This window comes from Aotus nancymaae, unplaced genomic scaffold (assembly GCF_030222135.1).
Source record: "Aotus nancymaae isolate 86718 unplaced genomic scaffold, 86718_ANA_hifiasm-v0.15.2.pri h1tg000030l, whole genome shotgun sequence".
Taxonomy (NCBI): domain Eukaryota; kingdom Metazoa; phylum Chordata; class Mammalia; order Primates; family Aotidae; genus Aotus; species Aotus nancymaae.
In genome coordinates this window covers 7,785,775-8,074,132 of record NW_026988443.1, presented here as the reverse complement: position 1 = coordinate 8,074,132, position 288,358 = coordinate 7,785,775, and the positions used below count along the sequence as shown (strand labels likewise).

At 39.3% G+C, this 288,358-nt stretch overlaps 1 protein-coding gene across 3 annotated transcripts; it reads left to right on the top strand.

Moving 5' to 3' along the window:
- The first annotated feature begins 83,346 nt into the window (after positions 1-83,346).
- TOX3 (TOX high mobility group box family member 3) lies at positions 83,347-189,439 on the top strand. 3 transcript variants are annotated; one of them, XM_012447964.2, is made up of 7 exons: positions 83,347-83,394; positions 159,836-159,901; positions 163,953-164,207; positions 177,233-177,502; positions 181,569-181,796; positions 183,435-183,515; positions 187,477-189,439. In XM_012447964.2, the coding sequence occupies exons 2-7, from the start codon at positions 159,857-159,859 to the stop codon at positions 188,212-188,214; spliced, it is 1,617 nt and encodes a 538-aa protein (XP_012303387.1). In that variant the 5' UTR covers positions 83,347-83,394; positions 159,836-159,856; the 3' UTR covers positions 188,215-189,439. The 3 variants fall into 3 exon arrangements, with proteins under 3 accessions (XP_012303387.1, XP_064239133.1, XP_064239134.1); XM_064383063.1 differs by lacking the exon at positions 83,347-83,394 and adding an exon at positions 84,001-84,508; XM_064383064.1 differs by lacking the exon at positions 83,347-83,394 and adding an exon at positions 84,467-84,508 and having other exon boundaries at positions 163,956-164,207.
- The last annotated feature ends 98,919 nt before the right edge of the window (positions 189,440-288,358 follow it).

Sequence of the window (288,358 nt, the reverse complement as noted above, 5' to 3'; positions counted from 1 at the left end):
AACAAGATTATTTACTGTGAGTGTTCACCTATAATACAGCACACTTTTGAAATGGACCTTTTATGAAACACATCAAGAACTGTAGAAATGTATTCAGTGCATTAATCTACAACACTGCACACTTTACCACACTTTTAGAGCAGATTTCAAAACTCAGACCATCTAATGAGATAGAAAAAAGTTATTCTCGTCCTGTATTCATTCCAGTCATGTTCTACACTGAGCCCTTGGGATATTTAACATAACGCAATAGGTTTTTCAACATACACACACCCACACCCACACACTCACACACACTGTCACACACAGTCTCATGTACAAACAAAATATATGACTGTTCAGATGCGTATTCAGTTTAGAATACAACGGGCCCATATTTCAACAGCCCACGTGTGAGGCAAAGGCTGGCTATTTTAGATACCAGAACTTTATAAATATTTAAAGAACTTGATTCAATCCAAATGAGAGATCGCTCAGGTGCTGTCAGTTACTTACATAACTCCTTTTCTGATCAGGGGGTGACAGTTTGGATAGCGATCTCCTGGCAATTTGAGGATCTGACTCCGTTGGAGTCTGGCAGCTGGGATCAGGCCTGAGGTAGCTGAAGCAGGTGGATTGTGGAGAAGTGGGTCAGGTGGGGGAGGCAGAGAAAAGATGCCTGCTTTTCTGACCTTGATTCTTTTTTATGTATTCTGATGACTGCAATAAATTCTTCTAGTTGGGCAGCTAGGGAATAGGTGATTCAAGTCCTTCTACTTCAAGGTCAACACAACTGCCCCCTTGGTTCAATGGATATCAGCTCTAGAAGATATAGAACAGAGACCTTGCAAAGTGGTCCTCCACCAATTCAATGAGAGGCCCAGACTCTCCACAAAATTCAACTTGGCCTCTTGCTTTAATGTTATTACTGGGAGAGCTAACCTAAAGGAAAGAAGCTAGCACAGAAACTCAGGAAAGAAAAACAAGAACCATCCCAAAATTCTCTCTCTGGTGTCAAAGAGTGACTAATTTCTCTGCTACCACTTTCCATCCTCTTGTCATTACCACACTACAAAAGTTGTATTATACTCAAGGTAGGGCTAGTGGCAAATGTGCATCCTCTGCACCTTGGAGGATGGAGTGCTGGAGATGGCTTGCCCAGCCCTGCTTCCTGAGGGCCTCTCTTTCTCTCTGTCTTTGAATCAGGTCTCGCTCTGCTGCCCAGGCTGGAGTGCAGTGGCATGATCATAGCTCACTGCAGCCTCAATCTCCTGGGCTGAAGTTATCCTTCCAACTCAGCCTCCCAAGTACCTTGGACTACAGGTATGTGCCACCATGCCAAGCTAAATATTTTTTTTTGTAGAGACAGGGTCTTGCTGTGTTGCCCATGTTGGTCCCAAACTCCTAGCCTCAGGCAATCCTCCTGCCTGAATCCTGAGGGTCTCTTCTCTTTTAAAATTTATTAATTTTTTACTTTTATTTTAACAGTTTTGGGGAGTACAGGTGGTTTTTGGTTACACAGTTAAGTTCTTCAGTGCTGATTTTTGAGATTTTAGTATGCCCATCACCTGAGCAGTGTACACTGTATCCAATATGCAGTCTTTTATCCCTCAACGCCCTTCCCCGCTAAGTCCCCAGAATACATTATGTCATTCTTATACTTTTGCATCCTTATAAATTAGTTCCCACTTATAAGTGAGAACATATGATATTTGGTTTTCCCTTTCTGAGTTATTTCACTTAGAATAATGGCCTCCAACTTCGTCCAAGTTGCTGGGAAAGATATTATTTCTTTCCTTTTTATCACTGTATATATACCACATTTTCTTTATCCACTTGTTGGTTGATGGGCACTTAGGTTGGCTCCATATCTTGGCAATTGAGAATTGTGCTGCCATAAACATGCACATTCATGTGTCTTTTTCATATAATGACTTATTTTCCTTTGGGTAGATATCCAGTAAGTAGTAGGAGTGCTGAATCAAATGGTAGTTTTATTTTTGGTTCTTTAAGAAATCTCCACACTGTTTTCCATAGTAGTAGTACTGGTTTACGTTCCCATCAGCAGCATAAATGTGTTCTGAGAGCCTCTTCTTGATGGATTTTAGCATTTTCCATTTTTGTTTTTTCTGAGTGTCACACTCTGGAAACTACCAGCATCCTTGAGAAATTTTCTTCTTCTCATTGTTTCAATTCCTTTCATGGAAATATTGTCATCACTCTTTGTGGGCCAACTCAAGACACTTGCCCTCCTTTAAACCTTCCATGACCTAATTAGGCTCATCCTAATTTTCCATTCATTTTTTTTTTTTTGGCTCACTCTGTTGCCAAAGCTGGAGTGCAGTGGTGCTATCTATCGTAGCTCACTGTAGCCTGGACCTCCCTCAAGTGATCCTTCCAAATAAGTCTTCCAAGTAGCTGGGATCACCAGTATGCAGCCATGGCTAGCTAATTTTTATTTTTCATAGAGATTGGGTCTCCCTATGCTGCCCAGGTTTGTCTTAAGCTGCTGGGTACAAGCCATCCTCCGGCCTTGACCACCCAAAGGGTGGGATTACAGTACTGAGTCATCACAATTGATCTTCATTATTGATCCTCTTATGTAACCTACTGGACTGTGCAGTCTAGCACTCAATCACACATAGCCTTGCCTTATTTTTTCTAGGGTGCCTTCTCCTGTAGGTTAAGCAGAGGCATAGGGTATAGAAAGACAAATGCACCAAGAAGAATCCAACTTGGATTCTAATTCCCCACCCCCTACTGTTTTATTCATCATGTGAACCTTGGGTAAATGCCTTAACCATTTTGAGTGTCAATTTCCTCACCTATTAAAAGGAGGCATTTTTCATATTGCTTGTCTGGTCAAATAGTTATTAGTGTTAAGTGAACTAATTGAGTGAAAACATTTCACAAACTGAAAATTCTGGAATGTGTACAAGTATTAAAAATACTGAGCTGCTTGTCTTACATTTACTTTTATTTCCCCACAGAAGCTAGAAAATGGTTGAACACACATTAGGAAATCAACAAACATTTGTTAAATAGAATTTCTGTTTATTCTTCATGCCCTTCTTCTGGCTTCTGGAACGTCTACTAAGATACACAGAGCAAGCCCTAATCAGGATGAAAAAGATTTAATGACTGTGTCTATACTTTTCACAAAGATTCAGAGAGCTGGGTTTAGGCTTTTCTTTACAATTTTCTAAGAACCTAAGTTGAAATCTTTGTTGTGGAAAATTCTCTGGAAAGATTCTGGGTGGGGCTTAAAATCAAAACTTTAACACAAACTCTGAGATGATCTTTTTTCTTTTTTCAGGAAAAGAGAATCCTAATAAATTAGGACCACTATTTGATAAGCCAGAGGTCACTGAGTTATTTACTGTAATGTGGTGACATGCCTGTACTATAGGAAAGTGAGAAACATCTAAAATTTTGGGGAGAGTTTGTCTCAGTCATTTTTGTGTTGTCTCAGGTAACAGAATACTTGAGACTGGGGAATTTATGAAAAACAGAGATTTATTGGCGTACAGTTCTGGAGGCTGGGAAGTCCAAGATCAAGGTGGTGGCGTCTTGTAAGGGCCTTCTTGTTTTGTCATAGCCTAGCAGAAGGCATCACATGGGCACAAGAGAGGTAGGGAGAAGGCTGAAGGCATCCTTTTATAAGGAACCCACTCCTGCAATAATGGCATTAATCCATTCATGAGAGCAGAACCCTTACGACCTAATTACCTCTTAAAGTTCTCCCCTCCCAATACTTCTGCATTCTGGATCAAATTTCCAACATATAAATTTTGGGGACACATTCAAACCATAGCAGAGCCTGTTTGATTAAAAATTCAGTTGACTTACTCCTTGGTTTTGTATTTCTCCACAAATGACCCTTCCCTTGTATTCTGAAGAGAACAATGGGTTTCACTATGGACAACCCTATTTTCCTTCATTAAACTGGTGACTTGGGAGAGAAATTTGGTCAAAAAACCTTAATAATGGCCCTGTGGCTCAGAGACACTCAGATGCTTGAAGATATCATCTTTAAGTAGATCCTGAAATGTTTGTTATATCTGCATATGGTTTGGCTACTAAGATTGGGAGTAAAGGCAGGTGAATCCTTTCAATCAATCTTTCCTTATAGTTCTAGAATCTCCATCTCATTGTGATGTAAAAGAAACAAGGTGCAGGCTAGTCCAGAGAGAAAAGATGGCATCAGGATTGCCAGCCACCATGGGAGATCCTGGGTTCTGCACCCTGGCTCAAGCAACTGTTTCCCCTTGTTCCCATGAACTGACAAATCTCTAAACATTAGCTAATGTGGGGGAAGCTGCAGGCTCCAAACTGAAGCCCTATTCATAGAATTCACTCCATTTTCCTTAAAATGATGTCAGAAGGGAGTTGAGAAAATCATATCATAACATGAGCCACATTCATTGGTGAAAATTTTCCCTAAAAAAAAATTGTAAAGGCATTCATTGAAGGGCTTGCAGTTTTGAGGTTTTTGTAATAATAACTATGAGAGAAATAGAAATAAGTAAGATGTGATCCTTTTCTCAAATGACTCACCATCTGCAGGGGGAGACAGCTGTACAAATTCCACTATGGCTCTAGACTAACTGTTGTAAGTGTAGTAGGAAGAGATATGTGTGGGCTGAGGGGTCTAAGAAAGCTTCTTGGAGGAGGAAAACAATCTAATGAGGGCTATCCATGGTGATGAAACCAATAGCTTCAACCATTACATTTTAGCCATGGCTTCAGCACCACATTGACCAATGAGGTATTTGAGGAGAATTTGGCAAGCCAAGTTGGAGAAAAGGTCCTAGAAATGGAATGTGTTCGTGCTATTTAGAAAAAAGGGACAGGCACAGTGGCTCATGCCTATAATCCCAGCACTGAGGGAGGCCAGGGCAGCAGGATTGCTCGAGACCAGCCTAGGCAACAAAGTGAGACTCTGTCTTTACAAAAATAAGTAAATAAATAGTAGGCTGGCATGGTGGTGCATGCCTGTAGCTACTCAGGAGGCTGAGCTGGGAGGATTTCTTAAGCCCAGGTGGTCGAGGCAGCAGTAAGCTGTGTTCACACCACTGCACTGCAGCCTGGATAACAGAGTGAGACCCTGTTTTAGAAGAAAACAAAAGGCAGGTGACTTGTTTCCGCAATAGTAATTAGTACTTCAAGCTTTTTCTCCTCTCCTCTTTGTATCTTCTTAGTCTTTGTGATTCCTGGTGGCCACTAGCAGGTGGGGACTCTGATTTAGGTACTGTCAAAACTATCTAGGTTTCAAGTAACAGAAGCCAACTTAAGAAAGCTCAAGCAGGCCGGGCGCGGTGGCTCAAGCCTGTAATCCCAGCACTTTGGGAGGCCGAGGCGGGTGGATCACGAGGTCAAGAGATCGAGACCATCCTGGTCAACATGGTGAAACCCCGTCTCTACTAAAAATACAGAAAATTAGCTGGGCATGGTGGCGCATGCCTGTAATCCCAGCTACTCAGGAGGCTGAGGCAGGAGAATTGCCTGAACCTAGGAGGTGGAGGTTGCGGTGAGCCGAGATCGCGCCATTGCACTCCAGCTTGGGTAACATGAGCGAAACTCCGTCTCAAAAAAAAAAAAAAAAAAAAAAAAAAGAAAGCTCAAGCAAAAAATATATAGATTTACTAAGAATATGAATGTCTCCTGGAACCCAAAGGGAGGAATATAGTTGAGTCTCAGAAAGAAATTGCTCTGAAAAACTGGGAAAGCTGCTAGGAGTCCAGGCAGTGCTCCCCCTCATCTCTACTTCTCTCTGAGCATCTCTGACTCTTCTCTTTACACAGCAGTTCTCTCTGCTTCTTAGTCCATATAAAAACTATGACTGTTCCAGGGTGTCTAAGCTTTTACCATGTCTTTCAAAATCTTCCATTCACAGAGACTAAGTGTTTAGCTCTGAGTTCCTATTTTACTCACATTCCCAGTAAAGAGAATTTGTTTAAACTAACTTAAGCCACGTGTCTTGTCTCTCTTTGGTCCAGTACATTTTGTCTATAGGGTTGCTGTCAAGATCCTATCCTTGTGGGTAGAAATGATGTTCTTAAAACATAAAAGGATTGCTCAAAAGCTGGGCAGATTACCCCCTGCCACCCACAGCTTTCAATATAATATGCCATCTACCCCATCCCAAGCTTCTGTTCTGCAGATGAATCACAAATCATCAGTTTAAGGAAAGCTCAGTTATAGGAAGATATAAGAAGAAAAGAACACTGCTGATTTGGGATGCCATCCTTTAAGAAAGCAGTGATATGAGCCTTCTCTTTTTCATAAACTCAAGCTTTGACCACATCGAGGTTGTGTTTCTAGTTGTTCCTGCTGTGCATTAAAGTCTATTTCGCTTGGTTTCAATAATTTCATTTTCTTCCAGTCTTATTATCCTGCCTTATAGATGTGTGTATGATGCTTCTGAACAAGGCAGGCTGAGGAAGGCCTTAGTAAGTCCAAACTCTTGGTATTACACCCAAGTCCATTTAAATTCTGACTCCTGCCCACTTCCCTAGCCTGAACTATTACCATACCTGATCTTGTAATTAATGTTCCAGGCATTTATAACTGTTTCTAATTCCTGAAACAGTGCATGGTGTTTGTGACTCCATGCCTCTGAAACTTCCTTTCCATCTGAACTTCCTTCCCATTAACTCCTACTCACCTGTTAGAACCTGACTGACATGACCACCCCTCCCCAACTTCCAGAAAGCTCTCCCTAAGAATGAGACTTTCTTTCTGTCTCTCTGTACTAAAATGGGATGATGAAAGTGGCTTACCTCAACACAAAGTAGCATGCTGAGGCCGGATACCTCCTTGCATAGCACCCCCTTCCATTCTTCTCTTTTTATTTACTCACAAATTATTCACATATGCTAGACAGTATTCTGAGCTCCCTTAGAGTAACTCTGTTCTGTTTATCTTCATATTTATTCCCCTAAAAACACATGCCTTTGTGCAAGAAAGTGGTATAGCTTGGAGATTAAGCACAAGACCTCTCCTGCCAGATGGATAAGTTGGGGTTCAAATCTCAGCTTGTCCAATCCTTAGCTGTAACCCTGGGCATGTTATCCTACCCTCTACGTCTCAGTTTTCAGGACTATAAAATGATTATAATCATAAAACTTAACCTGTAAGGGTTCTGATGTGGTGATTTAGTGAGGTAATGCATGTAATATAGTAAGCCTCAACAAATGTTGGATACTATGCAAAAATCTTCTGAGCAGATTTTCTCTTTTACTTGATGACTTAGAAGACACTCAACAACCAAAAACATCTTGTTCAGTAGGTGGGCCAAAGTGCAGGTTGCCAGAAGGTTCTGGTTAATTAGAGAGTGTTTCTCTTACTACATTTTTTTAAAAGATTTGATTTCATTCCCTTTTCCTAGATGGGGAAGCAATGCAAATCCAAACAGCTTTGATTTTTCATCTGGGGATCCTCTTCAACCACGATGAGACTGTGGGATGAAATGTGCACCCAGAGCTTGGACGTCTCACTTCCTGCTTGCCAGGCAAACCTCTGTCCAGTGCATCCCAGAAAAATGCTCCTCTCGGAACAATAGAGGAGCTTTTACAAAGTTCTAGAACTCTCAATTTTTCAAGTAGAACTCAGGGCAGAGGGGAATAACCTGTTCTTCTGAAAGAGAAAACAGAGATTACGAAAGGAAATCTGCCTGTCTCAACACACACCTATGATTATGAGCTATAGGAATTTTGGATTTGTAAAAATATACACGTGTTTTCTAAGTCTGAAGTGACAGCTCTTCTTTCCAGATCTTATTGAGGATTATTCCCTAGATGTCCCTACATCCTATAAGGTACAAGGACTGAAGGCTTGCAGTTCCCCTGCCTCCCTTCTCATCCACCTTCTCTTGCTTTCTCTCCAGTTCCTCAGGCACTTGCTCCTTGCTTCTTCTCTGTTTTCATCTCAGTTCTCTCTGCATTTCTCCCCTCTGCATCTTCTCTCCCTGCACCTCTCTTTTCCTCTTTCCTTCCTCCTACTTCCCTCTCCTTCAGTTATTCAAGAGGTGTGTTCATTCCTGGTCACAGTCTATTCTCAAGTCTAGGAAATGAGATGCATTTTCAGCTCCACAAAACCAGCCCCCAGGGCTGTATTCCATGCATGAGCACAGCTTTTGTGGGCAGGCAGATGCCCAGAGGGATTCTGGCACTGGACCACAGCAGAGCAGCCTCTTCCCTTCTCTGTAGAATTCGGACAATGTTGCTCCATCCAGAAAAGCCTGCATTTCCAGAGCTGCCACTTTTGGTCCCAGCCAAGCTACTCTTTGGGCTCTTTATTTTGAAATCATGTCTGGTTGGATTCTCCAACAGTCTGTCTTGAAAGAAAGAAAAAGAAGAAAAGAAGAAAGAAAGAGAAAAAGAGAGAAAGAGAAAGAAATAAAGAAAAAAGAAAGAGAGAGAGAGAAAGAAGAAAGAGAGAGAGAGAAAGAAAGAAAGAGAGAGAGAAAGAAAGAAGAAAGAGAGAGAGAAAGAAATGCCTGATTGCCATCTACTGATTACTGACCTGGGAACACAATAGGTCTCTAACATGAGGCGAATTACTATTTTAAATCTGCTGCCACTTTTCTAAATATTAGCATTACAATTAAACAGAAATTTCTCCTACCGAAAAAAAAAAATACTAGGTTTAGGACCAAAGGGAGTTGATTCTGACATTCACTATAGTATTTAAAAAAAATTTCAATTTGGAGAAAATGAGATAGGGGATGACTGAGTACAGAAGAGTTTTTCTTTCTTTCTTTCTTTTTTTTTTTTTTTGAAAGGGGTTGGGTCTGAAGCTGTGCATGTCAGAGAATTTACCCAGGGGGATGGCAAACCTGCGACAGAGTCAATTTAGTTACAAGATCAAAATCTCTTGACTCACAGGAGACAGTGTTAAAAGGTTGGGAACAGCTACAGATCTGTTAAAATCATGCTTTTGCAGCAAAATCAGATTCTGAATTGCTTTACAGTCTCTCCATTTATAAAACCCCTTTCAAGCCGGCAGTTTTTGGTCCAAGCAGTCAGGATGTTTAGGAAGCCGTTGAGCCAAGGCATTGACTTCACACAGCCCTCCTCCTCTATCCCCGCCCCAACTCCCAGCCTCTACCTAGGTAAGGTTCAGCTGCTTCAAAGACAAAGGAAAAATAAAGTCCCAGACAAGGACTGGTTTTCTGGTGCTTATAGAATGACAGGTTTCAGAACTAATGCCCAATGCTCTCTTGTTAATATTCATAACAAACAAGTTAACAATAGCTAATGAACACTTACTATGTGCCAGATATTGTACCAAATATTCACAGACGAATGGGCAAACTAAGGCCCATGGACCAAGTCTAATCCACTGCTGCTTTTTGTGCAGCTGTCATGCTCAGAATTGTTTTGACATATTTTTAAAAATTTAGAAAAATAGTATTTTATGACTCATAAAACTTATGTGAAAATCAAATCACAATGTTCATAAGTAAAGTTTTATTAGAATACAGTTATGTTCATTCATCCATTCAGTGAACTGTGTTCATCTCTATTTGTTATTTATGGCTGCTTGTGGGCTATGGGGCAGGATTAAGCCGTCGTAAGAGAAATCATATGACCCAGGAAGCCTAAAATATTTACTGTCTGGACCTTTAGAGAAAAAGTTTGCCAATCCCTATTTATGTACAGCACCTCGTTGTTACAAATGCCTTCCAAAGTAGGGACTGTGATTATCCCCATTGCTGCAGGTGGAGAGGAAATGGAGGCTAGAGAAATCACTGAGCCTTAAGTACTTTGCTTAATTTCCTCCTTGAAAAGTCTCTTTTAATGAGACGATTTTAAAAGGAAGCACTTCCTTAGGTGCTAGGGAGTAGTGAAAAGTGGCTAGACAAAGTCAAAATCCAGAAGAATTCCAGTCTACAGTGAAAGTCCTTCGCAACCACAGTTAATGTAAATCTTCACAGTCATAAACACTTTTTGATTTATTTAACAAACACATATATAGAATTTAGTATGTGGCAGGTGCTATTCTCAGTGCTGGGCAAATATGAACTCATTTCATTCTCTCAGCAACTCTATGAAATAAATCCTATTACTACCTCCATGTTATAGACAGGGAAACAGGGACACACAGGTGTTTGTAGGTAACGAGCAGTTACATAACTATTCAGTGGAGAAACAGGATTTGCACTTCGTTGAACTTGGCTGGAATGCCATTGCTTTGCACCAATGTGCTCTGTGGTTTTCTCCTCTCAATCTATCATTTGATTATTACAGCAATCCTAGGAGCAGAAGGATGCCCATTAGTCCCACTTAAGAGATATGTTAACTGAGGACCTGTGAGGTAAATGACAGGCCCAGGACTGAACACCCATTTAGCTGCAAAGCCATCCCCTGCTTACTTCACTCCACACCACTTTCTTCTTGCTTTTTGCCTTCAAGCCATACTGACTTTATTTCAGTTTATTGCACATGAGATTCCTTTTGCCTGGAACACTTCCCTTCCACTTTTCATGTGCCTAGTTCCTTTTCATCTCTTATACTAGACAGTCTTACCAAAAAATAGGTCCTTCTTTCTCAACAAATAGATTTTCACATAACAGTGTCTGTTTCTCTCACCTGCAAAAGTATGGGTTAAAGACTGTTAGGTAGCTACACATCACAAAGGATCAGGCTCCTTCTTCAACATGGCTTCTGTCTTGAAGTCCAGAAATGCTGCTCTAGCTCCTGCCATCACATCTGACTTCCAACCAATTAGTAGGAAGAAAAGAAAGTAGAACAACCTCCCACTTTTACTCATATCTTATTGGTTAGGGTTTAGTCAGATGACCACACCTATCTGCAAAGGAGTCTGAAAGAAACTAATCTTTTTTTTTTTTGGGTTTATGTCAGCTAAAATGTAGAGTTCTGGTGGTGAATGAGAAAGGGAGGATGGGCATGATACAGCAACTATCACAGAAACTGGTATTTTTCCTTTATCACACTTTTCCAATTTGTAATTAGATCTTTATTTGTGTAGTTATTACTCAATGCCATTCTCTCTCACTAGATCAAAACTATGACCTTGGGATCCATTTCTGCTGTGTCCCCAGCACTTGTCACAGAGCCTGGCACATTGCAGCTGATCAGTAAGTATTTTTTAAATGGCTGCTGTATTAATCAGGGTTTTCCAGAGAGATATAACCAATAGGATGGATGGATGGATGGATGGATGGATGGATGGATGGATACATAGGTAGATAGACAGATTAGACAGGTAGATAAATGATATGTTAGATAGATAAACGAATAGATAGTTAGATGAACAGATAGATAAATAGATAGGTGAACAGAAACATGGATGGAGGGCTATATAGATGAATAGATAGATAGATAATTAGATGAATAGGTTAGACAGACAGACACATAGATGGGCAGACATGATAGACAGATAGGTAGATAGATGAATAGATAGATAGATAAATGGATAGGTTAGACAGAGAGATAGATAGATAGATAGATAGATAGATAGATAGATAGATAGATAGATAGATAGATAGATAGATAGATATGGCTATAGAGATGGAGCTAGAGCTAGAGATATATAGACATGTGAGAGGGGATTTGTTAGAGGAATTGGCTCACATGATTATGGAGGCTGAGAAGATTCATCATAGGTCATCTGGAGAATGAGGGAGCCAGTGCCAGCTTCAGAATCCAAAGGCCAGAGAACCTGAAGCTCTGATGTCCAAGGACAGGAGTAGAAGGATATTCCGACTCCAGAAGAGAGAGAACATTCACCTTTCCTCTGCTTTTTTGTTCTGTCCAGGCCCCCAGCTCATTAGATGGTGCCCACTCACACAGGATGAGGGTAGATTTTCCTTATTCAGTCCGCTGATTCAAATGCCAATCTCTTCTGGAAACACCCCCACAGACACACCCAGAAATAATGCTTTACCAGCTATCTGGGTATACCTTAATCCAGTCAAATTGGGACCTAAAATTAACAATCACAGATGCCAAGCAGAGTCAAGATGCCAAACACTTATCCTGTTTCCCCAGCTTTAAGCAAAGGCATAAGCAAAGATTACCCCATCCTTGTGAAGCTACAAGGTAAGAGAATTCCAGGTGGAGCATAAAGGTGAGCACTCCTTTCCTGAACCCCTGAGTAAAGTTGTTTCACCTGGTCAGTAATTGCCAACTTGCTGGGAGAGACAACCAATAAGAATGTGACCTGCCTGTACAGGTCCACAGCAGTGGCCTAACTTGGTAGCAAGGGAACTGGTTTCCTGTGTGTAACCCTCTGCACATGTCATGCTTGGCAGTTTCATTTCGTGATTGCCAGACAATGGAGCGTGTAACCATAAGTCCATTATATGAGCACAATTAGCACCAATCCTTCTACTTTTGAGTGAGATCTCTGCTAGTCAAGGTCATTTTTCTAGCTTTATTATAGAGAAATACCTTCTAGAGCCACATATAATCTTCATTTTGCAGAATGTTAATTAGAGGCATTTGTCAACTGCCCTCTATGTGCCTGGAACATCCAGTTCTTGGAACATACATGATCTCAGAACCCTCAACAGCTATGAGAGATTGCCAGGGTAGCCAGTGGAAGAAACAAGGTTATCTTTTCACCAAACAATTTCTTTTTTTTCTTTTGGGCTCTTAGGAAGGGTATATTTTAAAGATATTCCTTTCGATGGAGGAATTCCTTTTGATGAAGTATGGAGGTGTGTGTGACAAGATCTGGTCAGTGGAATGTGGGTAGAAATGACATATGCTACCTGCAGACCTGGCTTTTTTCTCCATCTTACCCCCCATGGCATAGAAGCCATGGGTGAAGATGGTCAGGCTGTAACATGGAAGAAGCCTATACCCCTTGTATGTACATACATACCTCCCTGGGTCTCTATGCATGAGACATCTCAAATGCACCTCTTCAGATTCTCAAGGTCTCACTTGGACAATATTCCAGCTGCTGCTATGGTTGCCAGCTGTCTATGAGAATTCAGTCATGCAACTCTTATGCACATCAGGGCATCAGTGGTGTTGGTGAATGTGTGGATAACAGACATGGGAGTGGGTAGGAAAGCCCACTGGGGTAAAGTTTTGATCCACGGGGATTGGAGCCAATGTTATAAATGCTTCACCCTTATCCTACAAGACATATAGTCTTATGGCCCATTTTATGATTTTTTTTTTTGAGTCTGTAGGACCACACAGCCGCCTTCCCTCAGGACAGACAATGCAACAAGGCATTCTTATGCTCAGTCTTCCTCTACCTGCTACATTCTCCTTGCTTTCACTCTTTCACTCTTGTTACCTGATACCATGCTTCCTAACAAAGCACTTCCACATAAACGTTTTCCTCTTCGTACTGTGGGACTCAGTTTAAGACAGATTACTGGGTAGAAAGCTGTCTGGTAGAGCCACCCAACCAGGAACTGAATTTTGTGTGAGTGAGAAATTAATTTTGATTGTATCAAGCTATTGAAATTTGGAGTTTGTTACCCTAATAGATTACTCTGCTTTTACAGATAAGAAAGCTGAGTTCAAGGAATTGAAATAACTTTTGCATAGTCACACAGTTATGTTAGAGCAGGGAGTTCAAATCAAGGTCTGCTAACTTGCAGTGATTTGTGGGAAATCACAATTTTCATAATCCATTTACAAAATGGTAACCTTTTGGAGGATGATTTCTTCATCTTTCTATCTCCCTCCCTCCAACTCTCTCTCATCCAAAGGTTCATGCATAATTTGCTTAGCTGAGCTGAGTCCAGAAAGTACTTGTATAGGCAACCTTCCCCTTGCCATCAATGAATGTCCATTGGTATACTTGGCTGCTTTTTTTTTTTTTTTTTTTTTTTTTTGAGACGGAGTTTCACTCTTGTTACCCAGGCTGGAGTGCAATGGCGTGATCTCGGCTCACTGCAACCTCCGCCTCCTGGGTTCAGGCAATTCTCCTTCCTCAGCCTCCTGAGTAGCTGGGATTACAGGCATGCACCACCATGCCCAGCTAATTTTTTGTATTTTTAGTAGAGACGGGGTTTTCACCATGTTGACCAGGATGGTCTCGATCTCTTGACCTCGTGATCCACCCGCCTCGGCCTCCCACTTGGCTGCTTTTTAAGAAATAGGTTGGGTAGAGGGAAAGACTTTCTTTGAGGACTACAGAAATAAGTGAGTGCGACTTTGAAGAGGTCTTAGTTCCTAATTTACCATATTAGGATTGTTCAGTCAAACAATCATTATGTATTATATGCTAAAAATATTTTTTATTTGACACATTCAGAAAAATAGCAAAAAGAAAAAAAAAACTAATCTACAACATCAGAGGTTAAAAGAATTATTCATATGAGAAGGAAAGAATTGCCTCTCCACTCCTTACAAACTCCAGCATCATAAGATTCACCTTCCAAAGAAGAGTGTTGTTAAAAGTATGGGGCAAAGTTATTCCACAATCAATCAATCAATCAATCAATCTACCTATCTATCTCCTAGTCACCCATCTATTTATCTATATATTCACATATACAATTTTGAGCAATTTGTGCATCTACTTGTACTCTGAAACAATAATTGGATGTTACTCAAAATGGCTAAATCTTTTTTTCTTAATTCCATATCATTAAAATGTTTCAATTACCATATATTCATTAATGTATTCAACAGATATTTAGTGATCACTGTCTATGTGCCTGATGTTTTCTTAGTGGTGAACAAGACAAAGTTTCTACTCTAGTGAACCATATAATAAAAATGTATATTACGATGCAATATTTCATTATATAGATGTACCAGATTTTACTTAACCAATTCCCCAAAGATGGGCATTCTAAATTGTTTCAATTTTATTTATTGTTACAAAAAATACTATAATAAAAACACTTGCATATTTATCTTTACATAGTCATGCTATTATTTTTGTAGAGTAGAATCCCAGAAATAGAATTATGAGGTCTATTTCTGTAAGATTTTAATAGATACTGCTGAATTACCTCCACAATATTGTACCAATGTTTTAATACAGTATGAATCTGCTCTCCTCTCCCTCCTCTTTCCTGCACTTAATGTTATCAATGTTGGTTTTTGGTTTTTGGCCCATCTGTGTAGTGAAAATCACATCATATTGTTTTGTACCTTTCTTTAATGTTAGTGAAACTGAGCACCATTTGACATGTTTGTTGCTAGAGGTGTTTCTTCTGTAGGTGGCTGCCAATAGCATCTGTCCCTGTGTCTATTTATTTATTCTTTCTTATGAATAAATACAGAGCTCCTACCATTGTGAACTTGAGAGGTATATTCCCTCATGGAGCTTCCAATCTAGTTGGGAAGATAGACTTTGACCAACAGTAAAACGACCCGGGACACATCCTATGAACATGTGGTGTCAGGTTCTATGGGAGCACATAACAGTCTTGGGTGAAAGTGAGCAGGAAAGACTTCTTGGTAAGGAAGATGTTTCATAGTAGGAGGAATTGGCCACGTGGAGGCAGAGATGGGAATTAAATTCCAGGTTGAAGCAGCATTAAGCAGGAAGGCAATTAGGAGTCTCCGGATTGGCTTTATTACTTTACATATTTATGTAAATGTAGTTGCTTGTATATACAGACTGATGAGAAACAGGTGAAAGTAGGATTATAATAGCAATTGTTTTTTAATAGTAATAGTAACTAACAGTTTTTAATATTTGGTTTGTTCTAGATAATCTTATGAGCAATTTACATGTATTGTCTCATGTAATCCCTTCTCCATACCTTGTTCTAGCTGCTCTTTTATTAGTCTCATTTAACTGATCAGAAAATTGAGGCACAGCTAGAAAGTAGTGGGGCCTATTCTTTGTACTTGTATAGCAAGTGTAGAAAATTTCTATTTATGCTATATTCCCCTTGGTGTCCACTTTAAAACCTGGGCCTTCATTATACTTCAATCGCATAATTGCTGTGCAATGTTGAAACCATTACTCTGAGCTTTAGAAGAATCTAAATGATTCTTCTAAATTATAATGATACTTAACATTGATAGATGACTTTCTGCATTGGTCAGGGGAAGTTGAGTAATACTTCAGTTGAAAAATAAAAGCGTTTAACAACAAAGTGTTAATTTATTTCTCACTCATGTTACATCTTGATTGGGCCAGGAACTCTGTTCCATGTCTCCTTTCTCCTGGACTCCATGTCTCCTTGCTCCAGAATGGCACACCTGTCTACAATCTCTGCAGCAGGGGAAGGGGCCACTTGCTTCTATTCAGCAGTGCTATATGCTCTTCCTCTTTCATTGGCCAAGGCAAGTCACATGATCATAGCTGAGCAGAGAACTGCAGTCCTGTCCTCGGCAGGGAAGAAGAGGAACAGGACCATTTATGAACTATTCTAATCCATGTGCCAGTTTCTGTTCTACCTGCTTTACTGTAACAACTCACTTACTTGCCAACAACCCTATGTAGTAACTGTGATTGCTACCCCCATTTTAAAGATGAAGTATCTGCACTCCCATGTTCTCTGAAGCCCTATTTACAAGAGCCAAGATATGGAATCAATCTAAGTGTTCATGATTGGATAAATGGACAAAGGAAATGTTACATATAAACACAATGGAATAATATTCGGCCATAAAAAAGAATGGACTCTTGTCATTTGCAGCAACATGGATAAAATTAGAAGTCATTGTGTTAAGTGAAATAAGAAAGACAATTGTTGTATGTTTTCATTTGTATGTGGGAGCTGAAACAGTGGATCTCACAGTGGTAGAGAGTGGAGTGATGGTTATCAGAGGCAAGAGAAGGGTAGTGTGGAGGGTGGATGAGAATTGGTTAACAAATACAAACATACAGTTAAATAGAAGGAATAAGTTCTAGTATTATAGTATTAATATACCATATATTACTGATATAATATAGTATATCTAGTATTCTATAGAAGAGTATTTATAGTTAATGATTTATTGCATATTTCAAAATAGCTAGAAGTGAAAAATTGTACTGTTTCCAACACAAACAAATGTTAAATGTTTGAGGTCATGAATATCCCAATTACCCTGATTTGATCATTCTGCATTGTATACAGGTATCAAAATTTCACATGTACCCTCAAAATATGTACAACTATTACATATCATTTTTTTTAAGATGATGAAATAGAGGGAAAGAAGGATTAAGTCACTTGCCCAAGATCACTTGGCTAGAAAGTGGTAGATCAAGTTTCTACCCAAGCAGCAGTCTCCAGAACCCATACTCTGAAATCACTGACTGTATTTACCTTACAGGGTTACTGTGAGAATAATAGATTAGATGGAACTTAGAATGTGTCATTTACCATAAGGGAGCATTAGCATTATTGTTGTTGCTGCTGTTGGTCCCTCAGTGCGCTGGTCTCAGGAAGTCCTCAGGTGAGGAGATTGATTTGACTCAGCCTCTTCAGTGGCCACCTCCCTCCCCTACTCTGCCAGAAAGACACAGGTTTTTGAAAAGGTGTCACTGCCTTTGCCATGAATGATTCCCACACAAACAATCCTTTTCCAGTCCAGGTCCCATTAACCTAAAAATTGTAGGCAAGTGCGGTGATTAGAATGAATCAACATCAGGCGCCAAAGGGCTGGCTCTGTGAATAAGTCATGTAGCACAATGTAAAGTGGGATAACACGTTGTAAATTAATGTTGTTAAAATGAATACATGATAGTAATCCCAAGGAAGTCTATTTACCATCGCACTTGAAGAGACAGGAGCCGTGTGGAAGCCAAAGCAATTTGCATTGCACAGAAACACTCAGGTTTGCCGCTGCTGATGAATTATCAAACACTTTGGCTTCTTTCCATGTGTAATACTGTTTAATGTTTACCTAAAAAACAATGGGGCAGGAATGTGTTCTGTGTGCCTTGGGAATGACAAGTGACAGAGGTCAGTTGGATGCACAAAACAAAACGAAATCTATTTTAGTAGCCACCACCTTCTATGGGCTCTCATACCTGGCTTTCATTCTCTCTTGAATTTTGGATGGACCATTCCATCCTGGAGTTGAGTGAACAGAGGCACTGTCAAGACATCAGCAGTCACCTGTTCTTTCTGTCCAAGCTTACTTTCCTGGTCTGGGTCCTCTGATGTTCCACCTCCATTTTTTAGGTGTTGGGATTTTTATGTGCACAATCAGAGAGCTGATGAATGACACTTTCCATCAGTGCAAGTCTTGGGCAAAAATTATCTTTGTCTCCTTTTACAATTTTTCACCCTACGATCCTCAAGCTTACCTCGAATACTTTGAGTGCCACATAGAAAATAACACCCACTGTTTTTGACCTCCTCTTTTTCACCAAAAGTCAACATCCCCTTGTACAATAGCTTCAGAGTTCTGCTGCTTATGTGCATGGTTTATTTACATGATAGGCCCATTTATCTTAGAATTCAACCATAAAGGAGAGAACCAAAAGAAGGAGGAGAAGAAAAAAATTAAAGAGTCCGGGTGAGTTCACCCACAGTTCCATTCCATGTGAGGCTGAAAAGGGGAATAGGAACTTAGTTTCCACAGGGCATGGCGCTTGCCTCCAAGCTAACTACTTTGTCAGGAACCAGACCCAAGAATCCACAATCATTCCAGTGTTAGAAGGAGAACTTGATGTGTTGCATGCATTGAGCTTCTTCCTATGGGATTCTGAAAACCACAATTTGCTTTTTATTTTAAGAGTTAGAAACTATACCCCACTGTAATGGTAGAATCCAATAATAAATTAACATAATTAAAGCCCATTATTTTAAACTTAACTTTTAGCAGATTTTGTACCTTCTGGGAGTTGTTCCAGGAAGAACAAATGATTCCTCTTCCTGGTACTCCTTCTTCCTCCCTATCACCACTAAAAATCAAATTCATGTGGCATAGAATTGGGCAGCTCATTGTTTGATTTTTGTTTCATGGAGACTAGGGTTTCTCAAACTTGAGTTATATAGAGACCCTTTTGAGAGGAAAATAATTGTCATGTATCCCAATGAGGATATAAAAGACTTTTATTAAAAGGCTAATATATAAACATAAAGTCAGATAGAAACTCTTCATGCTTATTGTTTTAGTCAATTATGAAACCAACACAAATTAGATACAAGCATCATTGCACATCTAATAAAATTCAAATTAACAATATTAAATAAATATGATGAATCATGTTGTCTGGCTGAAATGGCATCTTCTCTTTAAACATGACTGTTGTACTTTGGGCTTTGGTGCAAGTTCTCTTGGGGTAGGAGATCTAGGCCATCGTGCACGAACAACACTCTCATCTCTCTTCTCTAGTTCTCGTCACTTGGCATGAATTAATCATTTCCTATGAGTTTTTGCACTATTTCTGCAGAGAACATAAGTAGTAGTATTAGGAGCCTACAGGAAGACAAAATTATAAAAGCAGAGTCTTTTCTGAAATCACATGGCTGAACTCAGTGAGAAGGTGGTCAGGCAAATAATCCATAAGATGCTCCTATTGATTTCCTCTTGCTTGTCGCTGACATTTCATGTGACAATGAAAATTTATTTTGGAGAGAATGTGTGTGGACCCTCAGGGGCTGAGGACTCTAGCTTGGGTGCGGTGTTCTAGATGTATTCTCTTAATGACCTTCTTATTTCCCCACCAGTCATCTTCCTTTGTCCCATGCACCATCAGAGCATGATCAGTTTAAAGGATCCAGTTGGACAATCAGGAGACCTGGGCTCTGGTTGTAGTTGAAGCCTTAACTACTCTCTTACTGCAGTAAAGCTTCCTATTAGGTCTCTACCAGTCCAAGACAAGCCACCATCATCTCTTGCCCCAACTGAAATGGCCTCCCAACTCACCAACCTGCTTCCATGCTTTGCCCCCTCCCCCATCCATTTCTCACCCTAGAACAGAGGGTGATCGTCTTAAATTGTGCATTAATCATGTAACTTTCTTGTTTTACATCTCTCCACTGAAGTTCCAATTTTATTTACAATAAAGTCCATGACCTAACATACTGTATGTACATTTGTCACCGCCTCTATTTTCACCCTACAGCAGAAAGTAATCTTAAATTATAAATTAGACGTCACTTCCTCATTTAATACCCTTCCACTGAGATTCCAGTTTTACAATAAAATCTATGACCTACCAAGCTATATGGAATCCAGTCCCACCTACCTCTCCAGCTCCATCCCCTACCTCACTTCTTCACATTCTCCATGCCCAGCCCTAGAGTTTCATTTCAGTTCTTTAAATTGCCCAGCTCTCCTTTGAATGAGGTTTTTGAATGGGCTTGTTGCTCTCCCTGAAACACTCTGTATCTCTACCAGTGAACTCCTCTCTTCCTGATTTCTAATAATCCTTTAGAGTGCATCTTAAATCCCACCTTTTCACATCAGGCTTCTCTGATTACCCTACCTTGGTTAAATTTACCCCCAGCTCTTGTTCTCTGGATTCATCTTTTGCTGAACTCCATCAACAGTTTAGCTGTGTGATGTGAGCATACATTCCTCTTTGGGTCTGTCTTCCTCCACTAGAACATCAGCTCCTTGAGGGCAGCAACATTGTCTGCTCTTTTATCATGGTATCCCCTGACACCTAGGACAGTGCAGACGTGGAGTCTATATTGAATTATTGAATTAATGTTGATGAAGGAATGACAGCCCTCTTTCCACTGGGCTCATTTTCTGGACTTTATTTTCCTTAGCTATAAAGTGGACCTAACATCATCTGCTTTACTTGACCTCATTTATTTAATACAGAAAAGCCAGTTTTGTAGTTGGGCCCCATGCTTGGTACCAGGGATACAGAGTGTACTGAAAAAAGTTCAAGGGGTCTCAAAGAGAGTCAAGTGCTGGAGATTTGGTATCAATAGCCAGGCAGAACGCGCTGGGAGTCAGGCTGATTGCCTGGAGAGCTCCGCCCCTTGGGCACTAATAGTCCAAAGCCCCAGGAGACTTTCTCTCCTGCCAGGGATGGTCTGAGGGGCACTCATTTTACATGTATTCACCGAAGGATCATGTCAGGTACTTAGCAGCTCTAAGTCTTTCCACCATCTTTGCACTTTATCTCTTATTTAACATAGTTTCTTTCTACTTTTATTCTGGAGATCCTGATGGGGTGAGTTTAGCTTGATTCATCAGTGCATTCATTCGGGGCACACATGACGAGCACCTTCTATGTATCAAGCACTAGGATTGCGCATTTTGCTTCTGCCACCACTGAGACAACGCAGCTCTGGTCCTAACATTGGGGCTTGATGTTCTAGTTGCTTTTCTGAAGTCCATCTTCCTTATAGAACTCCGTGGCATCATAGCCATGTGGTGAGCTGGAGCGGAATTTAGGAACTCAGCCTTCTTACCTCATTCTACAGCAATAGTGTGACATTGGGTGGGTTTCTTAACCTCTCTAAATCAAGGATTTCCTAACATGTAAAACAAGGCTATAAATTCCCATTCCACCCACTTCTTTGAGTTCTTTTCAGACTTGAGATAATGAGCATGAGGGAGCTTAAAAGAAGCACACAGCAAAATGAAAATATAATTAACTCAATGACTGTAAAATGCCAAGAGAGGTAAAGATAAGGAAACTAATGCTGATTACATATTTACCCTGTGCTTGAGGCTTTGCTAGATGCTTCATGTGTGATACTCTAACTGTCACAAAAAGCCATTTTTCCTGGAGAGGAAACTGGGACCAAGAATGCCAGGTCGCTTTTTCAAGACCGTTCAGCCAATAAGCAATGAGGTTGGCTCTCCTGCCAGATCTGGGTGACTTTTAAGGCCAATATGCCCACTGCTTCGGGCTGTCCAAAACAATGGAACCCTGTGTATCATTGTAGAGGGTCATTCAGCCTCTACCTAAATGCTTCCATATGGGTGTGGTCTGGCTTCCTTGGGGTCCTTACCCTGGGGACAGGTAGGATGGACCTAAGATCAGAATATCTCTCTATTGGTAATGTTAGATATTTTGTCCTCCCTTCATCCAACTGGAAGTGCCCTCTAGAAGTCATGAGTTTGCTGGCAATCTGGGGAATGTCTTAAAAAATCCCTTTCTTGGCCAGGTATGGTGGCTCAAGCCTGTAATCCCAGCACTTTGGGAGGCCAAGCAGGGAGATCACCTGAGGTCAGAAGTTTGAGACCAGTCTGACGAACATGGCAAACCCATCTTTACTAAAAATACAAAATTAGCTGGGTGTAGTGGTGCATGCCTGTAATCTCAGCTACTAGGGAGGCTGAGGCAGGAAAATCACTTGAACCTGGGAGGCAGAGATTGCAGTGAGCCGAGATCGTGCCATTGCACTCCAGCCTGAGAGTGAAGTTTTGTCTCCAAATAAAAGTCCCTTTTTCCTTTCAGATAACTGAAGTTGTCCCAGGTCCCAGTGGTAGGCCATCAGCTTCACAATTCCAGAAATGCCTCCTTGTCTGCTGAAAGCTCCAGCCCACTGACAACTGCTTTCTGAATTCTGAGGACGGCTCTCTATCCAGTAGGTAATAGAATAACAGGGTAGAGGCTGCATCAAGAGAGATGAAGCCTGCAGCAATTTGGTAGCAGCTAACACCCCAAATACCCTGAGTTTCATCTGTATTCATTCCCCCCAGTGCTGTGGACAGCTCCTGCGGACTCCAGTTTATCTCAGCCTCAAAGCTAATAGAGTTAAACCAGCTGGTCAATTTAAACAGGAGCCGAAGCAGTGAGATGTTACTGTATTCTGAGATGGTGCTAATAAACTTTAATAGATTTCAGCTAACAATTTGGTATAAATTAGACATTGCACTGCTGCTGAGGTAATAACTTTTGGCATTAAATAACAGAAAATCAAGCTCTGTGATGTGCTTCAAAAGCGCCTTCATCGAGCCTCCAAGATTCAGGCAGATTTCACTATTGATTACTGCTTACTCTTTCCCAAGCATTAAGAAAACAGCAAACTGCTCCAAAATACACCCCCTCAAAGGGGCCCAGATTTTTTCTCCCACCTACTCAGTAACTCATTTACATTAAAGAGCCCTTGGGCTTGAAATGGGTACAAGGTGGCTGAAAGACTTCTAAGGATGAGTCAGGAGCCAAGATGTTAGATAATTCCCTTGAGAGCACCCAAGCACTTGTTCATATTTTTCTGGATCCTTCCAAAATGTTCACCAGCTGAATAAAGTCATTCCCATTAGATTGTTTAACAATGGTTCCAATGTGAGCTCTGTGATGAGCATGGGTTAGGCACTAGAGTCAATGGAGTCTGTGGCAAGAGGCCTGACGTGGCATTAGGAGAACTTGCTCAGGTGTTGGCTATGGCACTAATGATCTACATGACCTTAGGCAAGTGATTTAACTTCCCTGAACCAGAGTTCCCTCACTCCTTGCCCTAAGAGGACATAAGGAGGGAGGAAGTTTGAGAATCCCTGTGAAAGTGTGTTGTAGGCTGGGAAGTGCTATCCAAACATATGTTGTGAGATTCAATAGGCTGTGGGACGTTTAGGTGGTCTAGGGCATGCTGGGGTTCTGAAGTTCTGTGACATCAACATGAGTCTCAGAAACGGCCAGAATGTTCCCTGCTGCAGATGCATTGGCCCCACCCATAGGGCCTCTTGACACCTACCCTGCTCTCCCCCTCTACTCACACTCTTTGAACTGTGCTCAGGAGCAGCGCTGCAACTTCCACATTGGTCTTCACAGGGGTTGAGTGATTTTTTTCAGGAACAGAACCCTGTGTGGAGGTTATTATTATTGAAAACTTTACCATATTTCACTGAATATAAGACACATTTTTTTTGTTGTTATTTAACATCTCTAAGGTTGGGTTATGTTTCTTTATCATTGTCAGTTGGAGTTTAATTAGCAGCATCTTTTTTTCCCTTAATGTCACACGCAGTAATGGTGCTGCATCTCACAATTGAGATCATCTTAGACGTGATGGAATATGGAATTGTATGCCTGTTACAAGCAAGGCTGGAGACTGTGGAACCCAAGACAGCACCATCCTCTAGTGGTGTTCACATCCCACCACAGTGGAGTCGGGTAAGTTAAACTGGAGCAAGTCAGCAAGAGAATTTCATACGGTATTGGATTTTGGAACAACACAACAGGAAAAAAAGATAAAGAGGATCTAGAGTTTTAAGCTACTGTTAAGAGGACAGTCCATAGGGCCCTCTCAGGGGAGGTGAAATCTACACAGGAAGCTGAATGCTAGAAGGAAGTTTACTTGGTAAGATCTAGAACCAAGAGCTTTCCAGTGTGAGGGAACAGCCAGGTGGTCCCTACAATGGGAATTATCTTAGCAGAATGTTACTGTTAGAGTCCTTGTGTGCATAATTCTCTAAATATGTGCAAATGAGAATAGTCACAGATTTTCCCAAAGATCTTGTGCCTCTTTCTTTCCTTGATTTTTTTTAAACCAAGCCCCCAATTTACCTTCATCAAGGACTTTCTTAGTTTCCTAGGGCTGCTGTAGTAAATTACCACAAACTAAAGTGGCTTAAAACAACAGAAATTTATTTCATCATAGTTCTAGAGGCTACCAGTCTGAAATCAAGATGTCTGTAGGGCCATACTCTCTCTGAAGGATGTAAGGGAAAATGTGTTACATGCTTTCTCATAGTTTTTGGTGTTTGCTGGAAATCCTTGTTATTCCTTGGCTTGGAGCAGACACATTGCTCCAATCTCTGCCTCTGTAATCACAGGGCTTTCTCCCCATGAGTGTCTGTCTCTTTTCCTCTTCTTACAAAGACAACACCTTGTTGGATTGGGACCCACTCTCATTCAGTATGACCTCATCTTCACTTCATTACATCTGCAAAGACTGTATAACAACATAGTCACAGGTACCAGGGATTAGGACTTCAACGTATCTTTTTGGAGGACACAATTCCACTCATAACAGCTATCCTAAAGGTACATCTCAAAAAGAGGTCTTAATGGAGGTCTGATGTCTTTGATAACATGACACCCAAACCATCTCACCACCAAACAGATCTCCCACATTTTGTTTACTGAGAAGAAGAGTCATAAGCCCATCTTCAGGGTTTAGGATCCAAACGCCTGGTTTCCTTGTGAGCATTTTCTTTTCTCTCTATTGGTGTAGGTTATTTTGGTGGTAAGGTAAAAGGTTTATTTTGGTGGAAGACAGTCATCACCATAAACCTCTCTAAAAGTCATCATTGATTGCAACAATTAAGACACTATTTTTGGAGTACATGGGGGCCGCCATAGCCAAGTGAGAAATGTCTCATAACTTGGTAGCCAGTCATCATCAGGAGTATTAATATTAAACAAGTTGTTCATTCCTCTGTCTATTCCTTTTACTATCTTTGAATAGTACCACCTTTGAAATTCATCATAAAATAATAGCTAGCATTTATTGAGTGCTTATCATGTGTTAGGTATTATGCCACATGGTTTAAATGTATTGTGAACCCATTTAATTATTGCAACAAAAGTGTTATTATTCCCCTCACTTTAAGTTGGGAGGAACGAAAATTAGAAAAGCTTACGTGCCTTGCATAGTGTCACTAAGCTGGTGGGTGATGGAAACGAGATTCAAATTTAATAGGCCTGCCTCAAAAGCCCATAGGCGTAACCACTCTGTCTACTGCTCTTCAACAGGGCAGCCCCTTCATTTTATGCCAGACAAGGGAAACGATGTTCTCAAGGTCACACAACTGAAAGATACCAGAATTGATCAAAGGACCCAGATTCTTCTGATTCCCAGGCCAAGTGCTTGCTCTGCTGCCCCTTGCTTTCTCAAGGCTGCGTCAACATTCACAGCTCTGTGAAATTTCCCCCAAGAGCAAGCCTAAGATAGTCCATCGAAAGGTCCTTCCAGCAGAGGCTGGAGCTCTGACAGTGCCGCCCTGTTCAGTGGACATCAGTCCCTGTGAAACCCAGATGTTGCTCAGGAATGTCATGGTCATTGTGGACAAAGCAATGCCCCTTGATGTAACGTGTTTTCTGGACCTCTATCATTGCTACAGAGCTAAGTCTGCTCTATCTCAGCTCACTACTGGCTGAAGCACAGTGGGCTCACTCTTCTGAAATGGAACTAGATTCTAAATCTGATCAGTTTCACCTTTCCAAGCTATTGGTTGCCTAAAATGCTGTCTCACAAAAGATTCTGAGACCAGGTACGTTGGTCTCTGTTTGGGGAGGGGAACAGGATGGTTTGAAGTCAGGGGTGGGAGGGAGATTTCTCAAGTATATCTCTTTTTTGTATTTTTTTGAATTTGTACCCTGTGAATAGTATGGGCTACTGAAAAGAAGTTCTGAAGTACGACCTTGGGTTGGTGAGAAAATACTAAATATATTGTAGCCAATTAGCAGTGTCTCCTGTGAGTGGGGATAAAGCAGTGTCAGTAGATGGGCTCACATTTGTTACCTCTGGATACTTGTCATGAGATTCATAATTTATACCTCATGAGGATAAAGCTTCTTAGTTCCCGGGGAGAAGAGCACAGGGCAGTTGTCAATGTTTTACACATTTCCAGTTCTTTTTCAAAGCTCATCATAGCTACGTGAGTGTCACAAAATGGATTTTCACAACTTCTCAGCTGTGAGAGGGAGCAATAGCGACAGACCCCTGGGGATCTATTTCATGTCTAACCTCACTCCCTCTTGCTGCCTGCATAGAAAATAAGGGGTGGCTTTTTTTGTTTCCCGCCAGGGGTGTCTCTAACCTCATGCTCCCTGGTGTCACCCCTTCCTCCTTCTGGAGGAACTACATAGCTCTTCTTCAGATTCCTCCCACTACTCAGGCTGCAGCCTCAGCATGAGTATCGGGAGGAATCTGAAGAGGTGCACAGGTGTGAAGACTCAAGATGATCCTGTTTGGACCAGGTGCGGTGGCTCACGGCTGTAATCCCAGCACTTTGGGAGGCCGAGGCAGGCAGTTCGCTTGAGCTCAGGAGTTCAAGACCAGCCTGGTCAACATGGTCAAACCCCATCTCTACCAAAAATACAAAAATTTGCTGAGTGTGGTGGCGTGCACATGTAATCCCAGCTACTCAGGTAGCTGAGGCAGGAGAATTGCTTGAACCCGGGAGGCAGAGATTGCGGTGAGCCAAGATTGCACCACTGCACTCTAGCCTGGGAGACAAAGTGAGACTCTGTCACAAAAAAGGAAAAGAAAAGAAAAGAAAAGAGATGAGCCCGTTTTGGTTTTCCTGCCTGGAAAAACTGCCCTTGACAAACACATGCATTATATTTGTTGCTCATGCGTTATCTATTGGCTATCTACCCATGTGCCCATCTGTTGAGATGGTAGTGTGCCTGATCCCAGACCCTGAAGCCAGCCCCATTAAACCTTTGTGCCAATCATCAGCAAGCTGGCTGCAGGAGACTTTGCCCTCTGGGGATCCTTCTCCCAACATCGCCTTGAGAATACTGAGCCTGCAGGCATGCTTCCAGCTTTCTAGCCTGATTCTTGGCTGGAGGTATAACCCCTTTTGGGGATCCCTAGCTTAGGATGAGAAAGACTTGTCCTGTGGAGGATGAGGCCCAGTCTAAGCTGAGACTCTGTGTTTGAGGGACAGGTGAGGTGGGGAACTTGAGACGTGTGCTTAAGTCCAATGGGATCCTGCCTGCCTGTACTGCGGGGAAAAGGCAGGGATGTCAGTGTAGAGTGGAACCACATCTCTTCCACCAAACCCCATATATGTGAGCATGTGTATATGTGAGGGTGGAGGGATTAAGTTCATCTACATCACCAGTGATAAATCAAATGTCTTTATTTCCCTCCCTTGCTCCAAAATGGATTTGAAGGGACAGATAAAATGTGCTAACAAGGGCACATTTCCATCTCTGGTGATACATTTAGACTCCAAAAGGCACCTGGCAGGATGGAGGTAGAAGATTAACTATGACCTGTGGTTGGCATAGCATCAGGCACACAGTGTGAATGAGAATATGAATGAATGATAGCGGTTCCCTTACAGACGGCTTTGTCAATGAAATGTGATGACCTATTTGTTTAACTTATTTTTTGAGCAACTACTAGGTACTACCAAGCAAGATAGACAAGCTCTCTACTCTCAGAGGGCTTATCTTCTATCAGGGAACAGACAAAAACAAACGAATGTGCAATGAAAACTGGGCAGAGTTCAAAAACTTTTCTCTTGCCCTGTGGAAAATAGCAGAATAGAAACTGGCATACATGTGTGTATTAATCCATTTTTACACTGCTATAAAGAAATACCCGAGACTGGATAATTTATAAAAGGTAGAGGTTTAATTGACTCACAGTTCCATATGGCTTGGGAGGCCTCCAGGAACTTACAGTCATGGTGAAGGTGAAGGGGAAGCAAAGACCTTCTTTACAAGGCAGCAGGAGAGAGAAAGAGAGAGAAGAAGGAACTTCCAAACACCTATAAAACCATCAGATCTCATGAGAATTCACTATCATAAGACTAGCATGGGGGAAACAGCCCCCATGATCCAACCACTTTCCTCCCTTGACATGTGGGGATTACAGGTCCCTCTACACATGGGGACTCCAATTGGAGATAAGACTTGGGAGGGACACAGAGCCAAATCATAGCAGCATGTTAAGCCGTCACCTGTATTTGCTGGATGGTTTCCAAAGAGCCCCCTGCCACAGCACACATACTCATGCATGTAAACATATACACTTACATGTACACACACTGTCTTCTTGAACTTGGAATGCTGCTGAGAGATACATTATTTTTTTCCTTCCAAATCCATAAGAGGCAGACCTCTATGACTAGACTGGGGGTCTTGTCAAGAATTCAGAGATCTCAGTTTGCTTGGATCAGTTGCCAGGTTCCTGTACCTCAAATCATAACATCTGGGCCTCTCTTTGCAGGCCTAACACCTGTGTGCTGACTCTGGATGTGTGTGGGAAAGGGCCATGGATTTTTGGATCATGTCCCGCCATATAGCTACCCTGGAAAGCTGCAAAGGTGGGAAAATGGCTACTGTAGAATCACGGCACATGAAAGGTGACTTGGGAGAGATTACCAAATAGGATCCTCCTCTTCCTCTAAGATTCCATCTGCCTTAGAGACTGTGATTCCTGGGAGATTCCAGAGCTCTAACTTCATTGGGTTGCTTAAATGCTCAGGAGTTGAAGAGTGATGGCAACTATGGCTTGGTCCTATAGTTGAAGATATTTGGGTGTCAGAAAGACAACACCATCTAGATCTGAGGGATGGCAGTCAGAAAAATGTAATCTTCCATGGGATGAAAACTGAGTCTCCTTTTTAGCATACAAGGACCACTCTGATTATGTCTAATAGCCAAATCATTCATGAATAGTGTGGTATAATGCTCAGTCTGCAATGGTGGTCATCTCTAATTATAATCAGTAGAATTAAGAACTCAATGCCCATCAAGTTCTCCGTGGCTGGTGAGCGAGTGCCTGCGAGAGAGAGAGAAGAGAATGTGATCATGGGATTATCTCATGTGCTGAGATGGGAGTAGACTCTGAGTCCCAGGCAGTCTACTATGTAAATGATGGGAGGGATGGTATTGTCTGTCACAATATCATCAACATCTACCACAACAATGCTGGTCCAAAGTAGGACTCAATAATATTGGTGGGATGAGTGAATGAATGAATGGTTGTAACTGTTCTTTTCCACAAAATAAAGTAAATGTGATAGGAATATTTCTGATGCTAGTACCCATAGTGCAGAGAAAATGGTAGTGCTGGTGATGATGATGAGGGAGAGGGACATTATTACTAGGCTAAGAGACAACACGCTACCCTGGTGCTGATGGCAAAATCCCAGGATAAATTGTCACAGACAAAAAATAATAATTACTATTGTGGGTGACAGTACAGATGGACAGGCAACTTTTTGCAGCTTTCATAGGAGCATAATTTGGTGTACTATCTCTCTGGAGAAGCATGTTGGCAATAAGTTTCAAAAAAATTTAAGTATGTGTGATGGTTCAGCTAGACCCAGCTAAACTAGTACACATAAACTAGTATAGAGGATTCTCCTAAGATATCTAAGGATGTTCATGGGTGCTTAGCTACTAGGGGGTTCCTTAATACTTTGTTGAATATAGAAAAATATTGGAAATAGCTTAAACATCCTCCAAGAATGGGCTGGTTGAGTAAATTGTGGCACTTCCATGTCCTAGAATATCATGCTGCCATTTAAACAGCATTGTACACATATATTTGTCAACATAGAAGCTTGTATATTTATCAGGATCTGGTGAGGCTGAAGGTAACAGAGAAGAAAAAACGTGTTGCTTTAGCAACAACAACAAAAAGGAGTTTGCTTCTGCTGTGGCTTGAATGTTTGTCCCCTCCCAAATTTATGTTGAAATGTAATTGTAACAGTATTAAGAGATAGGACATTTAAAAGGTGATTAGGCCATGAGGGCTCTGCCCTGATGAATGATTAATACTGTTATAGCAGGAGGGAGTTCCTTATAGAAGGATGAGTTTGGCCCCCTTTTGCTTCTCTGTCACCCTCTCTGGCCATTTTACCATAGAATGATGCAGCTGGAAGGCTCTTGTCAGATGTGGGTCCCATGATCTCGGATGTCCCAGCTTCTAGAACTGTGAGAAAATAAATTTCTGTCCATTATAAATTACCTAGTCTGTGGTTTTCTGTTACAGCAAATGAACTAAGACAGTTTCTCTCTTATGTGAAAGTTTAGGGTTATGTTGGGGGCTCTTCAGTCTTCTAGAACTGTGCTTCCAGATTTCTGCTGTCGGGGCTAGTAAAAAAGCCTTGGCATTGGGTAGCCATCAAAGTGTTATAAGCAGCACCTGGCTTTCTTCTGCCTTCTTTGCAAAGATGTCCTCATTCTTCTCAATGCAGTTGGGAGTCATTCTAGTTTGTGGACTCATGCAAACTCAGACAGTGCTTATGAGGACTTTAGACAAGGAAGTAAAGAATATGGGACTCCAGATAGTCATGACTCTGTATCCCTGAGTAAGCTGCTTTTAATTTTTGTTGGCTGTTTCACTTCCATTATATTTTCAGTTAATAAATAGTCAAAGTTTAGAGAAACACCTCTCTCTCTTTTTTTTTATTTTTGAGCTTTGAAGCCACAATAGCAAATGAAAGGCATATGTGAAGGATAAATCAGGTTTATTTTAGTACTTCCCAGCATCTCCCCATGTGTAATTGTGTTGGGTGATCTCTAAGACACCAAGAAGTGTTTGTAAAGATTTTCTTTACAAGCCTACATTTGCAGCCTTCTATGAAAGTGAGGCAGCATTTGCTCATTAGGATGGACCCTGAAGCAAGGAAAACACCAATCTTACTGGAACACTCAATTCAATCAAATTAGATAGGAGCGCATCACTCCAATACCAGCTTTGTAAGGCCATGGCCCCAAGCCAAAATAACTAGCACTAAGTGTTGACTATGATTACTTCTGGGAGGGAACAGAGTTCTCGGAAGCTGGGTGGGGTATGAGAATTAGGGGGTCCCAGAGGACTGAAGCCAGTATGGGAGGTGGTGACCTGTTAGTGGTGGGCAGTAGAGCCTCGTTTTACTGGGTTGGAAAGAGTTAGCATAGCATTGGTCCTGATAGAGGCCTGAGCAATTTAGCAGTTTATACTTTGATAGCAACTCCCACTCTGTTTTTTTAAATAGGTCCTTTAAATTGGCATTTTCACCAGAGGCACTTAAAACTAAAATAGAGAGTAGTTAATGATGAGAGTGCTTTGTTATAGAAAGGACTCTTTGGATTGCAAAAAAATGGAAACAATGAACAGGGAGACTTCCATCAAAAAATCAGAGGTAGTCTATACACGCTGGGGCAAGAAGTTTGGTGGGAGAACTATAACCACTATTTGGTGGGAGTCTTGTGAACTTAAACTGACAAGTGCTCTCTGATTGTTTGTAGGAGTACAGGGTCCACGGTGGCTATCACAAAATAGCTACTTTGTTCACCTTCTAAGTCCTCATTGTCCTATAGTTTCAGCATCCAAAGTCAACTGGTACTGTTTCTTCATGCTCTGATTCAGAAATCTGGAACAATCGAATGTGACTGGCCCAGCCTAGGTCAGGTGCTTATCGAATCAGCGGTGGTTGATGGGGGTGGCAGGCCACGTGTGGCTCATGAGAGCTGAGTCTTTGAGAAAATGAAAAGGGCAGATACTCTAAAAAGGAACGTGGAGTGAGTAGAAATAATCAGCAGAGAACATTATTTGTATCTGTAACACATTTACCTAAAAAGAAAAGCAAGAATGCTAAGCTCATAGACTTCATGGTAGATTCTTAGAAGAGAGGAAGACAATCTGTGTGCTATGCCCCCCTTCTCCTTGGGCTTCTCTCTTTACTTCTTCACCACTTTTCTAATTACTACCAGCAGAGCAATCAATACAAGGTTATCAACAATAGGAACAAGTTAATTAAGATGAGCGAATTAATCAGGTAATTAAATGGCCTTCCCTCAAAGGGTGAGCCTGTTGAGGTGTTAGTGACATTAGGTCACATCAAGTTGTCTTTCTGCAGGCATACAGGAATCGTGGTAACTGTGGAACATGCCAGCCTGAACTACGATGTATAATCCTCATCCGTGTGCACAGGATTTCTCTGGTCTTATCCATAGTAAGCTCATATGCCAATGCAAACACCCAGAGCCTTGATCTTGTTCTCAATGTATGAGCCCTTTGTTTCAGGGGCAGACATGGGTAATTTAGTAACGCAATACATATTCTTTCCTTTTACCTGATAAATAAAACTCCAGCCTATCATTGGTGCCCCTGCTTAAAGACTACATTTCCCAGCATTCCTTGCAGCTGGAAAGTTGCCAGGGCGAATTGGTGGAAATCCGAAGGCTTTTTCTGCACTTCTTTGAAGGGCTAATCTGGATAGGAAATATGCCCTTTCTATTTCTATTACATATTTTACAGTTCTGTGGTTTCCTTTAAAAAAAAAACAACATTTTTTTGCCCAGATTTTCTATTTTTTTCATTTGTTTCAAGAGAATGTGTAATTGATTATTAAAGCATTTCTATGATGTCTCCTTTAAAATCCTTGTTAGGCAATTCCAGCATCTGATTCATCTGAGCGTTGCTGTCAGTTCATGGCCTTTTTTAGTTCACTTGTGCTTTGCTTGGTTCTCGGTGTCATGACTTTTTACTGTATACTGGACATTTTGGCTATTACGTTAGGAGACTCTGGATGCTATTTTAATCTTTTATTTTAGCAGTCAGTCAGCCTGTTTAGGTTTAGCACAGAGGTCTAGCGTACTTTTGGGGACTGTGGTTCCAAAGACAGTTTAATTTTCAGAGCCTTTGTGATGTTGTTTTGGTTTGCTTGATGTATCTGGTGCTGCCTGAAGGGACAGAGAAGTTTCTGCAGGCCAGCAGAGAGGTGACACTTGGTTGGGGAGGGAAGTCTCAGGCCCTGTGAGAAAGAACAGCACTTTCCCTGGCTGCTTATTTTTGATGAGCAAAAAAGCAGAAGAACCCTGGTCCTGTGGGCTGGAACCCACCATCCCAGCTTTAGGCTAAAGAAGCTTTATGCTGTTCTTTTCTTATGTAAGAGAAAAAAAAAATGTATCTTGTTTTAGCCACTGTTATTTGTGTTTTCTGCAATATACTTGATATGTTTTGGCTATGCCCCACCCAAATCTCATTTTGAATTGTAGCTCCCATAATTCCCATGTGTTGTGGGAGGGACCTGGTGGGTGATAAATTGATCATGGAAGGCAGTTTTCCATACTGTTCTCATGGTAGTGAATAAGTCTCAGGAGATCGGATGGTTTTATAAGGAGTTCCCCCTTTCACTTGGTTCTCATTCTCTCTTGTCTGGCACCATGTAAGATGTGCCTTTCGTCTTCTGCCATGGTTGTGAGGCCTCTCCAGCCATGTAAAACTGTGAGTCTATTAAACCTCTTTTTTTTTTTTTTAATAAATTACCCGGTCTTGGGTATGTCTTTATTAGCAGCATAAAAATGGACTAATACAGAGACTTAATCCTATTGCCATAAGAGGGAGGGATAGAACTGGGAGTCTTCCAAAGTTGACTGACTCCTGTTCTTTTAGGCTAAGCAATTTGCCAGCACCATGTCTATGGCCTGTGCCATCATCCTTGGCTACAGGAATTCTCTACTCCAAATCAGAGAATGCTTTCCTGTGTGAAGGGACAGAGTGACTATATTTAGAGATTAGAGGCTGGTCAGTCTGAGTCTGAATCCCAGCTTCATCACTTGCTTTGTGACCTCATGCATGTCATTGCAGTTACAACTGAAAAATGGATAATAATAACTGTGAGTCAGGTTGTTATGAAGACTAAAATATATAATGCACATAAGGGTATGATAGTTATTTGGTCATCACCATCATCTTCTACCTGTAGCAAACATTATTTCCTAAGAAATGGGTCACATCAAACACAGCATATAAATAATCAGAGCTAACATTTACAGAGCACTTACTGTCAACCAGGCACTGGCTTACACACTTTGTGTTAACTCATTGAGCCCACACACATTCATGAGGTAGTTATTATAATTATAACCACTGTTCCCCTTTAATAAACCAAAGTTCTCAAAGGAAGCTGAGAACTTCGTCCCAGTTACACAGCTAGCAAGAGCTGGAGCTAAGATGTGATCCCAGATCAGTCCAACTCCAGAGCAAAAGTTTTAATAAAAAAGAGTATTAAACAGAGAGATATGTCTCAGATTTGGGGATGTGAACAATTAATTCACTTCATTCATTCAGCCATTCCAGTAGTATCCACTGAGTTTTCATTCTGTGTCTGTTCCGTGATAGGCACTGCTATGGTTTGAAATTTGCATCTTTCTAAAGTTTGTGTTGAAACTTAATCACCAATGCATTGATATTAAGAGGTGGGGCCATCAGGAGATGATTAGGTCATGAAGGTCTGCCCTTGTGAATGGAATTAGTGCCCTTGTAAAAGATCTTGAGGAAGTCTGTTTGGTCATTTTTGCCCTCTGTTGTTTTGCTATGTGAGGATGCACCAAGAAGGCACCATCTTGAAAGCAGAGTGAGCCCTTCCCAGACACATCAAATCTTCTGGTGCCCTGATGTTGGACTTCCCAGCCTTCAGGATTGTGAGAAATAAATCTATGATTTATAATTTACCAAATTTAAGGTATTTGGTTATAACAGAAGAAATGGACTAAGACAGGCACTATATATACAAAAATATACAAAACATGGCCATGCCTTCAAGAGGCTTCCAGTGTAATTGCAGGAAGTAGACATGTAAAGAAATGTGTGCCCTAAAAATTTAAAGGCATGATGAGGTAAATATATATGGAGTTCATTTGGAACATATAGCAGAAAGCAGTCAGTTCTTGGGGAATGAAGGAATATTTGGCCCCATATCCCAGAAAGCCAATTCTGCAACATTTCCTGAAAGGTCTATTTTCTAATAGAATTTTGAAGAATCCCTATTTTCTTGTTTTGCTTGTGACAAAGAAGCAGGAGGACACCTGCCAAATATCCCTGAACAAGGGCTTTTGTTAATTGTGAATTAAAGGATCCATGCTTCACTTAAAGCCGGAAAGTGCTAGAAGGTGTCTTAGCAGACATGGACTTCCCTTTCTAGAGCACATGAGAAGCTCCAGGGCAGGTTAAGCTTGGCTTCTTTTGCTTCTTGACACCTCATCTGCCTTTACCCACTCACCACTTCCACCAGTAGGCACCAGGTGGTTGGGTCGATGAGGAAAAGTCCACACTGCAAGAGAGATGGCAGCTGAGAAAAAAAATTGAGGCTGAGCTAAGGTTGAAAGGTAGATGCTCTTTAATCTTTTCTAAGCACCACAACATTTCTTTTTCTCAAAAGCAAAATAAGTTCAAAATTTCTGCACTTAGATACTATGATGAAGCCAGACACAGTGGCTCAAGCCTGTAATCCCAGCACATTGACAGGCCAAGGCAAGTGGATCTCTTAAGGCCAAGAGTTAGAGACCAGCCTGGTCAACATGGAAAAACCTGTTTCTACTAAAAATACAAAAATTAACTGGGTGTGGTGACAGGCACCTGTAATCACAGCTATTGCATGAGAATCGCTAGGAGGGAGAGAGGTTGCAGTGAGCTGAGATGGCGCCACTACACTCCGGCCTGGGCAACAGAGCAAGACTGTCTCTCACACAAAAAAAAAAAAAAACAAAAAACCAAAAACAAAAAACTATAAAGAAAATGAAAATGAAAGCCACAGGTGGGGAGAAAATATTTGCAAAACATCTGACAAAGAGCTTATATACAGAATATATAAAGAACTCCTACAGCTCAGTAATACAGATGACCTAATAGAAAATAAAAAGAAGATCTGCATAGACAATTTACAAAATAAAATATCCCAATGGAGAATAAGCACGTGAAAAGTTGCTCACATTTTTAATTATTAGGGAAATGCAAATTAAAACAATAATGAGATATCACTACACACCTGCTAGAATGGCTAAAATTAAAGTTATTGGGAAACCAAGTATTGAGAAGGAGGTGGAGCAACTAGAATGTTCATGCATTGCTGCAGGGTTGTAAAATGATATAATCACTTTGAAAACAAGTTTGGTAGTTCCTTATAAAGTTAAACATTTACTTCCCATGTAATCTAGCAATTTCACTCATGGAGAGTTACCCAAAACAAATGAAACCATGTATTTATAGAAAGAAAAACTTACACAAGAATTTTATAGTAGCTTTATTCATAAGAGCCCAAATTAGAAACAATCTAAATCTATGTGTTTTATTAAATATAAACGTCCTAAATATTTTTAATATTTATATTAGTTGTGGATCACCACTTAATTAGCCGGTCTCTATTGTTATTAATTCACACTTAGAGTATGTTTCACCCAGGTTACTGCTGAATACTGTTGCCTTGATTGCCTAAGTCAGCTGTGCCTTGACAACAGTTAGTTAGGTTATTTGTGAGTTTTCTGTCATATAATAAGTAAAACTACATTTTCATAGCTAAATTCGCACACAAATCCATAATTATTTTCTCAAGATGCATTCTAGAAGTGGAATTTCTTGGTCAATGGTTGGAAATATTTTTTTTTTTTTTTTTTTTTTTTTGAGACGGAGTTTCGCTCGTTACCCAGGCTGGAGTGCAATGGCGGGATCTCGGCTCACTGCAAGCTCCGCCTCCTGGGTTCAGGCAATTCTCCTGCCTCAGCCTCCTGAGTAGCTGGGATTACAGGCATGCGCCACTATGCCCAGCTAATTTTTTGTATTTTTAGTAGAGACGGGGTTTCACCATGTTGACCAGGATGGTCTCGATCTCTTGACCTCGTGATCCACCCGCCTCGGCCTCCCAAAGTGCTGGGATTACAGGCTTGAGCCACCGCGCCCGGCCTGGAAATATTTTAAGGCTTTTGATGTCTTAATTTTATACGTATATAGTTATTTGATAAATCACCTATAACTGGGGAAATCTAAACTATTTTCAAATGGGATATTTTAAAGGAAGCTTGTCCTGAATATGGTCCAGGATGGCTTTGAATGTGACCCAACACAAATTTATAAGCTTTCTTAAAACATTATGAGAATTTTTTTGTAATTTTTTTTAAAAGTCCATCAGTGTTAGTTTATTTTGTGTGATCCAAGACAATTCTTCTTCTTCCAGTGTGGCCCAGGGAAGCCAAAAGATTCAACACCCCTGTTTTAAAGTGTTTGCCAATTGAGAAGAGGAAGATGGTACCTCGCTATCATAGTATGCGTTTCTCTGATTGCTTCTACCACCCTTTTCTTGCTATTTGACTGTGACAGAATTGGACCCAGGAGTTTATCATAACTAAGTTCAAAGGATGGAACAGCAGCAAACATGGATGACTTCTGACTCTCTAAGTCACCCGACCCCAGGGTCAACCAGCTAATATTGGTCTTGACATTAAACAGATTCCCCAGGCAACAGGAGTCTCTGAATCAAATCCTTAGCTCAATTGCAGCACTGGCCAGATGGGAGAAAAAATGTCTGAGTACCCAAGGATCATGGTCCAATTTCAGACAGCTAAGACCTGGAGAAAGTGAACTAACTCACACTAAAGGGATAAGTTCTACTATGGACAATACTCCTTCTATGATCTCCTTCACAAGCACACAGATCTGTTAAGACTTTGATCCAGTTACTAAGCTGTCCCTTGGGGAATCAACAAGAATACCAAAAAGAAAAAAGAAGTAATACTCAAGGATCATCTCAACTTCTCTATTCTCCTTATAGATTTATGGAAAATGGAGACTAAATAAACGCTTTCTAGTAATTGTAGAAAAACAAAGCTCTTACTGGTTGAGGGGTGGATTTTTCTTTTCTACAACGTTCCAAGCATTAGCACATGCCTCTGACTTGTATTCGACTTTTCCTGGTCAGAGAGAAAGTATGTTTATCCTTCAGTCTGAAAGAAAACCTTGGGATGGGAATTCTCCATAAAGGCAGAATTGTCGGTGCTGGTAAAAGAACAATGTTGTGTATTGTGAACATGAAAACTGATGAGGTCAGAACCACCCCAGGGACATGAAAATATATATTTATGTAAGAGGCAGTGAAATTTGTCTGCAATTAAGTTTTACCAAAACTCTCAAATCTGTTGTTTGGTTTTAAGCAGATGTTGAAAAGGTTTATCCTGGATTCTGTCTTTATTGATAGGATGTCTTTTGATCTGCAGCCAAATAAGAAATCTGGATGTTATTTTGGATTTGGAAATTTCTTTTAAATAAACATATTAGTTAAGTATGTAAATCTGCTTATCATCACTTCAGGCATATTGCCAGAGTGGGAAACATCTGGGGCCTGGTGTCAGCCGACTTATTAATTCACACTTAGAGTATGTTTCACCCAGGTTACTGCTGAATACTGTTGTCTTGATTGCCTAAGTCAGCTGTGTCTTGACAACAGTTAGTCACAAGTTTCAAGGCTTAAATTTTGGCTCATGAGAAATTCATGGAGTGAGGTCTGCCTGGATCTGGTGATTTAGGCTTCCAGCCCCCTTCAGGATTGATTTCAGAAATTAATTGTTAACATTTTGGATTATGAATGACAGAGATCTGTGTTATTTATCTGAACCGACCAGCATGTAATTCCGGGAAGGGATTATATGGCCTGCTCCTGATAAGCACTGAAGTGGGGTCATTAATAGAACTTTCTGCCATAAAGCTCTCACCACTTTACAGAAGCGCCTCTCCCTCCAGTTCGAAGGATGCTCAATTGACTTCAACCTGTACGTCTAGGGCGAATCATTTTGTCTGGTGGGCTGATAGATGATGAATGGGTACAGCCTAGCATTCTTGCTAATTCAGGTAATGCAGCATGCAAATCCAGGGAGTCTGCTGCTCCTCATACACTTCTATGCCAAGAAATGAACACCATGGAATGAATGCATTTGGAGAGCACCCTCAAGGATGAAGACTTTGCACTCAACAGCAAAAATGGTTCCTGAGATTGGTTGACAGAGCAGCTGGAATTCATGTTCTGAGGCCCTGAAGACGTGATTTGTGACAAAAAGGAATTTCAGAGAAGTTGTGTGTATGTGTGTCTTCTGGTTAGTCCTTACAAAGCATCTGAAAGACTTCTTTGGTCTTCCTTGGCATTAGCTAGGGTAAGTGATACTAGCTATTATAAGGAAGAGTCCTTAAATTTCCATGACGTAAGAGAAACGAAATTGTGTTTCTGTGTCACATTCCTGTGCAATGTGGGCCAGCAGGTCAGGGAGTGGGAGCTCTGCTACACAAGGTCATTCATGGATTAGATTCTTTCTGTCTTGTTGCTTTGCCATCTTCTAGGACTTTGAAGTCCTCCATTGAAGTTGCCTGGAAGATGAGGGAAATGAGAAAGCTTGAAGGGAGATTTTGTAAGTCAGGTCTGGAAGTAAGTGGTCATTGTTCAGAATCCAGTCAGGTGGCTACACGAATCTGTAAGGTAAGTTGGAAAGTATGCTCAAGTTGTATGCTCAACAGAAAACATTTGATATATATTGAGTCTTGCAATAGGCATCTTGAGTATAATAATAACAACAAAGACAAACATAACAATAGCTAACAGTTATGGTATATGTAATTCATGCCATGCTCTGAGCTAAACGTCTTGTAATGCGTTATCTCATTTAATGTTATTTATTCCATTCTGTAGATGAGTAGTAAACTGAGGCTCAGGGAGCTGAAATGATCCTCACAGTCACATGACAGATAAATACTGCAGCTGACATCCAAAACAATCGGTTTGTGTCCTTTGTAGGGACATGGATGAACCTGGAAACCATCATTCTCAGCAAACTGACACAAGAACAGAAAATCAAACGCCGCATGTTCTCACTCATAGGTGGATGTTGAACAATGAGAACACATGGACACAGGGAGGGGAACACTACACACTAGGGTCTGTCAGGGGGAAATAGGGGAGGGACAGCGGGGGGTGGGGGGTTGGGGGCATGGGGAGAAGTGCCAGATACAGGTGATGGGAAGGAAGGCAGCAAATCACACTGTTATGTGTGTTCCTATGCAACAATCTTGCATGTTCTTCACATGTACCCCAAAACCTAAAATGCAATTAAAAAAATACTGCAGCTGAGACCTAAACCCAGAGTACACTTGACTTTGGGTCACATGAGCTCAGTTCTTCTCTCCCTATGCACATCTTCAGACTCCTCTGTTCAGCGTTAAATCAACCCTGTCTCCTCTCTTCCTCTTTCTCTAAGCTGACACAGGTCCTTCTTCTGACTGAGACCTAGAAACTTTTATTTAAATCCCCTGTCACTACCAGGAACCTACAGTAAATCCTAGTGGTGGAAAGATAACTTGAATATTCAGTCATAAACAATGCAAACCTCCTGCTCTGGGATGAGAAGTGAATACAATTGGTACCACAGACATTTTAAGTCCCAAATATCACTCTAGTTAAAATTTTCCCCTTTATAAGTAGTGATGTTTAACAAACATTTAAATGGTTTCTCAAACTCCTCATAATTCTAAAAAATGGGGGTCATTTTATTCCAAACTTACTTTTTTCAGAATAAGAAATATTTTTCTACAAACTTATTTTCTCTTTATTCCCAGTAACTGTCCCAGCAGTTGAGTTTCAGGACAATTTAATTTCTCTTCTTCCTCCCTCCCCCTTTTCTCTAGCTCCCTCCTCCCTTCCTACCTTCTCCTCTCTCCTTCTCTGTCTTCCTTTCATTTGATATTTTCTAAGCACCAATTTTGTACTAGATTTATTATGATAACAAAGATAGTCAAGGTTCTCATTTCAATGGGCTTGCCTCTGGTTTTCTACAACAAAATAAAGTTCTTAATTTCTGTCCGTGTGAAAAGGGAAGAGGATCACAAAGTAGTTGACAACACGAGTGTGAGGAAATTTCACGAGTCTCCCCAGCAAAGCAATTTGTTTGCAGATATCACATATGTGGGATTCGAATCTGAACCATACAAAAATAGAAATTGCTACATGTTCTGGAACATTTGGGACTCCTCTCCGATATCTGAATCCATGAAATCTGTGAATGTCTAGGCTTTACTGCAGGGTGACAAACACAGGGCAGAAGGGTCCTTCCTCTCCCATTCTGAGCCTATGGCAGACATGGCTCATTGATCACAACATGCTTTGCTACTGAACTCAGATGCAACCTCAGAATCTTTCTCAACACAGTGTTATAGACAGACCTCACTGATCAATTGGAATTGGCATAGGAGGTGAACCTATTTGCCACCCTTAGAATGCTCTATACCAACTGTCTATTAATATGGTATTTGTAAATACATAAAGATATTTGGCATGCTTGCCTTTGGTATTTTTTGTGCACAAATATATACTTTTGAGTAAATGAAAAGTAATAATACAAAATTAGTTAGTGGGATAAAAGTAGTAGTGACTAGGGGACCCTACAGGGATGGAACATAAGTGTCTGATGGCAGGAAATAATGATGGGTCACTCAGCTCAGTGCTATCCATGCACTAATTGCCATACTCTGTTAGGCATGAAAGGGCCAGTGTAGGATGAAAAGTAAATGTGACTGTCTTTAAGGCTCTTGCCATCACAAGGTCCATATTGCCGGCATAAAGAGACCAGTTCTTCTCCTACCCATTCCTTACTCTATTTGTATCCTGCGCTTTGTGGCTTTCCTGGAAGTGAGGAAGTCATGAATCATTGGTTGGCATGGCCTGCGGACACGGATAAACAGAGCTCTGCCTGCCCTCCAGAGAGTGGCTGGAATGAGGGAAGGGATTTCTGCCAGGAGCATGTGGAGACGGAGTTAGCAGGCACAGGACAATTTATTATCAAGGTGCTTTAGTGGCCTGAGAGCAAGGGTTCCCAGGAGTGAGGATAGATTCTAATTTGTTCGGTGTTTGCGTATGTCTGTGTTTGGGAGGACATGTATGCTGTCATGGAGCTGGTCCTCCCTTCAAGGACACCTCCTCTTCCAGTGCATGTGTTTACTCAAGAACGGTATAAAAACCAGTGAAGTCTGAGAGTGGGAGTGGGACAGAGGTGGGAGCAGTCCCCCCACGGTGTGCAGGCAATGAGGGGGCCATAGTCTGTAGAGCATTAAAAAATAATAATCAACTAAAAGTTATTTTGCTTTTTTATTATCATCATACCTCACCAATTCTGAGCCACTCTTTCCACCTGGGTGCCATGCCACTGAAACCACATGGAGCCTACAGGTACTCATGGGGCAGGTAACCCCCGCAGGCCAGATTGCTTCCCTGACCCCCTTCCCACGCTACCTCCTACCCTCATTACTGGTTCCATGGGATATGAAGATTCACAAAGAACAAACACCAATGACTAACCTTGTAAAGACAATTAATATTTTATGGAATAAATTAATAATAAAATAGATTAATGCTCTATTTTAGTAAGTAACATTTAACGGTTTTGTCTCCCAAGCGTGAGTTTCTTCGTTTTTCTTTCGCTCAGGAAGTTTGCATTGAGTTCCTTCGATGTGCCAGGCCAGGTGCTGGGCATGGGTGGTACCACACAGTAGACCAGACAGTGAGAGGGAGCCAACCTCCTAGAGCCAGAGACAGGCAGGGGGACCAGTGAACAACACACAAACAAGGTGGTTTTAGCTGGTGTGAGCTGTCACGAAGCGCCACATTGTAGGGTCATGAGATAGAAAGTGATGGGCAGGAGTGGATCTGTGTTGCATAAAGGTGATCAAGACTGGCCTCTCGGAGGAGGTGTTGTTTGGGTTGAGATTTGGTGGTTGGGAAAGAGCCAGCTATGGCAGAAAAAACAGTGAATGCCAAGACCAGGAGGCAGAAACAAGTCTTTCCTGTTAGAGGAAATGAAGGAAGGCTTGTGTGGCTGGTAATAAGCAGGAGTCGTTTTGGGAAAGAGGCTGAAGGGATGCAGAGGCCAGGTGGGGTCAATCATGTAGGGTCATAAGACTGTGCTATGGAGTTTGCATTGGGTGAGCCATGAGAAATACACTTTTGATCACTCTCCCCTTATCGTCCTAATTTGCACAACTGCTTGTTTTGTGTTGTGTCTTTCATGTTTGCTAGCTTCTGCTGACCCTTCTCCTAGCACTCCAGTCTCCCCACCACCTCTGCATTGCTTGCACTACCTTCACTCTGTCCATGCACCTTCAAATGTCTTCTCCTTGGCACTCAATTCCCCAATATGGCGTCCTCTTCACACTGCAGCCTTGTCATCTAATGAGAAAGGAAAGTTTGAGTGGTTCTGACCACAGGCAATTGTCAGAACTCCCATCCATTGTCTAAGTGGGAGGCGATAAACCAAATTAACCTGTGCCTTCCTTTTCTTTTCTTTTTTTTTTTTTTTACATGCTAAATATACACAATTTTTATTTGTCAGTCATATTTCAATAAAGCTGGGGAAAAAGCAAGAAAAAAAGCAAATTCAAGAAGGAGGACAAAGTGAGGAGATTGCCTTCCTTTTCTTATAAATGGAATTTCTTATCTTGGACTTTTTCTTGAGTCTTCTTGGGGAAAGAGATGAGCCTGTGAATGAGGAGGAGAGAGAATGAAGAAAGATTAGGAGCTGTTGAGGCCTGGGAGAGCTGAGAGAGAAGGGTAAATGTCAGTCGGTGATTCCCTTACCTGACCTCTGGGCTGAGAGGAGTTATCTATGTCCACCAAGTGTATTTCTCTTTTCAGTCTTCAACAAAGTCTTCTTCCTTCAGACCTTTGTCTGCAGATCTGAGGAAAAAAACAGCCATTTAAGAATTTAAAACGTAAACTCACTTAGGGTGGAGAAAGTCTGGTTATCCTCTGATTTAAGAATAAAAATACTGGTGTATATGTACATTTTCTCTCTCTCTCTCTCTTTCTCTCCCTCTCTCTCTCTCCAGACACACACACACACACACACACACACACACACACACACACACACACACACAATTTGTCAATAGTTGGAGAGAATTGGCTGTTGGATTCCACTCTGGCACACAGAATAAGTCAGGTGCATTCCACCTTTTCACTAAATTAGAGAATGACTTCTATGGAACCCCTGCTTTAGTTTTTTCTTCCTTTTTTACAAAAAGAAGAAAATAAATTGTATGAATAATGCAGCAAGTTGTAGCAGTAAGTGGATGATGTCCTGGAGGACAGGAAAGGCAGATGCATCTGGACCTCTTGCCTAGAAGCACTACATGTCTTTATTTTATTTTATTTTATAAGAAAAAGATGACATCATTTCAGGTTTTTATAGCAAGGAGGGTAGAATTAAGGCCCAGATTTTTCTGGTTCCCTTGAGGGAGATGGTAGGGTTTGGTTCCTCAGAACCAATGTCTCAGATGTATTTGTTTTCAGCTGTTGTGATGGTTGGAGAAGCACCTTGTATCTTCCAAATTTCTGCTGAGGATCTAAGCCAAGTAAAGCACAATCCCCCTAGAGATGACATTGCAGACTCAATAGCAAATATATCATTTGCTTTTCAAAATGTGATTTGTGAATCTGTCCATATGACATAGTCAATCACTAAGTATTTATTGATCAATCATCACTACCTTTGGATCCAGTTAGGGTAAGTGCTTTGGATCAGTGTAAGATAGAATCCCTAATGATGCTATCTAGGGGGGGAAATGAAGGCACATCTTTGATGTGTTAAGCATCTTTTTATTTAAAATCACAGAAAACCCAATCCGAACTGACTACAACAAAAATAAAATTATCAGTTCATATAAATGAAAAATTCAGGAATAGGATGTCTATCAGTCATAGATGAATAAAAAAATCACCTCAACATACTGTAGCTTAAAGCAACTATTTAGCTCAAAATCTGCAAGTCAGCAATTTAAGCTGGGCTCAGTTGGATGTTTCTTCTGGTCTGAACTGGGCTGCCTTATTCATCTGCAGTTAGCTATGGGTTAGCTAGGCAACACTGCTTCTGGCTGTTGGTTGGGATGCTTTGGCTCTCATCCACACTGTCTCTCATTTTCCAGCAGGCTCACCTAGGCTTTTCTGCGTGGTGCAGGATTCTGACAGCAAAAGTGCACATCATCACTTCCACTGCAATGCCTTGGTTAAAGCAACTTACAAGACCAGCTCATATTCAAGGAATAGGAAGTAGTTTCCATCTCTTAATGTTCTCAATGGGAGAATCTGCAAAGTTACATTACGAAGGGTTTGGATAAGGAAAATGTGAAAACTTGTCTATACTCTTTTCCCAACCAATGCCAGCCTTAAGCATGGCTCTATGTGGGTCTGGAACAATGTCATCCTTCTACTCTGTTGACTTCAGCCTCAGGCTCCTCATATATCCACAATGGCTGCAGCAGTTCCAGCCCTCACATTCAAGTCAAGTGAGAAAGGACAGCCCATTTAATCACTTTCCTAGAAAGTCTCATTGGCTCTAACTGGATCATCTGCTTACAATTAAACCAATCTCTCAAGGGATAGAGTATATTGATTGGTCTAGGCTTGGTCACATGTTCCACCCTTGCCCCAGGGATGGAGCTCCACCAGAAGTATAAAGGCTTTAAATGTGAGAGTAAGGGAACCTCAAGTTAAAATGGGTGGCTTTTGCCAGAAGGAGTAATATATGCTACTTGGGATAGTCATAGGGGTGGAATGACAGCAGACGTCCACAACCCCACAACAAAACACACTGCGTTTGTTACAGCTCTATTTGCTACTTCCATATGATAAAGCAGTAGGTTAGAAGTTCTATGAAGCCAGATTTGAATCCAGATCTTCAGATACCAAGTCTTGCATTTTGGCCTGAATTATTTTTCTCAGCATAAAGCATAATTCTTACACGATATGAGGAATTGATGGTTCTGCCTGGAAGGGCTTTTACTTTGTAATAGAAATATCACCCTGATTGATGGCAGCATTGGCTCTCCGTGATCATCTTCTGTGTGTTGTGGGATCAATACACTTTCAAATACTGGCCCATTCACCAAAGCATTATCTCCCCAAACTTCTTTGTCCCTGCTTATATTTGTCAACTTTATAATCCTTTTATTACCAGCAAAAGCTTTGGGAAGCTACAAATAAAAGCAGGGATTATAAAAGGATTCTTATTAAAGCATGCTTTCTTTGAGGCACAGAGTACAATGTCCTCCGTTCTCCCCTTGTGAAAAGATGTGTTTTCTTGTTTAATTAGAATAGACCTCCATTCCATTAGAAGAGGACAAGTAGGGCAGCAGGGTTGAGACTGCAGGCCCCAGGGGGAAAGAAAAGCTTATTTATTTCAGCTCCCATCAACTTTAAGAGTGTACTGCAACTTTGTGAAATATTCTATCATATTTGGAATGGATGAATACATGTAAACACCACCACTTCTCTGCTCCAGAGTAATTGGTTGTGGTCTCCATTTTTGTTGTTTTTTTTTTTTGTTGTTGTTACTTTGCAATTAAAGCCTGTGTTGGAGAAATGCAAAGCCAAGTGCATCAATTAGGGTCCTAGCAAGAAACAGATGGCACACTCAATTTGAATAATTTGAGGGGAGCTTAGTAAAGGGGATTTTTGCAAAGATGTGAGCAGGATTAAAGGAAACCACAAGGGACAGTGCTGTCCCAGAGTAAGCAACTGTAGGGAACTGTCTTACTTAGAGCAGGCATTGGCAAATTATGGCCCATGGGCCAAATCTGGCCTACGTTTCTGAAAATAAAGTTTTATTGAAACACAGTTGGGCCCATTTGTTTACATATTGTCTACAACTACCTTCACATTTCAAAAGCAGAGTTAACACTTGCATCAGAAACTGTGTGGCCTACAAAGCCTAAAATATTTACTCTCCAGCCCTTTACAAAGAAAGTTTGCATCAAAGTCAGGATAAGGGTAAGGCAAATGAAGTGTCCAGGTTGCAAAATTTAAGACAGAATGGACTCTCAGGCCCTGCATTTGCATAACTCCTCCGAGGGTAACCTTAGCACCTTGCTTGCCATCCCCTAGTCCCTAGTCTGAGCCTTGTTTGTCAATCCCTGAACTACAAAGTAGCTATAAAGAGAATGCTCTCTGACAAGGGCTGTGGCTTTGCCACAAGAGATGCTGCCAACACTTGGCAGCTCTGCAGATAGATACATGGAGAAGAAAACCCACAGCCTTCATTGCCTCCTGCTTTCCAAGCCACCTGGAGGCACAGGGTGAGGGAGGCAGTTGATAGGGTCCATAAATGTCAGCTTCTTGGGGAACAAAATAGTGTGGAATTAGTCAAGGTTCTCTAGAGGGACAGAACTAATAGGATAGATGTATATATAAAGGGGAGTTTATTAATGAGCATTGACTCACAGGGTCACAAGGCGAGGTCCCACAATAGGCTGTCTGTAAGCTGAGGATCAAAGAAGCCAGTTGAGTCCCAAAGCTGAAGAACCTGGAATCCGATGTTCAAGGGCAGGAAGCATCCAGCACCGGAGAAAGATGTTAGGCCAGAGGACTAAGCCAGTCTAGTCTTTTCATGTTCTTTGCCTGCTTTTATTGTGGTCACACTGGCAGTTGATTAAATTGTGCCCACCCAGATTGAGGTCCATTGACTTAAACATTAATCTCCTTTGGCAACACCCTCACAGACACACCCAGGAAAAACTTTGCATCCTTCAATCCAATCAAGTTGACACTCAATATTAACCATCATAAAGGCAGAGAATGGTGGAGAGAGTATCCGTGGAGCAAACTAAAAGAAACTGCTCTAAGCTCCAAGGCACTCCAGCCACTATAGAATCACAGTCTGGGGCTGGTAAGGATGATGGTGATCATTTGACCCAAAGAAATTGCATTAGAAATAGACTACAAGGAAGAAGTCTGGTGGCTCATGTATTCAAACACTTATTTTACCATCCAGAAGTCAGAAATCCATCCCAGGTCTGAGTTATATAAAAACAGTGAACTCTGAATTTCTCCACAACACACATCACAGTTATTAAATGATGAATCTCTGATCGTTTAAAGTCTATTTTCCCTACTGTTGGTTCTACAGTTCATTGATCTATGCCCAGAACCCAGCCCAGTGCTTGGCACATAGTAATTGTTCAGGAAATATGTGTTGAGCGCCAGGTGTGGTGGCTCATGCCTGTAACCCAGTACTTTGGGCGGCTGAGGTGGGAGGATTGCTTGGGCCCAGGAGTATGAGACCAACCTGGGCAACATAGGGAGATCTCATCTCTTTAAAAAAATTTTTTTTAAAAAGAAATATTTTAAAAAGAAATAGTTGAAAGAACTAATTGGATAAAAAAAAATATGTGAAAGACCTCACACTAAAAGGTAGCACAGTATGTCTATAGGATGAGGGGAAATGGGAAAAAGGCAAACAGGAAAAGTAATTATGTGAAAGTCCTTCTATCAGAAGCAATTGGGACAAATAGGTAAGGCTGAATTCAGAAACAATTAAAAATGATCCATACTTTAAATATTTCATTTTTTTTTAACACAAATCCTATACATTGTTTTGACAATCATTTATATATGACTTAGGCTTTTTAAAAACATGGTTACATTCCATTGCTAAGACTTCTAGATTGCCTTTCTTGTATAAATTACACTCACTATGCATTATCCATGAATTTCAGTTTGTTTCTTTAACACAGAATGTGAAGCCTTGGAAACTAAAAGAACATTCTGAGGGCAGGTTTCATATAGATCATCACAAATTTTCTCAATTTTTTGTTACAGATTTGCCAACACTCTTTTTAGTAACTTCCTTTTATCAAATCTTTCCAAAGCATTGTATCTAATCTTCACAGAAATATGTTTTTTTCTGACTCACATTATATTAATGTACATAATGCCATTAAGAAATACAATGAGAATAAACAGACCTGGAAATGAGCCTAACAGACTCATAGTAAGCATCACACTCAATGATGGAAGAGCAGGACCCTGAACATGCTGGACAGTAGCCTGCTTGCCACAAGCCTTCAACCTGCATTAGAAGTGTGCTTTATAGGAAACAGGGAGAACTCTGGTTTGTTTGGTGAATTGGTTAAAAGGAGGTTATTTAGTTGAGATTCTTCCATATAAAAATTAGGAGACAATATTTTTAAGATCATTTTACAAAGGTCAATCCCTGAACTACTGACTTTTGCCTTTCTATCTCTCAAAAACAATCACATGAAAGATAAACTCAGGCTGGGTGTGGTGGCTCACACTTGTAATCCCAGCACTTTGAGAAGCTGAGGTGGGGCGATCACTTGAGCCCAGGAGTCATAGACCAGATTGAGCAACATAGGGAGACCCTGACTCTAAAATGAAAAAGTAAATAAAAAATGAAATAAAAATTAAATTTGCTGGATGAGGTGGCATGCACCTGTGGTTCTAGCTACTTGGGAGGCTGAGGTAGGAGGATCGCTTGAGCCCAGGAGGTTGAGGCTGCAGTGAGCAGTGATTGTGCCACTGCACTCCAGCCTGGGTGATGGAGAAAACCCTTTCTCAAAAGTAAATAAATAAATAAATAACTCACTCACTCAAACTAAATAGTGGAGTTCCTTGCAGTTGACTTCACTGAAGGATATCATTGTGAACTTTTCTGGTGGTTTCTGCCCCCAGCAAAGACCCAGTGTCCTCATCTACTGGCAACTGCATGTACTTGTTTTTCCTTGGCTCGATTTTTGCCCAATAGCTTGGATTCCTCCTGAGTGGTGGGACAAGAGAAGTGTGAGTACAAAGCTAGCTATACCAATCTGGGTATACCCAAGGGCAGGTAATGGTGCTCCCGTCCCTTTCTTGGAGGAAGTCTTTTGCATTGAAGAAAGATCAGTCATCAGAAGCCTTGTTCTCCAAATCTAGCCCTTCCACCTATAAACTTTGTGACCTTGGACAGGACCCTTAAACTGCTATGCTAGTGTTAAATTATCTGTAAATAGTAATTTATAAATACACAATAAATAATAGCCATTCCCTGCCTTTCTCATAGGAATGCTGTGAGTCTCAAGTGAAAAAGATGCAGTATAGAAATGTTAAATGTTTCCTTTCCCATCTCTTCCAGGTTAGCATCTGGAAGAGTCAGGATGCGCTCAGTGATACTACAGTAGCAAGCAACCATCACACTTCAGGGGCTCAAAATAACACAAAGGATCTATTGCTTTTCTCATTCTCATTATGTGTCTATCATGGGTTAGTGGGGGTCTCTGGTCAGCATATTCACTCACTATGGAACACAGCTTTATGATGCAACCACCATCTTGAATATTGGCAATTTTCATTGCAGAGGGAAGAGAGATAGCTCTGTAAGGTGTCCACAAGCAAGTAAATATTTGATCTGAAAATGAAACATGAAACTTCTGCTAGCAATTCATTGGCCAAAACTATTCACATGGCTCACACCTACTTAGAAGCAGGGCAGGAAGTATAATCCTTCATATACCTCAAAGAGTAAACACTGGAGATACTTAGTGAACAGCACTAGTGACTACCACACCACCCTTTTATCTCATCTTGTTTTTCTTCCCTTTTTCTTTATGTTTTAGAGAATTCCTAAGTCTCATCTTTTTTTGTTCATTTTTCAAGAGTAAATGTAGTACAGTGAAAGTGTAAACTTGAATCCAAGCCAAATACCATTTCTGTTACTTACCAGCAGTATGGGTGACTTTGGGCATATCACTTAAACCTGTCGTCAGTTGGCTTATCTTAAAAAGGTGCTTGTTGTGAAGATTAAATGAAGGAATGCATGGAAAATCTCCAAGAGTAGGGTAGAAGCTTAACAAATGTCTGTTTCCTTGCTTAATTCATCAGTTTCATCTCTCTCCTTTCTCTATTTTACAAATTCTCTTTGGAAGAAAAAGGGGAAGATTTTGGGGTCAGCTGTGGATCTAGAAAGAGAAATAATTTCTGCTGTTATTCTATCCTCTACTTCCAACCCTGTCTTCAGGTAATATAAAAATGGAAGCCAGGGCCGGGCGCGGTTGCTCAAGCCTGTAATCCCAGCACTTTGGGAGGTTGAGGCGGGTGGATCACGAGGTCAAGAGATCGAGACCATCCTGGTCAACATGGTGAAACCCCGTCTCTACTAATACAAAAAATTAGCTGGGCATGGTGGCTCGTGCCTGTAATCCCAGCTACTCAGGAGGCTGAGGCAGGAGAATTGCCTGAGCCCAGGAGGCGGAGGTTGCGGTGAGCTGAGATTGCGCCATTGCACTCCAGCCTGGGTAACAAGCGAAACTCCGTCTCAAAAAAAAAATGGAAGCCAGAATCAACTTTGATCACCCACGATGGTCTCAAAGTGTTGCAAATTGCAAGGAAATGCTAAACAAATTGCAAGGACATGCTAAACCAAGGAAATGCTAAACCAAATTGCTGGGATATTTGCCTGAGTCACTATTCTGTCAATAAAAGGTAGTATACTATCCGATAGTGCCAGTGCTTCTTAAACTTCAGTGTGTGTAAGAATCACTAGAGGATCTTGTAAAATGAGGATTCTTATTCTGCAGGTCTAGGGTGAGGCCCAAGATTCATCGATTTTCCAGGTGGTTCCTGGAACCACACTTTGAGTAGCAAAATTCTAGGGGAATGAAATGAGGATTTAGGGGCTGTAGACCTAAATTCAAATACTGGATCTGCTACTTATGAGTGGCAAGACTTGGACAAAATCCTTCTCTACTCCATCATTCTGTTTTCTCATCTGTACATCAGGCATCCTCACAGTGTTATCATGAGGCTTCAATTAGATCATACGTGTAAAAAACTTTATTAACTGGAAAGCACAGTAGAGTGTTAGCTTTTAGTGGAATGTCTTCAGCTGTAAAGCACTGGACTCTCTCTAAACCAGATGTGATTCTGTTCTCTCCCCTTTTTTGCATTGCCTTACACACCAGATGCTGGAGGATGCCTCTTTCCCGTATGCTGTGGTAAGCAATTCTCACTTCCAGAGAGATTTACCTGTGTAACTGACAAGTGTCAGGGAAATGTGGGAAAGGAGCGCTAAATCTAGACCAGGTACATGTACATGTGGGCAGGGAGCATGACAGAGAGCTGGGCGAGGGGGCGGGGGGAGGGCGTGGCCCCAAAGCAAAGCAAACTGAGTATCAATGGTGGCCACGGAGGCATCTTAACCAAATAGAACCTGTTAAACCAGGCCACAAGCAGTGAGACCCTACTTTTTCTTATGGGATGCGGTGATAAAGAAATTACATAGTTATTTGAGAGGAACATAAATAAAGATTAATAGGTTAATGAGTTATTTTCCTTTCATTACTACACTATTGTACTTTATTATAATTGCTTTGCACTCATTTAATTAAATTTGAACTGGGGCCAACACAAGATAATTTGTTTTCCCTGTACTGAACAATGAGTATGCAGATTGGATGTACTGAAGCAGTAATCAGCCCTCTGTTTGCAACACTTTTCTACTCTGAGTAGACATTATAATTGATAATTTGATTGTTGCAGCACTCTGTGCAATATATTTTAAAGCAACATTAACATAATGGAAATTATGTTGTGAGCTTAATCTTAGCTTTTCACTGAGAGGCTATCTGGTTCCTCAGTGTAAACCAGTCAGGGTCTGACAACAGCAGGTTTCTTTCTCATTCCTTCTTTTTATCTCTCTCTCTCTCCCTCGCTGCCTCTCTCCTTCCTTCCTTTCTTCTTTCCTCTCCTTCCTCCCTCCCTCCCTGCCATCTTCTGTCCCCATTCCACCCTCCCTTTCCTCCTTCCACCCTCCCTTCTTCCTTTCTCTCCCATCTTTTTCCCCTTCCTCTTTTCCCATCCCTTCCCTCTGTTCTTTCCTCCCTCCTTCCAAAACTGCACTATTTTCTTTTCTTGCCTGTTTCTCTAGCTCTATTGAAGAAAGAAAAAAGATGAAATAAAGAGTGTTGACAACAACCAGTCCCAGCTGCATTTCCTAATTTTGAGACCTGTTCACATCCGGGACATTCGAGAAAAGCAAACAAGCGCCTTTCCCTCAAACACCTAAATGAGAAATTATTCTAGGCAGTCAGTGCGGTAGTCAGCACCACATTTTGTGGTGTTCGTCAATATAGTGAATTAATTCACAAGGCAGTCATGAGCTCTTCGAGGGCATTTCTGCACATTTGGGCAGATGAGGAAAGCTCATTGACGTTTCCTTTGTCCAAAGTCCATTCTTCTTTGGAGCTGCAAACACCTTCTTGAAAAGATGAGGCCTTTATCCTTATGAATACATTCTGTGGACTAATTCTCTTTGGCCCAAAGGTTTCCTGTCCCGTAATGGAAAGTAGGTGTGACTGTTTGATAATCCCAGGCCAGAGATCTTGGACGCAGGTGAGGAAATTTGTGCCCCTGTGACTTCTGTTGAATTTTCATAACTCTGTAAATATTTGTTTCTGTGTTTGTTTTGGGAAGAATAATACCTGTGAGTGGTTGGAAGTGACTGTGTCTGTTTTGGAAGAGCTGAAAGAGAGGGGTCTGAGCATTCTTTGGTCTTCACTAAACTGTCCGGGCCCTGAATTTGTTGCAAAAAATCTAATTAATTTGAAGAAAATCCTATTCTTTAATCTCTTTGTTCGAAGGCTTGGGCACCCCACACTCTAGTTTGCTGCTTTATTTTCTAACTATCTGTCAGTGTGGAGGAAAAATGCTACAACAAGAAGCATGTTTTTTTTTGGAGGGGCAACATTTTGAAGAAGGCAGATTTGTCTCTGAAACATATTAAATTTCTCCAGTGAACGCTTGGGTGTCGTAGCTGCATCTGCATGGCTTTTCTTTTTCTATGTATTTATTTTTTATAGAAAATTGGTCTAGAACTTAGTCACATATCAAATACTGAGTTTAGAAGTAGCACTCTTAAATTTTACTTTTTAGCTCACGATTTCCTTATCTGTTTGGGGGAGAGTGTGTTTTAGTCTCTCCCATTGATATGAGACAGACTTCTCTCAGCCGGGTCTACTGTTCTGATTATTATTATTCAAAAAAATTTTTTTTTAACAGAAACAGGACCCAGAGAGTTAAGTTGGGTTTTGTTTTGTGTTTACATTTTAACCTCTGTTAAAGAAAAAAAGAAAGAAAACTTCAACTGGCCTGGATGGAGGGTGCTTCCTCTTGTGCACAGACGTTGCATTTAAATTGAGAAGCCCACAGCTGAGATGCTGTCACAGCCTAGAGACACAACTGCAGTTTCTTACATCAGCCCACTCATGGCTCCCTGACCCCAGGGACATTGCTAAGCAAGCCTGTTCCCAAATAAGAACTCGAGGGTAGATTAGTGGAGCACAGGTATCAGACGTATAGCAGTTTTCCACTGCTGGAAGCCAGGACAGAGGACCCCTATCCCAGTGGTCCCAAACACAAATTACTGGGACTTGCCAACTATATGGACATCATAGCACTTTGAAACATTCATCTTGGCACTTCAGTTTTGTATCTGTCATAATTTGGTTTCCCCAAAGCAGACCTTAAGGAAAGGTTTCAAGTGTAAGTAACTTTTCTGGAGATGATCCCAATAAACACCAGGAGGAGAATGAGTGACTGGGACAAGGCAGAAAGTCAGTAAATGGTGTGTTATCAAGCCCGTGGGCAGCTGGGGCTTGATTCTGCTGGGGAACTCCAGGAGCCAGGGTAGAACACACACTGCAGGGAGCTGGGTTATTTATGCAGAATTCCCATCAGTCATTTGTTGAGAGCTTCTCCTGAGGTGGGTGTGAATTCTCCAGGATTGTAGCCCTGCTGAACACACGGGCAGAGCAGACTCTAGATGCCAGAGAAGGATCTCAGGCAAGATGCAGAAATGCCAGCAAGTGGAAGATGGGTTACAACAGTGCACATGAGCAGCAATACTGAGACCAGATGGGTGAGCACAGGAAGCACTGACTACAACTTTGTCATGAAAAATCTCACGTGCACCTATTCTATCTGCCTTCCTAGACTGTAAGCTACATGAGGGCAAGCGTAGAGCTTAAGTATCAGTCTGTGTTCCACATTGCCCAGCTGGATAATAACATCACCCAAGCAGTATCCATCCTGATCCAAGCACATTATAAGAGTGACTCCTGTCATTCTTCACAACAGCCCAGTGAGGTAGCTCCATCTTACAGATGAGGCAAGAAGCAGAGTTAAATGACTTGCTAAAGTGGTAGAGTCAGGATATTTAAACTCAGGCATCCTGGAGCCTACTCTTTTGGCACTGTGTGGGACCATCTCTCATGTCTGTCTGGTTAGGAATCTGAGTCTGGAAGCTCTAGAGACCATCACCACCCTAACTAGAGCTGTCTTTGTTGAATACTTCTCATGTGCCTCGTCTTGGGATAAGTGGTTTACATTTGTCATTTTGTTTTAATTTGCTCATTGAGGCTGCTATCCCCATTTTAGAGCTAAAGACAGTGAGGCTCAGAGACATTAAACCACACAGCTCAAGAGTGGCTCTGTCCAAACTCTTCCCCTTCCCTACACCAGACACCAAAACCATGACTTCAAGACGTGACATTTTCTACTTGAGCCTCTGCAGGAGGTAGCAGGCAAGTGATGACAGAAATCAAGAAAGTTGTGTCCCCTGACTCATCTTAGAGGTAGTAGGTGGGCCAAGGGTCACTCACGAAATGGAGGTCATTTAGGATATCACTGAAGAAATAGCAGTTATTGAGGACACCTCTCCCACAGATTCCTATCACAAACCTGGCACAATCAGGTGAGGTGGTTGCTGTTTGTTTTTCTTTTTCCTAAATAACTTTTGATAATATTCAAAGTGTTTTACAGTCTACTTCCCTTTCACCTGGTGCAGTGGCAAGGATACCGGAATAGAGCCAAAACTGCCAGGCTTGCAGAAGTCACTCTTCCAACTCACCTTTGAAAACTCTTTTCTCCCTGTCTCTGTTCTATCGCTGCTCCATGCATGGGGGAGACAGGGAGGGTGCACAGTCATTATTGGGGGTGGTGGGCTGGAGCAGGTAGGAGAAAGGGGTACCTACCGGTGTTCCTCTGAAAGGCATGCTGGGCACTTTCTGGGTAATAAAAACTCGGGACCTTCCTCTCTCTTCCTCTTTTTCCTTCACTATCTCTTTCTCCTCTTTTGTCACTCCTTTTTCCATGTCCTTTCTAGCAAAGGAAGCCCAATGTGGTGGAACAAGATCTGCCTAGGAGATCAGGCGACCTTGCTAACCACAACAGCCATGGTCGCCTTGTTGTGCTTAGCAAAGAATGATGAACGCTGCATTTGGACTAGACGGCCCCAGCTCTGTGTTTCGATGGCTGACCAGCCAGGCAGCCTTTCTCTACTCCCTGGATTTCAGTCCCTAGTCTGCAACAAAGAACAGATGCACTCAATTATGGTTTTCAGCTCTTTTAAAAAACAATAAAACTTGTCCTGTGCGGTGTTTATAGTTATTCTTGAGGCTGTATTTTTTTAAATGGTAGATTTCATATCAAAAAGAATCAGGATCCCTGGCATTCCTTTAGAAGTCAGATTTGGACACCCTGGACTCATAGTCCTGCATGGCGCTTGTTCTTTGGCTCTGAGTTCTGGCTTCCCCTTCTACCAGAGGCATGCGTTTCCCATCCAGTGCCCACATAGCTTGTCCTACAGTCCTCTTGCTTTAGGGTTTGCAAGAGGCTGAGGAAAGATTTAACCCCAAAGGGACCCTGGAAGCTCCTAGAGTGCACATGGATAGAGAATTTACATGTCTGCATTTTTACTTTGTGAGAAAGATGGAAAACATAGCAAAACAAAAGGCCAGCAATAACCTGGGACTGACCTTAGGCGATGGCAGAGACGATGTGCCCTGTATGTGCGATTTCAAGGTGCTGTCTCACATGAGATCTCACAGGGTCCTCCAATCCAGAACCTGGAGAGGTTCTGCTTTCTGCATTGCAAGATGAGGAACCTGCAGTGCTGAGAGGTGAAAGGATTTGCCCAAAGTCACAAAGCTGCTGATCATCCAAGCCCAGCTTCAAGCTGAGATTTGCTTACTCTTGGCCTGGTGTTCCTTCTCTCTACCTCGATTTTAATACTATTTGATTTTCAAAATAAGTTTCTCCATTGCCTTATCTATCTGGCTCTTCTGACACCTTGGACAGGTGTGCTGGGCAGCTGCTCCTAAACACATTTCAACAGACGAGGACATCAAGGCAGTAAGGTCATTGATATAAAAGCAGAGTGAGCCATTTTCTCTGTGGCATAATTTGAGGGATAACAGGAAGGATTTTTTACCTCTCTCTCTCTAATTCTAGATGGGGTAGAACTCTAACACACTCTTCCCTTTCTTTTTCTTTTTAAGAAAAGGAGAGATCAAAGAGTACCAAACATCAATCTTGCTTACTTTGCAAATTGGAAAATATCAGTCCTGAATTCTGTTTTCTTTTTCTCCTCTCCCTTCCTTCTTCCTTTCTCTTTACTATGAAAACAAAACAAAAGCAATCTAACAGTATTTTATACTTTCAAAATACTACATGGACTTCTCAGTTATTCTTATCAAAATTCATAAAGGAGGAGGGGAATGATGAGTTCTACTTTCCAACTTAGAATACTGAAGTCAACACCAAAACTAATATGTCCAATTTCACTCAATGGCTTAGAAACAGGTGGAGAGTGAACCCCAGATCATTTGAAATTTCAGCCTGAGCCAAGCTAAGCTTCTAAAAAGAACTGTTGCTTTGGTTTTGGGAGCACCTACAATGTGCCAGGTATCTGGGGACTTTATATACAAAATCTCATAAATCCGTGCAATATTTCCAGGGTGACATATTATCTCTATCTTACCACTAAGGAAGCTGAGGTGGGCCAAAGATGCCAGAATGCTTCCCAGGTCATCCCACAGGCCTGGGCCTGACTCCAAAGCCCATATTCATTTTACCACATTGATTCTGCAGTAGAAACAAAATTGTCTATAATTCCCCACCTCGACCCCCAATAATCCCATAAATCAGGGCATTTCCTTAATCCATTCATCACCAATGACCCCTCTGGGGCGCTTGAGGATTTCCTGCAAATCCTCTGGGCTTGTCTGAAGGTTAGATAATGTGTGGGCCATGTTGCCATCGAGAAAGCTTCAACAATATAAAAGGAAAGAAAAAATCTCACAAGGTAGTCAATTGTGTACTGGAATCAGCTCCTGGTTCTCCGTAAGCTTAAAGGGCTGTCATTTTTACGTTGCTTTGAAAGAGAGTGAAGCTGGTTGAAACTGAGTAACAAACATTCAGGAAGTGAAAAGCACATGCCACACCCTTAATGTGGTGTGCTAGGGAGGAGGGAGTAAATATTAACCAGAAGGCAAATACGGAAACGTCCTAGAGGTGGTGCATGGAACAAAAAGCAGTGAAACTGGGTAGCAGCAGCTAAGCTTGTGGACTTGGAAACCAGCCAAGGCCTGGGTTCAAATCCTTTTCCTACTAGGTCAATTATCTAACCTTCTTAGTCTTAATTTTCTCTGTAAATCTGGGATGGTAATACATTCCTCTGAGTTTTATTACGCAGATTAAATGATGTAATGTGTAGAGCATGTTTAGGTGTGTTACTAGCATTATTATAGGCTAAATCAATGGTAGCTCTTATTAGGTACAATTAAACTACCATTAACCTATTTTCAGGCTCTTCTCTCAAATGTCTTTGCTATACTCATATTTCAAGCAAAGGTTGCATTAGGGTTTTCATTATATTATGTATTTTTCATTTCTGGAATATGTTCTGTGGACACTACAGATGCAGACTAAATCACCTGCAATGTGAATCTGTCACCCTAACAATAAGAATGGCTCCTTTATGATGAGCAGGTGAGACCAGGTAATCACCGAAGAAAGAGAGTAATGTGTTCATTGAAATCTACTCATGGAGGAAAGAAGGTAGGCAGAAAACCAACAGGTTTTGAGAAATATATGCAAAACAGGCTTTAGGGAGAATGTCAACCCTCAGTTAACCTAAGTCCCAGTCCTGGGTACAGGTATGCCGGTCAACTGATGTCCCACAAAAATGGAGTCATGCTGGAGGCTGGAAAACAGCAGCCCCAAGATTCAGGGAGAAAAAGTTCCTGGTTCATAAGAGGCAGGAGAAAAGCTGACACCAGACCTTCCTGAAAAGAGAAAATGAGGGTATCCAATAGACAGCACGTGGTATCTGTGATGAATGTGGTGATTCTGGCCAGGTACAAAAGTCTACTGTGCCATGTGTGATACTTTATTATGAAAAGGATATTGTGCCATTAGCCAGGCCCAGTGCAATGCAGCCAAAGTGATCGGGACACAAAGATCTGTGGATATTTTAAAAGGGAAGTGAAACCAGCCCGGTATTCTCCAGGAAAGAAGAGATTACAAGGAGGGGATTCACTGGTGACACAGCATTCTGAAGTGAAAACAGAGAATAAAAGTGAAAAAGGCTATTTGAGTTCATCAGTCCTTCTTTCTCCCTGACCCACATCTGCTTCCCCAAGCAAGGCAGGACAGTCTGAAAGAACTGTATATTAGCAAGCATTTATAATGTTTGAACATTTTTTAAAAGACTAAAAATTTACCTTGGATCAAACAGGGGAAAGTGAGAAAGAGAACAATGCAATATGTAATTAAGAAAAGGAGTGCCTACCGGAACAATTCTGATGATTTTGGAATAGCATCAAATAATTGGAGAAAAAAAAAAGAAACCAAGACATATCATGCAATTAATATGCTGCAGAACTGGCTTTGGAGTCAGACACATGGGTTCAACCCTCGCCCATCAGCTTTGTGACTTTGGGCTGGTCCCTTTGATAGTCTATGCCTTGGGGGCAGCACAAGCCCCTAACTCACTGCATTTTTGTGAAGATGACGTGGCCAGGTGCATGGCTCATGCTTGTAATCCGAGTGTTTTGGGAGGCCGAAGCAGGAGGATCACTTGAGAGCAGAAGTTTGAGATCTAGCACGGGCAATACAGCAAGACCCCAGTCTCTACAAGAAAAGAAACATTAAAAAAAATTAGCTGAGATTTGTAGTCCCAGTTACTCAGGCAGGAGGCTGAAATGGTAGGATAGCTTGAGCCCAGGAGTTTGAAGCTGCAGTGAGCTGCAGTTGCACCACTGCACCCCAGCCTGAGCAACACACACAGCAAAACCATGTCTCTGGGGAAAAAAAAAAGGTATTATAAAATGCCTAGAATCAGGACTGTCATGGAATGAACACCTATGAGATGGTAACCATTATTACTGTCGTTATTATGAGTGTTGGTCTACATATCATCCCTGCAGGATTGTTCGTTTTATGCATGAAAAAAACAAGGCACCAAGGCTCAGAGAGGTTAAAGAATTTGCCCAAGGTCACACAGGCAGCAAATGTTGAAACTGGCATTTGATCCCTGGTTTGTCTGATACATTAACTCTCCATCCTGACTTGTTACAGGTGATGAAAGGAAAAGAAAAAAATCATACATACTAGCTGTGCTTAATCCATGCTTCCTTCATAAATATACGCTTTTCTAGAAGCCCAAATCGTTAGCATATCTTTAGATAATTTCCACACCTGTGAGGGCTCTGCGGTCTTCTGTGAAAACCTGATTTATATTTGGAGATTCTGGGGAAATGAACATCCTCAAAAGTGGGGCATGGGAGCTGCATGCAGATAAAAACAGCATTCAAGACAATGGCATGGTGAGAGAGGCTTCAGTGATTCACAAGTGACTGTGGAACCTCTCTGAAGATTCCTAAGGTTTCTGTGTGCATATAATCCCAAAAGCTTCTGTAATCCCAGCACTTTGGGAAGCCGAGGTGGGTGGATCACCTGAGATCAGGAGTTCAAAACCAGCCTGGCCAACATGGCAAAACCCCATCTCTGCTAAAAATACAAAAGCTAGCCAGGTGTGGTGGTGGGCGCCTGTAATCCCAGCTACAAGGAAGGCTGAGGCAGGAGAATCGCTTGAACTTGGAAGGTGGAGGTTGCAGTGAGCCAAGATCATGCCACAACTTGATCTTTCTGCTGCCCACAGCAAGATTACTGTCCCATGGGAGCATCTACTTACTTAAGCTGTTCTGATTCACCATGTAAGGAAAGTTGTGGTCATCCTCACTTCTTTCTTGCCTATAGTTCAGAGCCTAGAGTTTGTTTAGGACAGTCTAACCCCAACAATGGCTCCTGCTTGGCCTTTAAGCAATCTTGATGGCCCATTTCCCTTTGCCAGTGATAGGTCAAGGATGTGCATGTGACTCAGTTCCGGCCAATGAGATGTGAGGAAAAGTCTGCAGGAAACTTCTTGGTTCTGTTTCTCAAGCAAGAGAGATACGTGAAAACAACACTTTTCCTATGACTGCTTTGTTCCTGCTTGGTATGCTGGTGTGAGGACATGATGCTTGCAACTATAGCAGCTGTTTTGCAACCATGAGGAAAGACATTGCTGACACATTGGGAATGCCAGATCTGGAAGAAAGAACGTAGGTTCTTGGTGGCATCATTAAACTGCAATACCAACCCTGGAATCTTACTTCCATACACTTTGCTATGTGAGTTCTTGCTTTATTGCGGATACTGCTATTAATTGGAGTTTCTGTTTCTAGACTAGTAATATGAGACTACCTTGGGATGGGACCTGGGCATGTATGATTTAAGTATTCTCAAGTCATCACTGAAAGAGTTGAGAATCACTTTTCTACACCATAAACATCTTGATTTTCATGAGAAGTGTTAATACCATTCAGAAGAGGATGAGAGACTTCTTTCTGGTTGGAGTATCAGTGAAAACATCTTGGAAAAAATAGCACTTGGTTTGCACCGGGTGGGATGGGTGGAGCCTAGACATGTGAGGATAAGGAGAATGGTCTATAAGTGAGCAAAGCCCTGAAAAGCAGAGGCTGTGTATTGGGAAGGACAGATATCTCAATTTGGCTGGATAATAAGATTGGGAAGGACAGGTATCTCAATTTGGCTGGATAATAAGATGGGAAAGGCAGGAGAGAGGATACAAAGAGGTTTGAGGCTGCACTGGGTGTTGGGTGATGACTTAATGCCATGCTAAGGACTTGGCGCCTGACACTGAGATAATGGTTATAGGCAATTCAAGAGACGTTTAAGACTCAGCCTGAACCATTGAAATGCTTCCAAAGCAATTAGGAAGACCAGAAATACTCATGGAATCTCTTAGAGACTCAAAGAAGCCATATATAGTTTTTTCCCCAAGGAATGACACAGAGAGAAAAAGTTTCAAGATGTCAGAGTCAGGAGGAAGAGTATGGGATAGAACAGGATTATGGAATTTAGGGATGTTAGAGTAGGAAAGATACTGACCGACTCAGTCCCCAACTTTCCAAATGACACTGGAATTCCATCTAGGATGCTCTTGGGAAATGAGCCATTGAACTCTGTCTAATTCCTTCTGGGAAAAAGACTTCACTGATTTGCATCTGTCCTTGGACAGTTCCAATGATATGATCATCCAGTTTTTTATTGCCAGAGTCTATCTTGCTATAACTTCAGACCACTGACCCTCATTTTGACCTGTGAGTTCGGAGTGGAATAGATTGAAGTATATATTCCACTCCTCTGTAGCAGGAATTCATGCAGTTCCCTTTCCATGACTTCATAGTGGGTGAAGCCCCTTAAATTTGGGATGGCTTAACTTAGGCAATGGATATTGGCAGACATGATATCAGCAGAGCCTTTTAATGCATGCACCCTCTTGGGCCTCTTCTATTACCATAAGAAAAATATTCCCAGGGGCACCTTCTGACTCCCAAAGAAGAAGAAACATATGGAGCAAACCTAAACCCAAATCATGGCCTGGAGCTAAGCCCAGCCAAGCCTACATTAGATCAGACAAATTCCAGCTTACCTGCAAATACATAAGAGATAAATAGATGTTGTTACAAGCCAACATAGTATTAATGTGACCATAGCTGACTAAAGCATAGAGCAAAAAGAATAGGTTTACTCCCTTTTACACCTGAATGCTCGTCAAATAGATGGAGGTCACTATTATTCCTGTAAAATATTATCATTTTGTTCTCATTTATCCCCTGTGCTGATAACCAGTTCTTGTGTGACATGCATTCGAAATCCCTCCTGTATGTAATTGCTCACTCTTTCACCCAGAACTGAGCACACAATACTCCGGATGTAGTATGCCCCTCACAGAACCTAGTAGGATCATCACTTCCCTTCAACTGAGAATAAGACGTTTGTTACTGCAGCCTAAAATTGCTTTAAAAAGTATGCTGTTTTGTGGTTGGATCCTATTGAAATTTGGGTTAATTAAAACCCCCAGGTCCTTTCCAACTCAACTGCTGTCAATCTGACTCCTCAATACTGTACCAACACAACTGACTTTTTAATGTTAAATATAGATTCTATTATTCTTAAATTGCATATGGTTGATGTTGACCTAACATCCTGGCCTGTCAGTACAATTGAATCCTGAATCTGTCATCAAACATGCCAATGATTCCTTCCATAAATGTGGTGAATATGCCTGCTACATCTTCTTCCAAATCATCAAGGAAAGAATATTGAACACAACAAAAGTAAAAACAAGCACCTGTGGCATATCTCTAGAGAACTGAGTACAGCCGATTGAAATCTTTTTAACTGTGCAGTCATTCTACCTGTGTTCTTGCATGTTGTCCAGAAAAATATTATCAGTGTCACGGCCAGAAGCCATGCTTAGATCAATGTATATCAGTGAAGTAATTTTATCAAAAATGGAAATTGGCTGGTACACTGTGATCTATTTCTGGAGAACCAGTTTTGGGTCCTAATAATTACCTTTCTTTTTCTATCTGCTTACCAACATTCCTTACCTTATAATTGTCAGGAAGCAATATTAAAATAATGTCTAGTCTTGAGGATCTACTTTTAAAAATGTTTATGAAATTTCTCCTTGGTGAAATAGCATAACATGCTGCAGTGCGCTCTAAGATGCTGTGAACTGTCAGGGCGCTTCTCTTGGACTTGACGTGGTCTCAGTCTCCTTTGTTATGTCCTGGATTAGGTTTCATTTATTCACCACCCTGGACCCATCCCAGCCTTGCTGTTGGATGGGAGGCCCTGACATTGGCATGCACCCTTCCCACCATTGTAAAACCTGCTTAGTATGGTTTCAGCCAGTTTTACAGATGGAGGGGGTCACTGGGGCAGCAGCTCCCAGACTCTCAGGGTTATCGGGCACCTCCTCTCCACTCTCCTGCGTTATATACCACTCATCTCCTGCCCCAGTACTTTCCTGTTGCCACTGAGGTGCAAGACACCATAATACATACTCACTAAACACTTTCACATGGACAATACAGAAGTGCAGAGGAGCTGAAGTCCCCTGGAAATTTCTTTTTTCCTCTTTTACAGAAGCATAATGTATAGATGAGGTAGCTTCCTATGGTCTCCTAGAGAACATAAGACTAAAAAATCAACTTGTCAGGCTGGGTGCAGTGGCTCATGCCTGTAATCCCAGCACTTTGGGAGGCTAAGGTGGGTTGATCACCTGAGATTGGGAGTTTAAGACCAGCCTGACCAACATGGAGAGATCCTGTCTCTATTAAAAATGCAAGATTAGCCAGGCATGGTGGCACATGCCTGTAATCCCAGCTACTGAGGAGGCTGAGGCAGGAGAATTGCTTGAACCCCAGGAGGCACTGTAGGACATGTTTCAGAGATGTCCCATCCAAAGTGGGTGGAATCTGGAGAATTTATCCTCTGCTAAATAGTACAGATCAATTTTTTAAATTGATGGCTTTTTAGGTATCTCACATATTTAACGTAATCTAAACCCTAAGATCATCTACAAACCTTACAACATCAACCGCTTTGTTTGCTTACAACCTGCGATTTGAACTGGACTCGGCTGGGCACTTGTGCTGGTCTGTCAGTGGTTATGCTTGTAGATGTGCTCAGTTGGCAGACGGGTTTGGATCTGGGCTCAGCTGGGACACTGAGATGGCTGGGTGTTGCTTTCTCTCACTCCACGTAGTCTCAGGGTCCCTCTCTTTCTCCATTAGCTCTCCATGGCCTTCCCAGCAGAGTAGCTGGACTTCTTACCAGTAGCTTAGGGCTCCGGAAGCCACTGTGCCTTCTTCAAGCTTACGCCAGAAATCTGCCTTTTCTTACCTGTGCATTCTATGGGTCGAATCAGGCCATAGACCCAGTCCAGATTCAAGATGAAGGACCTTCACAAGAGTGTGGTTATGAGAAAATGTAGTCACTGGGGAGTCCCCATATGAATAGGCTACAACAAGTGGCTTCAGGGAAGACTAAACTAGTTACAGGATCAGGACGCTCAGCAGATGTACATTTCCTTTTATTAGAATTTATTTGTAATATTTAGTTTGAAAAGATAATTACACTTTTTAATAGTGGCTGAAAATCACTGACTTACATCATGGAGTTATAGAAGATTTGGAGAGATTTAACCCTTTGCCTTCATTTGACCAGTAAGGGATCTGAAAACCTGTACAACATTCCTCTGACTTATGGTCCTGGGGTCTGTACCCCCAATTCTCTGCCCCTCTTCTTACTTTCACCTGCCTTCTACTGATTTCCCATCTGTGGGCTTCAACACAGTCAGTTCCTGGATCAACAAACATTTATTCAGCACTTGCTATGTTCCAGGCATATGTTCCAGAAAGTTGCTATTCTAGTAATTTAGTAATTCTAGCCTCATATATAACAGTGGTGTGCTGGGGCCGGCTTGGACCATCTCACGAGACCTGATTATGCCTGTTCATCTCCTTCCAACTCCAAATTCAGTGTCAGCATGTTGGCAGCTTGAATTTTGTCATGACAGGAGTATTTACATCACAATAATGGGCAAACACGACAAAGTGGGACTTTTTTTCCTCCCCAAAGAGTTGGTTGTTAAACATTTACTAGCACACCCTGGATTTAATCTTAAATCACATTCTCTTTCAGGCTTAGACAGGTTCTTTCACCAAGGTCCGTGCTGACCTATAGGTCTCTGACTTTTCATTCGTGTATTCATTCATTCAGCAAATATTTATTGATCAACTCCCATGCTGTTTACACCATGTCTCAGGGGCAGTCCCCACTCTTTCCCAGCTAATTATTTTCAGGCAGGAACGTGGGGCTACCATTGCTAAATGTTATTTTTTTAAGAGACATGACTAATACAGATTTTTATGTAGAAACTGTCCAATTTTTAAATATGAACAATTACTGCCTGGGTCAAAGTAAATACATCTTTAAGTTACCTTTGGGGCTGGGTGCAGTGGCTCATGCCTGTAATTCCAGCACTTTGGGAAGCCGAGATGGGAGGATCACTTGAGCCCAGGAATTCAAGATTTGAGATCAACCTGAACAACAAAGTTAGACCCCATCTTTACAAAATATAAAAAGAAAAAAAAATTAGCTGGGCATGGTGACGTGTGCCTGTAGTCCCAGCTACTTAGGAGAGACTGAGGTTGGGGAGCATTGCTTGATCCAGGGAGGTTGAGGCTGCAGTGAACCAAGATCACACCACTGCACTCCAGCGTGTGTGACAGAGTGAGACCCTTTCCCAAAAAATAAAAAATTAGAAAGAAAATTAAATTTGCCGTGGAGTCCAACAGTTTGTGACCTCTGTTCTAATCCTAACAAAAGTAGGTAACATCAAGGCCTTAGCCTCTCCACTCCTTCAGTTTCGCCAGTCATGCTACAGTTAAACCCAGGCATATGCGTAGCACTCCACCCTTTGCCCTTTGTCTGTTGTGCTAGTGGTGAGTTTTAGATGTGTGTTTCAAACAATGACCTCTGCTTAAAGGCCTTATAGGACGTCCTGGTAATGCTCACCTCTCAGCCTCCCATTCCACTCTCTCCTATATTCTTTCCACTAGGCTGCCCTGGCCTTCTTTCAGTTTCTTGAGCATCCCACGCTGCCTTCTGCCAGAGACCCTTTGCACTTGCCACTCTCTTTCCGGAACATTGCACTTTTCCCTCGTGAATGTAAAACAGAGATTATTTTCTGAAACAATCTCCATTGTCCTAGACTAGATCATGTCCCTCTAATTTACGCTGTTGTTATTGTGTTTTGCTCTATTGTAGCATTGCAGTGGTCATGAGCATGTACTTAGATCTCTTACTGATGGACAGCCCCAGCTGCTGTACTCCAAATCCATCACCATATCTCTGCAGAGGCCACACTTCCCAACGGCTTTTCCCAGCCCATAGCTAAGCCCACCACGAAAACTAAGCTGGTTCCATTCTTGAGAAAGGGAGACTCTTTTGCTGAGCAACTGTGGCCTTCCCAGAACATCCTTAGGATGACCCTGAATCTAAGACCACCCATCCATCCCTCCTCCCTTCTCTCTCTTCTTCACAGAACTACTTCCCGGTCTGATGGCTTTCCTGGCCTCCTCTAGCCACCCCCCTGCCATTTTCTTTTATTTTTTCCTTTTATTTATTTTGTTTTGAGACAGGGTCTCAGTCTGTCACCCGGGCTGAAGTGCAGTGGGATGATCATGACTCACTGTAGCCTCAAACTCCCTGGCTCAAGCGATCCTCTCACCTCAGCTTCCTAGTAGCTGGGATGACAGGCATGCACCACCACACCTGGTTAATTTTTGTATTTTTTTTTGAAGAGACAGGGTTTTGCCATGTTTCTCAGGCTGTTCTTGAACTCCTGGGCTCAAGCAATCTACCTACCTTGGCCTCTCAAAGTGCTGGGATTACATGTGTCAGCTATTGCACTCTACCTCCAATTTAGGCATTTTCCCCAATAAACGCCTTACCTGTTTATTCCTGTCTTAGTGTGCATCTTGGAGGACCTGAACTAACACAAGTATCTATTATGGTAGTAAATTTATGCTTATATGTATAATTATTTTTTTTAACTGACTAGTTTTTATTCCTTGATCTCATTCCTCAAAGCAAACCTCTTTTTGACTTTTTTTCATTAAACAACTCAAAGCATTTAGTTTTATACATATAAACAATCATATATGTGCAATTACTTGACAAATGCTTACCTCTCAGAGTAGATATGAAGGCAGAGACCAGATTGAGTATATATTTGTCTTTGGTTTATCATTAAATCCCAGGACCTCCACTAGGGCCGAGCTCTCACACTGTGAGCTCCCACAGTGGGTGTTCATGGACATTTGTTAATTTCACAGTGATTGAAAAAATTAAAAATATAATGCAATAAAAATGGAAGGTATGCTTAAATGTCTGTTTGTCCTAATTATAGACTTTATAGTTATTTTTCAACATAGAAAACTGAAATTGGGGCATGTTCCTGGAGAAGAAGATAAATAAGGCAAATGTGGTCAGTCACAGCAGTCTATGTTGTAATATAGGGACTTAGAATTGGATCACATTTCAGTGTGCTTGTAGGATGGACCTCTGGTTTTTCCTTCCCTAAGCTATAATAGTTTGGTAATGGAGAATACACTAAAAAGTGTCAATCCAAATACTAACCAAGATTGAGTGAGTCAGGTAGTAGGCAAAGAAAGCAGTTGACACTGTTTTGAGACTTGACTTGCTTGAAATCTACAGGGAGCCAGCTCCGGATCTTGGGCAAGTCATTTTGCCTCTCCAGATTCTGATATTTCCATCTTTACCATGAGAGGAGTGGCCTGGAACCTCTGAGTCACCTCTAGCTTGGGTAACCCCGGATTCCAAGTGGAGAGGAGAGAGAGGGCGGGAAGGAGGGACCTCTTTCTTGTTCCTTACTGTGTTCCCAGTACCTACGTCAGTGCCTGCATTTCAGGAGGCACTCAAGAAATCGTGCCTGAACGAATGAATGGAAACCTGAATGGAGAATACCTCTTCTTTCCCCTGGGTACACGCTGTTTCAGGGCCCCAATCTGTGCTAGCAGGGGAGTCAGGAAGCAGCTGTTTACCTTTGAGGGAGCGGCTGGGTGATCTGCCTGTGTAAACAGCCATTTACCCAGGTGTCAAGAGGAGCAACTGAAAGAGAACACACATTTATTCCTTTCCTCATGGTAATGATCCAGAAATCCTGGCTCGTCTCTGCATTTTTCCGGGCACTGCTGCAGGGGGAGCCTGGTCTTTTTCTAACGTAGCTCCGGACCAAGCATGATCCCCAGTACTACTCTCCCACTCCTACCCCAAGTCACTCCCTCTCTAGTCACCCTTCTAGTCACCTGTTTACACTTCAGGGCAAAAACCAGTATCTGAAGTTACTTTTTAATTGAATGTTTTGGCCTGCCTGTTGTCTGTATCCTTTTCCTACTATGTAAACACCTTGAGAATAAATTGCCTTGTTCCATGCTCTATCCCCACACCTGGAAGAATGTCTGGTACTTGGTGAGACTGCTCAATCAATGGGCAAGCAAGGTTTGTACCAAGCCTGGTTTAGTGCACTCCCCAACCTGAAAGGGTGCCTGAAATTCCCATTATTAAAGTCACCTCTGGGTTAAGTCTGCATTCTTCACTCAATCACAGCACACCACTTTTAGCTTTGTCATATTTCCTACTTTTACTTATGTATTTCCTTAATTCATCTTCCCTCTTTAATTTAAATAAATGTGTTTAAAATGCAAATTGTATGTCATGATTATAAATGGAAACCAATTGCACTTTCTATAAGTAGAAAGTAACCATGAAAATAAATACAATAATCACAAACTGAAGTGGCAAGAGGATGGTGGATGGAACTCTATTTCAACATATTCTTTATTTTGTAATACTGGGTATTTTATTGTAAGTATTTACAAGCATTATTTTGATACAGGGTTCATAGACTTCACCAGATGTCCAAAGGAGCCCATATCATTTTCCTTAAGAACACCAGAGTAGAGATACCAAGACATTGACTGCCAAGCTTGAGATCTTTCTGTTAAAAAAAAGTTATCAAATAGTATTAGGATGGTATAAAAGACATGTTAGCAACAAACTGAGACTTTCTCTACGATATAATAAAAAAAAATTATCAAACAGCATTAGGATGGTATAAAAGACGTTAGCACCAAGCTGAAACTTCCTCTACGATATAATCAGAAGGACTGAAAGGAAATAGAAAAGGGGCCAGGTATAGCATCTCACACCTGTAATTCCAGCACTTTGAGAGGCCCTGGTAGGTGGATTGCTTGAGGCCAGGAGTTTAAGACTATTCTGGGCAACATAGTGAGACCCTGTCTCTATAAAATTTTCCTTAGAAAATTAGTTGGATATGATGGTGCATGCCTGTAGTCCCAGCTACTCAAGAGGCTGAGGCAGGAGGATCACTTGAGTCCAGGAGTTTGAGGCTGCAGTGAGCTATGATTACACTACTGCACTACAGCCTGGACAACAGAATGAGAACCTTCTCTTAAAAAAAAAAATAGAGAAGTGAGTGACTTTCTCCATGTAACTCAGTGTCTGTGGGCTCTATTAAATTATCTCAAGGAAAACGAGATGATTTAATGGAGCCCACAAACAATAAGACTTAGTAAGATGTTCAGAAACCCCAACTGTACATATATTACTTAGGGTTAAAATTGCAAATATATTAGTACCATTATTTTGGATTATCAGTTCGTATCATTAAATATTTGTTGAGGGACTATTATACACACAGCTCATGTGCTAAGCCCATGTACTAAGTATCACTTGAGTAACGTGAGTGGAGAATGACTATGTAATCATGGCTATTTTAAAGTCTATGACTAGTGACTCCAATATCCGGACACTCTTAGGGTCTACTCCTCATCTGTTTCTTCAGTCATGTGATCTTGTCTCCTTAAATGACTGGTAGTTTGAAATTAGATGCCAGATGTGTATATATAAAACTAAGATAATTTGAGCCTCTTGGTAATTTTATTTTCTTTCAAAGAAGATTCATTTTTATTTTTAGTAAACAGCATAGAGGCAGATCACCTAATCCAATCAGGGATAATGTTTAATCAAAGCTGGACTTTGTTATTTGTGAGGGTTAGTCTATTTCTGGTTCATCCCTACATTCTAGAGTATAGCCCTTGGTGAATGTCAGCTAAAATCTTGGGATACTTACCATGGACTCTTTTCCTTATAGGGCTCTGAATTCCAATTTTTCCATATAGTATGATAAGACCGCCAGAAGCCTAGCTCAGCTTCTCTGCTCTCAGCCACTACTTGTGAATCAGCTTAAGGCCTTGAGAGGACAAGCAGATGCAACATCGAGCACACCTCTTTATACTTCCCTTTTCTCAAGAATCTTAGCCCTTCAAGTCCTTGCTGACATGGTAGCTCTCTAATGCCTTCGAACCAAATCAATCGAATATTTCGTCTGGCTTTTCTGGTTGCCTTTGGCTAATGGATTGATCTGTGACAAACAAGTCTGTCATTACAGCCTACAGTCCATATCATTACATGGGAGAAGCAAATTACAAAAGAATATGTAGGGCGTGATCCTATATTCGTTAAAATAAAAATATTGATAATTTGTTAGAAAATGCTCAGGGATGTAATCTGAAAGACAGTTACCTAATCATTTACATTGGTTACCTGTTATGCAGTATTTCATTTCACTTTCTATGCTACCTGTTTTTTGTAATGTTTGGACTCTAGTTTTCAGTGAAGATATATTTCATAACATGAGGAAGTTTGTAAGGTCATTTCCAAAAGATGAAAGAAATAAAAAAGGCATAACAAAATAGCTGGAAGGTGAGCTTGTCCTTATCTCTGGTTCCTAGTCTCGGAAAGCCAAACTTACAGAGAATCCAGCAATAGAGGGAAAGGTATGGTACCATGGTGAGACTTATGCTGTTAATTATGGTAGCCTTCCCTCACAGTATCAAGAGGCCTCTTGGTTCAGGGTTTTTCAAGGTTGATGAGTTAACTGTAGTGACTCCAAATTATTTACTGGGTCATTTAAACTACTTGATCTGCAAATAAAAGGGAAACTGAAATTATAGAAATCTTCCAACTCTAGGAAAACATTTACTTAGCCAAACTAACTTTAGCATGCAACTAATTAAAAAGGACTTCCTTCTTGGAAAGAGAGACACATATCCAGAGTGCTGTAATTTATTTAAGAGTTCATTTTGAAAACTCTATTCCATCACTTTGTAAGTGAACACTGAAATCCAACTTTGGAAATTAATATTCACATGAGCTAATTTTTATCTTACTGATTCTACCCGGATTTCTAGCCTTTTAAGATGATTTTGAGTCTGAATCTCATTTCTAACCATCTTAATTAATGTTTTCATCATTTTGTCAACTAAGAATTCAGTGGATATATTTTCTATGTCCTAACCTGCCTATTAAAATATTGGGAACATTTTAAAAAAAAATCAGAACTAAGGGCAAGATAAAGTTGGACTTTACTAAAGACTTCTTCCAGCCTGTCAGTAATGAATCAACACCTTTGTATATGATTGTTCCATCTGCTTCAAATCCACTTGACTACATTATAATTTTATCCACATTTCCCTCTTCCACTAGAGCTGCTAAAGAATTTATTTCCATTCAAGTCCTCTTGGTGAACTAACTTAGCTATAGATCACAAGAGGCAGCCCTTGCATACCACCTGACCCATGCCCCTGGCCACAGCCTATTGGACCAAGGATAAACACTTGATGAAAACTGGGCCAGATTCTCTATCTCAAGAATTTCACAAACACAAGGGTCATGTGACTTAGGAGCTGAAGCTACCATCATGGGGCACTCATGATGAGCTTCATATAAGCAGAAGGGTGAGGAGAAAGAGAAAACCAAAGCATGCATGCTGAGAGAAATATAAATTTGAAACCATGAAGAAAGAAAAAGACAAAGACAGTAGCTGCCTATTGGCTTCCCAGTTCTCTGGAGGTCTGACTTTGATAACCACACTTGGATTCTGTGAAGATTTTTTTCCAAAATTTTTAAATAAACTCCTTTTTTTGGCATGAGCAAATGTTATAGGCTGAACTGTGTACCCTACACAATTTATTTGTCAGCCAGGTCCAGTGGCTCATGCCTGTAATCCCAGCAGTTTGGAAGTCCTAGGTGGGTGGATCACTTGAGGTCAGGAGTTTGAGACCACCCTGGGTTTTTCAGTAGAAACCCAGTCTCTACTAAACATACAAAAATCAGCTGGGCATGTTGGCACGTGCCTGTAATTCCAGCTACTTGGGAGACTGAGGCAGGAGAATCTCTTGAACCTGGGAGGTGGAGGCTGTGGTGAACCAAGATCATGCTGCTGCACTTCAGCCTGGGCAACAGAGCAAGACTCCATATAAAAGATTTAAAAAAAAATTCATATGTGCAAGTTCTAACCTCCAGTACCTCAGAATGTGATTGTATTTGGAGATTGAGCCTGTAAAGAGGCAGTTAGGTTAAAATGAGGCCCTTAGGGTGGGCCCTAATCCAATCTGTCCTCTGACCTTCTAAGAGAGAGAAAGAGACACCAGAGAAGTGCACTCACAGAGGGAAGGCCGTGTGAGGACACAGTGAGAAGGTGGCAGTCTGCAAGCCAAGGAGAGAGGCCTCGGGAGAATCCAAACGTGCTGCACCTTTATCTGGGACTTCCACCCTTCATAACCATGAGAACATGAATTTCTGTTATGAAAGCCACACAGCCTATAGTATTTTGTTATGACTGCCCTAATGGGCTCATATAGCAAGTCTAAGAGGGTTTCACTGCTTTCCATTGCATGTAACAGAAAACTAGTACTCAACTGGATCAAAAGATAAGATCGAGTTATTTTACAAACTAGAAATCAGGATAGAAGGACCTCCAGGGTTAATCAGTGACTCATGACATCGTCGAGGATCTATGTTCTTTCTGTGTTTCTGCCCCTCCATTCTCATCTCAGCGTGTCAGCTCTGACCTCAAGCTAGAGATTTTCTCATGCTGATGAGCTGGCTATAATATTTGAAGACATGACACTGTCCAGAAGAAGAAACTATTATATATTTTTTGAGTGTTTCTTTTTAAAAGCAAGAAAACCCTTCTTAGAAGCCCTCTTGTGCTCTTTTCCACGTCTTATCGACCAGAAATGCCTCAGAGACCATGACTACAGTAATCATTGGCGGTGAAAATAGGGCCATCATGAAGGATCCTCCCTGGATAAATATGGTCCCAAGGAGAAGGGAGAATGTAAATAAAATAGAGGTAGGGTTAAGGAAAAAGGAGAGGGAATGAATTTGGAGTAGGTAACCAACAGTGCCTCTGGTTTGTTTCACCAATGCTCCCTAGACAGGAATTCTGTGTAAAATTGTCATGGGAGATCTTGACAAATGTGTTACTGAAATAGCAACACTTTCTTTAATGACACTCCTCTGATCTATCAATTTATTTAATATATACCAACAACAAGTACAAAATAAATTTGGATTTTCATAACCCTGCATAACTTAAACTTTTTGTATGCATTGTCTTTTGCTATAGAGAACAATTTTACAGAATGAGAAACTGAGGCTCAGAGACTTGAAATGATTTGCTTGAGAACACACAATGTTTGTCCTAGCATAGTGAATAAAATGACCAGGAGGCACATGTCAGTAGTGATGGATTAGATTGGATTAGAACAATAAATTAGTAAAATCGTAGGAATCTAGGTGAGATTATGAGGACCTTGAATGTCAGAGGAAGGAGTTTGAAATTGATTAAATGTATGATAAAGTCTTAATCTGAGGCACGATCTGATGAAACGATGTATCAGAAAGATTGATCAAACACTGGTTTCTAAAAGCAGTTAATAAGTGGCTTAACCAAATAGCAGACAGAGGCCAGACTTAATTTGAGATTCATTCATTTTCCTCCAACCAAAATTTATTGAGCCTATACTATGTGGGAGGTCTTGTATTCAGCAGTAGGGTTTAAGAGGATGTGCAAGACAGGTATGGTCACTTTCCCTGTATCAATTAAGGTCAGAAGGGTCTGTATTAATCAAGATAGGCTGGGCCACGCTGCTGTAACAAATAGACACTGGATATCTTGTAGTGCAATACCATCAAGACATGTTTCTGCTTGTGTGAATTCTGAAGCATGAATTGTCTTCTTCCATCTGGTGCCTGTGTCTTCCAAGGCCACCACAGTAGGTCAAGAAAGATATAGAGGAAGCATACCAATTCTTAATTGCCTCAGCCTGGAAGTGGCACATGTTACATCTGCTCACAGTCCGTTGACCAGAACTGGTCACATCATTCTCCACCTAACATCAGGAAAAATTGTGAAATACATACTGGGGAGCATTATGTATTTGGTGAGAATTAACTGTCTCTGCCACAAAATTTTATAATAAATACCTTAGGTAAAGGTCTGTCTCTTCTTTATTCACTTACAAAGTTGTACTATGCAAGGAGTAGTTATATAAACATCATTTTAATGACAACTTCTGCTTGAGGAGAAAAAGCATCATATTAACCTTGCTTTCAGACTGAGTATCTAAGGAGAAGATAAAGAATAACAAGTCCGTACTAAAGAAAGGTGACATTTTAATTTCTTTGCCCTGCAGTGATGTAGTGGAGAGACCTCACTTTGCATCACTTTGCTGCTTTTGTGTCCCTAAGCAAGTCACAGAACCTCGGTGAGCCTCCTTCAGCTTAAGAAAGAGAATAATACTTAACTACCCCAGAGAGATGGCATGAGGATCAAAATTTAAAATATAGATCTTGCAAATGTCTACATGCCACTACCACTGACACACAGAAGAAACTAATTAAATCTTAAAGGAGCCTGCTCTATATGGGTCAAAACAAATTTTAGATTAGAACTCACAGCTGTGTTTTTTTCATGCCATCATGTATCCTCTTGCATTGAATCTTTAACTCAGCTGCTTGGACTTCAAAACTCCATGATGTTTCACTTCCAAGCCTGTCTCCTCCCCATATGACTTCCCAGCATCTTATCTCACCAAATTCTTACCCTCAACACTCACTCACTCCTTCTGCTCAACAATTTTGCTTGCTGCTTGAAACTTTTGTTAGGTCTCTAAAATACTCTTTCCGCAGCACCGATTGCATTATTGCAAAATAGGGGGCTCCTCCTTACTCTTTTCCAGGCCAGTCCCTCCAGAAGGATCATGCTTTCTGAGCCATTGACATGGGGCTTGGCCATCTGATTTGCTTTGCCCAGTGAAAAGTGAGTGGGAATGATGTGAGCGGAAGCTTTGATAGCCGTAGTGGGTTTGCACTCTCTTTTGCCTCTCTTTCACGAACCACATGCCCCAGATAGAAGCTTCTTTTACACCTTTGGTCCTGAGATGAAGATGTACAAATGAACAGCAGCTGATGGGTGATGGATAGGAACAGGGCTGAGAAATAGTCCTCTGTGCTGGTAACTCACTAAGATAGTAATGGTTATTTATTACTGAAGCTTAATCTACCCAACAGATGGCTGATACAACCCAAAATTCTCACCACACGTAGGATCTTCTCTCTTTAATAACTGTGTTCAAAACCTTCCTCCACCAGGATATTTTTTAATCCCTCTTGCCTCCCTAAAATGCCATCTACTTTCAAATGCCTTCTACAAGAAGGTTCCTCTGATTATCCTGATCATAAATGATCCTTCTCTTTTCTGAGTAACACCCTAACATATTACCTATAACAATGTCTGTAAATAAATGTCTGTTGACTACACTAGCCTGAGAATGCTTTTCCTATGGCACTGATTACAATATTTCATTATTACACTACTTTCCTCATGTCTTGTCATGTTTACTGTAAACAGGGATCATGCTTTTTCCATTGCTGGAAACATAGTACCATATAGTTAGAAAGGCACAGTAAACATTTGTTGAAAAATAAATGACACGGGTTTCAGCTCTGGGTAAAATGGGGTAATCACACTCTACTCTCTTGCTGGCACTGAACACAGCTCTCTAACTTGGTGCTTAAGCACACGGGGGGAATTCAATTGGTGGTGGTTCCAGATTAAGAGGGCTTAGTCTTTCAGTTGAACAATAGTTGAAATGTGGTTTTGTACTGCAAAACAAGTTTTAGACTGGTGAGATGCAAAAACTTCCTTAAATCCCTTTCTCTGGGCCTGAGAATTGGCCAGTTCAGTTACACAAACATTAACCAGGACATTGGCTCTACAGTGGCTAAAATTTTGTTCTTGTTGCTGTAGGTATGTGAGAAACCAACCAGAGTTCCTAATTCTAATAAGCTCTCCAGATTTATGGCTGCAGCGTTCCCAGTAAGGGGTAGGGAGGGGCATATAATAAGCTACTCTCAGAAGATCAGAAAGAAAAGGGAAGGTGAGGAGGTATGATCTAGAATGCTCAGGGTGGTGTTTACATGACAATCTCCATGCCTTATGAAACTGACTTTATTTCACAGTGAAGAAGATATTTTGAGGAACAGTAGAGAGTACTTCTTAAATAGTTACTTCCTCCTGGGGAAAAATAAAACAATTACAATGTCGTAGCACCGGACAGATTGGCCAATAAACAAGCAACTTGGATGGAAAAAAAATCAAAATCAATCATGGATTTTACTCTAAGGTCTAGACTAATGCAGGACACTCATGGAATTTGTTGTGGGTGAATGAGGGAGGAGACCACGTGGGGAAGGAGGCAATAGTCAGTAGGGGAGACCAGCTTTAGAATCAGCCACACAAGTTATGAGAGTGTCATTTTCAGTAGCCATCCTACCTCAAGATGTTCCGACCAAGTACCAGTTCTGAAGAATCTTCAAAACTTCATTGCCATCTTCATTTCCTGCCTGCCCTGGGCTTCCGGGATGTGTGGGTTGGGATAACAGGTGGAAGAGAAAACAGCAATGCTATTTCATTGCACAACTCTAGGGGGCATCATCCACACTACATTTATGTAGCGGAATGTAATTCTCCCTTTCCTCCCTGTGGCCTCGACACGGAGGAAATGTTTTTCCTGAAGCATTTCAAAAACCACCTTTCTATTTGATTTCCATTATATATTTAACCGTTCTTCAATTCCCAAAGCGCTAGTTCAAAATTTTTAAATCTTTTCCTTTCCTTCAACATGTTGTTGACACAGGTTAGAGAGAGTAGATGAAGCTAAATGATTTTACCTGCTCTCCTTAAAAAGAAAATCTCTTGTGTTAACTAACCTCATTTTTTAAAACACGCATTTTAAAAAGTGTAAATCCTCTAATCTAACTTGTAAAACATTTAATATTTTGGATATATGGCTTTAATGACCATCCAGAAGTCACGGTGGCTGGACAATGGAAGCTGCCAGACTATTGTCCATTGGCCACAAAGCCATGAGGTGGCTCTTTTTCCCGGGTCAAGAGGTCAAGCTTCACAGCATTAATTTTGCTGAGTTTCTTTGTTATAAATAACAAACAAGGTCATTTATTTTCATTTTCTTGTTTCTAATTGCGTGCATCTTCTCCCGAGGATGAACTCCATAAACAGGTGGCTGGAATGCTGGGGAGAAAACTTGAAACTGTTCCAGAAAAAGAGGGCATGTCCCACTCTGGCGAAACAGTTTGATGAGTTAGAGATTTAGTCACTGCAGGATATGCACCTGCACTATTACTCGAAAAGCAAACACTCATCTGTTTGGCACGCACAGATCTATGTAAATTAGGAGAGATTTTGCTGCGAGTCCTTGGCTGTTCTGTGATCAAATGCAATTGTTTCCCATTTCTTAAGAAACAGAATCTTTATTAGACTCAGTTCTTTCCTTGGTTATTTTTACAATGTTATTGTTCTATGATTATTAAAAAATAACATGCCATATAAATTAAGCCTAGAAGCATGGATGCTTATTGAAGAAAGGATTGTCATGCAAGGTTCCAACTATGAGGGATATTTATGTGCAATGGTATATAGACCTGTCATAGAAGGGTTTGGTTAATATCTGCCTAATGATTTTCTCTCCTTAATGCCTCTATAGCTGTCCCTTAGTGAAGAATAAAATTATGGACTGACCCCCACCCATTTGCTAAGAAAGTACTGGGTCTTCAGCTTTCATTGTTCAGCCGGTGGTCTTTGTGGACAACACCAGGGGCCCCTCCTGCTGAAGACTGTCTGGACTTCCTGATTTTCACTCCTGTATAAACCCCCTCCCCCATTACTACTTTTGTCTCTTTGAGGGGGAAAAATCTTTTTCACTTAAGCAAAATAAAAACTACCCAGTATTTGTTTCGGGAGTGTAATTATAAACTTCATTGTACATTCTTCCTGGCTTTGATGCTTATCTTGAAAAGTTCAGTGAAAATAAATTGTTTGTATGAAAGCAGAGAAACCATTTGATAAACACGCTGTCTCTGAAAATTGTTCTTGCAACAGAGGTCATTCTTTCACTTTAAAAGAAATAGAATATATTTCAGAAAACAGGCAGGACAACAGTTTAGGATTTCTGTGAATATATATTTTTAAGGCAGAGTGTAAATACACTGAAAATTGCACACCTCCTGATTGTGTTGAGTGTTTTGGTTTCTAAAATAGCTTTATTGAAGAGCTACTTAGGTCACAAGCAAATACGTGCTGCATTTCATATTTGTGGTAATGAATTCTCAGCTTAGTAGTTTTTTGCTACCAGGGTGTTGGAGGTTACTGTTCCATAATTACTATATATCCGTAAGAACCTATGGGTATATCTATTCTTAGTAAAAGTAATAGTCAACTGGCAAGATGATTAGTTTTCTAGAGCTCTTCTTGTTCCTGGTAATACAGAGACCAATAGGACTAAAATTGTTTGTAGTAATATGAGAACCTCATGTACACAACTGAATATATATTTATTACCATGAAAGAAAAGTTTGCTGATTTTTATCCCATTTCCTCAGACTTCTATATTTTTTGACCAAAGTAAAAATATCAAAATAGCTCACATTTCCAGACCAGAAGAGTTTAGATTCACCAAAACCTGAAACTAACAATGGCTATGCTTGGGATTTTTTTTCACACTGTAATTCCTGTGTGGATCTCTCTACGGTGATTTGTTTTAGGTGTTACACTGGCAATGTGTCATCAGGTCCCCCAGGTCAGAATTCTTCCTGTATACCACGTGTAGGTTAACTATTGTGAGAGTCTTCGTAGGTTCTGACTTGCTTTTATCTGCATGTGGTTTAGACTAGCATGCAAAGTGTTGATTTGCAGACATGAAACTCTCTTAAATTTCATGAGGATACATATACTAAGAATACAGGCTGGATAGGAATACTCTGCTTTATGACACAACACCCAGTTCAGATATAAAACTGAATATAAGATATTTTAGCAATATAATACATTAGCTGTTACTATGGGAATAGATGAGAAGAAACGTGCGTAGCCCTGGCCTTGTTAATTTCCACTTGGAGCTACTGTTAATTTGGCTACATTACTTATTGCAAGGATCATAATATTTGGATAGGATTTTTCATCGCCAAAACTCAAGAGAGTTAAACTGTATATACTGTTTAATAGTATTCACATCTCATCTTGAGCAAGTAGAACACAGAGGGGTTAAATTACATTCATAGATTAGTAAAAGTGGGGGTTTCAGTGAGGTTTTTGGTTATAAAACTCTGGCAGGTTTAATGAAGTCCTCATGGGGACTTTCTTGCATAATTTGAAACCAGATAAAGTAGACAAAGTTTCCAGGTTCCGTCAAGATGTAAGGTAGTTTTCCCACAATGTAAAGTTTGTGCATTTTCTCCCCATTTTTAAGAGATTCTTGGATGATATCAACTATTTATTTAGAAACATCAAGCTAATAAGATGGACAGTTGTTGTCCAAATCATCTCAAAACCCTAAAGGAATTTTCTTATGCCCAGAAGTTGTATTTTGGCTGCATAATTGATTCTTCTGCTGCCCTTCTAAATCAATAACTGTTAGCATTGTTCAGCATAATTCAAAGCATATTTAAGATATGCTGTTGGAGAAGTTTCTTCAAATTCAAGGCTAATCCAGGATAAAGGAAACCTTTGTCTATGGCTTTCAGAAACAAGACTGCTGACAGACTGAAAATAGTGACACCCTTCAGATAACAAATACCATGACAGTTACAATTGCATTAAATTTTTAAAAGCATCATTGTAAAGTTTTTAATGGATAGGCTTCAAAACCAGTGGAACCCTTAAAATTAGATGACAGCACAAAAACAAAGGAGAGAGTGTAATCAGATCAGTTCTAAAGAAAACTACATAGGATCCTAGTTTTAATGTATACAAAGTGTCTACAACAGCAGGGTGCAAAAGGCCCCACCCCACCCAAGGTAGACTGTTCTAATTCACGTTAGAGGCCCTGGATACACCCTTCTCAAATCCTGCCTTAAGGTTCTCTACAAATAAATCACATTATTAAAACATTCTAACTTTTTTCCTTTCTTCCTTCCCATGTTCTTTCTCAACTTTCTTTCTTTAACGGATATTTATTTCCTGCAAACAAATTATGTGCCAAGCATGGTCTGAGGTTCTTGGGATCCAGCAGTGCCTCATCCCTTGAGCCTTCTTATACAAATACCATGGGGGCGTAGAGGTTGGCATCCTTTACACTATATGTGAGTTTGTTTTTCATGTTGCTTCTCTCAACAGCAGCTAGTGGCGGTACCATGACAGTATCTTCAGGTGACTGGGATGGTTCAGGGCATGTATACACGTGTGCATGTGAGTACATTTGTGTTTTGTGTTCTAAGAGTTCAATTCATAGTCCTTTTTGAGGATTTCCTTATGTGTCATGTTGGGAATTCTCTTTCTCATTCACAAGTGCCTAAAATCATGTCTGGTACATGGCAGGTACTCAAAAAAAAAAAAAAAAAAAAAGCTGCCGAATGCATGGAGATTGGGCAAAATGGTCAAATCAGCAGACTTCCCCAGAGCCCTTTTTCTGTTCTAGTGATTTTCTCATTCTAAATGCCTCAACATACACATCTTCAGCTCATCACCCAGTTTCTTCCCTTCCCCCAAATCATAATCTAGACTCAGATCTTGTGCTTACCTTACATCCTAAATCCAAATAATAGAATGCAGACTGATGAGTATTGTTCCCTTCTCAAAGGCATTTGCTTCCCAACAGGGAAGGGAAGTTTAAGAGAAAGACTTTTCCAAAACAATGGCCAGGAGTTAGGGATTGTCACTGAGCATTCCTAACTCCTGAGAGCCTTAGGGGTAAAGTTCTCGCTTTACTTTCTAGGCTTCACCGCCCAAAGCTGAATGCCGTACATCAGCCCACTTGCAACCCCGTTCCTGCGGCTAGTGGGTTTCCACTGCAAAGCATATTTATATTCGTGATCCTCGAGGTCTGATTACAACTTCAGGTTTAGTCTCTGTAACTTTGATTATACTTTTCTTTATCCTTTAATCAAGCTCAGATTGCTCCAGATGCAAAACAGAATGAGCAGAAGGTGAGGATTGTGAGTGTGCAAAGAAAAACTTAGCTTTCCAGACTTTTGGCTCCTTGTCAGAGCTATCTGTAAACATGAAAAAAAATAGTTCTTTTTTGGTACCCCACATCATCACACTGCTCCTCTCCTGTGGCCAGATCCTGCACTATACACCATTGTTAAACACTAATAGGAAACTTAAAAGATGTTCTCTTGCGAGACAACAGGTGGCCACTGCAACCTCCAGCTCTGATTGGTGGAAAGGCCACAGGCGCCCAGTGGCCCAGAGAAAGGGCCTCCACCTCTGCGTTTCAAGAACTTACTCAATGGGATGTTGTCCTGATAATATCTCAGCTCACTGTCAATTTGTGCAACCTGCTGGGCCATTAGGGAGCGCCGCTGGGTCATCAACGTTAAATGGAGACTAGGGAGAGGAGACCAAAGCTTTTCTGGGGGTGGGGCGGGGGTGGGGTGGGGATCGGAGTCAACCCAGGGACAATGTGAGCAGTTGTTTCTTTCCTGAATGCACACTGCTCTCCCATGCAGTCTCCAGACTCAATTTTTTGATAAGAGAAAAGCAAATACACAAACTTTCACCTAACTGAAGTTTATTTTTTTCTGCTTCGTTCCAGAAAGATAATATTGAGTGAAGGTACACACACAGGTGTCACAAGCCCGATCTACTTTGGAGAACAGAAGAAATGAAAACTCATGTCATGCTTGTCTGAAAAAGCTCAGGCCTGGGCCAGCAAGGTGTGACCGGGGGACGAAACTCTTCGCGAGTGTCACAGGAAATCTTTCAAAATGTCTCCATTCTGGTTAGAGTAGCTCGCAGATAACTAAACTGGGGAGGGCGCAGATCTCACGGCCTCTCCACAACGTTCCCAACTAATATAAAGCCCCTTCCCTTCCCCAAGGCTGAAGGCCAAACTCAAATTAACTCAAAGTAATAAAGCCGATGAGAAAAAAACAAATAAAAAGATGGAGCTTAAGAAAGAGAAAGGAAGAAAGAGGAGTGGATGAGTGCAGAGTGGGGAAGTTAATCAGCCAGAACCTTTTAGGAAAATAGGGACATTTTCTCTCCAAGAGCAGTGAATGATCCGCCTAGATCCAGTTACTCAAATGCCTTTCGAATACAAACAAGAGCAAAGAGAATACGAAGAGAACCGACAGGAGGCTTCACCTGGAAAGCTTCAAGTCCGCCTACCTGTGAAAGGTCAGGCCCCAATACCCCTTCTGGGAAATCCCACAGGTGAACTTGGGGTCCCAGCTCCCGGCTACCGGGAGACACTCGTGCAGGTTGGCGTCTGGGTTAGGTGTATCCACGCAGGGGACATTCGAGGGGCAAGACGGGGTTGAGGAGAGGGGCCTGGGGACAGGCACCCACGAGGAAGGAAGGGGGGCGTGGGGAGGAAAGCGACAGGAAGGGCGCAGACGGCGTGGGGATGCCGGGGCCCGGGGAAGCGGTGGTCGCGCAGGAGGAGGGTGGGACACGCGGGACGCAGGGCCGGCGTTCGCTTCGGCCGAGGAAAGGAGGGGAGAGAGGAGAGCTCCGAGGCAGCGGGGACAAAGAGGACCGGAGCGGGAAGGGGGGCGAGGTGGGGAGAAGTGGGGCCCCGGAGAGGGGGCGGCCGCCGCGCGGGTGATGGGGCCGGCGGGGCGGGGTGGGCGCGCCCGGAGGCGGTCCGGGCCGACGAGCGCACCGGCGGGGCGGGCGGCGCGCCAGCTGCCCGCGGTGGGAGGGGCGGAGCGGCGGCGGCGCGGGGAGGGGACCGGCGGCGGAGGCAGGAGGGGGAGAAGGAGGGGAGGGGCTGGGCCCCTTGTCTCCGCGGCTCGTCTCCTCAGTCCGCCCGGGGAGGAGGAGGAGGAGCGGGGCCAGCTGCCGCCGCCTTCGCCGCCGTCCCAGCCTCGCCCAGCGCACCTGAACTCTCCGCGCCGCCCCGGGCCCCCGCGCCGCGCCCTGCGCCCCCGGCGCCCGGCCCGCACGCAGTGCTGCCTCGGTGCCCCGGCGGGGCGCGTCCCCCGGGCTGCCTCCCGCTCTCCCGCGGCTCGCGTGGCCGCGCCTTTGTGTGCGGCGGCCGCGGCTCCCGGGCTCCCGGGCTCCGGTCGCGGCGCCGCTCCGGCCGCGAGTCCCGCGCGCCGCCCCCAGGCGCCCCCGACGGTGGATCTAGCGGCGGCGAGGAGGCGGGTCCCGGCCCCGGCGAACCCCAGCCTCGGCCCCCGGCCCCGGGCCCGGCTCCAGCATGGATGTGAGGTTCTACCCCGCGGCGGCCGGGGACCCTGCCAGCCTGGACTTCGCGCAGTGCCTGGGGTACTACGGCTACAGCAAGGTGACCGGGCCGGGCCGGGCCGGGCCGGGGGGCGGCGGGCGGGGGCCACCTCCCCATCCCGGGCGAGCCCCGCGCTTGGGCTCACAGCCTGCTGCACTTTTCTTTGGCCTCTTTCCTCCCGTCTACTCCTTTACCTTTGCGCCTTCGTCTCTGTCCAACTCTCTCCGATTCTCTTTCAGCCCCATCCCACCCTGCTTTTTGTCCCCCAGCCGGCGCTCCCCTCGGTCCCTCCGCCCCCTCCCACCTCCCAGTCAGACTCTCCTTTACTGCCCCAAAGAAGCGAAGAGCAGCCCGAGGACTGAACGAGGGGCTCGCGTGTGATTCTTTGTTGCTGTTATTAGTAAACACGATCGCAACCCCCCTGGAGTGAATGGGGGGCAACGCAGGGGTCCCTGATCTCCTGGTCCGACGATCTTGCCCTCCCCCACCCCCAGTCCTTCTTACCTCCCCTACCCACTCGCGAGCCGACTTCCGTGCAGCTTAAGGACGGAAAGGAACAAACTTTTGAGTATTCCTTGGACAGGGAAGTGGGGGGAAGTGGTGGGACCTCGCAGGTGGCCTTTGCTGCCCTTTCGCTAGGGCGCTTTGGACCTCTGAACCGGGGTCCCTGGCCCTCCCTGCTTAGCGCAAGTGGCTTCTCTCCTCTCATTAATTTTTTGGGGGTAAGTTTTGCATTTCGGGGAGATCGGGATTAGAGACCTCCACACCACACCCTGGGATCACCCCACCTTCTCCACCTTCCCCTGCACCAACTTCTGGGACCTAGCGTTCTAGGTGGCAAGGTGGACCTCAGAAGGGCAGCGGGCGCCGCTTGGAGCAGAGAGGCGGGCAGGAGTCGCAGGCTGCGCGGAACTCCCCCCCCACCCCCCACCCCTCGGCGTCCTCTGTCCTTCCTGAAACCCCCAGCGCCGAATTTGCCGAAAACATCACCCTGAGGGTGAGATTCAGAGACTAACAGCCAGGCTTTAGAAGGCCTGTGCCTTTTGAATGTGGTTTCTTTCCCCTTCCCCCTGCCCCTCCCTCCTCCCTCCCTTTTTCTTTCAAATCGTTGTTTGTTTATGATTGCTTGGATAACAGGAGGAAATAAGGAGCCTGCTGAAAGAAAGGTGCTAAACAAAACTAATGAATAAATAACAGGAAGAAGAGGAATTGCATCTAGAGTGAGGAACAGTTTGCTGTGCCCCGTGGCTGATGGAGGCTCGTGTTCCTTTCTATTTGTTTATACTCCGTTCCCAACTCCAGTGCTGAAGTTTGTAAAAGACCATTAGGGTCTCTCTTGCTTGCCTTCCCTTGTCATCATCGACCAGCTCCGCGTCTGGCACAGAGGGGACTCCCAACAAGTATAGATCGAGGGGACTTTATCCCGTGTGATTTAACCCTTTGGTGGTTGGAGCGTTCCTGCTCTCTGAATTCCAAGAGCTATGCTAAGCATTTAAAGAGAAGCCAGAAAAGGCTGATCGCCGGAGCCAGAGTTAAGGATTAGTTTGTGGCCTCTGATTTTGGATTTACTCAGGTTATTAAATGCTTTAAAAAGTCCCCCATGTATGCTCAGTCAGGGACTTAGGCAGCCTAATTAAGTATGTAGTGTTTCTGAGAATCCACCTAATTGTTCCAGTGGGGTATTATTTATCTCCTTACAACTTAGCATGTGGATGCAAGTCTCATATAAACTGGGCATGCCCTTATTTTTGGAAGCCATTACCTTGCCTAATGTAACTCCTTCTCTCTCTGATTTAAGATCGGCAACACTCGAATGACACCAAAATAGAAACCTATTGTACAAATGCAGTCACTGCAATGCGTGGCAAATCTCTGTTCACTGAAATCCCAAGGGTACTTCAAGGGACCAGAGGAAATTGGGGGTGTTTTGTGTGTGTCTCTTTTTATTTTCTGAGAAAGGCTATTTTGAGTCTATTTAAGCTCAGAACATTTATTTCAGGGAGGGTATATAAAGCTTGGAAACAGACATTATTTATTGAGGTGTTTGTTCAGCTTCAGGAGTGTGGATGCAAGTTGGTTTACTGTCGTGTTTTCTTAATGCAGCTATCTGCCTGAAATAACTTGCTTTCTTGGTAATTTAGCAATCTGATCGTCATCAGCGCTCTGTGTACCCAAGTTATGAAAGTTAGACACAGCGCTTAATATCGGTAGAAATCAAATTATACTTATTCTAAGGGATGTTTGCATTTACTTCCTTGCAGGTAAAAATATAACTGTCTTTAAACTGAACCACAATACTATATTTTGCTACTCTTAATTTCAGAAGTGAAAAAAATTTTATTTCCCGTAACTTTTTTCTTAATACAGAGAATATAGTAGAAGAGGAAGTATTAACTTTATGGGTATAAAGCAGCAAGTGCTAATTAAAGGTTTATAGCATTTTGTTTCACAGCTAATTTGTGTGTCTGAAGTGGTGGAGTTCAATATAGGTTTATATTGAAAATGCAAAAACTAGCACATAAGACATGCATTTATTTTATTTGAAAATACCTAAATTATTAAGTAATCTCTAAAGATTTAACTTTTGATGACGTATTATCTTTCTGGATGGGAAATGATGGATTTCAAAGAAAGTATGTTTCTGCCCGCTCTTGTTTTAATGACCATCTGGGAAACTTTAGAAGAAACACAGAACTCTTGGCTCTAGGCTTAACAAGTGAAAGTTAGAGCTTATCTTTAAATTTATTTACAAACCGTGAATAATAGGGTTTCATTCATTTCTGTCTTTAACAAATGACCAGAGTCCTTTGTATAAATTATATGCATGTGTATTATCTTTACATTCTGTGAGTATATGGATCCTTTACAAAAGTCAGTGCTCATGAAAGTGTACTGTGTCTATGGAGAATGGATGAAAGAGTTTTCTGGGTTCAAAAGTCGTTGCAAGTAGGAGAATAACTTCAAATAAAATATAGCCAGGATCATTAAAATCAGTTAATAATTCATGAACCAGCCACTGATGTATAAACTTAAAGTCATGACTGTTTCCTAAGGGCTAATTTCCATTTTAATTTCAAGTAGAAAGTTGACTGAACATTTATTTTTCTGGTGTGGCTAACAAATTAAACCCTGTATATTAAGAAAAAAAAAAACTCATTATGTTTCTCAAGTGAATTGGTGACTCTTTTACTATATATTTGTAATTTTTCTTTCCTGGGTTCAATTTGTCTTTTCACCAGTAAGACAATAATACACAGAATATCAATTCACAAATATAATTTCAGTATCCCTAATCTGAAAATCTGAAATCCAACATACTCCAAAATCCAAAATGTTTATGAGCACTGATGTGACAAAGAAAATGCTCATTGGAACATTTTGGATTTCAGATTTTTGGATTAGGGATGCTGAACTGGTAAGTATAATGCAAATATTCCAAAATCCAAAGAACCCCTAAATCTGAAACTTCTAGTCCTAAGCATTTCAAATAAGGGATACTCAACCTGTAACTATCAGAATTCTGCCATCCCAAAATAAGATACTGTATTTAATGTGGATGTGAGGTGAAATCATAAAGTAGGTTATTAATGAATTTGGACTAAACTCTAGTTACGAGCTTTTTCCGCATATTTTTAGGGCTTTTTCTTTTGAATTATGGCTACTGACCCCTCACTTTTACATAGATTGGTGCTATGTTGCTTTTATTCTATCAGTCCCAGACTTTGCTTTCTAATTATTATGTATATTATTTATTGATCACTCTGCTTAATTAAGACATTCTTATATTATTGCTTTGACTCCACCTCATTGGGCTTCTGCCTTGGCTAGCTTGAAAGGCAAAAGAAACTGAAGGATATTCTGTCATTTGTCCACCTTCTTGGGGATCATGGTTCAAATTGAGAACATATTGAGAGGGTAATTTGATTGAAGCTCTTCTTAGATTGAGAGATTCCTGTATCCTATCATGACAGGTCTCCTCGTAAGACATTGAAGCCTCATTGTAAAAAAGAAGTAACGTTTTTCTAAGAACCTTAGATGAGGGATCATAAACTCAATTGTCTCTAGAAACAGCAAGTTAGCCTACATGCAGATAGGGTTTGTGGCCAAGTGGAGAACATACCCCATTTAAAGGGGTAGCCTTGGTCCACATCAGTAGATTGTTGCCATGCCAACATTTGGGCCCAATGTCTCCACATTTCACAATTCTTTTCTCAAGAGAATGATAATCTGGATTTTTAGGTGAATTATCATGAATTTTAAATTTTGGAATCAATTAACAAAAAATAATTAAATATCATTATGTGGGACCCTCAAAACATGCTTGTGTGTTGATTCTTACACTTCTTGTTGAAAATTCATTTGTAGATGAGGATCCAAACATAATTTTTTAATAAGTCATTTATGGTTTATGTGCAACTATGTGGACAATTCTACTCCCACGTCCAACTATGTAGACAGTTGAATAGAATGGAGTAGAACTGGGTAAAGAAATTTGTGACACCTGTGAAGAAGACTAGACTTACCACAGAATGGTTGGCTTCAGATTGGTACTCAGGGCCTTTTTAGAACCTTGGCAGCTCTAAGCACTATTGATCTGAGCTCCCTGCCACGCCCCATCAAACATTAAAATGTATCCACATCCTGCATTTAATCTAATATGATATACCATATCCGAATTGATATGGATCAGTTGACTTACATTTACATTTGGTAAACATTTAGCTTCACATCTATTAGTTGTAATTTTGTAGTTTTCTGGTGTTGTGTGGCCAGTTTATTTTTTTCTCACATTTTAAACATTGTTGTGGGCCCATAAGAAGTTTGCAGTTCTAAGTGTGTGGTCTAGTGATTAATGGATAAAACAATCCTGCTGTTCCTAACTAGAGGTCCACAAACTTTTCTGGGCTTTTGATGAAGACCCTGTGCTCAGTAGAGACTAGCATACAGTTAGCCAAAGAAAATGAATTTTAGTCATTTTAAATGAAGTCAGTAAATGTATGTGGTCACAGTTTTCAAAGTATGTGTTGATATTTCAAGGAATCTCTACTTCATGTTACAAACTCAGCTAGATGTGAATCCACTTGAAGATTTGTTTAATCTGCAGAGTATTAAAAAAAACTTGGTTATCTATATCTAAAAAGTTTTGCATGTAAATCTGGATTTCAGCTTTTCTTTAGAAATTTGGCAACACTGAACTGATATCCTTGTATGGCAACATCTGCTAGGTGTCCTTCAGATGTGCCTGTACCTCACAGTTCATCATGGTCTGCTTCACAGCCTGTCTCATATTCAGACCTTTTTAATCCTCTCAAGTCCTGGGAGGCTTCAAGTTTAAAGACTTTGATTAAGAGGAGAAGAAATTAAAGGAGAAACAAATGATGCTCAAACCCAGTAAGGTTACTGTTACTAGACAAATTGCAGATCAAGTGCACCTCATGCTATGTAGGGTAGTAGCTGAGATGGTAAGAAGTAATTTGTGATCATTTTGTAGAGCAGTGTCTCTCAAGCTTTACCATGCACAAGAACCACCTGGGAGCTTGTTATAACACAACTTTTGGACTTTACCCTTAGAGATTCTGATTCATGGGCCCAGGGCTGGGATCCCAGGCAATGCCAAGGTTGTGGACCTGTAGACTCCACTTTGAGTAGCACATGATGCAGAGGCCTTCTATGGTAAGGTCAAGAGTTTGCTCTAAGTTGATCAATTAGAGTGTTTTGGGCTGCAGATAACAGAAAACTCAACAAACGGTAGCATAAACCATAGAAGACACTTGTTTACCTTCAAAGAAGTCTTTAGATTGGTAGTGCCATGCTGTTTTGGATGGTTCAAACATGTTTTTAAGAGTCCTTCTTTGGTTTTCTTTTTATTCTGCTATGCTTGGAGGTTTAGCAGTCTTCCCACGGCCACAAGTTGACTGCTATAGCTCTGAGCATCACATCCTCACATGAAAACACATAAAATGAGAAGCAAGGTGATGGTAGTGAGAGTGGTAGAAAAAGAGTACTTTCTCTTCCTGTACATCTCTTAGCAAGAAGGAAAAGCTTTTCCAATAGACCCTCTCTTTTGTCTTATTGGTCAGAAATGGGTTGCGTACCAACCCTAGGCCACTCACTGGCAAAGCAGAAGATTACTGTGATCAGTTTAGACCAATCCAATATCATCCCTTGAGGCTGGGCATTGCCACATGAGCATAATTAATTAATATTATGCTCTGTTAGCAAGGAAGAAGGCTGTTGGAAAGACAGCCAACATTGTCTGCAACTGAGTGCATTTAAGAATATATATTTGTCTCAAAAATATATACATATATAGTTTTGAGACAGGGTCTTGGTATGTCACCCAAGTTTGAGTGCAATGACCATGGCTTACTGCATCCTTGATTTGTGGGCCCATGAGAAGCTTGCAGTTCTAAGTATGTGGTCTGTAGTGATTAATGGATAAAACAGTTCTTCTTCCCCTAACTAGAGGTCCACAAACTCTTCATTTGACCACTCCAGATACTGGGCTGTTGATGAAGACCCAGTGCTCAGTAGAGTGTAGTTAGCCAAAGAAAATTAATTTTGGTCATTTTAAATGAAGTCAATGAATGTATGTGGTCACAGTTTTCAAAGTATGTTTCAGTTTTCAAAGTATGAGACCTCCTGAGTAGCTGGGACCACAGGTGTGTGTCATCATGCTTGGCTAACTTTTTCATTTCATTTTTTTTCAGAGATAGGGTCTTGCTATTTTGCCAGGGCTGGTCTCGAACTCCTGGCTTCCAGTGATGCTCCTGCCTTTGACCTCCCAAAGTGCTGAGATTACAGGTGTGAGCTACTGTGCTGGCCTGAAAAACTTTGAGTGTACCAGTGGCTTGGTTAGAATTGTACTTTGTGAAGATGGATCTGACCTTTTTAGTAGACTGGTGTAGGCCCTGGCAAGAGTAGGAGAGACCGAGTAGGATGCCATCACCCCATTGAGGTAAGGTATGGGAAGGATTGAATAAAGGAGATGTGAATTTGGATGCAAAAGAACAGAAAGCACTCAACAGAACCTCCTGACTTGGGAAGGCAGAAAGAGGAAGCAGAAATGACTGAGGGTGTTTGAATTTGGGGCATGAATGAATGGTAAGACCTTGAGTGGAAGCAGAGTGGACAGAGGAGAAGCTGGTTTTGAGGAAAGAGAACCAGATCAAGCTCATTTTGGATATTTCAGTGGTATATTCTCCAGAGTCATGCACTGGAACGCGAGACAGAGTTCAGGGCTGAACAACCAACATTGGAGTCTTTCTGTTTGTGGTAAAGCAATGGAAATGAATTTGAGTTCTTCAAGAGGAAGGAAGAAAAGCAAGGACGACATCCCTGGGCCTGAGGGTTGGCTGGTGATGCCAATTCAGCTTCCCTGTCAGTGAGGCAGTAATTTAGGAAGTAACATGTGAAACTCAGAGAATTTGGAAATCCTACTGCACCATTAAAACAATGCCATAAAAAAGGAGTGTGTATTTATGTGTGTGTTTGCATGATGAAACATCCTTTCTCTCTTAATAGTTATTTGGAAGGAAACATTCTTAAATGGTTATTAAGGAAGGGATGATGCAAAATTTGCAATAACCTAATTTAAAACCTTACTAGCCGTTTATGGATGAAAACTTTTTTTTTGGTTAAGAGGTACAACTTCAAATTGGGTTTTGTCAAGTGTTAATGGTGTCATAACTATCTTAGAAAATTTGTTTTGGTTATGATTAACGAGAAAGGACCGGATTTTTGTTAAGGATGCTTACAGATTCAAATATATTTTGAAGGTAGATTTAATGCTCCAAAAAAAAAAACCCCTGTTTAAAAATATAAGGAGTAGAGACTTTTATTTAAGGTCTGCATGAGCTTCTCACAGGTTTAATCATCTCCCTTTGAGGTAGATCGTTTTATTTTCTTTGTTTCCTAGGTTTATATCCTTAATCTCTTCCTCAGGGAGGCCATGTTCTTTTAAATATGTTCCATGCTTGTGTAAAACACGCCAGCCCCTGGAAAATGGCCCTTCTTGTATGATTAACATTCTATCTTTAATCTTAATTCAATTTTGCTTTGTTTATAAAAGAAGAGTTTGAAGATAGACAAATGGGCTAATATGAAGACACATTTGAGTTTTTACTCTAAATACAGATTTGAATGATACAGGCTCATTTGTTTGGGGGAGTGAGGTTTTAAGCTGGGTCCTTTTCCAAATGTTGCAGATTTAATGTAGCTTTATCTGCATTGACTAAATTGTTTATGCAGAAGAATTATGTCAAAGATGGTGATGAGAGTGAGTTTTAAAATTCAATTTATTTTAAATGGATGTAGTATAACTGTACCATATTGTGAGATTTTTTTCCAGCAATTTCTACAGCTAATTTGTAATGAGCAAGGGATTTACTGTAGAATAATAAAAGTTCTACAGTTTCTTTAAAAAATCTCCTAGGTATAGGAAGTAGAAGTTCAAAATGCTGACCTGACTAGAAAACTTTTATGAAATATGTATGATTGGTTGGAAGTTGATCTTCTTGCAAAAGGGGATGAGTTAAATCTAGAAATATTGAACAGTTAAAAAACATAGTAGATCCATGGTGCTGCTCATTGATGCCAACTTATGTTTAATGGGAGACTAAACCCTTATTATCTGACATATTTAAAAAATTCTAATAAAACAGTTTAATGGAAAAGTGGTTAAAACAATTGTGTTAGTAAAAATGCTTCGGTTGCAAGTGAGAAAAAGACTTCAGTCAAACTGAGTTAAATAGAAAAGGGATTGTGAGTTTTGTTTCAGGCATAGCTGGATCTGGAGTCTCAAGAGATGCTATCAAGACTTTCTTATATTAGTTCTGCTTTCATCTGTTTGGTTTTTTTATCAGCCAGGCTGTACTCAAGTGGTGGGAAGGTGTCCAGCAGCAGCTCCAAGTTACATTCTCACAGCTCAGCATCCTCAAGAGGGAGAGATTCTTTCTTGCTTGTTTCAGCAAATTTTCTGGATCAAGTGTCATTGGATAGACTTGGGTCCCATGCCCAGGCTCATAGCCACATAGGCATGCCAGTGGGGGAGCTGGACACTGTCATCTTCTTGGAAGCCACAGGAGTGAGGAGTAGGGAGCAGTGGTTCTTCCAAGGAATAACAAAGTGCTGATGTCACAATGAGAGAATGTGAGTGTAGGATAGGAAAGCAAAGTCCGTTGAAACTGCTAAGTGAAGTGAAGCTTGATGATCTTGAAGATTTCTGAGGATTTCCATTGTATATGTTTATTATTATTCTCTGTGGAAGCCAAATTAGCCTGTGCTTATGTAATGCAGATATTATAATCATTGTTAATATTAGGAACGTACTTCTTGTTGGGGCTGAGATTGGATGTGGTCTGCCTTCAAGACACCTACAGTTTGGCTGGGGTGCAGGTGTATATATATGTGTTCATGAGATATGTGTATGTGTCAATATGTGTATATAAGAGAGATGTTGCAGGCTAAAGCCCATGGTGGTGTAAAGTGCTTACAAGTAGAGTGGATTAGGATAAAGATCAGGAAGGGATGGTATGGTCAGGAAAAAGCTTATGGGTTATCATGCTTGGAACAGAAAGTAGGAAAAAATGGGATTTTGGAGGAGAAGGGAGAGTGGGAGAGGGAATTCCAGGCAAGGTTTGCTGTGTGAGCATAAGGGGTCTATGCATGATGGTCCCCTGGAATATTCTATGGAAATGAGATTTTCTCTTTCCATGGTGGGAGATGTGGTTGGTTGAGAACAAATTGTGAAGACACTAGAATGTCCGGTGAACGATTCTAGGTTGTATTGAGTAGGTACTAGTAAACTGTGTGTGTGTTGGTACATTTGTGTATGTATGTGTTTACATGCATGTACATGTGTATAGGTAGAGGATGATATTTTGATGTGGGGCTAATGAGAAGATATTTTTAAGACAGTGTCTGAGTATGTTTGAAGAAGAGATTAAAGATAGAGAGTGAGAGAACTATTGAGTGATGGATTGGGCTATCGGTTGCTGTTGGAATGAAGACTGTAGATAAAAGAGAGCCCTTAAATGAAGCATTGGTGATCATTTCTTTATGATAGTAGGAAAGAAAGAGAAGGTGGTTGAAGATTCATATATAGCTATGTATATATGTACACACGTGTATACACACACACACACACACACACCACTGCACTCCAGCCTGGAAAACACAGCAAGACCCTGACTCTTGATAGCAAAGAGGGTATATTAGGGTTCAACTTACATGTAACAGAAAAAAACTTGAACAGCAATGTCTTAAATGAAGTAGACATTCATTTCTTGTTTTCCTAACCAAATCTAGGGGGAAGTAGTCCAAGGATAGTATGGGGGCTTCTTGAACACTGAAGAGCCAAGCTGCCTCTAGCTATCCTCTGACCTTTGTCCTTATGGCTCAAGGTTGACCTCTAGTCAACCTCCATGATCCAACCAGCAAGAAGGAGGAAGGGGATTGAAGGGGATCAAGGGTAAACGGAGGTTTCCAGAAGCTGTCACATGTCACTTTGCTTATATCTCACTGGCTAGCCTGCATTACATGGCCATACCTGGGTACTCAAGGAATGTAGTTTATATTGTGGCTGGCCATGTGCCCAGTGAAATACCCAATTAATGTGGAAGAAGTGAGTGGCGAGGAAGGGACACCAGGTAGTTCAGTAGGTGTGTTGTGTGTAAGTGAGCGGTGGGCGAGGTCTGAGAAACCCTTCTCAGGTATCTCTAAGTTTGAGATTTTATGTATACATTGTAGTGTTCTTGTTTTTCCTAGACTTCAAAGTTTTTAGTTTTTATGTGTTTCTTGGAGGATCCTCTTTTGGTGAGAGAGATACACTGTGATAAGATTTGTGTCTTTTCAGGCCTTTCTTCAGTTTTGGGATTTTATTTTGGGCACGCTTAAAATACCCAGTGATTTATGTTCTTCTTTGCAAGAACCACACATCATTATGTCCTAATTTTAATGGATTACCTGTATTTCAGGCCCAAATTTCTCTTCTTTTCAGAATTTTTCTTGAGTTTTTGTAGCGCCATTCCTCAAGTCCCAACTCTTGGTGACAAAGTTTTGAGCATTAGTTAATCTTTAGTTGACATTTTAAAAACCAGTTTTTTAAACAATTGATGTTTTTCCTTTTTGATCAAACCTAGTTTATTTCTCACTCCTTATATCCATACATTCACTGAGAGTCTTGTTCTCACAGTCCAATCCACTGTCCTTTTTCATTAACTCTTGACTTTTTTTTTTTTTAAGTCAGAATCTTGCTGTGTTGCCCAGGCTGAAGTGCAGTTGTGTGATCATAGTCACTGCAGCCTCAAACTCCTGGGCTCAAGAAATCCTCCTACTTTAGCTTCCTGAGTAGCTAGGATTGCAAGTGCACACCCTATGCCCAGCTAAGGTTTATTTTTTTTGTAAAGATGGGCCTCACTATGTTGACCAGACTGGTCTCAAACTCCTGCCCTCAAGTGATCCTCTTGTCTTGGTCCCCCCAAGTGTTAGAATTATAGATGTGAGCCACTGCACCTGGCCAGCCTTTGACTCTTTCACCTTGACTATGAGGACATGTCAGCTATGCTTGCCACTACCCAAGCTCCTCTGTGTCCTTTTCTTTGCTGTTGTATTTTTTTTGCGTCAGCCTTAGAGTCTAATTTCTCAGCTTTGGAATAAACTGTGTCCATTTTCTTTACTTAAAATTAATGCTGCCTGACTGTCCCTTGTCCTTTGCTGCCGAATTCTTTTCATATGTTTATTCTATTGGGCATTGTCCACAGTGGATATTCCAAGTCTTTCCTACTCTTTTCCAGTCCCAGTCAAAGCAAATCTCATTTTTAGATGGGACCTCTAATCTTTTACTTTATGAAGAATTTGATATTATCTACCTTAGGTCTCTTATTTGTTATCCTCCCCCATTTAGGGACCAGTTCTTTCTTTCTTCTAGGTCCAGGGAGGGCAGCTTCTACTCTGGGATAAATTCTTCCAACAGTCCTTCCTGCCTGTTGAATATTCTTGGTTCTGCAGACAGCTCCCATCTTTCCTGTCTCTTACCTTTCTACCTTCAAATGTGCCAGATGTCTTCTGACTTCCACTATAGATTTTTCAGTCTTCACTTTGAGTGCTACCTCACCTGTAACAACTTCTGCTATCTTCTCATTTGCGTCCATATTATTACATGCTTCATATTTTTATTTATCTCTTTTTTCCTCTTAAATAAATTAATGTGAAATTAAGACTACCACAAATGGAAAACCTGATTGGTTTCCACACATAGAAGAAAAATCCTAAAAATAAACACGAAAGGGATATAAACAGTGTTTTTCAAATCTCACTGGAGACCTGGCTTGCCTAAGGGTCTGCTCTCTATTGAACTCATTGAAAAGGGAGATTTACAAGTGTTAGAGAGATGTTGAAGATCTTCCTCTTATTTTATCTGGGGACTTGAAAGGGAATTCAAAACAGAATAACTTTCTCAAGATGCCATTAAATGCTCTTCAGTTCCTTGTCTTTGTACTTGCTAGAGCAGAGCTTCTCAAACTTGAATGGCAGATGGGGATCTGGATAAAAGATACGTAGTAGGTCTGGGATGGGTCTGAGAGTGGGCATTGCTAACAAGTTCCCAAGTGATGCTGGCATGGATGGTCCCAGCCATGCTTGTGGTTGTAAGGTCCTAGAGAAAGGACCTGACCTCATCTTCAGCATCTCTCCGAATGATTCTTCAAACAAGTAATCTTTACCTAGGGTCCCATATCTTGCCCACCCAGGCCCCCCTTAACACTCCATAGACCACTTCTATTCCTTGTTACGTTACTGACATTGTCTTCTCATTCTTTTCCAGCGAGCTCTGCCTTTTCCAGATCGAACCTCAATAATTTATGCAAAAATACCAGTGTCTTCTTTAGGCTGATGCTGTGCCAATTAAGCCCAGTGCTATACTTCTCTGATGAGTCCTTGACTTCTCCTACCCCCACTTTTATCCCCTGTGTCCCCTGGCCCCACATTCCTGGTTCCCTGATATTATATACTTGAATGTTTCTGATCGCCGTTGCCCTGTCCTCTTGTCTATGGCTTTCCCTCTTCTTCCCAGGGATTGAGAATATCCTCCTAAAGCTTGACCTCTTACTCTTTTGCCTCTGTTTTTCAGTTTTAAGGCAGACCTGTGTTGTTTGTATTAGTTTTCTATCACTATGTGATAAACCACCTCTAAACTTTGTGACTTAAAAAACACATATTTTGCTTGTGATTCTGCAAATGAGCAATTTAGGCAGGGCTCAGAGGGGCAGTGCTTCTCCTCTTCTGGGTTCTCTTATGTGTTTGCAGTTTGCTGCAGATTGGCAGGGAGGGTTTGCTTCAAGAGGTTGGCTGGCTGTCTGCTGGGGCCTTTCAGTTCTCTGGCATATATCTTTCACCTCCAGCACACCAGCCTGGACTTGTTCATGATGGCAGTATTCTGAGACAGCAGCAAAGTACACAAGAACCCTTGAGTTCAGGCCCAGAAATGGCACACTGTTCCTTCTACCACATTCTACTGGCTAAAGCAAGTCACTGGGCCAGCTTAGGTTCTAGGAGAGAGGACATAGATTTCATTTCTTGATGGGAGGAGCCACAAAGTTACATTACAGAAGGGCATGGATACATGGAGGTGTGAAGAATTGTGACCATTTTTGCAGTCTACCCCAGGGTCTCAAATCTTCGTCTCTAATGTGATCTACATTTCTCATCTGCTGCATAGTGGCTCTCTCCAGGCTATGACCACTTCCCTGTCTGCCATCAGTTCAAATCCAACATAAGCCAGAAGGCAACCTGTCTCCCCCACTGGCCCCCAAGCTCCCCTTTGAATTTCTATTTTTTTTAGTGCCAAAATCATTTCCAAGTGTACAACTTCAAAATTAATTTAGATCACTTGACTTCTTTTATTCCCTTAGTACAGGGAGTCTTCATGTCTTCTTTATTTTCCCTTCTGATAATCTTTTTCTTTTCTTTCTGCCGTCAGTATCCTAGCTCAGGCCTCGCTCCCTGCTAGTGGTCTTTTCTCAACTTCAATAGAACCTATACTTTACTTCTGGTTTAATCTCCTAAAAGATAGTAGACTAAGCTATCGTTTTCCTTCTGAACACTTCCAATGTCTTGCTTTTGTTTAGAGCAATGCATTCTCAGATTTGTCACATTCATTTTTACTATATCTACCTATCACTGCTATTGTTTATTTTAGAATTTTTTACATTGACTCATTTTTTAATTTGTATAACCATTGCATGTGGCAACCCTGTATTGCTTGCAATGTGTAAGGATTACCATACAATAAATGCATAGCTGTTAAACTTTTAAAAAGTTTCTTTCTATACCGCTTAAGTTAATCCAATATGTCTAACAGACATTGGGAGCACTGGCCTGCAGAGTAAATTGCTATGTCCTTACTTGACATTGAACACCCTCCATATTTAGCATCAAACCTACCAACTTAAGCAAAAATAAAATTCCTTGGAAAACAGCTGGTGAGTTTTCTTAAATGTTTGAGTTCTGCTCAGGGATACTACTGACAGCCATTGCAGTGGTAATAGGATTGCCACAAACTAGGATTGCTTGCCTTTATATTTTTGCACCTTTCCTGGATATATTTGTTATTTTAAAAATAGCTATTGTCCATGTGACTCAAAACCCATTGTTTATAATAAATAACTTTCTTGTTGGCATAAAAGTCTTACTCTGTCTGCATTAATAACTTTTTGAATATCCTTCCCAATCCTGGCTTTGGCCTAACAGATTTCTAATTGCCAATGGAGTAAAATAATATATTACATGTTCCTCTTTTTATGTCTTGTCTCAGTCCTAGATTCCTATAAGACACTGTAGTTTTGACTATACAGCTTTAATCATCTGAGCATTTCTTGATAGTTTAAACACTGAAAACAGTGGAGCTTTAAGCAGGTACAAGATGGCAGGTGACAACATTTTCCTTCCTCCACGTTTTTCAATGCTGCATGCCTATTTGGATGAAGCTTGTGGAAGTCCAAGGCAGAAACCAAGTAAAGGAAAACCTAGTCAAGTTAAAAACTAGTGAGATGAGGAAGAAGAGTGATAACAGAAGACCAAGAAGAGTGCCATAGATGGGAGTGATCTAGAAGATTCTTATATAAGGGAGAAAGACAAAAAACACTATCCAGTCGTAGAGAGGAAAAAGAGAAGGGTATTTATCTATCATCTATCTATATTTTTAAAGAGGGGCCAGGTATTATGGCTTATGCCTATAATCCCAACACTTTGGGAGGCCAAGGCAGGCATATTACCTGAGGCCAGGAGTTCCAGACCAGCCTGGCCAACCATGGCCAACATCGTGAAACCCCATCTCTACTACAAATACAAAAATTAGCTGGGCGCGGTGGCGGATACCTGTAATCCCAGCTACTTGGGAGATTGAGGCAAGAGAGTTGCTTGAACCCAAGAGGTGGAGGTTGCAGTAGGCTGAGATTGTGCCACTGCATTCCAGCCTGGGCAACGAAGCAAGACTCTGCCTCAAAAATAAAATAAAAATAAAATAAAATAAAATAAAATAAATAAAATAAAATAGGCCAGTTCAACCCTAAGTTAAGAGGTATGTTTGACAGCAGACAAAACTCATGGCTTGATTCCAGTTGCAAACTAAAATTTCTATTGTAACACTACCCATACATTAGAATTCAACCTCCTGGGACGTTTTTCCTGATGATAAATGTTGCCAACAGGATTTTTGTCCTTCTTGAAGTCCCTGCTGCCCAGTTTGTATTAATAAAATCTGTTGGAAGAAATAACATATTTAAGGAGAATGGCCTGAAGAAGATACCATGTATTTGTTCATCCAGATAACCTAATTTGATAGGAGATTTCTGCCAGACTTGTGAGAGGGCTGAAAGCTCACGATGGCATGTTTTGGTACACCCCACTTCACAGTTGCCTTCGTGGGCCCTCTCTGCTTTATTGAATTGCACACTGATTAAGGCTTTACTTTGTATTGAGAGGATCATGAGTAAGAGTTTCCTGAACATATATATTTTAAATTCTGTTTACAATGTATAGCCCATTATACCTCATGGTGTCTTTTAAATGATGATTTACAGAGAATCTTCTTAGGTTACTATATCAAGAAGAACTGAAGAAAATCCACTTTGCTTTATTTTATTGGGTATTAATATTATTATTCTTGTTCTTTCTTTGCATTGATGGCCCAGAAGCTTGGAGTCAAACAGGAAACCCATTTAGTAGCTGTCTAGGCCAGTAGGATGTGTATTTCTGTGTGCTGGCCATATAGGCTTTATTATTTTCTTAAATTTACTTTTTCCTTACCTTGATTCACCTATTACTTATCTTTTAAAAATCAAATATGCTTTTAAAAGTCACCTCACTTCCTTTGTAGAGAAAAGCAGGCTATGAATAAATACTTAAAGTACTTATCAGTACAATGAATATGTTTGTATAGTGTCCAGGCTACTGTTCTTATCATTCTAAAAGGGAAATTTCCACATTTAAAAACAAATCAAGTCTACTATGTCAATATTGTAAAGCTAAAAACAAGCTCTTATCTATTCTTCTTTTAGGCTTTTTATAAAGGTGGATACAATTCTTAGTTTACAGTACTTGCTAGAATTTGTTTCTTAAGGGATATTTCCCCCCAGAATTATAGAATCTACTGAAATGATGAAAACAGGAAAATTAGTATACTCTCTGAGCCTTTAAATTCATGTTTGAGCTCTCTTATTCAAAAAGTATTAATTCCTGAAAGTTCACCTCCTGACATAATCAGCATTGCTCTTGATTTTACCCAAAGACTGCGCTAAGGTTAACTTGGCATTGGGGGTCCATTGGACCAGTGGCCAAGTGTCATCTGGTCCACATGTAAATCCCATGATCCCTGAGTTAGCTCTCTAGTGGTTGTAAAGAGTTTCTGCACTCATGCAGGGCATTTGTCCTTTGAGAAAGTTGCCGTCTTAGCTTCAGGAAGCCTGCCCGGTGCCTGGTGCCACATGAGTCCTGCTCAAACTGAGAGGAGCAGTTAACCTCTTATAAAACCAGCCACCCTCTTAGATTGCTTTCAAGTGGCTCATGGCAATACAAATGTACTTCACCATTGTCTTGGGGTCACTGGTTTGTTTAATCAGACTCTTGAATATTGGAAAACTTTTGGTAACTTTGGAAAGTAGCCTAATTTATTCCCCTTAGGTTGGTTCTGCTTGTCTAAGGTTAGACTCAAGAGGTCTAATGGGTTTCAGTGACTCCACATATGAAGCAGTTGGCTGGCTGGCAGGGTGCAAGAGAGAGGCTAGGGAACCAGGCAGCCTGCCCGGTTTGAACCGGGGTTCCACCATTTATTGGCCCTGTGATCTCTGGCATGTTCCTGAGCCTCTCAGCATCATCATTTCTGAAATGGTGATTTCACTCTGCTGGGTACTGGACAGATGGTAGTGAAAAAAACAGATCAAGTCTTGCCCATAGCACACACTTCCTAGGGGGTTATAAACCCACCTACTCCATAGAGTTATTGCATATGATAAATGCACTTACTTTCTAGAGCACATTAATAACATTCGCAACATAGGGTAGTTGTAAATATGGACTGTAACTCTCTGTATACCAAGCATTTCATTAATGTTACCATTATTATTATTATTCTAAGATATTATTAATATCCGAATATCGGATCAGCTTTTTAAGATGTGGAAAAGTTGCTGAGCATAGACTATGGTAGAAGAATCCTACTTCAGAATATTTTAACAGAACTATCTGGGGTCACCGATAGATGACCCCATTGTTCTCTGTTTAATGTATAACTTAAGCAGGATTTCTTAATCTCAGCACTGTTGATGTTTTGGGCAAAATATTTCTTTGTTTTGGGGGACTTTCCTGTTTATTGTAGGATGTTTAGCAGCATCCCTGACCTCTACCCACTAGATGCCAGTAACACCCCCAGTTATGACAACAAAATATATCTTTAGATATTGCCAAATGTCCCCTGGTTCAGAACCACTGAGCTAGAAGAATATTTTGGAAAACTTTCTGGGTCTGCTGTTTAGAATGTGCTAACTGGGATGAGTTATTCCTTTGTTACAAAGGGCATTTATCCAAATATAGGGCAGTTATTTCTCTAGGGCCTGATGGAGCTAAAAGGAGCCTCCATTGCTGTGTTCCCTAGAATAGCTAAGAAGGCCAACACTCATTCTGAGGAGTAGATGGTCACCAGGGAAGGAGGCTTCCTGGACCAGGTAAAATAATCTACACCTGTTTCAGCACCTGGCAAATGTTTTCTTTTTCTGTCTCCTTTCTGTTTGAGAACATCTCTGGGTGAGCAAAACTATGTTTTAAACTGATACAGCTGTGTGATCTAGTGGATTGGGAAGAGAAAGCCTTTGTTCATTAGAGGAAATAGTTGTCCTTCAACGGGGTAAATGTCTCTGGGTGCTTGAACTAAGTTACAAAGCTATTTAGGAGGAATTGTTAAAACACTACTAATGACCAGTTCTGTGCAACAATGATATTAAAATAATAAATAGGATTAATATGTCAAGGATTTTGATTTCTTGTTCCATTTCTCCTAATATTGTGGGAATGCATTCAGGTTCATTATTTTGTGTGTTTGATTGTCCCTAGTATACCTGCTAGTTTTTTTTCTTTTAATCTTAAATCATGTGAACCTCAAGCTCAGAAGTCTTTTTTTTTAATTCATTAATTCCTCAAATATTTATGGAATGATTACTGTGTCTGGCATGAAGTGCATAGAGATTTAAGAAGCAGTTTTGCCCTTCCCAACTATGATTTCTAGAGAGTAGTGACTGCTGTGTTTGGTTTGTTCACTGCTATGTGTTTAGTACTCAGCACTGTGCCTGGTGTGTAGGAGAATATCAATACATAACCAGTTGTGAGATTTTATGCTAACATTTAGTGTTCATTGCTTAAAGATTTCATAAGCTGATTACACATTTTTGGAGCAATTGACAGGATATCTTAAGAAAGTCTGTAGTAATTTGTTTAAAAGAACACATTCCAAGAAAATGTATTGTTGTAGGCCAGCATTTCCCAAGCAGTAAATCGCAAAACCTACCTGGTTAGATCCTTCCCAAAGCAGTTGTCACTGTGACCCTCTTCTCTCTACTATGCCTGGAATTCCCAAAGGAAAGGGGAGTGCTGAAGACAACAATGTACCCTCTCTGGCTCTGATCAGGGTTTTATTGTCAGGAAATCCCCCTTTTCAGGGACTTCATTGTCTGTATCCTCTAACCAGCCCTCCCCCACCACCCCCATCCCCAGCCTGCCAACGATTTCAAGGCTTTATGGAAATGAAAAGTTGCTCTTCTTCACAAAAAAGATTGGGGGAGATAAAGTGATTAACACTTATTTTGTTCAGGAATCCATCCGCGCTACCATCCTTGAACACTCATTTGGCTTGTTGGAAGGGTAATCTCTTTCAGAAACATTGGACAGAATTGACCAATTCATTATGTATGTAAGTCTGCTTAAGAATGTTTAATTCAGTGTGCCCTCATCTCCTGGCTTCGTAATCTCCTGCCTTGGCTATTCTGTTCTCTTTGAGTTTCTGCAACTCATTTCTCCCTGATTATTGAAGCTTTCCCTGGACATTCCAGGCAGGCTTGGTCGAATCTTGATGAATAGATTTATGAGGAAAAAAAAAATACCATCCTCTTTTATTTGGTTGTTGATGACCAGATTGTTCTGGGGTAATTAAACTTGGGAAACTACAAATTGAGGCAGAAAAGTATGAGAATACTTAAGCCAATGGGAATGTCGGAGAATATTTCAAAGGCAGTGGGAAATTCTTATAAAAAGTAGCTACCATGGGCAACGTGGGCAGTTCCTGAACAGCCAATTCTGGAAGATCTAGATTAAAACAAACAAACCTTTAGTTCTTTGTGGGTACACTATTATTTGCACTATTTAAAAACAGGAACAAGTAATTTAATTATGGGCATCTTTCAATGCGATATATTGCATATTTTTTCCTAATTGTTTATCTTTTGGGTTCATTAGGCAGGTTTCGATTAAAGTATAATATCACTGCTGCTACAGGTTTCCATTAAAGTATAATATCACTGCTGCTACCCATAACAGGGAAGAGAGGGAGTGGACAAAATATTGGAAAATGTTGGAATGGGGTGTGTGTTTGTTGTGTGTGTGTGTACACATGCACATGTGCACACTTGGATTTCGGCATGTGCATTCTGTGGAACTCAAATGGACTTTCCAATGTTGGAGAGGAGTAGAGGTGTGAGATGAGCCCCTCATTTTAGTTATTGCCTTTTTAGTTCATGCCCCCACTGTCTTTGATAACACAGATGCTATGAGATACAGTGATAAATGCTTGACATTGCTCTTGATTTGAAATTAGTGTTTGCCATCTGAGCATAGATGGTAAAGTTGCTGATGGCAGGACGCATGCTTCTTAGCAAGTGTCCAGGTGCCCAGAGTAGAATTCGATTATCTTCTTTTGTACGTGCTTTATTGACTTAGTAATTTAGGTAGGCACTCTGGATTCCATGTAAGTTTTTCTTCCATTGCCTTTCCAGTAGGAGAGCTTCAGAAGAAAAGGAAAAGAAAGAGAACCCCCATCCCCAAACTTAATTAGATAGATCTTTAATATACTCAAAGAAGATACATGGATAGCCCTCCAAACACAAAATATCATCAGCCTTTGCATTCATCAGAAAGATTCTCAAGTTGTTTTATTTACTGTACCTGATTAGATTGCAATGTCATCAGCACACACAAAGCATGCAATTAACAGGTCCTGAACATTTATTTTTTAAAAAGCAACAAAGCAATGTTCCCTTTTTTCCCTCAAATATCTTGCCTTTCAGGTTTTTGAAACCAGAATAGAACAAAGTAGGATTTTAAAAAAAGTAATGATCACTGTAGCTCAAGAGACTTTCTGGGGAGTTTACCACCACAGAAGAAGAACATTGGGGTGGGTGAGCCAGGGAGGGAAGACGCATCATGTTTAGGTATGGAGTTGTGAAAAGACAGAAAATAGGGGTTCTCAGAAAGGAGACCCAGAGAGGAGGGTCGAGGCCAGATTTTGAAAGGTTTTACCTGTCATGCTGCTGTTTAGGCTTTATCTTCTAGGCACTTTTAAGCTCAATGTGCTTCAAAGGCCATGCTGAGATTTCTGTTTGGATAGTGGCTGGAACTGGGGTGAGGGATAGACTGGGGAGAGGGAGAGAGGGAGGAGTGGCCGTGTTCTTGTAACAAGAGTGAGTCCCTTTCAGCCGTCTGTGGGAAGGGGAGGGCACTGAAGAGTTCATTTCCTTCACGTCTTATTCAGTGCATGCTGAAATCTTCTCAATGCTCATTAAGAGACTTTGTAATTGAGTACACATACCCATGGTGATTGGAAATCATTTGCATTTACTGCTCCATACATGTAAATCATAGTAATTTTAGGAAGAAAGAATTGCAAGCATCTAAAAAATTCATTTGAATTCATTTCTCAAATTCCATTTTTAATATATCCCTTTCTTTCAGGCAGTCTAATGTCTTATCAGAATTATTTTTTAAAACTGAAATAGACCACTTTTAGGCCCTATTGGATTCAGCAAGTTATTAAATTTCACATCTTCCAGGGTTTATTTTTTCCGATGCCATAGTTCAAGATAATGTTTTTTTAATACTACATGCAGAATTCTAGAGATTCATAATAGCTTATGACATCTTAATGTCCATAGTGACATTCCACTGGTCATATCCAACTGTGATAAACAGCTCTATACTCTATAAAAGACGACAGTCACTAAGTAAATGCAGAAAGATGCAAACAGCCCCTCGATCTCATGAATAATGTTACAGATCCTGAATGTTAATTTTGAAGAAAACACATGCTTAAATTTAAAGTTTATGTCTTCAATTCACAGTTCTTTTATTCTTCCAGGAAAAAAATATCAAGCAGCTATACTTTAAATGAATTTAATGAACTGCAAAGACTGACATTTTCACTATAAAAGTCACACTTCATTTAATGAGTAGTTAAATATTGATGCTATATTAAAATACAGGCAGAATAAAAATGGCACAATGGATTTCAAAATAGGAATTCAGGGTTCTTTTATGTTGAAAATTTCATGAACTGAAAAAAAAGTCTCGTTCATCAGAATGTCTTCATAAACACAAATATTCCAGTGAAATAGAATATTAGCCTGCAGTATATAAATCCCCATAGATAACCTGAGGTAAGTCTTCCCTTTTGCTGTTTGGTTCTCTGTCAGTCTTTATTGCCACAGGACTTGGTGATGTTAAACGTCGTTCCTGTCTTCAATGGGAGGGGATGCTGAAATTATAAAAGGAGGAGAATCTAGTTTCCTTGGACTGACCTCCTTGAATAACAGGTCAAAACAACTAGATGTCGATGATTATTTGAGAAAAATAAGTGAGCTAGGTCCCTGTGACTCCTCTGCTTGGAGCTCTCCAATGGCTCTCTGATTCATTCAGAGGAAAGCCCCGTCTTAACTCAGTGGTGGGCGTTATTTCCTTGATCTCATGGAAGCCTGTCTCACTTCCCTCCCACAGCATACCCACCTCTTCTTGATCACTTGGAAGCCCCTGGCACACTCCCACCTCAAGGTCCTGGGCCTGTTTTCCTCTGCCCCAAATACCATTACTTCAGATATTTTCATGGCTCAATTGTTCATCCTCTTCAGGTCTTTCCTCAGATGTCCTTTTTCTCAGGGAGGACTTTGAAGGTCACTTCATTGCTTTCCCTGATACTCTCCATCCTCCTGCCTTGCTTCCGTCACTTAACAGTCATTCAACATTCCCTCTGCCTTATTTATTTTGTTGTCTCTCTTCTCCATGCTAGAACATAACCTGGCAAAAGCAGAGATTTCTGTCTCTTTTTTGTTGCTTCATCACCAGTGCCCAGGACCGTGCCTGCTATAGAGAAGATATTCATCCAAGAAGTGCTTGAATAACACATAAAAACTTGAAGGGAAGTGTGTTTTGAAACAAAAGTGGGATTTGCAAAAGAAATGTTTCTCACCGTATTTGGAAACAGGGACCAGATAGGAGGGACACTTGGACTGTAGACTTCAGAACCATCTACATAGACAGGGTGACCATCTTGTCCCAGGTTTCCTGGTACTCTCCCTGTAGCATGAAAGACCAGTGTCCTGGGAACCCCCTTGCTTTCTGAGTGGGACAACTGTCACCCTGAAAGCAGAGGGCATACTTAGAGGCCTCAGAGTTTGCAGAAGGACAGAGCTCACAAACCCCTGTGTCATAGGTACCAGGAAGAGGGTACATGACTGACTGCTGCTGACCTGCCTGTGTGTATGAGACTGCGGGAGACCAGGCTTCTTCAAAGGAGGTGGTTGCTACTTTACTCTGCCTGCCAGTAGCTCCAGGGAATTGTAGGCTAGTGTTGTCCGAGGTCCTGATTTTTCAAGGGGAATCAGAAATTTTGATTTCTGTGATATTTTAAAATTTTTAAATGTTAGCAGTATTTGGAAATTGTCTAAAGTCTGTATCTGGCCAGTGGACTGTCTCTGCTGAAGTTGCACACTTCCAATTTATTAGGAGACAAAGCCTATGAACCTCATTTTGAGCATTAAATGAAGCTTGTATTAATTGTCTTTATTATTTGGAGAAAATATTATTATTTAGCTGTAAGTAAAGGTTCTATGAAGCTTACATGGAATACTATTGATATTTGTGTAGTATTTCCAGGAACTATTTTAAGTACCCTATCTGTATTAATAAATTTAATCTTCCACAACTCTATAAGGTAAGTACTATTAATGTCCCAATTAACAGAAAAGGAAGTGGAAGCAAGGCTGAAGTTAAATAACTTGTTCAAAGTCGCAGGCAAGGAGGTGATTGATCTGGGATTCGTTCAAACCAACAGGCAGGTTCCAGAGACTGTGCTCCTTACCCACAGGTGTTTCAAACTTCACTGAGCATCAGAATAACCTGAAGGCCTTTTTAGAAGCCACATTGCTGCTCCACACCCAGAGTTTCTGGTTCAGTAGGTCTGGGGTAGGGCCCAGGAATTTGCAAGTCTAACAAGTTGCTAGGTGATGCTGATGCTACCTTCCTGGGATCACCATCCAAAGGCCTCTGAAGTGACCCAGGATCATCAGAGAGATCATACTTGCATCCACTGAAGCTGTGTATGCACAGTTGGTCACTGCACTCATGATTAGGTACTCCGGTGGTAACAGTGTCATTGGCACAGATGGCTATGCACAAAGGCAAGACATATTTAAGGGCCATAAAGTAAAATAGGTTTTATGTAAAATGAAACACTTCATAGACCCCTGCGGTCTTATACCACTGAATTTTTTTTTTGTTTTTCAGCTGAATAGTACAACCCCCGTAAGTTTCCAAATATCTGGCAGAGAAAGGGCTGGCCAGACACATGAGCCAACATGGTGTGCTGGTTGGCATAGGACAGAGGGAAGCTAGGCAGGTGGTGCTGGGCTTCTACCAGTGGTAGGATGTAGCTTGATTTTAAGCTACAAGGATATGTTTTTAAACCATATTGAATTACATAGAAATCATTTCCATTTTCCTTTCAGGCTTTCTTATTACATCAGTGAGAAAATTTCAGTTTGGTGCGAATATGTCTTTAACACCTAATACTTGCTAATCTCTTTTTTAGCAGAGAGACTGAGACACATAATAGAGGGGAGAGAGAGAGGGAAAGACAGAGGAGGTCATACAGGACCCAGTTACAAACCCTTCTGTAGCTATTGGTTTGCTAGAATTAAATAGATTATTTTGCATTTATTGTATTTCTTTTGATGGTTATGTGCTATTTGTGGAAAGGAATACTGGTTTTCCACGTATAACGTAAAGTTTCCTTTTGTTAACAAAAAAACACATTGCTTTTTATGCAAATGCATGAATTAAATAAAAATAAAGGCTCACAATACTATACCTTAGCTATAATTCCAAATTCTAAATGCTCTGAAAAACAAATAGTAAAAAAGTTTATAGTTACACATTTGCAGCAAAACCTGACCCGAACTCACATGAAACTTTTTTTTCTGTATTCCTCTTTCTTTATGTGAATATTCAGACATTTTGCTACAAAAATGTCCACATGTTTGATTATGGGTTGCTGCCTTAGACCACTAGAGGTATTATGTAATAATGAAATATGCACCATATTACTTTTCTAAATCTTAAAAACTCTGAACTGTAAAATACATCTGGCCCTAAAGTTCTGGATAAGGAGGAATGTGAACCTGCTTTAAATGGCAAAATCCATGAAAGTGGTATACAAATAACTGAAATTTGGCAGATGATCTAGGAAGAAGAAACGTCATTCAGCGTGAGTCTATTAATATGAGCAGAACAAACATAACACCTAATAGGGTTTTCCAGCTTTTGCTTGCTGTAAACAGCTGGCAGTGCTTACATCTATATTTGTTAAGATGCAGAGCGCTGTATTTTGTGTAAGATAAGGTGCTAGTCTTGGCCAGGCTGCCAAGCCTGGGCTTTTAAAATAACAGTTTTAAAGAAAAATTTTAGCATAATAAATTACACGATTTTATTGGAAAACTGAAGACATTCAACCAATGTTAGTTTTAAATATATTTATAAATACTATTTCAGGAACTTTTAAATGCACTAATTACTCTTATGGATCTGCTTTTTATGTTTGGATTTTATATTCCAATATTTCATAAAATTGGATATATGGGACATGTCACATCTGCATCCATACTTCAGTTTCCTTCAGCCATTGGGGCATTGTGTTTGTAGCTCATTCTACTTCTTCTTCTTCTTTTTTGAGACAGAGTCTTGCTCTGTCACTCAGCCTGCAGTGCAGTGGTGTGACCAGGGCTCACCACAGCCTTGACTTCCTAGGCTCTAGCAAACCTCCCACCTCCTTAGCCTCTTGAGTAGTTGGGACAATGGATGTGTGCCACCCTGCTATCTAATTTTTTTTAGTTTTTTGTAGAGACAGGCTCTCACTACATTGCCCAGGTTGGTCTTGAATTCCTAGGCACAAGAGATCCTCCCTTCTTGGCCTCTTAAAGTTCTAGGATTGCAGGTGTGAGCCACTGTGCCCAGCCCATTCTACTACTTCTTACTTGGTAAGAAGTGATGTCTTCTCAGTGTGACAAACAGCCTATTGCCCAACCATCTTGTTCGTTTTTTCTTCTGCCCAGCTAGGATGCACTTCTCTCACTCAACCCCATTCAGCAGAGGACAGAAGAGTCAGAAGAGGGTAGAGAGGATTCAGATACTTACAGAAGACATGGGGGAGGGCGATTAGGGCCAGCCTAGCTCGGGGTGCTGGGCACATTGACGAGAGACTTTGTTACCTGATAACTACCTATCTGAAAGTAAGACCTAATCTTCTGGTGAGGTTTCTAATGGATCTTGACAGGCTAACTGATGGTGAATTTTATCAGTTTGTCTGATGAATGAACTAACCCTTACATTTCTAGTTTAAATAAGATGAAAGTGGTTGGGAATAATGAGGTGTAGATTTGAATATAACATGCATGAGTGAATGTCATTTCAGGGGCTTTAAACGATTTGTGGCCTCCACAGTATTTATAGATAACTGAAGACGGATTAACCCATCCATCTGTCCAGTGCATTTAGCGCTAGAACAGGTTGGTTCTACATGCCTCACGTAATACAATTTCCCCTTGATCTTCATGGCAGTAGTTGTCTTGTGAGTCATCCTCACTATGTGGAAGGATTTCCTGATACCTGACATTTTGCTCTTTGTATCTTCTAACAGCCTCTAAATCCAGGCTCGTTAATCATTGCCATTGGTGTTTACATTCAAGTGTAAATTTTGGTTGGAAAAAATTGAAATGATTTGCTCAACTACAAGATAGTAATGATTATTGAAATATGCTTCAAATCAGAATCATATCCAGCTAGAAAAGGGATAAGCAGTTCGTTGATCATTGGGCTTGTAATCTGTGAGAACTAGATCAAGCAAAGTGGTTGTTCTTTTTATTTATATTATTCAAATGAACACTAGGCTCAGCAATTTCCAATTACTGTGAGGGACTCTTCATCTCTGTTCCATGTAGTGTTGCATTTTATCAAGGTAATGTAGATATTTAAGAAATATATTGCCGACAATTCTTGTAAATATTAGAATTCTGTATGAGAATATTGATATTAAAGCTGTATTAGGATGGATACCATTAGCAGCAATATAGAGAAGATGTTTTATTAAATACTAATTTCATATGTTATTTAACAAGTAGCCAGCTTTGAACACATTAATCTCTCTTTTTAATTCAAGGTTGATGGTCTGGGTCTTACATATTGTATCCTTGAATAGGCCATTCAATAACTATGCAAAATATCTATTTCTCCCATGGGTATTTGTGCTTTGATATATTCTGATCCTTATTAAATTTAAACAGGATCAAATTTATACAGCTCTGGCAGAGATTTATTAAAATACACTGAATGGACAGCTTGTGGGAGTGCAGTGTACTGTAATAACATATGCCTTTTACCAGAGAATAGTAATTATTGAGAATCAAATAAATCTGTAGGAGGTTAAGTATATATGGAAAAGATATCAATTGCAGTTCTTCAAAACTAGCCTGAAATATTATTTGAAGATGTGTTACTGTGCAAAATAATGAATCTCATCTTTTTAGACTCTAAATATTTAGAAATATTTGAAAATGCAGGATTTTTTGGATGTTTTAAATTTCAAAAGGGGAGGGGTGGCTCAACATTATCAGAAGTGTTACATGTATTTAGTATACTCCATCTGTAGAGGCACCTGTTTTTACTTTGCCCTACTTCTTATTAAATAAAATTGAAAGCACATATATTATCCTGTTGGTAAAAAATACTTTGCTTTTGGAAGCAAAAATCTGGGTCTCTTTTGGTCAGAGGTTTGGGAGAGAGATCAGAGATGGACTAAATAGAAATGTTTTTGATACTTTTAAAATGGTTTATATTTTAAAAGTATTATTTTCTTCTGAATTTAGTGTTTTCCCCCATACTTTGAGAGTGAACTTGGTGTGTTTAATCTGATCAGATTGCAGTAGTTCCAATGTATTAGTTCTCTTGGTGGAATATCACTGCAGAGGGCAGTTAGGATTTCTAACACTGAATGTGTAGGTAAGATGCATGTAGTCTACCTATTCTTAGACACCCTTGAGGGTGGGCTGGGGCACCACCAAGAAGAGAACTATCCATGTGGCAAGAGAATATTTTGCCCCAGTAAACCATCTTGGCTTGCCAATACCTTCTTCTCCTTCCAGTATTTGAATCTTTCTCTGCCTAATCCTTTCTAGTATAGCATTAGAGGCACAGGTGGGGTGGGGTACCCTTCTTTTCTGGTCAATTCTGTATGAATGTCAAGTGAAGGCTCTGGGAACCAAGGGAATATTTGAGTGGTGGTATTTAGAGGGAGTGAATTCGGATGCTCCCTGAAATTCCCCCAATTCTTAAATTCCATTGAACATTAGTAAATGATAGTTGTGGCAGGGGGTAGGGAATGTGTTTCTGCCATGTATTATGGTGGCTAACCTAATTTTTTTACTCATTAATCCTTAACATATTGTGTATGTGGATAGATTTTACAGGAGGATCATCACTGTTTATGCATACTTTATAGTGTTTTCTTGGGTCGTGGTTAATATTTGAGTGTTAGCAAATATTAACATGATGTTCTCATAATTAATGATGCATAATTAATGATGTTCTAGGTAAGTCTCTAAAGGAATTATTTTTAAATGTCATGGTATATCAGAGGTTTGGAATTTGGGGGGCGAGTCAGATATGTTACATACAATAAAATCTGCCAATTTTAAGTATGCTATTTGATCAGTTTTGACAAATATGTACACTTGTGAACAGCCACCACATGATAAATATAAAACATTTCTATCACCACAAGTTTCCTTGTACCCCTTTGCAGTATGTACCCTCATCTGTTTACATGATATGTATGATATGCATATTTGTTTATATCAACTAAGTTAAACCAGTAAGTATATAAATGTTTTGACATATCATATTGGTAAGCCTTTATGGTTAGCATATATCTGATTTTTTAAAATCTTTCATTACATTTTGGTCACATGAAGTCATTATCAGTAGAATGAGGAATTGTCAGAAATTTGGAGTTTGAGCAATAAATGTATATTTTAGTAAAAAAGATTTTTAAATGCCTCCAATTATTTGCTACTTAGTAAGTAAGTGTACTTGGCTTTATTGCCAAATTTTCTCCTTCATTGCTGCTCATGAATGAGACAGATTTTTCTAAATGCATATAACTGATGAATCCAGTTCTCTTTCTCTTACAATTAAAAGTTTTCATTTATGTGTCTATTGGGATATTGGGAAAACCTTGTAATTTTTCTTTTATTGTGCTACTTAGATCTATAGGGCAACATAGGCCTAATTTCTGAAACTTGAAAATGAATAAAAACATTAAATAAGATTTTTAAAAAATCTAAATGCCTAATGTTAATCTTTCATTGATTTTCTTAGGTATTAATATTCATTACCATTTAGATAACTGCATGAAATTTAAAAGTTATTTTACAATACCAACACTTTGGTATTGGACCAGATGAACTCAAATATTCCTTCAGTTTTGTAATATGTGATTGATTCTTTGAGGATTTTTAAAAAACAAGTATATATGTGTGTATTTGATTTATATGACTTACAGATACAGATTCAGATACATACACACACACAAACACACATTTCAAATGGAAAAGAAAAGAGAAAAAAGTAATTGTGCTGTTTATATTTTCAAGTTAGTGTTTCAGAAGATTGATTATAAAGATAAATTAAAATAATATAGTTTGCTATAGGTATCCTTAAAAAGAAAAAGGAAATTAAAAAAAGAAGAAATTTAGCTTATGCCATTCTTCTGTTTTACCTGCTTCTAATTTAGAGTAACATGATCACTAGCTTCATAAATGGAAACCTCTTAAATCGTTTGCAGTAACAAGAGCAGGTTCTAGTGTTGTCAGAACTTTTGTTTGCACCTGGTGTTACACTTGATCACTGAATAATTGAGTGGTAATGACTGTTATTTTTAAACTGAAGCATAACATCAGGGGAGGATGGTAAACACAAACCGCCCAGCTCCCCAAAGCTGGTAGGGAAAATATTTCTAAGTGTCAAAGCATGATAGAATTGTTGAAAGTAGATGCAGTCAGCTATGTAAACTCAGAAGATAAGACATAGAATGATTTGTTCTGCAGCTCAAAAAATCATACTTTTTAATTCCATAAAGATGTAAAATTCAAACAAGGAAGAACTAGTAGAATTTGAACACCATGAGCTAGGGTTAGGAAACCATCCTCCGTGGCCAAACAGTTATTCAGGACCAAGGACAAGGCTATCGGCATGCTTCTCCCAGTTTAATTTTTTAATTTTTTAATAAAAAAATTTTAAGTTATTCATTTGCTTCATTTATTCACTCAGAAATTAAATTACCTATTGAGTGTCAAATAGGTAATGTGACAAAACAAGACAGACGTGAGCTCTGTTTTCATGGAACTTACATTCTCTTGGGCCATTTTATATTTAGCTGTTACATGCTGTTTTTCTTCTGGGGCTCTGCTCTTCCTTCAAGGTAATTACCATCTCCCATATAAATGCCTCTTCTTAGATTCTTGACCTACTGGTCTTCTTCTAATATACTCATCCTCCAAAAGCCTTCACAAGCCTTCTGTCTATTTTCGGCTCTATCAAACTTGCCAAAGCTGTTCTTATTTCAGCTTTTACAGCCATACAGAGAAAACAATACCTATTTTTCTAATTTTTTAAATGGCTTCTTCAATGATGAAATCTGTCATAGAAATGGTTTAGTGGTTAGGTATCAGTTGGGCTCAAAACTCATCATGTGAAGTTAAATTTGTAAGCATTGGCTTCTGATTCATGGTTGACAGGATATTTAGAATAAAAGGGAGGAAGTGCAATATTGAATCAAAAAAGTGTTTATTTAGGCTCCAGTAATTTGGAATTTGTTAAGCTTGTGTATTTGGATGGCAGTCTGGTAAAGTGGAACAACATGGATTTGGAGCCTAGTAAGCCAAGATTTGACTCCATTATTTAGCTTCATGTCTTTGTTTACATTGTTGTGATTCCTTCAGAAATGAGGAGATAGTAATATCTACCTCAAGTTCATTGCCAGGTCTAATGCATATAAAATGTCTAGAAAAATATATCTAAATCTCTTGCTCTCCCTTTTCTGCTGTGGTCAATGACTTTTAATGAAAGAAACTTAGAATACTTTTTTTCTGTAAAAATATTTATAGTTTAACTTTTTCAAGCCAAGGTTTCTGGGAAATAGAGACACACTTTCAAATTTTCCTAGACATCTTGATAATTCCATTATGGTTGAGAAACTTTTATATAAATGGTTTATTATTAAACTTTCAATTGAAGAATAACATATATAAAATGCACAAATCATAAGTCTACAGTTTTAAATTCACAATCACTGAGTATTTTTTAAGGAGTCAAATAAGCAGTGGACATCCTTTATTTTAAAAGTTTGACATTTTAGATTTTTCAGTTTTAGATTGGCCATTCTATCTCAATTCTAAGTCACTGCTTTTATTCAGTAGAGCTTTAGCTTTAGATCTCAGGTGGGAGCAACACAGAAAAATCAGGTCACTTTTACCTTGTAAAGGAAACTAATATTTATTCAGCCCTTATAGGATTGTAGGTTCTCTGATAGGAACTTTGCATATATTATCTCACACTAGCTATAGGAGACTCTATTTTCCCATTTCCATCTCATCTAGAGTTCTATAATTTTAATTCATGCCTTTACCCTTGTAACAATTCCGGTTGCATGAATATTTGGGAAGTAGACTACTAAATCCCTAGTCTTAGGGATTTCTGTACATTGAATATGCAACAAGAAAATGATTATCTTTGTGATGAATATGCCATACATCTCCAGTTATAACCCCAAATGTTTCTAGAACACAGAAGTAACATTGTATTACCTGTTGCTTGGAAGATGATGTCATTAATTTTGATAGCTCTCAGAGGGCATGAGAAGCATTGAACCAGTTGCCTTTTCTACAGCCTATGCCCTTAATATTGTTCTTTGAGTAAGGTTGTGATTTATTCAGCCTTTTGTTTTGGTGCCTGGACTTCTTTTTTCTTAAGCTCCCAAAAGAGTCAGTTGCTGTTTGTTTGCATTATGGCTCTTCTTTCCTTGTGTTCCACTGCAATGGTATGCAACGTGACATTATGTACTTACTTGTATTTTGGCATTGGAAAAAGAAATCTGATCAACTTTTGGATGTGAAGAATGGTAATATTTATTCTTTTCGCTTACGTTGCTCACACCGTGTTCTCTAGCTCTTTCCTTCCCCTGCAAGCTCACATCTTAACACTTCTTGGCATTCACTTTGTTTAAGCCTTCTTTTCTTTTCTTCTTCTTTTTCTTTTTTTAAGTAACATGCCAGCCACATTCCTAACTCAAAGCTTTTCCATTGATTCTTTCTTCTGCAAGGAATTCTTTCCCCAGCTCTTTGTAAGGCTAGCTCCTTGTCATTTGTGTCTCAGCTCAAAAATGTCACCTCTTCTGAGAAGCCTCTCCTGTTTTCCCTTTCAAAAGTATGCTATCCACCAAGTCATTTTAAGTGACATAGTCTTATTTTACTTCATCTAGTATTCTTATTTATTACCCTCCACCTTTGCCTGTCCCCAGTCACCAAGGGCATAGACTTTAGCCTCTTTTGTCACTAGATGCATCTTAAGCCCATAGAATGTGCCTGGCATGGGATCATGAATATGTTGCATGAATGGATGTATTGAGCAGTAACTATGCTCTGGGTAAATAGAAAACAGAGGTTCATGTTGGTTGGATTTTCTCTGGAGTCAAGTTCTGAGTAATAGAGCATTTTGGGTTGGAATCATTTTGAACACTCAATCTGTCAGTTTCCTAATTTTTTTCTTTAGAAACCTCCGGTTCAACTATTTTTGGGGCAAATTTTCATGACTTTGATTCAAGTAAAACAGAATCCATTTGAGCCAATATTTATGTACCTTTTTCAGAATGTGTCCTGATATTGGGATAGGATCATAAAAAGTATCTTGCTATCTCCATGGGCAAACTGTCTTAAAGATGAACCTGCAAATTCAGTGGAACGAACAAAAACCACAGGGACTGTTCCTCAGACTTACCCTGGGAGGCAGATATGACAGGTTGATCATTTTTTAAATTGGGGAATAGGTAATGTGGGGCTTGAACGTGGAATATCTGATTCCAAGTTCTCTTCCCCTCTGTGTTCTGCTAGTTCCCTTGGGAGTTCTAAATGTGTCCATTCAGGCATTTCCTGTACTGCTTTAAGTATTCTTTGAAATTATAAAGGCAAACATGACTTTACATTAAATATTTTTTCTCCCTGCACTAAACTTTCAAGTCATTAGAATACAGGCTAATGGTTCTCAATCTTCTTGAGGCCTTCTGACTCACTCTTCAAACTATTGCTGGCATTGTTCATGTTTTATTAGTATTACTTTTCTGGAACTATTTGGGTTACAATTCCTTGTATGCATTCTTTCCTACAAACACACATAAGGAAAAATGCAGATTTTTACCTCATAAAGAAGCACATGCTTCATAGGAGAAACAGAATATCCTAATCTGTAAATACTTTACCACCTATTACAATGTATTTTAGGACATCTTCTTATATTCACTTTTCTGTGGTATTATGATACAAATATGTTTTCTGTAGGCCTTACTGTTTCTATTTGAGTATCCTGGGCTCACAACTTTTATGGGATGCACTTGTTCTAATTAATTATAATTCATATTCTCATGCCGATGCTCAGATGGTCACAGCGTGACCTGCGGGAGTCCCTTTAAATGAGACTCCCTAAGAGTCTCTTTGGTCCTCTTAGGCATTCCTGAAAGCACTGTTGTTTTCTGAGAACTACAAGTTCCAGTGGATCTTGATTTTCTCATGACCCAATACCTGAAGTCAGCTGTTCTCTGAAGAGCTTCGATTCATTTTGATAGAGCATAGTGGCATCCAAAATTTAGGTGCTCTGCATATCAAGCTGTTTCATTCAAATGTTTCTGGAAGGTAGAAATGACTCCCTAGTTAGGCCATTTTGGGGAAAGAACTGGAAAAGGCATATTTTCCATTTTCTTTTCTTACTTTTTTTTTTTTTGAGACAGGGTCTCTGTTTCCCAGGCTGGAGTAGAGTGGTGTCATCTCGGCTCACTGCAACCTCCACCTCTAGGGTTCAAACAATTCTCCTGCCTCAGCTTTCTAAGTAGCTGGGATTACAGGTGTGCACCACCATGCCCAGCTAATTTTTGTATTTTTAGTAGATACAGGGTTTCACCATGTTGGCTATGCTGATCTCAAACTTTTGACATCAAGTGATCCACCTGCCTTGACCTCCCAAAGTGCTGGGATTACAGGCGTGAGCCACCGCGCCCAGCTAAGACGATTTTACTTTAAGGTCATGAGTTTAAACAGGTATTTCCAATTTAAATCCAGCATTTCTAAATCCATTTTTATTTTGTTTTAATGTAAATTTTTAGTATCTATTTCTGCTCAACATACTTACTCTAGATTCGTGAGTCCCTGGTCTCAAATACTACTTTGATTCCTTTCTCTAATCTTTATGTCTTGTCTGTCACTTTATTGTAATCACTTTATTGACAAACAAATATTTTGAGATTATTCATGCCTATTGTAAGAGAAAGAGGAAAAAACAAATAAAGTACCTTGCCTTTTGTCTTGTAAGTAGAGGCATTTTTTTTTTTTTTTTTTTTTTTTTTAAACAGCAAGGCTTATATCATTGTTCTTTCCCTTGGAAATGCAGCAGATACTTTTTGAGGTTAAGAGGCGGAGACAGATTTCTAGGGATTGAAGGGATGGAGCTGATTTTATACTTAGAAACGCCCTCCTCATCATTACCGGCAGCAAATATCTCTGGTTTCTGGGAGGGGCAGGACTGAGGGCCCCTTTAGACTCATCTCTTGAATAACACGACTTACCATTATTGTACCAGCCTGAGAACTACTGCTCTGGATCTTAGACTTTGAACTTGATAATTCATATCTGAAGGTTAATAACATTAGTAGAACTGCTAATATCAGTCATTATGTTTAATAAGTTGATATGCTTTAAGTGTGTTTGTTTTAACCAATACCTAGCAGTGAATGTGTTTGTATGTATTTAAATTATGCGTGTTTGTGTGTGCACATGTACACACATACGCATACACATTAGGCCACATTGCATCATCTGGAGGAATTGTGAGTGGGCGTGTGTGATTGGCAAGTGTGAAATTGAATTTAATATGAGATTCTCTGTCTTAGGTAAAATATTTGAATGAACGTTGATAGAGAAAAGCTGTCTAGCTTTGGAAAAAAATGGCTTATGTGTTTTGGGAGCAAGAGGTCTGAATGTTAAAATTTCATTTAAATGGCAAAACACTTTTAGAACTATGCTGAAGAATTTGGTTTTAGTGGGAAAACTTTAATTTGCCTATAACATGAAGTGCAAGTTATTAATTGCACCAAAGATAACATGCTAATTAAAAGGTTCATGCATAATTGTCAGAGGTTAACAGTGAGCACTGACAGACTTGGAATAGAAACTAATTATATTATGTTCTGTAAAAGGGATATTTTTACCCATGAATGTAAGATACCTTATTATAGCACTGTTTTTTCTTAGCTTGGAAAAAAATATTTTAGATGCTCTTTGTAATGAAGCTGCAATGATAAGCATTCAAACCAATGATGAAGCTATATATAAATAGCTTTATTTGCGACATGAGCTTCCAGTGTAGTTACAATTCCAAATAAGTATTTATTTATATTTGCAACTTAAAAAAAAGATACTCAAAGTAGAACCTTCCTAAAATTTATTTTCCTGGAGTAATAAATAATAAATGAGTAATAAAGCAACCAGGATTTCTAGAAATAGTCTAATGTTCTTTTTTGAGATACTTTATGAATAACAATCATCTTTTGATTGGCAGTATGCTAGAGATTTGGGCTTGTACACTCTTTTATTGTATTTTATACCTCTGAATTATTTTATATCTATAATACATACATATATAGCTGTACATGTGAATTAAATTATTTAAATTATGAGTATGTTTAAGTAATAGTAATAAAATGATCACCTATTTGTCTAACATCCAACTTAATTGAAAGTTATCAATAATATTGAGGTTTTCTGTGTGCCATTCTCAATTGCAGTTCCCTCTGCCCCCAGAGATAGTCACTTTCCTGAATTTTACATTTATTGTTCCCTTGTTTTTTCTTTATATAAAATTTTACCATACATCTCTCTATCCCTTAATGATATATTACTTAGTTTTACACATTCCTGGTTTCTTTGTAAGTGGAATGATGTTACACATTTTCTTTTCTGACTTGTTTTTCCCTGCTTCAATATTATTTTTGTAATATTCATCTAAGTGGATGCATGTGTCTGCCTTTCTGTTGGTTTACCACTGTATGGTATTCCATGGTCTGAGTATACTACATCTGGACATTTGATTTGTTACCAGTGCTTTGCTATCATGGGTGGTATTCCTGCAGACACTCTTGTGTATGTACTCTGCTGCACATGTGCTAGAATTAGTCTCATGTCTTTACGTAGGAGTGGAACTCATGGGTTTTAGGGTATGCTCTTGACTTTGTAATGTCATATTGTTTTTCAGAGTGGTTGTATGAATTTAATACTCACACCAGAATGTATCTGCATTATACATTTCCTCCAAATCAGCCTTCATATGTCTCCAGATATTTGTATGATTAATTGACTCTCCAATTAAACAAAGGGAACATTTTCTTATACAATGGAAATTTACAGGAGTCTTGCTATGATAGCATATTTCTTTGCTTATAGTGCTTAGTCAAAACTGCTCGATATTTTTGATCAAATATTAAACATGTTCAGTAACCTCAAGCTCATTTATAATATTGTTATAGTTATGCAAACATCAAAGCTTAATTGTAATATAGTTCAGCCATCTGATTTGCCTTCACTCCTTCCTGGGAATTCTGTTCCTAACATGATTTGAAGCCATTATTTACTTTCATATCATATAATCTAGAAATTCTAACAGAGAAATAAAAGTAGTTAGGCTAGTAAAATGTAATTAAGATCATAGACGCACTGTAAAAATTACCCGGCGTATTTCATTTCTAAGTATCTGACTTCTGGAATACCTAGTATCTTGGATTATTCATGGCATTCCTTTGCTCTATTAATGTGAAAATAATTGAGATATATCATTTTTTTAAGAAAAAGTTTTTTGAAGCAGTATTGCTTATTTGTGACTTATTTTGCTTACTAAACCATGTGCATGCAATTATGTTGAAATAAAGATTTCAGTTGCCTCCTTTAAGGTTTGCCTTCTTAAACATAATCAAGGAAGCACTCCTGATGACAAAGAAGGCAGAGAACTTACATTCTTTGAAGTCACTTAGCCTGCAGCAATTCTTTAAAGCCTCCAGTTTTATTTTTTAATGCAAAGATTTCTGTGTGTGTGTGTGTGTACAGATGGGGATCTCACTCTCACTATGTTTCTCAGGCTGGTCTTGGACTTCTGGCCTCAAGCGATTCTTCTTCCTTGGCTTACCAAAGTGGTGGGATTACAGGCGTGAGCCACCATGCCCCGGCATTAATGATTTTGGTAACTTCTTTTACGTAGGATCTCCTTGTTTGCTGTGATACAAAACAGCCCCCTCCTTTTTTTTTTTTTTCTTTTTTTCGTCATGGCTCCCTTTCTACCCACTTTGAATCAATTGATAATCTGAGACACAATCCAGTTCGTTCTGTAACTCTGGAAACTTTTAGGATACAGGTGTTGAGTGTATGTGAGAAGTGAAGTGCCACACATTTTAACACTACATGTGAACTCTATGGGTCTCTTCACTTTGAGAGTCCATGACCATTTTGCTGTCAGCTGTGGACTGTTTGAGCAGAATTCAGATCTCTATGGGCAATCCTAATCAATCCTAATCAGGGTTTCCAGCTACTTAAATCCATTAACCTCCAAGATAACCTTTTGGTGAGAATTTGACACAAATGATACTACATTATAAATGCTAGCACTTCTTAGATGCAGGGAATGTTGGACATTTTAAGGAGAGTCAGAGTTCTAAGGAGGAGAATGTTAATATGTGATTCAATCATGTTTTTAAATCTTTGATGTGATTATAGGTGGAATCTCATTGTTGGAGGGAGGCCTCTCCAATAATTCCTCACTCCAGCATGAGTTTCCTCTTACCTGCACCTTGCCTGCAGCCTCCAAAGAGTCTGGATCACTTTATAAACTTGACCAATAAGCTTGTGGTGATGAACGATTTATGGTAGGGTCTGGCTTCTGTGACTCTGTGGGTTCTATCCCTGTCTAGAAACTCCTCTTCTTTAAAAGAAGGGCCAAGAATCCAGGAGGCCCTTGGGTTGTGCATGCCAGTTCCTTCTTACTGCCATCAGTTGGGGGAAAATGCTCCTTTTTATTTGTCTTTTGGTAGCTAGACCTTTGGATATGTGTGTAAAGGAGTGTGAGCATTTTGCTGTGTTTCAGACATCCAGTCTAATGAGGCTTAAAACTGGGAGGTGAGCTTTGTGCATTGGTTTTAGTGTGAGAAGACTTTTAATTGCAATGCTCCCAAAATTATTGAATGCGTATAAAATAGCCTTAGCATTTAACATGAAGGCTTTTTTCCTACAATGATTGCAGTTTTGACCAGGACTGTCAGTTCAGGGCTAAGTTAATAAAATTCATCATTGAATTTTCAGTTAGGTTTAGATAAAAATTGAGACTTTCCTAGAGATTCTTTCCTTTTTTTGAGACAGGGTCTTGCTCTGTCACCCAGGCTGGAGTACAGTGCTGAGATCATGGCTCATTGCAGTCGCACTCCCCTGGGCTCAATCAATCCTCCCACCTCAGCCTCCTGGGTAGCAGGAACTACAGGCACGTGTCACCATGCCCAGCTAATTTTTGTATTTTTTGTAGAGACAAGGTCTCCCTGTGTTGCCCAGGCTGGTCTTGAACTGCTGGGCTCAAGTGATCTGACTGCCTTGACCTCCCAAAGTGCTGGGATTACAGGCATGAGCCACTGTACCCGACCTCCAAGAGACTGCTTATTCTTATTGTGATATAAAATTATTAATTAGTTGAATGTGATTTTGACTATTTTGTAGTTTTTGGAACTTGGGGCTTATCTGTGAGGCCATTCTCTGGAATCCAAAGCAGTTAGTGATTTTTGTGACAAAACCCAGTCACGAGCTTCATGAAAACCCAATCTAGTGATATTGTCTAACATCATCTGTAATTATTCCTATGCTTCCAAATTGTCAATCAGTTTGTTTAATGCTTAGTTTGGTGACTCTGACATTCGGAATTTACTATAGCTAAAGAAAAAAGCAAGCAATCCCTCTGAAGAAATGGATTAACCAGATGATTATTTTTGTTGGAATGAGAGGTTAACAAAATTAGAGTTATTGGTGGCACAAATTAATCACTGTGTGATTCGATTTGATTGATTTCACTCTTAACTGCATTGATGACTAACAAGAGAATAGTGAAATGAGAAGGTTCAGGGAATCCCAGCCAGGCCTTTTCTTTCCCACTCAGTTTTCTAAGGATCTTCCTATCTTGTTTTTTAAAAAGTCCCTCTTCTTGGCTGGTGTGGTGGCTCAAGCCTGTACTCCCAGCACTTTGTGGGGCCAAGGCGGGTGGATCATTTCAGTTCAGGAATTCAAGACCAGCCTGGCCAGAATGGTGAAATCCCATCTCTATTAAAAATACAAAAATTAGCCAGGTGTGGTGGCATGGGCCTGTAATCCCAGCTACTCAGGTGGCTGAGGCAGGAGAACTGCTTGAACCCTGGAGATGGAGGTTGTAGTGAGCTGAGATCATGCCACTGCACTCCAGCCTGGGTGACAGAGTGAGACTCCGTCTAAAAAAAAAAAAAAGACCCTCTTCCTTTAAATACATCTCTGGGGACTACCATTTCATTGGACTTCTTTCCTCTCCACTCTTCACTTCCCTAGATCGAGTCCCTTGCCTTGCCTTTCTGTCTCATTGATCCTTTACTTGTCTGTCCCATGGGCCCCTAAGAGCCTCCTTTACCACTTCTGTGAAATAAACCCCATTTCTTCCATCCTGTAAGTCTCATCTCTACTTTGAGATGAGAGCTGAGGGTAGGCATAGCTGTGGTCTCTAACTAATGTGTATATGTAGGACGTTGTGTGCACGTAGACATTTCTCTTCATTTTAGAATGTGAACTTCTTACAGGAAAATACTTGGCTTTTTCATCCTCTCCCAACACAAAAATTGTTGCACAACTAGGAATGGTTGGCATATGCTACCCTCATGTTCAATTTTGCTAAAAGAAACTACCTAATCCCTGGATTATGATGACCTATTATTTATTAACTATCTCATCTCATGCTGTAGTGAATATGAAAGTGATGATTCTTTTGGAGAACAAATACCAGAATATGACAATTGGATTTTACAATGATAAAGTGGACTTTGGAATGATGTATTTATTTAAACTATCTGACATGATGTATGTAGATTATATGATACATTTATTCTTGGAAGCATTATTTTATAATACTGAAACTGATCAATTTACATGTATGTTGTTTCCATAAATACGTTCTTTGGTTCAAATAATGTCTTAACAACTAAAAAATCTTTTTATTGCTTATTTTTGGAAGCTAGAAAATAACAAATTCTATAGAATTTTCCCTAGAAAACATGTCAATACAGTTTAAATATTAATTATTAGTTCTAATTGCCTTTTCTTTTCGTAAAGCATTAAAAAATTCAGGTTGTACTTTAATTTGGAAATGAAGGTAAAATTTTGCCATCGCACTCCCTCCTTTCATTTGCTCATTCATTCAGTGTGAGCACATCCTTATGCTGGCGTTGTGCTGGGTGTTTTTATGGTATCATTAATGATACGCTAGAAGAAAGTTGATATTAAATGCTATGATAGGGTAGGTGTAGGGTTATCTATAGCAATGCTAAGTGCTGTATGCATATTCACTTGTGTGATCCCTGCAGCGAGTGACCCTGTGAGGTGAGGACTGTCATCATCTTAATTTTACGAATAAGGAAACTGACACCTAGAGATGGTAGGTCACTTTCCCAAAGTCACACAGCAGTTCTGGAACCCAGTCCTACTTGACTTCATAGCCCAAGGCTTGCTCTTCATTCTGTATTTTAATATTTCCCAAATTACTTTACTGAAAAACGTAATTTTCACGATGGAAAGACCCTAAAAAATCTTCTTTTAAAAAAGATAGATACAAATAATAATTTAAAACAGGGGTTAGCAAATCAGGGGCCAGTTGCCTGTTTTTATTAATAAAGTTTTATTAGAACACAGTCACACTCATTTGTTTATGTATTGTCTGTCTTCTGTGATGTCTTTCCTGCTTTTTGTATAGTTGCAACAGAGGCTATATAGTTTGTATAGTTGCAGTGTGACTATGGATGACTCATAGAGCCTGAAATGTTGACTGTCTGGTCCTTTAAGAAAAAAAAATTTGACCCTTGATTTAAAGTAACTTGCATTGTCATTGTTAGGATTATTCCAGCAAACCAATGTTATATTTAATGCAAGAAACAATGTTATTTGACAGAGTTTTAAAATTTCCAGAAACTGCATTACCTGGGTTCATTGTTCTTTAGAATATCATGAAATTCTTATATTGGTGTCAAAAAAATTTGTAATACTAAGAAATGCTTCCTCTGTTGTTTTAGTTTTGTTAAAAATTATATTTCAGAGAACTTTCTGGAATTCTTCATTTTGATGACAAGGTAATTAATTTATTTGGTTGAACTTCAATACTAATATTTTCTTTAAGACATTACTGCTTTTTATTAAATGTGGCAACCTGGATCAATGGTAATTTCCCTTTTTTCTATTGAATTAGTTTCTCAATCTGTGCTTTTGTGTTGAGAATAGATTTTTAGATTTTGACTGAAAATTATTTCCTTTTCTTGAAGATCCATTCTTGTAGGCTTGACTTGCATAATATTTATTGCTGCTTGTCTTGCTGGAAACTGGCTTTCTGGCTAACATATGAGGACAGACATTTTAGAAATGGAAACTAAACTTGAAGCATGGAAGAGTGTGACTTTTTGCATCCATGTTAGATTTTCCTCCTATTTTTTACTTTGAAATCTTGTTCCTGAATGGCCATAGCTTTTATTTTTGTGTTCCTAGTGCTGCACATAGCCTGGCAAATAGTAGGCACTCAGGAAGTGCTTAGCTATTTGTCTTACGTAGGTTTGGAAGGAACTTTTAGGAAAGAATGTAGTTGCAGTGTGTCAGAAAACTGTGCGTTGCTGAGCCACCTAGGAAAATGCAGCCACTTTCTCCCTTGTTGGCATGACTCCAGTTTTACTTGGGTGGGTATTTAAAGTACAGGCAACTGTGTTACCCTTTTTCCCTTTCCTGGTGCTTCCTTCCTGCAGGTAATTGGAGATGGTGAGCAGGGTCCATCTTAGCTCACCCCAGGAGGGAAGGCAGAAGGAACTTTATTTGTTGACATGGTTGTCTCTTACAGATTATTCTCAATAGGGAGGCTTCTTAAAAGAAATCCGTTTACATTAGTAGTTTGGGGCAGTACTTTCGCTAGTGTAATCCTATAGCTCAGGGAGTGAGCATTAAGGTTGGAGAAGAAAATATTGTAGTTTTCTTTCTCCCCCGCCTTTTCTTTTCTTTTGGAGATGGAGTCTTGCTCTGTCACCCAGGCTGGAGTGCAGTGTCATGATCTCGACTCACTGTAACCTCTGCCTCATGGGTTCAAGTGATTCTCCTGCCTCAGCCTCCCAAGTAGCTGGGATTACAGGCACCCGCTACCAGGCCCCACTAATTTTTGTATTTTTAGTAGAGACAGGGTTTTACCATGTTGGCCAGGCTGGTCTGAAACTCCTGGCCTCAGGTGATCCACCTGCCTCAGCCTCTGAAAGTGCTGGGATTATAGGCGTAAGCTACCATGCCCGGCCCTCTCTATATTTGTATTCATCATTTTTAATTATAATTTTTGGTATGTTCTGAAATACACATAATATATGAGGATGGTGGTAACTATGAATATAGTTTATAAATAAACAAACCTGCATATGTTGGAAGTGGGTGCCCATGTTATTAAAGAGACAGTACATGACCCAGAGTGTAGTCTTGGAGGCCTGTTTGTCCGCATCATCATATGGGCTTGGCCAAGGTCCTCAGTTTGCTTCTCTGTAGAATGGGTACAGTGATTGTACCTGTCTCATAGGCTGTTGTGAGGAATTAATGAGTTAACATTTGGAAAGTGCTTTGAACTATACCTGGCACATGGCAAGTGATACGTAAGTGTTAACGGTTATGATTTATATGAAAATCATTAGTAGAGGTATGTAGTAAAAAATAATTGGAGACTACTTATTTAGCACTGAAGACTTCAGACTCAAACAGTTGTTAGTTTGAGTCCAGACTTTCTTGTGTGTAACTGTGGACAAGTTAGCTGTAAATGGGCATGGTAATAATAATAATAACATATTTTACTGACTCAGGCACATGTGTTTTTTTCACATTGTAACATGTCTGTAGTTAGAGTATATCTTACAATCAATGGTGTCTTAGATTTTATGAAATATGATAGTTTATACTTTCTAAGGTTGTTGTGAAGACGAAAATAAGACAATGAATGGGAAGTGGTTAGCATAATGCCTAGAATATAGATGGTGTTTAATAAATATTAACTGTTATTATTATTAAGATATGTTGGGATAGGCATTATTCTAAGAGGGCAGTGAGAACGCAAAATGCAGTGACAATAGTTGGAAGGTCTTGATCAACCTTTGATATCTAGTAGGATTAGATATTTCTACCTGTACAGCTCTTGGAAATACTCCTGTGGTACCCAGCTTGGGAAATCTGGCCATGTTTTAATATTCTCCAAAAGCCCTGTGGAACACTGCCGTGTGATATTATTGCTTCATATGATCACATGCCAATTAGCTGGTACCTATGTTCCTCAATAAACAGTATTTTTTCATTAGAAGTCTGTGCCAGGAGTTAAGGCCTAGGCTGAGATGATGTGCATGGGATGTACCTGATTTATTTACATACTCTTTGGTTTTTGCTCCAGTCATAGTGCTGCCTCTGCCAATAACCTAAATGTTTAAACACGAGAAGGAAACATACAGATATAGAGTAACATTTCATGCGCTGTGATTTCCTTTGCAGACTAAACACTAATAAGTTTTTAAGAATCTCTTAAATATAGCAGAATCTCTTCTATTTGGAGGAGAAAACCACGACAAGCATTTTCATTTCCAGTATCAGAGCGCTCTGTCTCTGCAGAGATGGAAAACTTCTGGCCAACACAAACAAATCTCTTGTTACATTGGATCAGACGCAGAAATTCATAGTTGTCACTTTGTAGCCAGCGACCCTTGTATTCAGGCCAAAGACTGATGCTTATCATGGTTTTCTGCTCATCTCAGATTGTACACTCTCAGAACCTGATGGAGAAGTGACTTGGAAAGAGCTTTTATAAAGAGCTTTGCATCCTTTCCTTGTACCTAGATGGCTGGAAAGTTGTCGAGCAGCTTCTCTGTTCACCCTCTGCCTGTCTAGGCAGGTATGTGTTTGAAGCCATAGGGAAAACGTATTTTCAGCTCAGTAAAACCATGGCATCCAGATGAGAGTATGCTGGGGTGGGTCTTAGATCTTTCCAGACCACTGTGGAGGAGATTGGTTTAGAAATAATCACAACTAGGTTAAGCATCCTTGTTATTTAGGGTGAGGGCCAAGTCCAAAAAAAATCTTTTGGCCAAAATCCTCAGGCAATTTTGTTTCTTGTGGATTTTTAGAATCAATCTGGTTCTAAAATCTGATTCCCGAAGTGATAGATGCTTCACACTTTCCATAGCATTATCTCATTTATGGCTTTTTGGACTTGTATTTATTTTCTGAATCAGAAAACTTTGCATTAACACTGTACTTGAACACATCTTTAGTTAATGTTTTGAGTATCTGGAATGCTTGCCATGAAGAACAACAAAGGAATACCTCTCAAATAATTTGCAAGGACTGGGTTTTGCATGTCGTTTCGAAGTAAATGCTGCCTGGCTTCATTTGAGCAGCTGTCTGAATTGCTAAGGCTCTGGTGTGGAGCACCTAATTCCCTTCTGTTGCTTACTGGCTTTCTAATTTTTCCCCTGTGATCATAGTTATAAAACCTAATTTCCAGGGGGTCTTGTGAATCATATTAGTAACTTTGTGTTATAATAGCAATTTTATATTGCATTGGTATTCATTTTCACTATTACGGAATAATCAAATCAGCACCTCTCTTATTATGCTGTTGAAATAGAAAATAATGGGACTGTAATGTAAAACTGCTAATGTGATGAAACTCGCTCATTGTGTTAGGGTAAGAATGTCCTCCTTTCTTGTTCCAGCTCACTTGAAACCGTGATTGAGGAAGGAAATGGAAAGCATTTCTACATCTGTGATAAGGCCTCGCGTACATCTTTCATTTGAATACGTAATTGTCTTTTGATGGCGCAGGGTGTGCTTGTTCGCACACTCGGAGGCCTTCCCTGCCACCGTGGTGATGCTCAGGGAAGCGGGATGTGCATGGACCAGTTTTATCCTGTGGTTTCCCTTTTAATCATGAGTTAACATTGGATGTCTCTTTGTTTCCAGAGGATTTGCTTGCACCCTTTCTTGCTCATGGAGGCCTTCTTCTGGCCTTTTTTACAACTCGAAGAGTACGTTTTTGCTACATTGTTAGAAAATACAACCTTCCCTCCGCCCTCCCCTCAAAGGTTCTGATTTGACAGGGATGTTGGGAGGCAGGTCAAGTGACTGCCTAATGAAGATGAATGAAGAAAATTGCTGGTACCAGGATCACGCGGGGGCTCCCAGCCCAGGTTGTTGCAAGTGTGATGGAATCTCATCGCTTCATTTATCAGTGTCATATTTGGGCTAAAAGTGAGCAGCATTGTTCTCATTTTTCCCAGATGGATAGGTCAACTTTAATATTTATTGCTCTTGTAGAACATTTGTTTGATGTATTTCCATTAGCTAGGCAATAATAGAAAAGCGGTGGAGAGAAACATAAAACAGTTCACTTCCTATTCAGTTGAAATACAGTGTACACTAATGTATAACTACGGCTTGAAGTGCCATTGATTTTCCCCCCTTTTGGTTGATGACATGATTGTATATATTAAAGATTCCCATGAAAATAATGGAGAGGGAGCATGAATATCATATATATTGAGAGCAGCTGGCAGGGTAGAAATTGTGTTGTCTTTTGATTTTCATGATTTGGTCACATAGTTGGTGAATTTCTCTTGGCTGTATATTAAATTCTTAGCCCAATATCATATTTTAGAATGGGAAATAATGTGCAATAGATTGCATCATCTTCTGGGTTCTATGGTGAATCTCAATAAAGCTGAAATTTTCTTCCCATTACAGAGCAAATTGTTTTCAGTTGCTGAATAATGTTGATTTTTTCTTTGTATCTTTGCGGGAGAAAAAAAACCTTGTTATGAAAAGTATTTTCCCCTATGTTTTGAATATATCAAAGATAAGACCCTAAACATTAAAAAAAAAAAAAAAAGCTGGCTGTGCAAGGACATACAGCTCCTGAGATATTAGTTGATGATCACATTTTGCAGTAATCTGAACATTGGGATATTATTTTGTACTGTGGAATAAACCTAGCTCTTCATGAGGTAGGTGTTGTCTTAAGTGCAAAGCAAACATCCTAGCCATATGTTTCTATAATTTAAATTAATTTGGTACAGTCATACTGTTAATCTTTAGTGACTTGTTGATTGGCATTTTGCAGACATATTTCTGGAAGGCTCCCAATACCATTTTCTGCAGCCTTTCTGGCAGTAGCAGAGAGCAACATTTCCACAAATTGGAATCTTGTACAGCACTGGGAAGCAAGCCAAGATTTAAATTAGACAATAACCTCTGCTCTGTATATAGCTTCTATTCTTCAGCTGTAGGCAGAGTGATTTGTTTAATACAGTCAGCCCTGTAGCATATAATAGACTGATATATGAGTCACTCCTTGGCAATGTGTGTTTCTTAAATTTATATAGATTGAACAACTGGTTGGTAATGTACTTAGTTACAGTTGTACAAACAATAACTATTAGCAGGGCTGAAACAGGCCTAGAAAGGCTGCACTGGGCTGCTGTTTGTGAGGATCCTGAAGTATTGCCAATTTTCAGAATAATTCTCCTTTTGAGGCTAAGGGAGACTCTATTTCATAAACATGAGTGTGCTTTTTTAGCAAAGTAGCAATAAAAGTTTTATGTTATAGTTTTCTGTTTCTCATTTTCTATTTGTTTAAAATTGAATTGGGGAACCTAATTTGCTTCAAAAATTAAACTTAACATTAGTCTACATTTGGGGCAAGATAATTTGATTGCAAGTTTTTTTTTTTTTTTAAACGATTGCTTTTTTTTTTTTTTCAAAGAAAGAACATAGGTATAAATACATATTTTCAATTTTTTCCCCCCAGGTTAGACTGTCGTGGGCATTAACTGTTCATGGGTTGAAAGAGATCTTTCTGAGCAACAAAGACCTTTTCTTAAGAGAAAAGCTTGTGCTCCAAGTTCAGTTCATGTTTATTTAAAAGATTAAAATCATTAGACCAGATCTCACTTTTTTGTCCAAAAGAAAATTGATTTTGCTTCCCATAAAAGTGGGATCTGAAAGAGGATATTCAGGAATACACAAATAGAAGCAATGTAGAAATCTGTTTGTGCAGCTGAACAAAGCAATTCTGTTTTTACCGCTGAACATTTACTTAGCCTTGGTGTGAAAATTTCTGAACAGAATTGTCACCTGTCTTTAGAAAGTACTTCTTTTGTAAGGCAAAGGGGATCATTTTGATCTGAAATGTTTTAATGCCTTTTTTTAAAAAACTTCTGCCAACTGGAGCATTTATAAAATAACGTACCCTGTAAATATTGAACAATACAAAGACATCTTTCATAACAGTTTATAGTATGTTGCGTGTGCTCAGTGGAAGCCAGGCAGCAGTTAGTGGCAAATGATATGCCAATCAAAAATTATTACTGCAAGTATAACCTGATATAATGCAGTATCTTATCTGGAAGTGTCAACTTGATATAAGCCAACTCTTTGTCTTTTAAAGTTAAGCTCTTGTTTGCCCTCAGTTAATTCTGTCTCCCAAAGGCTCATTTGAATTGCATAAAGGATAATCTGCTTGACAGTTTTATACATTTAAGCAATCTTGATTATATGGTATTTTACATGTTTTTTAAGCTCCCAGTTACTATTTTATTTGGCTTTTAAGTCTCTAGTTAGAAAAGAATGAGAGAAACTGATAGGTAGAATTTGATACTCTTTCTGTGAACAGCATTTAGTAAAACTGGATATAGCACCTCTTTTCATTGCCCCATGGTTCATGATGGTAATATTTGATAATTGTTGATGATGGGGTGGAGGTGAGAATAAATTCTAGTGAGAATAAATGGAAGAAAATGAAATATCCAAGTTTCATTATACTGAAATAGAGATTTATAGACAGTCTTTTGCTCCTTCTCAACCATGACTTAATTTGGAGAATTTCTAGATGAATTTTGGGTGAAATTTTAGGATCAAGTGCCTAGTGCAAGGATTTGGAGATTATATATGTGATAGCTGTACTCTGGAAAGGCATGAGTTGTGTGTTAACACTGTGGTGGTAGTTAAGAGCATACCATCTGGTGTTATACAGGCTGGCTTCAAATTCTGCATACACCACATGCGCATGTGCTGTGTGATTTTAAAAAAAGATACTAAACCTCTCTGAGAGTCTGCACCTGTAACCAGAGGAGAAAATGATACTTCCCCCATAGGGTTATGATCAAGGTGAAATGTACTGAAATGCCGGTAAATGCCACTGTTATTAAGGTCTGCCTTCCCCACACTTTAGGCCCAGTGAGATTTAAAAACGTTGGCCCAGAGTGGTAGCTTTAGTACTTATCTTCCTTTCACTATCAAATTATTTGATAATCATTAGTGGAAAGTCACATGGCTGTTCTGTATATCCTGGGAAGAAATGAATTTTGAAGTAAAAATAAGGCATCAGGGAATTGCATTTTGGGGAATTACAAAGCTCTTCTGTTTCCAAAAGCACATTCTAGGCTCCCAATTCCTTTCAAAGTTTTATTATGATGTCTTAAAGTTAAGAGAGTTTTCTCACATCGCATTATCAATTGACGGACAACAATTCTGCAAGGTTAGCATCAGTATTATCTTGTTTTATAGATATGGAAATGAGAACCTAGAGAAGGATCTTATAAAGAATTTACCTAACCCCAGCTAGTGGATGGGATTTAAACAACCATGTGCCCAGGACTGCAAACTGATGCCCCTTTGACCCACAGTAGGCAGCACACCTATTTTGGGAGAATCGCTTCTCCATGGAAGCTCTCCCCTACCTGTATGGTGCTGAGAAGGGTGGTGTAAACAAGGTAATTACTAGCCATTTAACATAAACCCTTATACCTACTGGTCTATGCCGCAGGTAGTTGGTTTGTCACTTTGTCACAAAAGAGCAAACTGAAAAAACCTCTCTCCTCTAAAATCATGCCATCAGATTGGTGAAATTATTTTACATCTGATGTAAGAGTGCTGAGTCAATATTTATTGATGGAGAGATTGAGTGGGTGATGTAACCAAATGCAAGCGAATGTAATAGAAACAATAGGTAAGTGTTGAGAGGATGTTCTTGAGTGGAAGTTTTTGTTAGAGAGATGGATTTAATCAGAGACTTGAAGGACAAGAGGGGCACAGAATAATCTAACAAATGTAGAACTATTGAGATGGCCTTAAACGATATGGAAAATAGAAATAAGTAAATTGGACATGGCAGCTCAGTTAGAATATCGTTAACAACTGTTAACAGATAGACCCACCATGTGTAATGAGATAAATGTAATAGAGGTGTATTCCTGTTCAAGTATTAAGTTCAGGGTTGTTCTGGTAGGCAGTGGAGGAATGACACAGGCTGGTGGAGGCCCTGCCATCTTGTCTTATGTGCCAATGTCCAGCTGGGGTGGAATGAGACATAGAAGGTGGAGAAGCCACACCTGCTTAGCTGCTTTGGCTCCAAAGTGAGACACATCCTTCTGCTTACATTGTACTAGTAAGAGCTAAATTGCCTACCCCCCAACCTCCATCAAAATGCAAGGGGGTTGGAAACAGCCCGTAATTATATGCCATGGTAAGAGGAGCATGACTCTTAGAAAATAATTAGCCTAGCTGCCACATATGACAAGCAGATTTGTTTGTCCTTATTAGAAGATTCTTTGGGGAGTTGGAAGAAGAGATGATAAAATTATTATTATAGTTGTGGGTTAAAGGGTTATAGGGGAATTTTGGATTATCAGTCAGAAAATATCTGTTCACCTAAGATATGAAATCCAAGCCTTTCAATACTGGTGAAGATAAATGTTTAAAGAGCATGTGCCCACAGGGAAAATTACCAACAGTGGAAAAGCATCTGAAGTATTGACACTGAATATAAGGAGTGTGGCAGTGACTGAAGAACTGTCTGGGTAATTATGTGCTTAAATGGGTAGGAGTTTGGGAAATAATTACTACCATTTGTCCAAATGAAAAGGGAGACTTTCTAGGAAAGGTGGGATTTCCAGAGATGGAAGCAAAGGCTATTTAGATGAGAAGGCATGTTCTTTAAATGAGGTAGTTTTCAAAAAGATGATTCTGTGATGGAGTAGGATAAAAATAAGCAGATATGGAGGACATTTTCTTGTGAGAAAAAAGGAGTTAAGGAGAACAAATGAGAGTATTTAGGTTTGTCAAATATTTATAACCAATTTTCTCTCTTTATTCTTGCCAGTAAGTAATTCTCTTCAGATGATATTTGGCATAAAATGTACTTTATTGCTTTGCATCACCCTGTAGTTTATATATACATTTATGTTTTAACCTCTCCTGGCAAGTCACCATTACCACTTTCATTTTATAGTCCAATTTATGGATACGCTGAACTTGTATAAAAATTGCACTCTTGCTTTTCCAAAGAGCTGGATTCTGAGAGGAAGAGGGCTGATGTGTATGTGGGTGTATGATGTGTGGGTGGGTGGGGTGTCTGTAAATGTATATGTGTGTCCTAGGTGAAGGAGTTCTCAGTGTTACCTTACATGTCTTTCTCACTTGCACCTTATTCTGCACAAGTTCTTTGAAATACTGTTATCGAGAGCCTGTTCCCATTGCCCCAGTTATAAGTCACTGATTCCAGGTGCCTATTTCTTTTTCAGGACTGGAGTCCTTTGCAGGCATGAATATTGACTAAGCATAGGGAAGCTTGGTTCTGTCCACTTGTTCTGTGTTCAGTGAAAGTACAAAGTACATGTTTGTTTCACTTGTAAGTATAAAGGGGAAAAACCCACCTGTTTTGCCTTCAGAAAAATTCTTTTGATCTGAATGAAAGCTGGAGTGATGGAGTGAACTTTTATTTTTTGCAGTTGGGTTTTCTGATCTGCCTTGTGCCTCTCATGAAAACACAATTGGGAGCTGAAAGAATCTACTGTTGAGGAAAAAAGGAAGATGCTTTTCATCATCCTGCAAATCAGAAGCAAAGATAGGGACCCCCGCTTTTTTTTCTTGTCGTATCTGATAACACCTGATAACATGTGGAGCCCTAACTCAGCTGGGAAAAGGAAGAGTGGCTTAATTTTGATTGGCCATCTGTCTCTTAGGTCTCAGATTCAGTATATGAGAATTTAGTTTTCAAGAACATTCTACCTGAAAGAAAAAGTTAAGAAATATATGTGTATATATATGTACATATGTATATATATACACATATATATGTATCAGTTTGAAAATTAACTAATAACAGAGCACTATTAAAAAGTTTCCCAAATATTGACAAAGTAATTTTGATGTCAGAATTCATTGTACAGACCCATTTTGACAAATAGATTTCATTTATAAAGACAAGAACAACTGGAGAGGAATGCTTCCAAGTCAGCCTTTGCTGTGTCAAGGGGCCTAGCAAAGCTGTTCAGATTGGAGTCCTGCAAAAGTTCAATGCTTCCCACTGCTCCTGGCAATGTGGTATGTAGCCCTGAGCATAGCTTCATCTGTGGCCATGGGTACTTTCTTTCATGAGAGTCAAGAAGCCATCAGAAAAGTTAGAATGAAATATTGAAACATACTGGCATGTCATCTTCTCGTCTTTGATGTGAAACCACAGCCAAAGTGCTTCTGCTTCAATTCCTCTCTCTAAGGATGGAGAATGACCTTACAGGCTATTTCTCCATCTATGCAGAAAATACATATTTAGCATCAACAGTGTTCCACATAGTGTAGCCAATACTGAGAACAAAAGAGGGAGTGAAAAGAGATGTAATTCCTTTTTGACATTTCCAGTCCATGGATGGGACAAACAGATCAATCCAAGAATTACCCAAAGACATGTAAAATTGCAACTCTGATGATCAAACAAGGTTATACATACCAGCACATACTTAGCACTCAATACGTGTGAGCTCTTGTTAGAAATATTACATAATAAATCCTTTTCTGCTGAAAAATCTAGATGAGGAAAACATTGTTCCCATTTATTTAACACGGATTTGAGGGGCTGCTGTGAGTCTTTAGCTGTGTGGTAAGATTACATGTCTAGTCGGGGTGCTCACGACTTAATTAGGAAGAAAGACAAAGAAACCAATCATAGTCCAGTATGAAAGGGCTTCAATGTCAGGCCAGGAGGAAGGAGAGCTCACCCCACTGGATGTTAACAGGAAAGAAACCTTATATAAAAGGGACTAGAAGAACCAAGAAAAAGAAAGATTATGAGAGAATAGGTGATGAGGTTGGCAATGGGGGAGGGGAGCAGAAGGAACAGGAGGGAATGAGGCTGTATAAACAAAGTGTTGTTGATATGTGAATAGCTTTTTCCTTCAATGAGGAAAGGAGTTTTAATTAGGCTATGGGTAACTGTGGAAACATTTTAAACCTGACAGTGACATGTATGATCAGATTTCCATATTGGAAGACTAACCCTACTGAAAACTGATTAAGTAAATCATGCTGTAGCCATGCCTTGGCATACGACTATCATCCCAGCACTTTGGGAGGCTGAGATGTGTGGATTGCTTGAGCCCAGAAGTTTGAGACCAGCCTGGGCAACGTAGAGAGACCTCGTCCTACAAAAAATAATTAGCTGGGTGTGGTGGCATGTACCTGTTAGTCCCAGCTCCTCAGGAGGCTGAGGTGGGAGGATTGGTTGAGTCCAGGAAGTTAAGGCTACAGTGAGCCATGTTTATGCCACTCCCTCTGGCCTAGGTGACAGAGCAAGACCCTATCTCAAAAACAAAGAGGAACAAAGGAAAAGAAAAATTACATCTGAGAAGGTCTCAGTGAGGAAAGTGATTACAGAATACTTTTCAATTTTAAATGTATACTTAATATACTTTTTGGTTCCCCCTTGTTTTAAAGATTATACACATTGCAGAGAGGAGGGGATAAAAATGGGTAAGTGTTAATGCCAAAATATTGAGATTATTAAGTGGTCATCTTGGGGGTGGGGTGAGAAATGCCTTTTATGTTAAGTCCTCAGGCTTTCCAGTATTCTCCATTATTTTAAACAATGCAATATAAACGATAAATGGAAATAAAGGTGTATTAGTCCATTCTCACACTGCTATGAAGAACTAAATGAGACTGGGTAATTTATGAAGAAAAGAGGTTTAATTGACTCACAGTTCTGCAGGATTAACAGGAAGCATGACTGGGAGGCCTCAGGAAACTGACCATAATGGCAGAAAGTGAAGGGGAAGCAAGGACCTTCTTCACATAGTGGCAGGAGAGACAGAGTGAAGGAGGAATTGCCACACACTTTTACACCATCAGATCTCCCAAGAACTCACTCACTATCACAGAACAGCTAGGGTGAAATCTCCCGCTATGATCCCATCACCTCCTACCTTGGCATACTGTGTTAAAAATTGCATCATAGGCTGGGCACAGTAGCTTATGCTTGTCATCAGTTCAACATGAGATTTGGACAGGAACACAAATCCAAACCATATCAAAAGGTAACTCCAGGTGCAGTGTGGAGAATGGGTTAGAAGGGGGGAAACTGGCATCTGAAGATCGGTTAGAATTGGTGGTGTCATTAGAAAGATACGCAGTGATGTGAAAGATGTTTGTGTGGTTGGCGTAGCTGAATGACCACATGTAGAGGATAAGAGAGAATCAAAGTTGGTGGCTTTGGGAGGGAAATTTTATAGAGTGAAGGATTTCTAGACAGGAGCATGTCTGAGATTGGTAAAGATAAGCTCTGCATTTGATTTGTTGAATATGAGTTGTTAGTAAGTCATCCAAGGAGATATTCAGAAGGAGTTAGAAATTTGCGACTCAGTATAGTGAAAGATATTCAAACTGAAGACTGTTCATGGCTGATGCATTGGGACATGATGAGTTGTTAGAATATGTGTTAAGAAGAAGTTGAGAAACTTTCTAGGGGATAAGATCACTGGCTTAGAGTAATTGTTTCCTAATAACAATAACTCTTTCCAGAGGGTGATGGTTAAAAATGTCAGAGGAGGAAAAGTGATCATTTGAGACCTAGATACTATGGGGGACGTGTCCATGGGCTTTGAAGGTTAGAAATCCACAGTAGACTTAATGATCACAGCTTATTAAATAGAGAAAGGCAGATTGTAGAAGGGTTAAAGGTGAAGGAGGGCAGATCACAATGTGGAGATGGACACACAGTTAGTGGGCTTGGGGGAGGGAGGTACGAGATTAATTTGAGAGAGGCTCAGCAGTGTTTGCTCTCCTAACTCTAAGGGTGAATGATATTGGAACATTTTGCTAGGAGGAAACAGTAACATGGAAAAAATTGAAGAATGAAATGAGAGGTAAATTGACAGAGCCAAACAAAACCAAGATGGCAGAGTGGGATTCAGAACACTGGTGAGATAACGTGTTTTGCTGGGGAAAGGATAAAAGGGGATGATCTGAGGTTCTGGTTTGGGGTGACAGTTGAAAAAGAACTGTATACCTCATGGCCTCTGTTTACTGAGTGAGGGACAAAGTTTATTAGTGGAGGAGTGGGTGAGGTTTGATGCTGAAAGCTTTGCAGAGCTGCTGTGGGGAAATGGGATAGGAAAAGTTACAAGTGCTGAGTGCTTGGAGAGGCGCTGCTGAGTCAGAAACCTAACAATAAAAAGTTCATGCCTATTGGGAGAGACACATTTTTGATGCTTATGTCTCCAAGGTTTATTAATCATGTGTGTCTGTCTGTCTGTCTGTGTGTGTATATCTATTCCATAATGAGATCTCAGTACACATTTGTTGAATTAATGAGCCAATCATAGATTTCCGGACAATTTTTTTGGTCTACTTCCCAGAACCCAAGTAAATATAATGCCAAGATTGGAGTCTTTTTCTTGAGTCCGCTTTACTATTTTGACTTTTGTTTTCCTTCTCTATACTTGGTATTGCCACTTGCACTAAAAAGAAAGCTTATGCAAGAATGAAAAATTAAATCCAAACACCACTTCTGTCTTTTCTATGGATAAAGCATTAAACCTGCAGAAGAGTCATGGCAACAAGATGATCATTGTCCTTAAGAAGCTTCCAGCGTAGTGGGCATGGGAGTAGGGGGATGCAGCAGAGGAAGAATTAACCATTATCAGCACAGGCTGCGTCATAAAAAGAGATGGAAAGGAAGAGCTTTGAACATTCCAGAGAAGGGGTCAGTAAATCTGATAGCTTGAGCTGAGCAAAGTTCCTGCAGTAGGGGAGGTGGTTTACACTGGTTGCTGATAAATGCATGGAATTTCAGCAGGGGGCCACTGGCTAGGGGCAGGGTGTTTTGGAATGGAGATGGCAAGAAGAATTTCCAGTGGAAGAGAAAACCTAAAGTTGGAAAAATAAGGAATGTGGTCAAGAAATAAAATATATATGTGCAGATATATCCATATGCAGAAAGCACAGTGAGTTAGTTACTCATTGTCAAGTTTTGCCACTTGGAAGGTTCCCTTTGGCTTACTTAAGAGTACTCATAGGACCTCAGATGAAAGAGGAAAGGATTCAATGTGGGTCAGTTTCATTTTTTTAAGACATATCAGAATCATGGGGAAAGATTTGCTTTTCCCTATTAGTCATTAAATGTTTGAATCCCAAAATCACAGACTTACAGACATTCACATTGCTCTATAGACAAAACTGTCAGTTTCAAATGGTCCCAACATCAACATTTATCAAAACCAAATTACGTTGAACAATGGTTTCAAATTTTGTTAGAAATTTCCTTAAATTCCCAGTTAATATTTTATGTGTTAACTTTAACTGCAAACCTTCCTCTGACTCTGTTGTTTTTAAGACCCTATTGAGAAGATACAGGACAACAGTCATTTGGGGCTTATACATTTTGTTGTCCTAGAGACAAAAACAATCCTTTAATCCTGTTTCTTTTAGTAGATGTCATTTTTATAAGAACACATTCAGATACTTTCTCATACTTAAAGGACGTGGGTATATAAAATTGGGGATGGAGGTGTTTCTATCTCAGTACATGTGTGTTTAGTTTTGAGCTGTCCCTGCTTTAGAACTATTAGTTCTTGAGGTGAAAGCAATGTACATTACCTTCTGATATATGACATTTTCTAGTAGTGAAAGGATATTGAAGAAATTTATTTTTCTTCATTTTGCCACCGTTCATGATGAAGAGATGTCATTTTCTTTTTATTCATTTATATTTGTATGTTTATTTATTTATTTTTCTGCCTGACTCAGCTGCTCTGGTGGCTCTGATGGAGAGGGATGTGGTACTGGGGAGTGAGCTTAGCTCTGCGCATATCACTACCAGACGCCAACAGTTTCTGAGTTGTACAACTGTTACCATCCCGTGGTGAACAAGGCTTTCTCACTAATCCCAAAAGATGCATCTTCTACTTTGTTATAAGAAAATAGTTTTTGTCCATTTGTTCCAAGGATTTTCATTTATGTACCATTTTGGACTCTGTTTATCTACAGAGGAATACTTTATATGCTAGGGGCATAATGCTTATTATTTTTCCTCTTAGAACAAGGCAAGATCATATGGTGGATGGTTACCACTTTTTTTCTCTTTTTAAAAATTAATTGATTAATTAAAGATGTAGAGTCTCGTTTTGTCACCCAGGCTGGAGTGCAGTGGTACAATCATATCTTAATACACCCTCAGCTTCCTGGGTTCAAGTGATCTGCCCATCTCAGCCTCCAGAGTAGCTGGGACTATTGGCAAGCACCACCACACTCTAATTTAAAATATATTTTTGGAAAAACAGGGGTCTCAATATGTTGCTCAGGCTGGTCTTGAACTCCTGGGCTCAACCAATCATCCTGCCTAGGCCTCCTAAAGTGCTGGGATTACAGGTGTGAGCTACCGCACCTAGCTCATAATTTCTTTATATCTATAATTCTTCCTTGGCTATAGCAGGCCCTCTTACTCTCAGCCATTTTCCCATACTCCTGCCAAAACTGGAGTTGAGTATTTGAATTTCTTTTTGACATGGTTTTGTGTAGGTGCATGGATGTTTGTTCTGTTTTCACAACTCCTGGAAGGCAGCTGGTATCATCCCTCCCTTATACTTCTGCTCTGTGCTTTTGATAAATACCAAAGTGCCTTTGATGTCATGGAACCCAACAGATCTATTTCAGCCTCATTGTACATCAAGCTTTTGCAGTATTCAACATTACTGATCCCTTTCTCCTTAGTGAGGTCTTCTCTTGATGTCAGCGATCCCACCCTTGATAGGCTTCTCTTCCACATCCCTTGCTGCCCTTTTTCAGGCTCCTTTGTGGGATCAGTGTCTTAGTTATCAGATATTGATGTTCTTCAGGGCTCTCCTGTAGGCCTCTTCTCATCTCACTTAGGAAGTTCTCCCTTCTCAGTCTTAGTACAGGGAGTCTCATTCATTGAACACCAGCACCCATGTGTCTCACAAAGAGTCTCACATGAAAAGGTGACTCTTCCAGACTTTTCTGGTAAATGACAGATGTATCTCGGCACTTCAACCCCAACAATGCTTAAAATGCACCTGTGCTTTGACCCACTGCTAGAAGACTGATTCTGTTCAATTTCCCCTGTGTTGATGAATGGCATTGCCACATATCCAGTTATGCCAACCCTAAACCTAGAAGCTTCTTTGATGGTTCTTCTCCCTCACCCTCTCAATTTATCATCAAGTCCAGGGAAAACACTCCTAAGGAAGTTCCTGGGATCATCCATGACTCAACTTTCCCCGTCTTCGCTCTCTTCTTTCCATTACCACCTGGGATCATGCTATCATCATCTCTCATCTGGTCTGATGCAGGATTTTCCTAACCGAACTGCCAGTGCTGTCTTCTTCATTCTCCAACCTATATGCTTCCTTTTTTGTTAATTTTATTTTTTTTTAGATTCGGGGGTACATTTGCATGCTTGTTACATGGGTATATTGCATGAGTATATTGCAGCCCAATTGGTCGGGTTGGTCTTCTGGTGTACCTGTTACCCAAATAGTGAACATTGTACTGATAGGTAATTCTGCAACCTTCGTCACCCCCCACCTTCCTTTTGGAGTCCCCAGTGTCTGTTATTTCCATTTTTTATGTCCATGTGTACCCACTGTTTAGCTCTCACTTTTAAGTGACAATACGTAGTATTTGGTTTTCTGTTTCTGAGTTAGTTTACTTAAGATAATGGTCTCCAGCTCTACTTATGTGCTGCAAAGAACATGATTTCATTTTTTTAAATGACCCCATAGTATTCCATGGAAGATATATATGCATACACACACACACACACACACACACACACACACACACACACCACATTTTTTTAAATCCAGTCAGCTACTTATATGTACTTAGGTTGGTCCCATGACTTTGCTGTTGTGAATAGTGCTGCAATGAACATAACAAGTACAGGTATCATTTTTATATTATGATTTCTTTTTCTTCAGGTAGATACCCATTACTGGGATTGTTGGGTTGAATGGTAGCTCTATGTTTGGGTCTTTGAGAAATCTCCATACTGTTTTTCATGGAGGTTAAACTGATTTCCATTCTCATCAACAGCTACATCCTTCATGACAGAATTCATAGGTGAAGTCTCACATTCATTCATTTATTCACTTATTTCTGTAAGATGCTCCATGAAGGCATAGATTTTTATTTCTAATGTCTTTTCACTACCTTACCAAACTTCCTGGCACATAGGAGTTAATCCGAATATATCTGTTGTAAGAATGAGTAAATAAATAAACAGTAAAACTTGATTATTGCTGTTTGTTATTTCCAGGGTTTATGTTTATTTACATGCTTCATGCCAATGGAGATTAATGAAATCCTTCTTGAGCAGTTTCATTAAATAAATATATACTTTTTTTCTGATTGCAGAGCTAGTAGGTACTAATGTTAAAACGCATGGAAAGCATAGAAAAGCAAAAGAATAAAAGAATTCTATCAAACTGGATATGGTTTTGAATCATGGTTTTGTGTTATACTGTGGCTATTTTCCTTTGTCATTCAAACCCACTTCAGAATTGTTTAAAACAAAATTGACAAATTTGAGACACAGAACCTTTCTAGAATGTTTATCTTTGATGAAAGAAAACTCTTGGAAAGACTTTAAAGAAATTTCTCTACAGCATTGGAATCCATAAAGTGTGATGAATTTTAGGCTCCTTTTAAAATATATTATATTTTGTTTAGTGTCAAAAATATGTTTTCTGCTTCAGTAACTACTGCCACTTTATATAACACCATGTTATTACCAGGATCTTCCATCATTCCGATTTGAAGGCTAGTGTGAGGATTCCTTGGTTAATATTTGTTACAAAGCAACATTGTATATAGTTCCAGTTGACCATATTAAGCACTAACTTCAGGTTATACCACTAGGAATTAAATATCTCTTTGTTAAGGTTACTTTTCTTCTATTAACGAAACTGCCCTGTGGCTCATCTCATGCCTGTAATCCCCGCACTTTAGGAGGCAGAGGTGGGAGGATCACTTGAGGTCAGGAGTTTGAGACCAGCCTGGCCAACATGGTGAAACCCTTTCTTTACTAAAAATACAAAAATTAGCCAGGCATGTTGTTGCATGCCTGTAATCCCAGCTACTCGGGAGGCTGAGGCAGGAGAATCACTTGAACCCAGGAGGCGGAGGTTGCAGTGAGCTGAAATTGTGCCACTGTACTCCAGCCTGGGCGAAAGAGTGAGACTCCATCTCAAAAACAAAAACAAAAATGAAAAAACAAAAAAACAAAACAAACTGCCTGTCTAGTCAAGGAAGCAACTTTACCATTTTACCTAACAGTGGATGGGTAGGCAATGTATAGATTTCATCTCAGCTCATTTCACAAAGGCACATGAAGGGAGTTCATGATTGTACAGTGCTGGGATGAGGTACACCCGTGGCATTTTCCCAGCTCTCCCCTTCTAGTCAATGCAAGAGTCAAGAACTTTGACTTAATATAACATATTTTCTATTTTCTCTGGAGGGTTATTTTTCCATGGAGAATTCTGATCCCTTGTGTCGAGAGCTTTCTTTTGATATGCATCCTTTTATTTTCAGTTTTGCATTAAGATATTCAGTGTCACCTCTTTATAATCTTATTAAAGTCATTAAAACATGGAAATGAAACAGTGTGGGTGATGTGCGTCATTGTTGAAGGCGTGGTTTTCCTGGGAGGACATATTTTTGGTCTGGAGTATTTAGCACAGTGGAAAAGGGAGCGGCTTATGGCTAGTGCCAGATGGACATCCCTGATGGAATCTGTTACTTATCCCAGGGGCCCTATTATGCAGGGTTTATTTTCAATATTAATCTTGATATGAAGGCAGCTGCAGTTCTTAAAAAGAAATCATACCTCTAACTTATTTTTATTATGGCCAAAGAAATTTATAGATTGGCTTTATAGATGGATTCTACTATTCCCCTCTGTTATTAACCAGCACTGTGGAATGTGTAGTAATTTTTCCTATGTGCCATATATATTCTTCCACTAGTAGTGATGAGAAAAATAATTCTTTTTTGTTAGGAATAAATGGAGTCAGTGTGTATGGTAATATGTGCACTTTATATAAGAGTGGCTGTAAATAAGGTGCTAACATTTTACTTTAAAGCTAAGTAGTGTGTCCCCCCCCCGCTTTTTTTTTAGCTTCTCAGTAAGAATTTTCTCTCTGACTTCGCTGCATTTTTAACTGTGGCATATCCAGAGGGTTAATAAATTTTAGATAGTATTTATAGTGTTTTTAGCTTAAAATGCAGCCTAACTGATACCCTTCTGTGGTTGTTTTACAATTTTTACATCTGTTTTACCTCCCTTTTGGTCACTTTTGCATTTACAATTTGATATAATTTACCTAAATGCAGTTGAGTCACCCTTTTAGAATTTGTTTTTTGCTGAAGTGAATAAAATTTAATATATGATTTAAGAAGAGCTACTTACAAATTGCTGTATAATCACATCTTTTTAAATGTTTGTAAGGAAATGTTATGGTAATCTTAAATGTATTAGTATACAGTGCCTGTTTGGGATCCCAAGAATAAAATGCCTCCCTTGTTTAGGAATACTTAAATTCATGGTTATTTTATATAAAATGCTAAAATAAATTTTAGCTGTACACCAGATTAACATTGACATCTTGACTGAATTCCATTATTTGTCTTCAGGATGAAGGCCAGCGGCCCCTACTTTGAAGGGATTTTATTTTATGGTTATGTTTAAGAAACCATTAGCCACATACTCAAACTAATTAAAATATAGGTTTAGTAAAAACCCTTCTTTTAAAATAAATATAAGATATAAAATCTTAAGTAACAGATTTTGGAATAGTTGGTTGGGAGGAATGTGATTTCTGTTCTGCTTGCCCTAAGACCTCATCAGATGTGGGATTTAGAGCCTCATGTGAGCTCTTTCTTAGTAAAAGATTTGAGATAAACATAACTGGTAAAATACAGAGAACTAATGAAAGCTATATGATCACCCATCTGGTAAAAAGTTGTCCCTACAGAATTCAGGCAGTCATAAAATCACAGGAAAATGTATGTAATCAAGATATTCTTGCAGTGTGAGCAAAAGCTCTCTGCCACTATACAGTAAGGCATTATTAGCCCTGACATGTTTCTATAGCCAGACCAGTACCAGTGGTTTCATAGATTCCCATAATTTCTTATCGAGTATCTGAGACTTGCTCTTAAACAATGATAGATGTGAATTAAGAGACATTAATAGACCTTAGATGTAATCCTGTTTGGCTTAAATGATTATATGTTATGTATGCTTATGAACTTCTTATTACTGATGATTTGTGAGTTAAGTAGGCTTTAGGTATTTGGTTTATCAAATATGATTAAGACTGGAGAATAAACACATTCAGTCCCTTATCATACTTAAGGAAGAATTTATAGGTTTATTGATCTTTTAAAAATGTTATCCTTAAAAGAACATGTTAAACTATTTCTATTTCTTCACTTATTCTCAGCAGGAGCAAAAAAAGCAACGGGGTGTTTATATAAATGGAAAGCTTCATTGCTGAGAACCTGCTAGTTGATACATATTTGAAACACATTTAAGAGAATGTTTAATTGCAGTCAGTAATCTTATAAATAGATATATTCAAAGGCAACACAATGCCCTCTTGAAGAAAGAACACATTGTATTTGGATAGTGTAGACACAATGATTCTGTAATATTTATTGTAAAATACCTTAAGTCTTGAATTTATGTTTAATGTATGGATTAGTCTATATCAGAGTTTCTCAGTCTCTGTTGATGCTTTGCATAGGACAGTTCTTTGTTGTGGGGCCAGTCCCATGCATTGTAGTATGTTTAGTGACATCCTGGCCTTTACCCCCTGGATGCCAGACGTTATAACAATAAAAAACTCTCTAGACATTATCAAAGGTCCCCTGAGAAATAAAATTGCCCCAGTAGAGAATCACGGATATTTATGCCTATCTGTTTATAACTGTTTATAGCTTTATCTGCATCTGTGTATTAGCACGTTAGTGTTTGGCACCTGAACATGATCATGGTTTAAGAGCATTACATTTTATACTTTAGAAAGCAAAGAATGGAAGACAGTATAGGAAGTCATTGATGTTTTGGTAGAATTCGTACTAACTCATAATTAGAGGGATTTATTGAAATTAGAGAGTGTGTGTTTTTACCATTGGTTAGTAAAAAGAGTTCCGTTACTGAACTAAAGAAATGTTGTAATTAGTTAAAAGATTTTCATTTTAAAATACTGAGGAATGTTTTATTTAATTTGTTGTTCCCCTTTTTACATTTGAGGTTTCACATGGTTGTGCAAGAAGTAATGCCCAGGAGGCTTACTCAGGGTGTCCAGTATAAATATGTCATGTCATTAGAGGCCTGAAAGTTTGTTTTCAGCAGAAAGTCTCTGAGGTCCTTAGTCATTGGATTGCAGCAAGAACTACAAAGTCTGGCAGTACAAAGAAAATAACTCAGATTTTATCTTACATGACTTTTTATTTCCATTTTGTTTTAAGGCTTGACAGTACTTTGGCAAACCATAATAGCAATGGTTCACCTGAATTTGATGTGGACTGCGTCATGTGCAGAGAAAAATAAAGGGCGTAACAAGTGTCTTTAACCACATTGAAGCTGCCAAGTGCAAGGTTTCCTGGGCTTGATCCCGGGGCCACTGCATTATCAGTTGAGTACCTATCGTGTGCCAGGCCCTGATGTTGCAATGGCCAATGAGGCATTGCCTCTGCCGCCAAGGACTCTAGCAGGGAGACAGACACTGAAATTGATCATTTTAACACAGTGTAGAGCAATGCACAGGTTGCCTTGGAGCATAGAGGAGGAGAATCCAGTCCAGCTACGGGTGGGGACAGTGGTGCCAAGGAAGGCTTTTCCAAAGAGTTGTTTTCTGAGCATCCTTGAAGATAATACTACCGTGTGCATCCATAGAACTACTTATTATGAACGAATTCACACTAAAGTACCCATGGCAGATGAGAGCTAAGTTGTTATTCCTCCCAGAGATATTAGAATTTATAACAGGTCACAGCCCTTTCTAAACCCAAGAGAGAATATTGCTAGTAATGGAAATTTGCATGTTAAAGTCATATCTTTTGGACCATGGAGAAGGGTTCTTTTCAATTCTGACATCATTAAAGAAAGTAACCACCTTTTCCATCTGGACTAATGGGTTCTCCTAGCTGTCATTTCAGTGATTCTCACAAAATCCAAAACAGATCAAGCACATCTCTTTTCTAAGTTACTGTCATTTTATAAGAGATGGCTAGTAGTTTGCCAAATACAAGAGAAGACACACAGAATAGAAATTATTCTTACCTTCTGAAAAGTATGCCTCGAATTTTATCTTCTGCTATCATGGTCTGATCTTCCTTCTCCTTTGTGTTTAATCTCTTCTCTACCTGCAAACACTCACAAATCTCCTTTTATTCGTAAACATGTTCAAGCCAAGCCTCCCCTAAGCATAGTGTATACTTGCAGGCGCCGATATCAGCCTTCCCTCTGTCCTCTCTGCCTTGAATGCATGCATCTTTATTTTTTGGTATGCAAGGCTCACTTTGATGACATTAGTTAGGCCTTTGCCCAAGTAGTTTTATCTACCAGAGGGCTTTTGTCTTACAGGTAAGATCCTACATATCCTTCAACACCCCACTCAAATGGCTTCTCTTATTTGAAAACTTATGCTGACTTTCCAGGGGGAGTACTTCAAATATCTCCACCATGTAGTATCTGTCATGTGGAGTCATATCTGTTTTTTCTATTAGAGCTGTTCTTGGATAAGAACTGTGTCTTATTCACATTTTTAACCCAATATTTACCATCGTCTCTTTTATATTGTAGGCACTAATAAACGCTATACAAAATGTTTCAATGACCCATTCATTTTCCCCAGATTATTGAATCCCAGGCCACTCATTCCCAACTCTGACATTTATCAAGTACCTCTCTGTATGATATCCTTTGCTGGGAGTTTGTGTTGTCTCTCTTCTTGCACAGCCCAGTCCCCTGTAGTTCTATCCTTTCCTCCTTAGAAATGAGGAAACAGAAGTTCAGAGAGGTAACACAAAGCAACTTACCTGATGATACCCAGCTTGTAAGTGGTAGAGCTGGGCTTTGAACTTGGATGTTTCTGGCTCATTTATTCACTTATGCATTCAACAGAAACATATTGAGCACTCCTGTGGGCCAGACACTCTTCCAAGGAAACAGCATTGAAGTAGACAAAAAGGACTGTCTATTCTAGAGTGGAGAGGAATAGTCAATGGACAAATAAATGCAGTATATCAGTCAGTGATAAGTGACTGTATATCTCTGATGAGATATAAAGGAAGAGAATGGGCAAGAGACTGAGGAGGGCATGTGCATGTCCTTTTAGCCAAGATGACCTGGGAGGACTCCCTGAGGAGTGAACATTGAGCAGAAACTGACATAAAGTAGAGATAGAAGGGAGAGTGGCCCAGGCAAGAACAGCAGGTGCAATGAGTGACCCAGAGAAGGAACTGAGGACCCAGTAGTGCAGTGTTCCTGGAGATTAGTTGATAGGAGCTGCTCTCTTCGGAGGGAGTTTGGAGAAGGAGCCAACACTCAGATGATACAGGGACTTGTAGCCCATGGCAAGGAGTTTGAATTTTACTCTAAGTGTCTTTGGGAAGCCAGTGGAGTTCTTTAAATAGTAAAATTCTCATAAGCTACAGCAGTTTATAAAAGAGATATGCTTGGTCTCTGTTGGTTTCTTCAAAATTAATTGAAATGTTATCTGGCCACTAGTATAGATACAAAAGGTGGCTTTAAGCCTGGCATGGTGGCACATGCCTATAATCCAAGTGACTCGCTTAAGTGGGAGGATCATTTGAGCCTAGGAGTTTGAGGCTACAGTGAGCTATGGTAGCACCATTGCACTCCATCCTGGACAACAGAGCAAGACTCTGGCTCTTACAAACTTTTAAAAAATTTTGAAAAAGAAAAGTGATGTTATACGCACTAACCCATTTAATCCTCAAAACCCCTGTGATGTGGCAAATATTGTTTTTATCCCTGTTTTATTGATGGGACTATTGAAGCACACAGAGAGTAAACAGCTTGTACACAATGACACAGCTAGCAAGTAGCTCATCTGGAAGTTGAACTTGTTCTTAAGACAATGAAACAGTTTGCCTGACATCCCACAACTAGTTTGGTGCTAGAGTTGGAATTCAAAGTTAGTCTGACTCCTGGCAAAGTGCTCTCTGAATTTGTTCTTCCTACTGTTGCCTCTGCCCAGTCCAGACACTTGCAGCCTCCTGCCAGCCTTGAAGTGTTCTTCACTGGTCTCCTTGCCATCAGCCTTTCTTAATACTACTCGTGGGCATGTCACACTAGTGATATGCTCAGGTGTGGGCTTTACATCTCTCTGTCTCTGGCTCCCTCCTCTAACAAAATCCTTTGTGGACTTGCCTATTTAATATATTTGAAAGTAGGTTGGCCTTCAAAGCCCACCAGAGCCAGGCTTTTTACCATCTCCTCCAGATTTCTTCCCTTTCTCCTGTAGCCAAATTGTTCTCTGCTTTGTTCTTTGAACAGTGCCTGTGTACAAGTAGGTCTGAAACTTCACTCACTCACTCCTTTTTGCCTGGGACTCCCCCTCTGTCTGCCTTCTTTCTTGGTTAAAGACTTGTTTCTAACTATTGGGTACTACGCTTACTACCTAGATGATGGGATCATTCGTATCCCAAACCTCAGCATCATTGCAATATACCCATGTAACAAACATGTACATCTACTCCCTGAATCTAAAATAACAGTTGAAACTAAATATTGAAAAAAATTCCTGTTCCTCTGAGAGGTCATTCCTTTTTGACTCCTCCTCCCAGATTTGCAAGCTACTTGTCACAGAGTTGGCCCTTAGCTTGATACATTTTTTTTTGTCTCATCACCCTAACTGAGTTTTTATCCCCTAAAATCAATGATCATATCTTCTACTTCTCTGCATCTACAGAGAAGTAGATATATTCCACTAAATATATCCTATTAAGTAGCATTTAATAGGGACTCAGTTAAGTGTTGGTAAGGCTCTCAGGGAGAAGGGAGGAAGACAAACTGGAATTAACACAAAAGGTGTAGTCACTTAGCAGCCTATGTGTTACCACTGGCTTTTTTTGTTGGTGTGTATTTGAGGAAAACCAGAGATCAGAGGCCTTCTCTTCCTGTTCTCTGAATATTGGTGATGAATATTGGTTGCTTGGCCAATCTCAAAGATGGCCCCATTTTTGCTTAAAAAAAAAGGCAACAAAAACTCCCCAAAACAACTCAAAAACCCCCCTTAATTCTGGAACCTTAGTCTCCACTCCTAGTTATATTTGTTTTCCTGATATTAAACAAGTGCAGTTGGGTTTGAGAGGGTGTTTTTTCCTTCTTGCCACTTTTAACTAGTCCAGATGGTTATGCGATTCACAGACTCAAATGTGTCCAGATCATGAAAATCCCAAGGCCTCCGTGTTTGAGCAGAGTCCATATGTTTAGGCATTGTTGTTACTTGTGTGGGTCCACAGAACTTGTTGAAGAATCCAACAGTGGAACTTGTGTTCCTACTTGATCCAAGTTTGGATGTTCCCATCCTTCCTCCTGGTGATACGGGTAGGAGGGGGCTGGATGGTCACCTCACAAATGGTTGCATGTCCCTGTCATCTAGGAAAGTGAGGGGAGATTGTAAATATGCATGCCAAGCCTTCATTGCTATAAACAAAACAGCTTGTGCTCTATCAGCATTTCTGTGAGATGTGTAGAAACATTTTAAAAAACGAATTTCCACATTAGTCTAAAATGAACTAGGCTAGTAGTTCTCAAATATTAGAGTGCTTTGGAGTTCCTTCAAAGCTGGTTAAAAATACACATATAATAGGGTCCCACTGCCTAGAGATTCTGCTACTGTGAGTCCAGGGTGGGGAGCGGGTAATGTGCATTTTTAACGGCCATCTGGTTGTTCTGTGGTCCCTAGCACAACACTTGGAGAAACCCTGACCTATAATATAAAGCAATTTTTTTTTTAGAAAAGGAAATTTTAAATTAGAAAAAAAATTAGCTGTCAAATCTAACACTTGAATCCTTGCCCCCATTGACAGTACGCTGTTGGTTCTCTCTTCCCTCAGCGTTTTGCCTGCAGGCCAGAATCTGTGTTGTTCATTGCAGTTTGTGCTCAGCCACCGAAAGCACCTATCCCTAGCACCCAACCCCCATCCACCCAGGGCTCTATAAAAAGGTTACTACATTTTCTAGAATAAAACCTTTTTCTAGGTAGATAGCTCTAGAGTTCAAAACAGGACTTTTATTATAAAACGGAAACGGTTACCGTGTTTTTCCCGTAGATGTCATTTGGGGAGTGACTAGTGGTGGTGGCCGCTGGACATCTTGTTTTGCTTGGACTTGGATTTCAATACTGTGTCTGAATGGGCTTGGACAGCAGTTCTGAGTATCATTATTTTGCATCCAGAATTAATTTGTGCCTATTGAACACCTACTGTTTACCAAACACTCTTCTTACTGGGACATCCATATAAAGACAGACAAAACCTTCTTATTTTCATTGAATTTATATTCTAGTGGGAGGAGAAAAGCAGTAATGACATTATGTGATGTTGAAAACTTCATGGAAAAAGTAGACTTGAAGAAGATGGATAGAGAGTGTTGGAGGTGGAGGAGGGTAATCAGGGAGAAGATAACATCTGAGAAAATACTCCAAAGGCAGGAAGTGAATGAGCCCTGGGAACATTTATGGGGACAATAGTCCAGACAGAAGAAACAGCCAGTACAAAGGTCCTGGGGTGGGAACCTGTTTGGGGTGGTCAAGGAACAACAAGGAAGCCAGTAGGCTAGAGTAGTGTCAGCAACGGACGTTGGCCAGAAGGTAAGAAGAGATGGGCCATTGTAAGGATTGGGGGTCTCCCCTGAATGAATGGGAAGCCATTGGAGAGTTCTGAGCAGAAGAGTGACATAGTCTGAGTTAGATTTCCTCCTGTCCTCCCTTTTTCTCTCCCTCCCTCCCTCTCTCTCTCTCCCTTCCTTTCTTCCTTTTTTCCTTTCCTCCTTCCTTTGTTTTCTCCCTTCCCTCTGTCTCTTACTTTCTCTTTCTTTTCCTCTGTTCCTCTCTCCCTCTCTTCTTTCTTCCTTTCCTTCATGTTCTTCCTTTCCTCTTTCTTTTCTTTCTTTCCTTTTTTATTTTTATTTTTTGAGACAGGGTCTCACTTTGTCACCCTGGCTAGAGTGCAGTGACATAGTCATAGCTTATTGCAGCCTCAACCTCCTGGGCTCAAGCGATCCTTCCACCTCAGCCTCCTGTGTAGCTGGAACTACAGGCATGTGCCACCATGCCCAGCTATTTTATTTTATTTTTTTTTAGTAGAGATAGGGTCTCACTATGTTGCCCAAGATAAACTTAGATTTTTGAAGGGTCTCTTTGGCTCTGTATTGAGGACAGTCTGTTGGAGAGTATGGAAGAACCAGAGGGATTTGCTGGAAATGCAGTTGCAGAGGTCCGGGAGGGAATGGATGGCTTGGGCCCGGTGGATCCTGAGAGGCAGGCACACGTGATCCATTTGGGTACAGTTGGAAAGATAAGCCAACAGAATCTCCTGTCGATTGGATGGAGGAAGGGAGAGACAGAGGGGATTGAAGAATGATATTTGACCTGAGTCACCAGAAGTGAGTCACTTCCCCATCAAAGGAGATAGGAAAGACTAGGGGTGGAGCAGGCTTTGGGGAGAAGATGAGTTCAGTTTTGGACATAGGTCCAAGATGCCTATTGGCACCTAAGTGGAAGTGCTGTAGACAGTTGGATGTATGAGTGTGGTGCTCAGGGGAGCATCATCTGGGAGTTTTAGCATATAAACAGGTGTGTGTGTGTATAATTCTATGTATGTGTGTGTAAATTATATAATTGCGTGTACATAAGCAGAATTGTGTGCATATATGCTCGTGTGTATATATATCTCTAGATAATTATTTAGAGATTCCTATATTATACCTCACAGCTGTTGTTTGCAGTGTTTTGTTTCTAGACTATTGTCGAACCTCCACCCTTAGGTATAGATGGACTTTAGTCACAAAGTCATTCTTTGCTTCCTAATGTGGTACTCCAGACCCATCTGTGATAATATCGGTTTTAATCATCATCCACCATATTGGCTTGTTTTCACTCCTTTGGGCTTTATGTCTTGAAACAGATCACTAATACTGAAAATAGTTGAAACTTGATGATCTCTCCTAAGTTCTCTTCCAGGAGGTAGTTAACCGAGCCTCCAAACGCGTGTGGACTTCGCATTCCTCCCTCTGCCAGCATGTGACCGTGCTTGGCACACTTGATCCATCATGGCACAGTTCATTTGTGTAAGTGACTTGACAGATGTCCGTAGTGAGGCATCAAATTGTCTGCTAACAAATCTAATGAGAAAAAAAGAAAAGAGAATTCGAGGGATTATCTTTTTTTTTTTAGGATTAAGTTTGTGCCATTTAGCTGTTTGAGACCCTGTAGTTAATGCTGCTTTATTACAAGCCTATACAATTCTTCACATGGGTGTCAAAAGAATTTCGGTGAAAATGATGTTATGTGGATGCATCAAGCTGAAGTATTCGTCTTGTGATTACAGATGGGTTTTTGTCTGGGCTGTTCCACTTTCCTCCAGTCTCTTTGCTGGACTAGCTAGACTTAACAATCTGCATTAATTTACTTTGGCACTTCACACGGTCAAACAGGCCACGAACATGATGGTCTTTAATAAATTTCTAAAAAAATCCTGCAGTGCTCCTTTTTAATTGACATCCTTCATAAATTGTATTTGCCCAAGCTATAATTACTCATCAAGCAGCAAAAGCAAATCTACCTCCAAGTACAATGAAGATGTTCTTTTATGAAATTATTAAGATACAGAAGTTCAACATAGAGTAATTTAGTTCTGCTTTATAATGATATCTTTGGGGACTCTACCTTTGGGGATCACATCTATTAGAGCCTATCAGCATGGAAAAGGACCTATCACCACCAGTGTGCCTTATAAATGCCAAATGTCCCTGCTTCCCGGTGACCAATTATGTGTCTTTAAAACACTTGGAATTGGTTGATTTCTTTAATAATGTTTGTATGTGACCTTTAGAATAATTAACTACTTCACTTGATATTCATTTAGTTAACTTGGAATATTTTGTTTTGACTCTCGAAATTGCATAGAAGGTCTCATATATGGTTGAGTAGGGGATCTTTGCGAGAACGTCAGTGTAGGGTTACAATCTAGAAAGTTTAGAAATAGACCAAGTTAAGGTGACTTAGAATGAATAATTAAGAATTCTGATTTAGTTCATTCATATTAATAAAACAGATACATTTTATCGTGGTATAAAATTAGGAATATTAGCTTTCCTAAGAAAAATTCAGGGAAAATAAAGTAATATTGCCAATAAAGGGCTTAGAACAAGCCTTCTCAAAGTGTGTTTTCACAGGGTATTGAAGGGGAAGCAAAAGGAAGTGATCCACAGCTTTTTGTTTCCTGTCTCCCCTCAAAGAAAAGTGGAAGCTTCATCCAAGTAGAAACCTTGCCATCTTTTCCATCATTTTGCCTCCAGTGCCTAGTACAGTCCCTTGTACGTAATAGGTGCATAAATATTTGTTGGACGAATGAACTGTGGGGACTTCTCAGAGCCTTTCACTTTATAGCAAGCTTTGTGACTCATCAAAGAGAAGTCAGCGTTTCCCAAACTTACTGGACCGGAATCATTTCTTAAGGAGCATTTTACTAGACTTGGGTACCTTGAAATACCCTCTGGGAAATTCTAGCTATGAGTAAAATAGATTAAAAAGTAAAACTGAATTGATCACTGAGTGAAATATTCAAGCTTTTGTGGATATAAGAATGTAAATGATAGATAGAGATCATGAGGTAGGGAGGATGCCAGCTTTCCATGGTTGAATCTGTAATCTTGGGCAAGTTACTTGAGCCCTAGAAGACTTAGTCTACTGATCTATAAAATAGAAATGATAATTATCTTACTGGATTTTGGGAAAATAGATTACGACTAGCCTCAGTTTGGAAAACTAAATGAAATAAAGTATGTAGAGAGTGTCACTAAGCTAAATACTTATTACTACTGTCATAAAAAAGTAGGTGAAAATGACTCCAGTTAGGATGGGCGATTAGGAGACACTGAAGTTTACACGTGATCAACCTTTCTCCCTCTCTCCCTCTAACAAATGCTAGAGTGATTATAATATTCCAGGAATTGTTTGTTCTGGGGGAGATGTCAGTGAACGCAGTTAAGGCCCCTTCCCCATGGACCTATGGGGTTTTTGTACTATAATGTGTTTACTGATGTCACTGTCTCTTAGAACATAAATAAATTTAATTGTACACAATTCACTTAAATTGTTCTGAGGTCATTATATTAGAGACCTGCCCCAAAGGAGCACTTTCACTCTCAGAATCAGATCTGTTCTTACACCAAATGACTAAAGCAGGATTCATAGGTCACATTTGAAAATAAAACAAATAAAATCAAGCTAGCATTACTAGGTAAGGTAATCAAATGAAAATGCCACCCTTTCATTTTGATTAGTTTAACCACCACCATAAGGTGGTCAGATTTAGCAAATAAAAATACACAGCACCCAGTTAAATTTGAATCTCTATAAATAAAGGATAGTTCTTTTAATATAAGTATATCCCAAATAGTGCATGGGATATACTTACACTAAAGCAAATTTGCTGTTTATCTGATAAATTTAACTGGATGCCCTGTATAGTATCAAACTACCTTGCCACATTGAACTAGGGTCCCAGGTACCTGTGCAGGAGAAAGACAATTACCTGCAACAAGTCAATATTTAAGGCCCCCTTTGTAGAGGGGCTGTTTTACCCAATACAGAATAGAAAGCTTTACTTCTATTTGAAATGATTTATAACTATTCCCGCCTGATCAGCAAGTGTTTCCAAATTAAAAGCCATTAATTAAGGCCTTCTATAGATACAAAAGATATGCAAGGAGTGCTTTGTAATGCTAGCTCAGTACTTCAGGTGAGAGCTTTTCAAATTACCTGGACCACTGGAGCCACCTGCTTGACTAAACGCCGCGTGGCCTGTGCTGCTCATCAGTGTGCACCGCGGTGCCAGCATAGTTACTGAATTTTCTCATTTCTCCAGGGCAAATACTAATTAATGGATACAATTCACAGCTGATTAGCTGTAGTTTCTTCAGTAATTACATTCGCATACTAACTGTTCAGGAGAGGATTTCTAACCCAGTTCTTATTTCACTCTAAGCTTAATTTGTTTTTTGAATTGTTTAGGCCTTTAGTTTAATAGCCATTTTATTTTTCTTTGTTGTTTTAGGTGCTATTAGATAATAAGTAAGTTTAATCTTAAAAAAATACTCTCTGATAATGAGCTGTTTGCTTTAAATGGATTTCTAATTCCCCAACAAAACCTACATTTAAATAATGTTGAAGTTGTGATACGGGCTGTTAGGCAGTTTGAGGGACCAGGATCGGTGAATGGAATACTCATTTTGAGCCCAGGTTCTCATAAATATCCAAAAGGAACATTTCAGAGGAGGCCTGAGATTTTAACTCTAGCCTCATTCATCAAAAATTTCATGATAGAAACCTATACTTTTTCTTGCATATATTTAGCATTGTAGAAAAACAGGGAGAATATGCGTGTGCATGTGTGTGTGCCCATGTGCATGTGTGTGTGCCCGTGTGCATGTGTGTGTGCCCATCTGCATGTGTGTGTGCCCGTGTGCATGTGTGTGTGCCCATGTGGAGCCATGTGCATGTTTTTGATATCACATGCCTTCAGAGAAACCAGATAAAGGTCTTTCTTAAGCACCAATTCATCTTTCAGAAATCTTTATAAAGATATTTACCTAAATGAAGTTGAGTGCTCAGTGAGAGCTTTACGGATGGCTCATTGTGTGTGTATTTCGGTGTGTTGGCTGGGGTGGGATTTTGCTTCTGTAGACCATAACAGCACTCTGGAACCTTTAGAGTCTTTCGTATAAATCCTGCTTAGTTCTTGGATCCCTGACATGATAAAGTATAGCATGTCAATCCTGCTTCTGGGTACAAGTCCTTCAGGTTCAGAGTCAGGGATTGAGAGCCCCCAGAAATAAGTGTTAGTTTATTGAGGAAGAGGATTATATGAGTCTTCCATATCTGCGTATCTCTCTCCATATTCTGTTTATTCTCTATATTTATTTGTATATCTAGCTATGTACCTACCTGTTTATATTCATCCATCCATCTATTGCTCTCCTTGGGAAAACTGGATCTTTTACTTTAAATAATTACTAGCTTTATGTATGTTAGAGAATAGATATATACATTTCACCCTCTGGAGACCAAACCTGTGTTTTATTTGATGTATTAAAAGAAGCAAATAATACATTTTTAAAAAAGGACATTCTTTTACCAGTTAGAAATCATGAAAATAATATAGCTCTAGATCATTACATTCACAGAGCCTTTCCATATTGCCAGACTGATAACAGAATGTTTAAAGCAACAAAATGTGCCGATTTAGACCATTTGAACCTGAAAATACATTTCTGCCAAAATCCAAGTTTTACATTTTGATAACAGGTCCCTAGAAGTAAAGAGCTTAAAGTCTGAAATGCTGATACGGTCTTATTTGTGATGATATGAATGGCCCATTGTGTTAGGGAATGAAGTAAAAATTGCTGTGTTCATAAGATCCCACTTATTTTTAAACCTCTTTGCACTTAATGTTACACTGAGAGATTAAATATCACTGTTTTCAGCAGCTCTGATGGATACAGATATTGCTTTAAGCTGTTTGGAGATTTTAAAAATATTCTTTAGTCTTATAATTTATTTATATTCATGCCACACCCCATTCACTGGAAAATAGAATTTGAGTCCTGGGAATTGAATTTTATTCCCTTTAATTCACATTTTAACCTACCCACACTGGTGACATCTGTTCTTGAAAAGTAAGCTATAAAATCCTTATGTGCTTTAAAAATATGTCAAGGTGATTTTCTTGGAAACTCTTTTTCCCTCTCACCTCTCACAAATGCCAGGTCAATAAACAACACACACTGGTGACCAGTGGCTTAATGTTTATAATCCTCTCCCTTCACAGTTAGTCTTGATGAGAAACAAAACTATTTTATAGAATTATTGAGTTAACTTAACTCTGTGCTTTATTTTCTGAGGGAAGCAGCTGACTGTGTATAGCATAGTGCTTTGAAACCTTTGTCATGTTTCACATTTGGGCTGAGTTGAAAACCCCCTTTTATTTAGCAACACCAGCGTTCTTTCCAGATCACAGCCAGAATGCTTTATGATGCCCCATATTAACATAAAACAATCTGTTTTTCTTTCAGTTTGGAAATAATAATAACTACATGAATATGGCTGAGGCGAACAATGCATTCTTTGCTGCCAGTGAGGTAGGTGACTGTCTTAATGTGTTTGTTCATGTTTTGTGTGTTATTGAGATAATTTAATAGGCTTGAAGGGAAAAACAAAGTATCAGATTTATCTCTCTCTTATGTGGCACAAGGTAATGACTTTGGAGAAGAAATGAGAAAAGCCTATTGGAAAAGAAAACCTGAGAAGTCTTTTATCACTTGTCCGTAGACTGTTACTATTAATAACTTCATACAAATCTTTTGATTAAAAATAACGCAAACAAAAAATAAATATGTAAGAATATATGTTAAAAGGCACACACACACACACACACACACACACACACAATGTTGGTATCTAAGCAGGTAAGTGGTTTTTTTTTAGGTACCAGGTTAGAAGTGACTTTTAATGGAAAATAGTTGCATTTTATGGCAAATAGTTCACATATCTCTAGGGATAATTGCATTAAGTTGCCATGGTTTGGGAAACTATGTGTCAGAAGTGTATTGTAGTTTCCTGGGGTTTGGAAGGGGTGATGTGAAATGAGTGTTGAAATGTGTTCCTAGATCCCCAGAGCCCAGTATAGTGCCTGGCAGTAGTAGGTGCTCAATAAATATTTATAGAATGAATGAATGAGTGAGTGACTGGCATGCTCCAAGACTTGGTCACAGCTGGGCAAACTGGGTGATGGAATCTAAATGCAGCACCTCATTGTCTCTGGGCCTGTCTTCAGTTTATGGGTGCAGATGAAACTTGCACTGTCTTCTTGCTACTGTTTTTCCTGCATTTCCTATTATTGATTTTGGATTGCTGTTTGGTCTCATTGGCCTGCCCTCCAGAAAACCCTCCATCTTGATTAGATCAAATATGGTTTCCTAAAAATGGTAGACTGTGTGAGATTTAAGATTTTAGAACAAGAACAAACAGAAGTGAAATTGGCCCAAATGGAACATTTCCTCTCGCGGTTTATGTAATAAAAAGTCCTCATTTTCCAGATACATTCAAATATAGGAAACTGAACTAGCTTGACCCCAGAGAATGAAAATAATAATGGCTTCATAAATGATCTTGGTAAAGGGAGGCAAATGATATGAAAGAAATTAACTTTGAGAAATTATTAGAATAAATGGGGAATCAAGAATTAAGGGTATTCCTAGATTAATCATTTTTATAGTGACCATCATCTCTCTAACCAAGAAGACAGCTTAGATAAGGGAATATTGTTTGGCACTGGCTGCTGTGTTGTTTGTGATAATGAACACAAACCCCATCTGTAAGGACAACATGATGTTTCATTCTGTAGGATTTTTTTTCCCTACATTTGAATCAAACATTGATGAAAGCTCTACTGCCAGCAGCTGTTCAGAGACAATTTAATTCCAGCTGTGATAATTCACCGTGTCAGACATTGGCTGTTATATGTTGATACAACAGTTCTCCAGATTTGCATTTTTATCAAAAGGAACAAATGTTTTGAACATTTCAGTACAGATGGTATTTAACCATGTACATACTACTTTAACATGTTCAAGGTAAACACTGAAAAGTCAATATCTGTAAAAAATAATCACGTAAACTCTAAATGATTAATCTGATGTTGGTCAGACGGCACAGTTACCAAAGTCACTGTGTCTTTTTGTTGTTGTTGATGCCATATATGGTTTTTTTTTTTAATAATCACAGATATCCAGCATTTCAAATTCTTTTTTTCTCTAAGAACGCTTAACTTTAGTATATCACCTGTCTTTAAAGGTAGTTTAACATTTTAACATTTTCTTGGTTATTGCATTGGATTATTATATTAGGTTAGTATATAGTAATATGCTAAATTGAAATTAATTTGTCATTAAAATAATTGTACCATGGGGACATATTGCATATGACATCTCTCTCTAGTCCTTAACAAAAATAAAAACCTTCCTAATTGTGACTGCTTAGCATAGACATGTTTTATGTTAGTTTAGGAAGTAATCTGATGTAATGATTTCTCTGTACATCTTTTCTTGAACAAAAAATAAAGCCCAAGTAAATGTTAATGCTACATTATAGCATGTGCCTAATTTCTCAGTCACTGTATTAAAAGTAAATTTATTTGGTTTTTCAACATTTTAATGAGTGTAAACTAATTCAGGAAGACTTTAGGTTTGCATGCTGTAAACTCTAAATTGTGCCTGAAACCAATTCCCTTCACATGGATTTTGTCCTGTAGATAACACTACAGGGACTAGGATACTCTGAGTTTGAAATTCACACATTTGCTTTATGTTTTCTGTCTGTGTCATGATTACCCTGACCATTTTTAAAGTACTTTAAATATTTATTGAAATAATATTTCAAGTGTTAATTACAGTGGTAATGAAAACAGCCAAATGCCACATATCAAGAATGAGTGTTTATCCGTATTGTTAATGTGATATGTTAGATTTCATTAAGCAGTAATGGGGTAGCAAATGAGTCACAAATTACAGTTGCATCTGTTACTAGACCACATTAGTGCCAAAATAACGGCAAATGCAGCCATAGGGTTATGTTCATTAGCCAACCACGTTTGTGTCCAATTCTTCCCTTTGTGTTTGGGAACTAGGGGTTCCACAGTTAGAAACTGACAGCTTTTGGGGTCATTATTAGAATACATGTGTCAGAAAATCCAATATTTCAGTCTAGCATTTAGATGTATTATTATGCTACGATGTTTTGCATATATTGAATCTGCTAAGAACCTCAAGATGTTCAGTTGTCCCACCATAGACTGCCATAGCTTGTGACCTCTTTTCTTCTGGTGAGATACAAATAACATTTGACAGGTTCTATATGTAAGAAGTGTTTTTTTGTTGCTTTTTTTTTTTTGAGTTTTTCTTTTCTCTCAATTGGTCATTACGTTGTATCATGATTGATAGCTTGAAGAATGATGATTTTCAGCACTTAATTAGTCCTCTTAACTGATAATAGCAGACTCAAATTATCTTGCACCAGTTCATTCTTTCAAATACTATTAATAATAAATGAACTATAAATCTGACCCTCCAAGGTAGGAATAAAAAATATGAGTAGTCCCCCAACCCCTTCACCTGACCAAAAAAAAAAAAACAAAAAAACAAAATCAAACCAAACCAAAACAAACAAACAAAACCCAGACCTTGCTACTTCCCCAGACCTCTCGCCAAAAAATTCCCCCCAAAATGGTTAGTGTGGTTGGGTGGAGCAACCCTCATTTATATCATGAGGCCCTATTTTAAAACATTGCCTTTAAGAATCTCAGTATCAGTGAAGAAAAACAATGCATTAAGATTACTTAGGTCCTGAGATATAATACTTTTCTAAATAAGTGAACAGCATCAATCTAATTAGTATATCTATGTCAATATAGCTCTATGCTCTCTAAATCATCTTTAAAAAGTAGAAGACTGGTAGAAAATGTTCAGATAAATACATATTAAAATATTCATGTGAAAGAAAATAACCCTCTTTATAGTTTAAATAAAAGCACTTGCATCTTTTAATATGAGCTATGATAATCCTTATATAAAACATTGTATTACATACAGTAACAATTTCCATAGAAGTAGTCATTACACTTGAGAATATACCAATGAGGAAATAAAAAAGCAAACCACAAATTTAATATTACTTGTTTTATATGTTGTGGCAGAAAGTACGTATATGTAATGTTCAATTCTTCATTAATGTGTGTGTATGTGTGTGTGCACCACAGAATCATCAGCATCTTATAAAGCATGTGGATAGTGTCAGTAGTTTGAGCTGTTTCACTAACATATCAATAAAGTAGCAATTTGTTATATGCTCCAACTAACAACAAAGACAGATGTTGCTAATTAAGTAGGCATTAAAAAACTGTTAATAGTGATACTCCATTAAAACCATATGATAATGAGACTTAAATCTTTAATCAGAATGATCAGCAAAACTTTATATATGGAAATCTGTGTTTAAGATGTTTTCGCTTGAGAAATACATATTTGGCCTAGATCTGTAGGTAGTGTTTTCATGCAATGTCTTTCTTTTTCCCTCCAAGGAGGAATAAGATATAGCAACAGAATATGAAGATATCTATATTTTGTTTCCTTTTAGCAGACATTCCATACACCAAGCCTTGGGGACGAGGAATTCGAAATTCCACCAATCACGCCTCCTCCAGAGTCAGACCCTGCCCTAGGCATGCCGGATGTACTGCTACCCTTTCAAGCCCTCAGTGATCCATTGCCTTCCCAGGGAAGTGAATTCACACCCCAGTTTCCCCCTCAAAGCCTGGACCTCCCTTCCATTACAATCTCAAGAAATCTCGTGGAACAAGATGGCGTGCTTCATAGCAGTGGGTTGCATATGGTAGGCACCATATTTATTACTTATATATTTTTTTTGTTTGGTTATTTGCACAGATCATGGTAAATATCTGAGAGTCCGTGTTCTGAAACATCTTTTGCCTGTTCTTAGTGGATTGATCCTCATAGTGTTTACATGCAGGCACTAGATCACTGCCTGGTATTGAACAAAAGGGTATTGGGTTGGTTGACAGTAACCTAAAAGAGGATGATCCAAAAAGATTCTGCTGATCTAAGATGACTTTTTTAAAAAAAGTCTAATTTGTTGGTTTGAAAGTGGCCAATCTTCCCGTGCCTTTGGTTTAACACAGAGGTGTGCTTGAGTTGAAAGTTTGCCCAGGCAAGATTTTAGAAATGGAAGTCCTTATCAGGTGCCTAGGTCTTTTGAGTTTTTAGTATTATAATGCTTATGATATGTGATTTACTCTTACTGCAAATGAAATACCAAACTGAGATACCAAAAAAGGGAAAATGTATAATTGCTTATAACCAGCAGAGAAAAATATAGAACAAATGATTGTGTGAAATACACTTAATTGTGTTATTTATTGTCATAAACATGGAACAAGGCACTCCAGAGAGCCAAGATAACTAATGCAACAATTTTGATTCTGTTTTTCTTAGTGTGCAATTATAGTCAGCATCACTAGAGTAAATCTGCTTAAGTATTTTAAACTCTTCTGCTGGAATTTTTCTTTTTTTTCCATCATAGCATATAATGCATTTGTGTCTATCTAGGTGAGGTACTAAGTAGACATTTTCAAAACTAAATTAATAGTTTATGGGGCTTTTTCTTTTAAACCCTGATAAAATGAAACAGATGTGTTGGTATAACAAAAAACAAATCCTCTTGCTTGTTTACATATTTCTCTGCACATTAGGACCATGCCAGTGATGTTTATTGGTTTCATTGTTAATTCCCCAGATAACAACATATGATTGCAAAATATGTAGTGGATTAGCGGCGCAAAGATTCAATGTGCTCTCTGAAATATAAGATTACTTTCTCAAATAGGATTGCAGCAACATAATTTTCTTTGCCTGTGATCTTTTGTGTTTGAGCTGAACATCAGGATTTTTATTTTTACTCTTTTTTTTTTGTCAGAAAAGAATGCAGTGAACAGTCGGGAAATAGTCATTAAGTATTCATAAACATTACTCGACATCACAAATAATTGTTTCCTGGGGACTTTCTTATATTTTTGTCCCTTTGACACTGGAATGGAGGATTCTATTCTCTGTTTCTCTATAGCCAGGCTTTCAATGTTTTGCTTAGAAAATAATAAAAATAAAATGGAAGTGTTTAGTCACCAAGGAAGTTTGCCAGGGTTCACTGTCATTCATAGATGCTCAGTGAGGCTCATTTAAGTTGCAGAAATAGTTAAATGTATGCTAAAATGTGTACTTTATTAAATTGGTAAATATTTATTAATAATATAAGAATCTGCCTTTAAATTAAACATCTGATGAATTACCTTGCCTAAAGCTATAAAAAACTGTTATTGCTGCCATAAAAAAGTGTAAAGGAGGCATTTTGACTATGAAATTTCATTTCATGGTCAATTGAATTTACTATATTGGAAAGAACTAAAGATGGAATCATAAAATAATTATGATATTCACATACACTTAAAGAACAGTGCTTTCACGGACTGGTGTTGGGAAAGAGGACTCAATTTTTAATGCTTCTTTTGTAATGTATGGCTAATCACTAAAGCAGTTGAATTATTTCATTGATTTTTAAAAGTATAGGTACTTTAGCTAAGTGCAGGCTGTTGTCATGGTATTTACATGGACCTCATCACATTTATTGGTGCCTTTTTGAAGTTTTGCTGAACCTGAGTGATATTTATTTTGGCTTGAAACAAACTAATCTTGTTGAAAATTCTAGTAGAATTTCACCTTGAAGAAATGTCATGGGATTTTAAATCACAAATGTTGGAAAAAATAAAATGTGCTAGGACAGAATTATGATGAATACATTGTGTCGCTGGCTTTGTTGTATGTACTTCCTGACATGTTCACCTATAAACTTGAATTCAGAATCGCCAGAGGCATGGTTAAAAATTGGTTGTGTCAAGGTTCTTCTATATCTCCCTCCGGGTACTGAGTTGGCTGGCTACATCATAACACTCCACAGAAGCCTCCTCAGAGATTTCCCTTAGGAAGGTCACCAGAAAAATAATAAATAATACTTTATACATCATGCATTCAGCTTCCCAGTATGTGTTGGGTATTTCATACCTTATGAAAGTAAGAAGTTTTATTATCCAAATGAAGATGGCTGTCTGTTAAGGATTGCTATGGTGAATTAAGACTATAACATAAGAAGAAAAGCCAGCTTGTTGATGTTGTATTGAACCAGCTTTTCTTCAGAGCTTCATCGGTTTTCCTTTAGAAAGAGTGACAGTTTGTCACATTACTGATTAGCAGCATTATTGTTGGCAACAAGCACAACATGTTTATCTTCCTTAAATTTATGCTGTTATATTTAAAAACAGAAGGCAGGAACTAAAAAGGGGGATTAAAAGGAGTCCAGTGATTAGCATTCACATTTCAAAATATGCAAATAATGCCCCAGTATTCAAAAGCGAATTGCTGAAAAATTGAATGTCGACGCATTTGTGACTTCAAAGAACAACCTTGATTTGCTTGTCGTGAATACGTGTATTTTAAAACAGGATGTGGCTGGCAAGTCAAAATCAGCAGTATATTTTGGTTAAAAATTTGTTACCTCTAAGCATTATTGTCAGTTCAGATGATCATCTGGAAATTGTTTTAATCTACAAAAGATTGCAATTCTAAAAATCTACAATGTGCTTTCCAAAGGGTTGTGTTTTTTTTTTTTTTTTAACACCTCTCTATAATCTGCCCAGCCTGCTGAGTAGCATTGACATCAGTAGTACATCAATTTCAGAAAGTGGATTATTTTTACTAGACAGCTATTGTGACATATTGGGTCAGTCATAAATGAAAGATATTCATGCAAGCATGCAATACTTGTAATGAAGTCTCACTCTGACCTTCTGTATGATTGATTCTGTAATTTAGTTTTCTCAGGCAGTGCCTGAAATGAAATGAAATCATGTTGAACAAGTTTTGAATACCCACAGTGCACCAGGAGAAGAAAAATCTGCAGCCCTAGAGGCTTGAGAGAGAGCAGATGAACGATTTATCTCTATGCTATTATAGCCTTTGCCAGCATTCAACATTTCTTTTTTTTTTCTTATTTGGCTTAAGTACTTAATTCTGCAGGTAGCAGTAAATGGGAAAATAAAATGCTGTTCAGATTTAAAATGACAGGACAGGAGTATGTGCAGGGGACTGATAAAATATCTTGAATAGAACTGACCTTTCATGTAGCTGAAAGTTACTGGGGGATTCATCCTCATAATTACCATATAGATTATTTTTATTTCTTTCCTGCAATGAAACATTTCAGAGAGCAGTAGTGCTGATTGAATGAAAATTGAACTTGTTAACATTCTTTTCAGCTTAGCCTGTTGTACATAACAGAAGGTTAGCTTTGATGAATTTCAAAATTCTCTTTGATATCTAAGAAACAGACAGTAAAATAATTGTCTCTGTTCTGATATTTTGTATGCCCCCCAAAAGGGAATTTATAAAACACACTGATAATTCACAAACTTTTCTTCATATATTGTGTTTCCATGTTTAGAGGACTGACATTTTCTGTTTGATATTACCTTGAATTTAGTTGTGATCACACATATTTATAGAAAATGCTATAGTGGTACTCTAGCAATATCAAATGGAGTATTAGAAAATTGAAAAAGATGGAAGTAAGAGAAGTATTTGAGTATGGTAGTATTCTTATCTGTTAAAGAGAAGAGAAAAAGGGAGGAAAAGTTCCTATAGAAGACACTTATGCAGAGAAGAAAATTATGAGCTTTTAAAATATTCATAAGCCTCTTAAGTCATAATCCAGACAGGTATCATTTTTGATAGAAAAATGGCAATTTGTCAAAATATTCCATCTAAAATTACCAGGCTTATTTTAGAAGTTTTTATACCATCATTTGGTGTGGCTCTAATTTTGAAGTTTAATTATTATATTTGTTTTCTAAAATATGACTTTCATGCCACTTTTATACTTAAAAAAAATCTTACGTTAAGAGAAATAGCAGACTTTCAATTAATACGTTGTTTTTAGCAATGTTGCTTAATGTGTTACAGATAAAGCAGTTATTTCATGGGCCATTAATGTGTTTAATGCATGGAACGTTCTATTAAAACAAGCCCTTTTTATTGTTATGAACGCATTCATTGCCATTGTCAATAGAGGCTGCAGAGCTGAAGTCCACAGGATGATGACTATTTAGCCATGGGAGGACAAGCAATTTCTCATACAAGTTGAATGCTTACAAATTTCTCATACAAATTGAATAACTTTGGTCAAGTTATGGTCAAAAACTATTTTTAGTATAAATTAACAATATAAAAGTCACAACTTGCATAGGCAAAAATACACATTGAATGGAATAAGACCTATCTGCGCAAAGTCTAAATTATAAAACTGAAACCGTACGTTGACCTTCAGTGAATATTTACTGAGCACCTACTAAGTGCTGTATATTGTTTGTTGTTATTTTTTTCAAATTTTACGTATTTTTTAGAGATGAGATCTCACTCTGTCACTCAGGCTGAGATACAGTGGTATGATCATAGCTCACTGCAGTCTCAAACTGCCATGCTCAAGCGATCTTCAGCTTCCCAAGTAGCTGGGACTACAGGTGTGTGCCACCATATCCAGCTAGTTTTTAAATTTTTTATAGCAACAGGATCTTGCTATCTGTTGCCCAGCCTTCCAGCTGTTCTCCTGTCTTAGCCTCCCAAAGTGCTGTGATTAGAGGCATGAGTCATTGCACCTGGTCTGTTTTTAATCATTAGACCTTGATTATACTGTTTGTGAAATTGTTTTTTTTTTTCTACCAGCATCCCCTCAACATAATACAAAGATTCAGTCTGACTGCTACTTCAAAGAAGCTTATTGCGAAAAGCCAACTTTAATTTAGCTGTTACTATACCTTGACAATTGTCTGTCAAAAATACCCAGGCTGCAGACATTTTTACAAGCTGTCTTCTTTGTAGAGCAAAGAGCCTTGTACCATACTGAGCTTAAAGTAAATACTCTTTATTCTTGACCTGTGCATACTACTGACTCTGAACAGATAGATGTTGTCTTTAGGGCTGAGTTAACTTGAGGGTCATCTGTCAAAGTAGGACTATGTTCCAAACTTCTGCTAAACCTAATTAGCCCTTGTGCCGTGTTCTTGTTTGGTTTATAATATTTAAAGGCAAGTGTTATGAGAAGGCTGGCTGTGGTTTATGTCCCTGTATTTTCTTCTTAACATAGATCATCTACAGTTGAGTATTGTAGTACTTAGGGATGGTTCAGAGACAGCAAAGTCACCCTTTATAGCACTTAGATTCCCACATGAGACTGACATGATGGCTCAAATATTTTTTGGAGAGGTGGGAATTACTCTGTATACTATTACCCCTATTCCTTTTATTCACAGCCCTTGTCATCCTTTGCAGTGGTTTCCTTAGCTTGCTTCCCACCTGTCCCCTCTACCAGAATAGAAGCTCTAGGAAGGCAAGTGCTCCTAGGGTGTGTTTGCTGTCATCCCTGGACCTGGAATACACTTGGCTTTCAATAAATGTTTTATTTGTTCAATATATGAATGAATAAAAGGACAATGAAAGGATATTTACTTGTTATTAAGAGCATATCTAGACTGCTGAGTCAGAATGGAGGGGAGGGGACCTAAAAGTATCAGCAGCTATAAAAGTGGAATTGCTCTTTAAAATTTTAATTTAGGACTGAATAACATAGCATGGGGCTGTCTCTTTGGTAAAACAAAAGCAGTTACAGGGTACATGAGTAAAATACCATTAAGTGTTCATAATAAGCTCTTGAAAATTTTATTTTGTCAAGAAACTATTAATTAACTTTAGAGAACACTGTTTTTTTACAAAACTTTCATGTATAGGTATATCTGATTACAACCCTGAGAGCAGTTATTAAGTAAAAATGATCTATTTCAGTGCAGATACTTTGATGAATATAAAATTGGGGGTATGTAGGTCTGTAATTATCATTGGTATGCATTTGGCGTAACTGTGTCAGGGTCTGTTGGGGTTACAAACATAGCAGCTATGCATAGCTATTTGATTGTTGTTAATTGGGAAATAAAATTTTAACATTGCTATAGGACATAGCTAAATAATTAAACATAAAATTATTGGCCTGCATTTCCTATTTGCAGTTACTCTGTTATTTATTAATACAAAGTAATTTTTATTACTGATAATTGTTTAATTACTCCATTTCTCAAGAAATATTGATTAGAAAACTAGCACAGTGAAAATATATTTAGTCACACACTAATATATTTGGGTTATTTGCTTCTTAATTGGATGTTATGCTCTATTTTGAAAACCTAATATTGGATCATTACGGAGAATATTTATGTGCAAGTACAGACAGAAGATGCATTAAACACATTAAACACATATTAGAATTTAAAAAATTTTAATGATGAAATCAACCCAGGTAGAAGTGCCATTGTAATAAGTAAAAACAGGTAATATAGAATAACAACGTATAATATTTAAAATAAAATATCAATGTGAAAGCTTATGTCTTACATTTTCAAAAAGAAACAAAACAAAGCAAGACTAGGGTATGTGTAACTATGTATTACTAAGCGTTCAGAGCAAAGATAAATGTGGTACTGCTCCAGGCCTGAAAAAATGAGTGAAAAATATTTAAATATGTAGAGTTTTCTCATAAGGAAATTGGAATGAGTTTTATCCGTTCTCTTCTCATATCCTTCCACCCTAAGACATATCTTTCTATGAAGTACAAACATGATATTATTGCATTGTGATTTACACAGAAAGGAAGTTTTTCACCTTTCAATTCTGTTTCAGTCTTGATTGAGTCCAGGAGAAAGACTCAGTCTGGGGCTAATTAAGTGTTTCACACCTTTCTTTTAGCCTTCGTAAATTAAAGAAAGCAAAACTCAGGCCCAGAGCCTTAGGCAGGCCCCAGTATCCACACTGACTATAACAGTATTAATTTCTTTTATTGGTGTTTATTTGGCATTCCATTGATCATGAGTGATTTTAATTTTTTGTTTATGTTAGTGATCTAAAGTTTCCTTATTAATATAACATTATTCAGATTTTAACAGTTCACTCAAATGATTAACGTTCAATAATAGACTGGATTTCAAGCAATTTAAGAAAATGAGGGATTGCTACCGAAATATCCGTTCATTGGATTTTTCCTGTTTAAAAAAGACAAAGAGGCTCTTTCATCAGGTGGAGAGAGAAGCGAGCCTCGGCCAAGCACTCCCCTACCCCCACCAATACGTACAGAAGCCAGAAGGCTTTGTTGAACACCACAGGCATGAATCTTACTTACAGGCCAATAGATAGAAGGCAGTGCCCCTCCTATTAGTGAGAGCATTTTATGAGATCCATGGCCCACCCATTCTGAGTGACCTTCTGTGACTGCAAAAATTAATCTTTGGGTATTCTTCAAAACACAGATTGAGGCGGTAGGCTATACATTTATATTGAAACTAAATAGAAATGTCCACAATTGATTTAGATGGGTTGGTTGCCCATGAAGTATGGTCAGGTAATATTTATTGCCATAAATAGCACCACTAGATAGACACCATGCTTTCAATGGCTGCCTTCTACACTGTGAACATAATCCAGATTTCCTAAAACAAACAATAAACCTTGCCACTTTATGGCCATGACTTGCCGTTTCAGCCTCAGAGCCAGCTGTGATCTTCCTGGCCCATTCACACTGGACTGTCATTTCCTTATCTGTGGTGTGTTTGCCCATGCCCCAGGTTTGGGTACATGTTCATCTCTGCCTGGGATGCCCTGGCTTGGTTAGCTTCTCTTTCCTTTATACCTTAACATAGTAGGTTACCTCAAGTATCCTATAATTTCCCCACCTTAAGCAATCAGACCAATCTCTCCAAGCCTATTGCATTTCATCCTTTACCTTGCCCACCCTGCACCCAGCTTTCCTGTCCACCCTCTCATCTCTCAAACTTGTCGAGATCTCTCCCACTTCAGACTTTGTGCATGCTGTTCCCTCTGGATGGAACATGCTTTTCCCTTCACTTCACGGCTGGCTTCTCCTCATCCTTCAGCATCAGCTCTAATGTCATCTTCTTTGAAAGGCCTTTCCTGATGACCTAATCAAATGTAGCCATGCTTCCCCAATAACTCTTTTTTGTATAAACTATTTATTTTCTTCCTGATATTTATCACAATTGGTATCATCTTGTTTATGTGGATACCTGTCTATTTTTAGGGACAGAACATAGTTTTGAACATTCACTACCTGCGCCTCCCCAAGAAGATGATTTTTTTGTGATATTTGTCTAATACAGTAGTTTGCAAACAAAGGGGGCTTTGACATTTGCCAATGCCTGTAGATATTTTGGTTGTCACAACCTGGTAGGGGAGGGGCGGCTACTGGTATCTAGTAGGTAGAGGCCAGAGACGCTGCTGAAGATTCTGTAATGTATAGAATGGCTCTCACCTAACAAAGGAGCATCCAGACCAAAATGTTAGTACTACTCAGGTTGAGAAAATTTCATCCAATATTGCCAATTAGAAGACAGAACAAGACAAGGAAGAGAGAATGAGTTTTTCCCAAAGACTGAAAAATTTAGGAAATGATATAAAGGAACATTACATATAAAATGAATTGTGAAAGTAGTTGAGAAAGCTACTAGCATTCAACTCTTATTATTCGTTATGATAGTGGCAATCTCTTATAACCCCATAGCTGGTAATGATCTATTTGCCTTTAAAAGATCACTGATAAATCTTTTAGGACTTAATTTTTGTAAGTGAGAAGTAATATTAACAAAAGCACATTAAATTTATCTGGTCTATATTCATGGTTATACATTGCCTTATTGTGTCATTACTACTGGGAAAAATTATGAGCAATTTTGGTGGGAGTATATAAAAATTATTCTGGCCTACACTTCGTTGTAGTAAATTTGTTAGTCCATTCAAGATTTTGTTTAATGTGTAAAGTAATCACATGGTAATTTCCTGGTTTTCAAAGATATAAGCTTTGATATATTGCCTTCTCTGGCCTGATACATCGTAGGTGCTCAATAAATACTTTTAAACTGAGCTGACATCTTTCTGTTTTTAAATGGTAATCCTAAGATCAAAGGTAACATCTTAAATGTTACTTTTATGGAAACTAATTGGAGCTGTTGAGGATCCTTAAGTTCCCCAAGGCAATTGCTAATAATTGGTGGCCCTAAAGGAACTTGAATTTCTGAAGAGACACATTAGCCATTAATCTTCTTATACCATAATCTTCACTCATAGGAAGTTATTATTGCATAACTGTGGACCATGGTGAGTGGTAGCACATTTTGATGCATCAGTTATGTGGGTCTGAGGTTACCTTACAAGTAGTGTAAAGGTCCTTGGTATCTTGTCCAGTGGGAGATAGCATCTTTTTTGGATTTGAAGACTATGTAGATGACTCTAAAGTTTGGCAAGGCTATGGCCCCACCACCAGTACTCTTCGGGAATGGTTTCCATACTGTCACCACTGCAGAAAAACTTGTTTTTTTTTTTTTTTTTTTGTGATGAACTATTGTGAGAAACCTCAATTTATAAAACAAATGGAAATGGAGTTGATTTTGTTAAAGGAGGATGACGGCAGTGGAGATCACAGAGTCTCATTCATCTCTCTCGGCCAGGACACGCCTCAGGTACCATGGCTCTCTAGGACCCAGGTTTTCTGTCAAGCATTCACTGGCTAGCTTGAGGACCCGGGGAGTCATTCTTAACTGTCTAAGAATGAGTGTAGTACTAGTATCTAATGCAGAAAGCAATTTAGGGAATTAAGTTAGAAAGTGCATATTAAGCTTAGCACAAATGCTGACACATAGTAATAAACCACAGTAAAACTTCCTTTTTAGTACAATGAACCTTGGCCGTCCATCAGCAGAAGCTCCCCAGCAACAAGGTCCATAATAAAGGCACAAATTGCAGATGGAATTCGGGAAGAGTTGATGAAGCCAAGGAGCCTTCTTGGCCTTGTATTTGGCCATGAGAGCCATCTGAAAAATGTTAGAGGTGTGGGGTGAGTCAATCGAGCACCTGTATGTGTGGAGTTTTCACAGGCATTGGAGCAAAGAGAGCTAAGTAATTCTCTGTTAATGAGAAAAACTGCATAAATCAGATTATCACATTTCATGGCCACGCCAGTTAACTAATTTATTATTATACAGTCAGAATTAAACTACTTCAGTTAAATGTGCCCTGGAATTTGCCTGTAGATACTTTAAAACACCTAGATTTAAATAAAATGGAAAGACTTTTAAAAAGCATTCTGAAAGACATATATGAAGAAGAACATTTAGAATAAGATAAATAGCTTAATTACCAGTAGTTTGAGGGTGAAAGTGATATCAGTGAGCAGTGGTTAAACTTCAAGAGAACATGGAAGCCTGAACAGATAGCTCATACTTTCTAGGAGAAATGAGTAAATATGGTAGAATGCCAATCAAAAAAATAATTAGGATGAATGGATAACATAAAATCCACACAATCTGCAGAAAGACACCTGCAGGTAGAATGTAATATTGTAGGAACAACAAAGGAGAACATTGCCAGTGATACAAGGGAGTGTGGTGTTCTGATACTTGTGACGCTTTCCTCCAGGATTTCACAGTCATTATTCAGAAATTGTTAAGAAATGGGAAATGTATGTATTTAATACTTAATTCTAACACTTAGTGATGGACTGTTTTAACCATTTGAGTTATCTTCTTTTTTCTGATTAAAGTGTTTTGTTTACTTTTGTTTTGTATTGTGGTCACAGCTTATCAAAACAGCATACACATGTACGTAGAAAAGGCTGAAACTCTCCCCTCCTTGCCCCTCCCATTCTACCCCTCATAATGTAACCATTATTAAGGTTAGGATATACTTCTTCTTTTCCAAAGAAAATGAGACTGTACTTTATAATTGTTTTGTAGCTTGCCTTTTATGTACTGTATCTTGGGTATCACTCCAGGTTAGTGGTCTCAACTGGGAGTGGTTTGGCCCCACCAGGGGGCAAAATCTGGAGACATTTTTCATTGTCATGATTGACAGGGGGAGGGAGGTTGTTAGCATCTCGTGGGTAGAGACTGGGGATGCATCTAAGTACCTACAACATGCAGGACAAGCCCCTACAATAAAAGTTATCTGGTCCAAAATGTCAAGAAGCTGAAATTGAGAAACTCTGCCCTAGGTCAATGCACATAAATCTAATTCATTATTTTTAAAAGCTTCATAACACTTTGACGTATGGGTAGATCATAATTTATTCAACTGGTTTTCTTTGATAGAGCTTCTTATTGAGTGGCATTTATATATTTAATATGAAGAAACCAAATGCTCCAATTTAGTTATTTACAATTCATTCTGCTTCTTTAAAGAGCAAAAATAAGCCTTATCAGAAGGACTCAAAAAAGGAACAGTTAAGAATTCATAGGCTTGTGTATAAAATTAGATTCTGGGTCACTGTGAGTCAAGAGAATTTGGTTTCAGCAAAATCACAGACTCACTCCAAATGACATGTCTTAAAGTAAGTCATTTGAAAAGCATGTCTTCATTTTGTGATTCTTTGGAATTAAAAAAGAAAAAGAAGCAGCAGCAACAACTCTCAGGCCTTTCTGTTTGACTACCAAGAACAGAGACAGGTGCATTTGAAGTAACTGCAATAACTTTCATAAAAAGCTATTTCTGATGCTGTTTACCATCTTTTTATATGTATTTAAGAAAATTCATTAGTACATTAAATCATGGTGGATTGAACAAAAGAAAACAAAGTAAGTTTAAATGAAAAAAGTGATATCCAATCCAAAAGACATTGAATGACTTCCAGATGCCACTGACAATGTAATTCAGAATCGGAATGACCGTCTGGTTAACCACAGAGGATTTCACAGAAAGGGTGCCCTAAAGCAAACAGATGTTTGCTCTGTGAAACCAAAGCTCTGTGATTTGCTGGCCCATCCTCTGCATCTCCTCTGCATTTCTGGGAGGATAAAATAAAGAATGACTTCGCCTTCTCTCATAACAGCTATGTGTGTGGGAAGGATGTGAACTAATGGATGAGCCTGAATGGGTGGGGCCTCTGCTTCAGCCCTTTCCCTGCCACATTTTCCTCAATAAGAAACAAGGGCTGGAAGATTATATTTAGTTTTGCTAATTCATTCCCTCCCTGTCTCCCTCCTCCCTCCCTCCCTCCTTCCCTGTCTACCCCTTCCTTCTTTCCTTTCCTCCGCTCCTCTCCCCTCCCTTCCGCTCCCCTCCCCTCCCCTCCCCTCCTCCCTCCCTCCATCCCTCCCTCCCTCCCTCCCTCCCTTCCTTCCTTCCTTCCTCCCATATTCATTGATAGTTCTATAATGAAGTAGCCCAGCACAGTGTCTCACACCTGTAATCCCAGCAGTTTAGGAGGCTGAGGAAAGTGGACCACAAGGTCAGAAGATGAAGACCATCCTGGCCAACCTGGTGAAACCCGGTCTCTACTAAAATACAAAAAAAAAAAAAAAAAAAAAAATTATCTGGGTGTGATGGTGTGCACCTGTAGTCCCTGCTACTCGGGAGACTGAGGCAGGGGAATCGCCTGAACCCAGGAAGCAGAGATTGCAGTGAGCCAAGATCACGCCACTGCACTCCAGCCTGGCAACAGAGCAAAACTCCACCTCAAAAAGAAAGAAAAATAGTCTGGGCTGGATATTTGGATTTTGTGCTTCTCAACTTTCAACTTCTTAGCATGGGTCCTTATATTTAATAAATAAATGGAGATCATCATCTTGCATAGGTCAGACCTATCAACATTGCAACAGTTCAGACCTATCTAAGGAGCCGCTAACATGATAAGTTCACTGATATCTGGAAAAACTGAAATCTTTTCCCCCTTCGCTGCTTCCTTTCTAGGATCAGAGCCACACACAAGTATCCCAATATCGGCAGGATCCCTCCTTGATCATGCGGTCCATCGTCCACATGACTGATGCTGCGCGCTCTGGGGTCATGCCTCCTGCGCAGCTCACCACCATCAACCAGTCGCAGCTCAGCGCCCAGTTGGGGTTGAATTTGGGAGGTGCCAGTATGCCTCACACATCTCCTTCACCTCCAGCAAGCAAATCGGCCACTCCCTCCCCTTCCAGCTCCATCAATGAAGAGGATGCTGATGAAGCCAGCAGAGTAAGTTAAAACATCCTTAGTGTATAAACTGCCAGAGAATATGAGATCACCCCATACTATTTGAATTTCATTGATAGTGTTACTGTGTTTTTTCTTCATGGATTTGGAGTAGCATTTAAATGTATGATGGTTTGTTGTTTTTCTTCACTCTTTCATTTATTTTCTATAGGAAGCATGTTGGACTGGAAATGGAGAGATCTGGCTTCTCCTACTATAGATAGCTATAAGGCATTGGCTATGTTATTTGACTGTTTTAGGCCCAAGTTTTCTAATCTGCAAAAGGAGGATGCCCTGCCACAAATTTCCAGAAATTCTAGACATTCCAGAAATTCTAAACTGCTCTGGTTCTAAGTTAATGTCTGTGTGAACAAGTTTGATCCAGTGTATTGGCCAAGCTGCTGCCACATTTGACAGCCTTGCACCTTCAGTGATGTCTATCACTGAGTTCGTTCTCATCATCTTACATTTTTGCCTTTGTCCTGGGATATGTATAATTTTAAATGATATATAGTTTGAAATAAAAACTGTGTCCCAGGTATGACTTTTCCGAATGCTTAGAACAAATAATGGAAAAGAATACTGTAATAGTACATAATTACTAATTAGTCACTCATTAACTATGTGTTGTATACCTACTCTGTGCTTGACATTTTGTTTGGTTCTTGAGATACAAAGATTTACAAGAGAATTACTGCTCATGAGACTCCCCGCTGGGGATGAACAGCAATGTTTAAAACTAGCTCCAGATGTGATTAGTGATATAATTGATGTATCTGGTGTGCTGAGATTCTAATCGATTCTGCTTGGGAGAGTGATTTGAGGAAGAGTTTATTGAGAAAGTGATATTTGAATTAGGTCTAAGAGGATAAATAAAAGTTTGTGAGGCAGAATAGAGAGGCCAGCATTTTGGTGGGGTACTAGTGAAGAACAGTGGAAGTACGTGGTATTTATGGGTAACATGAAGTTTGGTATGGGAGAAGAGAGAAATAGAAGTTGAAGAACAAGATGGCTTAAATGTGGTGGTCTTTCTTCTGTTGGTAGCTGAGAGCTGATTAATTATTTGCACCAAGGAGTAGCATAAGTAATTTATACTTTAGAGAGATAACTTTGGCTATATATAGAATGCCTTTTAAAGGGAGGGACCAAAGAAAGGGAAATTAATTAGAAGACTCTTTTGTTATGTTTTCTTCCATCAAGGGAAGGAATGGACAGGAGGTACCAGATTAGCAGGCATTTTAGGAGTGAGAATCATAAAGATTTTAAAGATTTGGTGAGCCACCAGCATTTGAAGAAGAGATAAATTGGGTTTTAGTTTGAGAGCCAGAATGGAGATCAGTAAATGAGAGGAGCAGCCCACAAAGAGAGGAGTGTTCTCCCCCATGGGGAACATGAGAGTTTGGCTTGTTAGAGTTGGATTTGAGGTGCTTACATTGGAGTCTAGAACTCAGTTCATGGGAGCTGGAACTATAGATCTTGGGACCATCAGGGCCTGGATGAGAAGATGTGAAAGTAATCAGGACTTCTCAGAAAGTGTAAGGAGCAAGTCAAGGACAGAACGCTGAGCATCATTTACTTCTAAGTAGCAAAAGGAAGAAGAGGAGCTAGATTAAGAGTGTTGAAGAACAGAGGAGGGAGGTTTGAGTGATGCTGCAGAAATCGAAGGGGTCTCAAGATGAAGGGTTTAGTCTATAACATCACATTAGCACCCCACTGGGCCCAGGAATAGTAAATACACTGACAGTCTTCTCACAGTCACAGAACTTCAGTCCAGAGGATTGAGAAGAAATGGTTAAAGACTCTTGAGGGATATTATCAGATGGAGTTAGGTAACAGCTTAGCCATTACAGTTCCAATGGATTCCTTTCCCTCCAATCACATGTCCACTGATTTTCATACTTGCCGCTGTACCAAGCTGAAATTGTCATGTCTTAAAGAGGACCTCTTATGGGACTCCTAGCTTGCTCCATTTTAAGCAAGGGTCTAGGTTTTGTGTAAAGACAATGAAGCCAATTTATCTTTATTGAACCTTAGCTGAGAAAGGAAGATTAAAATTATCATTGATTATGTCTCTTTGGGGTAAAGCTGTTTCTCCAACTTTCTGTCCCAACCCTTTTAAGTCAATGACACAAAAATTTACTTAGGAGAATTAATTCTGAGTTTTAATTTAAATTGTGAGACTCCTGATTTCTAGTTTATCCTTAAAAAGTAATAATGATTGGGGCACATCATGGTTATCCAAGGAAGACATCAAAGGTGGTCAATATTTGAATATCGTTTTACAGATAATGAAGTTGAACTTCGCTCATTTGGAAAAAGGCTGCTCTGGAAATTAATTTCATCTTGCCATCGGTCAAGATATTGTGGCACTAACAATGCCAGATTTTCTTCCAGGAGAAGAATATAGTTGTTTGACTCAACTAGAAAAATACGTGTGTCTGTAGATACCTTTTCTTGTCAAAGTAATGTCTTTCATTGAAGGAAAACTTGGCTCCAAGTGAAGCTCTAACTGAAAGGCATCTGACTCTCTTGGAAATTCACATTCATTAAGTAGAATTAAACAAGTCTCACTTATTCTGAACATTTAGAAAAAAGACTATGGGCTCTAGAGAATTATTGAATTAATTGTGTGAGTTATGAAAGATGGCATTTTGGAGGAGAAGTGAGATATGACTTAACACCATCTGAAGCTTATAAACTACTCAGATAAAGTGTAGATGCTGTTATCTCTCAAATAGTGCAAACTATAATAGCCTCACCCAGAAGTAGGCCAGTGGTTTCTTAACACTTTGAGGGTTCAGAGTTCTCTAAGAAAAGTTCCTTATCAGTTTTTTCCCTAAGAATTTTAGTAAATGGTAAAAATTCAGTAAAAGTTCTGATTGACCCTCATTTAGAAAGTAAATAATACTCCAGGAAAATTTGAATTAGAATTCAAGCCATTAAAAGCCAATCTGTTAGTAACTTGAATCTACCTTGCCCAAGACTGGCTTTGAAAACAGATTTTGTCAAGCATTGGGGGATTCTTGATGAAGTTAACTGCAAAATTATCTTTGATAGTTATATTGTAATCTAGGGGAATGAAACAAAGTTTACAAATCATTTACCCTGCTTCTCTGATAAGTATACTAAATGATCAGTGAACTTAGATGATGGTAGCTGGTGAATATGGAGCTTAGTCGTCTTTAAAGTGGGAAACTATCCCCATGTCAGTTTATGGTTCTGATCTCTTAGAGTTCATGTTGTGAATATGCGTGAGTCTCTTTGGCAGTGTTCTTGTGGGCAGGGTTACTTGCCGTAGATAGCAAACATCTTCTTTTTAGTCTTCTTAGTGATTTTTAAGTTTCATATATTGCTTTTTTTTTTAACAGGTTTTAAATTTTATGGAGAGTATCAATTTCCCTTTTATCTCCACTTAAAGTAGTTTTTACATTTTTACATTTGTTGTTATCTTGATCTTTAGAAAATTATTGTTATTTTAGAAAGTAAAGATGACCTTTCCCTTACGTTGCAAGTATAGAAATTGGAGCTAATTTCCATTTGAGTTTCTGGAGAGCCATTAGCAAAGTAACATTCTGGCAAAATTAAAAAATCAGTCTCAAAAAAAAAACAAGAACAATTAATTCAGATCACACATCTGGCCTGTGACCATGGCTAGGGACCTTATTTAAAATATTTGAATATGATCAACATCCTGAATATTATTTAGGTTTTACTTCTAAAACCTCTGAAAATATAAAATATTTTGCTGATGTATGCATGTGTAGTATAGCATATATATAGCATTGCCTGGTACAGAGTGTTCTGTTTTTCATTACTCATAATTGCTATTTAGAGCATATGTTGCGGACGTATTGAAGATATTCTGGGTCTCATTAATCGATGTTCTAAATGCTAATCTCTGCTGTCTGGTTAACTCCAAGCAAGTTTACCCCTCCCCCGGTTTTGGTGGTGATTCATCTGTTGATGATGCCTAACAAAACCTTCAAAGAACAGTTATGGATCTGAGTTAAGTCTTGTTGCATTCTCTGCAAGTACATTCTAGGCAGTGAATTTTCTTCCTGCTTTGCAGGCCATTGGAGAGAAAAGAGCTGCTCCAGACTCTGGCAAGAAGCCCAAGACTCCAAAGAAAAAGAAAAAGAAAGATCCCAATGAGCCACAGAAGCCAGTGTCAGCATATGCCCTGTTTTTCAGAGACACACAGGCTGCAATTAAAGGTCAAAACCCCAATGCAACCTTTGGAGAGGTCTCAAAAATTGTAGCATCTATGTGGGACAGCCTTGGAGAAGAACAAAAGCAGGTGAGACAAAGACCCATCAAGCCCCCGTATTAAAACGTTACCCGGAGTATTCCTCACACCTTTTCTGAGTGCATGTGTTCACTTAATATGATTGCTTCTTTTGAAAGCCTTTTCTAAGCGATGGAATTAAAAAACCCAGACATATAAATCTAAACAACTCTCCAGTTATATTGATTTCTCTGTCAGCTTATGGGTGCATGTTCAGAACTCACTCAGAGGAAGATTGGAAGAAATCCAGGCAGTATCCTGCAAGCATAAACTTTTGATGATAATCTTTTCATTTTAAATAATGTGGAATTTTTCCCTCTTTGTTCAAAAAGGGCACTACAAAGGGATTAGGTCCATCCCGCTTGCCTTTTCATTGATCATCTTTCTGAACCCTTGTGCTGTCCTGGTGGGTTTCCAAACTTTGAAGCTGCCTCTGCCTGTCTCATTATTGTCACTGGGCATTTGAAATTTTATTCCAAGTTCATTTTAAAGCAAGGCAGTATGAGAGGTATTCAGAAATTAGCCATGCTGGTGGGAGATACTTCCTTAGGGGCTTCGTCTCCTCTCCTTCTCTTTGCAACTCCTCCACACAAATGGAGAGAAGAATGGGTACCTTGGGGGTCGGTCCTGGTCTCCCCCGCCCGGCATGAAACTCCAATTACCATTAATAGAAGTTAACTTTCACATATCTGCAGAAGAATAGATCAACCCCTATGAGTGATAAAATAGAATAATTGTTTTAAGGAATGAAGAGTGGAAAGCCCTTGATTTTTATTTACAAATCATGAACTTATTTCAGGAACTCATTTTTAGGATCTTATTTTGTTGAGATGTTACAGCACTAGAAATTTCTCGTTCCTTTGCATTGAGGTTATTACTGCAGACAGCAGACTGATTTTCTGTCCTAGAAATACAATTCTGAGGGACTGGGAAAGTGCTGCACCTAACTTTTAAATTCTGGAGAAAAAGATAGTTTGCAAGTGGATCTAACACCCAGCCATCAAACGACTTAAGAAAAGGAGAAGCCCAAATCATGTTTAATATGCTGGGATTTTATTTATGTAACTCAGTGGTGTCACTAATGGAAATCTCCTATCTTTGATGATTTTTGACTTTTTATTTTGCTCCAAAAGAAAACCAAGGTTGAAACGCCTTGCTCTTTTCTCTTCTGTCTTCATCATTCTACCTGTTGTTTTTATCCTCTGCTTTGGTATGGTTTAGAAGGGTATCTGAGGGAAAGAAGACATAGATGGAGAAACTCATTACTTTCTATAAAGTAAGCCATTTGCAGCAAAGCTTATTTTTCTTGCTACCTTATTTATTGCCTTAGCATGAGGTTTTCAGCTGTTCTCAAGGAAAAGTGATTCTCAAGGAATCTCTACTGCAACCAGAAATCTTTTTCTTATTTGCATTAGTAAATATAAAAATTGTGCTCCAGTAAGGATGGCAGATTTTTTGTTTTGTTTTCATATCCATGTGTATGTGTGTGGGGGGCGGTGGGAGGCGGTGGGTGCTAATATTTAAAAACCAGAGCCAAGGAAACCAACCTTTTTATGTGAGTTGTGTTTATGTGACCTAATTTGTGCAGTAGTGATTTTATAGCTGAGAACTTATACGCTAAAGGTGGTGCTAATTGTGGTCTTTTAATAGGTATATAAAAGGAAAACAGAAGCTGCCAAAAAAGAATACCTGAAGGCCCTGGCGGCATACAGGGCCAGCCTCGTTTCTAAGGTAAACCTGGGCAGGGGCGGCTGGTCTCCAAAATAGTTACAGCATGGAAAACAGCCCTTAAGCATTGAAAACATAATTTGTAGCTCCCCTAAGAGTTGATGGAAAGGCGTCTTGAACAACTTGTAAACTGACTTGTTTTCATTAGAGATTACCCAAATGATGATCTGAAAATACAAGTTAATTTAAGCAGCTGAATCTAAATTGTTTCTGAGATTCCCTGATCTTATATATGTGTATGTATCCATATAGACAAACTTTAAATAGGCTTGCATGCTTTCTTTTGGTCAGAGATTGGGACCTGTGTTAATGGTCCTCTGTTTAAACTGGGAGTTATGTTTGTCAGGCATTTTTGGACATCAGATTATAAATTCTCTGGTGGCTACATTACTATAATAGAGGGTGTTGCATTTTTGACCAAACTGTTCCATATCATATAAATAAATAAACCTCATGAGCATTTAAAATAAAATTATACTCCAAGGGCTAAAAAAAGCCTATATGTATTATATATAGAGTATACAATGGACCCTGATGTGTTATAAAATGCACCAATATCCCAAGCAAATGTCACTCTAGATTGTAATCACCTTGATTCAAAGGAATATGAGCTGTTACATTATATTAACATTTAATTAGTTTTGTCTCTTGCCTTTCTATATTTTTACAGGTTTGGGGAAGGATAATTTGATCTAATATATTTTTGCTATAGATACATTTTTTCTGACCAGTAGAGATACCATTTCCTTATCACTGTTGCTGTTTCAAGTACAACCTAGGGCCTCAAAGCCATTTTAAAAGGGTTCATTCCCTTTTTTCTCTTTTCACCTGAGTTGTTTCTTCTTTATATAATCTGTATTAAGTATTTGCATGAAGATCTATCATTTACAGCTACTCAGAATCAGATCAACAGAGGTCCTCCTGTCTTTATCGACAGCTCTTAGGACACTTCCCACTTCATTATATAGAGAAGACATTTATCAGGTCAATAGCCAAGCCTCTTTCTCAGACGCTGGAAGACACATACTGGAAGATATACTGATGTTGTACTCAGACTTGCACATTGGCAGAAAACAGCTGACTGTATGGGCTGCAGATGTAAGAATTAAAATATAGTTGGTGGTTAATTAGATGGAGTGAAGTGAATAGAGTAACTGTGTGCATGTACTTCTTAAGTGGATCATTTATTCGTTCATTTATCCAGAGCAGGTATAGGTGATTTTGTGCATTAGAGTATGAATAATTGACTGTATATGGATTTAAACCAAGATCCAGTATCTCAAAAGGCATTCAGGGGGTATTAACCATGATTAGGCTCAAGAAGTCTGTGACTGATTTAGAAGGGATAACTTAAAACTTATACATTGCATACTAGAATCAGGATTCAAAAATATCTCCAGATGGAATTCAGTGACACCGAAAAGGAAAAAAAATAATTCAATAGGATAGAATTTAGAAGGAATAAATTTAAAATACTGGAATTTTGTTTGCTTTTTAATTCCATGAATGCACTTTGAGAGGATCCTAAATCTCTACTCAAAGTACTGGGAGGCAACTAAAATAGTCTTTAGGTATAAATTTAGAATAATTTCAAACTGAATCAAAAGTGTGAAGTAGCTGCTAATATAGTGATCCCACAGGATGCAGCATCTAATTGTACCGTGATTATTAGACCACTTCTGAAGAATTGGTTCTGTTTTGGACCCCACAATTTAAAGAGTGATGGCAATCAATTGAAGTCTCTCTAGAGCATTGCTTCCCACAATGGTGAGGACTGAAAATCACATCATATTAGAATAACTGGAAGAATCAGGGAGACAAGGACTTGGAGGCATATGATCTTAGTCCTCAAATCTAGGGACCGTTACATAAAGGAAATGAAGTCGATCTTTGTGCCCAAGAGAGGAGAACTCATCCAAGGGGTGATCTTACAGGGAACAAAAGTTCAGCCCCAGCATCAGAAATATCAATAGGGTTGCATCATATGCACATTTAACTTATGCCTGTGCACGCAGAGCCTCAGACCTCCTCCCTTAAGATATGACTCTGCTATCACTTTTAATCTTTACAACAACCAAATAAATTCATAGAGGCTTACTATTAAATCATAAAGGAACAGGAAGGCAGGCAAGAAAGAACTCTGTGCAATCATCCACCCATTTCCATTTACCATTAAGGCAGCATCTTAATAGCAAAACTGTGCAACTGAGCTGCCCGGGTGTTGAAATACAGACTTTCTTTGTGGTTTTTTCCTTAAGACTAGCTTGTTAATTTTTAACAACTAGAATGTATAAGAATTATGCACATGCTTACTGTGTGTAGTCTACTTTATGGGTGATTTAATGGTTTTTTTTTTTTAAAGATGACTTTGAATATTTATAGGCTACTTCTTACCCTAAGACCTTAGAACATGACCATTCAGGAACATGAAGCCCCACTGAGTTTTGTAATGTGAAGATCTGTCCACTGAAGGGGAGTGCCTTTAATTGATGACATGTGTTCAAACTGAAACCATCAGAGATGGCTTTTCCTACACTGGGTGACATCTCAGTTTTTTTTCCAACAGGAAGATTTTATAAATCGGAGTCATAAAAATTTAGAAATACAAAATTGTTAGTGATAGTGGATGGCCACTTGATGTCTCCTAGGTGTTCCTGCAACACTCCCCCCCAAAATATCCTAATCGAATGAAGTATAAGAGGAAAAAAAATCATCTTTGGAATGGATCATTCCAATCACTGTCGTGTTAGTGGAAGAATTTCTTTTTGTGGAGGCAGTGAAGTGTTTTTAGTACAAAATGTAATAGATAGTTTCTCTGTATGTTGAGCCCTAGATCTGCTGTTTATCTTTTAACAGGCAATTTGGTCCCATGAGGTTGAACATTTTCCCCTTATCTCTGACTCCTTTGATAAATTTTAGAAATCTTCAAAAATATTTGATGAGCTAAAACCTTTCTAAGATTGTAAAAACTTCAATTTGGTATCTCTAAGGAAACCAATAATGGTTTTCTTATATTTGAGTGAACACTGTTATAAATGATCACACAACACAGGGCTTTCAAGTGTCCCAGTGGCTGTTTTCTGGTAATGGTAATTGTTAACTAATAAAAATAGCTAATATTTATTGCTTCTCATGGACCAGGCACTTTCCTAAAATGCTTAACATGTGAGTTCGTTTAATTCTCACAGCCTCTGCACAAGAAAAATACCATATAACCCGATGTTATAGATAAGGAAACAGGAACAGATGAGTAAATTAACTTGCCCAACGTCACAAAGTTGTTAGGTCAGACAGCTGGATTTGAACTCAGGCAGTCTGTACTTTATTGTCTTTCAACATATGGTACTCAATGGTAAGGTGGTTAGAACAGACTTAAATGCAAAATAATTGTTGCTCTTAAATATGTGTATCAGTTATCTTTTACCACAATAGTGCTGTGTAACAAACCATCCCCAAAGCTCAGTGATGTGCTAAAAGATAAGCATTTATCCTGAGAGAGTGTCAGTTAGCTGGCTAGTTCTTCAGACCTAGGCCAGACTTGGTAGAATCAACTATTCTTGATCTTTTATCTGGGGTCAGCTTGCATGTTGGAAGGGGCTGGACTCATTCACATTGATCTCAGTTGGCTGGCAGTGAACTGACTCTTGAGTGGGGTAACTGGGCCACATGTCCGGGCACATGGCAGGGGCAGGCTTGAGGCCTCAGCTTGGAACTGGGACAGTATCACTGTTACCACATTCTGTTAGCCAAAGCAAAGGCACAAGACCAGCCCAGACTCAAGGAGGTAGGGAATTTGACTCCACCTCTGGGAGGAGTGAAAAAGTCACAAGTCAAAGAGTATAGATGCAGGAAGGCATGAATAATGGTCATTAAAAAAAAATCAATTTATAATACCTAAAAATGCTTAAATATTTTAAATACTTATGTATTGTAACATTCTGGAATTTTCTCCCCCAAAATGCAGGCTGCTGCTGAGTCAGCAGAAGCCCAGACCATCCGTTCTGTTCAGCAGACCCTGGCGTCAACCAATCTAACATCCTCCCTCCTTCTCAACACTCCACTGTCTCAACATGGAACAGTGTCAGCATCACCTCAGACTCTCCAGCAATCCCTCCCTAGGTCAATCGCTCCCAAACCCTTAACCATGAGACTCCCCATGAACCAGATTGTCACATCAGTCACCATTGCAGCCAACATGCCCTCGAACATTGGGGCTCCACTGATAAGCTCCATGGGAACGACCATGGTTGGCTCAGCACCCTCCACCCAAGTGAGCCCTTCGGTGCAAACCCAGCAGCATCAGATGCAGTTGCAGCAGCAGCAACAGCAACAACAACAGATGCAACAGATGCAGCAGCAGCAACTCCAGCAGCACCAAATGCATCAGCAAATCCAGCAGCAAATGCAGCAGCAGCATTTCCAGCACCACATGCAGCAGCACCTGCAGCAGCAGCAGCATCTCCAGCAGCAGATTAATCAACAGCAGCTGCAGCAGCAGCTTCAGCAGCGCCTCCAGCTGCAGCAGCTGCAACACATGCAGCACCAGTCTCAGCCTTCTCCTCGGCAGCACTCCCCCGTCGCCTCTCAGATAACATCCCCCATCCCTGCCATTGGGAGCCCCCAGCCAGCCTCTCAGCAGCACCAGTCGCAAATACAGTCTCAGACACAGACTCAAGTATTATCACAGGTCAGTATTTTCTGAAGACCCACGTGGCAGACGGATTTGTGTATACCGAGGAGAGTGGCATAGGAGGGTAAAGCATACGTGGCTGAAACCTGTAAGTTGGTGTTGGTTATGCAGAAATGTGTAACAGATCAAACGGTCCTCTCAAGTGTCTATTAGATAGGCAATAAGAACTACAGTGTAGCTGAGTAACATCTTTTAGCTGACTATAAATTACTTTGTTTTTAAACAAGGAAAGCTGTGCTCTTTTATGTGATGCCTTTTTTATTTATTCAGGCTATACCTACAATATGTGAATCAAACTGTTTAATGAATCCTGGGACATATTGATGACTATAAACTGGCCTCTCTGAGTCATAGAAAATGGCCTTATTTCTCCAGAAGTGAGTAAACCACACTTCCAAGCTATCTGAACTTCTGAAGCCCTAAAAATAAAAAGCACAGTTGTAACTACCTGAAATATGAAGATCCAGTTTCATACAAACATTTGTATGACGTGAATAGTTGATGGCATTTTTTTTGTCATAAAAAAAATAATGTAAATCACAGACTTTTGCCAAAGCTCTTATTTTTTTTCCTAAATCTCTCCAGAAAAAAAATGCAAGTGATTAGCTTCAATTATTGACTTATTTCCACTTTTTCTCCATGGCTTCTCCAAATCAAACCACAGTATATGTTGTAACAATATCTATGACCACTGTTAGCCCATCATATTCATTCCAATTAGAAGAAAAGAAATGTGAATATTATATTCCGTGTTTTGAGTGACAAGTTTCGAAAAATAAAAACACTGTATTTTTAAAAGGGAAATGCACTTAAATGAAGACAGTTATTACAAAAGTTAAGATTTAAAATGAAAAAGCAAGAGTTTTTATTATGATGTAATACCAGTAGAATATTTAAAAGGCACACCACATCTGAATAATCAATGTAAATATTTTCTTTCAAAGTTGTAAGTTTTCATATCATGTGCTGTAAAGTTTTCCTAAATGAGGCTTTAACGTAAACACTGGTGACATAAACCATTCATTGCTATGTTGCTTATTGTGTTTTTATGCTGTTTTATACTTTTTTATGAGTTATGATAGCAGCAATTAAGTTGTTTGTATTTTGCTTAACTAAAACAAAAATGCTTTTATCTTGCTATAGAATAAACACATTTCAGTAAAAACTGTGGACTGTATTTTGATGCAACAACAAGGAAACTGTTCACTTTTCAAATAAAACGATATGTCAGATTTCATTTTTGGTTCCTTGAATACATGTAAGATGGGAAAATATGCCACATACCAAGTTTCATTTGAGTCCAAGCATCATCTTCCATTTTTCAATTGGAAATGTGATGATTATGGCCAGGAATATGCATTGCACAGCCTGAAATCAAGATCCTTGAAAAAACCAAAAGAACCCATTGCAAATATTTGTGTAATTGTCTTTTTTTAAGATGCAAGTACAAGGTAAGTATAGAGAAAATAGTAATCTTTTTTTTCCTGCGGAGAGGGGTGGTGGTTAGAACTAGCTGGGGATCGTGATGTTACTGCTATTAAAATGGATGGTGAATGCTAATTTTTAAGCCAAAATAATTATTTTGGTGCCCATTTCTTTCCCCCTCTCCTTGCTCTGTAGCAGTTCCTCTTTGAGAGCAGTGTGACCACTATCCCCAGTTGTCTTGCATGATTAATTACAGCATCTGTCCTGTCAGAAGCTATAATGAAGAGGTCTTGATAAAAATTGCAAATTACCACTGGCAACAGTCTTAAACTGCTTATGATAAAATGAAAATTAAAAACAGCAAGTGTCAACCCTGACCAGAATCCTAATCTGGAAAGAATGAGGGTGCGCATGGTATGCGCCATAGCTACTGTGTGTAAGACATTCAAAAATAATGGAATATGGATCCCTCAAAGTTGTTGTATTTCAGAGAATATTTACTGTATGTTGTGGGTCATGAATAATGAATTCAGCTTTCAATATTTCATAATCCTCTCCTACTCTGTATTATGTACAAATATTGAACAGCAAGCGATTCTAATTATAAATTTATGGATTTCTTGCTGTAGAAAAATTTATGTCTAAATTGAAGCTTTTCATAAGATGTATTAGCTGACAGGTATCAGTGTTCAAACAGCCTTAGAATGATGCCTAATCACATCTACAAGGGGGTGATTGTATTCCACAAAGAAATGATCTGCTAGCATCAGACCTATGAGAAATACAGCTTGAATGGTAAAAGATTTTCTGTGAATTGAAACTAACACAACAATAACTATTTTATATTCTGTTGTGAAAACTTTAGACAAATGTCTTCAAAATTAATTGCTAAACTACATGTGACAGTAATTGTGTATTAGTTCTGTAATTGTCATTTTGAAAACCCATGAAGTATTGCTTGGAAAAAAATGTCACTAGTGATAAGACTTAATTGCAAGTGAAGTCTGTTTTCAACTGTTTGCAGTTAGAAGCAGGTGTTGTAACATCTATTAAATGATTTTATAAATCTTAGGTTTTATCACATTTGATTAAATGCTGCTAAGCCACTGACGGTCAATTCCAGAGGAATAAAAAGTTTAATGACTACCAGTTTACAAAAATAATCACAAGGAAGAACTATATATTTAAAATGTCAAAAGGCCTGAATCCTGAAGAGAATTTCTCAACCTTGTTACCTAATTATTGTTTTCAGGATTTACAAAGCATGTTATGTATCAATTTATATTTCAGCTTATACATATGACTGGTTTCTATTCCTGAGACTTAAGTAAGTACTCGGTGCACTTTTTTTTTTGTTACAGGTCAGAAATAAATCAGGATAATGAAAAATAGACGTGAGAAATGTGGTATCTGATTAGCTTCACGAAACCTAAATGGCCCAAATGCCTTCCCTCTTAAGTGGTCTACAGACACACCCTCCTTCATCGCAGGTGCACACACACACACACACACGCACACACCCCTCTTATCTCTCTCACTGCCATGTAGACATTATTTTATTACTCTGGCTAAACATGTTCTCTTTCTGCATTAACCCGTACTGCTGTATGATGAAAGAACATAAGGCATTTTCATTTTTAGCTGACACGGGGTCATTAGTTCTTGACTCAAAAAACAAAAGCTTAAATGCCTTTGTGCAGCATAATTTCTGCAATATATTACCACCTGACGGAGGTTTGAAGGCTTTCTAGACAGATGGATTAATATCTCAAGTTTAAGTAGAAGTCCTCTGCTGTGTCCATTCAGCGAGCTTTAGACATCTGAATGGTTTCTTTCCCATTTCTCACTTCATGGAGCATTTTTCAGCACTGGACTTCAATATAACCTTTTCTTCCCCCCCCCACCCCCCTTTGTTTGGCTTTTGTTTTGCAACAGCTGTTATTATCGTTTTTGGTCAGCTGTGATTGCTGGAGGCAAAATAGGACCAGATGGTGTTTTGCTATGCATGAATGGAGAGTTAGAGGAGTTGGGATTGAATAGGCCAAGTTTGAATGGTGTCTATGCACCACCTGCCTGCCTTAGCTGTGGCGTACACATCACAGTAGCATGATCCGTCTCAGACCTACTAGAATCGGATGGGAAAGTGGAGAGCTGGGGTGGATTTTCCCCATATTTATTGATCTTCCATGCACTAACAGAATAATGCAGTGTACAGTCAATTTGAGATAATTGGATATGACACAGCATGGACATGTAATCTATCACTCCAGAATTCTGATTCGCTTTAAGGATCTGACTGCTCTCCCAAACACACACACACACACACACACACACACACACACACACACAGAGTAGTAGCAAAAACTGGGCTAAGTAGGCACAAGTGAAAAAAATGTCTAAAACAGACTTTTAGGAGTCTGAGATTTGGGGAAGGGAAGACATTGAAAAACGTTAATGCAAAGTGAAGAAAACCTGATATTAATAGAAAGCCCTCATATTTGTACATTATACTTCAGGTATTACACATTTGTAAAAATGTGCCTTACTAAGAAAGTCAAACAGATAACCAGACTTGAATTCTCCCAGAAAATATTCTTAACTTTATAAATGTCTTCTCCCTATCCCCTCAAATATAGTTAGCTTTACTGAGGTCTGAACTGACCTCAGAATAAAGACTCCCTGAATTTTAAAGCTAGTGAGCAGATTTAATCTCCATAGATTTTGATCCTACAGGTGTGTGGGTTGTGTGGCAGTGTGTATTACTGAGGAAATACTTAACATCCAGGAGACACAGCATCAGATATGCAGACAGACAGTTCCATTTGCCTAAGGCCCTAATTACTTAAATTTACTTCTGTTACATGCAAAACACTGTGATAGGTCCCAAAGAGATGCAAAAACAAACAGTGCCTTCTGTTTATCTTGTGTATGTTTGAAATTTTTCATAATAAAAGTTAAAAAGAAAATAGTGAAACAACAAAGCCACTCTGAACTTCAGGAGCTTTCATTTTTTATTGGGGTAGAAAAGGTACCCACCAGACACAATGATTTGTGTGCCCCTAAGAGCCATTTTAAAAGTGTGTTTTTTAATCTGAGAAAATTAAAATGTATTTAGAAAGAGAGATTGTCATTGGTTAAAGTATTAAGGAAAGCTGCAGGAAATTATGGGCATTTAAGATGTGCCTTGGAGGTTGTGTAGGATTTTAATAGGCCAAGATAGACGTCATCGTGGTAGAAGTGGAAGATATCTCCAGCCAAGGAGAGAGGAGAGAAAAGTCATTCAGGTTGAAAGCACAGGCACCTCAAAACAGCGAAGAGAATCAAACAAAATTGGACATGCAGCTTCCGTGGAGGTGAGCAGGAAAAACACTTGAGAGGAAGTGTGGGATCAGATTTGTAGCTCTGCCAGGGAATTATGATGAACTGCAAAAGCACTGAAGGCATCCGAGTAAGGCAGGTATGATCAGAATTGATTGAATGCATGAAAGCTAAAGGGTTTTATCTAATTTTTTGGAAGAAAGTGTTCAGGAGGCCCTGAAAGTTGAAAGAAAAGTGGAACAAGATGACCACTTGAAAATGTATCTCAATATTTAATTATTCATACGCATAAATAAAGCCGTCACTTCGTGCTCTTCCTCGTGCCACTCCCATCTTCCTGGTGCAAGAACACACCATCAACAAATCCAAATCAAATCAAGGGGTGTGTGTGTGTGTGTGTGTGTGTGTGTGTGTGTGTGGTGGCAACTGTAGAATAAGCCTTATCCTTCCATTAGCATCGAGAGAGATCATTTTCCGTGTTTCTGCTGTGAAAAGAAAGCTATTTTCACCACTGGTAAAAAGTACCTCTTGGTGCTTGAACTCAAATGTGATGAAGGATGAAAGAAGCCCTTGCTTTGTTGCTGAGTAAAACCTCAGGCAGCACTGGGAGAGATGTTGGTTATGGTCTCAATTTAATTTCAAAGAAGAACCTTCACAGATAGAAAACGTGAATGTGGATGTACCCTTCTTAGCAAAGGAATAATGCTCTTTTGTAAAACGTATCATTATCCCTGGCATTTGTATAGCACTCTGGACTTTTCAAAGCAGTTTTCTGTGTATTCCTTCATTTGGTTCCCTCTCTAGATAGGGCAGGAGTTAACCTCATGTAACAAATTAGGAAACTGAGGCACTGAGGGGGTGGTGGCTTGTTTCAATATCTCTTTGCTTTTAAGAGGGACAGCCAGAAATAGAATGGAAATGTCCTCGCTCTAGGTCTCTTGTCTCTTGTTATTTTATTTGCTTTCAAATATTCGTATATGTATGACACAAACATTTGATGTAGATTTATGCCTATCATATATTTGTATATAGGATGTGTAAATATGTGTTTGTGTGTATAGCTAGCTAGATGACACATCCATCACAACACTGAACAGAAGCATTACTCCATACTTTCCTCATGGTGAGGCAAGCGTAAGGCAGAGTGAGTGCCACAAGTAGTAGCCCATGTTCTCAGTGGGGCTTAATGCCACATGGCACTTTTTTGGGGTGTGAATCCTTTCCAGTCTATTTTCCCTACCTCTCTGTCATTCTTCTATATTCAAGCAAACAGCTTTGACTTGTGGGGTTCAAGTGTTATGGCTGGAGGTACTACAAAAGTGTGAAAGCATAGTATCCTTCTGTGTGTTTAAAAAGAAAAACAAGATTTAAGGAAGCTTCAGATGGGTGAGCATTGGGTAGGTGTTCACTGTTATACGTTATTTAAGGAATCCAATGAATCACTCCAATGTTGAGCATGAAAAATCTAAGACAGTATATGGTATGTATATTCCCAGGAATTATGCAGTAACAATACAGTGAACTACTTCATGAGTTTCCACTCAGTTTCTCAGACCACATGCCCCTTACTAAGTGGGGTGCATGCTACCACTCATTTGTCAAATGAGACATGTTCCAGGTCCACAAGATTTTATTATTACCTTAGTTTTAAATGAACAGAGTACTAAAGCTACCTTGCAAATGGTCACTTGCTAAGATTGAGTAGAAGCAAATGACAGTTTAGAACATATTCATCCAGATACCAGATATGAAGATTCTGGTATTTGAAGCTTTCATTTGCAAGATACTCATTCAAGTGACTTACCCAAAGTCAATTAAGTAGTGTTTTTTTTTGAAATCCAGGTCTTATGTTTATTTTCAGATTGTTGGCCTATTTTTTTCTTTCCAGTCAGTTTGCCTTGTGTCTAAGGATGTATTGTTACCAGGAAATATGCCTCTGATGGCATTTCTTGTTATGTCATTACTGTCATCCTTCTGACATGCAGGAAGAGCCTTTATTTCCAGTTTGTGAGTGAAAATGATGCCATGTTCTAAACCTGCCTTAATCGGTAATTTGCAAATTTGATATAAGATCTTAGTCCAAATCATTCAGTCCTGCTTTTGCAGCCCTCACCCTTTTTGCCTGTTCTTCTCTCTCTTTTATAATTGGTATTGAGTATGTGGGATCCCAGGCGACAAATAATAGCATCTGAGGAAATTACCTACATACAGTCTGACTTCTTGTGTGTTTTTTGGATACCAGATTAAGACATCTATCTTTGGATATTTGGACAGTTACCTGGAAGGAATGATACCATTTTGTCCACAATAACACTTTTATAAATTGTGCCCAAATGCTGGCATACCTCGTAACTTTGAAATGATGCTAAGAATATTTTTGCCAAAGAATGTGAATATAGCTGTAGCTCTTTCCAAATCAGAAACTAATTCCATGGGGGAAATGCAATATCCTTTTGAATGCAACAAATAAAACCATTGCTTATGCTATTTGGAAGTAGAAATTTTGCAACAAAAAAAGAGAGAAGAAAATGTATGTTCTTTAATAGCTTAAATCTTAAAGTCTTAGTTAGCAAGGAGATCAGGCCTTCCAATAGGGGAAATTTTAGATTAAAATATGCTAAAAAGATGACAATATTTACTTCTAAATCATCAAACACCCAGAAATACGCTGATTACGCTCAGTCAATGGCTAAGACAAGCAACAAGTCTGAGCAGAATGGTTTTTAAGAATGGGTACAATTTCTCTTTCTTAGATTTGGTTAAATTTCTGCGAAGATATTTCTGTTTATTTGTAGGTTATATCTGGAGTTTGTTTCCTGCTGAAGAACCACTTATCGATTGGAGACAAAATGTGTACTTTGTTCAATCCTCTCAAGGTCAGCCTGTCTTGAGTAGGTTAGATAGCTCTCAACAGAGGTTTAAATCCTTGGATCAAAGGTTGTGCAGAGATCAGTCATCTTTTAAAAGTTGCAATTGTCTTTAATTGTTAAAACTTTTTACATAGTGAGGGGGCCTCTTCAGGAGGAAACCATTTGGAGATTTGTGGAGGAACAGCTTGGAAGGGGCACAAAAGACCCTACTAGCACTTAGTGAAGGGGAATTTAGGAAGCCTCCCTGTTGTCCAAGTTTAAGGACCTAACCTAAATCTGTATCACACATATAGGAAATGAGCAGAACTCTGTAGCACAAAGTAAGTGCACTTAATGCTGAATAGAACTGCAGAGGTGTGTCAACATTCCGGGCACGTGGGCTGTGATTTCTGCCAAGATCCTAAGCTATCAAGGTAACTAACCAGGCTTCAAGTCAAAGAAACAGAACACAGCTGGAGAAGATCATCAGATTCATGTGGAATGTGGAAGCCTAGGCAATAGCCATGAAACTGCTTGGCCCTAGAACTAATAAGCTACATTTTGTAAGCCTGTGTTCTTACAACAACTAAGAGTTTTATGTTTGATACAGATGGTGTTTATATAGAGTATGTGAGCTCAGCGTGAGAAGTAGTCATAAAACAGACTGGGGTTTGGTATAATTATTCACAATTACTATTGTATAATTGAATGCCATAACTATTATATAAAAAATATTTTAAGAAGTAGACTCACTCATACTTCCACAATAGTTCTTAACAATAAGAGACATATGCTGTAAACATCGTAACATATTTTATGGTGTTTACAAACTTACACAAGGTTTGGCGAAGTTGCAAATATAAAAGGCCGGGCTCTCTTTCTTGCATCCTTAGGGGAATCTGCTGCCCTTATCACCGTCAGTAGCGAGCTCCCCTTCTAGTCACCTGTAGACTTGAGAAGCCAACTGCATTGGACCACCCAAATAAATGAATGAATATGGATAACAATATTTTGGCAGACACAAAAGAGAAGAGAAGAATGGGCATGTTCTGTGGAAAATACCCAGTTCTCTAGCTTTCTCCAAGCCAGCAAAGGAGAATTCTACTGGGCCAAATTGTGGCAATTGGCATGCTAGCATAATTCTTATTTTAATATTTCTGTATGAAATTAGTGAATTTATCTATAGTGTCTAATTGTTATATTCATAATCTCCTATGTTTTCTCATAGAAAGAAAGCCTGTGTCCCTATCAGCCCCAAGCTACAAAACAACCAAAAAGAAAATTCATTAGAATTTTTAGTGAAACTTCATTTCCTTTTAATTGCATTTATAAAACAGGTCTGTGTTCATAAGCATGGCAGCTCTTCATGCAGGGAACAGCAGAGCACAGGAAGCAAACTTCGAACAAATGACTTTGCGATAGTTTTGTTTTCTAACACACCTGTAATGGGCATGGGAATCATGCCTTCCTTTGCGCCTACTCATGGGTGGCATCCATTGCTAAATTTTTGCCTGTTACTCTCAAGGCTAAATGCTAAGCTTTGATGACACAGTAGTTACAAGAGATTTCCAATATGTGCTGTTAGCACTGAGAGTGAGAAGCATCTTTATTGTCTGGACCCCTCTCCAATTTTCATGATTCCTAATGCAGAGGAGAATGTGCCAGGCTGGAGAGCATTATTCGTGCAAGCCCATCTTCTGTTGTCATCATGATGGTGCCCTTGAATATCTGTCTGCCAGATGACAAACAGGACATCTTGTGCCTTAGCAGCCTGAGAGAGTGAGAGTAAGCTCTCTTATTATGTTGGAAGCCAAGACTTAATGTTCCAAGCCTGAATTGAAACAACCTGTCTTGGGTATGGTTTCCAAAGAATGCTTCCAAATGTCCTCCTTGGCCCTGGAGGACGGAGACAGTGAAGTATGGCTTCAGTACTTTTACGCCTAAGTGTGTAGCTTCAGGCTTTCAGAGATTCTCAGCTATTTTGCTGTTTCCTACACCTGGAAGATGGCCAAGAAGGCTACTGACTCAATAAGAGCAACAACACATCCAGTGAACTCCAGGATCAGAGTTCCTGAGAAAGAGAATGTGAATGCTTAGTGAGCAAGGATGCTTGGGGTTTCGCCTACCTGGGTCTGGACTTGCTCACACTAATATATATTTTTTTGCAGGTGTAATACATGCCTACATATTTATGTACTGATTTTAACCTATGCATTACAGCTCTTTCTTTATGATTGTATAGTACCACTTTTTACTAACCTGGCTTAATTCTATGGTGCAAACAGCCCAAGGGACTATTAATAAAAGAAAACCATTGTGCTTTCTGATGTTAACCTCAGTGCTTAGGATTTTATTTCAAACACTCTAGCTTCCATTAATAGCTTACTGTGAATGCGCTACCTATTAATTATTCTCACCTTGCCATGTTTACAAACGTTGTTGTTTTTCTCTAAGCTTTAGAGAGTATCTATTTATTTGACTTTTTACCCTTTATCTCATCATCTCATTGGCTTACATACAGGCATAATAATATCCAGTTGAGTGATTCATTTGTGCATTCATTTAGCAAATGTTTACAAGGTGCCTTCTTTCATGGAGTTATATTCTGATGGAGAATGCAGTTTTATTCAATAAGTATTTGGGCACCCAATAAATGCCATGAATAAAAATAAGCATGGAAGTGGGAGAAGGCAGGTATGGGTGCATAGAGGATGGGCTACAAGTTTAAAAAGGGTAGGCAAGGAGGGGCTCATTGAAAAAGTGACAATGGACGAGGGAATGAAGCTGTGTGTCTATCTGGGAGATCATCCTAGCCAGAGAAAAGGTGACTAAAGGCTCTAAGCTGTGCAGTGTTTGAGATGCTGCAAGGCAGCCACTGTGGTTCTAGAGGAATGAAGGAGGGAAAAAGCAGTGGATGAGGTCTGAATAGGAAGCCCCAAGGCAGGCTGTGAGGAGCAGTGGTTCTCCATTCTTGCACTGGATCACAATAGCTGCACATCCTTCCTTAGATGTGTCAATGATATTGTGGTTACGTTGGAAGAAAAATGAATCTTGAATTTATTTCTGAAATATTTATAGATATTGATAATCTAGATAATGACTATCTAGATAATGCAATGATATCTGAATTTGCTCTATGGTAATACAAGACAGGGGAACTGGATGGGGATGTGGAAGGGGCAGGATTGGCCATGGGTTGAGAGATGTGGGGACTAGATGACAGAAACACAGAAGTCAAAGCACAACTTTGTCTACTTTTGTGTATGTTCAAAATGCTCCATAATAATAACATTAAAAGAATTACCTGGGGAAGTTTTGGAAACATAACAGCTCCAGGAATTGATGTAATTAGTTTTGGGTGCAGCATTTACATTCCTCTCTTGTTTGTTTCTCTTAAGCCTCTCTAGATTTTGTTAATTTCCTATTAGTAAGAGAACCACTGGTATAGGGTCTTCTAGGTCATTCTTAGGGCTTGGGATTTTATTGTGAGTGAGAAATGAAGTCAATGGAGAATGTTGAACAGTAGACTGACACAATCTGCCTTTTGTTTGAGACAGATCATTCTGGCTGCTGGGTTGAGAATAAACTGTAGAGGAACAAGGGCAGAGGCTGGCAGATCCAGCAAATTATAGACAAAAGTAATTATAAAACAGTTTGGTGAGGGCTGTGATAGGAGAGAATTTAGGGCACATAGAAGAGTAGGCTGAACACACATATTGTCAATCCACCCAACCACTGCTGAGCAAAGAGGGGCATTCCAAAATGTGCTAGGATGATGTACTGCAAAGAGGTAATGATATTTCAGGCCTTGGGTAGAGTATAGTATGGGAGAGAGTGCAATGACCTAGGGAACGTCCCACTGCAGCGGAAAGTCACTTGTTCTTTAAGACCTTTGATTTCCTTTACCCAAAGCAATTAATGCATTGCAATTATTTGTCCAATCTTCACTCTTATTTCTGATTTTTCATGAAGGGGCAAGACTAGGAGGGGTAGGAAGAAGAAATGTTTTCAGAATCCAACATACAGAAACTTAGCCTCTCATCTTTCACTCACCTGTGAACGTACAGAAGGCTTTGGAAGTCCAGCCAAACCAATCAAATCACAGTCTTCAATGACAGTTATGGTATTTTTCCCATACAATGAAATCTTCCACATTTAGAAGCACAGCATTTTCCATAATTCTGGGCTGTATCTTCCAAATATTACTCTCAGATACCTTCTTCAGTAAATCTTGTATAATCCCCAGCAATATATGGAATGAGCCTTTGTAAGGTTCTGTATTGGATCTAGCAGGGAACAAATAGTCTAAGGTGCAAGCTTTGCCTTTAGTAGCTTTTAAAAATGTGTAATTATTGCTATAAGTATTATTTTATTTGTACAAGTTTATGGGGTATATGTACAATTTTGTTAAATACATGGTTTGTGTAGTAATCAAGTCAAGGCTTTTAGGATATTCATCACCCAATTAATGTATGTTGTATCCATTAACAACTTCTCATCATCTACCTCTCCCATCCCTTCATGCATCCCACTCTCCACTATCATTCCACTCTCTATGCACATGTGTACACATTTTTTAGCACCCACTTATGAGTGAGAACATGTGATATTTGACTTTCTGTGGTTGGTTTATTTCACTGAAGTTAATAACCTGCAGTTCCATCTATGTTGCTGCAAAACATGTGATTTCATTCTTTTTTATGGCTGACTCATGTAGGGAACTTACATTCGGATTCTTCCTCTTTTTGAACTAACCATTGCACTTTAATGAGTACACATACAGTATTTGTTGATAATCTAATTTGTTATGTATGTCCACTGATTTTAAAGCTCCATGGAATATAGGGTCCATGCCTTACACATGAATGTTTACATTCCCCTCATCACAAGGTGGGTTCATAATAGATGCTTAAAGATGTTAGTTGATTTCTAGATAATTTTTCTATGTGAAGTCAATAATATGACATGAGGTTCAAGAATAGTGCACCTTCTAAGTTATTGTAGGTATTAGGATATTGAGATGACGGTAGCTGATCTGAGTTAACCTTGGAGCATCTGGAGAACTCTCCAAATCCAACATACCAAAAAGCACATGGGAATGGGAAGCTGAATTGACTGATTTCCCAGTGGCATCTAAGAGGATTGCAGCGTTGGCCAAGACTCTTAACTGGTGTCTCAAGCCTGAACCCTTTGGCCCAAGCCCATATGGCTAAGGCGGGGAGAAATAACCAAATTTGACATTGACCCAGCTTATTTCGCTCCAAGAAAACTATACCTCTGCCTCCCATGTTGACCTTTCTCTTTGCACCACCTCAGCCCTTCTGTATTTTATTTGCTACACAAAGCCCTTTTTATTGCTATAAGTTGAAGTTATTCTATACTTTGTGCATGTGTAAACAGTCTTTTCCTTTAGCACCTCAGAAGGACAATGCCTTCTACTTCTTCAGAAGCCCAAAGTACATGCTCAATAGTTTTAAAATAAAACAGAATTAACACAATACATTATTCTGTTTATTCTTGTTTTAATTAGGACTCTCAATTTCAAGAGATAAAAACCCAAATCAAATTGGCTGAGGGAAAATAATGGGCATTTATTTGCTTGTGTAACTGAGAAGTCCAGGGACATAACTAGCTATAGACGCAACTGGTGCCAAGAGTGCAAACATGTCATCAGTACTCATTTTCTCTCTGTGTCTTTGTTCTGACTTCCACTGGATTGCCTTCATTCTCTGTTTTCATTCAATGACTTCTGGAAGCCCAGCTCACAAGATCCTCACTGCTAACATTTCCAGCAGAAAGAGAATGATCTCTTCTCTCACCATCTCAGTAAAATCTCTCTGTTAAGCTGGGTCTAATTGGGTCTTCTGCCCAAGTATAAAGCAATGACAATGAGCTAGTGTAGGGTACTGGTGTAATTGGTTAGGCTCAAGTCACCTGCTTATCTCTGGAACTGAGGATGGGTTCAACTCCACTGTTGTCAGAAGAAAAGTGAGTGGATGCTGGTGACATTAACAGTGCATATGACACAATTTTTGCAAAGAAAATTTTTTCAGAGTTGGCTGATAACAAAGCGTTTATCAGAAGTCTGGGAAAAGGAAAAACTTACTTTTGGTTTAGGCCCAAATAATAAGTGTTATGACTTTGGGAAGGTGTTCTCTGTTACTCTCAGCCTGCCTTTTACATGAGGACATTGCCTAGAGTCAACTCCAATAGTCTATTCTTCAAAGTGAGGCCATATGACCTACCTGTTGTTCAGATTCCCTGTCTTTGGCTTTTTGCAGAAAACCCACCAAACATCCGTATCACACTTGCCTCCTCTTGTTAGCTTCCCCATGTGGCTGTTGAATAAATGATTGAACATAGGGCAGCACTTAATCTTCCTAACAATAGCCCTCCAAACATCCAACACTGTCAGATGCTTTCCTGGCATTTGAAAATATGCCTGCAGCAAAACCATCTATTGAATTTTCACAGTGACTAAGACCTTGTGGACAAAGAAGACTGTCTGTTAAGCTGCCATCATTTGGCAAAATCAGTGGCCATGAGGCCTCCCGGGGAAGAGCAGAGACCTGGATGGTAACCCCCAAAAGCCAGCCAGGAGTGGGGTGCTGGGGCTTTCCCAAGATTGTACACTGACTTCATGACTTGACTGCACTCCAATTTGGGGACATTTCAGGGTGTGGGCTTGGAGGTTGGGAAGTTGGGTAGTCCTCCATAGTATAAGTGGTATCCTAGATGTCCCAGATGTAGCATTTGTCACTGTAAGCCTCTATGTCTTGGCTGTTCTCCTCTAGCTCCTTGCAATCTCCCAGTCCAGGTTGGATTTGCCACCAGAACACTTCCTCCAATTTTCCAGACAGCCTCGTTTTATAATTTCAAAAAATAGTTGATATAATATTTCAGCACCCTAAATGAGATTTAAAGAATGGATAGTGCAATGTACATAGCTTTGGCTTATTTTATTGGTAATAAACATTACTTAGCAGTGATTCCCTGCTTTTGGTGATTTCTCCTCTGGCACTGGACCCTGATACACTGGACAGTGTTTTCCAATACACAGTCTTTCTGGCCATAGCTAATGGACTCGGGGGCAGACACCTGTCCCTGGGTGAGCCAATCAGATTATCCCTTCCTGTAATTTGCCAACTGGAGCAGAGCTTGAGGGCCAATGGAGTGGAGTTAATATTGGCACTGTATTCAGTGTTTCTTGGTCTTTTCTAAAGTATACAGAGTCTAGCATACCCAACACCCCACCCAAAATTCTGATTCAGCAAGTGTGGGTTAGACCCAGCAATCAGTGTTTTGACAAACATTTCTAAGTGAGTCCTATCATCAAGTTGACTTGGAGAACACTTGTTAGAGAAAGTTTAGGAATTTCCACTACGGGATTTCCAAGGCAGGCTTGGTACTTCCTTTCCAAGTCCTTGCAAGTGTTCCACTCTTCAATCCATAAATATGCCTATTACCTCCTCTTTTGTCTTTATTTATTTACTTTACTGGGTTCATTTCTATTGCTTAAAATAAAAGACTATGAATTTGAAAATATATCATTTCTTGGGGGACCAGACAAAAGATATAACATGTTGAAATCGAAAGAGGAAAGAAACCATTTGATGCATATGGCAGAAGTAGATGAGCTAATTGAATAAAGCCCATAGTGGGGTGGGGGACGACTCCATACTAGAATATCCTCTACATTCATTTTCCCTGGAAAGGAGAAAAACAATAAATGAGGGACTCTGACCCTTTAAAAAGATTAACAAGCTGTAGCTATTGTTTTTGCAGATCTATGTGACCTATTATATGCCTGATGTCTTATTTTCTTTCCTATCATTTCATTTTCAGAAACCAGCTAACGTCCCAGGCCTTCATGGTCAACATCCCTTTTGTGCAAAGACGCCCCGTGTTCATCTTTAGATGTAATGTTGATATAGGCGATAAATGAGGCTAAATTGGAAAAGCACCATGATTCTCTGTTGGACATCTGGGTCAAGAAAGGCCAGGTCAAATGGATTTTTTGGTTTTATTTTGTTTTGCTTTTGAGCACACAGTCAGTGAGTTGTTCAGAGTCTCTTAATTCCAAGCCACTGATAGCTAGCTTCTGCCTACTTAAGTGAGGTGTGTCTACTAACTGTACATAGATGTTCTTGCAAAAGTATCAAACTTTAGTGATCAGTTACTTTGCTAGTCTTTTTTTTTAATTGTACTTTAAGTTCTGGGGTACATGTGCAGATCTTGAGGATTGTTGTATAGGTACACACATGCTATGGTTGTTTGCTGTCTCCATCCCTCCATCACCTACATTAGGCATTTTTACCAGTGTTATCCCTCCCCAACCTCCCCACCCCTTGCTGACCCTCCCCTAGCCCCCCACCCTCCAACAGATCCCAATGTGTGATATTCCCCTCCCTGTGTCCATGTGTTCTCATTGTTCAGCAGCCACCTATGAGTGAAAACATGCCGTGTTTGATTTTCTGTTCCTCTGCCAGTTTGCTGAGAATGGTTTCCAGATTCATCCATGTCCCTACAAAGGACACAAACTCATCGTTTTTTATGGCTGCATAGTATTCCATGGTGTATATGTGCCACATTTTCTTTGTCCAGTCTATCATTGATGGGCATTTGGATTGGTTCCAGGTCTTTGCTATTGTAAACAGTGCCTCAACGAACATACGTGTGCATGTGTCTTTATAATAGAACAATTTATAATCCTTTGGGTATGTACCTGATAGTGGGATTGCTAGGTCAAATGGAATTTCTGTTTCTAGGTCCTTGAGAATTGCCACACCATCTTCCACAATGGTTGAACTAATTTACACTCCCACCAACAGTGTAAAAGTATTCCTATTTCTCCACATCCTCTCCAGCATCTGTTGTCTCCAGATTTTTTAATGATCACCATTCTAACTGGTGTGAGATGGTATCTCAATGTGATTTTGATTTGCATTTCTCTAATGACCAGTGATGATGAGCATTTTTTCATATGTTTGTTGGCCTCATCGATGTCTTCTTTTGAAAAGTGTTCATATCCTTTGCCTATTTTTGAATAGGTTTGTTTGTTTTTTTCTTGTAAATCTGCTTTAGTTCTTTGTAGATTCTGGATATTAGTCTTTTGTCAGATGGGTAGATTGCAAAAATTTTTCCCATTCTGTTGGCTGCTGGTTCACTCTAATGATTGTTTTTTTTGTTGTTGTTGTGCAGAAGCTCTGGAGTTTAATTAGATCCCATTTGTCTATTTTGGCTTTTGTTGCCATTGCTTTGGGTGTTTTAGTTGTGAAGTCTGTCTATGCCTATGTCCTAAATGTTATTGCCTAGGTTTTCTTCTAGGATTTTTATGGTGTTAGGTCTTATGCTTAAATCTTTAATCCATCTGGAGTTAATTTTACTGTAAGGTGTAAGGAAGGCGTCTAGTTTCAGCTTTCTGCACATGGCTAGTTAGTTTTCCAAACACCATTTATTTAACAGGGAATCCTTTCCCCATTGCTTGTTTTTGTCAGGTTTGTCAAAGCTCAGACGGTTGTAGATGTGTGTTGTTGCTTCTGAGGCCTCTGTTCTGTTCCACTGCTCTATATCTCTGTTTTGGTACCAGTACCATGCTATTTTGATTATTGTAGCCTTGTAGTATAGTTTGAAGTCAGATAGTGTCAGGCCTCCAGCTTTGTTCTTTTTGCTTAAATTGTCTTGGCTATGTGGGCTGTCTTTTGGTTCCATATGAAGTTTAAAGTGTTATTTTTCCAGTTCTGTAATGAAGGTCAATGATAGCTTGATGAGGATAGTGTTGAATCTATAAATTACTTAGGGCAGCATGGCCATTTTCACGGTATTGATTCTTCCTAACCATGAGCATGGAATGTTTTTCCATCTGTTTGTATCCTCTCTTATTTCCATGAGCAGTGGTTTGTAGTTCTCCTTAAAGAGGTCCTTTACATCCTTTGTTAGCTGTATTCCTAGGTATTTTATTCTTTTTTTTTAGCAATTGTGAATGGGAGCTTGCTCATGATTTGGCTCTCTGTTTGTCTGTTATTGGTGTATAGGAATGCTTGTGATTTCTGTACATTGACTTTGTATCCTGAGACTTTGCTGAAGTTGCTGATCAGTTTAAGGAGATTTTGGGCTGAGACAATGGGGTCTTCTAAATATACAATCATGTAATCTGCAAATGGAGACAATTTGACTTCCCTTTTCCTAATTGAATACCTTTTCTTGCCTGATTGCTCTGGCTAGAACTTCCAGTACTATATTGAATAGGAGTGATGAGAGAAGGCATCCTTGTCTAGTGCCACTTTTCAAAGGGAATGCTTCCAGTTTTTGCCCGTGCAGTATGATATTGGCTGTGGGTTTGTCATAAATAGCTTTTATTATTTTGAGATGTGTTCCATTGATACCTAGTTTATTGAGAGTTTTTAGCATAAAGAGCTGTTGAATTTTGTCGAAGGCCTTCTCTGCATCTATTGAGATAATCATGTGGTTTTTGTCTTTGGTTCTGTTTATGCAATGGATTACATTTGTATATTTGCATATATTGAACCAGCCTTGCATCCCCAGGATGAAGCCTACTTGATCGTGATGGATAAGCCTTTTGATGTGCTGTTGCATTTGATATGCCAGTATTTTATTGAAGACTTTGCATGGATGTTCATCATGGATATTGGCCTGAAGTTTTCTTTTTTAGTTGTGTCTCTGCCAGGTTTTGTTATCAGGCTGATGTTGGTCTTATAAAATGAGTTAGGGAGTATTCCCTCTTTTTGTGTTGTTTGGAATAGTTTCAGAAGGAATGGTACCAGCTCCTCTTTGTACATGTGGTAGAATTCGTCTGTGAACCCCTCTGGACCTGGACTTTTTTTGGTTGGTAGGTTATTAATTGCTGCTTCAATAGACCTTGTTATTGGTCTATTCAGGGTTTCAACTTCTTCCTGGCTTAGCCTTGGGAGGGTGCAAGTGTCTAGGAATTTATCCATTTCTTCCAGATGTATTGGTTTCTGTGCATAGAGTTGTTTGTACTAATCTGATGGTAGTTTGTATTTCTATGGAATTCGTGGTGATATTCCCTTTATCGTTTTTCATTGCATCTGTTCGATTCTTCTCTCTTTTCTTTTTTATTAATCTGGCTAGTGGCCTGTCTATTTAATCATTTCGTTGATCTTTGCAAAAAAAACAGCTTCTGGATTTCTTGATTTCTTGAAGGACTTTTGTGTCTCTGTCTCCTTCAGTTCTGCTCTGATCTGAGTCGTTTCTTGTCTTCTGCTAGCTTTTGAATTTTTTTGATCTTGCTCCTCTAGTTCTTTCAATTTTGATGATAGAGTGTCAATTTTAGATCTTTCCTTGTTTCTCATGTGGGCATTTATTGCTACAAATTTCCCTCTAGGCACTACTTTAAATGTGTTCCAAAGATTCTGGTATGTCGTGTCTTCATTCTCATTGGTTTTGAAGAACAGCTTTATTTCTGCCTTCATTTCATTGTTTATCCAGTCATTATTCAGGAGCAAGTTGTTCAGTTTCCATGTAGTTGCACGGTTTTGAGTGAATTTCCTAATCCTGAGTTCTAATTTGATTGCCCTGTGGTCTGAAAGACTGTTATGATTTCTGTTCTTTTGCTTTTGCTGATGAGTGATTTACTTCCAATTATGTGGTCAATTCTAGAGTAAGTGCGATGTGGTGATGAGAAGAATGTATATTCTGTGGATTTGAGGTGGAGAGTTCTGTAAATACCTACTAGGTCTGCTTGGTCCAGATCTGCATTTAAGTCCTGGATATCCTTGTTGATTTTCTGTCTCGTTGATCTGTCTAATATTGACAGTGGAATGTTAAAGTCTCCCACTGTTATTGTATGGGAGTCTAAGTCTCTTTGTAGGTCGTCAAGAACTTGCTTTATGTATCTGGGTGCTCCTGCACTGTGTGCATATATATTTAGGATAGTTACTTCTCCTTGTTGCATTGATCCTTTTACCATTATGTAATGCCCTTTGTCTCTTTTGATCTTTGTTGGTTTAAAGTCTGTTTTATTAGAGACTAGGATTGCAACCCCTCCTTTTTTTTTGCTCTCCATTTGCTTCGTAAATCTTCCTCCATCCCTTTATTTTGAGTCTATGCATGTCTTTGCACATGAGATGGATCTCCTGAATACGGCACATGGATGAGTCTTGACTTTTTATCCAGTTTGCCAGTCTGTGTCTTTCGATTGGAGCACTTAGGCCATTTACATTTAACATTAATATTGTTATGTGTGAATTTGATCCTGCCATTTTGTTACTGGCTGATTGTTTTGCCCGTTAGCTGACACAGTTTCTTCATTGCATTGTTGGACCATTTGGTATGTTTTTGCAGTGGCTGGTACTAGTTGTTCCTTTCCATGTTTAGTGCTTCCTTCAGGAGCTCTTGTAAGGCAGGTCTGGTGGTGTCAAAATCTCTCAGCATTTGATTGTCCATAAAGGATTTTATTTCTCCTTCACTTATGAAGCTTAGTTTGGCTGGATATGAAATTCTAGGTTGAAAGTTCTTTTCTTTAAGGATGTTGAATATTGGTCCCCACTGTCTTCTGGCTTGTAGGGTTTCTGCTGAGAGTCTGATGGGCTGTGGGTCTGATGGGCTTCCCTTTGTGGGTGACCTAACCTTTCTCTCTGGCTGCCCTTAGCATTTTTTCCTTCTTTTCAACCCTGGTGAATCTGATGATTATGTGCCTTGGGGTTGTTGTTCTGCTCTTCTTGAGGAATAACTTTGTGGTGTTCTCTGCATTTCCATATTTGAATGTTGGCCTGCCTTGCTAGGTTGGGGAAGTTCTCTTCCATAATATCCTGAAGAATGTTTTCCAGCTTGGATTCATTCTCCCTGTCACATTCAGGTAAAGGCACACCAGTCAAGCATAGATTAGGTCTTTTCACATAATCCCATATTTATTGAAGGCTTTGTTCATTTCTTTCCACTCTTTTTTCTCTAATCTTGGCTTCTCATTTTATTTCATTCAATTGATCTTCAGTCTCTGATATCCTTCCTTCTGCTTGATCGATTTGGCTATTGAAACTTGTGTATGCTTTGTGACGTTCTCATGCTATTTTTCAGCTCCATCAAGTCATTTATGTTCTTCTCTAAGCTGGTTATTCTAGTTAGCATTTTATCTAACTTTTTTCAAGGTTTCTAGTTTCTTTGCATTGGGTTAGAACATGTTCCTTTAGCTCAGAGAAGTTTGTTATTATCCACCTTCTGAAGTCTGCTTCTGTGAATTTGTCAAACTCATTCTCCATCCTGTTTTGTTCCCTTGCTGGTGAGGAGTTGTGATCCCTTGGAGGAGGAGTGGCATTCTGGTCTTTGATGAGTTCATCCTTTTTGCATTGGTTTCTTCCCATCTTCATGGATTTATCTACCTTTGATCTTTGAAGTTGGTGATTTCAGATGAGGTGTCTGGGTGGACATCCTTTCTGTTGATATTGAAGCCAGTTCTTTCTGTTTTTTAGTTTTCCTTCTAACAGGCCCCTCCACTGTGGGACTGTTGGAGGTCTACTCCAGACCTTGCTTGCCTGGAAATCACCTGCGGGGGCTGTGGAGCAGTGAGGATTGCTGCCTGATCTTTCCTCTGGTAGCTTCGTCCCAGAAGGGTACCTGCCAGATGTCAGCCAGAGCTCTCCTGTATGAGGTTTTTTTTTTTTTTTTTTTTTGGTTATTCAGGGCTCAGGGAGCTGCTTGAGGAGGTAGTCTGTCTGTCCCTTGTCTGACTGCAGAAGTGCTACTGGGCTACCTTGGACTCAGTCTGGCTGCTATGTAAGCTTCCTCTGGCTTTTGTTTACACAGGTGAGATTAGACCTGCCTTTGCAATGGTAGATGCTATTCCCCCGACTGAGTTCGATCATCCCAGGTGGAGCTCGAACTGATGTGCTGGCTTTGAAACTCTCAAGTGAGAAGGCTTCAGTTTGCTGACCTTTGTAGGGGTGGGACCTGCCAAGAAGTATCACCTGTCTCCCTGCTTTCACTGTCCCTCTTTCTGAAGGGCAGGTAGATCTGTCCTGCAGGCGCTGTGGGCGCTAGTCAAAACTTCTGCCTAGATCTGTGCTGACAACTTGTGGTGCTGGGCCAGCCAGAGCTGTCACTCAAATCTGTGTTGGTAACTCATATTGCTTTACAGCCCGGGGTCGTTCTCCTGTACTGTGGGTTGCAAAGGCCATAGGAGAAGCACAGCATCTGAACTGGAGTGCTGAGGGGGTAAAGCCCCAGATCCTCAAGCCAGTGGCACTTCCAGGGTAAGGCAGCACCCCATCCTGCCTCAGTTAGCCCTCCTTGGGCTACACCCACTGTCCAATCAGTCCCATTGAAATGTACCAGGTATCTCGGTTGGAAATGCAGAGATCACTTGCCTTCTGCATCTCTCTCCCTGAGAACTGTGCTCCGGAGCTGTTTTTATTTGGTCATCTTGGTGGAAGTCTTCAACAAATTCTTGAATAAATAAATCTTCTCAAGCACTATTTCTAGGCTTCCAGGGGATCCTGGTATCTTAGCTGTGGATCTCCAGTACCAGCAGGTCACAAGGCCACAGAGGCTGGTCCTCTAGTAGCAGAGGACACAGAACAGCAAGGATGAATCTGCTAGTCTTTTATTTAACCAGAAATCTCTCTTTTAAACTTCAGTCTGGAGCATTAGAAAATTTGTGATACAGTGCTCTACATATGAATAATAATGCCACAGACAGAGGTTTCCAAAATGGACATTCTTTGTAAGACAGAAGGAAATATTTGCAGTAAGGCAACTGATTTCTACTGCCCTAATATGCTTTCTCTTTCCTTTTTTCCTGAGAACCAAACTTTACAAACAACTCTCACCCCCCCTTTTCTCATATTTTGTATGTGGATGGGATTCTAAGTTACCCTAGATTTCTCTAAAAATACCAGTTTGCACTTGGCTGACAGTATGACTTTAGACAGCCCAAGATAACTTGATAGAGAGTTAAAAGTGTTCACTATAATATATCAGACCTTTCTTCTTATTTTTCAACTCTGAACTGCCTTTTTGTCTTTTCTCACATTGACAGCCTGCTATCAATTCCAACAGGGAGAACACAACCTGGATATTTGCCAGGTAATTAGTTGGCTATAAATCAGTGAGAGTTGGTCATTTTATTAAACATGTTCAGATCTTGTTAGCAGTTCCTCACCAGGGCCCATCAGCACTGTGGCAACTTTAGTTGGTTAATGTGATATTAAGTCTCCAAGGTAATGAGAAATTGAGAAAAAACCCCATTCAAATTGGGTAATGTTTGGTGTCCTTGTTTTTACTTTGTACATTGGTATCTAATATCAGCTGTATGAACTCACTGTCAGGAAGCAATGCCATCTCTTGTTCTATTTTTAACGCCATCTCTCCTTGTGAACATTAAAGTTGCTCACAAAATACCAGAGTGATGTTCTTTCCAGGAAGGACTGGAAATTCCAATCCTTCCTGATGTTTCCTCTGATGTAGGGAAACTGCCTTTAGATCTATACTTATTTTTGCTAATCTGGGAAGGTTAATGTGTGTGCCTTAGAGTTAGGCAACTTATCTATTTTTCTTGTATCAAATGATGATTTCACTTACAAAACAGATCAATCTGAATTTTTTGGGTCACTGGTTTCAGCATCAAGTTTAGCATCATAAAATTCTATCTTCTACTTTTTCCCTATGGAAGTATAAGCTCTCATTTTGCTTTTGCTTTTTGCTTGTCTGGTAGCCATTATTCTTAGGGTAACTGCATTCTAGTGTTCCTTCATTTATGTGGCATGGATGTTGCTGACTCCATTTTTGGCCCGAGGATAGATGTGTGCATCAGGCCTGGCCACTGAGAGCATCACGTCTTATTGTTCACAAGAATAGGGTTACAGATGGACATATGACTCAGTCACAGTTTATGGAACTGAATGCTGTGAGTTTTTTTTTCTAGATCTCTTAGGAAAAAGACAATCTCTAATTTTTCTAAGGTTACTCAGACCTTATCAAACATACAACTAACTCTAGGAGAGACACTCCATGAGTGGAAATGGTGCCCAACTATGAAAAGTGAAACCAAGAAATGGAAGAGTAAACCTAAGTCTGGTGACATAATTTAAGTCTCTGGATCCAGCTGTGCCTGCAACATGGGACTTCTTAATTATTCATGCCAATAAATTCCTTTTTCTCTTTTAGCTATTGGTTGGATTTTTGTCACTGGTAGCATAGGAGTCCTAATGCCCACATGTCTTTGCCTTCTACCCACCTGCCTATTTTTCTTACCTTGGCCCACTGCATTATGAATCTCCATCAAAATCTGCTTATCCTTGAAGATTGAATTCACATGTCCTTGCTTCCAGAAAGGTTTTCCTAGTACTTCCCCCAATAAATTTAATTTCTCACTCCTGCTCTTTTTCCACAGCATCCTAAAATTCCCCAGGACATTTTTTTGACATTCACATTTCCATTTATTATAAGCTTTCTGGTGATGCTGTGTCCTGAACCCTGTAGATATTCAATAACGTACTGAATTGAAATTAGTGACTTTGGAGGCTGCAAGCACTTTTCACCTTCTTAGGAAACAACTAGATTAGCCATGAGTCCTCTAAGCAACATTTCCCAAACTGATCCATTAAATAACAGTGTACATTAAGGTACTTGAGCAACAGGTGCTTTGCTATAAAAAGGTCTTGTGGTCCAATAAACCTAGGAAACTCTTAAACAAAATTAACCTGGTGCCTTTTAGAGCCTTTATTACACTAAGAAACAATGTGACACAGTGGGCAAGATGTGGGGGATGTGGATATCAAATGGCATGACGATCAGTCAGGGTCCAGTGACGAGACAGAAGCCATAAAGTAATTTGAACTGGGAAGGTTTAATACAAAATGATTATTCACAAGTATCAGGTGACTGGTTAATGAGGAATAACAAGAACTAGAAGGAATGTAGAAAGAGATTCACACCTGATTGTAGAGTATGTGGCTCCACCCCACTGGATGGTAGAGAAGTTCACTGAGGTACCATAGACCAAGGCTGCAAGCAGGAAACTACTGTCTGAGAGCTCAATAAAACTTTCTCAGAAACTGCCCAGTTTGAACTGTTGAACTGACTTCTCAGATCTCACCTTCAAGGGAATAAACCCTTCATAGTCTTACTCTGAAAATTGACATGTTTTAATCTTTCGTTCTTCAAATGTACTGGCATTGATAAACTGCCAGTACGTGCTTAAAGTTGCCTGAGGTCAGTGCTTCTGTGCTCCACAGTGCCTTGGAAAGTGCCAAGTATACAGTTTTCCCTTTTCCAACTTTACAAAGAATTATTTGTACTTCTTTGTGGCACTTATTATTTCTACCTTGCCTGAATTATATTAGAGGTTCAACAAGAATTGTAGCTTAAATCGTATTTATTTCACTAATATTTCCAAGACTGACCCAGAAGGACATTTTGTTTTTTACCTAAAAACCTGTATTTTACCTAAAATCTGTATTTACACTTTATTGCCATTTGCCTGCATTCCTTAGCTTCTTGTTACAAGGTCCCCATGAAAGTGTCTGACTGACTTGACATCTTGGTAGTCTTGATGGTATGTGGATGAGTTTAGCTGAAATGAAAGAAAACCCTATTTAACACTGGATTAAAAGCTGAAGACATTTACTTTTCTTACATAACAAGTGCTCTAGAGGTCAGTGATTCACAAGCGGTTTGGTTGTTTAATGGTGTACATAGACCTCTAGCTCTTTCTGTTCATCAATCCTTCTATCTATAGTTTCTTGGTTTTGCATACCCAGAGTCGTCACCTCAGATTTGCAAGATAGAGTCTGTATTCTAAGCATTAAGTTCTCCTTTGAGAATATCCAAAGGAAGAAGGGAAAAACTAATTTTCTCTCATATCAGGTCTTTATCACATGACTACACCCAGCTACCAGGGAACCTGGGACAGTTGGGATCAGGCATTTGTATAATAGCTTCTGTCATGGGACTGGACAAGAGTGAAGGAGTATTAGAATGCCTATTCATATGCAGTCTGTAGTGTAGGCTAGAGTAGATGCTTATTAAACACTCACTGAGTGAATGCATGAATAAAGAATAGATTTTAGTGTGTACTTTTTATATTAAATGCTATTTATAGGATCCCAGCCTTAAATTAGAAATCATGACAGATGAGACGACTCTTGATCTCCAGTTGCCTGTTCCTTAGGAAGCTGTTTTCTTTGCTTGTTTTCTTATTTTCCTCATGATTGAAACATCACGTCACTAGTATTTCACTAGTCTGAGTAACACAATCAGAAGCAATATGTGGGAAAACTGACGTAGTTAAAAAATTTTAATGTCATCTCTAGTCTATATGTTATGCCAATTTCTTCTTTTGTATGCATGTGAAATTCTTTATTTTGTCTCTATTTGAGGCATTCCACAAGACTCTACATTCTTCAGATATTACCCAGCTTTTCTCATTATTATTTCTCACAACTTCTCACAAATATTGAGTTTTTCTCTATATCATACTACAAATTTGGCATGCATTATCTAATTTAATCCTCCCTTTATCCCATTGTTTAATAATACATAATTTTTTTAATGTCATCACAATGCAAATCTAGCATTGGAACCAACATCTGTCAGATATTAAAGATTATTTTCTTAACCAGAATTCTGTATTACTTTCCATAGAGATCATTTTACATTTATTTTTCTCTGTCAAATATTATTTATCCTGTGTTTCAAACTCTTCTCCCATATTAATGGTGCTGGACTTCCACTTCTGACCATGAGAAAGTAATTGCTATCTAACTATGATTTCAGACACTGGACAATAAATAGCACAGGATTGTGATTTCTAAAAGAAGGGAGACAAATGTGGTGAGGCCAATGATCACCAAAACTTTTTGCTTGAGATGTTTTATGGATTACAACAGTATGGGAAAGCCCAATGAAAGCAAAGCAGACCCCCTGAGTTCAGGAGAAGGAGATTGAAGATTGGACAGGCCTAGACAGCTGGAATTTGTGGGCCAGAGTACAGGAGAATATGGGGTATGCTTAGAAAGAGCTCTCAAAATTTTCATAAGATTCTTGAGTCTTTTGGTTAAATACTAAAATGCATGTACACAGTAAGAAACTTCATGAGATTAGCCCAGAAAAACTACTGAAGCCAAACAATTCCTAGATCTCACACTGGACTGGGAGACATTCAACTTCTCACATACCACATGGAGAGAATTCATTGAATATTAACACTTGGTAGAAAGCCCAGAGGGTCATAGCATAGAAGTGGGATGTGCCCTAGAGTAAAGCCTACTCTATGCACTTCATAACAAAAATTACAAACAAATCTCAAAAGGAACAAGCAAATCTACATGAAACTGCCTAGTAAAATAAAATTCAATACTCTTTGAAGACAATCAAAATCTAGAAACTCAATATTGTAACATTTATAATTTCTAGAATCCAATTATAAAATAATAGAAATAATAAGAAAAAGGGGAATGTGACCCATAACTACAAGAAATCAATCATTAGAAATAGACTCAGATGTGACAGAGATGGTGGAAATAGCAGACAAGACTGTAAAACAGCTCTTATATATAGGCCCAAAAATTTAGAGAAAAATACACACACAGTTGAAGAGAGAAATGAAAGACATAAAAAAGAACATAATGTATTGAAATAAAGAAAAACCAACATTGAAAATAAAAAAATTCAATGAATTGCCTTAATTAGTTAGTCACTGATGAAAAATATTAGTGAATTTGAAGATACAGCAATAGAAACAAACCAAAATGAAACAGAGAAAAAAGAATAAAATACAAAGTAAGAAATCTTCATTGACCTATGGAGCAATATGCAAAGTCCTAAAATGTGTCATTGAAGTCCCAGAAAATGGAAAAGAACAGAAAAAAGTATTTTAAGAAACAATGCTGACAAAATTTCAAATTTGATAACAACTTAAAATTTATAGATTCAGGAAATTCAACAAACAAAAATCGGGATAAATGCAAAGAAAACTGCATCAAGGCACTAAAAATCAAATTGCTGAAAACCAGTGATAAGGAGAAAATCTTAAAAGCAGCAAGAGAAAAAAGTATACATTGTATATACAGGACCTAAGGTAAGAATGAATATTGACTTCTCATCAGAAACAATGCTGGCCAGAAGACAATAGAATGACATGTTTAAAATGCCAACAAACAAACAAACAAACAAAAACTTCCCCATTAACCTAGGACTCTCTATCAAGAGAAAAAACCCTTTAAAAATGAAGGAAAACAAAGATATTAATAGGCCAAATAAAAGCTAAGAGAATCCCTATTGATGGTGCTCATAGTAGATAATTTAAGGCCATATCTCTCTATCTTACTTGACTTGTTTCTTTTATTGAGCTTGCTTTTTTTATGCCATGTGATCCAGGTAATAGTCTCTATATTTGACTGTGCCACCCAGTGAGATTTAAACATAGCCCCTCTTTGAAATAATGCCAGTGTTCTGATTTGGAATCTTGACACTGGAAATTCCTATATTCACCTTACCCTTGATCTTTTCAATTTTTTATTATTTCTTTCCAGTTCTTGGTGGATTTGTAAGCTCATAGAAGGCAAAGACTATGTATTATTCATTTTTTTGTAACTTTTTGTAGCACTTTTAGCTATAATATGTACTTTAAAAATGTTAATTTATAATTGATATTAAAACTGTACTCCAAAGAGTTAAAGAAATAAATGCCTAACAGATTCTTGAGTTTGTAGGATGGCAGATAAAAAAACAACTTGCTGAAGTGATGGAACTCTCTCTGCTTGTGAGATTAAAAATCCTTGCTGAAATTGATTGGAACCAATATGGCTGACTAGAGTCTTTGCAGAATGAGCTTGCTGACATCACAGCCCAAATTCCCACCACGTTTCATACTATCTTCTCCTGAAATTGCACGTGTGACTCATGAGGAGGCATGAAGATATAACTGTGCATGCCTGAGGACTTTCCAGACCTCTTCTTTCCTTTCTCCAATCACCTGCTAAACCCAGCATCCACCCCTGAACATATTCTAATAAAAATACTGCCTAGAAGCCGGCACCAGGAGACACATTTGAGCTGGACTCCTTTCTCCTTGTTGGTTGACTTTCAATAAAAATCTTTTCTTTTCTCAAAAACCCAGTGTCATTGTACTGGCTTCTGGGGCATCTGGCAGTAAGCCTGTTTTGCTTGGTAAGTATTAGAAAATTGATAAGTCAAATTTGTTACTTTTTGTGTGTGTGTGACGGAGTTTCGCTCTTGTTACCCAGGCTGGAGTGCAATGGCGCGATCTCGGCTCACCGCAACCTCTGCCTCCTGGGTTCAGGCAATTCTCCTGCCTCAGCCTCCTGAGTAGCTGGGATTACAGGCGCGCACCGCCGTGCCCGGCTAATTTTTTGTATTTTTAGTAGAGACCGGGTTTTACCATGTTGACCAGGATGGTCTCGATCTCTTGACCTTGTGATCCACCCACCTCGGCCTCCCAAAGTGCTGGGATTACAGGCGTGAGCCACCGCGCCTGGCCAAATTTGTTACTTTTTAATGAATATTTTGCCTCTATCATGTAAGGATTTTTGATATTGTTATAGTTTTTTTGTTTTTGTTTTGTTTTCAGTCCAGGATGTTTAGCAGATATTTTTTTCAGAGAAATGATAGAAAGGGGAACACAAACACCATGACAATCTGCAGTGGAAAAGTAATTTCAGTTTTATCATGATACATAGATGCTTCCTCTGTTAGAATGTAACTTCATGAGGAGACATATTTTTTTGCTGTTTATTAACTATTATATCCCTCATGTGTAGAACCATAGTGGCCACTCCATGAATCTTTGAGTGATTGAATGAATAGTTATTGAATAACACCTGCCCATCACAGGCTTCTACTCAAGAAGCTATATCTAAGGAAAGCTATTCACCAGGGAGAGTTAGCAAGAAATAGCCTCACACAATTATTAATAAAATTTTAAAGAGGATCAAAATGCACATAAACATTTGACATAGACATTATGAATTTATTATGTCCTACTAGTAAACATTATCATGTCTTCATTGGGGCCAAGAATATGATATAATTGTGCATTTGTTCCTTTAATATTTTGAGAAAATAAGAAAATATGATGAGGAGGTAATGGGCAGTATTTTAGTTGGAAATAGATGGCCTGAGGGTTGAATCTGAATCTAGGCTTTATTATTAGCTCTGTAACCTTGATCAGAGCTTGTTTCCCTATCTTTAAAACAGAATAACTTTCTTCGCAAAGAGTTTGTATAAAGAAATGTAGTATATGAGACACAATGCCTTGCTCAGGAGGGTTCAAGGGATTATAGATCTTATATTGGTGAGACTAAAGTTTCCTTCCGCTTTATTAAAACCTCATATAGCCCAACGTTTGAATTCCTTAAAATGACCTGAAAGGCCTTATATAACCTGGCCCTGACAGCCTCTCTGTCCTGGCTTACTACCTCTCCCTTCTTACCAAGAAAAGGGACGTGCTTGCCTCTTGTCTCTTCTTTCCATGGACTAAGCCATCCCTGCCTCAGGGCCTTTGCATTTGCTGCTCCCTCTGCATAATATGTTCTTTGAAAAACTGGCTTCTATTCAGCTAAAAGGTCATCTACTTATCAAAGCATTTCTTTCTCTCTCTCTCTCTCTTTTTTTTTTTTTTTGAGGCAAAGTCTCACTCTGTTGCCCGAGCTGGAGTGCAGTGGCATGATCATGGCTCACTGCAGCCTCAAACTCCTGGACTCAGGTGATCCTCCCACCTAAGCCTACCAAGTAGTTGGGACTATGAACACATGATACCATGCCTGATTAAATTTTGTATTTTTGGGAGAGGTAGGGTTTTGCCATGTTGCCCAGGGTAGTCTTGAACTCCTGGGTTCAAGCCACCTGCCTGCCTTGGCCTCCTAAAGTGCTGGGATTACAGGTGTGAGCCACTGTGCCCAGCAGCAAGTTCTTTCTTGACCTCCCAAATGAAATCTCTATCTCTATCATTTTCTATTAAATCATCCTGTTTTATTTTCTTTATATAACATATAAGTCTGAAATAATCTTATTTACTTGTTCACTTGGATATTGCCTATCTCTTTCCGCTAAGATGATGGTTCCTAGAGAGCAAAAACTATATCTGCTGAAGCCCTAGTGCCTAGAACCGTACCTGACATATAAAAGATTTAGGAAATATTTTCAGAGTAGACATACTTTTATTAATCATGATCTTCTCTTCCTGCCTATTTGAACAAAAATAACTAAATGAGTGTTTTTCATTAAGATTTGAAATCTTGACGATATCTAACTGATTAAACTGGGAGTTAAGGAGATAGGGATGTGAAGGAAGAGGAAAAGTGTTGAAAAGGAAAACTCCCAAACTTCTTTTCCCCAAAGTAGGGCAACTGATTTTCAATGTTTACTTCAGGGTCCCTTTGCAGCATTCGTTTTTTCCCTCCATCATCAATCATTGTCAATTTGAAATAGTACAATACTTAGGGTCATTTATCTAGACCTATTGGAGTCTAAAATTATGCAGCTCAGTCAAATATATGTGAATAAAGACTGTCATTTCTGATTAATGACATGTGACTTGAATGTCTTACAAAATCATTTGTGCCATCCAAGCTTTACAGAAAGGTTATTATGTAAGGTCTTCCCCTAATGTTTCTGCTTTTCCCTCTAAGAACCCTAGAGGATCCAATCTCTCCATAGGAGAAAACGTGGATGCTTAATGATTTCAGTTGTAATTGTTACTCAGATCCTTGGATTGTTAGACCAAGAGCGTTTTTCAAGTTGAAAATTCTCTTCCACTGGATGGTTAGGCAAGCTTATGATGTTGCTGTTTTGCAATTTTTGTTGCCAACATAGCCTTCCCTATTATTGAAAAAATAATCCATGTAAGACACTAATCTTATTCAGTTGATGCAGAAAAAAGAAGAGTGAAAAACATGCCAATTCTTTGTCAATTACACTTTCCATGAATCATCAACTCTCTTCCTGAAGCATAAAATTCCACTTTAGCATAGTCCCAAAAACATGAGGAAAAAAAAAATATTTAGAAAGAAATTTTAGATAAGAAAAAGTCAAGACTGAAATAATCAAAAAAGAGAATTTTTTCTTTTTATAAAGTAACACCATGTCTACTTCTCTGCAATGATATTACTCAGTCTCTCAGATCATTTCCACACAATCTTTGTGGCTTTTTTTTTTTTTTTTTTTTTTTTATCACTGAGAACATAAGAGGAGACCATTAGCAACCATCAGTCATGTGCCTGTAAGGTATGACTGGAGTGAGTAGCTGGGAGTACATGTTGAGAGATGGGAATGCTTCTTCTCTACTCTTGATGTTTCCTTCAAGGGAGAGGGAACTCCTTAGGTATGGCACTTATGGTCTTACCCTTTCTATTTTATGCTTGGGGAGGTGGAATGACATCTGATTGTAAATATTAATGGAATAACTGGGTATAGTTGACTCTGTTCTGACTTTATTCATCTTGGAAGTGAGCTGTCCACAGAGAGCATAATTTATCTGTTTCTCCTTCTACCCTAGAAGAAGTGGGGAGGTGAGGTGAAGCATCCCTGGTTCAGTGCTGCCAAGACTAGGAAATTAAGTCTTCCTAATCTGTGGATTCAGTATTAGTAAGCTCATATGACAATCGTTCCCGATGGGTCAGCTTCCATGATGGTCTCTAGTAATTAAAGAATGACATTTTGGCCTTCATTTTTTTCCTTTGTTTTTTCAAAGTATGTAGAACTCAGTTGGGTTTGAGGGATTCTGGTTTGAGAAATCTCCCTCAGAGACCCAAATAATATATGTGTCCTCTTGGGTCATAGCAGACAAATGACAGAAACTCACAACATGATATTTTCAAAGTTCAATAGCATTTTGACCCCTTCCTAAGTACTCTATGCATAATAAGCATCTCTAGTTCATATTTTTGAGAAATGTCATATAATAAATTAGGGAGTACCTACTATGTTTTAAGTTCTGTTTCAGGTTTTAAGGTGAATAAAAAAGAAACATAAAACATAGCACCTAATTTGAATATTGTACTTAGAGTTGAAACTCATTTAAAAAAAAATTAAATAGGCAATAAACAGATAAAATCATTCAGAAAAGAGAGAGAAGTGAAGATGGGTGGCTGGGGAAGACTTCTTAGAGAAGATGCCACTTGAATTGGTCCTTTAAAGATAAATAGAATGATGAAGGATAAATAGAATTAGAATGAGGGAAGAGGAGCCATATTAACCATAACTCTCTTGTTTGCAAGAGATAGAATCATATTCGAGATAGCTTTAGTGAAAAAGAGAAAGCCTTGGTTCACATCTGAAAAGTCCAGAGGTGACTGTGTTTCAGACATGGCTAGCTGCATGGGATCCAGTGTTGTTCTAAGAGTTTGGTCTCATCTTCACCTATTGGTTTACATCTTCTTTACCTTATGTTGGCTTCACTTCCAGGCAGGCTGCCTCTTCAGTGAGATGGCTGCCAAGATTTCCAGATTTAATTCCCACCAGTAACCCAAACGAAAAGCCAATGTGCTTTCCCAACAGTTCTAAAAGTCCTGGAATTCAGGCTAATAGACTTCAATCGACCCAGTTGTCCATCCTTGAAGTATTCATTGTTGCTGTCTGATCATGATTCTCTGTTGACTGGAGATTTGTGTTATGTGGATTGAAAGTAGGGAAGGGGTATTTCTCCATGGAAATTTGGGATGCCATCAGCAAGACACTAGGGGATTAGACGTCAGACAGACAAATGCAAGATACATTTACCATAGGAGGGAAACCAATAAATGTAGAGGGGAAATTCTGCTTACCTAAGAGATGCTATACAAATATAAGAAAGTATCAGGAGTTGGATATGAAATGGGAGTTGAAGTAAAACCTGATTAGGATGTCACTGGGGAAGAAAACACTGTACTCATGAAAGAAGGGAAACTAGTGGCTGATTAGAATGTAAAATTATCTTGGAAATGGCGAGTAAATAAAGATAGAGAAGCAGAATGGACTAAAACACAGAGGGACTAGGAGTTAAACTAGTGCTCATTAGATTTTATGCACTATGTAAAATCAATTAGCCATTGAGAAATGTTAAATATCTTCTTTAAACATTGCACCACACTATTTGCTATGTCAATATGCTATAAAGACCTCTCTGTCTGTTTTCCTTTTTTTTTTGGAGGGAAAGGTACTTGATTCACCTCCTAAGGAATTTGCAGTAAGCCAATCAGGTTAAGTTCTTTTCCCTGACCCAAGACTAGGTCAGAAAACGTGAGCATGTGACCCAACTCCATCTCATGAGAGGTAAAGGGAAGTCTGTTGGAGGAATTTCTGCAGAACATTTTCTCTTTTCTATAATAGTATTATTTTCTATAAAACTATTATTTTTTCTTTTTCCATGAGAAGCTGGCCTTGATACCTAAAGCTGCTGAACCCTTTTCATACCAGTCTGAGGATAGAGCTCACATTAGGAAAATGTAGGAAGCCAGGTCCTATTGTCACTGTCAAGCTGGTCATTGTACCACAGTCTACTCTACTTTGGTTTTCTTTTATGTGAGATAATACATATCTTTATTGTTTCAGCCAATTTGAGTTGTTTTTTTTATTACTTGCAGCCAAAAGCAACCTAAGAGATATACTTTTTGTACTGAAATTGTGGACATAGAGACTCTTATTAAAAGTGATTTATTTATTCTTCTATTATCTATACAATAAAACCCTCATTAAAATATAAAAGAAAATGTTATGCTGTCATGCTAAAAGTAAGGCACAGAATTGTATTTGTGCCTGTGTGTGTGTGCACGTGTGTGTGCAGCACAATTAAATGGAGAAAAAAGGATTGAAAGAAAATTAGCCAAAATCTTAATGGTACAACTGTCTCTTTAAGGAATATAACTATAGATGATGTGAAATTTTTCTTCTATTTTTTCCAAATATTATATTGAAAAATCTAATTACTTTTTTAAAAATGAAAAAAATCTAAGTTTTCTTTTCAAGATCAACCCAAATTCAATTACTCTGAATTTTGAGAAATGGGCTATTTTTGACATTTTAATTATCTGGGTTATTCAGAACCCTTTGATTTCAAATGTTGTGATGACACATTGTTCTGAAATGTATGAGTCACTTTTCTATCTTAGTAAATTGTGTAGTAACCATAATGAAATTTCTCTTCACTGATGGCAAATGTCTCAGGCTTCAGGTCATCTTTCTGAAGGTCAGGTCCTGAAGATAGAGACTGAGCCAGTGCTGGAAATTAGGCATAATGTGTACTGACTGAGCACTGCCATGGAAATTGCCTTCCCTCTCTGTCCTGTAAGTGAGTTTCTGATAGTCATATATTATTTGAATGACATACTAAATATTGATTTTTAAATTGTTTCATACTTCTTTGAGAAAAAGTTAATTAAAAGGAAAAATACACATCACCATCATATAGTGGAAAACAGTGTCATTTGACATAAAATAACCCATAAACAAACCCCAAATAGCATTTAACAATATTAATTATACTATGTCTTGATGCTATTGAATACTAGAGGTTCTGAGCCTGGGTCCTGCTCTGTCTTTATTTTAAGAGGGAGATTAACAAGAGTTAGAGATATGATAGAGTCTCTGTTCGTACCAAACGGAGTTGTTTTCAACAGTGACAAGGGTAGAAAAAGATTCACTTTCTCACTAAGAGATTCAATATTATCAAAATTACATTACACTGCGATTTTAAATCACACCTTCTAGATCATGCAAAGTTACTTGTTTACCACTTAACATTTGTGTGTCACCAGTGGTACCTGCTGTATTCCATTTTTTAGGAGACAGGAAATGACATCAGTGAATATGGATACACATCAAAAGCCCTTGGAAGACACACACACACACACACACACACACACACACACATTCACAAATATTAGCATTCATCAGAAGGGCTTGTTGAAACAAAGGGTTTCTGACACACAGGACCTCAACGTTTACATTTCTAACAAGATTCCGGGTACCACTGACACTCCTGCCTAAAACTATACTTTGAAAACCACTGCACTAAGCGATAGAGGGGCCCATGCATTACTAACTTCAACATCACGTTGTCTTCTTTGTTTTGTTGGGGCCAACACATGTTGATCTATACAGTAAGCAGAAGACTAAAGCAGAGTTGAAATCCAGATGAATTAAGACACACATATTTCTTAACCTTTACTCCAGCTAGGAGTACATCAGTTCCTACAAGTTGGACTGCATTATAAAGTAAATAGATCTGCTCTGAGAAAAGGTCAATACACATGTTCTGCTGCAATCTAATTTAAGTCTATTGCAGTATGCCCTATTGCTCACTCTGGTGCAAGAGATACAATGGTGAAAAGCTGGAATTTAATTGTCTTTTCTATACTAAAAGCTTCCTGGCCCACAGAATATGCATGAGAGCTAAAGAGATGAGCCCAAGAAGACAGGCTTTCCTAGACATCGTATTGCACACATCTCTTCTTCTCGAACTCTGCTGGTTCTGGAGTTCCCCATCAGTGTTGAGGAGAAGGCTCCTTTTAAATCTTGAAGTGGCCCTCAAATCTGTTTTTCTTCCTCTTCACTCACTCTATGTCATTACCAAGAACCCAATACCAGGAATTATCTCAGAAAGCAGCTCTGAACACATTTCTCTGACCGTAGTATGCTAGCTATTTGCCAGCCTTCTGCGTATTATGAAATTGTGTTTAGTTTCTATGACTTAATAATTACTTTAATTTCACTTCATACAGTTTTGAAGAACTCTTTTTGAATGAAGGGCACTTAGCACACTCCTAGTGCTTGCCTGGAACAGACACAGCTAATCAGAATGTGTAGAATTAAATAAAAGAATAATTATGAGAGTCTGTGATGTGTTATAACAGATGTACCAAACAAGGCTGGATAAACTCATTGCTCAGAAGAGAAATAACTTATTAAGGAGTTTCAGTCATGAATCTTACAAGCACAAGTGGAAGCTTCTAAGAGGGCAGAAGAGGGGAAAAAAACTGAAATCTTTGAAGCATAAAATTTTTTAAAATTCCAATTATTTTATTTATTCTGTGTGCTGGTTCCCATTCAGATGTATCTTCTTAGAGTCCATGGTGCACAATACTGTTTCAAATTACCTATCCAAGGGAAATGGGTTCCTTTCTTGGTTCAAATGACCATGAAGCAAAGGTCACTAGGGTAGAATAGAGGTCACAGAGAGCTAGTAAGTATATTCCCAACCCTAAAGGTCTGAGGTAAGTCTCTAGTCTGCCAAGCTACTCATTTCTCCCTTTCTTTTATGGTAATCCATGGTTTACTAGGTGGGAAATCAAAGGTAAGAAAAATGAGAATCTGCTACTGAGAGTATCCTGAACGTATGATGTGCTATTTCCCAGCACATCTTTTACCATGTTCTCTTTGGTCCTATCTAGTTCTCAGTTATGTCAGGATTTCAGGGAGTGTTTCCTAAACACTGCATGGTTAAGAAGTTATATACTATATTTAGAGCTCATTAGCTAAATTAACTTTACTTCCAATAAATACTAATATCAGTTTATAGTATTTAACTTTGGCTATGAATATAAACTCTTGCTAGGTGTGGTGAGAAGAGGCGGGAAAGATAGAGAACAGGGTTTCTGAACTGCTAAGGTTTATGATTAACTATAAGACAAGCCCAAGCACTTCCAAATTTGAGAACAGTCCAGGACATCATTAACTAACTGCTAAATAACAATGTCTAATTGTTCACAAATGACCTAAGGACTAGGTTTTATAATGCATTTAGAAGGATCCAAGTCTTGCCCTGGTCTTAGAGAAACTCTGAATTCAAGCAATTAGCTGTCATCAAACAGGTTTGTTGGCAAGAAGGGCCTTTTAATGGTGGATTTGTCAGATGCCATCTTGCCACTGTACCCTTTCTTCATTATTCCTCTGTACAATTTGTGTGGGATTTTATCACAAATCATATAGGGTCACCATTTCATTTATTTTGTCATAAGCTCTTTTACCTCTCTGTGTGTATCTATGTATCAACCTATCTACTTATCTAAATTTTTATTTCTAAAAATAAAATTTTTAATTTTATTTAGGTTTTTAATCTTTTTCTCAAATTAGTCTTGTGTCCACAACTAGACATCAAGATTTTGAAGATGAGTAACATTTCTTATTCATCTGTGTATCTTGACAGAGTATCTAAGACAGTATGTTTTTTTCTTTTCTTTTCTTTTTTTTTCCATAGAAGCAAGAAAAACCGTCAATTGAATATAATGACTTTGGCTGTCCAGGTTGTAAGTAACACAAATCCCAGGTGTGGACAATGAGTGAATGAGTTTTTTTAAATTTATTCTTTCTTTTTAATATTGAATTGGTAAAGAATGAGGACAGAGGGTGTGTGAGTGGTGTTATGGTTGTGAGCTGAGTCCAGGTATGACAAGATACACCAGAAGGAACACAGTCTTCTACCAGAAGAGCTAGGCTCAAAACTCTGCATGCCTGCCACCAAATTGAGTTCTGGAAACACTTAATCACTTAGGTTGCCAATGCTGACATCCATAAACCGGGCCTGATAGTAGTACTGACCTTTGTTTCACATGTGGGATCAAATGAAATAATATGTGAAACACATAAAGAGAAATTCTGGCCCTGTGTAAATAAATAGAAATTGTTGTTTATGATAATAAAATGGAGAGAATAGAACACACATTTAAACCAGCATAAACCAGTTTGATCAAGTCCAGACAGTTTGGCAGTTTCGATAAATCTCATGGCTTTATACATTTTCTACTGTTTACTTGAAATAATCATAACATTTTCCAAAAAAGCAAATACAGTCCTCTTTAATTTGGGCCAAATTTGGAAATGAGAAGGACAGATGGTTACCAAATGGGCTGGGGGATTACTGAGAGGCAGCTGGATACATTGCCCTTTCATCTGGCTGGGTTATCTTGGCTGGAGGAAAACAGGGCTGCCCTGTGCTTACCTGGTACCTGCCTGTGCCTGTCAAATGCCACAAACATGAAGAGATCCAGGATCTGCCCTGAGACCTCCTCCCTGCTCCAAATCAAGCCATAAGGAAAGCTTGGAAAAGGTTAAACATAGCTGTCGGTGCTTACAGAACCATCTGCTGATTTTTGCATCTATGCCATCCCTTCCCAGTAAGAGCACCCTTACTTTTCTTGAGGAACCACCTTTTTCTCAGTTTTAGTGCATATGTGTCCACATGTATCATGATTAACTAATAAGACAAGACAAACCCAAGCACTTCCAAATTTGAGAACAGTTCCCATGCATCATTAGTTTACTGCTAAATAATAGTGTCTAATTGTTCACAAATGACCTAAGGAGTAGGGTTTATGATACTATTAGGAGGATCTGAGTCTTGACCTGAACTTAGATAAAACCCTGAACTCCAGGCAATTAACTGTCATTGAACAGGCTTGATTTAGCAAGAAGGGCCTTTGATGGGTGTCTTCTTCAGATGCCATTTTTCCATTGAACTTTTTATCCATTTTTCCTCTATACAATTTGTGTAGAATTTTATTGTCAATTGTATAGGGTCATCTTTTTATTTATTTTGTGGAGGAACCAACTCTACCCCAGCCCAGAAAAGGTCAGGTAACCTGCACCTGGCCAATCAGAATATCACGTTGTCCTGAACTAGCAACTAGTTCTTATGAGCACCTGATCCATGCAAGGTCATCCAGGCCCAAAGAGACTGGATTCTAGAACTTGTGTTTGAACTGTTAGAAAAGAGAAACACTCTTTCTCTTGATGCTGAAAGCATGGCAGATTGGAACTCCTGGTGCCATCTTACCTATACATGGGAGACTGCCCAAGAATGAAGCCAGTAGGAAGACAAAGCTGAGAGATAAGGACACTTAACCGGCCTTATCACTTGATTGGCTGGATCTAGTGACTCATTGGCAAGTTCCTCCTTAGAGTTCAGGGTAGGAGTACAATCAACACAGACTTCTCAGAGGCAAGTGGGGCAAAAGGAAAATAAAATAAATTGTCATCAAAAATAGAATAGGGTCTTTTTTTCTGCCTTGGATTTATTTTGAAAAGTTTGCACATACAGATTTTTAAATTTTATTTGTATAAATTTATGGCATGCAAGTACATGCACTTGTATGTTCACTGACTATTCACAGGAGCAAATATTAGAATAAACTTGAACGTACACCAGTGGATAACTGGATAAAGAAAACGTGGTGTATATACACAATGAAATATTATTCAGTCACGAAAAAGAATGAAATCATGTCTTTTGCATCAACATGGCTTCCATTGGAGGTCATTATCTTAAGTGAAGCAATTCAGAAACAGAAAGAATAAGCTATTATATATTGGAATGTGCTTTGTTTTCCTTTAAGCCAAATTGCCTCTGAAAAGACCCTCCCCCAAATTGTTCCTCCTTTTTACCTGGAGCCACACAGGTATAACAGTGTTTTTTCTCTTTGCTCTCTACATTTGGACTTCTTGGTAGATTGACTTATCCTTGAAAGAAAAGTCTATTTGAGACTTGTTTTCTCTCACCTAGCATGCAGAGCTGCTTAGAGCATACAGGCTTGAAATCTCTTATCTCTGTTGAGACTCTTGGGAAAGTGGGAAGGCCTCTACAATGCTCACTGCAGAAGATAGTGCCTTCTTCACCGTGTCTGTGGGTAGCTAGAGCATGCAGGTTGCTTGGCCTTAGGTGAGATTCCCCCTCTAACAGTCATAACAGTCATAAGAGAACTCTACCTGAGCATTTTAGGGCATGCCCAGGTTTGGGGCTGAAAGTTTGTGTAATCAAGAGCAAGTGAACTGATTTCTTCTTGCCTTTGGTGTCTTCTCAAGATTTCCATCACCACCTCTGTTTCATGAAATGACACCACGTCAGGCTGTCTGTTCCACAGTATGCATAGAGAAGTGGCTCAGAAAGGACTAGGGACCCTTAACAACCTTACCATCCATGCCCTGGATTAGCACTTTCACTCCATGTCTCATGGAGCCATGGCTCTTTTAGCTTTTCCCTATTCCTTCTTCCATAGGGCTGTCAATGAGATCGTTCAGGCTGATGAGGTGCCAGAGACTCTGCTGTCACACCGCTACCAAAGACTTCTTTCTCCCCTTCCTGTCATCCCCCTCACCAGAATACCTTCGTCTTCCTATAGCTAAAAAGCAAGAGAGCCATTCAATGTTAACTGTTTTCCACAAGAAGCAGGCAAGTCCCAGGTCCACCCAGCCAAGGTGTTCTAGGATGCGAAATGGTCATTGTTAAACAGTCTTTGATTATCACTTTACAAAGTGCTTTCACATACATAGCCTTGCTGGTGCTTCAGAACACTGTGTTGAGCCAGCACACTCAGTCTGAGAATGTCCTCCACCCCCCACCCCACAGAGGTTTTAGGGGACCAGGCCAAATTTGGAAAACCTGTCATCTAACTTTTTTTCTTTTCAATATTATTTCTCTTTCCATAATATCAACTGCCAGGCCAATGGATGGAAATCAAGCCCATCCTTCCTCCCTTTGCATAGCATTCTTCTTCAGCTTCTCTGGGTATCAATATAGCCCCCTTCTACCCTGATCCATCTATAGAGGCCCAGTTGGGCTGGAAATTTAACTCCATTTTTTCTAAACACATAACAGGACCCCTAGCATCTGTCTTAGTACTGACCAACCCTGAGGGTCCCATGGGGTTCAAAGAGGGTTATGATGAGGTGGTCCTCTAGACCCTTGGAGTAGAATATCTCCCTCTCCAGATGAGTTGTGATTATTATGAATGATAAAGAGGTTTAGTGCTTTATTATTCTTACTTTTAAAAATGTTGAAGCAAATGTTTCTCTCTGCATCATACTGATCATTTTAATTTCCTTGCTTTTGCTATAATAAAAATTGACGTTAAAGGATGCCTGAGGCAGTGTAATGAGAAAATGAAATTAGTTTTTCAGTTGACTGATCAAAAGCATTTTATATGTGATAATAAACAGTTTATTTTACTCTTTTGCTTATGACATAATTAATGGCAAAAATATTTTCCTGAAATTCATACTGTCTGCCAAACTCTCCTTCCAAGTTCCAGGAAAATAATATTTTTGTACTTCCTCAGACTGAGCAAAAAGATAAATAAATAAATAAACTTTACCATCCCCTGCTGAAGAGAGCTGGCAATCTTCGTTTAACCCTTTACAATGTGTGGCCAGTATTAGACCAATCAGGTCTGGGAAATGATGTCGATTACATTTTGTTCCTAGGGGACAGCAATGTTTCTGTATTGAAACTGAATCCAGCCTTCCCAGTGGTCTTGCTTGTTGGAACTCTTTTCCTGCCTGGCCATCTCAAGTTTGTTGTCAAGATTACAGGACACAGGTTAAAAAAAAATGTAGGCTTGTTGTAACCCAGCAAACTGAATTTAAACTTCTTTAATTTTTTTTTTTGAGACAAAGTCTCATTCTGTTGCCCAGGCTGGAGTACAGTGGCGTGATCATGGCTCACTGAAGCCTAGGTCTCCTGGGCCTCTGCCTCCCAAGTAGCTGGGACTACATATGTGAGCCACTACACATGGCTCATTATTTTATTTCATTTTTGTAGAGATGGGATCTTGCTTTGTTGCCCAGGCTAGTCTCAAATTCCTGGGCTCAAGTAGTCCTCCTTCTTCGGCCTCCCAAAGTGCTGGGATTAAAGGCATGAGTTCACTATGGCTGACTTTAGTATTTGACTTTGAAAAATCTGTTGCTTTTTCTCCATCGATAAGAGGATGTTATGTTTGAACGAATGTTGAATTGGGATTTGAAGACCTGGCTACTAATTCCAAATATCTTCTTCCCAATGTGTGAGTTTGGTATTTCTGTTTACTTTAGCTGTGTCTCAGTTCCCTCACCTGTGCAACTTCCTAGTTTATCTTAATCACAACTGCCAGTTACAAGGACTTGCTATCTATTAGGTGCACCAGAATATACATGCAAACACATTCCTTAAAGCACTGCTTCTAAGACCAGAAAACTTCAGTCAACCTGCCTTAGTTAGCTTTTTCTGGTAAAAACTACCCCCGAAATGTAGCCCAAAACAATAACTATTTTATTTAGCTCATGATTCTATGAACTGGCTGGGTGGTTCTTCTGGTCTGAACTGGCTTGTCTGACCTCTGTTTGGATCTCTGGTGTCTAAGGTCAGCTCACACTTTGGCTTGCAGCTGGCTGGTCTAGGATGGGCTTCCCCTCGTGTCTGTTGTTTGGCAAACTGGATAGTGTATGGGGCCTTAGCTGGGACAGCTTCTCTCTGCTTCACGTGGTCTCTCATCTTCCAGGAGGCGAGCCTTGGGCTTGTTCATATGGTGATCCCAGGGGTCTAAGTGCAGCAAGAGAGAATCCATTAATGTGCACATCATTTTTTGTCTCTGTTTGCACCAACATTTGCTATTATCTCATTGGCCAAAAGAAATCATATGGCCTAGCCCAGAGTCCATGCAAGAGGGTGCTGTTCACGGGAAGGGAATCTTTGAAGCCTCTTTGGCAGACAGTCTTCTTTTTCTTTTTCAGCTTTCTTTCCTTCCTTCCTTCCTTCTTGTTTCTTCTTTTCTTTTAACTTCTTTCTTTCTTGCTTGCTTGCTTTCATTCTTTCTTTTCTTACAAAAGCATCGGGTTGGTGAAAACTCTTTGGCAGACATCTCCCACAAAACCTAAATAACCATCAATACCAAGAATGGTTGATTCAATTATGGTTCATATTTGGTCTTTGCCCATATTCTTTCCATGTGCTCTTTTCTGTGTTTGGAATGCCTTTTTCTCATCTGTTTAACTCTTTTTCTTCCTGTGGGGCTCAGCTCTAGAAGTCTTCCCTGGTTCTTTGGTCAAATTCCATTTCCAAAGCTCTTACAGCCCTGTGTGCATCCCCTGTAATCCTTCCTACACTTACAATATTACATTAATTCACATGGTTGCCTAATGAAGGGCAAAGACTGTGTCTGTTTTCACTTATCACTTTATCCTCAGTCTAGCAGTGCCTGGCATATAACATAAAAGTGTTTAGTAAGTAATTGTGTTTAGATTATCTTTAATTTCTCTCAGTGCTATGTAATTTTCATGATGGAAGTCTTATTTATCTCCTATTACATTTATTCCTGGCATTTTTAATGTCTTTAAAAAATTATTTTCTTTTTCGTTGCTGCTGGCATATAGTAATACAATTAAGTCTTATGTATTAACCTTGTGTCATGACACCTTATTCAATTCACTAATTAATTCTAACATTTTGTAGATACTTTTGAATTTTCCTTATATGAAGTTGTGCCATTCATGAATGATGGCTGTTTTGTTTCTTTTAATTTTTATGCCTTTATTTTTTCCCTTATTGTGCTTAGAAACTTCATTAGAACATTGAAGTGGTGATGTAAGGCATCTTCATCTTGCTTATGGTCTCAGAGGAAAGCGTTCAGTAACTCACCATTAAATATGAGGTTTATTATTTCTTTTTATATTTAACATGGAAACTTTCAAATATACATAAAAGTAGAGAGAATAGTAAGCTCCATGTGTCTAACACTAGGCTGTAACAATTATCAATATTTGCTATTCTTGTTTATCAATACCTCCACATTTTTATGTCTTTGCTCACAGAATAATTTAGTATAATTTGAATAAATAAATTACTTAATACAACCGAATTCTATGTAGTCAATAAATATAAAGTAGATCATCTGTATGGACATAGAAAGATGCCCACTATATGGTAAGTGAATACAAACACATAACCTCACACACACACAGACAAATATATCCTATTTTTGTCTTAAAACTACATATGTATAGGAGTATATATCTCTCTAAATATATATATATATATGTATATATGCATAGAAAAAAGGAAGATATTATTTATCAAGCTGTTAATAGAGGTTACATCTGTGAAGTGAGAAACAGAAAAGATAAACGTCATTATTTTCTTTATACGCTTCTGTGATATTAGAATTTATTTCAATGAGCATGCATTGCTTTTGTAATTTTAAAAACAAGGAAAAATACATTACTAAACCGCTAGTTTATTAGCATTAAGTAAAGAATGCAATGATCAGGAGCTAATAAGTTATGTAGAACTAATATCATTTATTTATCTCTCTTTTAACAATAAAATTATTTGACTGGTAATTTAAGAGAATGCAATAGACTAGTGTATCTTAACATCCCTCGATCTGGTTTCTTGACAAGGTGGGTACTTGAAGGCTGATGAATGTTCTGCTGTCGTCAATATTTACAGAGAACCTGCTACATGGAAGGCATTCCTCCAGAATCTGGGGTATAGCAGACAAAGTTAGACCAAGTCCCTGCCCCCAAAGATCTTTCATTCTAGTTGGGGGAGATGGGTAGTTTACACACAAATGGGCAATCCCACATGAATATGGCATCTCCTCTGAAAATAATTAAAGAAGGTGATAGAGACCAGTGAATTGGCTCTGGGAAGGTCTCTTGAAGAAAAAAGAAGAAAGAAAGAAAGAAAGAAAGAAAAAAGCTGAGATCTAAAAGCTAAGAGCTAGCCAGGTAAAGAATAGGGAGAAAATCTACATAGAGGGCCCTTATGGAGGGAATGAGCTAGGAGGGCTTGAGGAGCAGTCTGAAAATTAAAGAGGCTGCAGGGTAGATGGAAAAGGAGGAAGTGGAATGACATGAGGGAAGGGAAGGATGCAGGCCTCTGGTTAGGTTGGACTGCGAAGCCAAGGTAAAGATTTAAACTTTAATCTAATTGCAAATGGGAAGCCATGAAAGAGATTTAAGCAAGGAAGCAATATAATCACATGAATTTTTTTGGTCTGTATTGTTTTGGTTTAGTTATACTGGTAGCTGTGTTCAAAGTGGATTAGAACTGGACAAAAGAGAAGTAACAGGGGGGGATGCTCTTCCAGGTGGAGGAAGATGCCAGCTTGGACCAGAGTGGTGGCAGAGGAGATGAATAGAAGTGAGGAAATTTGGAATGTTTTGGGGGTAGAACCCCTCAAGACTTATAGATGGATTAGATTAAATTAGAAGAAGAGAGGAATCAAGGGTAATGTTTAGCTTTATAGCTTGAGAAAGTGGCAAAAATACCTTTTATAGAGGTTGAGAGCACTGGGAGAGGAGTAGGTTTGTAGACATGTTGTTTGAGATGTCTCCCAAATATCCAGGTGAAAATAACACATAAAAGTCTTGATAAACAAATCTAGATTTTCCAGGAGAGGCCAAAATTTGAGATATACAGTTTTGACTCTGGCATAAAAATAATATTTAAAGTTGGTGATTTCATCATCCATTGAAAAATCTGTCTTTGAAGAGTGTGGATTAACTCTTGACAATGACACCCCAGGACTCTGCTAGTGGACTAGTCTGTTCTACATATTTAATCATTTGGCAGAGAGAAGAGAATTTGTTTTCATTAGATTTATGACCAACATTCCACTTGGACTAAGGCATTGTGTGCTGGATGAGAGAATGAAGATGTATAGGCAGACCTAAATCAAGATGACTGACATATGTATTAACTTTATTTCCAGTCCCCAAAAATCAAAGTGGAGGATGGCAAACTGATTAGGTAAGTCCTTCATATGAAAAAAGATCCTGGAGTTTTGACTGCCCATAGGTTTAATATGAACCAATAGCATGTTAAAAAAATTTAGACACATGACGAAGACCAGATCAAGGCATGTTGGCCTCTAGACAGACTAATAGGGAGGACTTCTCTGAGAATATAATGTTTGAGTAGAGACCTCAAGGACCCTAAAGGAAGGAGCCAAATAAGTGTCTTGGAGAAGGGATCTCTAGATGTTGGAAAGGAAGTGCAAAGATCCTGAGGTAGATGCTTGCTCGACATGCTCAAAACACAGCAAGGAGGCCAGTGTGGCTAGAGACGTGTGAATCGGAGGATGAGAGCAGTTGACATGAGGTCAAAGAGTTCCCAGGGCAGCAACTCACATGGAGAGCATTGGAACACTTTGGCCTTTACCCTGAGTGAAAGAAGGTGCTCTAAGAGGGTTATGAGCAGAATATTGATACAATCTGACCTATGACGCATACAGCTCTTGAGTTGACATGTCAAAAGCTCAGTCATGTTGCAAATAATGATTTCTCATTCTAAAGACCTCTATGTAATCTTATAACATACCAGTCTCTTTCCTTCTTTAAGGTCTTTGTACTGTTTTTCTGCCTGAGTCACACTTGCCCCAGAACCCTCCAAATTATTGTCCTTTCCTTGGTCTCTGCTCGGATTGCAGTCTTTAAGGGGCCTTTCATGAAGCATCTCTCTGGCACTCTTCATTACATCACCCTGTTTTGCTTTCTTTATAACATTTATCACTATCTAGATAATCTTGTTTAATTCTTTATGCATTTTTGAATGTCTCTTGCACAAGAGTTAAGCTCTGAGAGAGCAGGAACCTTGTCACTGTTGAATAGTGCTACATGTCTAGTGCCTAGACATTGCCAGGCACATAACAAATGACAGATGCTTAATAAATGTATTTTTGCAAGTAAAAAAAATGCACACTTATTGACACCCACATGGATCATGATACAATGGAGGCAACTCTCCTTCCCTCTAGTCTTTTATTCATCCCTTCCAATTTAGATTCTCTGAGATTTCCACACGATTGTCATCCAAAAAAAATTGATTTCTTAATTGCAAATGAGTCAGTGCTGGACAACATACAGGAAGAATCATGGAGACCTCTTGATATGCTTTGGCTCTGCGTCCCCACCCAAATCTCACCTTGAATTATGATAATCCCCACATGTCGAAGGCAGGACCACGTGGAGGTAATTGAATCATGGGGGTGGTTTTTCCCATGCTGTTCTCATGATAGCGAATCAGTTCTCATGGGATCTGATGGTTTTAAAGCATCTGGCATGTCCCCTGCTTGCTCTTATGTCTCTCTCCTGCTGCCCTGTGAAGAGATGCCTTCCACCATGATTGTACTGCCGCCCTGGGGTGACTTCTACCATGATTGTCGGTTTCCTTAGGCCTCCTCAGCCATGCAGAACTGTGAGTCAATTAAGCCTCTTTTTTTTTTTTTTTTAATATAAATTACCCAGTATCTGGTATTTCTTCATAGTAGCATGAGCATGTACTAATACACCTCTCTAACTATGTAATCTAAAATCTACTGTTGGGTTTTTGTTAGAGAACACATGTAAAACGGACTAGCACAGTGTACTTGGAATGTAACAGCTGCTCAAAATGTGTGTATTGAATCTGAGTATATTGTAGAAAAAAAAAGGATGGTGAGTAATTAGAGTCTGTCTAGGTTAAGAGTAAATGTATTGAATGCTAAATTTTATCTCTTTCTGTACATATTTATACAGTATTATGTATCAGAAGCTTGACTAAAGGAAAAGAGCTAAAATGTGCTGAGTGCTTAGTATGAGCAATATATATAAATGTCTTGTATCTCACTTAATCTTAAAAGCAATCATAGGAGGTGAGTAATAGTACTAATTTTCAGTTGTGAAAATTTTATGGTTCAGAGAATCAGTAATTTGCTCAAGGAAACAAGTTTTTCCTGTTTGGCAGCATCAACAGCTGGCTATTCTACATATTTTAAATTTCTGAATTAAATAAGGATATGAATTAAATAGGAAAATTCTATTGCTTTTTAACTTTTTATTTTTGAAATGTTTTCTAAGGAATACGTGTTATTTTCTCATCTTGGCAAGTCCAGGGAAATACTCATAACTTATGTCCCTGTCAGACAACTAAGGCTATTATAGTGTTACTGCTCTAAATTCTTTGCATCATTTTCTCTTCCTACACTTGAGTAATATACATTCAAATATTTAGAAAGCTTTAAAACAAACAATGGATAATAGATTTCATAGTAAAACACTGGATAGTTCCATTAAAATCAAGAAAAAGATAAAGATGTTGGCAATTGCCACTATTATTCAATATTTGGGAATCTTAGCCAATGAAACAAGATTTGAAAAAGAAATGAGGTATAAATATTGGAAAGAACAGAATCATCCTTTGTATAACATCCATATGTACATATGCATAATGTAATATGATTATATACATAAAACATCTCAAATATAAAACAAATAAAAATCTATCAAGACCAATAATATAGTTCAATAAAAATATCAGACCACTATGAAAAATTATGTGCTTTCCTAAATTCGAGAAATAATCAGTTAAAATAACAATAATTAACCACACTTATGCAAATAATAAACACCAAGAAATAAAGATAAGAACAAATAGGCAACATCCCTATAAGAAAACCATACAATTTATTACCATAGAAACTTTGTAGTTTAGAAAATGTTTGAATAAGTGGGATGTCATACCTGAGTCTTTAATGAGAAGAATTGATAGTGTTCAGTTGCTTCCACATTAGTCCATATATTGCATACAATATCAATGAAAATACCAAAAAGACCTTTTTGAGTATATATTGTTTTGGAGGAAGACTCAAGGTGATACTATACATTATTGGGAAAGGTAAATCTAGTAAAACAGCCATTTAAATTTTTGGAAATGAGACTCACTTAAGGGGATGACATACTCTAAACTTACTTAAAGGTAGCTGAAGAAATAATCAGCAAGTATTGACCAAGCTTCTACTCCGTGATCAGCACTGAGCCAGTATGAGACGTTTGTGATGTCCCATCATGAATTCCTTTTTAGAGGCAGGGCTGTGAGGTGCTTCTTCCCCTTAGTTCCCTAGCTCAGTTTTAAAATCTCTTGTGTAGAAATAGCTTATTTATCTGCCTTTCTTTCTAACCTGCCTCCTTAGGGGTAGAAATTTTGTATTATTTATGTTTTAGCCCCAGTGGCCACCCAGATATGGCACAACTTTTAAAAATCTAATTAATTGAGGCATTATTGCAACTTGGGAGAAAAAGCAAATAGAATATCCACTGGTTTGCCTCATGTTTTCTTCTGATTAAGCCAGGAAGATTTCCTGGAAGAGGTTAAATTTTAGAAGTTCTTTGACAGATCATTTGGACTTAGAGAAGGAAGGGTGTACAATCATACTATGCTTCTCTAGAGAAGTTCAACAGGGGCTGGGTGCTGGTATTATTTCTGGAGAAATGGTCTTACAATAATGAACACTGAAAAATGATTACCAGTTGAGCTGTTCCAGCTCCTGCATAGTCATATGTCCAGGGATGGTAAAAATTCTAGATGGTTAAATTCTAGAAGTTCTTTGACAGATCATTTGGACTTAGAGAAGGGAGGGTGTACAATCATACCATGCTTCTCTAGAGAGAAGGGCTGGGGCTGGTGTTGTTTCTGGAGAAATGGTCTTACAATAATGAACACTGAAAAATGATTACCAGTTGAACTGTTCCAGCTCCTCCATAGTCACGTTTCCAGGGATGGTAAAAATCATCTTACACATAAAGAAGAAACAAGTAGCCCCAATTCTTGCTTGGGGAGAACTTGTGACCCTCGCATATGCCTTCTGGTGGTTTAGTCGTAGACCAGGCTCTTTCTGCTCTTCCTTCCTCATGGGTACTTGACTTGGTGAAAGGTGCATTGGTCAGTCTTTGTGGGGCAGCTAGTACACTTATCCATTTCATCCAACCTCTATTGCCGTCATGGGTAGAAGTATAGTTGATTTACTGTTGGAAAGGCACTTGTATTTTTCTCCCATTGTGTACTCCAGTGATATGGATTGGAAAAGAAGCTTAGTATTTTTTATTGCATTAAAATATACATAATGTGTAATTTGCTATTTTAGCCATTGTTAAATGCATAATTCAGTGCATTAAGTGCATTTACATTGCTGTGCAACCATCACCACCATCCATCTCCAGAATGTTTTCATCTTCCCAAACTGAAACTCTGTACCCATTAACCCTCCATTTCATGCTTCCCCCAGCTGTTGGTAGCCACCATTCTATTTTTTGTTTCTATGAATTTGACTACTCTAGGTACCTCATGTAAGTGGAATCATACAACATTTGTCCTTTTGGAACTGGCTCATTTCATTTGGTATAATGTTCTCAAGGTCCATTCACACTGTAGATTATGTCAGAAAGTGCTTGCTTTTTAAGGCTGAATAATATTTTATGTATTTACCATATTTTGTTTATCCATTCATTTGTCAATGGATACTTGGGTGTGACTCTTTCATTTTGCTTTATTTGCATAACTACAAACCCTAGAAAAGGGCAGGTCCTCACATTGGACTTGCATGTCTCCTCACTGCTAGATGAGTAGTATTGACTTATCTTTACACATCTCAGGATGTTACTTGGTATAACGTACTGAAATAATAACTGCATATGAGCAAAAGTTGCAGTCAGGCAGATTTCAGCCAGAATTCTCTAGCATTAGAATTCCTAATAAGGGAGACATCCAAGTGAACTCATCCAACATGAACAAGGCATATTACAGAGGGAGAGGACCACATTGTACCACTCTCAAAGGCCCTGCCAGCGCTGAGATTCTGGAGGTGGTAGAAAGTGGATAGAAAGATTCAGGAAATTTGGGCATGATGTTAAGCAGGTAGCATTTCCTCTCTAGGCAACAGTGTCCCTGTCTGTGGAATGAGAGGAGTGATCCAGGCAAATACAGTATTCGATTTTCCTCTGGGTTTTACTGTAAGTGAACCTGGGGTCACCTCAGGATACAAGAAGGGAACTAACTAGTGTTCTAAGCCTCCTCATCCACACTGGTATCTACCAGGGTAATTCTGCTTCAATCTGCTTTATATTATGAGGTCTTTCTCTATCAAGACTTTGTCTGGGAAAAATAAGTTTCTACGTTTTAAAAAAAATCTAAACTAAATGAAACCAAATTCCCAGACCTAGGCAACAGTAATTAACAGATATTGAGGGCTGGCCACTGCTTCTTTTTGCTTAACATATGTTGTATCATTTAACTCTTACAACAACCCCATTATCATCCCCATTTCATAGAGGAGGAAACTGAATCTTAGAGAAGTTAACTCGTACACTCAGAGTCATAGTTTTTACATGTAGAACAAGTTGTCTGATTCCAGTGGCTAATTTTGATGCTGTAATTACCTTCAAAGGGAAGGTAGGGACCTAGATGATTTCTGAGTCTTTTTGGATTGGAAAGTTTGTAGTCTGTGTTTAGTATTCCCATTCAGATATTAAATACGTTACATTAGTACATGAAACTTAAATGAATTAAGTTTCATTAATTCATTCAATGAGTGGTGTTTGAGCACTGTGGGAAAAAAAAGGGCCCCTGCTCTCATGGAGCATTCACCTGCTAAGTCAGTCATAAATACTGCCCAGGAAACTTCAGTGGCCGTGAACTGAGCCAGTGGGTGTTTGTTTCATGGACTCTGACTTTTGTTCAGCCTGCTCTCACCTCACAGTTTCTGAAAGCACAATTAATTTATACTCCCTGACTATGGTAAGTGTCATCTGTCGTGGAAACCACCATACACTTTGATGGGCGGCAGAAGTTCTGGGGCAGTTCTAGGGAAGTCAAATGTGTATGTTAGGTCATAGATTCTGCTTGAGGGAAAAGATAAAGTGATTTGGAACTCCCAGAGAAACAAGTAAAATGATTGGGAACTGGTGGTCAAGAAAGGGAAATTGGAATTTAAAATCCTTTGGAAATGTCAACAGATCTGTGAAAGTTTTTGCAGCCCAGGGTCCTTTCAGACTTACCTGGAGGGAGATAACAAATTCTAGAAACATCAGCGATCACCAGGTACTCAACACAGATAAATATTGGTTAATTAGGTGCAATTAGTTAGATGATTTTACAAGCACTGCTATGCAGATTTATTGATGGGAGAAAAGTACACTGTTAAGCTCAGGTTGGAAAGAATATTCCTTCAGCATGTGTGCACAAGCTTTATTCAGTAGTTTGGAAAAAAATCTGATTAAATGTAAAATTACTCTATTTAATCTGAATTTCTCCTGCAATGTGTGTTAATATTTGTCTTCTTTTTTTTCCTTTCTTAAGTGGCTCAATCGTTAAGTTTTCAATCACATAACCACTGAATATGCAAGATATAAACCACAGGCAATTAAATGATAGCTAAGTTAGTAAGGCTGACCTGATTAAGCTGCTGTGTTATTAAGATTATAAATACAGCTTGGCCCAGCCACTGAGTAAAATATGTCTGGCTGAGGGTCCCCTGTTTCCAAGAGACAGCTAGTGTCCTGGGTGCTGGCGGATAGCTGTGTTCATGCGATAGGGTTTGAGAGGCATCCTCCAAATTTCTCCCTACCATCCTGCTTTGTATTGGTTTGGCTTCTAAACATTATATTTCTTGAAGGCATTAATTAAAATATAAATTTATTATGAGAGAAAGAGGATGAATCACAGGAACACCTAATGGAGTTTTCTGCTTCTCTTCTGGCTTGTTGATAGCTCCCTTTCCATGTCATTTCAGGACCACTTTTCTTCTGTGTAACCCTTTTCTTTCCATGTAATATTAGGGATCCCCAATTTGCATTTGTAATCCTTCCTTTCTTGCTCAGAAGTGAGAAACTGACACTCAAGATTCATTCATAAAATATAACCAATGCCACATAGTCCAACAGAAGGCACTAATAATGGCAACTGGTTTTAAGGGGGTTGGGAAAGTATCAAGGACAAACAGGGTGGTTGAGACAACCCAGACAGTAACAACAACAGAAAACTGCCACCACTCCTAGGGCTAGAGGAATAATGGGAGCAGGTGGCAGTACCAAAACCCCAGAATGAGGATTGTCCATGGAGGCTGAAACCATGGCAGAGGCTGCCTAGCTAGGAACTAGGGCCACAGAGAGAGATGCATCCCCTGTTGGAGACATCACTGAAAGCAGAGGTAGAGGCAGGGAATATTCTGACTTCTCTCTTCCCTGCCCTTCTGTATCCTCCAGGGTCTCCCGCTGGGTGAAGCCAGGCAGCAGTGAGTAGTCAATCACAGTTAGAAATATGCTACAACTAGCAGGCAAATGGACCCAAGAGGCACCAATTAGCAAGAGGCAATGCTTGTGTTCCGAAAAAAACAAAACTTTACGGGGTGGGGAACATTTGAAGATCCTGATTTTTAATTATTTCTGGGAAATTAATGAATCTTTAATAAATAACAAGCAGTGGATAATCTACACTGAGTCTTTCCAAAACTTCTCAATTCTAATAAGAATTTTCAATTCAGCATAAAGCCTCAACTTCCTAACTCTGTGCAGGAGCCCTCCTAAAGATTTTTTTGTTTTTGGTAAAATAACTGCTTTTATTCAGATGGATTATTATTTCTGCTCAAATACCTTCACATTCACATTTCATTGAATACAGTGATCCTTCTGTGAAGGTGGGGTAAGATTTACATTATTGATCTTATTCCAAAGATGAATAAATAGAATCTTAGAGAACCGAGGATGTTCAGAGGTTGCCTAATTGGTCATGGCAGAAAAAATGAAATTCAGAGCTTCTAGATTGAGGTAATGATAATAAAGTCAACAGGGAAAGTGGGAGGGTGGAGGAGAGAAGTGGATTGTGTGTGAATGTGTATGCATTTCCGTCATTTGGCCGAATTTTTTAAAAGGATGGGAGAAAAAGGAATGAAAAAATATTTTAGGCAAAGAAGACTGTTTATTTAAATATTTTGTGTGTGTCTTTTAAAAGAGATCTCATTTTGATCTCCTCACAATTTTGTTACAGAATTTTGGACATTTTGGCCCTGGACATTATTGTAATGTCAGGACTAGTGTGAGAACCATTACTGATCACTGGGATGTGCTGAACTTTAGGACTGACCCACTTGTTTTCTGAAGGTGGAGACAGTGACCTTGTTGCAGATTATGTTACACTATCAAGATTGACTGATACCTGTGGTGGAAGCCATTAATGTTTTTAAAAATTATTATTATTTTTTAAAATTTTGTTTAAAATTGACCCATAATAGTTGTACATGTTTATGGGATACGGTGTGATGTTTCAATACAGGTCTACATCATATAATGACCGAATCAGGGTAGTTGACATATATATCACCTTCAACATTTATTATTTCTTTGTAGTGCTAACATTTCCAATCATCTTTTCTAAGCAAACTTGAAATATACAATACATTGTTACTAGCTATAGTCGCACTACTATGTAATAGAGCACCAGAACTTATTGTCCCTATCTAACTGACCAACTTTTTCCCATCTTACCTCCACCCTCCCTTCCCTAGCCTCTGGTAACCGCTATTTTATTCTCTACTTCTATGAGATCAATTTTTTTGTATTCCACATAAAAGTAAGATCATGTGGTATTTGTCTTTCTGCACTTAGCTTATTTCACTTATCACAATGTCTTCCAGATTTATCCATGCCACCACAAACGACAGGATTTTATTCCTTTTTTATAGCTAATAATAATCCATTGTTATATATACTACATTTTCTTTATCCATTCATCCATTGATAGACATTTAGACTATTCCATCTCTTGGCTGTTGTGAATAGTGTACAATAAACATGAGAGTGTCGCTAGATCGCCAACATACTGATTTCATGTCCTTTTTATATATACCCAGTTGTAGGATTGCTGGATCATATGTAGGTAGTTTTATTTTTAATTTTTTGAGGAACTTCTCTAGTGTCTTCCATAATGGTGATACCAACTGACATTCTCACCAACAGTGTAAAAGGCTTCCCTTTTCTCTATATCCACACTGCCATTTGTGATTTTTGTTTTAAAAATAGTCATTCTAACTGGGGTGAGATGATAGCTCATTTTTGTTTTGATTTGCATTTCCCTGATGATTAGTGATGTTGAGCATTTTTTCATGTGCCTCTTGGCAATTTGTATGTCTTCTTTGAAGAATGTCTATTCAAGTCCTTTGCCCATTTAAAAAACTGGATCATTTGCTTTATTGCTATTGAATTGTTTGGGTTCCTTATATATTCTGCATATTAACGTTTTGTCAGATGCATAGTTTGCAAATATTTTCTCCCAATCTTTGGGTTGTGTCTCATTTTGTTGATTCTTTCTTTTGCTGTGCAGAAGCTTTTTAGTTTGATAAATCCCATTTATCTACTTTTGCATTTGTTGCCTGTGCTTTTGAAGTCTTAACCAAAAAATCGTTGTCTAGTCCAATGTCATGAAGCATTTCCCCTATGTTTTCTTCTAGTAGTTTCATAGTTTTAAGTCTTTAATTTATGTAGAGTTTATTTTCATATATGTTGAGAGTTAGGAGTTCAATTTATTTTTTTGTGATAAAATACACTAACATAAAATTTAACATCTTAACTATTTTTAAGTGTGTAGTTTAGTGCTATTATATACATTCATAAGATTGTACAAACATCATCACCATTCATTTCCAGAACTCTTTTCATCTTGTAAAATGGAAACTCTGCCCACTGAACACTAACTACTCCACATTTCTCCCTCTCTCCAGCCTCTGGCAGCCACCACTCTATTTTCTGTCTCTATGAATTTAACCACTGTAACTACCTCAAACAAGTGCAATCATACAGTATTTGTCTTTTTGCGACTGCCTTATATGACTTAACATTATGTTCCTAAGGTTCATCCATGTTGTAGCATATATCTGAATTTCCTTTTTTTTTTTTTTTTTTTTTTTTTGAGACAGAGTTTTGCTCTTGTTGCCCAGGCTGGAGTGCAGTGGTACATTCTCAGCTCACCGAAACCTCTGCCTCCTGGATTCAAGCAATTCTCCTGCCTCAACTTTCTGAATAGCTGGGATTATAGGCATGCACCACCACGATCGGGTTATTTTGTATTTTTAGTAGAGATGGGGTTTCTCTATGTTGGTCAGGCTGGTCTCGAATTCCCAACCTCAGGTGATCCATCCATCTTGGCCTCCCAAAGTGCTGAGATGATAGGCATGAGACACTGCACCCGGCCTGAATTTCCTTCCTTTTTAAGGCAGAATAATATTTCATCGTATGTATAAACTGCAGTTTGCTTACTGATAGACACTTGGGTTGCTTTTATGTTTTAGCTACTATTAATAATGCTACTATGAACATGGGTATTTGAATATCCCTCTGAAACTCTCAATTCTTTTGGGTATATACCTAGATGGAGAACTGCTGAATGATATAGTGATACTATTTTTAATTTTTGGAGGACTCATCATACTGTTTTCCACTGCAGCTGTACTATTCTCCATTCCCATTAACAGTATACAAGGACTCCAATTTCTCCACAACCTCACCAACACTTGTTGATTGTGTGTGTGTGTGTGTATTTTTAAATAGCAGCCATCCTAATGGGTGTGAGATGATAGTATCTCATTGTGGTTTTGATTATCATTATCCTAACGATTAGTGATGTTAAACATCTTTTCATATGCTTATTGCCCATTTGCATATCTTCTTTGGAGAAATTTCTATTCAAGTTTTTTTGTCCATTTTTGAATTGGGTTGTTCATTTTTTTTTTTTTTATTGTTGAAGAGCATTACCTTTTATCTGGAATCATTAATGCATATTGGGCATTCTTCCTGTGCCTAGCTGTGTGCTGAGTTCTAGAGATACACACTTAGAAAAGGAAGAGTTCCTCCCTTCAGTGTGCTCCCTGTGGAGAGGCCCTTTGGGTAGAGTTGCAGCTACTGGGATTGAGTGAATAAAGGATGTGGTGGAGCACAAATGTGAGGAACAAAGGTTAGAGAGAAGACTCTTTTCCCCATTCCTTCAGAGTCATACGTTCTTCTCTCTTCTGGTTACTTGGAGTTTCAGGTGGCATATGAAGATTAAGCCTTCCATAAAAAAGAAGGAGATCCTGTTCTTTGCAGGAACACAGGTGGAGCTGGAGGCCGTTATGATTAGAAACTAATGCAGGAACAGAAAATCAAATATCGCACGTTCTCACTTATAAGTAAAAGTTAAATAACAAGAACACACGGACACAGAGAGGGGAACAACTGACACTGCGGCCCACCTAAGGGTACAGGGTGGAAGGAGGGAAAGGATCAGGAAAAATAGCTATAGGGCTCTAGGCTTAATACCTGGGTGACGGAGGCAGAGGTTGCAGTGAGCCGAGATCGCGCCATTGCACTCCAGCCTGGGTAACAAGAGCGAAACTCCGTCTCAAAAAAAAAAAAAAAAAATACCTGGGTGACGAAATAATCTGGAAAATAAACTTTAGTGCCTTGAATTTAACCTAAATAAGAAACCTCCATATGTGCCCTGAACCTGAAATAAAAGTTTAAAAAATTAAAAATTAAAAAATAAAAAACATCACTCCCCCACTTCTCTTGAGAACAGGAAACATATTTTTGTGCTTTTAATATTTTGGTCTTTGCATTTAATGGGCTGATGCATCTATCATGAGAATGACAAAATGAAAGCATGTTTTAGGAAAGAGGTAGAAAGCTATGGGAATACAGGAGAGAGTGGAGATGCCCCTGGCTTTGGATGGAAGAGAGAGCTGTGGATGAGGCCTGGGAGGGTTGACCAAATACTGCTCTGACTCAGCTCTCAAGGGGTGGGCAAGTCTTAGAGGGTATAACTACAGTCTTGTGTCATTTAACAAGGAGGATGCACTCTGAGAAATGCACCCTTAGGTTTTGTAATTGTGTGAACATCACAGAGTGCACTTAACAAACATGGTGTAGCCTACTACACACCTGGGCTGTGTGGTGTAGCCCATTGTTCTTAGGCTACAAACCCATACAGCGTGCAACTGCACTGAATCCTGTAGGCAATTGTAACATAATTGTAGTATTTGTGTATCTAACCACAGAAAAGTTACAGTAGAAATACAGTATTATGATCTTATGGGACCACTGGCATATATGTGGCCCATCTTTAACCAAAACACCTTTGTGCCATGTGTGACTGTACAGGGTCTCCCTAGGGAGAAGAGGATTCTCAGTCACTGTATGGCTTTCACAGACCTTTCATGGCATGAAAGTGGGTAGCAACCAGGCTCCAAAAGACCAATGGAAATGCAAGCAAAGAGATTATCAGCAGAAAACACAGTGGGGTGTGGTCTAAGTGCTTCCCCACTTTTTGTTTTGCTTTCAGAGTTGTGGTACAACTCCAGCAAAGGCTGAGAAAGGATTGCCCATCAATCATGCAGTGAGGGCTTAGGGGAAAAAATTAAGATGATTAATGAAAAATACGGAATTGCGATAGTCATTGCCTGTCTGAGGTTTATGATTGAGATTCATGCCTGGGATAGGTATATTTAAGTGGAACGCAGTTGCGGAAGGACCATGGTCTCTGGACACTTGCTCAATGAGTATGGTTCTCCAGCTCCACCTCTGTGAAAGATGCTTACTATTCTTAATTCATAGGATAATTACAGTCTGTCCCCTCTGCTACCTTTCTTTACAGTCTGTCCAGGAATTCAAGGTACTCCCTGTCAGTGGTTTCCAAGGAGAAAGGGAAATTTTGTAACCTTAGGGCTCCTCACCCAGGGAGCCTAAGCAGTAGAGTCTGACTCTCTGGCAGGAGTTACAATGTTACCATCTCATTTAATGGGTAATATTCACAGGGATAGGTTAGATTGCCTCCATTATTCAAGGAGCTACATGTGCCTGGTAGCAACAATTACCAAGTCGCATAAATACAACAAAGTTAATTAAAATGTTAGCTGATATAAATAACCTAAGGTTATTGAACATTGTTCCATTTTAAATTAATAAATACGCAAAGGTAATGTTTATAATTAAAGCTATAATTTATCTTCATGCTCTGTTTGTTTAATAGCAGTGGTAATATAACGCTACATGCAGAAATGTAGTAATAGATTTGTTTAGCACTGACATTATAAACAAATGTCTCAGTCTATTTATTCTAAGTTATGATACAGATTCTTTTCACATGCATCTGATGGCCTTTAAACCATTTAAAATGAACTGCATTAACGTAATCTAATCTTGATACTGAACATAACATTTCAGTTTGAATTATCCTGAATCCATGATCCATTTTATTACTCACAAAGCACTTTATACATTTATGATAATGGCAAACCTTGCTCTGTTATTTAAATCCCATTTCAAAAGGGACGTTATTTTTTTTTAATAAATAAACCCCACACATTTGGGGTAGTAAAGTACAAATAAGGAAAAGTCAATGCCCAGCAAGCCCTTTAACAAAGCAAACAATTCAGATTTTTATGACATTAGCAAATAATAAAGGGAAGAACTGACATTTACAGTTGATGAAATTTTATGTTATAACAGATGATGAAAATGGAATAAAAATCACATGGAAAAATTTGTCCATGAGGTTCAGCCATTCTGAGGAAATCTCTACCTGTAGACTGTCTTCGGGGACACTTTTCTAACTTCAACCTTTGTTCGGCAGCCAGGAAAGTCCCAGGTCTATCCTGGGTGGAAGTTTGCTCAGTTAGCTGAGAATGGGCAATACCTGCCTAGTCTCCTTGGTTATCTCTCCCTTCATCTTCATTCTGTGCTCCCCCCCACTTCCTCCTCCCTTTCATTCATTCAGCACCTCTTAGACTCAAGGGAACACTTATTCTGCACAGTCTCATCTAAATTATAATAAGCAACCAGACTGCTCTTTTCCATGGTGTTATGAGGAGTTTTAGAGAAAGGAAGAAGAGAGTTCTGTATTTTTTTCTGGTGTACTTCTATTTTTTGTTTTCCCTTAGCATAACTTCTTGTTTCTCTCTCTCCTTAATCCCTTTTAAAATAAATGTTTCTTCTAGTTTTATTTGCAGTCACTGAAAGAAGTTTCACTTTATTTTAGCAAGAATATCTCATTGGATGTTTTAGAAACGGTTGCCCCTTAAGTCAAATAAACAACAAAAATAATTTTTTAAAAAGACATTTCTTTCTTTCTTTTTTAAGGAAGTTAAAAATGTAGCAGGCCTATTTTTGGAGAAAGAATGGGCCAGAGAGTTCTTAAAAAATTCTAAACAGATTACACACTTTGAAAAATCCTAAAAGGATTTTAATACTGGAACCTCTGAAATTTGGGAAGGATTTAAATTTAGGATTATAAGTTATCCCACCGCAAAATCCTCCTGTGATCAAATATCACATTTTAGGAGACGAGTGTCTTTGTAGCTGCCACTCAGGCTGCATCTGCTCATTATGTGCAGTTTTAATAAAAGAGGAAGACCGCGGGGTTCAGGGAGAAGTCTGTGGAGTCTAGGCTGCCTGGCTGGCCTGCTGTCAAGGGCTCAGGCTTCAGAAATAAGTCCAAGGGTTCCAGTCCTCCTCAGAGGCTCGGAGGGGATAGGCGAAGCTGAAACGTTGCCTGCACTGCTAGATGGAGGGTGCAAGCTCTGTGCAAACAGGCAAAGTGGTTGGGGTAGAGGAGGCTGTGGTGGAGGAGAAAAATACGGTAAACCCCCAACTCTCCCTCTGTCCCCTCACTGCCCTCTCTCTTATTCTTTAAATTCAGGCTTTCCAAAATGCACCCACTGCACTCTTTCTTATTCTTTAAATTCAGACTTTCCAAAGTACACCCAATTTTCAGCCCTTTTCCATGGGGTCACCTTGGGATTATGTGGCCACAGTTAAAGTGAAGGAGGAATGGGTCAAATTCCTACACTCCCCAAGTTTGATTTCTAGTGGCCATTGAAGTATTTTTGTACGTAAAATTATTTCTATGTTGAGAGTTTTTCTAGAATACTGGAACTAGAAGGGTTCATTGAGGTTATCAAGTCTAGTGGTTCTAAAACTTTAATAACAATAACATATGTATGTACACACACACACACACGTGCATGTTTGATCTTAAAACACTCTTTTGGGTGGGGAGGAAATTGAACCCAGAAGCCCAGTATGTAGAATAGGTAAGAGGAAAATTGCTCTGATTGGCTTAGCATTCAAGGGTGGCCTGGAATCTTTCATCTCATGTTTTCTTTCATCTCCTAATGTGGCTTCTGCGATAACCTTTATCAGACTCTTGATCTGATCCATCCTCTTCTTTTTCTACCCTTTTCCATGGAATGCAAGCTAAAGAAGCCTAGCTGATGGAGAGAAGAGGAGCTGCCCCTTGGCATCCAGCAGCAGATCTGGGCCCCAAAGCCACTTGCCTCAATTCTAAGCTTAGATCTGTTTCTCTAAGACTGTTACCCAGGAATGTCCGGCTTTACTCTCTGTACCTACTCTAAGAAACTAAGAATCCTAAGTTGGACCCAAACATTGGCTAATAAATTCAGGGATGAAATTTAAAGCTGGAAGTTTTGATGTTCAATGGGTCAATAGGAATGCATGGTTTCATGTTGATTCTCAGAAGAGGGGATGACAGGGTGGGTCAAAATCATTATGGGGTTTGGTAGGGAGTCCTATGGGGACTAAAGCAGGGAAAGGCATGATGTTAAATGATCCCACGTTGGAAACTCTGCAGCTTATTTTCTCCTAACGTTAATGTCTTTTCATGAACATGATGTTAGCACTGGCAGTTTCATAAGCCCATGATGCACCAGGGCAGTGGTTCTTACCAGGGTGATTTTGCCACCCAGGGGATATTTGGTAAAATCTGAAGACATTTTTGGATGTTAATAAAATGTCCTATAATGCACAGAAGATCCTTCCAAAAAGGTGTTTGGTCTTAAGTGTCAATAGTGCCTACGATGCAAAAACCTTCTTGAGAATTCAGCAGTTGTTCTCAGATATATGGCCTCATAATTTTCCAATTAAATCCTTACCTTCACCCTATTTCTCCCAGTAATTCAAAGTCAGCACTAATTGGGCAACAAGCCAAGGGAAGTGCAGAAAACATGTTAACAGTTTCTGCCTTATGGGGGTCCCATTATGATGGGAGAGGTGGGTGAACTGAATGGTACCGGTGCCTGTGTTGGTACAGGCAGAGAAGAGATGAGGGAGGTTCAGCCTCTGGCTTCTTGCCTGCACGGGAGGGTAGCACGTGAATGGTGCTTGTGCCAAGTTTCTTTGTTCACTTTTGTTAGGGATCAGATGAGTCAGATAATTGCTCAGCTGTGAGGTAGAGAGGTAAAACTGAGAGGGGAGCAAAGACAGCTGATTTAGTTGCTTAGGATCAGCATGGAATAAAGATGGCAGAACACCATGGTAAACAATTGCGGGTAAAGGTTCAGAAGGTAATCTGGCCAGAGGAAGGAAGTTAAAGATACTGACCAGATAGGTGCAGCCTTTCCTTTGGAAAAATTGCGCATAAATGTGAGAACTAAAGAGACCCCCTGAAGCAGCTTACACCTTGGATCCTATTTTCTAAAAGCACTGCCCATTGCCTTGAAAAAAGAGCTCTCTCCTCTGCTAGCCCAAAAGACAAAGAGCAATGCTTTGCAAAATCCATAAAACAAAAGACTCCAACAGTGTCAAGCCTCTTTAAACAATCACTTGTGCTATGAGGCAAAACAACTGAGACGTCCGGATAAGCACTGTGGTGGTATTTTTCATGTTGATTGCAATAACACCATCAAAGCCATGCACATTCTGTGTAAAATCAATGTCTGCTTGTTGGAGGAGGAGGGGGAGGGGAGAGGCCTGGGGATTTTATCTTGTAAGTCAGCTTTGCAGATAATCGTATGCCTCGGGCTTGGAAAAAATTGATGGCAGATCAATGGTCAGGAACATGAACTGTACTCATTTTTGACTGTGCAGTGCCCAGTGTTGGCCGAGAGTATCAAGATGTAGATGAGAGATGAGGTGACTGGGACACTACTTTGGAGTGGGCTGGTAAGGTCTTGGCATTATCTGCAAGGTAACTATAAGGAACACTCTGGGAAGAATCAGGTATTAGAAAAGATGAGCTACAGAGTAAATTTCCAAGAGCTGGAGGATGCTCCTATTCAATAAGGGGAGTGTGTGTGTGTGTGTGTGTGTGTGTGTGTGCGCGTGCGCACGTGCAAAGGAAAACTTGAGTTTATGTCAATGACATTTGTACAAAGTATGTATGTCTCAATCATGGGAGTATTTGTTGGTTTGTTTGTTTCACAAACTGGAGGAATGCTTACGCTGCCTCAGGGTGGAGCAGGGGGCTTGAATTGTGAGTTTAATTTTGTACCAGTCTCCTTATTTGGCCATAGGGATTCTAAAGCTTTTCTTTATTGGTGGGGATGCTTTGGAGAGAGATGAGTAAGGAAGGAAAACAAGGGCATCATCTTACTGTTTCTTTATTTCTAGATGAGGCTCTTGTAAGAGTGAACCCTTTTCCCCCAAATTTCCCATTAAAGAGGTCTCAAGTTCTTATCATTGATGGAGAAAGAGGCAGTGATTGGCCCCCTGTATTAGTTAATCCCTAGGAGGATTCAATGAGTTATTTCTTGGAAAGCACTCACTCAACTCAATTAAAAAACTTCAGCTATTGTGTTTTCATCACTTTTGCTGCACATACCTCATAGACACAAAAACAGAGGTTCAGAGACCTCTTCACTTGTTGATATTTCTAGTGATAAAAGTTTACATCACAAAGGGGCAAGATGGCTTGGTAGAGGGGACAGCAATTCATCCATCCTCTGGTTTGTCCTCTGTGAAGTCACAGTGACCTCACCACCAAGACCTAAAGCCAGCACATGCCCTGTTGAGTTCCCCTCTATACCTCTCTCCCTTTTTAGTTTCTCTGTCCTTTTAAGTCTTTCTCTCCTCTAGAATTCTCCATTTTTTCCAATATCTCCTCCTTCCTAGTTTACTAATTTTCCTCCAGCTGTGTTAGCCTGAAACCTCCTCTGATGTCTGTGGCTCTCCCAGCCTCCTGTTTATACATTTCTACATCTAAGTGTGAGTGTGAGGGTCACTTTCAAGAAATATGTTGTGCCTGGGCATGGTGGTTCATGCCTATAATTCACACACTTTGGGAAGCTGAGAAGGGTGGATCACTTGAGCCCAGGAGTTTAAGACCACCCTGTGCAACATGGTGAGATCCCATCTCTACTAAAAATACACACACAAAAAAAATAGCTGGATGTGGTGGTGCAAACCTGTAGTTCCAGCTACTCAGGAGACTGAGGTGGGAGACTTGCCTGAGCCCAGGAAGTCGAGGCTTCAGTGAACCATGATCATGCCACTGCCCTCTAGCTTGGGCAACGGGAATGAGACCCTGTTTTAAAAAAAAAAAAAAGAAAAATGGAAAGGAAAAGAAGAAAAGAAATTTGCTGGTACAATGTTCTATTCCAGGTATACAGCTGACTTTCTTTTTTTTTTTTTTATTATCTGAAAGAATCTGAGAAAGAAATTCAACATACCTCTGACTGCCTAATAATTTTGTATGCATTAAAAATTGATACATATTATTTCACGGATTTCTAGGGTGTATGTGATACCTTCTTACATGTATAACCTGTAATGATCAAGTCAGGGTATTTGAGGTGTCTATCACTTTGAGTATTTATCATTTCAGTCTATTGAATGAGAGAAAATATTTGCAAACTGTTTATCTGACAAGGGACTAATTTCCAGAATATACAAGGAACTCAAATAATTCAACAATGAAAAAAATCAAACAGGCTGGGCACTGTGGCTCATGCCTGTAATCCCAGCACTTTGGGAGGCCAAGGTGGGAGGATCACTTGAGCCCAGGAGTTAGAGACCAGCCTGAGTAACATAGTGGGACTCCCATCTCAAAAAACAAAAAACAACAAACAAAAAAAAAAACCCCAAATAATCCCATTAATAAGTGGACAAAGAACACAAATAGACAATTCTCAAAAAAAAAAAAAAAAAAAGGCCTAATGCTGTATTTTAATCTACACACAGTCCTACCTAGTAGAATACCCTTAGCCTTATAACACATTTGTCCCTTTTCTGGACTTTGGATATATAAAAACTGTGATTTTGCAATTGCTTTTCCATAAACTGATACAACAAGTTCATCTTGAATTAACCTGATACTGGAAGACAGCTTCGGACTGTAATAGAGTGCAGAGGTGCATGCACAGGAGGGGAGATTAGAGTTACGGCTTACCTAATTGGAGGCCTTACCTTCCATTGCTATTTCAACTCATACTGGTAGCTCTCTTTGCCAAGATAATGGTACCACCTTTATGTAGTATCTCACATTACTGACTGATAGATTGCCATGCTTTATGCTTAACAACGCAACTAGTTTGTAAACTCCCTGAGGACAGTGGTTATTTCTTTTTTTCTTTTTTCGAGACTGAGTTTTGCTCTCTTTGCCCAGGTGGGAGTGCAATGGCACGATTTCAGATCACTGCAACCTTTGCCTCCTGGGTTCAAGTGATTCTCCTGCCTCAGCCTCCCGAATAGCTGGGATTACAGGGCCTGCCACCATGTCCGGCCAACAATGAATTTTTAGTAGAGACGGGGTTTTGCCATATTGGCCAGTCTGGTCTTGAACTCCTGATCTGAGGTGACTCAACCCTTTTGGCCTACCAAAGCACTTGAATTATAGGCGTGTGTCACTGTGCCCAGCCAACAGTGGCTATTTCTTCTCTCTCTCTGTGTCCCATAGTGTGCCCACAAGTTTTGGGCTCACAGTGAGCTTGAACACACCACAGGCTACTGTATATAGGAACTTCACCGCTTTCAGATTGTTGATAATGTTTATTAGTGATTTTTGTTTGATACCTTTTTTCTACTTTGTTAAACTGTTTTTCTTTCTTGAGGCCTGAGACTCCATTAAAGCTTATCTGTCCAGTCCTGCCATCCTCAGCTTTGTTTCCTTTTGCATTCCTTAATTTAATTGTTAAGAAAACCAGGCTCGGAGATCCAAGATGGCCACTTAGGAGGAACTCGGGAATGCAGCTCCGAGAGAAAGCACAGAGGGTGAGTGGACGCCGTATTTCCAGACTGATTTTTACTGCCCACAGACCAGGAGATTCACACGCAGAGAAGCCACACGGGTCGCCAGCGCCGCTGGCGCCGCTGGCTTGAACGGCGCAGCCGCTGGGCCGGCACCCTGAGGCAACGGCTCACTGTATAAAGTGAGAGAGTCTGAGTCCCCTATAAGCCAGCAAGGGGAGCTGAAACGGGGAGCCAGGCCAGCGCCACGAATCTCAGAGCCGCGGCTTTAGCCAACGCAGCGGCTCCGGAGGCAGATCAGATGAGACGGTGTCCCCTCTTACCCAGCAAGAAGACCTGAAACACAACTGAAACCGGGACGGTCCAGCTCTGTGGAGGAGGGGCGTTCTCCATAGGCACCCTGCTGTTCTGTACCAAGGCAATCCGCCACTACAGAGACTCCGTCACTACAGGGGCGGGCCAACATAGCGGAAGCAGTTCTAACTACACCCAGAAGTTCACACGGAAGCTGGGTGGAGCCCACAGCAGCTTAGCGAAGCCTCTGCAACCTGAGTGTGACTAGGCTGCCACCTTGTGGGCAGGGAAAACAGCAACCGCACAGGGGAACAACATAAAACAGTAACTCCCTGGGACAGAACACCTCGGGGGAAGAGCAGGGGGTTTATGAGTTCTGCCACAGCAGACTTAAAATTACCAAAAGCAGAAAGACAACAACTACAAAGTCAGCAGGTGGAAAAATCCACAAAGATGGGAAGAAACCAGCGCAAAAAGGATGAAAACACCCAAAACCAGAACACTTCTCCTCCTACAAGGGATCACAACTCCCCACCAGCAAGGGAACAAGACTGGACGGAGAATGAGTGTGATGAAATGACAGAATCAGCTTTCAGAAAGTGGATAATAAGAAACTTCCGTGAGCTAAAAGAACATGTTCTAACCCAATGCAAAGAAACTAAGAACCTTGAAAAAAGACTTGACGAAATGCTAACAAGAATGGACAACTTAGAGAGGAATATGAGCGAATTGATGGAGCTGAAAAACACAACACGAGAACTTCGTGAAGCATGCACAAGTTTCAACAGCCGAATTGACCAAGCAGAAGAAAGGATATCAGAGGTCGAAGATCAACTCAATGAAATAAAACGAGAAGGCAAGATTAGAGAAAACAGGGTAAAAAGGAATGAACAAAGTCAACAAGAAATATGGGACTATGTGAAAAGACCTAATCTACGTTTGATAGGTGTACCTGAATGTGACGAAGAGAATGCATCCAAGCTGGAAAATACTCTTCAGGATATTATCCAAGAAAACTTCCCCAACCTAACAAGGCAGGCTGAGATTCAAGTCCAGGAAATACAGAGAACACCACAAAGATACTCCTCTAGAAGAGCAACCCCAAGACACATAATCATCAGATTCACCAGGGTTGAAATGAAGGAGAAAATACTAAGGGCAGCCAGAGAGAAAGGTCGGGTTACCCACAAAGGGAAGCCCATCAGACTCACTGCAGATCTCTCAGCAGAAACCCTACAGGCCAGAAGAGAGTGGGGGCCGATATTCAACATCCTTAAGGAAAAGAACTTTCAACCCAGAATTTCGTATCCAGCCAAACTAAGCTTCATAAGTGAAGGAAAAATAAAATCCTTTGTGAACAAGCAAGAACTCAGAGAGTTCATCACCACCAGACCAGCTCTACAAGAGCTCCTGAAGGAGGCACTACACATAGAAAAGAACAACCAGTACCAGCCACTCCAAAAACACACGAAAAGGTAAAGAGCATCAACACAATGAAGAATCTGCATCAACCAAAGGGCAAAACAGCCACCTAGCACCAAAATGACAGGATTGAATTCACACATAACAATATTAACCCTAAATGTAAACGGACTAAATGCCCCAATCAAAAGACACAGACTGGCAAATTGGATAAAAAGCCAAAACCCATCAGTGTGCTGTATCCAGGAAACCCATCTCGCATGCAAGGATACACAAAGGCTCAAAATAAAGGGATGGAGGAAGATTTACCAAGCAAATGGAGAACAAAAAAAAGCAGGAGTTGCAATTCTCATCTCTGATAAAATAGACTTTAAAGCAACAAAGATCAAAAGAGACAAAGAAGGACATTACATAATGGTAAAAGGATCAATGCAGCAAGAAGAGCTAACGATCCTAAATATATATGCACCTAATACAGGAGCACCCAGATACATAAGGCAAGTTCTTAAAGACTTACAAAGAGACTTAGACTCCCACACAATAATAGTGGGAGACTTCAACACACCACTGTCAATATTAGACAGATCAACGAGACAGAAAATTAACAAGGATATCCAGGACTTGAACTCAGACCTGGAACAAGCAAACCTAATAGACATTTACAGAACTCTCCACCCCAAATCCACAGAATATACATTCTTCTCAGCACCACATCACACCTACTCTAAAATTGACCACATAATTGGAAGTAAATCACTCCTCAGCAAATGCAAAAGAACGGAAACCATAACAAACAGTCTCTCAGACCACAGTGCAATCAAGTTAGAACTCAGAATTCAGAAACCAACCCAGAACCGCACAGCCTCATGGAAAATGAACAACTTTCTCCTGAATGTCGACTGGATAAACAATGAAATGAAGGCAGAAATAAAGACGTTCTTCGAAACCAACGAGAATGAAGACACCACATACCAGAATCTCTGGGACACATTTAAAGCAGTCTCTAGAGGAAAATATATAGCAATAAGTGCCCACATGAGAAGCAAGGAGAGATCTAAAATTGACACCCTATCGTCAAAATTGAAAGAGCTAGAGGAGCAAGATCAAAAAAACTCAAAACCTAGCAGAAGACAAGAAATAACTAAGATCAAAGCAGAATTGAAGGAGATAGAGACACGAAAAACCCTTCAAAAAATCAATAAATCCAGGAGCTGGTTTTTTGAAAAGATCAACAAAATAGACAGACCACTAGCCAGACTAATAAAAAAGAAAAGAGAGAATAACCAAATAGATGCAATAAAAAATGACAAAGGGGATATCACCACAGATTCTACAGAAATTCAAACCATCATCAGAGATTATTACAAACAACTCTATGCACATAAATTAGAAAACCTGGAGGAAATGGATAAATTCCTGGACAGCTGCCTCCTGCCAAGCCTAAACCAGGAAGAAGTCGAAACCCTGAATAGACCAATAACAAGGTCTGAAGTCGAGGCAGCAATTAAGAGCCTACCACCCAAAAAAAGCCCAGGCCCAGATGGGTTCACAGCCGAATTCTACCAGACATACAAAGAGGAACTGATACCATTCCTACTGAAACTATTCCAAATAATCCAAAAAGAGGGAATCCTTCCCAAATCATTTTATGAGACCAACATCATCCTAATACCAAAACCTGGCAGAGACTCAACAAGAAAAGAAAACTACAGGCCAATATCCATGATGAACATAGATGCAAAAATCTTCAATAAAATAATGGCAAGCCGATTACAACAGCACATCAAAAAGCTTATCCACCATGATCAAGTAGGATTCATCCCGGGGATGCAAGGCTGGTTCAATATACGCAAGTCTATAAATGTAATTCACCACATAAACAGAACCAAAGACAAAAACCACATGATTATCTCAATTGATGCAGAGAAGGCCTTCGACAAAATTCAACAGCCCTTTATGCTAAAAACCCTCAATAAACTAGGTATCGATGGAACGTATCTCAAAATAATAAAAGCTATTTACGACAAACCGACAGCCAATATCATACTGAACGGGCAAAAACTGGAAGCATTCCCTTTGAAATCTGGCACTAGACAAGGATGCCCTCTCTCACCACTCCTATTCAATATAGTACTGGAAGTTCTAGCCAGAGCAATCAGGCAAGAAAAAGAAATAAAGGGTATTCAATTAGGAAAGGAGGAAGTCAAATTGTCTCTATTTGCAGACGACATGATTGTATATCTAGAAGACCCCCTCATCTCAGCCCAAAAGCTCCTGAAACTGATAAGCAACTTCAGCAAAGTCTCAGGATACAAAATCAATGTGCAAAAATCACAAGCGTTCCTATACACCAATAACAGACTTAAAGAGAGCCAAATCAAGAACGAACTGCCATTCACAATCGCTACAAAGAGAATAAAATACCTAGGAATACAACTAACAAAGAATGTAAAGGACCTCTTCAAGGAGAACTACAAATCACTGCTCAACGAAATCAGAGAGGACACAAACAGATGGAGAAACATTCCATGTTCATGGTTAGGAAGAATTAATATCGTGAAAATGGCCATACTGCCCAAAGTAATATACAGATTCAATGCTATCCCCATCAAGCTACCAATGACCTTCTTCACAGAACTGGAAAAAACCACCTTAAACTTCATATGGAACCAAAAGAGAGCCCGCATAGCCAAGTCAATTCTAAGCAAAAAGAACAAAGCAGGAGGCATCACACTACCAGACATCAAACTCTACTACAAGGCTACAGTAATCAAAACAGCATGGTACTGGTACCAAAACAGAGATATAGACCAATGGAACAGAACAGAGGCATCGGAGGCAACACAACATATCTACAACCACCTGATCTTTGACAAACCTGATAAAAACAAGCAATGGGGAAAGGATTCCCTGTTCAATAAGTGGTGTTGGGAAAACTGGCTAGCCATATGCAGAAAGCAGAAAATGGACCCCTTCCTGACACCGTACACTAAAATTGACTCCAGATGGATTAAAGACTTAAACGTAAGACCTAACACCATAAAAACACTAGAAGGAAACCTAGGCAAAACCATTCAGGACATAGGAGTAGGCAAGGACTTCATGACCAAAACACCAAAAGCATTGGCAACAAAAGCCAAAATAGACAAATGGGACCTAATCAAACTCCACAGCTTCTGCACAGCAAAAGAAACAGTCAATAGAGTGAATCGGCAACCAACAGAATGGGAAAAAATTTTTGCAGCCTACCCATCTGACAAAGGGCTGATATCCAGAATTTACAACGAGCTAAAAAAGATTTACAAGAAAAAAACAAACAAGCCCATTCAAAAGTGGGCGAAGGACATGAACAGATACTTTACAAAAGAAGACATACATGAGGCCAACAAGCATATGAAAAAATGCTCATCATCACTGGTCATTAGAGAAATGCAAATCAAAACTACATTGAGATACCATCTCACACCAGTTAGAATGGCAATCATTAAAAAATCTGGAGACAACAGATGCTGGAGAGGATGTGGAGAAATAGGAACACTTTTACACTGTTGGTGGGAGTGTAAATTAGTTCAACCATTGTGGAAAACAGTGTGGCGATTCCTCAAGGACCTAGAAATAGAAATTCCATTTGACCCAGCAATCCCATTACTGGGCATATATCCAAAGGATTATAAATCGTTCTACTATAAGGACACATGCACACGAATGTTCATTGCAGCACAGTTTACAATAGCAAAGACCTGGAACCAACCCAAATGCCCATCGATGATAGACTGGACAGGAAAAATGTGGCACATATACACCATGGAATATTATGCAGCCATTAAAAACGAGGAGTTCGCGTCCTTTGTAGGGACATGGATGAACCTGGAAACCATCATTCTCAGCAAACTGACACAAGAACACAAAATCAAACACCACATGTTCTCACTCATAGGCGGGTGTTGAACAAGGAGAACACATGGACACAGGGAGGGGAGCACTATACATGGGGGTCTGTTGTGGGGGAGTGGGGGGGACAGCGGGGGGGTGGGGAATTGGGGAGGGATAGCATGGGGAGAAATGCCAGATATGGGTGAAGGGGAGGAAGGCAGCAAATCACACTGCCACGTATGCACCTAAGCAACAACCTTGCATGTTTTTCACATGTACCCCAAAACCTAAAATGCAATAAAAAAAAAAAAAAAAAAAAAAAAAAAGAAAACCATGCTATCAAGCCATTTTATTACCAAATGAGATCACTTACCATTTCTGAGACCAGGCTTCACATGTACTCTCTGAAGCCAGATTCTCTTTATTTTTAAAGAATAATCACCACTACACATGTTGGCTTCAGAGAGAAATTCTTTAGAAATTGGGCCCAGAGAGAATAGTCATAAGATTCTGGGTAGAGGTGCCAATTACAGAGTAATTGGTTCTAAATCCCGAACTAGAGGGAGTCTCTGGTTTAGTGCAGAAGGTCTTCACAAAAGCTTTACATTTGTCTATATATGAAAGCAGATGCAAAGAGGTGGAGGCTTAGGGTTTGAGTCCCAGGTGAGTTGGCGCTAAGGTACATAAAGCATTAGCTTATGTGCACCAATGGCTCAGACTTTAAAGCATGCCAGTATTGTTGGTCAGTCACACCTGAGTTAACTGGGTCCTAGGTGTGCTCATCCAGCGGAAGCCAGATGCTTGAATGGAGAAGGGGACTCAGGGGTCTAGATTTAGCTTTAACTTCAGCCCTGCAATGACCCAGCTGGGACAGGGGACAGGTCACACCATTTATCTGAGCCTCATTTTATTGACATATAAATAAAATAAATTTAAGATTGGGTTTTAAGACTAGGTGATCTCTAAGGTTATTTATTGGAGGACTGTTAATAAGTTATGCCCAACCAGGCTTGTAGAGAGAACAATATTTGGTTCCAATAACTGCATGTTGCTCTCCTAGAGACACCTTGGTTGCGACAGATACAATTTGAAGATTGTTTTCAGATTTTTTTTTTTTTTTTGAGATAGAGTCTCACTCTGTTGCCAGGTGCCAGGCTGGAGTGCAGTGGCATGTTCTTGGCTCATTGCAACCTCCGCCTCCCAGGTTCAAGCAATTCTCCTGCCTCAGCCTCCCGAGTAGCTGGGACTATAAGCGCATGTCACCACGCCCAGCTAATTTTTGTATTTTTTGTAGAGACGCGGTTTCACTATGTTGGCCAGTATGGTCTTGATCTGTTGACTTCGTGATCCACCCGCCTTGGCCTCCCAAGGTGCTGGGATTACAGGCGTGAGCCACTGCGCCTAGCCTCAGATCATTTAAGGTAAGACTTCATAGTAAAATTTATCCAAATTCTTATAACTTGATTCTCAACTTTTGGAAGTCAAGGATCCCTTCGAGAATTTGATGGCACCTATAGACCCCTTCTGTCCAACACACACACACACACACACACACACACACACACACACACGGAGACACCTTTTTAGATAACACTGGAGGAGTTATTGGTTGTTGGACCCTGGAAATGTAGTAGACCCTTTGTTAGGTTTTCATGCTCTATGGTGAATAATGAAGTGAGCTGCACATAAGGCCAATCTCTTCCTCTCATTTATGGTCCATTGTTACTCTAGGTCTCTGCCTTCAGACTGAAAATCACTCCAATTCACCTTCATTATTCAACAATATAGTGTAAGAGTAAAGGAGGAGGCAAAAGAAGTCCCTGAGTTGCTCTTACTCTAGCAAGCTTTCAACCCTGTACAGAGCATAGCTTAGGCAAGTCACTTCACCTGCTAGGGCTTCAGATTTCTCATCTCTACAGTAGGGATCATAGTTGTATCTACTTCATGGAATTGCTGAGAAAATTCAACAGGGTGGGACTAGCGTGAATAGCTGTGGCACTCACCTAGGTTGCAAAATCTGAGTACCTCAAAACCAGTAATTTAGATAAGTAATACTTTACTGCAATATTTTTAAAAGTAAAAATTATGCAAAAAGATGAACAAAATATCAAATTCTTTTTGTAATATTTTAAGTGAAGACAAGAGTAGTATTATTGGTGTTTCCTTTTTCCTCAGTCTCCAATATGGCCAGCACAGCACTGTTACTGATTCTGAGAATTTGGTGGCTAAAGAATAAGTGAAACCGTTTCATCAAAGCCAGCTTTTATCTGGAGCCATAATCCTGTCTAGCCGCTACTTGCACACCGGTGAGGACACAGCTTTACTCCTCTTAAGGGAGCACAGTTGTGGGACAGTCTCCAAATATTTCATTCCTGTGAGTCATATTTCCACCAGGATAAATATTCCCAATCTCTCTAGCTGTTTTTCAAAAGAATAGTGTCAAGTCTAAAAGCTTGTAATGTTGGCCAGTGTTCGTTTTAAAGGTGGATCCTAGAACTCAGCCCACTTCTGATGTGATCCCCTGAAACCCAGGAAAGATATTGCGGGGAAGAAATAGCAAGACTTTACTCTCCTCTTTGCAAAGCTTAAAAGCTTGTTTAGAGAAACCAAGTCTTCAAGACAGCACAGGTTATAATTTCTTTTCTTGTGTTACGTTCATGACATACCTAGACAGTCATATATAGGTAATTACGATCTGAAGTGACTGTGAATTATGATTCTCGATGATACTTCCTTGTGATTTGTTGCAATATAAATAACGATGATTTATTGCGGCTTCGCCAACCGCTCCGTTGGTGATGGATCATAATAGTAGATCATGATAATTATGAAATCAGCACAGAGCTGTTTTCCCCCTTGTAATTCAATTGTAACACGGCCGCCGAGGCTGCTGAACATCACAGCCTGTCTGCTGGATGGTGGATTGCGTTCAAGAGGGGTACAGTGGTCTTTCATGTGACTCACAGCAGTTCATCTCCAATAATTGTCCAGGTGGTTGTAGTATTACAGGTTGATGGGATTTTACTTGTAGATTTTTATTCCAGATGCAAATTAAATTCTAGAGTTTGTCATTTCTAGGCCAGAGGAATTAACAGAGAAATGCTGAAAGTCTGGGGAGGCCTGAGCAGGTGACAAAACCCAGATCCCTTTTCTCCCCTCTTTGCTGAAGGCCCCTCCCTATCTCAGGTCTGGGCTTTGTCATACAGACTATGTCGCAGTGTTTATTAATTTGTCTGATTTATGCAGAGCTTTTACTCCAAAGAATACAAGATACCCTCATTTGGACCTTGCTTTAAGCAACTCTAAACTACAAAAATCTATTTCATTTAAAACAGTCATTTCTCAAACTGAGTGCAAAAATGCTAGCTCTAGGCATTCTGTGAAAAACAAGAGCACTTTTTTCCAACTAACTTTGGAAAACACTGGGTTATAAAAGTAAAACATATGTAGAGGTTGAAATCAATTAAATGTATTTTTATAAAGGTAAGTAAAATAATAATCTTTACTTCAGGACTTTTAAGAAACTCCATTTTGATAATAAACGTGGTTAGTATCTAAGAAAAAGACATGGTACCCGGTATTCCTTAACTACAGGCAGTCCTTAGCTCTGTGTGGTGGACTAAAGATGGCCCTCAATTCTCTGCATGTCCTTCCATGAACAGGTAGAACTAATTTCCATACTTTTGAATCTGAGATGGGCCCATGACTTACTCAGATAAATAGAATGTGGCAAAATTGACCCAGTGTGACTTTGTGGCTATGAAGCTTCCGTCTTTTCTACTTGGAACACTCCTTCTTGAACCCAACCACCATGCTGGTGAAGCTCAGGAAGCTTCGTAGGAAGGCGTTGTGGGCAAGAACTGGGGCTCCTGGCTGGTAGACCCAGTTGAATTCCCAGCTGGCAGCCAGCCCTACCTGCCCAGTTTATGAGTGAGGCCAGTGTGGGCCTTCCAGCCATCTCCACACCCTAACCAACACCACAGAAAGCAGATCCTGTCAAACTACAGAATTGTGGGCAATAATAAAGTTGCTATTTTAAGACACTAAATTTTGAGGTAGTTTATTATACACAATAGGTAACTGAGACTCTGCTACATTAGAATATGAGATTTTGCCATATGTTGTATTATACAATTCCTATTACTTGCATTTTGCATTATCCACTCTTAGTTTTTGGGATTTATCCACCAAAAATTATATATGTTAAATATATATATAAAATTACAACACAGTACTCATTTCTTTCACAGAATTTAGCACAATCTGTTTACTTGTTTATTTTTTTCCCCAACTGTAAGCTCTCAGTGCAGGATCCATATTTATTTCATTTATCTCTGTATGCCTCTCCTAACCTAGTGACTGGCAGTTTGTCTTCATGAAATAGACGTTGAATAAATGAGTAACTTTTGGAAAACAGTTTTTAAGTATTAATCTAAACTATAGACAGAATTAGGAGCTAACTAATTACATAACAGAAGGCTTCTTTGCTAAGGCTGAAATTATCAAAGGTTCTTTTAAATATTGATCTTACATGATACATCTAAAATAAGATTCAGCATGAAAAACCCCAAATTACTGAAACTTTACTAGAAATATGAACTGGACCTATCAGAAACATCAACATTTCTACTTATGTGCCTTTACCTTTTTCCTTCCACAGAGGAAACAATATCTGTAGATTATTGAATATCATTCCCAACCATATTTTTATTCTTTTAGTAGATAGACAAATAAATATTAAAATATGGGATATATGCCATGTATTATATTATATACCTCCTATTATTTTCAATTTGCTGTATTCACTCCTGGTTTTTGAGATTCACCCACCTAATTGTATCTATCATATCTATCTATCTATCTATCTATCTAATAACTATTTAGTTTGTCCATTTTAACTGTGGCAGTTAAAGTTATATTCCGTCTTATATAGTATATATAAAGTTATATTCCATCTAATATAAAGTTATATTCCATCTTATAACTAAACATCAGTCTATTCGTTTAGTCTCCTACTGATGTATAATTAAACTGTTTCCTATTTTTACTATAGTAAACAAGACTGTAACCAACGTCTTTTGTACATTTTTCTCTGTGCATGGTAAGAGTTTATTGTTGCCATTTTCCGGAAAAGGAAACTGTGGCTCAAAGCATTTAAGGAACTTGTCTGATACCAGGCAGTTAACCAGGTTAGGGCCAGAGTTCAAATCCAGTCCATGTTCATTCCTTTGCAGCATGGAAGGCTGGAAGGCCCTCCAGGCAACGAGGGTACTGTTTGGAGGGGAATTTGGAAAAGGAAGTTTCATGGATGATTCACTGACCTAAAATTCACTCCTGTTTCCCAGAGCCGGTCACTGAGCAATGACACATAGAGGGGCCTATGGTGTGGGTCCAGGAGAGGATTGACTCTCAGAAGTCGTGGAGTCAAGACTCAGCTTTGCGACTTCTCAGCTTTGGAACTTGAGGCCTGTTGCTTCACCTTTCCGAAGGTCATCTTTGAAATGGGGATTATAACAATCGCAGCTCATAGGCTGGTTGTGAGCCTCAAGGAAGACAATGTGCAGGGGAAAATTTTATGATGAACGTGTGCTATATTCATGGACATTGTTAAATCTGTAGGTGGGAATTCAGAAAATGTCACTCAGTTTTTGACTCTTGACAATTTGTCACCTGTAGGCTGGAGAGAATATGTTAAATTCAAGGTCAGCTTTACTCTGGCAAATAGGAGTAAATTTGGTTTCCTTGAACATGAAGAGTTAAGGTCTGAAAGCAGGAAGGGGGTGCTGCCTCAGGGACTGGCAGCTTTGAGTTCTGTGAGGTGTGAGGGGATGGCTTACACTGCAGGGACGTCTGCTTTGGCTTGTGGCAGAATTCTGGTCCTGGCAGCATGGAAGTGTCTAACTGCAGCGACAAGTGACCAAGGTTCTGGGCTTTTCTGATAATGTGAATGTGGGTCCTTGTTTCTTAGCATTAAGACAGATGCTGAGATCCATTTGCTTAGAATGGGTGAGGCCTTGAGTTTTAGATTGGAAGAAAGGTGGGCTGGTTAGTTAGAAAGAGGAAGATGTGCTTTGAGGGATGCTGAAGTGAAGGGAGTTTGAGAGACTAAATATCTTCAGGACCACAAGGTGCATTTGGTTCCTTTGAATTTGGGGATAAATGCCGCTAGGTGCATGCCAACCATCAAAGACAACATGGTGATCCTCACACTTGCACCTGCTTTTCTCCTGTTGTCCTCAGCATTCTTCAATTTTATCCACAAGTCCAGCCCTGTGCTCCCTTAGCTAAGTGCTGGAACGGTACTAGCATCTTCATTTTACTGATGGGAAGAGACTTAGCTTTGGGTAGCTCCAGGTACATCCAACATCTGCAGCAGCACTGAAACATTCACGTTCAGGGGAGTCCACCTCCCTCATTTGGAAGAGGGAGAAAGACTAAGGGCCATATAGGGAAGTAACTTACTCAGGATCTCACAGCCACTGAATGGCATACAAGGACTCAGAATCAGATAGACTAACCCCTGCCCAGAGTTCTTTTTACTTTTTCTTGTGACCTTTTTGCCCTTTGCAGGGTCATGGCCTGTTCCACTTGCCCGTCTCCTGGGACTAGTTCTGACGTTGTTTAGATCTGTGTCCCACCCAAATCTCATGTCGAATTGTAATCCTTAATGTTGGAGGTGGGGCCTCGTGGAGTAATTGGATCAGGAGGGCAGGTGGTTCCTTACGGTTTAACACCATCTTCCTTGGTGCTGTCATCAGTGATAGTGAATTCTTCTGAGATCTAGTTATTTAAATGAATGTGTACCTCCTCTTCCCCTCCTTGCTGTTTCAGCCATGTGAAGTGCAGGCTCCATCGTTGCTTTCCACCATGATTGTAAGCTTCCTGAGGCCTCCCCAGAAGCTGAGCAGATGCCAGCATCATGTTTTCTCTGTAGCCTACAGAACCATGATCTAATTAAATTTCTTTTCTTTACAAATTATCCTTACTACAGTAAACAAGACTGTAACCAATGTCTTTGTACATTTTTCTCTGTGCACTCTAAGAGTTTATTGTTGTCACTTTCCACAAAAAGAAACTGTGGCTCAAAGTATTTAAGGAACTTGTCTGATGTCAGGCAGTTGATCCGGTTAGGGACAGAGTTCAAATTCAGTCCATGTTCATTCATTTGGTTTTTTTTTTTTTTTTTTGAGATGGAGTTTTGCTCTTGTTACCCAGGCTGGAGTGCAATGGCATGATCTCGGCTCACTGCAACCTCCGCTTCCTGGGTTCAGGCAATTCTCCTGCCTCAGCCTCCTGAGTAGCTGGGATTACAGGCATGCACCACTATGCCCAGCTAATTTTTTTGTATTTTTAGTAGAGACAAGATTTCACCATGTTGACCAGGATGGTCTTGATCTCTTGACCTCGTGATCCACCCGCCTCGGCCTCCCAAAGTGCTGGGATTACAGGCTTGAGCCACCGCACCCGGCCTGCATTTGGTTTTTTAATAGCAATGCGAAAACAGATTAATACCAACTCTTCATGTTCTTGGCAGTACCCAATAATTTCGTGTCTCTTTGGGCAAGGTGGGATCAGTTAGAGTAGGGCAGTATCCTGATTGTCCCTCTGAGATCTTGCCAAGAGAGAAAGAGCTTTTTACTCTAGAGCTTTCCCCCATCCCACTGGTCAATCCCACAGCCTAGTTACGGATGTGAGTTGTTTGCATGAGTCAGAAGTATCAAGCTACCTACTCTCACTGGTGCTTTCCTCCTACTAGAGGTAGCAATGGTTGGTAATGCCTACCTGGAATGCTGTATCAAGAAGGATTCAGAGTCTGAAGCTGAATCTAATTGGTTACTGTCTGTCATAAGCATGTGCATGGGGTGTAGTCACCCATGTGGCACATGTTTACATTTATACCTTCCCCTTATCTGTTGCTAGTATTGTCTCCAGAACTCTCCTGTGAACCTGAGAAATGTGAAAGTGGAGGTGTGAAGCCTTGTGGTGGTTGTTGGAGGAACCACCACTCACATAAGATATTTCATTATCAACCCCAGGGCACACACCAGGCAGGCTGTGCAACCCTCTTGCCTTTCTACTCCTCCCAGTAGAGCAGCTGACACACTTCCTGGCTGCCTAGATCCTGACTAATCCCCACCCCTCCAAGCAGAACTTCAGTGAATATTAGAAGCAGAAAAATTCAGAAACAAAAGCAAGAAATAAAAGAGCTGTCAGAAAGGATCTACATAGAACCCTGAAGTTGTGCTTTCATAACTGAATAAATAACTCCTTGAGCAATAATTTGTTTGCAAGCTGTTAATTAGCAGCATAATTAATTTCTGCAGATTATAAATAACAGAGCACAAAGTGGCATTCCCAGTAGAGCCAATGAAAAATTACCTAAACCATTTTAAGAACCAAAAATAGTTCACAATGTAACAGATTTAAATGGGCTCTAGAATCTACATGGTGCCGTTTTCTTTTTCCTATGGGTTAAAAAAAATTTATTAACTCAAAACACTCGGCAACTGTGAGCTTGTATCTGAAGTCAGAAATGTATTGGCAAAAAGCAGAGTTTCATTAATCACCCTGTTCTCTTATGCCTGGCATGTTGAGAAGGAAAAAAAAAAAATCTCTGTTTATCTCTGCTTCAAACAAACAGCCGCATAAGTAGATTATTCCCAACAGAAAGATTTTCCCTACACTCTAATCTCAGAGCAATCATTCACTGCTCTAAATGAGCAGTTACTTAAAATGTTAAGAAGAGATGCTAATTAGCTCAAGGAAAACCCTGCCAAGTATTTAATTTTGAGAAAATAAAATAAAGATAGGAAAGGCCTGTCACCTTTTGCAATCTTAAGGCCATTGGTTTATACCTAATCTTTTGCCTTGGTTACCTTGCCAGTGTTAGGATCTATACTGTGGGATGCTGACTGAGGGGTAGGAATTGATCTCTAGGTTCAGAAACAAACCTGAAGGTACGAGTATTGTTACAGCTTGAGGAGAAAGAGCCTTAACTTTACTTGTAATCTGGAATCTTTTCTCAAAGGAGTTGTGACTTACCAAAAGCAAAAAAATAATTAAAAAATAGAAAAATAAAAATGAATCTAAGAAAGTCCAAACTAGGTGAATGTTAAAAGGAAATTGACCCAAGAGGAATGAAACTGATATTTCGATAATAGTCAATAGATGCTGTAATTTAGTATCACTTAGCTCTGAGCTTCCTGGTAGCCAAGGTGAGGAACAACGTGGAGCTAAGGAGCTTGTGTTAACTGAGAGGAGTAAGGCTGAGAAATTGAAAGCATGGCCTGTGAATAGTGTAATACTAGTTAAGGCATGGGCTCTCACCAGGTGAACCTGGGTTCAAAGGGACCCACCCTTTCACATTTGAGCTTTGTAATCTGGGCAAGCTATTTAGCCTCCTTGTGTCCCAGGAGTTGTTTTTGCTTTTTAAAGTAAACTTTTTATTTTGAAATAGTTCGAGGCCCATAGAAAGTTATAAGAGTAGAGACATTTTTCTTTCACCTTTCTGTCAGCTTCCTAATATGTAATATATTAGATAAATTAGTACATTATCAATGCCAGAAACCTACATTGGTAGAATACTATCAACCAAACTATTAGACAGTATTCAGATTTCACTAGTTTCAGGTTCGGCATTTTCTTTTTTAATATATGTAAAATACTACATGGTTAATACATGTGGCTCACGTAACATATTATTGGCACTGGTCACATAGTATGCACTTAATAAATAGAAACTACCACCTTCCTCCCTATGATGAGTTATGGGTTAATGAGAAGGTCATTAGTCCCAGCAACTGCAGGACGCTTCCTATACACTAATCTATCTTATCTTTGTTATCAGCCCAGATTTCCAGAAGAAAAAGATATATTTGGTCAGGTATAACAAGGCTTAGATTAGAAAGATGGTCTATTGAAGAATAATGGAATGCAGACAGGCACATTTAATCAGGGATCTAGAAATAAAATGAAAATAATTCGAGCATCTTCATTTTTGTTTTACATAGCAGTTTATTTTCTGGTTTTCCAGCCACCCAGAAAGTAAGAGCTCCTTTCTTATCCTGCAGATATAAAAAGAACAAAATTCTAATTATAAATAGTGCTTTTCTAAGATCCGAGCCAATGTTGCAGAGGAAGAGGGTATGAGTTTGCAGTTTTATTGTTGCCTCTCGCGGATGTTTGAACATTTCTGCAGACGCTTGTGCTATTCTGTTCAATTCCTTTTGATATACTAAGCTCTTATTATAAAAGTGCATTTCATGGTGCTTGCTGGGCACTATAGGAAGCACAGCAATGAAGAAGAGTTGACTTTTACCCCCAAGGAGCTTATAATCTAGTGGGGATATGCCAAGGATTCATATCCTAACAATACTTCCCATTGAATTTAGTTATTGGCAGCTATTTTATTCAACTGTTGAATAATACTGTCTCAAGCACAGCAAATTGACTCTAAAAGTAGTATCTGTTCCAGATGATATTGTCCTGAAGCTTCTAATAATATTTAAGGAAAAAGAAAAAATTATTTATTTATCCAGTAACTATTTATTGAGCCCATTCTATGTGCTAGATAATGTTCTACATGCTGGGGGTACAGGTACAGCAATGAACAAGATAGAGAAGTTTCTTATTTTATTTTATTTATTTAGAGACAGAGTGTTGCTCTGTGGCCCAGGTTGGAGTCACTGGTATGATCTTGGCTCACTGCACCCTCTTCATCCCAGATTCAAGTGATTCTCCTGCTTCAGCCTCCTGAGTAGCTGGTACTACAGGCAAGTGCCACCATGCCTGGGTAATTTTTGTATTTTTAGTAGAGATAGAGTTTCACTGTATTGGCCAGGCTAGTCTTGAACTCTTGACCTCAAGATCTGCCCACCTTGGCCTCCCAGAGTGCTGGGATTACAGGCGTGAGCCACTGTGCCCAGCCCACAATATTCTTATTCTAATAAAGTTTACCTTTATTAGAAATATGTAAAAATGAAAAGAAATGAAAAAAGCAGATTGAGCTGGGCACAATACCTCATGCCTGTAATTCTAGCACTTTGAGTTGCTGAGGTGGGAGGATCACTCCAGCCCAGGAGTTCAAGGCTGCAGTAGGCTATGATTGCGCCACTGCACTCCAGCCTGAGCAACAAAGCCAGACCCTGTCTCTAAAAAGTAAATAACTAAATAAATACAAAAAAGAAAGAAAGAAAGACAATTGAAGAGTAACTGGTGGAGAGACGGGGAATGCTACTGGAAGATCAGAATAAAGGAAGGCTGCTCTGCAGAGGCAGTACTTGACCTGACAGCTGCAAAACTGAGAAGATCCAACCCTGTGAATTTGTGGGGGAGGCAGTAAAACACAGTAATTAGAGACCAGCAAATCAAGGCCCAGATGCAGTCCCACATGATAGCAGAGAGTGTGATTACAATGCTTAGCACAACATAGGCATGTTATAAGCACACATGGACTAAAAGAAATGCCAGAGACCATGGTACAGAAGATCTTCTGGGAAGCTCTCTCTCTCCACCTAGGAGATGCCCTTTGTTTTTGATCTTCTGTACCATGCCCTCTGGCACTTCTTTCTTATGGCTAGCTGGAGGAAGGATGGCCTTTCCCTGAGAAATTGAATGAATTAAAGCTAATTTGGGAAAGTTTGAGACTAATGAGTTGCAAGGGTAGTGAAGGTAAGTAATTATGAGGGCGAGGGAGATAAGCAGATGTCTATTATTATTACTAGTAGGAATAGTAGAAATTATTACTATTCATTACTTTTTACTCTCAATATGAAAATATTTAATAATATTAAGCATTCATGAAAAGTTTACTATATGCCAAGAATGATGCCTCATATCTTACTTTCATTATCTCCTTGTTACCTACATTTTATTGCATAGTTGAAGCACTTGAGACTCAGAGAAGTTAAGTAACTTATCTAAAGTCACATAATTAAGTGGCAGAGTCAGGATGTACACCCATGTCTGTCTGACCTCAAAGTCCATGCATATTTATTGACTATAAGCTGTTGAATTTGCTTCCCTAAATCTCTCTCTCTGATACTCCAGAGCATACGGCAAATGGTGATTAAATTCTATGAACAGTGGAGCAGCAGAGTGCCTATGAGTTAGATAATTTTAATGTCATCACCAATGGCAATCTTATATCTATGCCATAATCTTGCCACATATCAGCAGTGGCGATGGTGGTAGTATTTTGTGTCAGGGAGAGGATTAGATGGTGTCTGGTAGAGCAGATGACTTATACTGAGCTGCTCATTTTCTTATTTGGCTCTTTTTGTGATAAAGGATAGTTCATGGCCAAAGTGGAAAATAAAGTACTTGAGATTAATGCAACATGTGGTTCTAGAGCAAGTTTTTCTAGGCCAAGCGAATTGGCTCTCACACATATTAAGTACATACATGGCTGAGCTCTTCACTGGATGAGGGGTAGCAGTTTCCTTTAAAAGTGCCATTCTTTCTGGGCGTAGGCTCAAAGCCATAATGCTAAAGTGGAAGTGGGTGATGAGAGCACAGAGATAAGGGAGATGAGGTTATGGCTTTCATCACATTGCACTCATGTCCTAGTTAGCATCACTCGGCCCTTGGCCACAGTTGGATTCATAATCTTGGCACATTGTCTTGTATATCTGTGCTGTTGTCAATAAAGGACAGTGATCAAGAGAGTAACTAATGCAGCACACTCAGAGTAGAACTGTGTTCTACCTTGAGATGGCATATTCAAAGCAGCAAACACAACACCTCAATAAACATGGCACAGATGCACTCAGGAAGTTGAATTTCTTTCCTTTTCCAAACATCTCCCTATGCCATTCTCCCTGGTTCTGCTGCTTACTTCTTTTGTGCTACTAGACATTTTCCCTTCTGATCCTCACCTTTACCAAATTGTATTTATCTCACATACAAAGTTGGATCTATTTTTAGAAAGCACAAAATGAAAGAGAAATTTGGAGCTATATTCAGGCTCCAAAAAAGAGAGTTCTGTGATCAGTTGGTGATGTCTGCCATGTATATGGACAGGAAGAGTGTGTGTATGTGCACATGCTATGCATTGACTTGGTTGGTTTCTAAGTTTCTTTCATATAAAATATTCTGTGATTATGTCTCAACAACCCATTTTACATGCAGGAAACCAATTTAAACTGCCATATTAAGAAGGGTGGATCAGTAAGATTATCTTTATATTGAAGAACAGTGTATTGTCATGGTAACTTGAAAAATGTAAGACAGACTAGCAATGACCAAATGTTGGCAGATATAGATGGGCTGGGCCAGGCTCTGCGAGTCACTGCAAACACTTCTGTAACTCTGGTCTTCTTGCCAAGTGTATAGATCACAAAGGTGCTCTACTTTTTAGATCTGCTGTGGAATAACAAGCAAATGAAGACCTGGGCCTCTGCATGGTGTAGTTGATGAGATATCTCCGCTGTGGTTAAAAGTGGTGAACAGCATAGGAGGCACAGAATAAAAAGGTCAGAGTGACCTTTATCAGACTGGGATTCACCCCTGCCCTTGACTTAGAGCCTGAACAACCCTGACTTGCTTGGCTCATTATTATTTAAAGCTACAGCCTCTTTTTTCTCTTCATCATTTTCAGTTCACATTTCCTATTCTCTTTTCATTTTTGGAACGAAATCTCTCTTTTTCACTGAGCTTTTCATTGGGGTTCCAAATGCTTCTCAAATATGCTGTTGCAACAGTTACAGACTTTTGAGCAAATCAACCAACTTTCTTTTTCTTCGCCATGCCATGTTCTATTGTCTAAGGGTAAGAGTTTAGAATCACAAAGACCCTCTTAGTATATTATAAGTATTAACCATTTATCTGTCCTACACACATACATACATATACATATGTATGTTGCATATTTTCCTAAAATAATATCTTGTGATTTTGATTGCATCTTGTGTATCATCACATTAATAATAAAACGACAGTCCAATAGAAAAGTATATGGATAGCTTATTTAGAGAAGAGCAAATCCAAATGGTCAATAAGCATATGAAAAGATGCTTAACCTCAATACTAATCAGGCACATTTCTAATTAAAGATACAGTGCAAATATTTTAAGTGTATTATCACTCAGACCTGGTGATATGCCAAAGAGAAAGAGGCATCACACATTGCTGATGGAAATGAAAATTATTTCAGCCCTTTGGAAAGCAACCTGGCAATATGCCTTTAAAGTGAAACATATAGATCTTTTGACCCTGCAATCCCACGTCTAGGAATTTGGCTGATTAAAAAAAAAAAGACACCAGGATATAATAATATCTTTATTTTAGCGTGGTTTTTAGTGGAAGAGAGAGGAAAGAATGAAACGAATGAAATGAAACAAACTAAATACCAAATGATAGAGGAAGGACTGAATAAAACATGGTACATCCACAGTAGGTAATATTTTGCAACCATTAAAAATAGACAGTTTTTGACTTATGATGTTTCTAATTAAGAGTTTTCAACTTCACAGTGGTGCAAAAGCAATACACTTTCAGTAGAAACTCTATCTCAAGTACTTTTTTTTTAAATTGTACTTTATGTTCTGGGATACATGTGCAGATCATTCAGGGTTGTTTCATAGGTACATACATGGCAAGGTGGTTTGCTGCTTACAACCATTCTGTTTTTCACTTTCAGTATAGTTTTCAACTAATTACGTGAGATGTTCAATGCCTTATTATAAAATAGCTTTGTGTTAGATGATTTTGCTCAATTATCAATTAATGTAACTGTTCTAGGCATGTTTAAAGTAGGATAGGCTAGGCTATGATATTTGGTAGGTTAGGTGTATTGAGTACATTTTGGATTTATAATATTTTCAACTTATGATGGGTTTATCATGGCATAACCTCATTGTAAGTTGAGGCGTACCTGTAAAGAATTAAATTTGTATCATTTAACCTGAAATATTTCCAGAATGTATTGCTATAGGAGAAAAGCTACATGCAAAGGTAGGTATACAATATAATATCATTGTTATAACAAGAAAGACAACAATAACAATATAATTCTAATAAGCATATTAATGGTTATTTATATTTATTTGATCATGAAGAAATAGACAGAAACAAAAACACTAGGCCCTTAATATTTGTTGCTGGAACGTTCAGTGGAGAAACGAAAGTGGGGAGAGGAAGAGGGAAAAGCAAGATATAAACAAAATTAAATTATAGAATAAAATGAAAAATGTTTGTGGTAAAATAGTACATAATATGATTGTATTTATGAAAAACTATATGTGTACATTTTTACTTAGAGATATATAAAAGCATGGTCATAAACATGTTAACTTAGATTATCTCTGAATGGTAGGATTTTGGGTGTTTATGTTTTGATCATACTTTTTTATTTTTCAAAATGTGGTCAAATAATGACATCAGAATTAATATTTCTTTCTCCACCACTGAGTTCTGCTTTCTGTTGGTTTCATTTTCAATGCCTTCTCAAATGATACTAATATGGCAAAATATCCCAGACTTATGTTCTGTCAACCTCGGGAGCCCAGTGCAAGAGTGCCATGTTCATGATAGTTCTAACATAAAGTCCCAAGCATACTCTCCTTGGTCTGACCCTGCATCACAATTTACTCCTGAACCAAGATAGAGTATGCTGATTGGCCATGTTTGGGTCACATGCCTTAACTACCTGCACTGAGATTAGGGGAGCATAGTTTCCCAAAGGCAACACAATATATTTTTATCAGAATATGGATAAATTACAGGGGACTGTCATCAGAATATTGTCCACTGTAGAGGGTGAGGTAAGAGAGAGTTGAGGAATAAGATAAAATATTACACGGAGAAAATTGATGAACTATGAGAGCATACAGCAGGCACTGAGTGCAAAGAAGGGGAAGTGAGCCTTTCTAGAGAAAAATATTGTTAAGATAGTAGTTTCTGTTTGAATGTTTGAGATTTAATGTTGCATACAACAGATCCATTCTGATACAGTACATGGTATGAAGTATTTTATTTAAGGTCTGGGTCTGGGAGAGCTGGGAAACCAGGCATGGATGCTATACACTGGGACAAATAATCTATCTGCCCTACCAAATGGCTATTCCAGCTGCCTCTGCTACTGGTTTAAGCTCAGCACCCATGAAGCTAGGGAGTGAACATGAGAAACTTGATACAGCTATCACAGAAGTAATATTTGTTTATACTATGCCAGAAAAGCCAAGTGTCCTTAGACATGTGATATTGTTTCAGCCTTTTAATTTCATAATGATGCATCCACCTGATGAATTAAGGCTACTTGCAGAGCTGCAGCTGCAAGAGAGCTAAGGAAATGTCATCTTTAGCTTTGTGTCTTCTACTGTGAAGAAGAAATGTGAGAAGGCGTTTGGAGTAGTAGTGAGTGAGCCATTCTGCATTTTCTGTCTCATTCTATCATGTTTTTTACCTACTCTTCCTATTCTCTTAAGCTTCCAGAAAATAAGAATAGCATCAATAACATGCTCTTGCTTAATGTAATTAAATCTGCCTCTTGAATGAACAAAAAACCTCACCCTTACTTCCAAAAAAGGAAGACTCATTTGTTTTTTTGATGGAGTCTCATTCTTATCAGTCATCACACCCATTTCCAAGTTATGTTATAGACTTTCTCTAGTCTTAATCCTATCTTGATACTGGCAAGCTAAAGTATAATTTATAAAGGTAATTGCCAAGAACATATTCCATATGAAACAGTAGGGAACAGACACTTCTTAGAAAAAGACATTTATGCAGCCAACAAACATATGAAAAAAAGCTCATCATCATTGGTCATTAGAGAAATGAAAATCAAAATCACATTGAGATACCATTTCACGACAGTTAGAATGACAATCATTAAAAAATCAGAAGACAACAGATGCTGGAGCTGATGTGGAGAAATAGGAATGCTTTTACACTGTTGGTGGGAGGGTAAATTAGTTCAACCATTGTGGAAGACAGTGTGGCGATTCCTCAAGGATCTAGAAATAGAAATACCATTTGACCCAGCAATTCCATTACTGGGTATATACCCAAATGATTATAAATTATTCCGCTATAAAGACACATGCACATGTATGTTTATTGCGGCACTGTTCACAATAGCAAAGACTTGGAACCAACCCAAATGCCCATCAATGACAGACTGGATAAAGAAAGTGTGGCACATATACACCATGGAATACTATGCAGCTATAAAAAAGATGAGTTCATGTCCTTTGCAGGGACATGGATAAAGCTGGAAACCATCATTCTCAGCAAACTGACACAAGAACAGAAAACCAAATACCACATGTTCTCACTCATAAGTGGGTGTTGAACAATGAGAACACATGGACACAGGAAGGGGAACATCACACACTGGAGCTTGTCAGGGGGTAGGGGGCTAAGGGATGGGTAGCAAAGTGTGGGAGTTAGGGGAGGGATAGCATTAGGAGAAATACCTAATGTAGATGACGGGGCGATGGATGCAGCAAATCACTATGGCACATGTATACCTATGTAACAAATCTGAATGTTCTGCACATGTATCCCAAAACTTAAAGTATTATAAAAATAAATAAATAAATTAATTAAAAAATAAAAAAACAGTAGGGGAAAATAAAATGGTTAATATAATAAATATCTAGATACTAGGGCAAGTGAAAAATGTAGATAGCTCCTTCAGTGTTTGTTTCTGAGATGGGTCATGAGGTTTGGTTGCCATTTAAAGCTTCCTTCTTCCACATCCTATTTCATATTCCTTTGCCTCTATCAGCATCCAGTTTCTTGGAGTCATCTGCGGCGGGGAGGGGGCGGGAGAGGGGGGCGGCGGTGGGGGTCACTTATTTCTAGGGGTTTGAGTCTTAGAAGTATGATCAATTTTGTGTTTCTGCCATTTTCCGTCTTTTGAAGACCATGAAGTAGCCAGCAGGAAGTCTCACTTCATATTCAATGGAACAATCATTACCTTTGTGGAAGAAAGTGTTTCATCCTTAGGTATCAAAACCCCTAAGCCAGCAAAGTCCAGAATTGTGTAAATATAAAGGAAATACTTCTCTACATTGTGAGTTGTGATAGTGAGAGGTGCCACTTACCCTCCCATCCACTGTGTCCTGCTCCATTGTAGTCTGGCTATGAGAGAAATGATGCCATACATTGGTCTGTGGTTTGTTCAGAACGCATATTACCTAAGACAATTTTATTCAACTCCCAAGAGACTGTTGTTTCTAACAGCTGATACTTCCATGGACCACTCCATCATTCTGTAAGACCAACTACTTCTGGGTGATAAAGTATTGGGAAAGACAAGTAAATGCCATGAACGTTAGATATTATCTTACTACTCGTGCTAGAAAATGAGTAGACAGCATTGTGTGTACTACCGTGATCATGAACAAAGCATTGAGTGATTGCATGCCTGGTAGGGCTGTGGGAGACATTATGAACAAAACACAAAACTTATAGATATCTAGTCCAGAGACAAATGTCTGTCCCTTCAACAAAGGAAAGGATTCAAAATAATCAACTGCCACCAGGCTGTAGGCTGGTCCTCAGGCAGTTTGGTAGTGTTTAGGACCCTGGTACACTCAGTAATGGTGATCCCCGAGACTAACTTTGTGCTCTTGAACCTGTTCATACCTTTGTCTTTGCCACCATGGCTACATTATCCATGAACCCATTCAAAAGAGTGTCCGGAAAGAGGCTGACAGATATCTACAGGGGTTTGATTTACCATATGACTATTGAGAATCTCCTCTACAATGGGCTCTTTGCTGAGCTTTCATATGGGACACAAGTGCTTTCATATTCTGGATCCATTTAGAGATACCCATTCTTCATTAACTCCTCCTTGTTATTGATCCTGTAATCGTATTCTTTTTGAATGCCTGAACCTTGCATGATGAGACTACTTAAAATCCTACCTACATGAAAATTGTCCTTTCTCCATTGTCCTTCAAGGCCATCCTTGAGTGGGAATGCAAACCACAGCAATTCATTTTTCACTGGCACCATAGATTAGACTCGATTTTCCTCCTCAGCCAACTGATTATAGATAGGGATTTCTCATGAGTCTTGAGGCTGCAATGGGCAGGAGTGAATATACTGGAAGTGTGAGGCTCCTGTGAATAACATATGCCTTAAATATCTGCTCAAGTCCAATTCCATAGGTACCACATTTACTGGATGATGGAATGCAGAAGAGTCTGCTTGACACTATAGCTTGGTGGAGCTGACAACTCCTACTTCATGAAGGACAGCTCAGTTTGTGAGGCTTCTTGGCATTCAGGAGCTTTGAGAAAGAACTGTTTCTTACAAGGAGAGCATGTACTTTCTGAAAACAGACACTGTCTTTGTTACAACTGTGATTCTCCTAACATGTCTTGACTTAAGCCTTATATAGCACCTGAATCAACCACAAATCAAACATGACTGGATCTGCAGAATCATAAAGTTTAACTGGCTGAGCTGGACAAGTTGGAGTGCCTTCTCTTGCTCTGAATCTTCTTCTAAATTGTCAGTTTTATGAGTTACTTAGTAATTGCTTCTGGTATTTTCTGCTAATTGAGATAGAGCAAAATGCATTAGACGGATCAATATCTGCACAATAGGTGCCAGGAGCTGTACTGATTTATTCCACTAAAAAGACTTGGTCTTAGTGGGTTCAGGCTGCTGTAACAAAATACCGTATAGTTGGTGACTTATACAATAAACACTTTATTTCTTACAGTTCTGGAGGCTGGGAAGTCCAAGATGAAGATGCTGACAGATCCAGTATCTGGTGAGGACCTGCTTCCTGGCTTATAGATAGCTGCCTTCTCACTCCATATTTCATGATGCACAATCAGCTCACATGGCCAGGAAAATGTGCTCTTCTTTCTTTCTCCTCATGTAAGGACATTAATCTTCTCATGAGTTCTCCACTCTCACAACCCTGTCTAAACCTAATTACCTCTCAAAACTTCACCTTTGAATACTATCCTTTTGGGAATTAGAATTTCAACATATAAATTTGGGAGGTGGCCCAAAGATGCAGTTTATAACATTTTCAGCCTCCCAAAATTCATGTCCTTCTCACATGTAAAATACATTGATCCTATCTTAACAGCCCTGTGACTCTAAAGTCTAATGTACAAATTCTCCTTAAATATTATTTAAATCAGGTGAGACCTCAAGTCTCACCCATAACTGATTTAAATAATATTTAAGTCAAAATTTTGAGGCAAAATTCTTGTCTAGGTGTGAACCTGTAAAACCAAATAAATTATGTGCTTCCAAATACAATGGTAGAACAGGCATAAGATAGACATTCCCATTTTAAAAAAGAAAAATATGAAAGAAAGAAAAGGTGATGATGGGCTGAGGATTTGAAACTCAGCAAGATAAATTCTGTTATATCTTGAGGAGTGAGAATAATTCTTTTTGGTTAAATGCTCTGTCCTCTGGGCCCACTGGCAGCAATCCCACCTCCACAGCTCTGCTGGGTGGGGATCACATGCCTGTGGCTCTGCCCCTTGGTTCGAAGTGGTCCCACCTCTACAGCTCTGGACCTCTCCGTCTGACCTGTTAGGATGCAGGTGACGGCCCAACTCACATAGCTCTGCTGGGCGTTGGTCTTGGCCTTTGAAACTGAGGTGGAGGCACCTGCACTTCCCCAAGGCATGTGGACTTTGGGCCTGTGGTGAGAGTGACGGCTTTGATGATCTCTGAATTGCTTTCAAGGTTATTCTTCCCTTGTCTTGTAGAATATTTGCAGCCAAATATCCCTGTGGTCTGGTCCTGTGGAATTTAAGATTTGTGACAGCTGTTTTTTTTTTCATTTCTTTCTGCTTTTTCTGTCCCCTTTAGTTCAAATGGACAGTGTCTTTGCTGGTATAATCCCATTTCTATTCCTGGCCCCTGCTGAGATGGTTGATTAGGTTAGTGGTTCATATCCATGCTAATCTCCCTATGGAAAGGTCAATCAGCCACCCCTTTGGTGTTCTTTTCTGAACACACTTTCTTACTTTTCGTAATATGAGCAAGCTGAGAATTTTCCAAATTTTTAAGTTCTGATTTCTTTTTGTTTAGCAATTCTGTCTTCAATAAATTTCTCTCTTCTCACATTTTATAATAAACAGTCAGGAGGAGTCAGGCTGCTCTTTCAACACTTTGCTAAGAAATCTCAGCTAAATTTCCAATTTTATCTCTTGCAGATTCTGCTTTCCACAAAACACTAAAACGCAAACACAATTCACCCAAACTCTTTGCCACTTTATAACAAGGATCTCCTTTTCCCCATTGTCAAATAACATGCTTCTCATTTTTATCAAGATCCCAAAGTATGTCCTTAACTGTTCATATTTCTATCCACATTCTGTACATGGTTATTTATGTATTCTCTAAGAAGATGGAAGATTTCTTTACAGCTCTACTCTTTTCTCTCTGAGCCCTCACCAGAATTACTTTAAAAGTCCTTTCAGGCTGGGCGCGGTGGCTCACGCCTGTAATCCCAGCACTTTGGGAGGCCAAGGCGGGTGGATCACGAGGTCAAGAGATCGATACCATCTTGGTCAACATGGTGAAACCCCGTCTCTACTAAAAATACAAAAAATTAGCTGGGCATGGTGGCGCGTGCCTGTAATCCCAGCTACTCAGGAGGCTGAGGCAGGAGAATTGCCTGAATCCAGGAGGCGGAGGTTGCAGGGAGCCAAGATCGCGCCATTGCACTCCAGCCTGGGTAACAAGAGCGAAACTCCGTCTCAAAAAAAAAAAAAAAAAAAAAAGTCCTTTCATAACAATATTGGCTTTCTCTTGCACGCATCTCAAAACTCTTCCAGCCTCTACCCAATACCAAGTTCCAAAGCTGATTCCACATTTTTAGGTATTTGCTATAGTGCCACCCCACTTCTCAGTACCAGTATCAGTATTTATCAGGGTTCTTTGGAGAAACAGATCCAATAGAAGAGTGTGTGTGTGTGTGTGTGTGTGTGTGTGTGTGTGTGTGTGAGCATGCATGTGCCTGTGTATTCACATATATTTGTTCACATTTACCTTCAGTGATTATAGAGACTGATAAATCCCACGATCTTTTCTTTGCAAGCTGGCGACCCAGGAAGGCTGATGCTGTAGTTAGAAGGCCTGGGAGATGGAGAGCCAATGGTACAGATTGTAGTTTGAATCTAAAGACCTGAGAACCATGAGTGCAAAGGGCAGGAGAAGATTAAAGCCCCGGCTCAATCACTAGGGTGACAGAGTCAGAGTCAAGAGCAAGAGCAAATTCTCCCTTCATTCACCTTTATATTCTGCTTAGACTTTCAACAGATTGGATGATGCCTCCTGTATTTAAGAGGGCAAACTGCTACTCAGTTTACCAATTCAAATGCTAATGTTATGTGAAAATATCCTCACACACCGACCCAGAAATAATATTTAACCAGATATCTGAGCATTCCTTAATCCAGTTAACTTGAAATATAAAATTAACTCTTAGAAGTCCACTTCTTGTTAACTTGGCACTCATATGCATCCCTTAAATCATATGTAGTCTCCTAATAGGCAATAATAAGGTCATAATTCCACATAACATGATACGACTATCCTGCATGCAACTGAAAACACATGAACTCCTTCCACAAAAGAGTAAAGTATGATAAAGTATATGAGTTATATTTATACTTACTCATATCTTGTAACTTAAATATGATAACGTAGTATTAACAATATATCCTATAGATTTTGTTTCTGGAGAACTTTGACTAATGCAGACTACATCTAGAATAGTAGATATAATTGAAGTCAAAACCTTACTAAGTTTAGAATAATCCACTGTAATTATTCAGGATCCATCCATCTTCTGCACAGATTAGATAGGCAAAGTACATGAGACAATAAGAAGGTAGATCTTCTAAGATTTAGTTGGTGGCCCGAATCTTTGCATTCTAGTAGGAATTGGTACTATTTTTGGTTACCTATTATTGTATGGCAGAGAGTTCTAGGAACTTCCCTTTGGTTATTCTCTAATAAACCTCTCATTCCACAGGCATTCTGAGAATATTTTTCCTACTATGAACTCAAGAACTGGGAAAATAACCAAGTTGGGTTAATGTATCCAGTGAACCCACTGTTAGATGGCTCAGGCCTAAACTCTATTTATCAGCTTCAGTCCACAATTTGTCCTCAGCAATTCATAATAATTCACAACAACTCAATCCAAAGCTGCTGCAAGGGTCTGTATATCTTCCTTTTTCCACTGCATAGTATAATGTGAGGCCAGAGTTTCCTTTGGGGAGCAATAGAGGCAAAACTTGCAATACATAGCTGTGATATAATTGTAGGTTTCTTCATCAAGTGCACTTGATTTCTCTTTTATTCAAAGGATTCTGGATCTGTAACTAGAATTAGACCACATAATTGGGTCATAACATTTATCTTCTGTCATGCTAATGCAGGTAGAGCTTCTAATACCAGATATGGAATTTTTCAGTGATACAGATCAAGTTGGATCTTAATGAACTATCTTAAGAACCCCATGATAAATTAGTCATTGTTAGAGATTCAGTGACTCGAACCATTCTGATCATCCCCTCAGTCATGGTGCCTGCCATGATTTAAATGTGTCCCCAAAAGTTTATGTGTTGGACACTTAATCCCCAAAGCTACAGTGTTGGGAGGCAAAACCTGACAAGTGGCAATTAGGACATGACTCTGCCCTCATGAATAAATTAATGTCATTACTGGAGGTAGGTTAGTTATCATGAGAATAGACTTGTAAAAGTAAGGTCGGCCCCCGCTTGCTCTCTTGCTCTTGCACTCTCTTACTCTTCTGCCTTCCACTGTGGGATGATGCAACATTAAAGCCCAGACCAGATGCCAGCACCATGCTCTTGGACTTTCCAGCCTCCAGAACCACAAGCCAAATAAACTACTATTGTTTATAAGTAACCGAGTCTCATGTATTCTGTTATAGTAACACAACATAGATGAAGACAGTGACTATTATTGTAATCATGCCCATTTTGCTTCTGCTTGTTCTGCCATTCTATCTTCTCTACAAGAAAGCCCATTTCAATGGCAGCATCTTGAATTCTTACATTTAGCTTACAGAGTGCAGACACTGAAGTGCTTCTTAAGAGTCCTGCCACTCCTTTCATCAATGCATTTCTCAATGATTTGCTAAACAGAGTGTTTTTGAACCCTCTCAAAAGTGGGTGAGTAAATAAAACAACAAATTTGCTCAAATGTTTCTTTATCTCTATCTTTGGAGTCTTCCTTCTACATTATACCAAGGAATTACATGACTACCAACTTTATTTATAATAGGCCACCACTGAGTCAAGATTTCAATCAGCTGTGTGGAACCACTCTTACCTGCTTGAGTGAGCCCACTGACTTTAGAATCTGTGCTAAATAAACTAAATATTCTCATTCAGAATTATATTATTCCCTCTGTGATCTATGATCTTATCACACATATTTTCCAAGTTTTTTCTTATCTAACATAGCATAAACTTTCAGTTCTTTTAGTGCACCTCTTTTTGTCCTGGTTTTATTCTATAACTGCTGCCCCAGGGCATGTTGAGATCTGACTCTATCTAGTTTTAGGTCTGGATCCTATAAGAGGTAGTACGTTGAAGCAAAAGTATAATTGATATTCCTGTGAGAGTGAATATCTTCTATGCAATCTGTATTGGTTATTCTAGGAGGCAGGGTCAGCTTCATCAGACAGGAAAAGAGGGGCTGCTTCTATTTACATAAATGGTCAGATTTGGAAGGTTGGGGGTTCTCAGAATTATTCAGATCTTCCCCAAATGTCATGATTCTTGTTTTCAACATCCTATTATTTCTCAAACAATTCTCTAGCCTGTATTCAAGTCATCCAATGAGGCTGTTCATTCAATCTATGTCGAATTTTAAGCAACCCACAGGATTAGAATTAGCATCTTATTTTTGTGTACACATTCTTTTAGGTTAGTCATAGAAACCTTCCGAGTTTCTGATTGTGCCTTGAATAGAAAATTTAAAACTGAACTTGTCATTTTATTTTTTGAGTGTGCCAGTGCAATGAAAAGTAGTCAGCTATTTTGGTTATACACTGCTGTGTAACAAACTGCTCCAAAACTTAGTGGCTTAAAACAACCACCAGTTCTTTTCACAATTTTGTGTATTGACTGGACTTAGTGGTGACCACTGGTACTGCAATCATCTGAGGGTCAACAAAGGCTGAAATATTCAAGATAAATGACAAAAATGTCTGGTAGTTGATGGTAGGTGTTGGTTAAGGTTCAGGTGAGATTGTCAGCTAAGGATATCTTGGCTTGAGATTCCTTATAGCATGGTGGCTAGGTCCCAAAAAGGAGTGTTCCAAGAAGTAAAGGTGAAAATTGTAGATATCTTAAGGCTCAGCCTTTGAAGTTACAAAAAATTAATCTTGTTATATTTCTATTCATTGAGTCAAGTAACAGGGATACCCAGTTTCAAGGGAATGACGGAATAGACGGTGAGTGATGAATAATGTGTGGCCATCTTTAATCCACCACACCAACCCACTTTATGTCTTGTCATTCCCTGTGCCTTGCAGTAGTCTATAGCAGCTGACACTTAGTCATCCAAAACCTTACAAGAGTTTCATCTTCTAATGCTAACTGGATTTGCATTGACTTCAAACTCAACATGGTCCTATAATCAATCTCTTACTCTCATTTTCTTGAAGATTGATTGCCTATAATAATTTACTATATCATTTAAGGTCCTTAATTGCAGACAATACACTCTAGTTTAAGAAGAAAAGGATTTATTATAGGTCATTAAAAATTTCTAGGAGGGCCAGAGAAACAAGATTAAAGGCACACAACTGGGAGCAAAGGAACCGAGTAAAGAAAGAATCACATAAGGTGGAATACTTTCAGTAGAAACCTTGATGCTGTTATCTAACACTGAACACTCAGACACTAGGAACCAAATACTAGAAATAGAATTACAGTTTTGGCAGAACTAAACATCTCTGTCAATGAGTTTGTAGGAGGACTTTACAACTGTGGTCTCATGTATCTCCCTTCTGCTTTTCAATTGACTACATGTAGAACTTTAGTTTCAAGAATGTCTCGAAAATATAATCTTGTTTTTAGCCCCTAGGGATGGATTCACAACTTCCACACTATTGGCATTTTAGACCAGATACATCTTTGTTGGGGGATGTGAGGCATCTTGTACATTGTAGGATGTTTAGCTGCATCCTTGGTCCCTACTACTAGATCCCAATAGTGTCAAACCGTACCCTCCCCAACTGGTGTGTCAATAAAAAATGTTTTCAGTCATTGCCAAATATCCTCTGAGGGGCAAAATTGCCTCTAGTTGAGAAGTACTACTCTAGGTTAACAAAGGCATGATAGGATGAAATAGAAATGGGACTAAGTAAGCTGTCATAGGCTGCAAAACAGATTAATAGGAAGTTGTTAGTGTAGTAGAAAAAGAAATTTCATATCTAAAGGATCAGAAATACAAATAAAAATATCATTTTAGATATACAAATTTTGATTTCTAAAGTGGAATGGAAACGTCTAACCAGACAGTGGCGAATGACATAGAGGTAAATGCCAGGCCATATTTTTTAATGACGTTGACAATTAGAGCTAGAATAAGAGAATCTATGAACCTAGGAAGACATCACCTGTAGACCAAGAAGACTATAGACTCATTTGGCTGCTTTATGTAGCAAACATAGAGGTTAGGAATTAATTTTAGAGAAATCTCTTTCAACATGGTTGCCCTCAGATTAACTCACTTCAGAACTCTATATCTGCTTATGGTTTTGTCAACTTGGCAGGGATGGTTTTTACTATATAAGTGAGCGCAAAATTCCATTAATCTGTCTACATTTCTCTTTATTTAACTAGCTTGAAAACCTAATATGAATGTATAAGTGCAATATTAATATTGGTATCAACAAGTCTCCACTGTCTGTCTCTCATAACTTTTATTCCTTAAACCCACATTCTACTGGGATATTTTTAAAACATAGCATTAGGAAAATGGTGGACAAGAGAAGGGAGGAAAGAGTCAGTATGTACATCATTGTGGGTCAAGGGTGTTTATCCTGTGCCATAATGATGTCAGTCCCATGGGAAATTCCTTTTGATACAGGAATCTCTGGAGAGACCAATGTGGAAGACAAAGTGGTGTTATGTTGTGTGACAGCAGATTATTATGAGAATGAAGTTGTTCATCCAGGTCTAATCTTTACATTAAAACAAGTATTGCAGTGGGACAGGAAATTGAGTTGGCCGGGTTTATTCTCGTCCTTTCTTATATACTGGTTCATGCTGGTATATTTATTAGGCACTTACCATGAGCTCAGTCCTATGAGAGAGAAAAGACAGTGGACGACATGGGCTTGCTATTAACAACATTGTCAGTTATTCATCATTACCTCCATTTGGTGAGAATTCACAACATGCCAAGCATTGGCAGAACTGCTGTACATATATTACTTTAATAAATACTTCAAATAATCATGTAAGAGACGTACCCTCATTATCTCCATTTTACTCATAGTATATTGTGCTCACAGTCTCATAATTGAGCTAGACTTTGAAATCAAATCTATGTTCCTAACCTTTATGCTTGCTACATAAGGCAGCCAAATGAGTCTGTAGTCTCCTCAGTCTCCAGGTGATTTCTTCATAGGTTCAAGTGCAGCAGAAAGAGAGAGGTCCTCTTAACACACCTATATTTCTCGATTGTTCCCACAAAATCCCAATGATGCATTCTCTTGGATTAATTAGGTCCTTTCTTAAATAAACCACTGGGGGTCAAATTATAGTGTTAGACCTGCTCCAGTGGTAAGCTGAATCTCTACCCACACCCTGTATCAATGAGACTGAATAAGGTAGCATGTATTGGAGCTAGTCAGCACCCCATTTCCACTTCTCCCAATTCCTAGTGCTAATAAGGCTCAGTGGAGAGCTGAACCCCCACACCCACCTGCAGCTAGAAGACTGAATGAGGCAGTGTGAGGCAGGGCTAGTCAGCACACTGGTTTCTGCTTTCCTCTTCTGGGTCTTCACCCTCAACTGTCATCAATATGATGGAATGGGGTGGTAGAAGATGGAACTAATTGGCATTCCACTCCTCACTGCTCCCCAGTAGGGACCAGCAAGAAGCAGAGCTTCCATTCTTACGCTGCAGCAACAAAGTGGCACTTCAGCCATCTGTCTCCTTCCTCCCTTCTGTGTCAGTGGGGCCCAACAGGGATCTGAGCTTACACTTCAATTTAAAAGCAATAAGTTGGTTTGAACTGGAGCCTTACTTTTGCCAGGAAGTGGCAGTGGGTTGAGGACAAAACTAAACTTTTACCCCATCTGTCTGCAGTGAGGTGGTATGAATCATTTCTTCATTTTTTGAGATGGTGTTGAAGGAAGGAACCCAGGGGAAAGCTGAACAAACACATTCACCCAGGCCTTGCACTACACCACCATGAGATGTCTTCCCTCTTAAAACAGAAGAGTAAATAGAATCTAGAGTCTCAAAATATACAAAAATGTCCAAGATATAATATAAGTTACTCATCA

Excerpts from the sequence above, each read along its gene's own strand:
- TOX3 (XM_064383063.1), top strand. The coding sequence starts at position 84,422 with ATGGATGTGAGGTTCTACCCCGCGGCGGCCGGGGACCCTGCCAGCCTG. Across the intron at positions 159,902-163,952 it reads CATTCTTTGCTGCCAGTGAG|CAGACATTCCATACACCAAG; the intron begins GTAGGTGACTGT and ends GTTTCCTTTTAG. Across the intron at positions 177,503-181,568 it reads ATGCTGATGAAGCCAGCAGA|GCCATTGGAGAGAAAAGAGC; the intron begins GTAAGTTAAAAC and ends CCTGCTTTGCAG.